The following is a 288,358-nucleotide window of genomic DNA, read 5'->3' as shown; positions in this document are numbered from 1 at the left end:
GGGAAGTCCCTAACTGCTGACGGCGGGTTTTTCCAAGAAATCGTTGTGGATTTTCCCAACTAGTGGAAGTAGCCATGCCGTATTTGGGCTGCATAGGCTAAGTCTAATTATGGTTATGATTTCTATGCCTATATAAGGATAATGTGATTTATACCTATATATGGCCATGAATCGGGAAAATTACACTAGGGTCCTATAAAGCTACATAACAGGAGCAGCAACATGCAGGCAGTGAGGTGGCTCTTTCTTGTTTTCACTTTCACCAGAGTCAAAAACAATGGTCAAGTTCAGAGCTCCATCAACCATTCTTTTGCTCAAGTATCAACTTGGCTGGGATCTACCTGCAACCTAAAACCTAAATTACAAGCTATGTTATGTTAAAATTATTTATACAGCTCTCATTCACCAATCGGTTTCTTGTCGCTTGAGTATAGGAATTGGGTTTTGGCACAAGATGTCAATTGTATGCTTGTGTGAAAATCCAGGTCTTCAGGAGTTGCCTGAAACTAAGGTAATCAACAGTCAATCTGGTGTTGAGTGGAAGGGAGTTCCAGAGCCGAGGGGTCAATACAGAGAATCTGGCACCTCCTAGTCTCTTCTTCTTAGAAGAGGAGATAGCCAGAAGGTTGAGATGAGATGATCTCAAGTAACGGGACGGTGTGTACGTTTGTATTTGGTAAGAAATTAACTCAGGGCTATTGCCATAGAGGGCCTTAAAAATAGAGAGTTTATCATGGACGAGAACTCCAAGACTTTAACTAAGTTGTTTGGTTGAGGCGACACCCATTTCATTCGGCCAGAAATTGGAGTTACAGAAATTTTGGGTGCCTTCAGCCAGGACAATCTCTGTCTTATTGGAGTTTAATTCAGGTTGATTGCTATTCATCCAGTCACGGATAAATAGCAGTGTGTCTTGGAAAAACGATAAAAACATTAAAGAAAACAAAGACAATGAAAGAAACAAAGACACTCAGCCTAACAATGCACAAGTGTTTTGGGTGAAATGGCCATGTGCATGAACTGTAAAAATAAAAGATGTATCAGTAAGTATGATTAATTACACATATAATGGTTTCAATGGCACCTACTAATTAATGTGTTTTATTTATTTATTTTATACCCCTACTCATCCTAGTAAAGGCTGTCAGGGAGCTTTACATGACACACAAAGACACAGTAAATCTTACAAGTTTGTGACTCTGTTTACGGAATATGTTACTTAGGACAATGAGGGTTATACGGTGTAGGAATTACATATTGTCCATACTTGTAGATATTATATGTTAACCCCTTAAGTGCTGCGTCGGTGCGTTGGCCGACGGCAGCACTACCTCCCCAGTGCTGCGCACGACCATTGGACGTCCATTCAGCACTAGTTACAATGGACTGCGCAGCACTGGGGAGGGATGTTTACTAGCATCTATGAGGTTAAGAGTAAATGTTCAGGGGAAACAGAAGGACTGTGTACAAACAAGACTTTAATTCACAAAGAACCCCTTCCTTGCAATCTTAGAATAACAACAGATGGAGAATAAAAGCCAATACGGATCTCAACCCATGATGTAAGGTTTTCAAGTAGCTCCTTTATGCCTATAAATAAATCACTGCGTTATAGAAGGAGTGCAACTTATGAACTAGAGGTTTCAGAGGCAGTACCCCACTTGCCTATCCAACATAAATATGTATCTGCATGTTTCCCAATGTACTTTGCAGCAGGCACGTTAACCTTCTATTCTACATTATGAATCAAAACTGACCGGACAAAACACATCGCTCTCCCAAAACTCCACCAGAGTTACCTTACTGCTATTATAATGTCCTCAAATTTGCTGGGCACTCAAAGATCTATGCAGCAGGTGTTCTATCCCTGTAGGATATTTTACAATGCAGCTTCTTTGTTTCCAATTAAGTATTCTAAAACGGATTTACTGTAACATTTGTCTTTGCTGTCGATTTATTCACAGCAGAATGTTTTTGACTGTGAGACTCTGATGGTCAACCTCCACCCCTCGTGATGCCATTGCTTTTCATCTTGGATGATGGGGACAAATGAATATGCAAAGAGGACTCTGTTATTTGCTATCACTCCTGGTAAAGATGGAAAGGTTCCATCTGTGTGAGTACTCCCATTTGTATTATGATCAGATTAAATATGCTTCCCTTTCTTTGTCTTCTGATCAGCTATCTGATGTTTATAGGTATGTGTTTAAGATTTGAACTTACGTTGTTCTTTTTTATTATTGCAATCATTTTGACTGATTGAACAATGCTCTTTGTTGTTGTTTCTAGAGATTTGTGTCATTGGCGTATTGGAGAATCTTGATACTGTTAGTTGAAAGTCCAGCACCCAGTAATGCACTATTTCATTATGTTTCCTTGAGAACTACATGGGAGCACCTTTGTTTCCTTGTTCTCTCCACCTTTATCTTCGGTATCACATCACTAGTGCGCTCTCTTTTCCTTGCCCCAGCTACCTGAAGCACCACATCCTTTATACCACTCTACTTCCCACTTCACTTTCTACTTTTGTTTTGTTTATTTATGGGGGGCTAGCAGCTAAAGAGTGCTTCTGGGTCACTCATTTCATGTGCACATTTGTAAACATTTCATTTTACTATTCTTATATGGTATTCAGACCTGTTAAAACTGGAAATTTTAAATGGGCTTCTGTCGTACAAGTCTTGATGAGGGTACATGCATTCAGGACCCACAGCCATGCATACATTACATGCTTACATGCACATCTGCAAACATCTTAACATGAGTTTCCTTTCATGGAAAAACCATTCAAAGATTGCTAGCTTTGCATTTAGGGTTCACCTCTCCTTCAGTTCCCCAACTTCCATCAGATGCCTTTGGGTAGTAGGGCCTTCCTTGTGGTGGCTGCCACCTAAGCAAATTCCATTTGGCTTGCGCTATGGCTCGCTTGAAATCTGCTGCAGTTAAGGAAGGCTTTGAAGACTTGGCCATTGGATTTCCGCATGTTAAGCAGTGTTTTTTTCTTTCAGTTGTATTATGTCCCTCAGGTGAAAAGCTGTAGTTCATAAAAGTCTAACCTGGACTCGTAATGATATCAGGTACTGCAGCCTGCCTGGAAAATATTTGTTTCTGACTCCGGGGATCTCTAGTAACAGCCAAAGTTATTCCAGCCTGATTACAGCAAGACCATATGTCTTACTCCAGTAACTTCTCGTGACGAGCTCAGGTACTGCAATCTGCTGGAAAAGATTTATTTTTCATTCCAGGGATGTCAAATATGCACCTAATAGACTTCAGCCTGATATGGAAAAGGATGTATGTCTGACACCAGGCACATTGTTTTGATTGGGTTCCCACTGCTAATGCCACAGAAGGATTTTGTGTTTGATATATTGATTTAAAATGCACTTCAGCAGATGGCAACACTAGTAGCAGTTGTGCTTCACTTCCACACTCCCTATCTTTGCAAGTGCCTGCTATTAGTTAGGAATGTTAGTGTGAGTAGCTGGCTAAGGCACTGTGCCCTACATCAGATATTGATCTGTGTCTGTCCCAAGAGACTTTGCTTCTGACTACAAGGACCTCTAGTAACTATCCACATGACTGAAGCCTGCTTACAGCATGTGTCTGACTCCAGAGACTTCTTTTACCAGCTTAATGTACTACACCTTTCTTCGGAAAACTTGTGTTTCTGTCAGGATGAGAATGTCTGCTGTATGGTGTTGGAAAATTGCTTTTTCTACAGGGTCACTCTGTTTTTTGTGCTGAATCCTTTTTTTGTTGTCTGTGCACTTCAATCCTGCTAGCCAGTTGTAAAGTGCCTTTACTCCCTCTTTCAATATGATGAAATTGGTCAATCGCAGTTCTGAATATGTAATTTATCTTAAAGTACCTAGTATACGGTACTAGTGGCAGAGTAAAGAATGTCCCCTAGCCTACCATTGTAGCCCAGCTATTGCAGTTTTAAGCTTCAATTTTGGACTGTCAAAATAGCCCCTTTTGGCAGGTGAAACCCTTCCTATTAATATTAAAAAAACATCCTCAAAGTAGGACTTATTGCCCATAAGGTGTGGTGCATGGTATTTAAAAGTAGGTCATGTATAAATTACATTTTACATATGCCCATGCAGTGAAAAGCCCCGAAAGCTATTTTCATTGTTGTAAAGCTGACTGTTCTATAGGAAAACATTGGGTTACATTATTACATTTAATAATTATGATTCTGTTTAAGAAACAGCTAGTAATATGATTTAAAGACTTTTTGTAATTGTTATCAAAAATCCAAATAATGGTAAAGTCAAATGTTTGATAACAATTACGGAAAAAGGTACATTTGGAAAGTTACCTTTTCCCCACATAAAGCTTGTAGAAGTTCCATTTGAATGCAATGCATGTGTCACCTTGCACCTGAATAGCCCTCCTTAATGGAATGTAAAAGTTGTTCCAAGAGCTGGAGCAAAGGCCTTGGGTGTGGGGGCGTTTTGCTCTTACCTTGACAGCTGGGCTTGACTAACTTCAGCATGCCTTATTGGACCGGATTTCGTTATCAGTCAAGCGACCCAGAGACACTTATGGAATCCTTCTACCCCTATCCCAACACCACCAGATAGGAATGGACGCCTGCTTGACACTATTGGTAAACGCCTTCCAGCATGGCGGCAGTAGCAGTAAAAGCAGCTAATTCTCTAGCAATTTTAGGTTGATTTGACAGACAAATATGGTCATATATGGCACAATATGTCTATCTACTTCCATAGGATGGTAAATCTGATGCAAAAAAAAATTATTGACAGAGCCGTCAATATCTCTTCAACCGGTTTCGGGCAACTCGCTGGTGAAGCAGTTCTTCATAGACAGGGCTGACGTAAACCAACAACATTCAGGCCAGAAGTCAAGAAAAAAATCTGGGATATGGCCTATGACGGAGAAGCTTTATTTAGGAAAACACATTGATGAAGCTCTCCAAATTATTTAAGCTGATACTGGCACTGCCAAGGCCCTAGTATCATTACAATTCCGCAAACAACCTTTGGGTGGGGCTAGATATAAAAGTAACTACTCTTACAGATGAGGATACCAAGATCATAGACAACAATACCAATCTTATAAAGGTCAATATAAGCCACAATACAGACGTCCACCTGCAGCGGCTTGCAAACAACCAACAATTAGAAAACAGCCTACCACGCCACAGGATTTCACTGGAAAACAATGATCTTTCTCTTGTGCTGGCTGCTTACCAGAATCCCGGGGAGCAACTGGGGGTCATCTTTCTCATTGCATCCACAAATTTTCCATGATAACATCGAACAAGTGGATACTAGAAACATGGCTTGGGGGCTTACCCTTGTATTTATCAACAAGCCACGAATGTCCCATCAAAAAGAAGATACTTTCCCCATCTAAAACAATTGCTGAGGGAGGCTGCTATCATGTTACAAAAAAGTGCGATAGAGAATGTCCCAAAGTCTCAGAGCGGCATTGGGTTGTACTCCTGTTTCTTCCTGGTCAGGAAAAAGAATAGACACTGATGCCCTATCTTGGATCTTCGACAGCTGAACATATACCTGAAAAAACTGTAATTTCAGATGGTCACTCTGCAAGACATTTTACACCTTCTTAACCATGGGGACCACATGACAGCTCTCGACCTTCATGATGCATACTTTTACTTACCAATTCATTACAAACATTGGAAAAACATAAGTTTCCAGGTAGCCGGCACAGAGTATCAGTCCAAACTGCTACCTTTTGGTCTAGGATCAGCCCCACGAAAATTCACCAAGTGTATGTCCCCGGTGACAGTCCATCTAAGGCTAATTGGAGTTCAAGTTTTCCCATATTTAGATGAGGCTAATAAAATACCCAATTGGCTCTCAACCTGAAATCTTTAATGTTTCTAGGAACAGTCTTAGACACCAAGTCAGACAAAATGTTGTCTTCCTAAAAGGGCAACACAATATTCAGCTACTAGCACTAAGACTTTGCAAATGAAAGTCCTTTTCTGTCTGACTGTACACGTCATTTATGGGAATGTGTTCCTCCTACATTCCCCTGATACAAAACTACAGGCTACATATGTGTTCTCCCCAGGAACAGCTCGAAAAGCTGTGGGTGTAAATTCAGGGGTCATTCAAAGATGTTATCCCCATAAACCCAACAATGGTCATGGCTATTGAATGGTAGACAGTGACAAAATCTCACAAGGGATGACTTTTCTCTTGCAGACCACAGATTTCGTTATCAGCACAGATGTGTCCCTGGAAAGATGGGGTGTCCATCTTCAGGATCTCCCAGTCAGTGGCAAATGGACAACCTCCGAAAAAAAGGATGCATATAAATCTACTAGAACTGAAGACATAGCGCTGGCTCTGTTCTCATTCCTCCCCAGAAATTTCTGGCTCATCCGTACTTATCTGTAAGGACAATACCACCAGCATGCATTACCTAAACAAACAAGGAAAGACAAGGCTGGTTTCTCTATCACATAAAGTGCAAGCAATTTGAAATTGGGCCTTGTAGAACAATGTAACACTGAGAGCAGAACATGTACCAGGGGTATCCCACGTGCTGGTGGACACTTTGAGCAGACTGACAACCAGTTGGCATGATTGGTAACTTGATCTCTGAGTTCTGCAAAATATCCTCCTCGCTGGGGCACACCACATATCGATCAATTTGCAACCAAAACAAACAAGAAATTCTGATACTATGCAAGCTGCCATCCCCTGAAAGGATTGTGATGAAATGCCTTTTTGATTGGATGGTGGAAAATATTTGCTAATGTTTTTCCACCAATTGCTTTGATACCAAGAGTATGCAGAAAAATGAAAAGAGAACATTGCAGATTAATTCTCATTGCTCCAAAATGGCCCCAGCATTTCTGGTACACAGAGCTTCTCCTTCTGTGGGAGCAACCTCATATTGCTCTGACAATCCCTCTGATGTCAGTCTCCATGAACACGGGTTAGCTACTTCATTCCAATCAGACCTCTCTTCATTTGTCAGTCAGCCTACTGACTACCATGAGCTTGAAACTTTAGATATCCCCAGAGAATTAGGGAGAAAGCATCAAACAAATCATATCAACTAAAGTGGAAATACTTCTGTGTATGGTGTTAAGGAAAAAATTGCATCTGTTCATCTCAACACCAGTGCAGATCTTACAATATCTTCTTCATCTAGCCAAGTCGGGCCTTGCACATTTATCAATAAAAGCACATTTAGCAGAGATATCTCATTTTAAGAAATCGGGAAACTCTTTTTCTCTCTTGTCTGAAAGAATAATTAAGGAGTTTCTCATGAACATTTTAGAAATTTTCCACCTGAAACCTCCTCCTTCTTGGCATCTCAATGTTAATCATCAGTTAATGAGAGCCCCTATCGAGCCAATCCACAAAGCAGATCTGAGATATCTTTCTTGGAAGAGGGTTATACTATTAGCATTAAAATCAGCTAGAAGAGGTAGTGAATTGCAAGCATTCACTATAAAACAACCATTCATGCAATTAGAAAAAGACAAAGTGATGTTAAGGACTAATACTAAATTCATTGCAAAAATACCTTCGGATTTCAATCTTAACAAACCATTTGTTTTAAAGAAATTTTTTCCAAACCTACAGACTGTGGCTGAAATGTCTCTACACACCTTAGACGTTAAGAGGTGTATTACGTTTTATCTGCAGAGAACAAGGAAGTTCCGTAAATCTGATATGGTATTTATTGCCTATGGCAATTGCATAAAATAACTATCAGTCTCTGAACCTTCCTTTGCAAGATGGATTTGATCAGCCATTCAATTCTGCCGTAACGCAGAAGGACGACCCTTAACTACCTGAGTTAAGGCTCATTCAACAAGAGCTGTTTCTACATCCACAGCTCTATTTGCGGGTGTGCCAATCTAACAAATCTGCAGAGCGTTGACATGATCCTCCAGGCATACCTTTACCCAGCATTATTGTCATGATGCTGCAGATAAAGATGATGGGGCTGTGCAACAAGCTGATTTGGGCCATCTATTTCAGTAAGGTGAGCCTTTTATCAGTTTCTTTTCAAACCATACACTACTATTGTGGTCCTGCCCTCACCAAAGGGCTGATTTACTCCCTAATGATGTCTGGAGCCAGGGGAATGGTTGAAAGGGAGTGTTGTTCACTTCTAAGGTTTCTTTTGAAGTTGCCTCTACATCAAATACATTGGAGTATAACTACAGGGGCTCTGACCCCATCATTTTATACACTGCATGGACTTGTAACCTAATTCTGCTGGCTCTCCGTCCTGCACCACAGGACTGTTGTGCTGCCAGGAGAAACCGACTTTCAGATGAACTGCTTTGCTTCTTTTATACTTCTTTCTGTTTGCTTGGGGGAAGGAGGGACTTTCACTTTGCCACTAAACTTGGATGTGCTGGTCTGTGGCCTGTCACCTTTACTTGTGCCCACTGATAGTGCTCTCCAAGGCGCGGGTTTGTCCCACCCTTCACTTGTCTAGTTTCACTAGAACCTCTCTTTACTCCAAGAGGAGTGCCCAGGGAGCAGGGCATCTGGTTTGGTGAGCCTCAGAGAGCTAAGCTTCTAGCACAAGTACTGCAGGAGGTTCTGTTCGCTGCATCTTGATCAGGCGCTTTACCCAGACATTCAGGATTTCTTTGGGCCTACACCAGAAGGCTGCGTTGTTTAGCCCCACCCCCCAAGATCGCCAGGTTGTTGAACTATGCGGGCCCCGCTCCCAAGGTCTGCCGTTGTGTGTGCAGTCCAACTTGAAGGGATCCAATGACCACCTCCAACTTTCAGATACCAGGGCCTAAAAACTAGATGTGGACTCTGGCAAGCAATGAGGCTTCCCCACTCTCTTTCTTGAAATAACTGAGGAATTTTCACCATCTCAGAAGAGAGCCCAACATCCTGCGTTCCCTCGCAGGCAGACTAGGCTTATCACAAGAGTTCTGCAGTGTGTGTTAAGCAGTTGCTCCACGCACTTAAGGGCAGAAGCACTTGCCTCTCCCCCGCTCACCCACCCCCCACTTCCCCCCCATTGGGCCATACCTTGTGGGGGCACTGAAACCACTGTGGTTCTCTAGGGTGAGTCCTTGACAGATACCCTCGTTTTGTTGAGGTACTTCTGCGAGCTACTTTTATGCCAGCAAATTATTTTTCTCACTTGTGGTCATAAAGATTATCCTAACCCCGCTAATAGAGGCACAGGGTTTCACTTGCCTACATGGGCTTACAATTGCTGATGTGTTTATGTTGAGATTTTATGGTTTCTGTACCATTGGTGATTCTAGAGTTTGCTAATTTTGATCAACCTTCTGCATTCCATTCCCTGGTGAACAATGTATACTGTTTTGATCCTTACACTGTTCAGGATAACGATTATTACTTCAGAATTTCCATAATATACATAGACATTATGAGTTATGTTGTTTCATCTATGATTTATGTATAATATATACTATGTTATTATATATTGCCATGTAGTGTCTCTTTTGTGGTGTGTTAATTGTGTGTCTGTGTGAGTGTGTTGCACAAACGCTTTACACATTGCCTCTGATGATAAGCCTGCCTGCCCTGTGCCAAGCTACCAGAGGGTAAGCACAGGTATCTTTGGTGTGTGACCTGCTTGCCCTGACTAGAGTGTTGGGTTCTGCCTGACTTAGGTGCAAACCCTAGCCAACCAGAAACCCCATTTCTAACACAGAAGTACACATCCATCATGCACAAGTAATATTTCTTTACTAACTCTGAAATCAGCCAATGAATGAAGTGGACTTAGCATAGCCCAATGTGCCTGCTGTGGTCGATAAAAGCAAAATGTGAATGACAGTTGAACAGACCAATTTGTTAACAGTACTGACTGAAAGGTCCTGTATATTTGTGTATATTTATGAACGTTTATTTAAAAAAAAGCAAACGTTTATGGTTAACAACAGATGCTTAAAAAAAGACTTACATTCTAGATTCCTCAATAACTCTAAAGTAGAAATGCTAAGCTGTAAACATTTCTTAAGTATAATATATCCTAAAAAATTGAGACAGTTCAGAACAGGATCTGATAAAGTCAATATGTGTGACCCTTACATAGTGCATTCATACAAACACAGTATCCATGCGCACACGGACACAGAGAACACATACTGGGTAATATGCAGAGGGAAAAATATATCTACAACCACCAAGGCATTTAGAGCAGCCAATAAAAACACACAAAAGTACAGACACTCACAAAGTACAGTTAAGTGTCACACTACCATACATTTAAATACTCTGCTACAAAAACTTCACAGCCAAAATTATGAGAAATGGAATCTCATGAGGGTAAACATGCATAACCTATACATACTCTAGATTCATTTTTTAGAAGTACATACATCTGGAGTTACTATCTACAGAATTTGGTGGTCCCAATATGTAGTTTCAAACTCCAAATCCTTGAATGACCATAAACATAAGGAACGTTTTTCTGTTGCCCATGACTGGAGAGAGACGTCAATGATGCCATTACCTCTGTAGTGCCATTTTTATGCCACTTCATTGATTTTCATCTGCTTCATTCACAGACTTGTGTTCTCTATCTTCATACATCTATTTCAATAAAAACAATGGTTCTCACATTTCTCCATTTGCAGATGGTTGTAAATGATCTTCATATATTTATTTCAATTACCATATAATTATTGTCCCCATCCTCCATGTGCAGGTGGGTGTAGGCTATCTTCATACTTCTAGTTCAATAAACACATCATTGGTTCTCTCATTACTCTATGCGCAAACAGGTGTTGATTATCTTTATAAGTTTAGTTCAATAAAAACATCATTGGTCTCTACTCCCTCGATTTGCAGATGGGTATAGACTATCTTTTTATATCTTGTGCAGTAACAGCATCATTCATCTCTCTGTGCTCGATTTTCATACAGGTGTAGACTATCATCAACCATGGGAGGTAAGAGGTAAACTTGAAGAAATGGGCTTCCTCCTACTGATTAAGTTCTAACAAACAAAGGAAGGCCTGTCATTTGTGTCATAGTGTAACCTTCCACAGGATGATTGGAAAACCCCTTCTACAGAGGAACGGGCCGTGCTGTGACCTACAAAGTACGCAGGAGCACTGAATAGTATAATAAGATGATGAAAGTGAATAGGAGCAGGAGGGGTCTTTTATAGAAGGTTAAAAATGCAATTTGAGCACTACCTTAGGGGTAGAATCATGGAACTAATTTCCTTGGTCCTGATGAAAAGCCTGGTGGATAGGCTTGAAACATCTAGACCCATAGGAAGGCAGGTGCATTATTATCACAGAGCCATCCCACTTTCTCCCGGTTTTGCATCCATACCGCCTAGATGATAGCTTAAAAGATTCACCAACTTATGAGGCAGGTATTTTTAACCTTCTACACAAGACCCCTCCCACTCCCATTCAGGTTCATCATCTTATTACACTATTCAGTGCTCCTGTGTGCTTCGTAGGTCACAGCATGTCCCGTTACGCAGTGGCACGGGATAGAACCCGATGATGAAGCATGCTACCGAGGGCAACCCTGGTGGGTGAGGGTTATCTAAAAAAAAAAAAACCATAGGTTTTTCCCAATCATCCTATGGAGTGTTAATCTACGCCAGAATGCACAGGCCTTCTTCCTTTCATCAGAACTTAATCGTGTAGGCTTTCTTCATAGATCTATTTCAGTATCCACATCATTGGTCTCATCTTCCTCGATGCACAGACATGGAGTTTAATAACTACATCATCAGTCTCATGTTCCTTCATGCGCAGTCAGGTATAGACCAAGTTTAAGAACCATTTAACTGATTCTCAACTTTATCCATTCCCAGGCAGGTGTAGGTTATCTTTCAACCTACCTTGTGTGAGAAAGACTAAGTCTTGGTGAAGGAGGAGTTTTGCCAAACGCTCTGTCCACCTGCCCAATTTTGAGTTGGGGCAGACCACTAGGTTTATTCTAACAGATCAATTTAATATACTCTGATGGCCTGACAGAGTGGGGTACGTCAACAGATATATATGACACCACTTACCCTTTTGAGGGTGAATGGTGTTATGTGTGTTTTTTCTATCCATTGCTGCCTTGTAAAAGTTGGTGGGGAGGGACACGAATACAAAATAATGAACCATAGAAGAAATGTCTCATGGTGTGTGGGCCATTCGGTTTCCCCCCCTCCTCCCCCAAAACAAACACCAGTTTTGGGACTCTATTTTTGAGGAAAAACATTTTTTTAGGTATTTAAAAAGTTTGGCTGCAGTCTGTCATGTTTGACATGGACAGGACAAAATAGGTGGGCGTAAAGGGCTCCTCCGCTATTTGCCTTTACGCTTTCCTTCCAGAAATAAATGTGTCCCTACGCGCTTTAATACTTCGAATCTAATCCTAATCCTTATAGAAAAGACATGACTATAAAGCAGATTCCCATACACATCATCCTGGGTAGAAGACAAACATTGGAATGGAGCGCCGAAACCTCCCCATCAGTTTGTATTATGATAATTGTAGATGTCAGTAGCAGGTCCATTTCCAGCTTTCAGTGAGGTTAGGCCTCCACTCTTCAACCAGAGACTCAGCATCACCAGCAGGAGTCTCCCTACCATAGCCGAAAAGGTGATATCTGGAAGCAAAAAAGATAATGCTTGTGTGATGTTTAGGAACACAAGAAAACATATGTTTGTCAGAACACACCTGCCACATCTCCTTAACCTTCCCTTTGATGTCTATAGCCTCAGCCCTTTTCCTACTTCACCTGAGTAGGGGTTTCCTTTAAAGTTTACAGGGCCCAGCATCCCTTCTAGGGGAGGCTTCAGAATACAGAATGAGCTGAGGAAACCAATGAGCTCAACCCAAGCCTGGCAATGCCCAGCCGTCTATACCAAGCCTTGGTGAAATCAGGCATATATGTGGTGTCCACGTTTGAGTGATGGTGACCAGCGTCTCAGGGCTTAGCAAGAGGAAAGGAGAAAGCCTTCACTCAAAGACCACACACTAAAATATGCTTTTTATATTTATTGTAAAGCACATTCAAAATACATTGTCACTAAGCCTATAATATCAGAATCAAGTGAACGGGCAAAAAGAAGAATCTTCCACGTTTTAGATTTTATACGGATTAACTGTAACCCCAGGAGAATGATAACAGAGAAAGGGAGCAGATCACAATGATTACCTGTGTGTGATCCATTGTTTGTGTCCATGAATACTGAAAAGGAAAAAAAATAAGCAGAACGTTATATTTCCTTTCTTTATCTCTGGACAAAACTGTAAATCCACACTGTACTAGACCTTCCTGTAGTCGTAGTGAACTACCAATATAATCACAATACTGTGGGCCCTGGGCTATAATCATCCTGTACGACTAGCTCCTGGGAGAGATTTTGCCTGTAGTACTACATTGATCCAGCAGTGCTAAAGTTATACTCAAGCAACAATGCAATAGTGAACCTGCACGCACAGTAATGCTGCACCAGAAGTGCTATGGAAAGATTTTCCAGCAGTGCTACAGCGCACCCGCACCATCACAGCGATGGTATCTGGCATGGCTTCCTAGACTCTTCATGATTTCTCATCTACAACCTCTGACAGAAGATTTATGGACTTCATTCTTCAGGAAAGTATATATTTATATAAATATATATTAATGATATATACTTTTGAACAACTATATATTTCCATCCCTTATATATGTTTATTTGCCTCAAAGTTTTACTAAGCTTTGTCAGACAAGGCAAAAAAGGCTCTCTTCAGGGAGTGTGCCACTTGCATGAAGAAGAGGTTAAATATAGAAGACCCTCACACAGAGTGCATTTGCTGCTTGTATTCATCCCACAAGGTGTCAGACTGCAAGATTCTCAGGAACCATGAAAAACGTCTTCTCATTTGGCTCCAAAAAATTAAAACCAGGTCTGATCCCGTGCCAGACTCCGAAAGCGAGAAGTCTACTTCTTCAAAAAATTCTCTCAAAAGGGAGAGGGATCTGTCACATTCATCTATAGAGCCTCATAGTAAATGCAACAAAAAATTATTTTAGGTCTTTCAAAACAGACTGTATCTGAGCCTGAAACACTACTTCCAGAGCTCAAAATGACACTCAAAAACCCTTCTTCAGACAGGTCAATAATGAGCTCTGATGGAGCAGGGGAGTGACAGAAATGTGTATGTACCCCTTGTGAAGTTAACCTCCCATAACCATAACATGTATTAATCGAATGGAGTGTTAAAACTAATCAACAAAAAGAAAAGCACACACAGAAAAAGTACACGTGGGATACTAAATTGCTTAAGTTGCAAATCGTAATATAGTAATCATGTGAAATTGTCATACTAATATAGTGCAGTAATGCTTTTAATTAAGCAGAGCTATACATGTATGCTTATTGTGAGTATTTTCGTTGCAAAATGAACAAGTTTGGTAAGTAAACCAAGCATTTTTGTAGCTTTCTGCTAGGTAACCTCTAACAGTGTAAAACTTAGAATGTTGGGAGGTAAACAGAAGAGATTCACTTCAAAATCTAATGTTTGTTGTGTTTGCTTCTGTATTAGTTCCCATTGAGGCCCGTGCGGCCTAAAATAAAATGGCGGATTTGCGAGACTCCGAAAGAGTATGGCTCTACGCATGCGCGACTGTGCTCGAGAAGTGTATGAATGGCCTGTGCGGGGCTACTGTTGTCAATGCCAGTGTGGCCTAGAAAAGCGGATTGATGCCAAAGAGATGCTCGAATTTGTGAGCCTGGGAAAATTGAGTGAAGTATCAACATAAAGGACAGGATGACGAGTGTCGAAAAATAAACTATTATGACCACATGAGAAACATGGAAGTGACTGTGCAAAATTTGGACAATGGAGAAATTAGGTGATCTTCACCACTCCTCTAATGGACCAATGAGAAATGAGTATGGACCCTAAAGTTTCAAAATTTAGTTAAATAGTTAGTGAAAAAGGGTATAAAAGAGCCAGCATGAAAGAGAGAATAAAGCTCTCCCTGAATGTATTTTTCGCACCACGACATGCTGTCGGGCTGAATGATTTTAGGTGCAAAAGACTTTGACATTTTTCCTGACTTTAACTTTTGATGGGGTATAGAATTGAATGCGGAGTCCTGATGGGAGGTAAACATCGAAGACGATAGAGAGGACGATTTGGGAACCTGTGTCTTTTTATTCCCGTTTTTTTCTTCTTCCAAAGAAGATCGGTAATATGACATTCAAATTTGTATTTCTATATCGTTTACTCAGACTTTCTTGACTATTGTTGACTTCCTCTATTGAGGGCAATGCAACATATGTCCACTCAGGTGATTTATACTTTTGATTTGGTCTTCTTACTCTTTTTGGCCTTTGCAAGGTTTCTTTGTTTTCTCCTAACTACTCCTTTTGACTTGTTATCTCATTTATTTGTTCTTCTTGATTTCTGGTTTTATTAATCAATTTAAACTTTAGTCCATCATTTCCTTTAGGCCACTTGTCTCCTTTACATGGTTTTTTACTTTCAGGCTCTATAGTTCCACGTTCCAATTTCCAAGCTCTTTTCCGTGAACTTCTCCTTAACTTTGTTTCATCATCACTGTCTTCAGACTCAGTTTCAGACTTTTCATCACTTCCTTTTATTTTGAATTTTATGATGTCTGATTCATCCACTGAATCTGTGCTCTCCCTTCTATCAGTTCAGTCACGCTTTTAGGAACTTCTCCATAGCTGGTACTTGGAAGCACATCCTTTTCGTGAGTTCTTTCCTTTTCACCAGTTTCACCAGAAAAGCACACACAGAAAAAGTACACATGAGATACTAAATTGCCTATGTTGCAAATCGTAATATATTAATCATGTGAAATTGCCATACTAATATAGTGCAGTAATGCCTTTAATTAAGCAGAGCTATTCATGTATGCTTATTGTGAGTATTTTCGTTGCAAAATGAACAAATTCGGTAAGTAAACCATGCATTTTTGTAGCTTCCTGCTAGGTAACCTCTAACAGGGTAAAACTTAGAATGGTGGGAGGTAAACAGAAGGGCTTTACTTCAAAATCTAACGTTTGTTGTGTTTGTTTCTGTATTAGTGCCCATTAAGGCCTATGCGGCCTAAAATAAAATGGTGGATTTGCGAGCCTCTGAAAGAGTATGGCTCTACGCATGCGTGACTGTGCCCGAGAAGTGTATCAATAGCCTGTTCCTGTGTTACTGGTGTCAAGGCCAGCGTGGCCTAGAAAAGTGGATTGATACCAAAGAGATGCTCGAGTTTGTGAGCCTGGGAAAATTGAGTGAAGTATCGACATAAAGGACAGGATGATGAGTATCGAAAAATGAACTATTATGACCACATGAGAAATGTGGAAGTGACTGTGCAAAATGTGGACAATGGAGAAATGAGGTGATCTTTACCACCCCTCTAATGGACCATTGAGAAATGAGTATGGACTCTAAAGTTTCAAAATTTTGTTAGATAGTAAGTGAAAAAGGGTATAAAAGAGCCAGCACAAAAGAGAGAAAAAAGCTGTTCCTGAATTTATTTTTCGCACCACGACATGCTGTCGGACTGAATGATTTTGGGTGCAAAAGACTTTGACATTTTTCCTGACTTTAACTTTTGATGGGGTATAGAATTGAATGCGGAGTCTTGATGGGAGGTAGACAACGAGGAAGATAGAGAGGCAGATTTGGGAACCTGTGTAATTTTATTCCTGTTCTTTTCTTCTTCCAAAGAAGATTGGTAATATGACATTCAAATTTGTATTTCTGTATCGTTTACTAATAAATGTCAAATAATTGAAAGCATTCTTTTTTCCTGAATGTATCTTGTAGAAATGTTTTAATGAACCTATGAATGAAAGTTAGAAATTTAAAATTAAAAGTCATGACAAAATAACTGAAATAATAAGAGAAATAAAGATAAATGAGAAATAGTAAATTAAGCTGGTCTTGATTTCCATCAACTAACTTCTACTAGCTGGTCCATCGACCAAAACAGTGGGGTGCCTCTATGTTATTTCTTATGGATTTAAAGACAATGAAGATGTCCATATAATGCATATGTTTATAATGTATAGAAATTTAAATTGTAGGTTTAATAAGGGTACTCCGCTGTCCAGCAGCTCGTCTTCTAGTCTTCACTGATCTTAGGAGCAGTGTGTTTGTGTGAATAAGTGGCTCGCTGTGTTATGGGCCCGACCGACGAGTGAAGTGTGATAGCTCATAGTATTTCCGTGATGGTTCTGGAGGGTTGTTTGAGAACCGTTTGAGCTCCCTGCTGATGAAAAATAGTTTGTCAGCACCGTCGACAACAAAAGGCTGAACTTCTCAGACATTGACATTGACTACATTCTTGACTGCTCCCTTTATCGATGACATCTCTCTCGTCGTCGAGTCAGACCCCGATTTTGTCCACCATTCCATTGTCATCGTCATCAAAACCTGTAGATTCTTCACCGTGGACAAATTACACGTTGTCAGCAAATTCCATGTCATCTACAAAAAAATAGTCAAAGAATTACTGTTGACAGAGGAGCCACGATTGGCAAACACATTATCATCCATGGAGAAGCCATCGTTGATGGTTAAGCCATCGTCGACGAAGACACCGTCGTCAACTAAGACATCGTCTTCAACAAAGACACGTCGTCAATGAAGCTGTCTGTATCACCAGAGGCAATGACATGGTTGTCGAGTCCACCTCTATCTCCAATGACACAACCATGAGCGGAAGCCCATCCGTCGACAAAGGCTCAGTTGCCGCCAAAATCACTGTCAACGGGCAAATCGCTGACAACGAAAACTGATGCACCTGCTGAAAAACAAGACAAGCAATACTAAATTCTTGTAACTGCCCCAGAACATACTTCCCCCAGTAAGATCACACCTCTTCTGCCCATTCATCTCCTAGAAGCAGAAGATTCCAAAAGGAAAGTTCCTTTTGGGGATTCCTATAGTCCGTCTGACTTGCACCTTAAGTGTCAGCTTGATGATGATGATTAAGATGAGCAGGAATAGTATGGCCAGACCTATTATGTCCAGCCTGAGCCATGACATCAGCAATATCAACAAGATATGGTGATGATACCATCAGCCTTACTCTCTGCTCTCCAATTCTTGTTAAAGGATTACTGTCGACTCGAACCACCTTCAGTGAGTGATGCCAAACTTCCATCTCCACCAGTTAGATCTCCAGTACAGACAACTACTCCGGCGATACTTTCATTCCTGAATGCTCCACAGTCAATTCCACTGCGATCTCTTCAGATGAAGAGAGAGAGGAAGGGGAGCGTTGTGACAATTATATGATGTCTCCTCCTGCATCATCAACACTGCCTCAGGTAGATTTCCATCTAAAGGCTATAGGAGGATTCCATAATCTGTTGGAACGTGCAGCAAAGTGATTCCCTTCACCAATGCCTTCTAAAGAGTCTGTAAACCTGTCATTGCCCTACCCATAATAGACTACATCTGGGAAGAAGGCATTAGGTTCATGAAGACCCCGGCTTATATACCAGCAGTACTTCAACGCCTTGACAAGAAATTCAAAACTACAGAAGATGCACCTAATCCCTAAAACAGACTCAGTGGTCATGCAAGCTGCTCAATGCTGCTCAAAAAGTCCTTAGCACCTCTTTCTGCTCCTCCGAAAAAGGATGGCAGGCACCTAGATTCCAGTGGCAAGCTGTTTTGTACCATGTCAGAGCTAACTGTGAGGGTATGACCACCATATATGGTCAGACATTGCCTCTTACATTAACCAGCTTCCTGAGGATGCTAAAGATGAGGTTAAAAAGATTAATTGAAGAAGCATCTAGTAAGATTATAGATTCAGAGATGGATGTTGCCATTACAGGGTTCAGACACTTAACAGGTGCGGCAGTTCGTAGGCGACAAGTGTGCCTCAAAGCAACTCATTCTGCCAGGTAGTTCAAAAACAGATCTTGGACCTACCTTATACAGAGAGGCCCTCTTTGGAACTCATGTCGAGGAGGCCCTCAAAACCATTAAGGCGGACACCATTCCTGCAAGACATTGGGGACATTGCAATTCTGGAAAACTCCTTTTTGCAGATCCAGAGGAAAGGCACAACCTATCAACAGTACTGTTACACTTCCTATGCCTTGAAAACGTATTTTTACCGTCCCCAGTTCCAGAAAAGACAACTGCTTCAATCATCTTTTGTCAGATCAAGCAGAGGAAAAACGCCACATGCTAGCAAGGATACTGTAGGAACGTAGGATCTGCTTGCATGCTTATCCCACTTTTTGCTGGTGTTATACTGCTTTTTGACTAATCTGACTGGGAGCCTCCTAATCATGACCCCAGTCAATGTGCTTTCTCCCTAAATGTGACTATGGTAAGTACTTTGGTACCTTCCTAATTGGCTACTGGTGTACCCTTCTAAGTTCCTAGTATATGGTGCTAAGTTACCTAGGGCATAGGTACACTAGGGGCCCCCCACGGGCTGCAGCATGTATTATGCCACCTAGGAGAGACCACTCAAATTGTGACTATAGTCCTGCCATTGCAGCGTGTATAAGCTGGTGCTAGTACCACTTGCAACAGATATAAGTGTCCTTATATCTGAGGTCACTGCATTTAAATCCTATACATCACTCCTAAGGCAGAACGTTCAATCCTGAAGGCAGGGTGCTTGGTTAGAAGTGTGAGGGTGCCCTGCATGAGAAGGACACCCCCTACATACTATTTGATTTTCCAAGGTTTGTAAATGTGGGCAGCCATTTAATACCTATTGGGCCAGATGTACAAACACATTTTCCCATAGACACAGAATGAGTAAAACTGATTGATACATCTGGCCCATAGTGGGCATCAAGTGAATTACAAAATTATTACCTATATATTGTCTGCACCGCAACCGGTCATGTTTGGTATCAAACATGTTGGAATCCTGCCCCCAACACCAATTTTAGTGTTTGATGCAGGATCCCATGTACAAGGGGCCTCCCATAGTGAGCCCCCTTGCATTCCTGATACCAGCTTTTCAGGGTCTAACACCGAGCTAGAACTGCTACTGATCACAGACGCAATTCTGCCCTCCTGCTGCTAAGCGGAGCTCAAGCAGGGGAAGGTAAAACAATAGGTTTCCTGCCAAAGAGAGGTGTGACCACCTCCCAGACAGGACTTAATGTATTGCGCTGGGGTGGGGTCCCTTGCCAGCGCCACCTGACTGCTTTGAAGAGCAGATTTGGTGCCTTGTTTGCATACTCCAGTTAGAACCTGTTCAGGGAGACGTTGGCTCCGGTTCTGGTGTGAAACTGGACAAAGGGCATCTCTGTCAAGCCCATCCTCTGGGAGGGATCCCTGAATCGTCCCAACTCTTTCCCTTGAGGACTTAAGGGCTTACTTGTGTGTGGCTCTTCAGATTTGTCATTGGACAAGATTCAAACCTGAAACCACTTCTACTTCTACCATCTGGGCTTTTTGGACTTTTTTGGACTTCACCAGGGAACTGAGACTTCATCAATCAATCATTTGTAGAGCTCACTATTCACCACTGAGGGTCTCAAGGTGCTGGGGGGGGGGGCGTGGGCCGAGGTGCTGCTACTGCTCGAACAGCCAGGTCTTGAGGAGTCTCCTGAAGGCCAGCAGGTCCTGAGTCTGTTGTAGGCAGATGGGGAGAGTGTTCCAGGTGTTTGAAGCGAGGTGGAAGAACGATCTGCCACTGGCGGTTGCTCGACGGATGTGGAGAACGGTGGCAAGCGCGAGGTCAGGGGAGCAAAGCTGGAGGGTCGGGGTGTAGAAGGTGAGTCGTTCGTTGAGGTGCGCTGGTCCGGTGTTGTGGAGTGCTTTGTGAGCGTGGGTGAGGAGCTTGTGATGGAGCAAGGATTCGCACGTAAAGCGACTTGCTCTTAATCAAGAACCTCGCCTAACTTGTAACAATATTAATTCAACCTGTCCGTCATTTATTTTGCATTTTCCCCAACACGCGGGTGTCCCCAGGAGGCTTGCCTGTGTGTCTTTTCATCCTAACAATGCTTGCACTACGGAAATGGCTGCTTCGCAGAAATCCAGTCTGCGCATGCGTCGGTCATACCCATGTGATGTGACGCACTCGCATTTTGGAGGGATATTGTTGCACATGCGCATTGTTGCAAACATGGCCGCTTGTCTCTAACCATGCTCTCTGCTTGCCACCGCTGCTTCTGCATATCTGTCTTTTTGCACTAAACCTTAATGCTATAAGATATTATAAAATAAGGGGTGCAGTGAAGCTTTTAACGGTGTACAGTGTAATCATTTTTACGTGTGATTCTAATTTGTTCTCGCTTGCTTTTCATGTACCGCGTATCTATGGGCCTGGGGACGGGGAGCCGCTCCATATTGAAGCTCTTCTAAACCCTGTCACGTGACATGGGAGAAACCCCACTGCGCAGAAGCTGAAACAAGCCAGCTGGCTCCCGAAGCACGATGTGCCTGGGAACCCACCTAGAAGATGCTGCAGTCCACCTTGACTACGCAACAATGTTTCTATATACTGTACACTCTCATTGTTTTCTATATTCCTATGCCTGGGAACGTGAACTCCAAGGGGCGGGTATGAAAAATTACATATTCATGGTGGGAACACTGAATTATAGGTGGTGACAATGACAAAGTCACCTCTCCTGACCAATCATAATTTGGGAATTTGTCACTTGCAACATTTGTGGGTGGTCTAGGGGTCCCAAAACAGTATAACTAGCTTAGTGTAGCTTAGAGAAATTGTCCGACTTGTCCAAGTAGCAGACCTGTCACTGACCCTACGAACTCTATAGGTGATTAATACAGAGCGCTGCGGAGCACTCTGTCCATACTTTCCACAAACTCCAAGGGGTGGAAATAGTCTTAAGTGCTGGCGAAGCACTTTGCTGGGGAAATTCGAAAACCCAATCGGGGTTACTGGCGGATTCTTTGCAGAGAGGGGGTAACGCAGGCGTTGCATCCGAAGCTGCAGGGGTTGGTCGTGCCCTTTGGTGAACCCAGTCCTGACCCAAAATCCTGAGGGATATCCTGTCCTGACTGTCCGTGAGCTGTACCTGCTCACCTTCTGGTTATTCCTGAATCTTTGAGGGTCCTGTCCCTGATCTTGTCCCAACTGACCCGTGGCCAGGGTTGGTCTTCATTCTCATTCTAGGTAAATATCTTCTGTTGGTGTCCGTCTGACTATACTCTTACCTTTCCTTCTCTTAATAAAGCACTCTTGCCTATGATATTGTCATATCACCCTTAATGCGATTTATATGCAAATGTTTATTAGTGATGTTCCACTTCTCTCCCTACCTGTAGGATATTATTAAACTGTCACATTATATTAGTGTGTTCCATTTTTCCCTTCCCTTTAGCATGGTTGCAGTGAACTTAGTGAGAATAGCATAAGAAGCCTAGTTTAAGTGCACATGTTGGGTCCTTCTCACATGCCTTGCCCTAGTTTAAACTTGTTTGAATAGTTTGTTCCTCAATATTCATACCCTGTAGTGTTCCCAATTACTCTAATGGTACTTGCCCTAATCCATAGTTACATGGTGGCATTAAAACTAATAATTGATGTACTGATTTGTATTTGCCTCCTTATCTTGGCATATTCATTCTGAAATTTCTTATATAAAGTTTAAAAAACCCATCAGGTGTCTGTGGTCATTTTACAGTATAAAGTGCGGATAAATGTACTAAGTGTATAAGAGTTCTACTCCTTTTAGGAATCTTGTTGCCTGTCCACTGCTAGCTCCTGAATCCATCAGGAGTAATGTGCCTGTGGTAAGTCAGGTACATGAATAAGTAAGTGGTGTAAGAGTCACCCCCCGAATTACTCATAGTAGCGTGGGAAGGTTTGTCACCAGGTTCATGCAAAACATTGTCATCATATGCACGCCAGGGCCCAGTGTGTGGAAATTTGGTAAACTAAGTGACCCGGGTGACCTGCGCGCTCTATCAGTAATTTTCTGGTAGCAGTAGTATGGTTAGGACTAGTTAAGATAGGTAGACAAGATAGTAATAAACAAACCGTGAAAATAAATGTGCTGCTGCTCTATTGATTGCATTGATTCAAATATTGCGCAAATGTTTTAAAGGATTTTTATGTATATATAAATGATTTTTGCGTTGCTGCTATAAGTATTATATGTGATATTAACAAAATTGTTTGTGAGCGTTCAGTGTAGTCCGAATCCCCGGGGAAGTATATAGCTAACGGTGAGCAGAATCCGGTTAGCTGGTGAGGTCACTGGTCGTGAGTCATTAGTGCAGGGTTAAGATTAACCGGAAGCACTAATTAGGATCCTTTTTGCATCTGGATAAATGATAGCTACGAGTCCTTTTGTATAAAACTTCCATTGTGGTATCACCTAGTAAGGGTCACATGCGGAAGGAGTAATAGGGTCTCCGAGGCTTGATTGATAAGCAAAGGAGTCCGCTGGTGAAAGCCTGACTTAGTATATATCCCAGAAAGAAGTGGATGAGTCAGAGGAGTAGCAGGTTCTATATTGCTCGTGTGGGAGGTTAGGCAGAGAAGTCTATCCGGAGTGAATGAAAAGTAGACAGAAGTGGTTTACTTGTAGTGAGAGAAAATTTTTCTATCTATTTAGAACACTCAGACACAGTGGCGAAGGTTGTGTGTTGTTAACTAAAATTTGCACTCGCACTTTAGGAAAAATTAAAAGTTTCCGTTACCTTGTGAAGGAGGGAGTAGGTCGGAAGACTGCTCTGACGTCACTCTGTGCCGCGCTGGTATTGGTCGAGACAGCGGGTGTGTAGTAAAGCTGAAATTGTAAGGGAGGGGTGAGTGCCGGAGCGTGAGACCTCGTCTCGGGAAAGGCCGCGCACCCATTGGACAAGGATTTTTGTAGTCACGGTGTTGATTGGTTACTGCGAGATAGAAGTCGCGCTAGCATTGGAAGCACAAAGGTAAACAAAATTAATCAAGCCGAGTTAGAAGCTAGTCTGGAAAGGTGTATGTGGTATCCCGAGTTTATACCTAATCCACAGTACCTAGGATTTCATAAGGATCAGATTCTACGAGGTAGACCGCGCATAATGTATGGAGTAAAAAGAAAAATGTAATTTGCCGATAAAATAAAGAACTTTTTTAAAACGGACAAGCCCATTAGAACGAGGGAGGGTGTGATCATCCCCCCACCAAATACTCCTGCCTCCTTCATGATGTTTGAAAAAGGGTATCATACTTGTGTATGGTTAGAGAACTGGGCAAAATATACTGCAGATGACTGAGTCCTAGCATTCCCTATTGATGGTACTTTTAATGGCAGAATCCTGTTTAACTTGAGAACCCGAATGAACGAATTACATCCCAGACCCAGATTAACCCAGTACGAAGCCCTAGAAGAATGGGAGATTGAGGCTCTGGAAAGAGATAGACCCAGGATGGACAAGGGAGTAAGCAGATGGTATCCAAAGGTTCAGAAAGAAACTAAAGAGCAGAAAATGAAACAGTGGAGACAGAATATGATGGTTGAGGGATTGTTTCCAGTTATGGGGGTGCTAGAACAAAGGAAAGGGAAATGTACAGAGAAAACCCATCACTTAATGGCCGTGGGGGATTCTGAAGATGAACACCTAGAGGATTTGTTGATGAAAAACCCCCCTCCCTATGTTGCAGAGTCAGAGCCTTTGAGTTCACTAAACCCGTTCTCTAAATATCCTAGATGTCGGAGGGATAGTGAGACAGATGGAACGGGTACGGATAGTAAAAACAGTGATGGGGATGGGTTTTGCAGACCTAGTTCTACGGTCCCGAATTACCGTCCGTTTGGAGAAGGCCCACCTCGGTTGGTTACTCCGACAGCCCCAAATATTTACCCTCCCTTGGTACCCCAAGTATTGCATGACAATTCCGTAGAAAAGGCTTAGCGTGAGCGAGAGAAGGAAGCTCTAGCTAGACAGCGAGAGGATTTAGTTCGGACCATAGCCCAGATACATCCCCATCCAGATTCACTGACTATCCCAGTAACTATCGGTCCAGCTATTCCTCTTTACGGGGATAGACTGGCTAGTCCACGACCTCCTGTTATAACCCCAAATATGCCAACTCCTAGTGTTCCACTCCCGAGAAAAGAGACGCTCATAGATGATGATCAAGAAAGCGAATGTGAGTCAGTGGTCTTAATGGATCTGCCCATAAGGGAAACTAGAACAAGTGTGCCCAGGGCAGGAAGTCAGAGTAGGGCAAAAGAGGTAATGATTGAAAGCACCTCTGGGGTCAGGAGTGCCACAGTAGTATCTCCAGAAGAATTGGACAGATGGACCAAAGAGTTAGAGAAAGAGACCACACCCCAACCGAAACCCTTAGAAATCTATAAACTAAGGATAGAAATAGAGGAACTAATGGCTGGAAATGTAGGATTAGACCGGTTAAACTCCTTTAACGAAGAAGAGTTACTGTTCATCAGCAAAAACCTTACCCGGAACGCTAGATTGCTCCATGAGAGATTGATGGACACTGCCGCAGACATGGGAATCGATGTCAGTCGTTCCAAAGTCCTTCAGAAACCCTACAGAGCAGATTTTTCCGACAAAGACTTAGAGAGCTTGAATGTAGTAGGAAAACAAATCCAGATAAAAGAATTACTGAAACTCCTACAGAAATGGGGGGATGTAGAAAAATGGAAAACCCGGTGGGCAAAGAAAAAGGAAGACAGTAGGGCTAAGTCCCAAACTTCAGAATGCGTGCTTAAAGAAGTAGGTCCCGCAGAAAAATTGTGTCCCATGAGAGAGGTCCCTGGGGGAAAATATGTCCATGTCCCTTGGTCCCGACAAGATATCGTGTCATTTACTAATGACTTCCCAAAACTACGAGAGAAGCCAGTCGACTGGTACAGGCAGGTCGAACGCTTCATAAAAGTTCAAAAATGTCCTGGATGGGTTTTTCGACATTGTGGTACCTGTAGATTTGTGGACCGAGTGCAAAATCGAAATTGATTGGCCCAATGACGAATATGCGAGAGACCCCAGAACCGGGGCTCCCTCACCCGAGGTAATGAGAAAGTATGATCAAGTCATACAATACCTCAAGAAAAAGGTGCCCGCAAAGGAAACTGATTGGACCCGGATAGATAGAACTACCCAAGAGCGCGATGAAACCGTCCACTCCTTTTATGAAAGGTTGCTGCAAGTATTCAAAACTTACAGTGGAATCGATAATGTGGACATGAAGGACATGACCCATTTTAGTTACCGATTCGTGCTAGGATTAAGGCCCGAAATATCCCAATGGATTCGAGATAATAAAATCAGTTGGCAGGGTAAGCCCATAGATGATGTCCTCAAGTACGCCAAGTACTGCGAGGATGAGATAGAAAACAAGAAGAAAGCCCTCAAGGAGAAGGTTATGTGGGCACAAGTGAAATTGGCTGAACAGCAAGAAAAGCAGTTTAGTAAATTGAATTCTAATAATAATGCCCAGAATCCCAATGCTGGGGGAGGAGGGAAGCCCCGAGTAAAAATGAGTCGGGAGGAGGCTATGAAGAAATTCCCCTGCCACGGGTGCGGTCAGATAGGGCATTGGAGAGACGAGTGTCCTCACCTACAGGCCGGTAATGCCCCTGTAAATGGTTTAAATCCACAGGTGCAGAAAGAGGGGACACGAAAGAACCAGCAACAGGTAAAGCTACCTCCAGTGCCTCGCGCTCCTAGACAGAATTATAAGAATCAGGGTCAGCAGAATGAAAGGGCTGAGGTATGGGAAGGAGAGAATGAGAGAAATGCAGCAATTCCGCAGTACTTGTTGAATGATTCTTTCCTCTGTGATGATCAAGATTGACGGGGCCTGAGGGGGGAGGACAAGGAGTGCGTACTTGGTGCCTCCTTACCGGTAGACCAGACTGGACCATATATTGAAGGAAAGGTTGAGGGAAAAGACGTCACCTTTCTGTTGGACACTGGTGTTACCCGTTCTACTGTGAGAACAGTGGATGTTCCTAACCTACCCCTCTCGGGAGAAGCAATCCAAGTAGTGGGTGTCTCCAATCAGATAATCAGTACTCCAGTAACTGAACCTATGGAAATTTCCATAGGAAATTTCAAAGAAATGCACAGATTTGTGGTTTGTGATTCCAGTCCCGTGAACCTGTTAGGACGTGATTTGTTGTGCAAAATGAACTGTACCATCTTTTGCACACCAAATGGTGTCGAAATTCAGACCCCAGATGAAGATGGCCTGTACAAATTGATGTTAGTAAGACCTGACACCGAAATTAGACCCTTGTCCGTAGAAGACTTACCTGAAGAACTGCAGCTAAGAGTGGTACCCGAAGTATGGGATTTCACGGGAAGAGATGTAGGCTTAATGGCAAATGTGGACCCAGTTAAAATAGCAATAAAAACAAATGCTGTATACCCCAGAACAAGACAGTATAAAATGAGTGCAGAGGTAAAAGCGGGAGTCGCAATTGAGATAAACAGGTTACTTGAAGCAGACATCATACAGGAAGTAATGAGCAGTCCCTGCAATTCACCCATCATTGGGATTAAAAAGCCTAGCGGAAAGTACCGGGTAGTGCAGGACCTGCGCAAGGTAAACCAAATTGTTGTACCTTGCTGTCCCATTGTGCCCAACCCCGCAGTGATACTGTATCAGATTCCTTGGAATGCGGAATGGTTCACTGTCATTGACCTGTGCCATGCATTCTTTTCCACCCCATTGCATCCAGAAAGCAAGTTCCTTTTTAGTTTTGAATTTGACAGCCACGTCTATGTCTGGAATCGTGTCCCCCAAGGGTACACTGAAAGTCCATCGATTTTCAATCAGATCCTAAAGAAATGCCTTGAATCTTTAGTACTGCCAGGAGAGTCCGTTTTGGTACAGTACATAGACGACCTTTTGGTGGCGTCTAAAACTCAAACTGACTGTGTCACGGACACCATTGCCTTGCTGAATCACCTAGGAAAGGGAGGACATAAAGTATCACCAGACAAATTACAGTTATGTAGGAACTCAGTAAAATATCTGGGGCACCAGATAGAAAAAGGGATCCGAAAAGTCACTACAGAGAGGATCAAGATAATTCAAACCATGGACTTACCCCGAACTCAGAAAGAAGTAAGAATGTTCCTAGGAGTTGTGGGGTACTGCAGGCAATGGATTGTAGGATTCGCAGCTCTAGCCAAACCCTTGATAAAAATGACCAAGAAAGGAGTGAAAGACCCAGTCAGTTGGGACAGTGAAAGCATGTCCGCTTGGGTAAAATTGCGAAATTGTCTATGTACAGCTCCTGCATTAGGAATGCCTGATTATTCCAAAAACTTCGAACTGTTCTGTGACACAAGAGAAAATTGTGCACTCTCAGTCCTGACACAGGAGCATGGGCTGGTTAGGCGTCCTGTGGCTTATTTTTCGGCCACATTGGATCCAGTGGCTGCTGGATTACCCGGATGCCTGAAGGCAGTAGCTGCTACTTGCGTCAGTCTAGAACAGAGTGAGAATATTGTCATGGGACATCCTGTCACTGTATATGTTCCACATTCTGTTGTAATCTTACTGACCCGAACCAAGACCCAGTATCTCACACCAAGTCGGCTGACTAAGTATGAGAGAATTTTAATTGGTGCTGAGAATGTAATTATTTCCCAGTGCAATGTCTTAAACCCTGCAACCCTGTTACCTGTTCCTCTGGATGTAGAAGCAGAGGATGAAATGGAGCATAACTGCATCGATTTAACAGAATTCAGCACTAAGCCACGTCCTGATATCAGAGAAATAGCCTTACTTGATGGGGATCTTACAATATTTGTGGATGGCTCATGTTTAAGACATGAGGATGGAGGTCTGAGTGCTGCCTATGCCGTAGTCACATTGACGACAACCCTGGAAGCATCTTATCTATGCGAAGTGAAATCTGCCCAAGTAGCAGAACTAATCGCATTGACAAGAGCTTGTAAGCGGGGTAAAAACAAAAGAGTAACTGTTTATACTGACAGCCAGTATTGTTATGGGGTTGTTCATGACTTCGGCCAACTATGGTTACAAAGAGAATTCATGACTTCCTCAGGTACCCCTATCAGGAATGGAAGGGTGGTACAAAACTTACTGGAAGCTATTCAATTGCCCAAAGAATTGGCGGTGGTCAAGTGTGCGGCTCACAGATCTGGGAATGATGATGTGACAGCCGGAAATCGATACGCTGACCAAATCGCCCAGTTTTGTGCCCGACACAAAATGTCCCTTCAAATTGGATTATGGGGTGGTGGAAACAGCTGCCAACTGATGTTGTTTGAAAGTGTATCCACATGGGAGGAATTGAGAAACTTACAACAGGCAACAGACAGGGAAGAAAAGGGCAGATGGAGGGCGAACGAATGCAGAATAAGGAATGATGGTGTGGTGGTGAACCCAACTGGTGTGCCTGTACTGCCCGACAGCCTGGTAGACCCCATGGTCAGAATGATACATGAACCAACACACATGGGAAGAGATGCAATGTGTTGTGTGTTTGACAAAGTGTTCTATAATTCAGGGTTCAGGAACCAAGCAGAAAAACTTTGCCAGAGGTGCCTAGTGTGCCAACAATTCAACGCAGGAAAGAGGACTGTAGTAGAACAAAGTACCATTGGAAAGGCAGTAGGTCCCTTTGTCAGGATGCAGGCGGATTTTATCCAGTTGCCTATGTGCAAGGGATACAGATACGTCCTGGTAATAGTTTGCCTGTTTTCTAGATGGGTGGAGGCCTACCCCGCAAAGAAAAATGACGCCATAACTGTAGCCAAACTGTTCCTCAGGGAGTTGATACCTAGGTATGGAATTCCTGAGACGATTGAAACAGACCAAGGTGGGCATTTTGCCAACGATGTCTTAAACGAACTCTGTACAGCATTTAAGATGGAGCAAAGGCTGCACTGTGCATACCATCCAGAGGCTTCTGGAATAGTTGAACAGATAAATGGCACAATAAAGTCCAGACTGGCGAAAATGTGTGATTCCACCAAAATGAACTGGATAGAAGCTTTGCCCCTTGTGCTGATGAGTTTGAGAAGTATTCCGAACCGAAAAACAGGCCTGAGCCCCCATGAAGTGCTAATGGGGAGAATGATGCGACAGGCATGGGTACCTGGACACAAACTGCTAAGTATTTCTGATGATTTGGTACTAGAATACTGCAAGCAGCTGGGTGACCAAGTGCGTTCTATCTCTCACCAGATTGGAGAGACAGCTGACGACTGGCCCAAGACTCCAGCACATAAACTGAAACCAGGTGATTGGGTAGTGTTAAAGAAACACACCCGGAAGAGTTGCCTTGGACCAAAGTGGGGAAAGCCAAGACAAGTGATCCTTGTCACCACAACTGCTGTAAAGTGTGCTGGTGTACCGAAGTGGATCCATGCCAGCCACACGAAGCGGGTAACTGGAGAAAACGCGACTGAAGCGGAAGGTAGTCCAGCTGAGGAGACTCCCGAAGAGGGTCCGGATCTCGCTGACATCGAACTACCGAGCACAAGTCAAGACGTTGATTGGTTCCCTGCCGACGACCAGGTTCTTGATCCAATACGAACCAGGAAATATTCCTACCTAAATAGTGAATGGGATAGTGCAGGTGAGACAGAACTAGAGGACGAAGGTCAGGTCATCGAGACTCACATCAAACCTGACCAGGAAATAGGCCAAGTAGGGACAGATCACGTCATCGACACTCCTCCTGAAACTCCAGAAACTGGAAAGGGTCAGATAGTGATTAAAGCTGAAGTTCATGCGGAAGAAAATCAAGGGATCGAAGTGCATGAACAGGAACAGATAGATATAGACGAACGTGTTCAGGAAGCAGAAAACAGATTGCCTGAAAATAAAGAACCAATACAACTCCAACCTGAACAAGGCCAGCTTAGAAACCAGGCAGAAGAAATAGATGAAAGACCTGGAACTAGTCAGACAGGAAGGGAAATAGACTCTGCCAAAACAAAAGTGCCACAACGAAGCGAAATCAAAAGAGTGCACAAGGAAGGCCAAGTTTCCTCGACCACTGGAAGCCACAAAGGCAAGGGTGAACCCCGATACATCAAAAGACTGAGACTCCGAATAAAGACAGTTGAAGAAAAACTAAAAGATCGAAAAAGGGCTGAAAGTGAAAGGAAGGAAGCCCGAGGAAAGTCTCTGAGAAAAAGCGACAGAGTAAAGAAACAGAACAGGTTGTATCAGAGCCCTGAATGGACTTACTTGGTGTTGGAAGAAATTGATGAGCCCAACCACAGTGGCAAAAGTGACGAAGAGTCAATTGCTGATCGGAGTTCTGACGAAGACCCTCCTTGAGACAAACCCGAGTGAGCCTCTGGTGTAAAGAGACAAAGAGGGGTTGCAAAGGCCACCTGTAAGCTAAAAATGTCTGATTCAAGTGTCAATGGAAGATCCAGATTTAGTTGTTGCAAAACCTGCTGTAAAATATGATTATGTAGTGTAGCCATGTTGATAGTGATATGGATAGGACTAACAGTCTTTATACCTTTTATGATAAGTAAAGATCCTAACTTGTCCCCTACTGAACCTGAGACGCTAGACACAGACGTTGTACAGACTGAAGAAACACCACAAAGTTTAGAAAAACGTGACAATACAGTTAGTTTGAGACACACACGACCTAAATTAGAAGCATCAGATGAGGGTGGACTACATTTCCACAAAATGAGAAACAGGACACATTTAAATGTTTTTGCTAACCTTTTAGTGCACTATGTAGAAGCTATGGAAATAGAAGATTGTTATGTCTGCATGAAGCTACCCACTTCTGAAGCTGAAGGCGTGACATATCACCATTTACCCCTAACCTACGGAATTTCTTGTAGTATATTAGCAAGCTTATTCTATAGAAGCACTTTACAGTACTACTACTCAAACACTGACGTAATCTTTTCAGAACTCCCTATTCGAGGAAACCTGAACCTTGTACATATTAGAAGTGAGGCGACCCGCTACATGGGAGAATATTTCCTGACCATAGGTGAAATAGACTTAAATGAAGCAAGACAAGCTAATCTGACCTGTTCCTTGCAAGAGCAGGAAAAGATGTTTATAAAAATGGCAGACAGAAGGAGGGAAAAGTTTCAGAAAAAGGCAAATGACGAAAAGGATAGAGTCCCTAAGTGGGCAGAACATATGGACAACACCTCACAAGGCGAAGCTAATCCTGCTTTGTTGCTGGATTTTGAACGGAAAGGGAAACTTTGTCTCCATAGAGAAAGGACAGAGTATTATAACAATGTATTCATCGGTTCCAGCGAGTGTGAACATAATTACAAGGTAATTGGAGGTTGGGGTTTCAAAAATGGGTCAGAACCTGTGTTTCCCGGAATTTATTATATATGTGGGAACAAGGCTTATTTCAAATTGCCAGATCACTGGTATGGAAGCTGCTACTTTGGCATTGTCTTCCCAAAAATATACCATGTGAATAATGCTGCTGGAAGCAATGAAGAGACTAATGGCTTAGCGCATAGAAAACGTGAAAGTGTAGGAGAAATTATAGGTGATATTTTTAGTGCACTGATACCTGGAATGGGGGTAGTTCTGAATACTCACAGAATCTGCAAATTGTCTACAGTAGTGGATCGGTTATCAACTGACACTGCTGCTGGATTCCTGCTGGTCAATACTGAAATGGTTGCGATCCGATCAATGGTTTTACAGAATCGCCTTGCTCTTGACACCATATTGGCAAAAGAGGGCGGAGTCTGCAGGATGCTGAAGGCGCAACATTGTTGCACCTACATACCTGACAAAAGTATCGAACTTAAGAAATATGTAAGAAACATAACTAATTTGGAAAAAGAACTCAAACCATTAGAGGTTGACAGTGCCTGGACGAGACTGACTGGAGGTCTCTCCTCTATAGGTAGTTGGTTTTCTAACCTAGGTAAAAATCTTCTATGGAAAATACTGATGCCAATAGCTGGAATAGGTGTGGTTGTACTGATCATATTCATCTGCTGTAAATGTCAAAAATGCAAAAAGTACACTGTGAATAAGAGAGGAGTGAAGAGAAATATTGATGAGCTAGAATTAGAAGAATTGAGAAACCATATTTATAAGAAAGCTAAGAATCACCACTCTCATAGGGAAGCCGAAAGAAAACTCAACAAGAAGTCTGTTGAAATTGAGATGGATGATATGGAAGGATGAAGTTGGCATCTGTTTCCTTTATAGTGATGATAGTAAATATCATCAAAGAGGGGATTGATGGAGCAAGGATTCGCACGTAAAGCGACTTGCTCTTAATCAAGAACCTCGCCTAACTTGTAACAATATTAATTCAACCTGTCCGTCATTTATTTTGCATTTTCCCCAACACGCGGGTGTCCCCAGGAAGCTTGCCTGTGTGTCTTTTCAGCCTAACAATGCTTGCACTACGGAAATGGCTGCTTCGCAGAAATCCAGTCTGCGCATGCGTCGGTCATACCCATGTGATGTGACTCACTCGCATTTGGAGGGATATTGTTGCACATGCGCATTGTTGCAAACATGGCCGCTTGTCTCTAACCATGCTCTCTGCTTGCCACCGCTGCTTCTGCATATCTGTCTTTTTGCACTAAACCTTAATGCTATAAGCTATAAAATATTATAAAATAAGGGGTGCAGTGAAGCTTTTAACGGTGTACAGTGTAATCATTTTTACGTGTGATTCTAATTTGTTCTCGCTTGCTTTTCATGTACCGCGTATCTATGGGCCTGGGGACGGGGAGCCGCTCCATATTGAAGCTCTTCTAAACCCTGTCACGTGACATGGGAGAAACCCCACTGCGCAGAAGCTGAAACAAGCCAGCTGGCTCCCGAAGCGCGATGCGCCTGGGAACCCACCTAGAAGATGCTGCAGTCCACCTTGACTACGCAACAATGTTTCTATATACTGTACACTCTCATTGTTTTCTATATTCCTATGCCTGGGAACGTGAACTCCAAGGGGCGGGTATGAAAAATTACATATTCATGGTGGGAACACTGAATTATAGGTGGTGACAATGACAAAGTCACCTCTCCTGACCAATCATAATGTGGGAATTTGTCACTTGCAACATTTGTGGGTGGTCTAGGGGTCCCAAAACAGTATAACTAGCTTAGTGTAGCTTAGAGAAATTGTCCGACTTGTCCGAGTAGCAGACCTGTCACTGACCCTACGAACTCTATAGGTGATTAATACAGAGCGCTGCGGAGCACTCTGTCCATACTTTCCACAAACTCCAAGGGGTGGAAATAGTCTTAAGTGCTGGCGAAGCACTTTGCTGGGGAAATTCGAAAACCCAATCGGGGTTACTGGCGGATTCTTTGCAGAGAGGGGGTAACGCAGGCGTTGCATCCGAAGCTGCAGGGGTTGGTTGTGCCCTTTGGTGAACCCAGTCCTGACCCAAAATCCTGAGGGGTATCCTGTCCTGACTGTCCGTGAGCTGTACCTGCTCACCTTCTGGTTCTTCCTGAATCTTTGAGGGTCCTGTCCCTGATCTTGTCCCAACTGACCCGTGGCCAGGGTTGGTCTTCATTCTCATTCTAGGTAAATATCTTCTGTGGGTGTCCGTCTGACTATACTCTTACCTTTCTTTTCTTAATAAAGCACTCTTGCCTATGATATTGTCATATCACCCTTAATGCGATTTATATGCAAATGTTTATTAGTGATGTTCCACTTCTCTCCCTACCTGTAGGATATTATTAAACTGTCACATTATATTAGTGTGTTCCATTTTTCCCTTCCCTTTAGCATGGTTGCAGTGAACTTAGTGAGAATAGCATAAGAAGCCTAGTTTAAGTGCACATGTTGGGTCCTTCTCACATGCCTTGCACTAGTTTAAACTTGTTTGAATAGTTTGTTCCTCAATATTCATACCCTGTAGTGTTCCCAATTACTCTAATGGTACTTGCCCTAATCCATAGTTACATGGTGGCATTAAAACTAATAATTGATGTACTGATTTGTATTTGCCTCCTTATCTTGGCATAGTCATTCTGAAATTTCTTATATAAAGTTTAAAAAACCTATCAGGTGTCTGTGGTCATTTTACAGTATAAAGTGCGGATAAATGTACTAAGTGTATAAGAGTTCTACTCCTTTTAGGAATCTTGTTGCCTGTCCACTGCTAGCTCCTGAATCCATCAGGAGTAATGTGCCTGTGGTAAGTCAGGTACATGAATAAGTAAGTGGTGTAAGAGTCACCCCCCGAATTACTCATAGTAGCGTTGGAAGGTTTGTCACCCGGTTCATGCAAAACATTGTCATCATATGCACGCCAGGGCCCAGTGCGTGGAAATTTGGTAAACTAAGTGACCCGGGTGACCTGCGCGCTCTATCACTTGAAGGTGATCCTCTTGTTGACGGAGAGCCAGTGCAGGTCTTTCAGCTGGGCTGTGATGTGGCCGTGGTGGGAGATGTCGAGGATGAGGTGTGGAGAGGCGTTCTGTATGCGTTGTAGTCGTTTCTGGAGTTTGGCTGAGGTGCCTGCGTAGAAAGCTTTGCCGTAGTCCAGTCTTCTGCTGACGAGGGCCTGGGAGACCGGGCTCATGGTTCAGATGGAGATCTATCTGTAGATCTTGCAGAGCAAGCGGAGGGTGTTGAAGCAGGAGGAGGAGACGGTGTTTACCTGCTGGGTCATTGAGAATGTGGAGTCCAGGATGACTCCCAGGTTGCGTGCATGTCATCATGCATACCCCTCATCCCATTCTGTCACCTCAAAATGCGACCGGTTCATGGGGGGAAAGCAGTGGATACAGTCCAACGGCTCCTTCAACGACATTATCAAAATTACTCCACAAATGATCAAAGCCTTAGAGTGGTGGACAGACAAGAAGCATCTGTCAATTGGTCAATCCCTACAGCAGATTGCATCCCCTTTAGTGATCACTACAGATGCATCCCTGGAAGGTGTAACCAAACTCAAAGTCAATCTGACATACATTTACTGGAATTGAGGGCACTACATCTGTCCCTGCAGGCTTTTCTGCCAGGAATACATCATTAAACAGTGCTTGTCCATGTGGACAATACAACGATGATGCACTACAACAACAAGCAGGGCAGCACAAGATCTCACCTGCTTTCCAGAGAAGCGCAAAAGATATGGGAATGGGTTGTAGCACACCAGATCTGCCTCCTTGCAGAGCACGTTCCGGGACAAAACACTATGGCAGACACACTCCGCTGGCTAACAATGTCATGCCATGAGTGGGAAATGCACCAGCAGACCTTAGACAAGATATTCTTTCGCTGGGGCAGATCAGACTTGGATCTGTTCCTAAATCTCCAGAACAGCAGATGCCGGTTCTATGTGAGTTGGCATCCCCAACGGGGATCATGGGAAAGTGCCTTTTCAGTTGCATAGTTCAGCATCTTTGCCTCAGCTTTTCCGCCAATTCCTCTCCTTTCAAGAGTCATCAGGAAGATGAAGGCAGAACCCCGCAAACAGATTCTCATTGTTCCAGCCTGGCCACATCAACACTGGTACACAGAATTTCTTCTCCTATCCCCGGATCGACACATCCAACTTACAGTTCTCCTCAAGCATCTGACAATGAACCAATGACAAATTCCACACCCGGATCCGAGGCACCTCCACTTTAAGGCATTGCTTGTGAGTTCCATGAGTTTCGACATTTGAACATACCAAGTGAGTATAGAAAAATCCTAGCCAGGGCCCGGCTGACAGTACAAACACAACACACTGCCTCAAGTGGAATATGTTTTGTCTCTGCTGCCAACAAGCTGTTCTACCATATTTTTTACATTTGGCGCATATTTCCAGGAAAGTTCATTGGCCAGCTATTTCCCATTTTAGTAGATGTCTTTCTTCTCCACAATTATGGTCGTCTAGAATAATCAAATAGTTCCTCAAAGGATTGTTCTGTACGTTTCCTTCAGTAAGGCCTCCACCTCCTTCGTGGCAGTTGAACACTGTTCTCTCACAGTTAATAAAATATCCCTTTGAACCAATACACAAAGTGGACATAAAATTCCTGTCATTTTTTTATACAGGAACCCACAAATCCAAAATTCATACCCAAAGTCCCTTCCTGCTTTCATCTTAATGAGCCTGTAGTACTTAAAACTTTCTTCCCAAATCCTTCGACAACAGCAAAAAAAGGTTTTTCACTCACTGGATTCACTCACTGGATGTGTTTATCTGCAAAAAATGCAAGCTTTTTCCAAGACTTCTCAACTTTTTGTCATAAGATTTCCATTTTTTTCCAGTGCAATAAGCCCATGACAGATAATGGGAGGGTGGTCCAAAAGGAGATAGACTGTGTGAGTGATGCAAGGATGGCCCATATGTTCCCCCTAAGCAGTTGTGATGCAGCTTGATATACTTGCACACCTAGAAATCAAAATGTTTGGGGTTTCCAATGAATCTCACTACACAGCTTACGGGGCCTGTCGTACTGTTGTAAATTAGCAGAAATGGGTTAGCGTTAGCAGAAGCCATCTTGCATTTAGAAGTTATCTTATCTGTTTTTTAGAAGCCATTTTGTGTATCTGGCAGCCATCTTGTCTACCATGTGCTGCCATGTGCTTACTATGTACTTTGTCCTACCTTCCTTTTAGCTGTGCCTGAAGTTTGCCCAGTAACAGGATATTTTTAGCCTCCTCCACTTTAACGCATGCTCAGAAATGCTCGGTAGGTTTTGCAGCTGTTACTGATTAGTTTCACATAGGAATGTGTTCACTACGTTCTGAAAACTGTTAGCTCCTCCCACTTGGTTGAACAAAGAGAACTTGTATGTCCATATTAGGTAATTTTGTGTGCTCACAGGAGCCAGGACTGCCCCTTGCATTTATGCTTACTGTGTAAGTCTGAAATGTATTTAAGGTGTCAGCCTTCTGAATTCCTCAAACTGCCTCCTTCATTTGCCATGGCTTTTGGGCGACGCAGCCTCACCTCATATGAGTGTAATAAAGTATGTTCTTTGATATTCCAGATTTCTGTGCCAATTTCTTGCTGCTTTAAGGACTACGTATCAGTGAGACCCCTGAGAAGCAGGTTTTTGAATACTACAGATGGCGCGCCAACGTGGGCTCATCAGAGAGGTGGCTATCCGAAGGAGTGATCATCTTTTCAGGAGATTGAAAACTACTGAGGAGCATGAGACGGGTTTCTGCAAAGAAGGTATGCTGTGCACGGCGCTTCTGGTGATCCTTTGTGTCTGCAGCCCAGGGTGTTTCTGATTCTTCCTGATTTTGATCCTCCTTGTGATGTCACCCCTGACTGAGAACATTTTTGGCGTGAGTATTAAAATGTAACATGAAAAGATAGACCGTTTGGTCATTTAGAACTTGGCAGTTAGAATTTGGACGCTCTGTGATTGGTAAGAATCGTTGCATGGTACTTGCCCGAGCCTATGATAGTCTTGACTGGCAAGGCAGTTTTAGGATACGCTTGCCCCGACTAATTTGATTGATTGTTTGGTATTGACTAGTCATATGTTTGGTTTGAAGGTGTATATGTGAGTTGCAACTCATGTAGGCAGGCAATCCAGAGACTTTTCTCTACTTTGTTTGAAATTTGAACGGTGCACGTACGAAGAGGTATTTTAAGCACCACTTGGAGTTTAATATTGTATATTCTGCAATATTTTTGGTCATGCCTGCTGTTAAGCTCACATGTTAAAATGTGTTGCTTTTGTGAAAGGTACCATAATATGATGTGAAGTAAATGAGCCGGCTTCCCTTAGAAGGGATACCTAAATAGGTTTAGGTGTAAAACATATTTCTTCCTTGGTGATTTTGTATCCCCAGGGGATTAAAATATGGACATAATACATGTAAGGATCCTTTGTTCTGTGCACTTTTGTGAATGGAGGAATGCAGAGCGATTTTTGGTGCTCTGCCAGTCAAAACTGGTGAATTGCAGTCTTTTGAAACACTATTGCTAAGCGTTTCTTGTAAATATGCCAAACGTTTCTTGTAAATACGACTTACAATTAGCATTTACAATGGTTTGGTTTAAGTTCAGTTTGTGGGTTGTCTTTTGTTTCAGTCCTATGTGTTGATCTGTGGGTTCAATGTGTGTTTAAATGTGGGTTTTTTCCCCGTTAGTGTAACTTCTGTTTGTGAATAGCGTTGGCGCGAATTTATGAAACACATGCCTTAAGCGCTGTATTGTGTAACCTGAATGTTTGAAATCTTTCTGTTTCTGTGTGAAATGAGCTCAATGCGTGATTGTGGATTTCTTTATGTTTTCAGTCTGTTCAGTAAAATGTTGGATTAATTGATATTAGGTGGAAATTAAATGAGAATGCAGTAATTTGCCATGTTACATGCTAAAATCGCTATATGTTGCTTTTTAATTTATAGACTAAGCAAAGGCACACATGTGCAAAATGTTAAATGCTTAAATTAGATAAAGTTAAAATTTACATTCACTAGGAATATGAAAGGCCTCAAAAATAAATTGTGTGTTCTCTAGGAAAACGAATTTGTAGCATTTTTACTTGCATGCATTGTCATACATGTAAAATGCTAACATTTCAGCGAAAGTGAATTTTTGCTATGTTTAAATGCATCTTGTGGCACACGCATTTTTGAAAATGTCTGTTTTCAGTTAGACTGAAAAAGTGCTGGGTTTCAGCTTTGTGCAGACCCTTCCCGCCTTTAGGGCGGCAGATGTTGATTTTTTTTCAAAGGCCATGAACAACATGGGACTGTTTATTCAGCCAGGGCTTAGCCGTTACTTAATTACGGTTTGAATTTTGCATTTCAGGATAGTGTTTTACGTGGTTACAAAAATAAGGTTCATTATTTTGTATCACAGGAAAACATTTTACTTACGGTTTTCCTCTCTTTAATGCTTTTTTTCAAAGTATATTCTTGGGTTTGTTGCTCAATGTCCTTTTTAAATTTTGGCGCGAAAATCTGTCTTGTTTTCAGTTAGGCTTTTGTGCGTAGGCTCATACATGACTGCGTCTAAAATGATAGGCAAAGGATGCAGTTTGGTTTTTATATGTGGATTTATCACTTCAGATTGGGTTTAGAAAAAAAAAAATTATTAATCATGGAAACATTATTTGAAAAAAAAAAATAAGTGCTTTTTAAAATCGTTTTTTGATATTCATAAAGCTTAATACTCATACTATGACCTCCTAAAATTTAAATTTGATTTAAGTAATGTGTGACTGCATAATTAGGACATTTGCATGTTGGGTTTTCACTTGGCGCAGGCGTAAAAGCTCATTTTTCTAAGGCATTACATGCGTTATGCCTCATGTTTGCTCTTTGCAATATGTAAAGCACATTCCGAGGATGATTAATATGTCATGCAATTGTAGGATTTTCATTTTTAAGTGCCCCAAAGTCAAAAGTCGAAATTGAGTTAAATGGACTTTTTAACACAGCATTCTTGTCATTTACCATAGCTTTGCAGTGTTTCTGGGTTTCAGAAAATACATATTTGTGTATATTACAAACTTGTGGGTTATTATTATTCGAGGTTGTTCTTTATAGCTCAGTGAGACACTGTGCCCGGTGCAGAGGTTTATGTTTAATATCAGAGTTTCAGAAGCACTGTTTTTGCCCACTACCTTTGTCTTTGTATTCTATGAGAATGATAATGTATTTTAGATCATGAAAGTCCCATGGCGTATGACCACTCTCTTGAAGATTGCAGGCCAACTGTTTGCAATCCCCTTGTTAAATTTGAATTGTTTTTTGTGCTAAATTGAAGGAAAGTAACAATTGTGTCACATTTCCTACATCACTAGGTTCTGCAGGATCTTCCAGAGTCAAAGGGAGAGTGACACCCTGCAGAACGAATGACCAAGACGAATTTTAACTCCTATCCTTAACAGCCATAGATGAAAGTGGAAGGCATTGGTCTATAGTCCCAGCACCCAGAAAGTAAGGAATACGCACGCCATGGTATTTCAAAGTTCTTTGTTTGCTTCATTGGACAGCGTTCCACGACAGAAGAAAAGGAGTCTCTTTGGTTTTGCAACAGAATTTGAGTTGGAAAAAGGGCAAAAGCTACCTGTTATGTACTGGCAACCTCTGACAGCCCTTTGGCCTGAGTCTTGGCCTTAGCCTTTGCCTGAGTTTGGCCACACTTCCCTTTTCCCCTTTTGCTCCAACGGAAAAGCAGTGCAATGGAGAATTCAAGATTGGCAAGAGGCACTATCTTATGGTGCCCATGGGAGAGCAGCTTGAGCGTCCTCTGACACTGAATAAGGAGTGTTGAAGTCTGAAAGTGCTGCTGATCTTCCTGGGTTGTTTCTCAGTAGTGTTTGGATCTGCACGAGATGCTTTGTGCCCTTGATCAATGAAGAGCACATCATTTGTAGTGTCTGCCGTAGTGTCTGCCGCAGATGAGAGACACTATTGCACTGCCTTGGGACATTGAGACTTTCGACTGAACTATGAGTGTTTGCCAAAAGGGGCACTCCAACGGATGCTGAGACACATCTCCATGGAAGGCCTGAAATGAAGAGGCCCATGCAGCGATAGAAGAGGAGATTCGATGAACAATAAAAGTCTGCCAGAGAGACTTGGATGGACTCTGGGCATAAGTTGTGCTTATACAAGCGATTCCTGAACAATTAGATACTGGGTGTTGTGGAATTAATCTTTATTGTCTTGCTTGCAGTATTTTAGAGTAGTATTCTGTTTAGTAAAGAAAGAATAAAGTTCATTCTCTGTGGAAGAGTATCCCTATCCAACCTGAGAGCATTGAAGGATTGCATTGCCACTGTTTCACCTGAGTATATAGTGTTTTCTGAAAGATTTTAGAATTTGCTATTGCTTAGGGTTGTGAAAATGCTAATTTTCTATGTAATAGTGGTCATCACTTTCTCCTACTGTTTGTATGTATGTTTATGACATAATGTCCTGTTCTTTAGTATTCTTGGTCATACCCTTGATGAAATGTTTAGAATGGAAAATGCTTATCTAGCAATGAATTAGGAAATTGATGAAATTATGTGAAAATTAATGAGCACCTGTTCTCTATGTTCCTACTGGGTCATACGAATGTCTTCAGCTAACGCTAAAACGGGCGACTGTTGTAAATTAGCAGAAATGGGTTAGCGTTAGCAGAAGCCATCTTGCATTTAGAAGTTATATTATCTGTTTTTTAGAAGCCATTTTGTGTATCTGGCAGCCATGTGCTGCCATGTGCTCACTATGTGCTTTGACCTACCTTCCTTTTAGCTGTGCCTGAAGTTTGCCCAGTAACAGGATATTTTTAGCCTCCTCCACTTTAACGCATGCTCAGAAATGCTCGCTAGGGTTTGCAGCTGTTACTGATTAGTTTCACATAGGAATGTGCTCACTACGTTCTGAAAACTGTTAGCTCCTCCCACTTGGTTGAACAAAGAGAACTTGTATGTCCATATTAGGTAATTTTGTGTGCTCACAGGAGCCAGGACTGCCCCTTGCATTTATGCTTACTGTGTAAGTCTGAAATGTATTTAAGGCGCCAGCCTTCTGAATTCCTCAGACTGCCTCCTTCATTTGCCATGGCTTTTGGGCGACGCAGCCTCACCTCATATGAGTGTAATAAAGTAGGTTCTTTGATATTCCAGATTTCTGTGCCAATTTCTTGCTGCTTTAAGGACTACGTATCAGTGAGACCCCTGAGAAGCAGGTTTTTGAATACTACAGTACGTGGTCAGGGTCTTTAGGGGAAATACATTAGATTTGCTCCAGTTCACCCAGAGCCCAGGTACTTGGCCAAAACAAGTCAATGCTGCGCAGGCCCCATCCACCTCACAGTGATCCTCATGCAAGAACAGTGACATGTCGTATTCATACAGTGAGATGTAGAGGATGGATCCCTCAAGTCAAGACCCCACTAACTGTCCCCCTTCCTTACAGTTAGTGGGAGGGACTCAAGCGCAAAAAGCCGCAGAGGCAAAGGGCAATCGTGAAGTGTGTTCCTTTCAATAGTGCAATAGCGTGGGGATTCTGACAACTGTTTGGACCCTTGCGGTTAGGGGGCTTTAAATCAACCAGGTCTAAGTCAGAAAGCCCCACCCCATATTCATACTGGTAATTGTGGTACAACGAAAGTACCAAGCAGAAGGAATAGAAGGCCTTCTCAATATCAATAGTCAGTGCCATAGCCTTGGGGCACTCTTCCTGGGTGGACGCCAGCATGTGCACTAACTAATGTTGTGGACTGTACTACACAATGGTATAAACTCTGATTGATCCGGTTGCATCCACTTAGGAATGTGTGGTAGCAAGCGGTGAGTCAATATTTTAATGAGGCTCTTGTAATCTACATTTAAGATCAACAAGGGTCGGTAGGAAGTTTTCAAGAGCGGGGCAATCAGCGCCTCACCCTTGGTGGAGGCAAAGATCCCTGATCCCTTTAGGTATTGTAGACCTTAGTGATAAGAAGGGCGTGAAGTTCAACAGATGATGGGTTATCATATGGGTTAACCCATCAGACCTGGGTACTTTACCCCTCGCCTGATCCTTATACTTCCTGCACCTGGACAGGGCCACCCACTGTGGCAGCGTTACCCAATTCAAGCGGCACATCATGGCGTCAATCACGCTTGCTATATATTATTTGAGTGCCAGGGCCCTGGGTGCCATTGTGGAGGAAAGCATAATAATCTTTGAATATGGTGTTAGTCTTGGTTTGTGTGTACATGACATAACCTGTAGAGATGAGCAATGGAAGCTGTGACTGGGACCTGATGGGATTCTCTAACTAGGTGTGAAGGTACCCAGCTGTCTTGCTCACTATGAGTCTTAATGAGATATTGTCCATAGTCACACGCTTTATGTTCCTTAATAATCTACATGAGCTTTTCCCTCTCAGTGCAAGCCTGTTGCCGAGCAGCGTTGTGTGGGGACCCACTATATTGAAAGTATCCAACAATTTCTCTTGCTCCACTATCTCACGAAGCAGTTGAGTTTGTACCTCTGCATATGTGGATATACAATGTCCCTCGCGCCACCACCTTGTGTGCTTTCCACTCGGCCAAAACCAGGGATTCAGTATCAGTGTTTTCAGTGATTTAGTTACGAGAACAGGGGACAAAGAATCTCAGAAGACCGGGTTCTCCAAAGGAGCCAGATTCAACTTTCTAAGAGGGCATTGTTGACCTTGGGGAGTCCCAACCAAGAGTAAATATTATTACAGAGTTATGGTCAGAGCGTGTCTTGGCCAAGTCCTATAGATGGAGTTTCCTATCTTGCAAAAATCAGTTACACAGTACTTTATCGAGGCAGATGTATGAGTTACGTATACCAGAGCAGTAGGAGTACTCCATGTGTGTCAGATTATGCTCACACCACACTTCCATCAAAGCCCATCATACATCCTGAGGTCAACTGTAGTCAGAGTCTATAGTCCCTGTGGGCATCAGTTGGTTCCTCCTTCCAGTTGTCTATAGCTGCAGCATCCAGTCCCAGTGTCCAGGTCCAAAAAAAGCACAACAAGAGAGTTCCCCCCTTGTGAACATTTTTAAAGTGTGTCTAGGAGGCTGTCTTAGTATATGGTGCAGACTTATTTAAGTGCCGCACCTTGCACCAATCCAGGCAACCCCTATGGTGATTTTAGTAATCTAAGACAAACATATGTAAATGTAAATGTATTTGAGCTTATATAGCGCACAGCTACCCACAAAGGGTTTCCCGGCGCTTGCTTAGGGAACCCGTCCTGGTATTCCCCTGTGAGATAACCCCGGCAGGGTATCCACAAGGTGAAAGCCAGGCATCCCGCCGCGAGGGGCCGTTGTGGAGATTAAGCAAGCTATTGCCCAGAGTCGCAGAGTGTGAACCCGTGAGTTGAGAAGGCACCGGAGCGAGAATTATCGAGTCCGTGGAATTTTTGAGCCCAAGACCCGCCGAGGCGGGGAATTGAACCCTGGTCCAGGGCCGATCTCAGCTTCCGGGTCTGCCGCCTCTAACCCCTGAGCCACACTTCACATAGAATGTTGTCTAAGTGGTAGCTGTGGAGAGCAGCCTTCAGGCTTAGTCCAGAAGGAGTGTTAAGCAGCTTGTTTTACCAGAACTAATCATATACTGTAGGTTAAATGAAAAAGAACCACACAGCGTACTTATAAAAATAATCATATTCCTTTCTAAACACTCACTAACACATTGGTATATCTCCTACGCGGAGATATAAACACAATACACACAATACTTCAAATGTAAAACATGTAAGTAAGCACAAATACACAGTGGTCTCCAGGGGGAGACAAAATGATGTACTAAAGAAGTGGAATGCGAACTGCGACCGAAGTTGAGACTTGGACCAGGAGACTCAGAATAGCAGGGGACAAAAAGGAACTACCCGATGTAAGTAACCAGGAACCCCACGAAGGCTGTGTGCAGAGTGGAAACACAGTCGCGTACTCAATGCAGGTCGATGGGAAAGTCGTGGTTGCAGTTTTCAAGAAGGACCCTTCCCAGAGGACCTTGAAGAAACAGCATGGAAGAATGACCCACTTGGAAATACCCCATAATCTTGGATACCTACCGCAGGGAAGCCAAGTGCATAGGTGCAAAGTTACTTCAGACACCTCCGTAGACCACAGTGGAGGACTTCAGTGAAGATACCACTGGTGAAGTAGGTGAAAAAGTCTTGTGGAATCAAAGATGGATTTTTGAGGAGGAGTACCTGCAAGCAGAGGGGACAGAGTCTATGCCACTCCGGAGTGTCTAGGAGGCACAGAAGACCAATGACCACCGATAATGGAAGATGCAGAAGAGTTGACAGTGACCTTGTCGCTGCAGCTGTGAGGACCAGATGATGCTGTGGAAGACCAGGAGCCAGTCACGTGCTGTCCCAATTTGGAAGTAGAGAAGCAGGGGGTCGGTGTACCAACATGCCTTGGCAGCAGCAACAGACGGGCAGGCAATAAAGGTGCAACGTTGGTGTTATAAGACCCAATGTACCCCAAAATAGGCCTAGGTAGTTGCACACTCGTTTACCTATATTTGTTCTACCTTGCTCTGCATAACGGCTATGGTGCTGACCTTTTACCTAGTTAGGTGCCAAATAAAAGTTGTATGGTTTTCTTCAAAAACTAGCGTAATTTATTATGCATGAGGATTCTTAGTATCACAGCAGGATTACCATCTGCTGCATAATAACTCTGTACAAAAGACACCACTACCATCATCCTTGGCTGACAAGCCCACAGTACCATGACACATCTAGGTAGAACCCCTGAGGGTACCTTTTGGGTATATAAGTCACACATCTTTGCTTGGCAAACCAGAGAACAATCTTCCATGCTGACGCGAGACGCTGAAGTCCCTGCCCGCAGACACTGTAGCACGCAGTGATCTGACATCTCTTGTAGAGTGTCCATTTTGAGACCAAGACGATGTCCTTCATTCTCTCCCATCAGATAATAGCCTTGGCTCTTTCCTAAGCGGATTCTTGGCTATACACCTTCATACATGCTTTACTTTACTTTACTTCTTGTGTCTTTGATGCCCACAGGCCTGGAGAAGAACCTAGATGAAGCACAGCCACAGACGATGCCCTTAAGCGAGGGTAGGACACTGGCTATAGTGCTCCCCACCTCCCGCTTTCCCAGCCCAGGAAGGTCCTATAATATGCAGATGCACCCAGCCCCTGTCTGGAACGTATGCACTAAGTTTAACTGTCACTGTACCCTAGACGTGAATTGAAGCGAGGCTGCAAAGCACATAGAGTTATTTGCACAGAGAAGTGTTCACTTTCTAAAAGTGGCATTTCTAAAATCCACCTACTCCAATAAGCATGATTTTCCACTACCATTTCAAACATACCACACATGGCATCGCTACTCCCTTCAGATCAGGAATTACCACTTGAACACATGTGAGGGGAATCCCAATATTAGCCAATGGAAGGAGCAGGCCTCACAGTTGTGAAAAACGAAATAGGGTGTTTGTCACTGCTAGGACATGCCACAAAATAAAGACACATATTGTACCTTTTACTTACACAGCATCCTGTCCATAGGGTTACTTAAGGCATAACTTATGGGTGACCTATATGTAGTAAAAGGGGAGTCCAAGGTTTGGCACCTAGTTTTAAATGCCAGGTCACTGCGGCAGTAAACTGTGCACTCAGGCACTGCAGTGGCAGGCCTAAGACGGATTTGAAAGGCTACTTCCGTGGTTGGTGCAATCTGCACTACAGGACCAATTGTAGCATTTCATTAACACGCCTTGTGTATACAGTATACCACTTTACAAGGGAAGAACAAGCAAATGAAATATGCCAAATAGGTGAGGCCCAATCATACCGTGTGTTAGGGGTGAGAGCACATGTACATTAGCAGTTATTAGCAGTGGAAAAGTGCCCAGAGTCTTAAAGCCAACAAAAAGAGGGTCGGAAAAATAGGAGGAGGATGGTAAAAAAGTTTGGGGATAACCCTGTAAAAAGGGCTGAGTCCAACAAAGGTGTTCACACCTCATCGAACAGGGTGGCTAGTGAATTATCATGCCAAGACCAGAGGCTTCAAAGCCTCTGCTGCCTGTGATATGTGACCCTGGCTTCCCACAGTCCTGGGGAAAATCACACCCTGCCCTGAGGCCCATTTGTCACTAAAGCAGGTGGGACAATTAGCTAGTCAGAAGGCAAGTCACACTTAAAGGCTGGGCACACCATCAAGGTGGGCCACCTGAAGTGGACAGTCAAGGAAGGTTTCATCATCTTGTTTTTGGTGAATCTAGGAACTCTGGGTCAGGATTATGGCCTCTCTCCACAGGAAGTGGTCACATAGGGGGTGTAGTCCCCCAGCGGTAAGTAGCCCATTGGCTACTATCCTACACTCCTAAACACCCCTAAATGCAGTATTTGGAGGTCTGCTGATACCAGGAACTTAGATTCATCTACCTGGGAACCAAAGAAGGACAGAAGAGAGTAGGCACCGCAAGAACTGAGGAATTATCCTGAACTTGTCGCCAAATCCTGCCTTTCTGCTGGTACCTCAACCATTGCACCGATCAAGCTCGTCCAAAAACTGTGCATCCTCCTAAGCCTGTGGAAGACTGTCCAGCCCTTCAACAATCAAGTAGCATCACACTTGGGGTGAAGGATCCATCCCCTGAAGATGCAGGCACTATCCACACTTGCCCTGTACATGGACTTACTGGCCATCAGGTCCACTGAGGGAGCATCTCACTAGGAAGAAGTCCTTGCTGCTCCAGGAGGTTAGATCTGTCTACCTGCTTTGTTTGGAGATGCCAGGCCCTCCAGGAGTCGCCCAGCACCACTACCCTGGGTACCCGCGCATTAGCCACAACCAAGGCTTGTTGTGTGTCCAGTCTGGGCACGACTGATGCTAACACCAACCTGCTGATGAGGGACTTCAGGATCGCCAAAGTCAACAGAGAGAGTGTCCCTACTGTGCTGTTTTTTCCCCCTCTCCAGGTCAGCAAAAGCCAAGTTAGAGCCACCTACTACAGCAAATTGCCGGTTAAAACAACTCTGCAACTGAGCCACCCAGCCCAGGTTCGAAGAAACCGACTGCATCCCTTTGCTCCAGAGACCTACAAGAGCCAAACCCCCCTATGGGTTCTGCTGGACTTGTCTCCAAGTTCCCACTTGCAGCCTTTCTTTTGCAGGTACCTTTGCCATTGACTCTACAGCATAGTGCTCAAGGCTACCAACACAACCAGCACTCTGCTCCAGACTCAGCAGGGTGGGTAGACGTGAACTGCTGGTGGTTTCTTAAACCATGGTTCCTAAGCACCTTAAGTCCCTAAAGGTATCCCTCAAAACGTATCATAAGTGTATCTATGCAGAGTATGTTCCTCCCATAACATAACATTACTGTGTTCGAGATTCATACCGCAGAACCATTATTTGAATATTTTTGCCTATTGTAAAAATTCATATCTCTGAAAGTACTTACCTGATATTGATGATCTTGGTGTCTGAATTTATATACAAATCTGTGTAATTTTCTAAATTGGTCTCTAATTTTCTTCTTGGGTATGTTTCTCATTTATTGACTCTATGTGTACAACAAATGCTTAACTCTACCCTCCGATAAGCCTAAGCTGCTCAACCACACTTCCAAAAATAGAGCACTTAGGGTTATTACCTTAGGCCCTGTAAACCAATATGGTGCGACCAGATGGCCCTCCTCCAAGCTGTGTAATCTGAGGACTCCTAGCTTGGCTGTCTGGTCACGCATGCCATAGGAATGGATAGCCGCCCAAATGACCAGGCTGTCTTGAAAGTCCAGATGTGGGCTACTTTGACTCTTTGAGTCCAGCCGGAGCTCAAGGAGGTTGGTTTCGAAGGTCCCTCTCTTGTTACTCGGGATACAAGGATTACAAATTAGGCGGAAACCACCTTATCATCCATTTGTTTGCTCTAGTTTCCACAAGGGCCCAGTACAGCCTGCCCTAGTCCATTTGGGGCCCAGGTCTGCTGCTGCTTTCTAGCCCTATCCACAGGGCCTTTTTCTCAGAGCCTGCGTTCATAGAGAACAGGGTGGAATGTGAAGCTGACATCCACGTAGAGGATGGACTGGTCACAGTTGGTTTAGCAGCACTGTACTCTGATCGAAATGAGCTCACCTGGTGGATTCATGGATGGACTGCTTGCCCAGCCTTGGCTTTTGTTTCAAACACAGAGCTTCCACTCTGCCAGGACTGTTCAACACAAGAGTCTACCTTTCATGGAGCCCACCCAGCAGAGCGAAGGCCAAGCAGCCCTGCAGCTTGCGCCCCTCTCCTCGTAATCTGACCAGAGAGGGTGGGGTTGGGTGTCACTAGTCCCAGATGCCACCTGGCAGTCCAGACCCCACGATCCTCCCTGTTACCCATCTCCATTCAGCACATTTCTACAGCAGTTCAGAACAACAGTTCCATGGGTGTCTATGCCGCCTGGGCCAGCACCTCTGTGTCTTGCTCAGGCTGAGCCTCGGCCTGCGTCCCCTCTCTGTTGTCAAAGAGCAGGCTGGGACCGCCAGTGCCTTGTCTCCACAGACCATGCAGGTAAGCAAAGACTCCAGAAGGGTGTGAAGGTTGGTCTGGGATGGTCACAAGGCTCCTCATCCTATCCAGCAGGTGCCTCTACCTGGTTCTTCCAGCCAGTAGCAAACCACATAATAAATAAATATTAAATTGTATTTTCATGGAGCATGCAGAGGAAGGTTGGGTGCCTATCTTGAGAAGCAGGTATTACTAAAGCGGTGAGTCAATAATTGCAGAACAGGGTATTCTAGGATGGACTTCTTATATAGCTGACACTGATTACCTAAAATAATATTCCACAGCAGTGCAAGTGAGACAATATGTAAAATATACCTGAAATCCGAATCGTAGCCATTTCACGAGTTAAGGGCCCGTACTTGCAGAACCAGATGAAGATGAACACTAAAAGGGAATAAGAAAGGCAGAGGCATTTAAGTTTTTACTTCATATCCAGAGCCTCCATCACATCTGGAATTCTCATTCATCCGGAACACCAAACACCCCACTCACTCCAGGCACCCTTGCTAACTACCATCAGATCACATTATGCACTTCCATCACACCACACACAACTGCCACATTGTGACTCAGCACACTCCTAACATGTGGCATTCCTCTCAACACCAACCTTCACATCTGGAACACAAACTATTCCAATGCTCCTACTGTTCCCAGAAAGAAAAGCACCGTTGGTACCCTTGTATCCAACAGGCTCTCACACTCAGCACCTGCTCACATCCAAGCCCTCTTCACAAAGGGCATAAGATGGTATGCAGACACTACTTCTCACTCAAAAGCTGCTCACCTGTCACACAGACATCCAACACCTTCTCAAGCCACTCCCTACTTTCTATCAGGCAAATCGTCACCGTACAAAATGTCACAATCGCTCATATCCACCACTTGCAAGATCATATAACTGACATCGCCTTATCTTCATGCTGCCTAAAACGCAAGGTTCCCTATGTTACTTTAGTCTCAGTCTGCACAGAACACATGGTTACTTACATTACCTAAACCTCAGGCTTCATAGTCTACAAGAGCATTCACATTGCCGTAACCCCATTCTGTACAGTATATGATTACCTATATTAGCAACAAACCAACCTGCATAGTATATATGGTTACCTACATTACCTTAACCACAGGCTGCCTAATACACAAAGTTACCTATATTACTTAAGCTTGGTATACCCAGCACACAAGGTTACCTATGTTGCTTAACCCTGGTATACCCAGGACACATGGTTACATAGAATGTATTAACCCCTGCCTGTACAGTACTCGATTACCTAAATTACCATAAGACCTGTGTGCACACTATACATAGTTACCCATGTTAGCTTCACCCAGTATGCACATTAGACATGGTTATTTACATTACCTTCACCACAGGCTGCCTAATACACAAGGATAGAAAATGCTACTGTAACCCATTCCACGGAAGGTCGAGACCCACCTAGGGAAACCATTAGACAAGTAATGTATGATTCCAAAGCCAACAACCAACATTCCTCACCATACATTGAAACTTTTACAACCCATAATGTTTTGTATAAAAGAAGAATACCTACAGATTGTAAATTGAAACAGTCCTCCGACCATGTGTCTGTATCTATTCTCCCGGATGTAATATTTAATTAAGCAAACTGTTCCTGTTTTGCCATAACGCCTTTTGTCTTCCGTAATTGAAGGGGTCTCGAACCCCAGCACAAGACTACATATTATTTATCCCAAAAGGGTCCCCAAATTTGCTAGATGTGGTCATGCTGAGGCTAATTTCTTCCATGTAATGTGGCACTGCTCAATTATTACGACTTACTGGGAGGAGATACTGGCCCATATCAAGACTGTATTGAGCGGGGAGGTCCCCTGCGCACTTAAACAATGTCTGCTGGGCCTAATCCCAGAGAGTGCTAAAAAGAAACTCACTAGACGGTTCATGATGTTTCGCCTTACAGTGGCTAAGATGCTTTTTGCAATCAGTTACTTAATGCTAGGGCCCCCCTTGATTCAGGATTGGAGGAAAGACTTGCTGGAGTGGGCAGGGGCAAAGGAGGTGCACATACAAAGAACATGGTGGGATGAGAAAGTGACAAATGACTTGCTTTCCTGTGGAGTTATGGTGCAGGCACTGATGACATTTCTGGAGAACTCTATTCCCAGATAAACAAACAACAATTAACATTATGTGGGTTAGAGCTCTGAATGTGGTGGTGTTGGACGATGGATAGGGCTTGCAGGCATAGATGTGATCATGGACACCCTGATTGTGTTATATTATAGATGTCCTGTAGATGCGCCAGGATGTTCTCCTATGTACATTGGCCAGTTACCATGTGGAAGCTTGGAGGAGGGAGTGGTTGAGGGAATTCAAATACCTGAGTTGCTTTATCGTCTATTATGTTATTAATGTGCACCCTCAGTCCCGGCCTCTGTGTCCCCTTCTCACCAGTCCGGCCACAGCAGCTACAAGCCTTCTCACAACTCTTCTTGATCTTCCTGTAGCTCTGTGTCATCCTCAAGATACTTGGCTGAAGGTTGCCTTCAGCTCTTGGCTTTGCTGCAGATACTGGGTCCCCTTCTACCCTGTATCTCTGCTACCACTCAGGTCTATCCTCAGCTTGGAGATTTCCAGCTCATGGTTTTTATGCAGTTGTTTGTGTCTTTGAAGCTTCTCGCCTCCCTTCATCTCACAGTTACTGTCACTCCAGTATGCCTATGAAGCCATTGAGTCTCAATGTAGCTCATATGTTCCCTGCTTGCCTATCTTACTTATTTCTACTCAGTTTCCTTTAGTGCAACCCAGGCTCAGTTGGTCATGTGAGTGTGCTTCAGAGGTCATCAGGCAAGACATATACAGTACAAAAGAGGGGAATGGCCATATCAGTTGTGCCTTTTATATTGTTCTAATGGGGGAGCACATCTTCATTTAAAAAAAAGCGATATACTTCCACTTGCATGTATGTCCAAACGTTAAAGAGGATAGAGATGAGAAGTCTTTTAGGCCACTTTGAAAGCTATGTGGGCGATAGATACCTAGAGCAATGGTGGATGTTATAAAGGCCTAAAGCGCAGGGAAAAGGAGTTGTACATTTTCGGGCACCACTTTAAGTCTGTTCTGCAAATCTGTTCCCAGAATGCTCCCTGGAAGTTTAGTTTTGGAGCCAGACAGCCGGCAGAGTCTGACTACTGTCTCTGGAAGCACAATTGAAACTGAGATGGCTACCAGCAAAAGATGGCTAATCTTATAGGGATCCAGGAAGCAGAAGCAAACTTGCACAGCCTATCTTTCCAACAACCATGAGTGGTTTCTCAGTGCCAAAGTGCTACATAGCATCTATCAAATAGACTTGTTCAAAGATGCAGGAAACACAAATGCTCAGACTGTGCTTCAGGATACTATCAACTTGGGTTGATTGAGAATGCCCTTTTGATAGACAGGTCAGAGAGAATTTGGTATGTGTTTTCTTCCCATTTGGTGGATCCCGACTGTGCTGCTCAAGTGTACTATTGCAAAGCCAGAATGATTTGACTGCACCCAAGTAGCCACGTCATTGGTGGATCAGGGGCCTTCTTTATCTATTTGAGCGACAACAAAGGAGGTTGCCATGCAGACTGGATCTCCTGCACATGTTTGAGGGAGATCCTTCTATTGTTGAACTGTTTGGCATGATTTCTAAATTCCTAAATTCTAACAGTATGGATATTTGAACCTGCCACAAGACTGCATTGGTGTTTTAAAAGAAGCAACATAAATTTCCAAAAGACATCATAAGCTTTTAAATGGAAGAGGTTCAGCATCTGAAGTATTCAAAACAACTGGGATCTCTCAAGAGTTCAGAAAGAAGTAGAGATTCCTTACCTGCTCCACTTGGCAAGGCCTTGCCTCGATTTTCATCATTTGAGGTAAATTCAGCAGCATCCCTGCCTATAGTAAATCTGAATAAACTTCTTACTTTGGAATTTCTTTTGTGAAAGTTTTCCTAGAAGGAACTAGGAAAGTATTTCCTCCTGCTAGTTCTCTTCATCACTATGTGAGCAAAACATAGTTCATGGTTCCGCCATTTGAGCCTATAACCAAGCCAAAGTTTAGTTGGAAAGCTGTCTCTTTGGAACAATTCACCTCTGCCTACAAAGAAAGCAAACTTTAGGCATTGGGTTCCCGGGAACTTTACACTGTGTCTTTAAGAACAAATAGTGATAAGAGCTCTCCCAGGTTTTCGACCGAAAGTAATTTCAGACTTCTATATCAATTCAGCAGTTGCCTTACCAGCTTCCTTTCCCAACCCTTCAGCACCAGCAGAGGGAGTCCTTCTCATGTGGGGCGCGGAGAGAGAGTTTTAAAATTCTGCTTGGACGGAACAATAGAAATGAGCAGGTGGAGGTGATTGTTTTTTCTATGTTCCCAGTTAACAAACACATTTGTATCTGGTAGACCCAAAGTTCACTTAACCATGGGAAAATAACTATTGTGCCTTCAATAGGAAATTGTAAGGCTGAAACATGGACATGCGCCCATACTTTCATGAGACATTATGGGCCTCATTAAGATGTTGGTCGGAAAGGCTCCAAATGGAATTCTGAATTTTCTAACCCGTGTTTCTGACCAACCATGTTACAATATATGGTAACCTTTCAGTCTTTCCAACACAGTTCCTACTGGCATTCGGAGACTCTGAGTTGATTGGAGCTGGATCGTACAGGTCTATGGACTGCATTTCCGACCGACGTATTGCAATGTCAGATTCTGACAGGTTTTCTGAATCGGTCTGTCTGACACAAAATGGCTGTCGGAAACTCACTTTGGGGGCCCGTAGCAGCCCCACTACACTCAAATGCCTCAGGTTGGGGCCCGTTGGAGTACCCATGGGACTGCTCTGTACAACCATGCACAGTGTGACAGGCACCATTGGGTGCTCGCCACAGGGTGCAAGGTTTTACGGAACCCCCCCCTTTTTTCAAAGTGAGCCTGTGTTGTCGCTCAGAACACAGGCTCCCATGGAACTCCAACCGAACGGTGTTCCAAAAGATCGTAAACGGTCAGTCGGACTCACCGAACCAGAGTTTGGTCAGAAACCATTCCGACAAGAAGTCGGTTGGAATGCTTTTTGACTGACATCGTAATTAGGCCCTATGTCTTCATCTGGACTCCTCAGCTGCTGCCTAGCTAGGACAGGCATCCTTTCTAAATTGATTTGGATGACAGTGGATGCTGTTTTTGCTCTCTAGTCTGTCTTTTTCTAGTGGGATGGACTTGCTGTACTATGCAGTGCTCTGGACTCTTCCACCTAGGATCCTCTTGGTTTTCATAAAAATTAACTGACCTAACTATCACCGTGGGGGATGATGGGACAGAGGTGGAAGGGTGAGGCCCTTCCAGGCATAGCACCAGTTTTACTTCCATTTCTGTGGCAGTCTATCTGCTACCATTGCACTCCATCTCCTTCCTTCTTCCTTTTATAAAAGGTCTGTGACAGATGTTTCTGGTCACAATTTGCTAAGAATAGGGAGTATTTTGTTTTTATTCACTTCCTTTTAAAAGTGAAAAGCATTTTGGCCAATTGTAACCTCCTTATATGCTACGTAGACAGTCTTTCTTCTGTGTAAAGTGCACTTTTCGCAAAAAGAGCTTTGTTCATCTGTATACAGTTATATTTATTCAGGGCTTATGGTTTTTATGATGCCCATGGAGAAGTAGAATTGTAGGTAGGTAACTTTCCTCTCTTTTCGACACTTTATTTAACAAATATTTCTCAATGCCTTACTTCTCCACCGTTCTTCAGAGGAAACTTTTAGGAATTTCTAAAGATCACATAATTAAGTCAGCGTGTAAGTGTGGCACCAATATACGGCTCTCTGGTGTTACTTCCGGAAGGGATGTGAAGGGAGCGCCTTGAGTCTACCTGTTGGTACGCAGGAGCAACTGCTGGAAAACGTTCCTGATCTAGTCTTGGGATATTTGAAAGGTAAGGAATCTGCAGTTACAGACCCTCCCCACCCCGAAAGAGTGCTATCGAGTGTAGGTAACTCCTTCTCACCTACACATCCCTGGGCATTCTTCAAATCACTAACAGTGAACAGGAGTAGGGATCGAGGATGGAAGGATGCAAGAATAAGGCTTGATGAGAGATCTATCATGGCATCAGCAAATAAAGCATCTGGGTGATGAGTAGGAAAGTTAAACTGAAAAAATAAAACGGAACAAGATTTTTGTTAAAGTGTGAACAATTAAAAAGTAATGAAATGTCCCAGCTGGCCATACTGCATGACATCTCAGATCTCCCTGGTGTTTCTGCATATGAACACCGTTGGCTGGCTAAATAGTTAACCATGGGTAAATTTTGAAAGAGAAAATAGCCCTGCAAAAGTCGAAGGATATTTCCCTGTGAGCAACGAAACACGTGTTGGCTTATGAGGCTAAAAGATTTCAGCAACCAAACAAGAGAATTCCAAAATAAAGATCAAATAAAGAAGACAACTGTTACATTTTTTTGTTTTATTAATAATATTGTTTATTAGCGTGTGCTTGAGGGTGTTTAGTTTATTACTATGTTGTCTTTGACTACATTTTAAGGAGTGGGGTGGTTCTCCCTGCCCCATTAGCACTGCATTTCCTCCCTAGTATGAACAAATAAACTTATTGTGTATTTCTCTGAGGCGCCACCTCCATACGACTCACCACCCGACTGCTTGGGATTCCAGTTCATAATAAAACAATAAGAGTAAAACACAAAATAATGCAAGAGTATTGCTGTTACAGGGGCAAAAGAACAACCCATTGCAGTACCCTTAACTTGCAAGAAATCATTGCTGAGCAAGAAAAGGTTTTTTCAAGCAAATCTGGATACAGACAGGACTGAAGTACTGATAACAAGGCTAGGAAAGATGTGCACTCACAAAAGACACACCAGAAATATGCAGATAAACGGGAACATAGAACACGAGGCAGGTAGTCGGCATGTAACAGAGCAAATCAAGAAGAGTGCAGACAGGAGACTATGATCAATGGATAACACAGGAACAAAGATGAAGGAAATCAAGGGACAGAAAACAGATACGAATAGCAAAAAGAAGGAATTGGGTACAGTGAAAAGGAAACTGAATCAAAGAACAAGCCTGTACTAGCAGCAGGAGCACAACAGAACACAAGGACGCGCAGAAATCAATTGCAAGTCACACAAATCTGCATTCACAGGGCTGAAATAGTTAGAGGCTCCAAGGAGGAGCACAGGTGCAGGGAGAAAGCCAGGTGAAAGGACTTAACCAGGTGTAGGGAATCAAGGAGCCACCAATGAAGGGAAGGCATGGGAAACCATGAGACACAAGACAGGGAATAGGAAAACCTCAAACAGAGTATGGATTGGGACAGATATAGAGAATTGTCCATAGTGCAAATAAAAAGGGGTCAGAATAACCATAGGATCCAGGAACCAAACTAGCGAATAGGGAACTGCCACCAGGCCATGATCTATGAAGGGTCTGCAAGAGGGAACCACAGGAACCATAATGCATCAGGGAACTGTGACAAAAACCTGGGCTGGGAGGTGGGGGAAATGAAGCATACTAATTGGAGATGTGAATTCTTTCCTATATTAATGCAAGGCCTGATTCCCAAAGGGCCCTTGTGAGTCAGTCAACCAGTATTTGTATAGCACAGCACTGTCATCCCTAAGGGTATATTAGCACTGAGGGTGCTTGTCTCCGTCGATAGGCCATGTCTTGAGTGACATCTAGTGGCAGGATGGCAGAATCCTGAGGTATATCGTCAGTTGGTAAGATTAAGCAACCTTAAGTCTTTTTTAGTCTGCAGACAGCTCTTGTGTTTACTAAGGTTTTACCTACTTGTGGACAAAGGTTTACGTTTTTCCCTTTCCTTGAATGTACTAATGCTGTTTTCTCTTTTTAGAGTTACCTTCTTTAGGAGACTCATCAAAATTCCTATCTACAATGAGTTTCTTCTTGGTAGCATGCTCAACATCAAGGAGTATGGAGAATGAAACCATCTCTATTTCCCATCTATAGTTAAGATTGTATATGGGCAGATTTGTTTTTGTTTGTGGATTATAAATATGTTGTTGTGTTATTTTAACTGTTACTTGAGACTAAGGAATTCTCATCCCAGTCTGAATGCCAATGTCTCTTCAGAGTGAAGGTCTGAGATTCATACTCTTGAGGTTATATGAATATTTTCTGTTTGGTGCAGCTGGGGATGATTGATGTCAGAGATCAAAATATTATGTTTTGATCAACTAAGAGAGGCTGTATCCTTTTTGTATCTACTTGTAAGTTCTCACTATTTTTGATTGCTTACTATTTGAACAAAGGACCTCTAAGTTCAATATAGATGTGTTCTAGAGGAGATGTATTCTTGCCATGTTTGTAGAAATCTTTAGGCTTCCACTTGGGCTGTTCTCTGATTTCTCACATGAAATTCAGTGAATTCAATTATGTTTTGAAATTATGGTTTCCTTGTAATGCAGGCATTTTTTAAGGTTGATTTTGAACTTATCATAACATGTCTTTGTTTTAATACAGTGTAGTAATGATAGAATAGGTTTTTTTTTCTGCACTCAGTGATGGTTTTGTCTTGGTGGTGTGTCTTGTGGGGTGTTTCTGTCAGACTGAATATGACATACTGCATGGGCATATCCTCAACATGTAAAGAATGGTAAAAGGAAGGAGATATGGAGGTAATATTTAGATTATTTACCTGTAATCTTTCTTCCTCGTCTCAGTAGTCAGGCGCCTACCTGCATCCCTTCCTATCTTCAAATCTCCATCAACAATCTGATAGAGGGCTTTGTGAACCATAATGAGTGGGAGCAAGCAACAGGAATAAGGGTGGGAAGGAAAAGGGGTGGAAGGAAAAAAGGAGGAATCCAATTGAAAAAGACTCTCTAAAAGTGAGCTGTGGAAGGACACAAATAATGCATCGATGCTCAGAGGAAGAGATAAACACATGAAAAGGAATGAAGACTACTGCGAGATACCAATAAAAAGTAAGCAAATGAGAGTGACAATGAAGCCAAGTGGTAAGCCCACTGTTAGAAAGCTAAAGATCTTGAAGAGATCGTGAATGATCTGTCTAGCTGAGACCTAAAATTTACACAAGAAAGAGGTAGTAGGGTTTTATAGGAGGATAGCTGGCGTCATCCATGAAAATGAAAAAGAGCTTGGGAAGTGTTGACCATTGGCGGCTGGAGGATAATTCTTTAGTAAGTACTGGGATGAAGAAGGAGGAATCGTAGTCATGAAGGTTAGTAGTATATAATCTAGATGAGGATTCGATCTGCATGTTCAAGTGTCTCGCTGCACATGTGCCTGCCCTTCATTGTTCATGACAGTAACTCACTGTGACTGTGCTCAAACCTGCTTCTAGCGGGGCTCATACATCTGCATGTTTAAAAAGTTATTTACATTCTTTGTCTGCATCAATCGTCATGACTTACCTGGCAGGTAGTTGATGGATCCTTCGGGCAAAGGGACACATCACACCACATATAGACGTCAGGCTGCCCATTAAAGATGAATGCCTCGATCTCAAACATGACTTGCAGTGACTGGCCATTCTCTACTACCTGTACATTCATGGTTTGTGTCATTGCACAGCTGCAAAGAGAAAAGCATTGTGAAGCTAGATTTCAATATCAGCATATAAAGGCACAGTGCCTCCTAAAGGCAACCGACTTGCAGGGCCTGATTCACAAAAGCAAACTAAAACGTAAGTCTAAGTCTACTACTCTTTGGTATTCATAAAGGAAAGTTACTACTACTAACTTTTCTACTAGTAAACTTACATGAATAGTAGTTCTAAACCTACTAGTAGTAAAGATACTGGTTGTAAATTACCTTTGTGAATACCAAAAAGTAGTAAACTTAGACTTACGTTTACTAGTTTTTAGTATTCACAAAGCTAAGCTACTAATAGTAACTTTATTGCAAGTAAAGTTACTAGTAATAAAGTTGCCAGTAGTAAAGTTACTATTAGTCATTTACATTTGTGGATTCCAAAAAGTAGTAAACTTAAACTTAAATCCAAGTTTTTACCTCTGTGGATTGGGCCCGCAATGTGTCCATCAGTGCCTTACAATGGCGATGGGTAAGATTTCTTTATTTTACAAATGTGTGAATTCAGTACTTGTTATAAAGACAAAGCTGAGGTTTAACAAAGTAATCAGTTCCCGGGATGTGTTTGTTTTTCCATCTTTTTGAAAATACTTGAATATGAGCTTAATTGCTTCGGGATCATTTATAAAACAAAATGAACTTCCGACTTCTCTTGTTCCACTTCAATAGCACACAAGAACCAGAAGCCAACATGTGTTTAGAAACTTGATTTTTTTACTTCTTCAGGGCTTAAAAATAGCATGCATGGTATTGTGTAGTCAGTCATTGATAGAGGTACTGATGTACAGTTTCACCATATACCACACTTTACAGTGAGCATGATAGCTTTATTCTATCAGTTCTGGTTGAGTCCTGCAGTAGTAAAGCATTCAACCTGTTGGAACCAATTGCCTTGAGTTAGCATGCTCACAGCTACATATTCTATATGCACTATCACAATCCATATCATACCACAAATCCCTCATCCATGCATTAAAAACAATAGGAATAGCCAACAAGTTACTTGAAATAAAACTTCATAAATATAATTGCAATTAAAATTGTATTTATATGGCGCTTACTACCACTGATAAGATGTTGACGTGCTTATCAGCAAGCAGCTTGCTACTCTGGAACCCAAAATGGATTGGTGGTGGGTTTGTAAAAGGATTTTTTATTTTTTTATTTTAGCAGTGGACATGTGAGTTTGTTTGTGGGATTGACTAAGATAAAGAAGGGATAGAGGAAGGGAGAGTCTAGAAAGTGCTTTTTGGAAGATCATAGTATAAAAATTAGGTTTGGGATGAGTCAATGGATGGATGGATAAGGGTTGAGTCTACAAAGAGTTAGCTACTAGGGAGATTATAGTAGTACAATGAGGTTTGGGATAAGACAGAGTGGAGCTAGACAATATATTGAAAGAGGTATTGGATGAGACATAGAGTAATGAATTGGAAATAGTTTAAGTTTTTTTTTTCCCTACAATAGGAGTAAAGCAATGAATATATAGATACATAACTATATATAAAGATATACATGAATATGGAAACTAATAAAGAGATATATGATATGAATGGTTGGAAACTCCAACTTTCACATGCTGCTGTGCAGAAAGATAATTTATTTCTGTATCTTTTTAATTTGTTTCATTATTTTGTGGGGAAATGTTTTTTATATAAGTTTGTTTATTTAAAGTGTTCTTTATTTTTGTTTTATATTTTCCCTAATATTTCAAAAGTGAAGCACTTGTGGATACTAATATTATGATCATATTTACACCTTGTGATAGTAGAAAAGAAGAAAACAAGTTAAGCACCATCCCTGATAACCCCATCATGTGCTCCAGTAGACCGATGGAAAGTATCATGTTTGTCTGTTTCAAATGCTGACAAAAGGTCAAGTAGGATCAAAAGGAATGATTTCTTTAGGTACAGCATAAATAGTGCATCATCCACAATATGAATAAGAGCAGATTCCGTGGTATGACCTTGCTTGAAGCCGGATTGGAATTTTTCAAGAAGTTGGAATTGTTCAATATATCTACAAAGTTGGATGTGAACACATTTCTCCAAGAGTTTTGCCAGTGTAGGAATGGTGGAGATTGGATGGAAATTTGTGAAGATTATTCTGATCAGCCCTTTTTTTTGTATGCTGTGACCTGCTGACATAGCATCACCATGACAAATACCATCTCATAAGTATTCCCCTGTACACAGTGAGGAGTCCTACCCCACACCACAATCATCTGCAAGGGGTTTAACTTAACCCGTTTACTGTGGCAGCGATTCCGTCACGGTGCGGGCGTTCGATTGAGAGGGCGGGCCCCGTCGGCCAACGGACGTGCGCAGCACTACCAGTGCTCGCAACGCCCATTGGCCGACGGGCGCATTTAAGGGGTTAAGGAGAGGCCCCATGAGGAAGCCTACACAAGAATGAATGAGAGCTTTTGTCCTTGATATTTCTCTTTTCATCCTCTAGATACAGATACCATGTGTTCTTTATAATGTAAGGATGTATATGGCTGGACCTGGAATTCTCAAGCTGTTTCCCATTATAAAGAGAAGCCCTTTACTATTTGAACTATGTATGAACAGAAATAATTGTAACACCTGTCAATAGTGCAATAGGGTGTAATGACATATACCCTGAGAGGTGTAGGCACAAGGGTTATCTTGATTACTGTGAACTGCGAACTGTATATTTTCTGTATGTCTAAGTTGTTTCGCAGCACTACCAGTATTAGGGTCCCAAGGATTCTGTTTTGTTTTCAGATATATAAATGTATTGTTTGTATGTATATTTTTGTTATGTCTTTGTAAATAAATATGGATTGTACATGTGACGAAAAAACATATAGATATATAAAAAACTGGATGTATAGAGACTTACATTGGAACTACAACCTAGTGTGAGTGTGCTCTTGAAATAAGATAATCGGTTGGTTTGAGAATGACTTCTCATTGATGGACTAACTCAGGTTTACATCATTTATTGAAAAAATTATTGCTGTATCCATTCCGCTGCATTGTTTTTGATTTTGCTTGGTTTCCCATTACTGGGCATTAAAAAAATAGTCAGAGTTTCTGTCAAAATTAAATTAAGTTAATTGAGATTTAAGGCAAAAAAAAGTCACTCCACCTCAAGTAGCTCACAGGCGCATAATAAACTAAAAGTTATAGAACATTACTGAGGGGAGGACAACAGCTTTCTGAATAAGACAATATTCTTTGCAAATTTACTCCAGTACTGCCCATGATCTAATAATAAAACAGGTTTTACACTTTTTTATTCTTTTCGGCGCACTTCTTTAAGATTCTGTACCTTTACTGACATTAAGCTTAGGCCATTGAACTTGAACCACATCCCCTACTCTTCAGTTGTTCATTCTAACACTTTACAGTTTACCATACTTCCTTTTATATTTCTGTTGCCTTTTTTAATTATGTCATCCTTATCTACGTGCACTTACCAATTATTATTAACCCAATGGTGATGCAGTTTAGTACTAGGTTCCCTTCCTCTAAGGCATACAAAAGGGTATATAACAGACACAGGATGGGGGAAGTGTGGAATCCTATACCATATTTAGCAAATCATCCCATTCACTGTAAGCATTGACTCAGACCATCTATAGATACTCTTTAACCCCTTCGATGCTGGTGACGGAACCATTCCGTCATCAGTCACGGTTGGGCTGTGCTGATGACGGAATGGTTCCGTCATGACCACACCCATTATCATTGGGGTCCAGCACAGGAGCAGAATATCGCCTGCAGCGATGAGGTTAACTATACAGTTAACAAGCTTATCAAATTCATTGAACCTAGGACAATATGGTGCTGTTTCATTTTTAATGTCTGTACAATAAATTTCATTTCATCAGATATTGACTGGGGTCCATGGTCCGTATGTCAGGAATCCCTTTTTCATGAAGGTCTCATAAAACGTAATTAGTTCCTTCGTAGAAGAACAGTTCACAGCCTTGTGTACAATCCCCCATCACTAGAATAAATATACAATCCAATCCCTTAGCAGATACTTGACCAGGAGCATAGCTTCAGGTAGGGAGGATGTGTTTGGGGTGATACACCCCTCTAAAACATGTAGTATGTACTAAACAGTTGGGTACAAGTGTTTTCAGTTAGGTATGGTGAAGTGTCTGTCAGATTTTACCATGGACCTCTACGTGCTGACATAGACAGAAGCACTCACATACACACACTCTCTCTCTCTTCTCTGCCTTAAAACTTGGTTAGTTTCAAGTATGCAATCTGCACTCCTCTCTCTTTCCACTGCCTCTTGAGCCTTCCTCATGTCCTGCTTCTCATAATGCATTTTAACTAGATGTGCCAGCGTGATTGTTGAGAAATCATAAGTTTCCACCCCCAATCTTATTGATCCTGTACTGGACTCACAATATCCATGGCCATCTTGGCCTATGGTTTGGCGGGAACCTCATGGAGGAAAGAGGTATTTTATTAATTACTTTTATCTACAGTTACATCAGATGTTATCCCAACCTTACTTTTCAACATACAGCCCTGGCCACCAGTAATGTGACTCGATTCTTGGTGAGACTTCTTATGTTGCCCTCATGAGATACATCTATAATTTTACATCTCAGTGAGAAAAGTAATATCTGTTTTTCACCCCTGCAGAGTTTCCCTTCATAAAGTGAATCCTAAATCTCCAAAAAGGATTTGAGATTGATTTTTAAAACATATTTCTTAGGCCAGCCCTCTATCACATAGCTTTCTACTTTTAATGAAGTTGTTTCTTCACCTAGAAATCTTTCTATCAATACTTTCATTTTATACATATAAATTCATGTCTTCATCCAAGCTACTGTCCTAAGTATCAACATCCTTGAGACGTACACATGGTAAACAGTTGGCAACTGCATTTCTTACACCAGGTTGATACCCCATAACTACATTCAAACTTCTGCATCGAGTAACTAATTGGCTAAACCATTGATGGTGAATGTACGGTACGGATGGTAAACTACATATACAAGTCGGGATTTTCTAAGGCTTTGTGTCAGGTTTGCATTACTTTTTTAACACAGACCCTCTGGCAAACACTTTTGGGAGAATTACATAAAAGGCAAATTGGTATTTGCGTTGGTTTGTAAAAAGAAATAAAAAGGAATGCAAACCACTGCAACCCACTGCTATGAGGTCCTCTGTGTCAAGAAGGGGTCCAATGTGTATTACATGGGAGTTCCGGTGCTACCAACCATAGTTTGTCATGCAAAGTCCTATCTACTAACAATCGTAGGTAGGGTTTTGTGCAAAAATTAATGCCACTTAAAAGCAGGCATTAAAAGGAGAAAATGCTGCACTGTACTGCACACATACAAAATAAGAAAAGTTCTAAAGCGAGTCTAAGCAAAGTATTTTGTACTGGAAAGCTATCCTTCCAGTACAAAGATTATGCTATACTCATGCAGACTCCTTTGTACTATGGTACAAAGGTGCATGTGTGGGGCTCTGCAGCATAATTCTGCACCGGAGCTAGGGAGAGGGGAGGAGAATGCCATATCTAGGTTGATAAAGGTTCACTTCTCTCTCTCATGCAATTCGGCACAGCAACTTTGGGTGCTGCACTACTTTGCATGGAGTTGTGTAAATCTGGGTCATAATTTGTAGCCGTGAGCATGATAACTCAGTGAAATTAGTTCTGGCAGGTTGAATTGTATAGTGCTACAAGACACAACCAGAATTGATTGAATGGAGCTATAATGCTCATGGCTTGGTATGTTGTGAAACTGTATAACAGCACCTTTATCAATAACTGACTTCAGAACGCCATGGATGTTCTTTCTAAGCCCAGAAGAAGCAATCAATGAATGTAAGCGCCTTGAGACTTTTGTGATTTGTGCGCTATACGAGAGACTATGACTATGACTATGACTATGACTAATAAGTGACAAAACATGTTTTGGCTTTTGTTTCCCTTTTGCTAGTATTGATTTATTCACAATCCAGAAGCAAATACACTCATATTCATGGAACCACTGAAATATTCTTAGACCTGCCCTCCTAAAGGTTTTTACTTTTACTAAAGTCTCTCCATCAGCTAGGCATCGTTCCCACTCAGCATTTGGAATCACATCTTCATCCAGGCTACTCTCCTCAGTAGCAAAAACCTAGAGAGGTAAGGATTATTAACAGTGGAACTGCATGTATTACAGCAGATATATATTCTATAACAAAGTAATAAACATCTAACATTTGTCTATTGTAGGGGTGGAACAATCTGACCCTTTAGGGGTAAATGCATGGATAAGGAGTTTGTAATCAGTAGGGATGGCAAACTGCATACCCCCCCAAAAAAACTGGATTGTCTAATAGCCAGGAATAAGCTGGCGCCTCTCGTTCGAATAGGTGTTTCACAATCATTTGACTGCCATTGATGCAGAAGCACCTATACATTCTTTCCTGCCTAGATTCTGTGTTTGTATGGCACCTAGTCCTTTTGAACTAGCATCAGTTGTGAGCATTGTATTTCTATGAATATCAAGCATCCAAAAGTAGGGGCATTCACTCCTCATTCCAATAGAGTTCATTCTCTTCTTTAAAATAACTCTCAGTGGATGAAGAGTATCAGGGATGTTTTTCATTAATTAGCAACAGAACTCAACAAGGCCTAAAAATTTTGTAAGCTGATCTTTATCAGTGGAACTAGGAGCTGCTTTGACTGCCAAGATAAGGTCCTGTTTAGGTGTAATGCCTTCTTAGATAATCATATTTCCTATGTAGTTAACTGATCTCACACTAATTTGACATTTATTTTTAACAATGGAATGGTCTGAGCCTTCAAGTGAATTAGCACCTTTCTCTTTGTTAATGTGTTCAGCAATATCAAGTCTGTAGATCAGAATATCAAATATGTAAGAATGTAATCCTGAAAGAATATAACTTTGAGAAGATCTCCCAATAAGCACTATGTGGTGTATTTTAAGGTGACGGCAACCACAGCCGACCCAAACGGTATTCAGTGAAATCTGTATGCCCCCAGAGGTGTAACAAGTGAAGGCTTAGATGTCTGGGAACTGGGTGGAGCTCAACATGCTGGTATGTACAGACTGAACCATGAATTGAAAAAAAAATAGCCAGCATCACCTATCATCCTAAGAAGGTCATTATGTTTGGGATAGGGTGACAATCCAGCATTTAGGTCATGTAACACTGCATAAATACCATTTACCCTACATTCTGTTTTTTAGCCACTACTACAGATACAGATGCAAGCCATCCAGTGACCACAATGGTTTTTATAACCCCTTATCCTGCTATTCGTTCGAATACTTCTTCTGAATGTTTCCTCATGAGGCTAGGTGCGGGGCAAACTTTGTACACAACAGGTTTTGTTTACATCCCAATAAATGTCACCCTTCTTTGGTGATATAAACCTTCCCTTTTGTAGAATACCTTCTAAAGGGAATTTGCACAATAAACATACTATCCGATAGGATGGGGTCCCTGTTTTACCCTGCAGGGTCAATGAATCAATCAATCAATAAAACTTTGTTCGATCTAGTTAGATGACATAGATCATAACAGTATACAGGTTTCAGAAGAAGCAGTTTAAACATCATTTTATACAATCAATACAAGGTAATAATAATAGGGAGCCTTTGTGACTCTACCAAAATAGACTTCAGGTAACTCTAGACAAATTATTTAATCATACAGTAAATCTTACCCTGGCTTCTTCCATTTAATTAATAAAAACCTAAGACCCTGCAAGGTCAATCTCTAGTAATTCATAATTAGTGATTCTCTCTGTTGGGCAAAACACTCTTGCCAATAATTGTAAATGGGGAAGAAGCATCTCTTCTAAATGCCCACTTTTAAACACATCTAAAACATTTTAAGTTGGCATTGTGACCGTCGGCTTTTGATTTGTTTCCTTTTCACACCTCAAGATGTTGGCTGCTTAGCCTGACCTTTTCTGCCACAAGCAGAATATTCAGTGGGAGGCTGCACCTCCATTACACCCGATGCAGTGTGTGTTATACCTTATAGTATTTCTGTGACATCCCTGAGGTTAGGGTTATCAACTCAAAGGTGCTCCTGAATTCTGGGTTTGTTTGTGCTTCATACTAATCATGCATTAGTGTGTCACATAAATTCACACACTCCCAAGTATTAGATACCCGTCTTAACTCTGCAACATATGTAGTAACCTTTAAATGTTTCTTTTCAAAGTTCAAAGAACATAGGTCTCCCAGGATATACATCTCCAAAATGTTCCTCCAATTTCCCCTATGTGAGTTGAAAACCATCTTTCTGGTTTCACCCCCCACCATTTTCAGTAGGTTTAGGCAGGCTTACATAAACTTTATATCTTTCTATGTCTAAACTGTGAGGTCATGCATGGTGTTTCCTTAAGGAATTGCAATTAAATAAGATTGAAAACCTACTCCATTTTTTCCCATGAAGAATTGATTCACCACTATCATTTAAGAAGAGGGCGCTGTGTCATGTGAGTCGCCATCATGCACATAATACAATATTAACGTACTCGTGTCTATTCCCATTCCAACCAAGAAACGCATTGGTTGTTAATGAATATTTGAATAAATGTATTTACCTTCATTTTACTGTCATTTGAGTTCTACTATTTTTATTCAACATTTCTTTCTCTTTTTTATTTATCAATAACATGTTCTGCTGATACTCAGGGTTGTCGATTATTTGCATTGTGATCATATTGAAGTGCTAACATTCCACTGGGAATAGGGAGCGACTATGTTATTGTAGGAGGAGACAGGTTGATCCGTATTCAGAAATGGCCACTTACCCGCCTGATATTAGTTCAACGCTGGGATCAGCAGGGTTGATGCTGGGGGAAGCCACACACCTCTCTGCCCTTAGAGTAAATGTGTCTCCATCAGGGAATGTAGTTGAAATACCAATGTAGACTGGTGTGCCCACTGTCAGGGTGTCATCTTCTAAGACTGGATCGTTAAAGGAATTAGACTTGAAGGCGGCCATGGTGGCAGTAATTGACCCAGAGCCATCCTCTGATGGTCCAGTAACATTGCTGCATATAAAAAAAAATTAGTTTTAGGGTACATAGAAGAGAGTGGGATCAATTCCATAAAGAAATGTATGATTTATCTATTTGAATTGTTGATTAATAAATCCAGAATGTTATTTTGGTTTAGTGTTCAGGAAAGAGGTTTGAGAACACCTTACGCGACTCCAGATGACGCGCCTGATGCAGAGGGTGATACAGACATTTCTAGGAAGGTTTTGGTGCTGATGTTAACAGAAGGGAATGGAAAGTCATACATCTGAGGAATTAAAGTACTGTGTCATGCCCAATGGCATTTATGAAACATAGGGCCGGATCACAGGACAGTTTTGATTGGCGCTCTTATTTGTCCTTGGTGGTAAGCGATTGCTTGGTACGAACAGCACTTATCACCATATTATAGGAGTAGTTCTTCACCATGAGATGCCTTCTGATATTCAAGAATGTCAAGATCTCTATGAGCATGTGCAAGATCAAGGAAAACACACATATAAAGATAATATTTCATATTTCCAAGCCAATACAGAAAAAGAAACATTATCTAACTGCAAGATTTTCAGATTTTATTTTAAACAAATTATACAAAATACAAAATAGCAGTATATTTGGCTAAGAAAGTCAACTTCAAATAAAAAACATGAAGTGGTGTTGCAGTGCAAATAGTACAACAAGTATACAACACCTCCAAATGTTTAAGACCCCTAAAACCCTGCATTATCCTATCATTAAAATATATTTATTTGAATAAAACATAACCCTAAAAGAAACAAGATAAAAGAAAAGCATAGTACAGCAGCATATTTTTAAGACCCCAGTGAACAAATCTATACTACTATTATAAAGAGAGAACTGTGTCCTTTGAGCCAGGTAAACTCGAAAAGTACACCAGCAATCCAAACACCCAAGACATCTTTGAAAACCTCAGGGCAAGCAGAAGGACAAAGACTATATAAAAATAAAAAATATACGTTCTTTAAAAAATTTAGGAATAAAAAAAAAGTAGTCCCTTGAAAGTAGCGCCGGCCGCGACGTGCGTGATGAAATCGGGAGCGCGGGGAGGAGCGGCGTTCAGGAGCAAGAGGAAGAGCGGCGGACATGAGCGCGGGGAGGAGCTGCGGACAGCCGGGGAGGAGCGGCGAGCGGTGGACAAGCGGTGAGGAGCGGCGAGAAGCAGAGGAGCAGTGGAGCGGTAAACTCAGCAGCGCGGGGAGGAGCGGCGACTGAGGTAAGTGAAGCAGCCGCGGGTGCGCACCGAGGGACGGGCGGGGGCCATGAGTGCTCGCAAGCCTTTTACTCAAAGTCAGGACGTTGGGGAAAACAGCGGACACAAGCGTGGGCAGAAGCGGCCAGGAGCAACAAAACCGGAGCAAGGAAACACTGTAAGTACGCTCTGCTGCTCCCGGCAGCTCTGCTGCGCCTCTCCTGCTGCGATGCTGCCCCCAGCCCCCTTCTGCCCCGGGCAACGCCGGGGCGGGCTGCTAGTACATCATAAAATAGATGTAAATGGTATATATATATATTCATCATGATGAGAACATGCTAAATTATTAAAATTACTCAACACAGTAATCGGTCTCATCATGAAAACATGTCAAAACAATACAAATATAAAATGCAGAAATAAGAGATTGTGCAATGCCAAACACTGTATAGCTGGACCAGACACATTCAATGTTCAACATACCAATAATGTAATGTTTATGATAAAAGACCGTACAAGAACTTGAAATACCCACCATTAGAACAGCTATTAGAACAGCTATCCTCACAACTTAATCGATATTTGAATATATTTGGCTTAGCCAGGTGAGCTAATATAGAGGAAAGAGACTGTAAGAAAATCAACGACGATCTGCACTGTCTAACGCCGGCATACTTCAGAGTAGGGAGCAGCAGCAGCTTTCCTGATGCTGTATAAAATTAGCAAAACAACATAACATTAATTGTACTCTGTGGTGAACAATCACCACCCTGACATAGTGTAAGCTTATCAGAATATTGACCTGGGGTTGGGACGCCTATTAGAACATATATGTCATATAGGCTTGCGACCCAAGTAAGATATGGTGCTATTCCAGATGGAGGTTGAATTAGTAGATAATCCCTGACAGTCAACTTCTAGAATTGCGCGGCTGCCTCTGGCATATTTAAATAAGCCATAAAAGTGAGCTTTGACATGCGTGGCTTGCTAAACAGCTCAGCCATGTCAAAACTGTGGCATGGGTTCTTTATGTTAGACAATCAAGAACTATAAAGGGCTTTGTTGAATGTGAGGCAATGTAACAGGATCATCCTATTGAAACCAGCTTCATGCTTTGTCCATATGGACCCCTAGAGAAGCAATGGTTGCCGGCAAATGCCATTGGTAACACAGCCTAACCCCTATTCAGTGCGGGAAACATAGGTCGAGGTAATTCTAAGCACAGCAAGTAACCACCTCAAAAATATGTTTTCCAATGCCTGCAAATCAGGGTATTCCTGCTCTCCCCAGAGTCTGGCACTGTAAGTTGCAATGGGGGAACTTTTAGCTGTGTGCACTGCCATCAACTCATTCAGCGGTTTGCTCCCCAACTTGGAGGCAAAGCCAACAAGCATTGGCATAGCCAATAGGTCTCGCTTTTGGGACCTTATGAGTATTTAGTTATGCAGCACAATATCCTTAGTGCAACAACATCAACTGTTGCATGGCTAAACCAGTATAAGGACCCAAAGGCGAGACCTATTGTCTATGCCAATGCTTGTTTAAATAAGTTAGCCTGTCTACCTTTGGTCCATTATCAGCATGCCATAATCTTTTGCAGAACTTGTTAAAGTGTCAGTTTTATCTAAATACTGATTAGTTATAACATCAGGTAACACAAGTCTTAAGCAAGCCCCACAATATCTACATCAGAAGGTTTAACAGTAGATATGGAAATTGAAAAAGTAGGGCGAGTTGATGTATTTTCATCCTACTTGTTCAGACCAGATGCATCTTGAATTTTGGAAAATCGCCACTTGATGTTGCAAGGCTTGCTTTACATCCATAAACACAGAGCCATTTTGTATTCCAATCCACCCATGAACCAGTTATTGCAATACATCCAGGAATGGTGCACAACAATTCTGTTGAAAGAAAGAGGAGAAAACAAAAGTAGCGCTTCACTGCTAAGTCTGTAAAGTGAGGCTGATGTGTTTGGATATGAATAAAAACCAATCTGGCCACTTTGCAACCACCACTCTGGCTTGCTTTATTTAGTTATGTGTTTATTTTTCATATTTGAAACCTTTTATTTCTCTCCATCACTAAATGAAAGAAGGAGAGAGAGGTTGTGAACCATTTCTTCAAGTCACGGTTTTCAGTAAGTGAGGAGCAAGACAGAAAGAAAGGGAATAATAGGAAGTGGGGGGCAGCTGCCAGCACAGAAAAGAAGAGGACATTGTCTGTGTCTTCTCTGGGCAACAAGGAAGAGACAGAGTCCCTTTCCTTCACTGCCCGTCCCCGAGCATCCACGTAAGCAAGTTGAGAATTATCTGAATGCCTTTGCTATTTCTGCCGTCCTGGGACACAGTTTTGAAAAGAAAAAGTGGGGGAATGGAATCTTTTCAATAAAAGAAGTAGGGCCGCTTTGACAACTGCTCAAAGCACTAGCTAGAGGCTGACCCTGGATTACTCCTTCTAGGACAGGAGGCGGCTCATGCTTGCATTTCAAGGGCAGGTGTGAGCAGAGGCGATGAGCCAGTCTGACCATTCGTCTTGGTCAGTCTTGAACAGTGGTCAAAGTGGGTGGGATCGGAAGGGCACGGCGTGCCCCTACTTCATTTATTAAAAATATTCCATTCCCCTACTTCTTCTTTTCAAAACTGTGTCCCATGACGGCAGAAATAGCAAAGGCTTTCAGAAAAGGCTCTGCTTGTTTTCGTGGATATTTGGGACGGGCAGAGAAGGAAAAGGACTAGACCTACCCTACTTCAGATAAGAGCTCTTTTTATGATACAATATGAAGTACCTGTGAGGAACAAATGATTAGAAGCACACACAGGGAACGTGCAATTTTATATTTCAAGATATTCTGCCTCATAATTGTGTCTTGTTTTTATTCAGCAGATTTAGAATTTATTAAAGAACTTCTGAGTGCTGGGAAGTTGTTGCAAACTGGTACTGAAGGCATTTTTACTATTGTTTGCCTTGCAATCCCAAGAAATGGCACTTAGAAACCCCCTTGTGAGTGTCCGAAAGTGACGTATTTTTTAAAAGGAAGATCCGTTAACAGAATTAACATTGGATACAAAGGTTCTATAGGGACTTTTGAGAATAGTGAAAGGATGGGGGGGGATCACTTTCACCCTCGTGCACTGGTTGCTGCCTGCTGACCGACAGGGGAGACTTGCAGAAAATCCCTCCCGCTTCTGCATTTCACGTCGCAACTCGCGGAACCCGCTCCGCGGGTCCCGCTTCGTTTTGTGAAGGAGTAATTAATTAAGGGGTGAGCAGAAGAAGTAAAGTATCCTGTGAGGGCTGCGAGCAGGCGGAGGCGGAGGCGCAGGACTACCTGTCCCAGGAGCGCCCGCCTGACCGCCCGCCCACAAGCAACACACCTGGGCGCTCTCCCTGCAGGATACGCCCCCAATTGACTGGAGTAAAAAGGCTGCCGGATTGGAGCTGCAGCGGGATCACTTTCACCCTCGTGCACTGGTTGCTGCCTGCTGACCGACAGGGGAGACTTGCAGAAAATCCCTCCCGCTTCTGCATTTCACGTCGCAACTCGCGGAACCCGCTCCGCGGGTCCCGCTTCGTTTTGTGAAGGAGTAATTAATTAAGGGGTGAGCAGAAGAAGTAAAGTATCCTGTGAGGGCTGCGAGCAGGCGGAGGCGGAGGCGCAGGACTACCTGTCCCAGGAGCGCCCGCCTGACCGCCCGCCCACAAGCAACACACCTGGGCGCTCTCCCTGCAGGATACGCCCCCAATTGACTGGAGTAAAAAGGCTGCCGGATTGGAGCTGCAGCGGGATCACTTTCACCCTCGTGCACTGGTTGCTGCCTGCTGACCGACAGGGGAGACTTGCAGAAAATCCCTCCCGCTTCTGCATTTCACGTCGCAACTCGCGGAACCCGCTCCGCGGGTCCCGCTTCGTTTTGTGAAGGAGTAATTAATTAAGGGGTGAGCAGAAGAAGTAAAGTATCCTGTGAGGGCTGCGAGCAGGCGGAGGCGGAGGCGCAGGACTACCTGTCCCAGGAGCGCCCGCCTGACCGCCCGCCCACAAGCAACACACCTGGGCGCTCTCCCTGCAGGATACGCCCCCAATTGACTGGAGTAAAAAGGCTGCCGGATTGGAGCTGCAGCGGGATCACTTTCACCCTCGTGCACTGGTTGCTGCCTGCTGACCGACAGGGGAGACTTGCAGAAAATCCCTCCCGCTTCTGCATTTCACGTCGCAACTCGCGGAACCCGCTCCGCGGGTCCCGCTTCGTTTTGTGAAGGAGTAATTAATTAAGGGGTGAGCAGAAGAAGTAAAGTATCCTGTGAGGGCTGCGAGCAGGCGGAGGCGGAGGCGCAGGACTACCTGTCCCAGGAGCGCCCGCCTGACCGCCCGCCCACAAGCAACACACCTGGGCGCTCTCCCTGCAGGATACGCCCCCAATTGACTGGAGTAAAAAGGCTGCCGGATTGGAGCTGCAGCGGGATCACTTTCACCCTCGTGCACTGGTTGCTGCCTGCTGACCGACAGGGGAGACTTGCAGAAAATCCCTCCCGCTTCTGCATTTCACGTCGCAACTCGCGGAACCCGCTCCGCGGGTCCCGCTTCGTTTTGTGAAGGAGTAATTAATTAAGGGGTGAGCAGAAGAAGTAAAGTATCCTGTGAGGGCTGCGAGCAGGCGGAGGCGGAGGCGCAGGACTACCTGTCCCAGGAGCGCCCGCCTGACCGCCCGCCCACAAGCAACACACCTGGGCGCTCTCCCTGCAGGATACGCCCCCAATTGACTGGAGTAAAAAGGCTGCCGGATTGGAGCTGCAGCGGGATCACTTTCACCCTCGTGCACTGGTTGCTGCCTGCTGACCGACAGGGGAGACTTGCAGAAAATCCCTCCCGCTTCTGCATTTCACGTCGCAACTCGCGGAACCCGCTCCGCGGGTCCCGCTTCGTTTTGTGAAGGAGTAATTAATTAAGGGGTGAGCAGAAGAAGTAAAGTATCCTGTGAGGGCTGCGAGCAGGCGGAGGCGGAGGCGCAGGACTACCTGTCCCAGGAGCGCCCGCCTGACCGCCCGCCCACAAGCAACACACCTGGGCGCTCTCCCTGCAGGATACGCCCCCCCCATCCTATCCCAGGCACTATAAAGCAGACAGAGCGTTCCCGCGGCGCGGGAGCGCGCGGGAGCGACCGGGAGAAGCCCGGGACAAGGGCGGGACCGTCTGTGGCCGTCCGTGGACGACCGGGGACGGGACGGGCCACCCCCCTTACACTTGGATCCTGTGACTTGTGAGGATAAGTAATAACTTATTATCCATTGTAACATATACTTTTTGCCTTTTGTTTGTGTTTAAACGGTGACTATGTCCACAAGGGGCAGCCGGAGCAAAACTGCAGCTGGAGGAGCAAAGGTGATTGGACCCATTGATAATTTTATTGCGAAAGCAAATGATGCAATAGACCAGGGTATATCTTTATTAAATCGACGCGTTTCTTTAGAGTTGGCAGAAGCAAAAAGGTCATCACTGGGTCTGCTAGCCAATGCGAAAACACCCCATCGAGATCCTGGAATACTTAATCAACCTGCTGCCATAGTGGAGATACACAGCATGCCAAACACTGTTGATTTATCTGCTACTCAGTCATTATCTGAATTACAACTGAGTCTGGAGAAGTCACCAAATTTAGATCTGATAGAGGACTTTAACACACAATTAGATATTGTAACTGAGTCCATTCCATTGGTAAATCTTGCCAATGGTTTAGACCCAGTTATGATAGAGGCATCGCAAGCCATCTTTAATATTGAAAATACCTCTATCGTGAATGATACATTAAACATAAATTTGGACCGTTCTGTTCCTAACCTTACTCCTGACATACCCATAGTTACCAGTAGTAATACTCTGGATGACTCAACTATCACTTCAAGAAATCTGAGAGGTCTGAGGGAGGGGGCTGTACAAAAATTACCGCCACAAAAGTTAGCTACAAATGTACCAAGTTCTAAGGGGAATCCTCAGGTTCAGAAAAAGCAGGGGAAGGATCAAGCAAAGAACAGCCTTAAAAAAGGGAGTAAAAAAGGAACTGCAGATCCTGTATGTGCTGGGGAAACGCCCAGCCTAGCCCTGTTGTGTAAAGATTGTACCTCCAACAGTCAATTAATAATGAAGGTTGGAGAACTTGTCACTGCTCATCTTGCGACCATAGATACACGACTGGGACTAATAGAAAAACAACTGAATGAATTAAGCACCATAATTAAAGGACCCCCAGCTAAACCCCTAAAACCTCCACCCCCTCCTCAGCAAAAAATTCCCCAGCCAACACCAAGAACTAATCCACCCCCTACTACTGCCATAACTAACTCTAAGGCACTCCCGATGGCTAAGAACTTGACAACAAAACCAATGGTGCAAACCCCAACTGCAAAACCCCAAGACAATAACAAAAATATTGCAGGGGATAATTCCACCATTGGTAAAGAAAAAGCCAAAGAGGCAAATAAGGGAAATGAGTGGCACAAAGGGAAGAATAAACGATTTGCAGCCAATCTACCCCCAGGTTCAAGCCCCTATGTTGTAGTGATGACAGGAGTACCTGAGACCCCCGATAATATAGATGAGCCATCTTGGTCGCTACTTAACAAGGTTACACACTGGCTGAATAATAATAGGCCTTTACCATCATACTATGTAAGTAAAATCCTGACAGTACGAAGAGTACCTTGGGTTGGCCACGAGAAAAAGAGAGTTCAAGGTGACTGTGTTATTATTAATTTCAATGACCCTCGCACAGTGGATTATATTTGTTCCTGGGTTAATGAGGGATATACCGAGGGCATTGAGACAAGGCACCTTTCATACTTCTACCCGCCAAGAGGAAATCCCAGACAACAATGCTATGATGATTATGATTGTGGTTTAGACGAAGGGTGGACCCAGGTAGGACAGAGAAACAACTGGGGAGAATGGGGGAGAAATAACCATAGGCAAAATAATAATAACAATCATTGGAATTTTCAAAGACCCCATTTAGCAAGGGATCCAACTTGGGGGTTCTCTACATCCAATAGATTGGATGCCTTCAATACTTTGGATATGGTAGACTGACTCCCATTACCACTCGAATTTCAAAATAACCCATTAGATGCCAGTGTTAGGGACAAAAATATCAACGAAGCTCAGGCAGGAAGCATACAAATAGATGAGATAAATGCCACACCAGTACAAGGATTGGTCAATGCATTGGGTGTGTTGGGGCAATTAGTGCTCTACGGAAAAGAAGAATGTGCCACACCCCATGATTTGGGAATACATGAAGGTAGTGAATACCCAAAGGAGCATAATAAGGAGTTTAAGATCATAAGCTGGAATGTTGCTGGATTACAGCAAAGGGTCTCTGATCCTGAATGGTTAAAGGTTATTTCCGAAAAGGATATAATATTATTCCAGGAAACTTGGGCGACAACAGCGGTGCATATAGAGGGTTTCCACTGCTATTGTATCAATGCCAGAAAGCCTGTCTTTGGCCGCCCAATTGGAGGTCTACTGACAGGGTTTAAGATAAGCATAGGAGGATCTATAAAATTGATTCATTCAAACAATCCAAATATCCAAATAATTGAGTATACTCGAAGGGTACCATACTATCTTATTAACTTTTATAATAACGATTTTAGCTCTACTCCGAATAGGAATTTTATTGAACTTTTCGGAGAACTATCTAAAATAGAGGAAAAGCTCCATTATCAAATAAGCACCAGGACAATATTGGCAGGAGATTTTAATGCCAAGTTTATAACATCAAAAACGAACAATGTACAAATAGATAGGGCATACAAACGGGGCAAAGAACTAGAATGCTTCCTTAATGAACACATCCTAATAGATATAATGGATGTTGACAAAAAGGAGCCACTTATCTATATTCCAACCTTTAGAGGAAGAGATTCTTCTAGTACAGTGGATTATATTTTCATGTCCTCTGACCTAATAGATAGAGTTAATAAGGTTGGCATCCTTGAAACTGCCTTTGGGGACCATAACGCTTTAGAGGTCAACATTGGCTTAGGCCCCACGAATGCCCTTGTTCGATCCCTGGGGGCAAGGGATATTACGGTTTCAACTAACAAATTGAGGTTAAAATGGCGGGGGGTAAATAGTAAACAAGTAACGGACACTATCACAAGCAACCATGGTCCGTTACTTGAATCATGTTCTCTGGATGATGGGAACCATTGCAGAATAGTAAAAGACTTTTCTAAACTCTGCATTACTATTAAATCCCTCTTAAGTGTCCCTATCAAACAAACCGCCCTTGAGCCAAGGTGGTTCGATCGTCACTGCTCGGCAGCAAATAAAGCTCTTCGTAGAGCTTTAAACTGTAAACCGAGAAGTAAAACAGATGTGAGGACCGCTAGAGTAAATTATAAAACAGCTACAAGCTCAAGGAAGGCTGCTCTACTAACTGAGCAATGGGAGGCACTAACAACTGCTGCCACCCTGGGGAGCAGCACTACCTTTTGGCCTGCCGTTAAAAAGATGCGGGATATGGGTAAGCAATTAACCCCGACCAGTTGTACCATAGCAAGCGAGCAATGGGAATTGCATTTTTCTAAAATATATGCCAGCCCTGGCGTGGTTTTAGAGGATTATACCCCAGGAACAGTGGAATCCCTAGAAATCACTGTGGGGAAGTCATCGTGGCCATAAATCAGAGCCTTGGAAACAAGGCACCTGGGCCCGACGGCTTCCCAATAGACATAATTAAGCACAACCCAGAACTCTGGGGAAATATTTTTGTCAACCTTTTTAATAGTCTACCGTTTGCCCCAATACCCGCAACTTGGTCCACGAGCATAATAGTGCCTATTTATAAAAAGGGCGAAAGATCTGAGCCCGCAAATTATAGGCCTATTTCGCTCTTGGACAATACTTTAAAGATCCTGGGTAGGGTACTCTATAATAGAGTTAATGACTGGGCTGAGGAAATGGGGGTACTTGACCGTTGCCAAATGGGTTTTAGACGCAAGGTGGGAACCATCGAACAATGTTTAAATTTAAACCTTTTAATTAGCAAATATAATATTGCTAAGGCGTCTCCCATTTACTTGGCGTTTATGGACTTATCGTCCGCATTTGACCTGGTAAACAGGTCAAAATTGTGGTCGATTCTATTGTCGTATGGCCTGGACCCCCCCCTGGTACACTTCCTTGCCTATTTACACAAAGATACAAAGGCACAAGTACGGATTGACATGGAGGGTACACTCTCTGGTCCAATTAATGTAGAGAGGGGGGTGAGACAGGGGTGCGTTTTAGCACCCCTATTATTTATTATCTACATAAATGGCCTGAGAGACTCCTTAAAAAAGGCTACCCAAGATGTCCCTAAAATTAAAGGTCAGCAACTACCGTGCCTTTTATACGCGGATGACGCTGTGCTTATGGGATTAACACCCAACGCCCTACGGGCACTAGTCAGGGATTTTGCATCATATATGGGGAATTTGGATTTAAAAGTAAATTTTAAAAAATCATTCATCATGTCCTGTGGGCCGGGTGCTAAGCAATTAAATTCTATCACGATAGGAGCTGACAAGCTGCTCCTAACTAAAACATTCCCATACTTAGGTATGGTCTTTGCTGCGAACGGCCTGTGGAGTGGGCATATTGCCCACGCCACAGGCAAGTTCTCAAAGGCCATAAACTCTATTTTATCTCTCCCCAAACCGAGGAAAGTTGGAGCAACTAAAGCAATTTTAAAGATTTATAGGCTCCAATGCATCCCAGTGGCAACTTATGGTGCCGAAATTTGGGGGTCGGTAAAAACCCCCTCAATACAAAGAGAAGAAAATCGGCTCTGTAGGAAGCTACTGGGGGCTCCCATTTCATCGTCAGGGTTTATCTGTCACTCGGAGCTGAATGCACCCTATATTAGTGACTTTATTGCAGCCAGGCCTGCATTATTTTGGCTAGCTATCTGGGTAAACGAATATGCTAGCCTAACACATGACATTTTGAGGGAATGTCTGGCTTGTGATAAATGGAATAAGATCCCATGGTTCCGTGGCATACAAGAGAGTCTGTCTAGTATAGACAGGGGCAACCTCTTTGAAAGCCCATCTTGTATACAGAGGGCAGACAAAAAAGTAGTCCAACTTGAACTGTATGCCAGTTACAGGGAAAAAAAGATTGTCAGAAGAGATAAAGAAACAAACTGTTGTGTCCTATATTAACAATGGTCTATTAACCCAGCAGCTTCCGTTGTATTTGACTCTACCAATGTGCTACTGGGAAAGATCTCTATTGTTCAGACTGAAAGCAGGAACGGTAAAATTTTTACTTTGTTTTCCTCTGGGACACACTGTAGTTGACAAGACTCCGTGCCCCTGTGACGGAACCAGCAAACAAAATGATGTACATTTCTTCTTCATGTGTAAGTTTTATATGAAATACATTAAATGGTTTTTAGCACCATATTTTAAAAAATGTAGACCCATTTCCCTGAACCAGTCTTATTTGATGCTTTTAAGACTGGAGGATGATGAACTCATATTTCGGACAAGCTGTTTTTTAAAGGTTATTCTTAATGTACGTAGAAGTATGGAATACCCATGAATTATTAATGTCTATTGTTTCTTTCTTGCACTTTTGAAATGCGTGACGTAGTAAATGCACTAATAATGTACCTTATAGTGTCTATTGCACCTATTGTAACTGTAATTGTAAATGCCAATTGTTTTAAAGTGTGCTTTTATGGATTTTTGAAATCCGAATAAAGATTTTTGAATTAATTAAAGAATGAGAATAGTGAAAGGATGCAAGTCCGAAACCACGCCCCTTCATAACCCTCATTTTTGGGAAATCCTACAGCAGCTGACACTAAATACACAAACATGGATTGGTGAGAAATCTCGGCACGGAAACACTGGCTTCTACTGTAACCCCCATTCCCTCCTCTAATACCCCTCCATCGCTCCCCAAACCATGTTTCTAGATCTCTCCTTTTGGAAATATTATGATTAGGGCAAGTGCTTCCAGAAGGCAAGGTAGGATGTCATAGACTGATCATTCTTTAAATTAAAAAAAATTTTGTGTAGGAATCGCTGAAGATGGCAACATGCTATTTTGCTAAAAGCACTGAATATCCTTCTGCAATTCCTGCTTGCACACAGCAGTCACCAAACCCAGACACTTATTCTGTACCACCAGGTCAAGAAAAAGAAAAATGCTGTCAATCAATCAATGGCTTCTAAAGCGCGACTAATCATCCCTCCCCCCCAAGTCGCTGGGAGGATGGCATAAGAGAGGCTGCTGGCCCGTCGAAGGCGCTGTGTTATGCAAAAAGCAGAAGGTATAATAGAAGCAAGAGTTTGGACCTGATTGTAGGTTTCATAGGATTTATCTAAATTATCTATTCAGTACTGCACACAATCTAGTATGTGTGGCTGGAAGTATATTATAATAACTGTGCAATGACGTTGTGAGATGCAGGTGGATCTAATGACGTCAGTCCATCATAGATTTTGTCATTGTGCATCTATTTGTGCTATTTGTGCCTCTTTAATATTTTTTTAGACCACATGCAATGTCCAAGTTACAGTTGGATGCTTCAGATGCTTGTCCTGTCCTGACCATTACGTCCAGGTTGTTACCACTGGCAGACCATATGGTTTAGGGCATGCCTTCTCTTCATCGTCATCTAAATTAAACCTGTGCTTTCCTGGGCAATCTGTGTTTTTTTAGAGGTTACTTACTGAAAATTGTGACTTGAAGAAATGGTTAACAACCTCTTTCCTTCTTTCATTCAGTTGCTTCCCTGTGAAATGGATCCAAGAAAGACAAGGGGGGGGGGGCCTCGGACTGGCAGCAGGGGGAGGGGAGAGAGGAGGGGGCCTGCGCCTGTTTCCCTTGCGGGAGCGAGCAGGAACCATATGGTTTCAAGGCTCACTCCCGCAAGGGAATCGACAAACGTGCACGCGTTGCCATTGAAAGCAATCCAACACGTGCACTTTTTTGGGGCCAAAACAGAATCGATCACTAAAGGTCTCCTATGCAGCACTTGCGCACTGCGTAGGCGAGACCTAAAAACGGTCTCAATACTCCTTGCAAACTCAGAGCTCCCAATTTGTCCCTGTGCTTTCGAATTATAAGTATCAGATAAAAACCCCAAATGAAGAAACCTACATACTAATTTCATCTTTGTACTATTCAAGAAAAAGGCCTAATTTCTCGATTTACTAGCACTATAGGTCATAATGAGGGTTTTACTGTGGTTAATTGAAAGATCTAAATCTGACATAAATTTAGTAAAATTATCAAGCAATCTTTGAGGGCCTACTGGAGTTCTGGTAATGAGCAATACAAGAACGTGTTTGCGAGGCGTGGCTAGAGGTTGGTAATAGGGGTGGGCAGTGGTCAATACTCTCACACTTTAAGCAGTTAAGAGAATCTATAGAAGCCACTAACCTGTGAGTAAATAGATTAGAATACTCCAAGTGATTAGAAGAGATTGGAGACACAGATGGTAAGTTACCAGTAAGTAAAAAAACAGCAATGTCCTGAGCCAATACGGTATATCTATCAGTAACCAGGACTGAGCAGATTAGTTGAGAAGACCCCTGACTAGGGAAACTATATCACGCAGTAGAAGAAATAAGGAGGTCAGCTGCAGGCCTATAACAGTAACCCAAAGGTACTGCCTCAAGCCTATTAGGACCTAGTAAAGCTGAAGAGATTTTATTCACAATATGAGATACCACACCAGAATTCCTAATGCTAATGATAGAGCGCTTACAGCAATTGTATGGGTGCATTATACTCTTGGTTCAAACGCACTCACATATATTTTATCGTTTGCAGCGTTTTATTCTTATTAAGATGCATTTATTCACACTATATAAGTATTGAAATGTTGTGTACATATTCGAGCAGGATTTTACATGTATTAGAGACAATTATAATTTCTGTATGCATAATGTGCAGGATGGCATTATATTCATATATTGTAACTGCGTGTCGTTTAAATTGCCTGCATTGTAGACCCAACTGCAGGTTGTTGTTAGTTTCGATTCTCCTTGGTTGCTCAAGAAATAATTAAATGAGTCCGTTTTGTATGCGAAGACAGTATGTTCTCATCCTACTGCAGGTGCAGGAATTCAACCTCGTTATTCTTAGATTTAAGGAGATACCTGGAATGTCTTTGAAGAAAACAAGAAGGCGAAAAGGGAGGATGCCTTTCGTGTCTGGCCGGGCTGGGAATCAAGGCCACTGGAGAAGGAGCTGAACAACACGGCTCCTGTGAAAAAGTACCGAAATGTTGCAATTAAATCGACTAACGGGACACGTATGATGGGCGGAATATTGTCTTTTTTTATGATGCGCAGGGAAAGAGTAGGGGAACTTCTTTCATTTTTGGAAGAGAAGGAGCATCTTAGAGCGAGCTACATAGCCTTAAGCTATCAGACCCATTTGACGTGAGTACTTCTTAGGAAGTCAACACGTGCTGACACCTATGGTGTATGATATAAGGGAAATTGGCAGGACCCTTAGTGAGAGCAGTGTAGGGAAAGCTAACTTGTTTTCCTTCCTCATAAAAAGGACTTTGACTCAGCTTCAATTCTGTGTTGTATTTTAATTTTGAAGTTCATCACATTATGCCTTTTATACAGAACGAATTATCTTTGTAGGCTCTGTATTGATTTTCATGTCTCTATATACTCTACCCTCAACCACTTTCAGCAGACAAATAAAAGTCCATCTGTGCTGAATTTAGTAGGGAAGGCAAGGACTAAATTTAGCTTAATCACTAACTACAACACAAGCATTGCTATCAGACTTCCGACTGTTTACAATCCATGGTTCTCCCTGAACCATACTAATCTGGTTACCAAAACTGATACAACTCTTCAGCCAATGATCTACTTTTTTGGCTAATTGCTCTTAAATCCCTGATTTGTGGGGTCTAAGCAATAGGGCACCTTTAAGAACTACAACATATGGTGTATCTTCCGGTGGTAGATGGAGTGTGAAAGGCTATCCAATGGTTGGTGAGGAATGTTTATTACACAATGAGATACCCAGGGGCCTCGCAGGAATAGCAGTTGGAACAAAACCTGGGTTTGCAGGAGAAAGGTCACTAAGTGTGATTACAGGTCTAATGGACAGAACAGAAGTTAACTGGTCCCTTTTAGAGGCAAGGTGGAGCCTCCTTGTGAGAATGAACACACGCATTAAAGACTGAAATACAATCTTCAATGGCGCCCAGGCGATCAGGTCCATACATTTCAATAATAATCCATCTAAACTATGCAATTTCTCATGATTTGGGGTCTAACCCATATTCTTCACCATTCCCCCACCAAATCGATTTGGCAGGTAATACAGTTGTATTTGTAGTTACTTTCCCCACCACCTGCAGAATGCAAACAGAGTCCTTTTTGTTTTTGCTCGGTGAGGGAGGGGGTAAAAAGGGTGAATCTAAACTCAGGTTTGTACCCTCTGCTCTTTCCATGGAAAGTGGTGCCTTTGGAAAAGATGCAATAGCCCTCCTCCCTCCAATTGAAAGTCAGCTGTGGGAAGCAAGGTGGGACAGCAGGATCAAGATTGGAATTATTCCCAGAGGCTTCAGGTGCTGCTCTTTTGGTAATGTCCAGTTTTCTTCTACAAAATCTCTAAGTTAATAACTCCCATAGCAGTAGTTAGGAAGTTAGTAATTGGGCTGTTTAGAGGCTGCTCCTTACTAGTGATGGTATGGATTTCCCCTTCACCATGGTGCAGGATATTGGCACAGATTTGTGTCATGAGTCCAAGTGCAAAACTAAGAGGGGTGCCCAGGCATCCTTTGGGATCTATCAGGCACTGACAAGACAGCTTGTGGCCAGGGCAGCACACAAATACCTCTCATGTTAAGAGAAAGAGTAGGTGTTTAAGTGCTTCAGCTGCATGGGGGAGGGCCCATCTCCTTCACGCTCTCACACCAATAGAGAGAATACAAGTACCTCTGGGACCTAAGGTCCCAATGTGAATTTACTGGCAGCCACATACTGAAGTGTCCCCTATCATGACCAACCAGTGATAGTTGAGCAGTTCATTTTTTCTGCTCTGTGAGAAAAATCCTGAAAAAAATCCTGCTTTATATTGGGTATTTTTAGCTACTTACACCAAATGACAATATTTATTTTCATTCAATGTATTAGGACGGCCTAATGTTTTTCCCCTGAATTGTCTTTGGGTATTTTCACCTCCCTGTTTTATACCACTACCCAGGAGATAAATACCCAGCCTGTGGGGGCAGATGTTGAAGAATGACGATCACGATTAATGTGTGGTGTGTATTTCTGACTCCTGACTTTCACTCCATCATGGATTGTGGAATTTGAAAATATATGTCCTATGGGAGGCTGAGAGACTGGGAAGGGTTTTGACTCATGGCTAAAAAGGGGAAAATGATCTTAGAGTGCAAGCTCTTTTGTCTACCTCATCTGTAGGGGAAGAGACCACAGTTCAACCCTCTCTTCTCCTCAGGAGACCACTTTTGAAGCAGGGCTCATGGGAGTCACAGTTCCCCTAAGAGAGAAGTAGAGTACAGAGTGGGAGGCTGGAGTCGATCTCAAATTATAGTGTCTGAGGAAAGTGTGTCCTTGAATTGGTGCCCTCACACACCCTGAAGGGTGTCATGTTTCATCACTGGGCAATGCTCCTCGTCGAGCCGGTGCTGCAATGCCCTATGGGTCCCCTGAAGGGACATTTTATCGTAAGGGTGTATGAGGGTCTGAGTGGCAGTGATGTCCTTGTGTGAAGTTAGAAGATGGCTGGAGGGGTGGCTAGTAAATCTAATAAGGAATAGCTCCTCTGTCATCAGTAAAAAACAACTGAGGTTGTGCTGCTTGAGGGTGGCAATGTCCCTCGGTAGCTAGTCAAGTGTCATACCTATAATGGGCATGTTGAAGGTCAACATGTTTCAGGCAGTGAGTGGTCTCAGGAGGAGATCCCTTGGGATTCTCCAGGATCAATGTAAAAGTGCAGTGAGTGCTAGTGTAGTATAGTGGCCTCTCAGTTAGATGAGGTGCCATTAGTTTAAGAAGAATAATGTGGAACTACAAAAGAGACAAAACAAAGAGATAAATATAACAGCATATACAACCATTGGAGCAGGGTTTAGTTAGAAAGAGGAGGACCCCATTGGTCGACCGTGTGCTAGTGGTATTAACCAACTTCTGTGATTTTCCAGCAAGTTATTCAGGTGGTGAGCAATCAATATATAGTGTAATGGTGACGCTCAGGTGGACAAACAAACATATATACATAGAATATTCTCAGTTAAAACCATGACATGATGTCTATATACTGACATAAACAGACATACAAAATGCATCACGTTTATCCAAAGATCAGGGTCAAGGACCAGATGCACTAGTAAATGGGTTGGTATTTTGTAGAGTAACGCTGTGTTGTAAGAGTAAAACAATTCATGGTAAACCATTGATGGCAAGACCTCAGGTCACCGTGCTCAAATGTGGTTGTTGGTGTATGCATACCGAATCAAAGGGAGAATAGTGTCCCATGAGCTGAGGAAATCCTCGACATCTATGCAAGAAGTCATAGTGTTAGGTGCTGCAATGCGTACATAGTAGGGTGCGGCTGTTCGCGAGGGCCATGGAGTGGGGAAAGGTTTATAATTACAGTGATCATAGGGTCTGCAGGTCTGTCAACGTATTGGACCTCTCGCTGCCTCGGTAGGATGTGCATTGCAGCTACCACTGTATTTGTGCTATGTCAAGCAAGTGGTCACGTGGGTGTGTCTGTGTGCGCCCTGGGCATGATGCAGGTGTCACATGTGCGCGTCAAAGGGGTAAAGGGGAAGCGCCACCTTAGACTGGGTTTCACTATGAAAGTCATGTGTGCAATTCAGAAAATTAAGAAATCAGTGCCATTTTTGAGTAGGTTTTAACTAAGTATATGAGAGGGAAGCAGAGTATACTTAGTAGGATTGTTGGTACCCCACAGGGTAGTAGGTGGTATAAGTAAAGTAGCCCTCAGTGGTAGCATCTACAGGGGGCCACATGTGTAAACAGGAAAGTACGGAGGTCATGTGATCTGCAGCCATATAACCGTCCTGTTATTAGATATAGGACCAGACAAAAAGGTAGTGCCATGCTCCGTAGGGGTGGCGCAGGTGATGATATGTAAACAAACTGGATTGGTATTAAGAGGGTGCTTTGTGTCACAAAAAAGGTCCCGGTCTGTGAGGGTGTTAGGAGTTAGGAAGGCATAGTTTCATATGGCGAGTATTTTCCATATTAAAGGACATTGAGTAGCCATTCCATTTTCCATTTACAAGCTTTATTTTGGTCATTATGGACCATAAAAGCAAAGGGTAAACTACATACATCACAGGGAAGTAAAAGCATCAATGAACATTTCCAAATATAGCCAAGTACAAATGAGTTAATCAAATTTCATGGCAGTTGAAAAAAGATATTACAATTTAAGAAGGGTAAAAACAGTGATTTCATAAGCTAACAATGTCAAAACAGTAGGAGATAGAATGGGGACATTTATCAAGTGCGGGGGAAGTTTAAAAACGTGTGGCGTCTGTGCCACATGGAGTTGAGACAACGGGACACAGTAAATACAATCGAAGGATGAGTGTCAGTTCTCAAAACTCTAAAGGCCTCCAGGCACTGCATGTACCCCAAGTTCCTGCATAATGGTAGGAGCCAATACCTCCTGGGTGCACCAAAGCCTGGACAAAAGAAGAAAACATGAATGGCTGACTCTTCTTGACTATTACAAGAAGGACATCTGATAGGAGAAGCTTTTAACCATCTGCGTCAAATAAATACTGATCTTTAAAATTGAGGAAATCAGAGGTTAGACAGCGTAATTGTGTACTCCCTTGGGATTCGGACAATCTGAGCAGTCTATAAGCTGTGACTAGTTCAAACAGCGATAATGTCAGGGACACTTCCTCAGGATGGGTCCATAGGTTTGGCCGACCTAGTCTAAAGCACAGTTCTTTCTTGTTTTCTGATTTAACCAGTCCACCTGCTGGAAGAGGATGTATGACGTACCATCGCGGGCACACAGATCGCGTGCTGTAACATCGCGTTTATGACCTCGCCCCAACCATTACATCGTGAACAAACACATCGCAGCCTTTTGCAACGCGATTGCGTTGCTTCCCATTGGCCCGAACATCACCCCGCAGAACATCACGTCGCAGTGCAAAACAACGCATTTTTTTTGTATTTGCCGCGTGAACCTGCCTCTACCCCTACCTCTACCCAGCCATAAATATTACTAGTCCTGTGCATAATTTGCATTTCACAAGCTTAATTGAACCGTAAATCTCGACTAGTCAGCTACTCCTAACATGCGTGATTTACTGTTTTCCTAACTTGAACATTGCATCTTTCTCTCGCGGTTCAAGCAGATGTGTTTCACGGCCGTGAAACTAGATGCTGACGAAGTGTGATGTGCTAGCAACGTTCAAAATCCGCCATAATGGGAAGTGGGTGGATGTGAGGAATATGCTCCCAAAATCATTTATTCTCATGAACAAATGGCTCTTCCAATGAAAAACATCCCTAAATTTGCCGTTTTCAAAAACATCTGGTCCACAAAACAACTGTAATGATTGCACGTGCTACAAAATAAAAAAAAATAAAAAATGCAGCATTGCTCTTTATTTTATGCAAACAACTCTTTTAAACCATTTCTTTAATCACTTTTCTACACTATCTCTCTACAATATGGATTTTCATAACTATTTCACAATTCTGAATTCCATGAATGACGTAGAGACTGGCCCCTAATCACATCTTGCTTGAAAGACAGTTAAACAGATATTGCTAGAAATTGTTGGTTGACTAATTGTTGATACTTATGATGTCCCAGTCTGCTTTTACAAGGTGAGCAAAGAATGGTTTTCATACTGCAGTAAACAGTTGAAAAAAAACACTGGACTACAGATGCGTTAAGTAGAAACAAGAAATAGATACTGCAGACATCTCATTGGTGGTATAGATTACTGCAACTGCACATTTTTAAAGCGACCCGCCTATTCCCAGATTCCTGGAAAATGTAATCTATCAGTGAAATTGTTGCTTTTATTGGTTGCTATCAGCTGTAATTAATGTGTGTGCGCAGTCCCATCCAACCAACCACCCATCCATCTACCCATCCATCCATCCACCCATCCATCCATCCATCCATCCATCCATCCTTCCATCCATCCACCCACCACCCATCATCCATCCATCCACCCACCTATCCATACATCCACCCATCCATCCATCCACCACCCAGCCCCCCATCCATACATCCACCCAGCCACCCACCCATCCCCCATCCACCCAGCCCCCATCCATACATCCACCCACCCATTATCCATCCACCCACCCATCCTGCATCCATCTATCATTCATGCATCCATCCACCCATCCATCATGCATCCACCCATTATGCATGCATCCACCCATGCATCCACCCAACAATCATTCATCCATCATGCATCCACCCATCATTCATGCATCCATCCACCTAACAATCATTCATCCATTATTCAACATGCATCCAACCATGCATCCACCCACCACCCAGCCACCCGCCCACCCATCATTCATGCATCCATCCACCCATCCATCCATCATGCATCCACCCATCATGCATGCATCCAGGCATCCACCCATCATTCATGCATCCATCCACCCACCCATCATGCATGCATCCATCCATGCATCCATCCACCTACCCACCCACCCATCCATCCAACAATCATTCATGCACCCATCCACCCACCCTGTATCCATCCATCATTCATGTATTTTTCATGCATCCATCAACCACCCAGCCACCCACCCACCCATCATTCATGCACCCCCATCCATCCATCCACCCACCCATCCAATTCATCCTGCATCCATCCATCATTCATGCATCCATCCACCCATCCATCATGCATCCACCATCATGCATGCATCCACACAACAATCATTCATCCATCATGCATCCACACATTTGTGCATCCACCCAACAATCATTCATCCATGCATCCATCCATTATTCAACATGCATCCATCCATGCATCCACACAGCCACCCACCCACCCACCCATCATTCATGCATCCATCCACCCATCCATCATGCATCCACCCATCATGCACGCATCCATGCATCCACCCAACAATCATTCATGCATCCATCCACCCACCCTGCATCCATCCATCATTCATGTATTTGTATGACCATATACCTTGCACAAAGCTTGTCTTTCCCAGCACCTTGTTTCCCAGCAACAAAGATACATGATTCATATTAATTGTTTTTAAAACATCTATTTATTTCACACCAATTTCACACCTTAGTCGGAACATCATTTTTTGGGGGTTTATAAAACATCTATTTATTTCACACCAAAGTCATGTATAAATTCTTATGGCCATAAAACTTTCACACAGCTTGGCAGTGCTCGATAACATGCTCGAACCTTGTTTCCCAGCACCAAAGTTGGCTGCGCTAGCCGTCAGACCACATCCTCTCCCCTTTTGTGTGGCCCTGCAGTTTTCATGATACATATTATTTGGTTTTATTTATTTCCCACCAATTTCACACCAAAGTCGGAACATCTATGTAAGTTACAAATGGGGGTGGGGTCGCACACTACTCACACACCGGCGGTGTCGCCCCTAAGGACTCTGGTCAATGTAGTAAAGTGTTCGTGATGCATCATCTTTCGATCTTCTGCTATCTTCGCTGTCTTCGCCATCCCTGGACACGTGTTTCGGGGTATTACCCCTCATCAGCAGGGATAGGCCGTGTACTGGGGTTGCCGATGGCTGCCAATATCTGCCAGGTATAGTACCACTCAGGCGCGTAGGTGCGGGATCCCAGGCTCGTCAGCCCGCTGCTCAAGGGAGCTTTAAAGTTACAAATGGGGGTGGGGTCGCACACTACTCACACACCGGCGGTGTCGCCCCTAAGGACTCTGGTCAATGTAGTAAAGTGTTCGCGATGCATCATCTTTCGATCTTCTGCTATCTTCGCGGTCTTCGCCATCCCTGGACACGTGTTTCGGGGTGTTACCCCTCATCAGCAGGGATAGGCCGTGTACTGGGGTTGCCGATGGCTGCCAATATCTGCCAGGTATAGTACCACTCAGGCGCGTAGGTGCGGGATCCTAGGCTCGTCAGCCCGCTGCTCAAGGGAGCTTTAAAGTTACAAATGGGGGTGGGGTCGCACACTACTCACACACCGGCGGTGTCGCCCCTAAGGACTCTGGTCAATGTAGTAAAGTGTTCGCGATGCATCATCTTTCGATCTTCTGCTAACTTCGCTGTCTTCGCCATCTCTGGACACGTGTTTCGGGGTATTACCCCTCATCAGCAGGGATAGGCCATGTACTGGGGTTGCCGATGGCTGCCAATATCTGCCAGGTATAGTACCACTCAGGCGCGTAGGTGCGGGATCCCAGACTCGTCAGCCCGCTGCTCAAGGGAGCTTTAAAGTTACAAATGGGGGTGGGGTCGCCCCTAAGGACTCTGGTCAATGTAGTAAAGTGTTCGCGATGCATCATCTTTCGATCTTCTGCTATCTTCGCCATCCCTGGACACGTGTTTCGGGGTATTACCCCTCATCAGCAGGGATAGGCCGTGTACTGGGGTTGCCGATGGCTGCCAATATCTGCCAGGTATAGTACCACTCAGGCGCGTAGGTGCGGGATCCCAGGCTCGTCAGCCCGCTGCTCAAGGGAGCTTTAAAGTTACAAATGGGGGTGGGGTCGCACACTACTCACACACCGGCGGCGTCGCCCCTAAGGACTCTGGTCAATGTAGTAAAGTGTTCGCGATGCATCATCTTTCGATCTTCTGCTATCTTCGCTGTCTTCGCCATCCCTGGACACGTGTTTCGGGGTATTACCCCTCATCAGCAGGGATAGGCCGTGTACTGGGGTTGCCGATGGCTGCCAATATCTGCCAGGTATAGTACCACTCAGGCGCGTAGGTGCGGGATCCCAGGCTCGTCAGCCCGCTGCTCAAGGGAGCTTTAAAGTTACAAATGGGGGTGGGGTCGCACACTACTCACACACCGGCGGTGTCGCCCCTAAGGACTCTGGTCAATGTAGTAAAGTGTTCGCGATGCATCATCTTTCGATCTTCTGCTATCTTCGCTGTCTTCGCCATCCCTGGACACGTGTTTCGGGGTATGACCCCTCATCAGCAGGGATAGGCCGTGTACTGGGGTTGCCGATGGCTGCCAATATCTGCAGGTATAGTACCACTCAGGCGCGTAGGTGCGGGATCCCAGGCTCGTCAGCCCGCTGCTCAAGGGAGCTTTAAAGTTACAAATGGGGGTGGGGTCGCACACTACTCACACACCGGCGGTGTCGCCCCTAAGGACTCTGGTCAATGTAGTAAAGTGTTCGCGATGCATCAACTTTAAAGCTCCCTTGAGCAGCGGGCTGACGAGCCTGGGATCCCGCACCTACGCGCCTGAGTGGTACTATACCTGGCAGATATTGGCAGCCATCGGCAACCCCAGTACACAGCCTATCCCTGCTGATGAGGGGTAATACCCCGAAACACGTGTCCAGGGATGGCGAAGACAGCGAAGATAGCAGAAGATCGAAAGATGATGCATCGCGAACACTTTACTACATTGACCAGAGTCCTTAGGGGCGACACGGCCGGTGTGTGAGTAGTGTGCGACCCCACCCTCATTTATAACTTTAAAGCTCCCTTAAGCAGCGGGCTGACGAGCCTGGGATCCCGCACCTACGCGCCTGAGTGGTACTATACCTGGCAGATATTGGCAGCCATCGGCAACCCCAGTACACGGCCTATCCCTGCTGATGAGGGGTAATACCCCGAAACACGTGTCCAGGGATGGCGAAGACAGCGAAGATAGCAGAAGATCGAAAGATGATGCATCGCGAACACTTTACTACATTGACCAGAGTCCTTAGGGGCGACACGGCCGGTGTGTGAGTAGTGTGCGACCCCACCCCCATTTATAACTTTAAAGTTCCCTTGAGCAGCGGGCTGACGAGCCTGGGATCCCGCACCTACGCGCCTGAGTGGTACTATACCTGGCAGATATTGGCAGCCATCGGCAACCCCAGTACACGGCCTATCCCTGCTGATGAGGGGTAATACCCCGAAACACGTGTCCAGGGATGGCGAAGACAGCGAAGATAGCAGAAGATCGAAAGATGATGCATCGCGAACACTTTACTACATTGACCAGAGTCCTTAGGGGCGACACGGCCGGTGTGTGAGTAGTGTGCGACCCCACCCCCATTTATAACTTTAAAGTTCCCTTGAGCAGTGGGCTGACGAGCCTGGGATCCCGCACCTACGCGCCTGAGTGGTACTATACCTGGCAGATATTGGCAGCCATCGGCAACCCCAGTACACGGCCTATCCCTGCTGATGAGGGGTAATACCCCGAAACACGTGTCCAGGGATGGCGAAGACAGCGAAGATAGCAGAAGATCGAAAGATGATGCATCGCGAACACTTTACTACATTGACCAGAGTCCTTAGGGGCGACACGGCCGGTGTGTGAGTAGTGTGCGACCCCACCCCCATTTATAACTTTAAAGCTCCCTTGAGCAGCGGGCTGACGAGCCTGGGATCCCGCACCTACGCGCCTGAGTGGTACTATACCTGGCAGATATTGGCAGCCATCGGCAACCCCAGTACACGGCCTATCCCTGCTGATGAGGGGTAATACCCCGAAACACGTGTCCAGGGATGGCGAAGACAGCGAAGATAGCAGAAGATCGAAAGATGATGCATCGCGAACACTTTACTACATTGACCAGAGTCCTTAGGGGCGACACGGCCGGTGTGTGAGTAGTGTGCGACCCCACCCCCATTTATAACTTTAAAGCTCCCTTGAGCAGCGGGCTGACGAGCCTGGGATCCCGCACCTACGTGCCTGAGTGGTACTATACCTGGCAGATATTGGCAGCCATCGGCAACCCCAGTACACGGCCTATCCCTGCTGATGAGGGGTAATACCCCGAAACACGTGTCCAGGGATGGCGAAGACAGCGAAGATAGCAGAAGATCGAAAGATGATGCATCGCGAACACTTTACTACATTGACCAGAGTCCTTAGGGGCGACACGGCCGGTGTGTGAGTAGTGTGCGACCCCACCCCCATTTATAACTTTAAAGCTCCCTTGAGCAGCGGGCTGACGAGCCTGGGATCCCGCACCTACGCGCCTGAGTGGTACTATACCTGGCAGATATTGGCAGCCATCGGCAACCCCAGTACACGGCCTATCCCTGCTGATGAGGGGTAATACCCCGAAACACGTGTCCAGGGATGGCGAAGACAGCGAAGATAGCAGAAGATCGAAAGATGATGCATCGCGAACACTTTACTACATTGACCAGAGTCCTTAGGGGCGACACGGCCTGTGTGTGAGTAGTGTGCGACCCCACCCCCATTTATAACTTTAAAGCTCCCTTGAGCAGCGGGCTGACGAGCCTGGGATCCCGCACCTACGCGCCTGAGTGGTACTATACCTGGCAGATATTGGCAGCCATCGGCAACCCCAGTACACGGCCTATCCCTGCTGATGAGGGGTAATACCCCGAAACATGTGTCCAGGGATGGCGAAGACAGCGAAGATAGCAGAAGATCGAAAGATGATGCATCGCGAACACTTTACTACATTGACCAGAGTCCTTAGGGGCGACACTGCCGGTGTGTGAGTAGTGTGCGACCCCACCCCCATTTATAACTTTAAAGCTCCCTTGAGCAGCGGGCTGACGAGCCTGGGATCCCGCACCTACGCGCCTGAGTGGTACTATTCCTGGCAGATATTGGCAGCCATCGGCAACCCCAGTACACGGCCTATCCCTGCTGATGAGGGGTAATACCCCGAAACACGTGTCCAGGGATGGCGAAGACAGCGAAGATAGCGAAGATAGCAGAAGATCGAAAGATGATGCATCGCGAACACTTTACTACATTGACCAGAGTTCTTAGGGGCGACACGGCCGGTGTGTGAGTAGTGTGCGACCCCACCCCCATTTATAATTTTAAAGCTCCCTTGAGCAGCGGGCTGACGAGCCTGGGATCCCGCACCTACGCGCCTGAGTGGTACTATACCTGGCAGATATTGGCAGCCATCGGCAACCCGAGTACACGGCCTATCCCTGCTGATGAGGGGTAATACCCCGAAACACGTGTCCAGGGATGGCGAAGACAGCGAAGATAGCAGAAGATCGAAAGATGATGCATCGCGAACACTTTAATACATTGACCAGAGTCCTTAGGGGCGACACGGCCGGTGTGTGAGTAGTGTGCGACCCCACCCCCATTTATAACTTTAAAGCTCCCTTGAGCAGCGGGCTGACGAGCCTGGGATCCCGCACCTACGCGCCTGAGTGGTACTATACCTGGCAGATATTGGCAGCCATCGGCAACCCCAGTACACGGCCTATCCCTGCTGATGAGGGGTAATACCCCGAAACACGTGTCCAGGGATGGCGAAGACAGCGAAGATAGCAGAAGATCGAAAGATGATGCATCGCGAACACTTTACTACATTGACCAGAGTCCTTAGGGGCGACACGGCCGGTGTGTGAGCAGTGTGCGACCCCACCCCCATTTATAACTTTAAAGCTCCCTTGAGCAGCGGGCTGACGAGCCTGGGATCCCGCACCTACGCGCCTGAGTGGTACTATACCTGGCAGATATTGGCAGCCATCGGCAACCCCAGTACACGGCCTATCCCTGCTGATGAGGGGTAATACCCCGAAACACGTGTCCAGGGATGGCGAAGACAGCGAAGATACCAGAAGATAGAAAGATGATGCATCGCGAACACTTTACTACATTGACCAGAGTCCTTAGGGGCGACACGGCCGGTGTGTGAGTAGTGTGCGACCCCACCCCCATCTATGTAAGTTGCCTGTCATCACACGTCTGTAATGAAAACATCAATTTATTTGCTAAAGTCATAAAACTTTCTCACACCTTGTATTTGCTATAAATTTTTAGGGCCATAAAACTTGCACACAGCTTGTCAGTGCTCGATACCAGTAAAGTCGGGTGTCACCCAAACATATATTCACACATTGGCATTGTCAGTGATGTAATCGCTAGCGATGTATCTGTGAATGCGATGTAGTAGCATGCGTACGGATAGCATGCGTTGTGGAGCCCGGCGCATTGTAACAGTTGCGTTGCGATGGCATCGCGATACGTTCCATTCATTGTAACGGGTGTTTCCCGCTGGCAGATGACCCCAGAGTTCAGCTCCATACATTGTAGCGCTCCTGATTGGAACTTTGTAAATCTCAGTCAGCAGACCTGGTTGTCTAGATGATGAGTTCCAAAACAGTTTTACTATTCCCCTGGCCATCTGTGCTAGCCTTAAACCTCCCTTTTCGTGCTGCAGGCCCCATCCAAAAGTTTCCGTCAGCGTGACACCCAGGTAGTCAAAGACAGCTACCCTCTATAGCTGGATACCATCTAGGGAGGTGTTTGAGCAAGATGTTTTTCTGGGATTAAAAACCATATACTTAGTTTTGTTTTTTTCAAACATATTTTTATTGAAAATTTTGACATAGTATAGCATATGCTATTACCATCAGATTACCCCCACACAGGGGGCGTTGCAAAAATTGGCAGGGTTACACAACACTAAGGGTTGTCCCTGACCCATTCTCATTGTAGTGCATAACTAAAGGGTACAGTTTCTAGCATTACTGGGGCTTAGGGTACATCCCTGTGGTCCGTACAAAAAGGCAAACGAAGTAAGACAATATCCCATCTTTCTTTTGTGATGGCTCGTCCTTAATTCCTTCTAGTCTGAAGGTGGTACAAAGAGAGTACTACGAGTCATACAGGCACAAAACAAAAAGAAACAACCCCCCCCTACCTCCGTCCCCCCTCCCCTACAATGGTGGCGGCACAAAGAAAACAGGTTCTTCAATTTGTGTTGATAGGTGGCAATTCACATCTGGAAGAGATGCAGGGCTCTGACAGAAGAATGGCAGACAGCCGAGGGCAGACCACAGGAGAGAAAGGTGACCAAGGGTCCCTATTTAAATTCAAAGTTCTTGAAATTATCCCTGAAAATGTCTGACATTCGTTCTAAGCTGAGCAGTTTCCATAACCTAGAATGTCAGAGGGAGATTGCCGGAGCTTCCCTCCTGTTCGAGGCGGCCGCCAGTGTAACCTTTGCCGCCCCTATACAGAGCCACATGATGGTCTTACCAGCCTGGTTCTAATGTTCCAAGGAAGGGTCACGGAGTCCCAGAAGAACCCCTGCCATAGTGGTTGGGATGGGGTATCCTAGCATATCCTTAATATGTACGAGTACTTCTTCCCAAAAGGGCTGTATAGTCAGGAAATCCCACCATTTATGTTGAAAGTCCCCCAGGAGCCCGCAACCCCTCCAGCATCTATCGGATGTGTTGGAAAAGATCTGTCTAAGCTTGGAAGGATGGAGGTACCAGTCCATCATGGTCTTAAGGTGGGCATCCCGAAGTTCTATGGTGTGGTTGAACCTTATGATGTCAGACCATAAATGGCCCCATTCGTCTTCCAAGATGCTGCGCTGCAATTTTCCTTCCCACATGGACATATAGCGTGGTCGTGGAGAGAGTGTAGTGGTAAGGAGAAACTTGTATAAAAAGGAGATCGCCCTTTTCATAGAAGTGGCCTTAGTGAGGAAGGATTCAAATTTTGTGAGAGGACGGGTAGCCGCCTCCCACACCTGGGGCATGAGAGCCCAGTGCATCAGCTGGTTGTAGCGGTATCTTTCTGTATTCTCTAGGCCATAGCCCTTTTTGCAGCTGTCAAAGGTGAGGGGATGAAAATTATGAAAAAGATGTGTAAACACCCTCCCTCCCTCCAAGCATCAAAAGGTCTCGTCTGTAAACCTGGTGGGAATGCGGGATTAAAATGGATTGGTATAAATGGAGAGGGGAAAGAGGTCCACCTATCAGCCCCTGCCACTGAGTCCCATGCCTTCAGGGTGGTGCGTGTAGGAGTGCTGATGTAGGTATTCCAAGGTCTGTCCTGTTTGGGGCTCCAGATTAGGTCCCATATAGTCCTTCCTGTCATGCTACGGTCCATATGTAACCAGTGTTTATCCGATTCTCGTTTCGACCACTCAGTCAGGACTCTTAATTGTGCAGCTTTATAATATAGTTGGATATATGGGAGTCCGACCCCACCCTCTGTTCGAGAGCGGCGAAGGAGGGAAAAAGAGAAGCGGGCTCGTCCCCCCTACCAGATGAAGTGCAAGATCATAGCCTTCACGCGCCGAAAAAAGTCTCTCTCCAATTCTATGGGTAAAGCTTGAAATAAGTAAAGGAGCTTAGGGAGAAGTGTCATCTTTACTGCGTGTATTCGACCTAGCCAGGACAAAAAGAGGGGCTACCACCTCTTGAGCTCTGTTTGGATACGGGTAAGAATGGGGGGGGAATTGGCAGCATAGAGTCTGTCTACTCTTGGTGTGAGCTGGACTCCCAAGTATTAAATAGAGGAAGTGGTCCATTGGAGAGGCGTAAGAGACTGGAGCCTATGGAGTTCCACCTGAGGGAGTGTAAGGTTGAAGATGTATGATTTGCCTACATTTATTTTAAAGCCTGCTACTGATTCAAACCGTACAAGTTGCGACTGTAAAGGTGGAAGGGACATGGCTATATCTGAGAGTGACAATAGGACATCATCAGCAAAAAGGAACATTTTGTGCTGTTCCTCCGTGAAAGGTATCCCCTGGATTTGCTATAATTGCAGTCGCTAAGGGCTCAGTACTGAGGGCGAAGAGTAGTGGTGAAAGGGGGCACCCCTGTCTCCCCTTTCTTCTAGGGTTCGAGGAATTCCCCTCGAACCCCCGAAGAAAAAAGAAACTAAACATGAAAAAGAAATACAATACAAGAAACGCTACCAGAACTCTGCAAGGGGCCATGAAGCCCCTCTGGATAAGGGGGGGGACAGCAGGTCCGAGGACCCGTCCGCACCCCTCCCAGAGCAGTGCAAGAAGAAATTAGGGAGAAACATCTTTGTGCAGCTGAGGAATTGCCGATGGGACAGGCCCACACATGATAGGAGTTGAGGCCGTCCTCCGGAACTGGAACTGACAACATAGTGCTTTTCCCTGAGCAAGAAGAAATAAACAACATGCAAGTATGGTGCAGATCTCAAATCAGACCTGGCATCAGCAGAGGAGAAGATCACTGTTCTCAACCATAAGGGCGAAGCAGGGTGCAGAGTAACTAAAACAGTAGGTAATGTCATAAGTCCAGGGAGGGTATGGTGGGCGATAAAAGCGGGTTACTGCCAGCCTCCCCTATTGACCCCCAGAAACGCCCAAATCAGCAACAAGTTATTGTGACATTGCAGGACTCAGTTCGGTTGAAGAGCAGAAACAGAACAGTTTTTAAGGTGCGCCCACCGGGAGCTCATCTGCGGCCGCTGCTCTGGCCCGTAGACCACGCAGACATCGTCGCCGCACCTTTAAGAAGCTCGCTAGCTTTATCTTGCGTGGAGTCATTCTCCTCTGTGGGAAGTCCCAAAAGGGTCATACCTTCCTGTAGGTCGGAGATATGGCGCTGCTTATTGTGGAATTCAAAACTAAGTCCAAACGGATAGGTCCATCGATATCTGAATTTATCATCTCTTAGTTTGGTAGTGATGGGTCTGAACAATTGTCTCCATGCCAGAGTGGCAGGTGCTAGGTCCTGGTAAACTGCACATGTGTGATTTTGGAATAAAATGGACCCCGTGACCGAGCCGCCATGAGAACTGCCTCTTTGACTTTAAAGGAGTGGAATTTTGCTAAGATGTCACGGGGTATTCTTTTCTCACCGGTCTGCAAGCTTCCCACTCGATGGACCCTTTAAAGTTTTATTTTGAGAGATTGGGGACTCAAGCTTTCTGTAAATAGCCGCTCCATGAAGGCTCCCAGGTCAGGCCCCTCCAGGCCTTCCTCCAAGCCTTTAACACGTATGTTCGCTCTTCGGGCCCTATTCTCAAGGTCCTCCGCCTTGAGCTGCGTCTGATGTAGTTGGTCTCGGAGAGTTCGAACATCATCCCGGAGCTCCGTGGCGGGTTTTTCTTGTTCTTGATGATGTGCCTCCAGATCTAACACTCTAGTGCCCACAGAGTCTACGTCTTGTTGGAGGGAAGTCAGCCTTTATGTCAAGTCTGTCCTCAGTTGTTCCTTGGAGGATTTGATGTCCTGGCCAAGGTCTTTGCGCCGCTCCGTCTTAAAGTCTTTGAACGTGGCCAGGAGATCCGCCTTTTTGAGGGCCATGGTGGTTGCTTCGTCGTCTGTACGCAACGCTGGTCGCTTATCTGTTGAGGTGAAGAAGTCTGAGACCTTGGTGGTTCTCCTGCTTGTCCCCTTCTTTGGCGGCATGCGGACTGGTCCTATGGGACCCCTGCTGTAATGGTGAAGGTGGACAAAGATTCTCTGAGCCAACATGCGGGACGGCGAAGGCTGAGGGTGCAAGCCGCTGCAGATCCCGAGATGCGGACATATCCACCGCCGGAACAAGAATCCCAGATTACTGGGCAAGCTGGTGCGTTGCGAGGTTGTTGCTGGTGAGTGGAGGGTAATGTCCACAGAAAAGGTGGAGAGGAGGATTGTGCCAGATGCTGTTTCCCCTGATGTACGTGGCGCAGAGTAGCCTGGGACTAGAAGCCTTGCTCAGGGAGCAACAGCAATCAACCAGGTGGTAGCCGCCACCACCCTCAACCTCTGTGAACCCCAGTGGATGTAAGCAGTATCAGGCAGCGATCATCCAAGAGGAGAGGAAAGGAAATCCAATCAACACAGGGGCCGCACAGCAGACAGCAGGGAGGATCGTGGTGCGCTGGTAAATCTGCCTCAGGGTCGGAGGAGGGCCGCAAGATAATATCCTCTCAGAGCAGCACTTGGAAGGAGGTAGGAATGGGCCATGAATCGGGTTGTGCAGACGGCGGCGCCGATATTACAGAGTAACTGCCATTTTGAAGTCAGGCAGGCGGGTTGCGGTGAAAGCGGCACAGGGTGGGTTCTGGGAGATGTCAACGAGGGTGCTCAGTTAGTCGCGCTGGGTCTGGGCCTTACCTCTGGCGATAGCAGGTAGATTGAAAGCCAGGGCCCCCATACAGCATCTCCCGTGAGCACCAGCAGGGTTTTCCACTCAGGCCCATGCCGGGTCTGCCATTTTGCTGCACGTCTGCTCGATCCCTTCAAGGTTCTGCTATGACTGATCCCGTGGGCTGCAAAGCAGGTAAATTCACTCCACCTGCGCGCTACATATTCCACGCCATATATGAGAGTATCCCAGCCTCCGGAGCCCCAGAAGACCGCTGATAAGTGCTCCGGAACAGCGCATGGACCGGGAGCTGAGACGGGTTAAGTCCGCTAGGCCATCTTGCCCGGCCACAACCCCTATACTTAGTTTTTAATGTGTTGATCCCCAGCCCCCTGTCTTTGCAGAATCGAGAAAAGCTGTCAAGGATCCTTAGAATGCCCATGGATGACTTAGATAGTAGTAAGGTGTCATCCGCAAACATCATTGCTGGCACCTTGTCACAGGCCAGCTTGGGGGCATCACTGTTGGGTACCTCATTTAATCGGTCCACCAAAGCGTTAATAGAAAGACAGAACAGTGTGGGGGCCAAAACAAACCCCTGCCTTACACCTCTATTCACTGGGAAACATGGGGTTAATTCCCCATATTTCAATATCTCACCTCAGCAAAATTTCCGGTATGCAGGCGCTTGATCAAGGGCATCAAATAGGGCAGAATGCCCATTTGCTCTAGACCCCCCAGAGTTTGACACAAGGTACCAAATCGAAGGCTGATTTAGGGTCAACGAAGATCAAATAGAGCCTCCCACCCTCTATTGTCACCATCTTCCAATATAGTAGTTGGATCCTGAAGATTTGGTCGATTGAAGAAATATTTTTACGGAAACCAGCCTGATACGAACTCAGAATCTCATGCTCGTCCACCCAGGACTGAAGGCGCTCCAAAACAATCCTGGCAAACAGCTTCTGGGTTAAGTCAATCAGGCTGATTGGCCTTTAATTAATGCGCAGGAGGGGTGAGCCCTCCTTGTATATAGGAAAAATTCTGCCCCTAGCCAGGTGTCTGGGATTTTCATGCTGCTTAATATGGTATTAAATTTCGTACATAGATAGGGGCCCCAGATGTTGGGTTGTTCCCAAAATACATCCCTCATAATCTTGTCTAGTCCAGGGGCCTTTCCAATGGGGAGCTTCCCAAATGTGCTCAACACCTCGGTCAGGGTGAACCCTGCATCATCTTCAAGGGGATTCCCTGGAACAGTTGGCAGAGATCCCTCGATGAGTTCTATAGTGTACTTTGTGGAATGCAGCGATTGGAAATTAAGTTTCCAAGCGTCTGCAGTGATGTTCGGCTCAATAGGTGAGTTCTCTGGGGAGATAACTGTACAAACCAGGATCCAAAAGACCCTCATATGCCTGTTGGTGAGAGCCTGTTTGATCGCATCCCATCTTTCAAACTCCCAGTTCTTTTTAGCTAGCTTTAAACTATCACTATATAGAGCCCTCCTTGTTTGTATCAAGGGTCTGTCTTTGGATTTTATGGCGTCAATGAGGGCATCCTTTGCCATTCGGCAGGTATTATTAAACTAAGTGGATTTAGGGCTCCTCTTGCCTTTAGAGTGGATCAGGGGATTAAAGTTTTTGGTCAGGCTAATGGTCAAATCAGCATGGATAGCCACAAGTTGAGCGATGGTATCAGGAGAAATAAGGGTCTGGGCAGCCTTCTCTGTTGTCACTAAGGGTGAAATTATTAAGGAATTCAGGGCAGCAGCCTTGTCTGGTGACTGATTCATGGTTTCCCATCTAATTCTCCTCCTATTATCAACTAGTGTTAAGTTAGTACCAAGGAAGGAGCTAGTAATTGGGGGACTATGAAGTTCCTGAAACTTAAGGTCGAGTACCAAAGCATTATGGTCACACGTGTCTTGGCAAGACAGCGAAGTGGACTACCCAGTGCCATATGCTTGCTTCTACTAGAATATAGTCCCATAGGGATGATTGCCCCTGTATATTAAAAGTAGCCTTGCCTGGTTGGTCTGACTTCGTATGCCCTCAGTGCATGAGTTAGTGTTACTGCATTAATCTGGAGTACCAAAGGAGTCCAGGTCTTTACCGGGGGAATTTGCAGTTCAAGGATTAACCAAAGGGAATCCTCGACAGAGAGCAAAGAATCAGTAGGAAGGGCTAGAGGCTCAAATTGACAATAAAAATCTCCTCCTATCACCATCCTAGTATTTGGGGGTTATTAGCTCAATAAATGTGGTAAGCATATCTATGGTCGGGGATTCCTGTGCGCAGGTTTCTCGGCGTAAATAGATGTTTGTTAGACCTGACATCATTGCCGTGAGTCTCCCTTCCATTTTTGACGGATTGCCTCCTCTGTTTTGATATGTTTTTGCTGGTTATATGTTTTGGGCACTGTGCCACTGCTAATCAGTGCCACAGTGCAAGTGCTCCCTATGTTAAATTGATGTACTAAATGGTTATTCCATGATTGGGTTATTTGATTTACTGTCAGCCCCTACTTCAGTGCACCATGTGTGGCCAGGGCTTGTAGGTCAAATGCTGCTGGTGGGTTTGCAGCACTGGTTGTGCCACCCACAGAAGCAGCTTGTAAAGTGTATTTCAGACCTGCCATTGCAGGGCCTGTGTGCAGTCTGTGACTGCCATGTCGACTTGGCCAAGTGCAACAACTTGCCAGTCCCTAAACCTTCCCTTTGCTTCACATTAGACACCCCTATGGTAGGCCCAAGGGCAGGGTGCATTGTAAGTATAAGGTAGGACATGCCCTGATGTGTGATAGTGAATTACAGCCATTTTCATTTTTCACTATTGAAGGCTACCTGTTCTCCATAGGCCAGAATGAGCAGTTAGATTATTACATCCATATAATCCTAACTGGCTCAGTGAACACGGTAGAAATTCAAATTTAATATGCCTGAACTCAGAATAATAAAATACATCTTTTAGTAAAGTTGGTTTTAATATCCTGTGTTTGAAAATACCACTTTTAGAAAGTAGGTATTTTCTTGCCTATTTTCTTGCCTAACTGTCCAGGCCTGCTTCTGCTAGGTTGTGTATTCCTTGTCTGGGTTTGTGAGTGTCAGGGCTGGGGGATTCCAGGAGATAGGCTGGGGCAGCCCGGCGGTGAATAGAGAGATCTGTATCTAGATGGGAGGGAAGACTCCACCTGGGAACTGAATAGGGCTGGGCCTTCCCTCTACAATGCTGGCTCCACCCCCTGTGGCTTGTCTAATGTCTCTGCCCTGCACTGTGAAAGGAGAGAAGGAATCTTGTCAACAAAGTGCTCCAGAGCTGTATCTTCTCTCCCCTGTGCTAGCTCCACCTCCTGTGGGGCGGCTGATGTCCCTGCCCTGCACAGTGAAAGGAAGAAAAGAGTCATGTAAACAAAGTGCTCAGAAACTGGTTTGGACTGGGCAGAGGCCTCTCTGCCTTCAGAGAACAAAGGATTTTGGGGTATAAATAGTGGGATCCTGATCCCAAGAAATTAGATCACTTCTGGAACAAGAAACCTTTCTGCCAAAGAGAAGAACCAAGGAAGCTGCAGGAGTTTGGACTGCCCCTCTGGCAGTGTGCTGTTTGCTTGGTTGGCCTGCAGTGGTTGCTTCATTGCCAAGGGAAAGGAGAAGGAACTTTTTAAGGACTTTCATCATCTAGAGAATATTCTCCAAGGGCTTGAACTGTGCTTGCTTCCTGCTGAAGTCTCAGGGCCAAAAGACTTCACCTCCAGTTCCCCCTGTGAATTTCCTTGCTGGGAATTCTATCTATAGACATTTGCGTGTCGCTGGGAGCTGGAAGCGCGACGCATAGAGAGGAAGCGTTTCACTGCCGCAGCTGAAATCATCGCATCGCCAGGAGAAGCGATCCTTCGCCGCATCTCCCTGGAAGCGTGTGTTCATCGAAGCTGTCTGCTGTCGCAACACCGTAGAAGCGTGACGCCATCGTGAGAGTCGCCATCGCATCACCTGAGAAGCGCGTCGCAGGGCCTGTAGCGGCTCCAAAGTACAGAGTTGTCGCAAGGCTGCCAGGGCGTCATCGAATCGTCATCGCATCACCGCATCAAGGGCGCCATCTTCTCGCATCGCAACCGGATCATCGCATCGCATCAAGGCACCATCTTGCGCACTGCAACAGGCCCGCAGGCCGAGAATCTACGCATCACCTCTGCACCGGTAAGGCTCCAGACGAGTCTCCTACTCTGCGCAAGCATTGAGGCAGGATGCAACCATTCCCCTGGATCACGGAACCAACGCATCTCCCCTTTTGTTTACTTTGCGTTACGCATCCAGGTACTTTTTTGAGAACTTTGTCGCATTTACCAGAAACTTGAACTAAGCAACGTTTATCATCTTTAAGTCAACTTTTAGTATAGTATTGTGGATTTTTGTCATTTGTGGTTTTTGTGTTAAGTCTATGTAAAGAATACTTATTTTATAAAACCTGTGTTGTGTCCATCTGTAGTATTTTCACTGTATCACTGTGTATATTCACAAATGCTTAACACACTGCCTCTGAGATAAGCCTGTCTGTTCATGCCAAGCTACCAAGGGGGTGAGCAGGGGTTAATAAGGAGTGTAATCCCCTTATCCTGACTTAGAAGTAAGGGTCCCTATTTGGACAAAGGTGAATACCATTGCCAACTAGAGACCGCCAGATCTAACAATGTTGATAAAGGCAATTTTAGTCCTAGCAGAAAAAGAAAGGAGGGTACACTGGATATCATCCGTGTTCAACTGTTCAACAGTGCAGTCCAAATGTGTAGCAACCCACGTACCTAGGCCTCCCAATGGTCTGCCTCTACACCCCATAGTTGCTAACACATTAAAAGTTGCAAAGCCCCTCATGACGGTGTCCTCTCTAGCCCAGGTCTCCTGAAACATACAAATGTCATAATCTTGTACAAATTGTGTCCAATCAGAATTTTGAAGTTTGTTTTTAATACCATCAACATTCCACGTCAAGACCCTCAATTTGAGGCCTATGTTCGAGGTGACATTGTATACTTTGGGTCCAGAGGGGTTCGGGGCTTTTGTCTAGTCACTGGCTCTAGTGGTCCTGCTTCCGCTAGAGGTCTATTCCTAGCCCTGCTTGAGGTTATAAATTCAGGGGTAAGAGGGACAATGGGGCATATTACCAACAACTAGCGATAATTTTTGTCTCTAACTTGTTTAGAGACAAAAATTATCGCCGCACATCGGCGATTTTTATCGCAGATAAACCTTGCTATTAACAAGGTTTATCGCAAATGCGATAAAAAACGGCCGAAATGCATGAATATCGCTGAAAAGTCAGCGATATTCATGCATTATCGAGCAAATGCTCTTAGCCATGTTATCCACCTCCCATTGGATAACATGGCTAAGAACTGCTCAGGGCAGGTGTTAGCTTTTGGAGATATTCGCGCTTAGCGCGAATATCTCCAAAAGTTGGTAATAGGAGATAGCGATGTTAGGGACTGTTTCCAGTCGCTAACATCTTGGCACGCCCACTTTGCATGTCATTAGTGATAAATATCACTGACATGCAAAGCAAGGCCCAAGATGGTCGCTATCTCCTATTAGCTGTCACTAACTGGTGTTAGCGACAGCTTGATAATAGGGAGATAATTTTATCTCCGCTTTCTTGGCTTGTAATGCCAAAAAAGCGGAGATAAACCTCCTTGATAATATGCCCCTAGATTTTTCGATACATCAAAAGGTAGCATTACCGTAGCCTTGAGGTCCCTGATGAGATTCAGGAAGGGACTCCCATGGGACATCTACTGTCACACCAGCAATACTTTGGGGCTGTATCCCAATGATTTTCAATTTAGGCTCTCTGTTGCCCCATCCTAACCCCTGGCTAAGTGTGGGATCGGATGTTATTATGAGTCAATCCACCTCTTCAAGGGCCCCAAATCTGTTTGCTACTGCAACATTATACTGTATTCTACAGGTTTGGCCAAGTGTTTGATGTGGTTGAAACCAATGTGTTGGGCTTCTAGTGCAAGGGGTCGAGGATGGTGGATAGTTACAGGAAAGTGCAGGGTGTGTGGTTGGATCACTGTAGGCGATGCATAAGAGCAGGAAAACTGATCAGCCAATATTTGGACTGTCCGGGGGTTGCTAAAGTGAATAATTATACAGTCTCCTTTTATTGATTTGGAATTCTTACCAACCCATGCCACTCGTCGAACTAGTAATATCTCACCTGCCCTGTCATAGGGAAGCAATCCATGCCTGGTGAGCCAAAAAAGACTCTTGTTCCTCAGTTCCCATTGTGTTTCTCTCTGACCTGGTTTAATTTCAGGGACACCAGTTAAGACTATAACATAGGAGATTGAGGCTGGGGGGTAGATCTATTATTGGCATGGCCGATAGGACTGGGCCTGAGTTCTCAGTATCTGTAGGAATAGGAGCTTCCCTGTCTATCATCGGGTCAAAATGGGCAAGTCTGCTTCTACGTAGGTCTATATTGTTAGGAACATGTTGGGAACTCACGTTCTGCAGGATGGGCCTCCTGGGACAAGGAATATCCCTCCGATCTTGGACCTGGTGAATGCCGGGTTCCTCACAAGGAGAGTGAGTGTTTCCCTCTCATGTGGTGCTGCAAGCCTATGTATTGCCAGCACTCATTAGAGCTGGATAAGATGGAGCACTTGAAGGGCCATAACTAACTAGAGGAGGTTGCCCTACTTTATCCATCTGTGTGCTACAGTCTTTCTTCTCCATTGCAGCCGGTAAAATATTAACCAGAAGACTGGCCTGTGCGCTACTGTGCTACATTGAGTAGCACAGGAAGAGAGAGGAGCTTAAAGGGAAAGTTGCCCTTTGGGTAAAGAAGGTTGAAACCGGAACGTTTGTTTAGTGCGCGAGATGCGCTAGGTGGCAGAAACATATTGTCACGAAATTGGCATAGGAGATTTACAAATATATAACTGAAGACCAGTGAGTGTAGCTACAAGGTTGTAGGGCCTAAGTGCTATAGTGTAGTAAGGTAAATGGTAGCCGAATACTGTTGACAAAGAGAGCATTGGTAGAGAGTAATGTGATCCTTGTCAATTTGGGGTATCGGTATCGCTACTGTGGCATGTATTATGACAAGGTGTAAGGTGTGGTCAGGGATACGTCGTTCAAGTCTGTAATTCAATCCAGGGGATCTCATCATTTAGTCCATTTCCATTGAAACATAGTTTGAATACCCACCGTTGTTCTTTACAGATCAGGGTAGAGATGTTCCAAGCTGTATTTGCTTCCAGGAGGGTCCATTGGAGTTGGTCTGTGGTATGCTTGTGTTCTATGACATGGGCGCTTATTTTTGTTGTGCTGCGGCGCAGCGGATATTGCTTTTTTGTTCATTTATTCGAGTTATGACTTGTCTAGTAGTCATGTCAACGTAGAGAAGGCTGTTGGGCATCTGATAGGGTAAACGCAATTTCTTGTGAGACAGTTAGTGTGTTTGCGTTGAGTCCATGTGAGGTCACCCAGTTGGAGGTCCTTAGTGTGGCTGGCGGAGGTACATACATTGCAGTTCCCACATGGGTAATGTCTTTTTACAAATGGGAGGTCCCATAGGGTAGTCTGAGTTGTGTATTGTCTCATTTGAGGTCTGGCATGTACTAGCAAATCTTATAGGTTCTGTGTGCTCTTGAATGCAAACCTAGGGCAGTCCAGTGTAGATCCCCTGTCTATATAATGTGCCAGTGTTTGAGAACAATGTTTTTCACTTTGAGTTGGGGTGAATAAAGTTACACAGGTCATGATGTCATATTGTGTTTTAGTGTTGTTTGCTAACAGAGCATCGGAATGATTATTGTGTGCTTTCTTCCTTGCGTTTCTGATGACTTACCTTGGGTAGTTCTTTTTCTGGAGGTCTTGGCTAAGGGCTTCTGCTTGTATCTCGTAGGTGCAGATGTTTCTGCAGTTCCTTCTCAGTCTTAGGAATTCTCCATAGGGAAGGTTATCCCTGAGTGCTTTGGGATGATGACTATTAAAGGGGAGGAGGCTATTGTAATCAGTTGGTTTCTGCTATGTCTTAGTTATGAGGTTCCTGTTTTCCAGTGTTATGAGTAGATCCCGGAAGGGGAGTGGATGTTGATAGTGTAAACTTGAGGAAGGGATTCTGAATGTTGATCCAGTTATGGAATTCAGTACACCTTTCTTCCATTCCTGCCCATAAGACGAGGATGTCGTCGATATAGCGCTTCCATTGTTTGATCTCATTTAAGTATGGGTTGGCCTCCGTCAGTATATGGGATGATTAAAAATGGGCCATATAAAAACATACTATATGTGTAGATGAACCTGCACACCAAATTAAATTCTTTTTAGAGCAAAAGGAACTATGTTATTCATTTTTAAACTGCTATTACTGCATGCTTTCCGCTACAGGGTTTAGCCCTGAACCCCCTTATTGATAACAAGCGAACTGAAGGTGTGGGAAACCCAAGACCTGCATGAAGCACAGCAAAAGACCCTAAGGTCTCATTTAGAAACCAATCTTACTCAAATGTTGTGAAATTTCTTTAAAACAAACTCAAACACAATTTTAAATCAGAGTTACTTTCAACACTCTTATATTTTCATGATTTTCAAATAACAATATTCATTGCACATTCGCAATTTAAAACATCATTGGTGCATAATACAATGATTAACTCATGTTTCATTTTTGACAAAAACATAAACTGCACATTTGAAATTCAATCCCAATGCATTTCGGATTATGATACACCCTTCATCAGGGGTTATTTGAACATAGTAATGCAGATGATATATGCAGATGAAGTCCTCCGCTCAGAGCTACAACAAAAGTAGAAATATCTCATGAATGTAGATGTCTTTACATTTCAATGTGTCTAAAAAGTAGGATTTGCACACAAAAATAAAGGAAAAGAAAACGAAAAAGACAAAGTAAAAGGTGCTCCCGTATGGCAACATGCACTCTGTGGATGTGTGGATATTGTAACAGACACATGCTTTGTGCAACATGCACCTTGTTAACCTCCGTAATTTTCTAAAACCGGAATCATGTGCCCAGTGATGCGATTAGGTAGAAACTATACGTTCTAACCATAGCTAAAAAATCATAGCAGCCAAAAAAACGCTTACCCGTCTTGAGAGCCTCAGATACTAATCTTACAATAGCTGTGAACAAAGCTACAAGGCGAGAGAGGTACATGTTTTAAACTCTCGAAGTACAAACAAACGAGCAAACGGTAGCTGAAATCGCTACCCACTCTAAACAGAAGCTTACTGATATGTGCTAAAGTTCTGCGTTTGTAAGCTGAAAAGGAAGAGAAAGGAGAAACAATTCTGCCGTCAAACCTCTGTGGTGCTTATTAAATGCTCGAATTACAAGTGAACTAGCGTACGATAGCTACGCTCGTTACCAGTTGCTTGTGAGGCTTACCAGTGTTTGTACAAGTTTTAGGAGTGTAGGCTGAAATGAAAAGAAAGAAATGTGCCGTCTAACTTCCTGTCCGGAAAATGCCACAATAAGGGGCCGATTCCGATCTGGTAAAAAGCGCTCCGAATAGCCGCTCGGAGCGTTTTTCCCATATGAATCGTACCCTGCAACGTCCCCCGTAGGTACAACGAAGTACGATTCGTACCAGGAGCTGGACTCCGTACGAATCGTACAGAGACCGTACGACTCTAATCTCCGTACGAGTCTCACTCGGAACACGCTGTATGCGACATCTGTACGGTTCGTGGCTGGTTTATACGACCCAGCAAGTACGATACGTGTCGGGTACGCACCGTATGGCCCTTTTTCTACGGGAGCTGAAAATAGCCGTAAAAGCAGAGTTTGCGATGAAACAGGTACGGAATGCCCCCCCGGGTATGGCGCGTACCCCCCATGATCGGAGGGGTACGGCGCATACCCATGCGATCATGGGAGGTACGTACCGTACACCCAGCGTACATGGGGTACGCACCGTACCCCATGTATGCTGGGTGTACGGCGCATACCCCATGTTCGCTGGGTGTATGGCGCGAACCCCCATGATCGCAGGGGTACACGCCATACCTCTGAGATCATGGGGGTATGCGCCGTATGGAGTGTATGTGATTGTATGCTTTTCCGTACGAATCGCCCTTACCTGACGTGGACCGTACAACTCGCGTCCTGATACCCCGGTCCGGATCATACTCGTCGGGTCGTACGCCGTGTGTACGAGTCATACGGAGACGGCTCCGGATGCAAATCGTACAGACGGTAATTTTACCGGATCGGAATCGGCCCCTAAGTAATCGGCGTTTAGAAAATAGAGATTTCTAAAAATCTCACCCGATACCGACGCAGTCCACCTTCCTCAATTCCCCGAACTGGATGTCACCTCCGTGCGTGCTGACGTGTGTACGGATGTAACGTTATTTGAAGAAACCGGCATCCTTTTTGTATAGGGAAAAAACAACTTTATTGTCAATTCAACTGATTGACAGTGACAATATGTGAAAGTACTCCATAGCGTCACTCAAGACATGTTGACCCGCTCGTCCACACTAAAACTGACAAAATAAAATTAAGGAAAAGAAAACTTGAGTGAAAAAACTTGCCGAAGTGCAGTAGGCAGAACATAACTGACTCATTGTAACCAAAGCGCTTGAGATGCTATGTCAATTAGTATCTCAGAGGAAACCTATATGGAATCCCACAATTCTAGAATGAAAAAGGGAAAGGTATATTGGGAGTGCAAATCCTGTGCAAGTTGAGATATGACGAACACGTCAAAGTGAAACAGACATATGCATCAAGTGAATAACATCCTCAACAAGAAACACAAAAGTTCGTAACTATCATTGAGCCCCCCGGGGATCACCGTACCTAAGTACTTGTACCCTGGGACTGCCCCAATATAAGGTATTCAGCACATGCCCTCCTTGCTCTACATCCCCAGGACACACATAGATGTACCAACAGACTGTCAGTCTGCCCTGAAGGGCCTTTTTCATGTTTAAAATGTGGCTTTCAAGCTACTCACTGTAATATTATAGTCGGGAGCCCTAACAATGATAAAGTCACTCCAAAAGGCTGGAAAAGCTTTTTACTTAACGTAAGGTCCCTCCCAAAGCATCATATGCAACTTTGGGACTCTATACATAGTATTATGCCTGAGATCTGTTTCATAACCGAAACATGGCTCAAACCCCACACTATTCCAACTATCACCTTGGGAATACCTATGGGGTACACAATTCTCCGCCAAGATCGACTGGAGAAAATAGGAGGCGGGATCGCCATTGTTTATAAAGATAGCCTGAATATTAGGGTTTTAGAACAGGTAATGTTACCCACTATGGAAATAATTATTTTTCATCTAAAAGTTAGCCCTAAGGTACACTGGAAAGGAGCACTAGTGTATCGCCCGCCCGGACCGAATGCTGGGTTTTCCCTAGCCTTGACTGAACTTCTAGCTCCCCACATGAAAACGAATGAAAATTTTATCCTACTTGGAGATTTTAACTTTCATACTGATGTTGCAGACCACCCTGATACTATTGCAATTTTAACAGATCTTGCCCTGCTGGGCCTTCATCTTCGTAATAACGGCCCCACCCATACTGGTGGCCATACTCTGGACTTAATTTTTACCACACTTCCTAATGTTTACTGCCATCCCCCTAAATACATCTACTGGTCAGACCACAAAATGTTAGATTTTTCTTTCCTCCATTTACCCGAATCTACCAATCACTCTATCATGCAAGCCATTAAACGCAGACCATGGCACAAAGTTACTCCTGATAGGTTCACTCAAGTTTGGAAACAGCCAGTCCTTACAAGCTCGGATGACATTGAGAAAGCTCTTTTCAAATTTGACTCCTCACTGATGGAAGCCATTAACACTCTGGCTCCTCAGAAAATAGTCAAGCAACCTACCATAGCTAAAAGGGAAGCATGGTACACTGAGGCCCTTAAAACAGAAAAACAGGGGTGCAGGAAATTGGAGAAACTATGGAGACGGTCACATAAGGAGGAAGACAAAGATCGTTACTTAACAGCTATGACCACCTATTATAAAAATATAAAAAGAGCAAGGAAAGCCAGTCTTTCCTCCCAAATAACAGAGGCAGGTAATTCCACCCGTGAGCTATTTAAAATCATACAGACTTTTACCAACCCTGTAATATGTGAGAGCCCGGATGTTTTTACTCAAGACCTCTGCAATAACATCTCCCAGTTCTTCGAAGAAAAAATTGAGGGGATATATAAGAAAATTACGAAAGTCACGGGTCCTTTAGAGATTATGGCCCCTGAGACACTCCCCACAATGACCCCTGATAAAACGCTCCATGGAATCCCAGAAGTTACCTTAAAAGACCTGACCACCCTTATTGTAATATGAAGACTGGTTCCCCCACTGATCTGATCCCTGCAAAAATGATCTCCCCCTTAGTGGAATCATTAGGCCCCACCATTCAGAAGCTTATAAATCTTTCCTTTGCCGAGGGACAACTTCCACAACCCTGGAAAGAAGCGGTAGTGAACACCATACGGAAAAACACCACCATTCCCTGGTCAGAACTCTCCAACCTCCGCCCTATCTCCCTTCTCCCTTTCATTAGCAAACTGGCTGAGAAACACGTTAATACCATCCTCTCCAAATTTATCGAGGCGACAGGGGGCCTGGACCAATCACAATCTGGGTTCAGGCCCAACCACAGCACTGAATCAGCCCTCCTCTCTGTGACTGATAAGATCAAAATGTCACAGGATAGAGGAGGCTCCATGATATTAGTGTTGTTGGACCTGTCTGCGGCCTTTGATACCGTGTCCCACAACATCCTTCTCAGCCGCTTGCAGGGAGTAGGGATTGGAGGCTCAGCACTATCTTGGCTGGAGAGTTTCCTTTCCCGGGAGATCGCAATCTGTCAGCTTGGGCCCCTATCGTTCCACCTCGAAGGCGCTCACAAAGGGGGTGCCACAAGGCTCATGCCTCAGCCCTACATTGTTCAATGTATATGTGGCCCCCCTTGCTGAGATTGTGCGGAAGTATGGGTTCATACCGTTTCCTACACTGACGACACCCAGCTCCTCTACCCTTTCAGCTCCCTTGGCCCTACAGTCAAGGAAAATTTTGCTGAGGGTATGAGGGCAATGTCACATTGGATGGCCGCAAATTGCCTCCAATGTAACGTTGCAAAAACAGAGGTTATGCTCTTCGGCAAGGCGAGCCTCCTCTGGTCTCCTGAATGGTGGCCACTGGATTTAGGCCCTGTTCCCACATCTAAACCTCATGTTAAAAATCTAGGGGTTAAGATTGACCAAAAATTGACCCTTAAGGAGCATACCAATCACATTGCTGGATTATGCTTCTATACCATTGGCCTCCTAAGACGAGTATTTCCATATCTTCCTGATACTTACAGGAAGACACTCGTGCAGGCCCTGGTCACTAGCCGCCTGGACTACTGCAACGGCCTGCTGACACTAGCAAACGCTGATGCAGTAGGTCGTTTGCAGGTAGTCCAGAATACAGCGGCTAGGTTGGTTATGGGTGCGCCGGCCAGGACTCCCTCTAAGCCTTTGTTGGTAGAGCTACACTGGCTCCCTATACGGCAGCGCATTAGTTTCAAAATATGCTGTACGGTCCACAAATGCTTATATGGGGACAGTCCTAAATACCTCTCTCAATCTCTTGAACTGTACCAACCCAGCCGGTCACTTTGTTCAAGTAATCAAGCACTCTTGAAACCCCCTACAACAAAAAGAGCTAGGCAGGGAGACCGAGCATTTTCATCGGTTGGTCCTGCTCTATGGAACAAACTTCCCATAGAAATGAGGATGAACACCAACCACCTATCCTTTAGAAAGGCCCTAAAAACACTCCTCTTCCAGGAAGCATTTCAGTCCCTTTAATGCACTTTGAAGACTACGATAACTTCTTGGCTGGCAAAGCGCGGAGATACCCTTATGGGATTGATTCCAGCGCGATACAAGAAATTAAAATAAAATAAAATAAAAAATAATAAGTACTTAAACCAGAAGGTCTCTCTACGTTCTAGGGTTGTGTGAAAATCAGTCCCTGCAGTTATCTCAATTTTTTCAAGAATGATGAACCTTAATTGGGGAATGGTGTGTGATGTATTCACCCAATGTGCTGCCAGACAAATAGGAATTTTAATTCCTATTGCGAATCTTACTCTTATGTTCTATGATGCACGTTTTAATTTTTCTTGAAGTTCTGCCTACATAGACAAGCCCACAGGGGCATTGAATTGCATATACTACTCCCTCAGTGTTACAATCTGAAGTGTGTCACAGTACGATCTTGTTTCCAGTATGTGGGTGAGCAAATGTATTTCCAGGAATGATGTTGCCACATTGTCCACAGTTGTAAAACTTCCTCATTCCTTTATAGCACTGTCTGGCCAAAGAGTGTCCTGGTTTCAATAGTTCCCGCAGGTTGTTAGACCTGTTGTGTGCAAATAATGCTGGATCATGAAACAGACCGGCAAAGTCTGCTTCGTGTTCAATTATATCCCAACGAATCCTAACGATAGCTTTGATTTGCCCAGACCGTACCGGGTGTTTTAAAACAAAAACCTCACGTCGGCTTGATGGTTTTTCGGTTTTTGATAATAGATCTTCAAGTTTATTTTGGGCTACCCTCCTTACTGCTTCTGTCAATACATCATCTGGATAACCTCTTTCCTTATATCTGATGAGTTGTTCCTGAATAATTTGCTCACATAATGTGTCATTAGAAGTTATTCTCTTTATTCTGGTCAATTGTGATACTGGAAGATGCCTCTTCAGGGACTGTGGGTGAGCACTGGTGAAGTGTAACGCATTGTTTACATCAGTAGGCTTTCTGTATACTATCGTTTGTGGACCTGTAATGGTCTTTTGAATCTCAAAGTCCAGAAAATGATTTTTTTCTGACTGAATGTCGTGAGTAAACTGTATCCTAGGATTGCATAAGTTCAAGTCATGAATACATTCCTCCAGCAGTGTCTTGGATCCTCTCCAAATCACAAGTATATCGTCAATATACCGTAGAAAGATAACTGCATTTTCACGCCATTTCGGGTTCTGTAAGATAAGTTGGTACTCAAACTGCGCCATAAAGGTGTTGGCGTATGACGGGGCCCCGGGGAAACCCATAGATGTACTCGTCTTCTGTAAATAATACCGGCCCTTCCAAATAGAATAACTATGATACAACGAAAAATGAAGTCGTTCCAATAAAAATATGCCTGTATCATGTGATAATGAGGATTGTAGTAGTCTCCATTCCACTGCATCAAGTCCTTCGTTGTGGGCAATGGACGTATATAAAGTGACCACGCCGATGGTACGGAGTAAAATATCATCATCAAAGTGATGTTGAATGTTTTCGAATTTCAGAAGACAATCCATGGTGTCCTTGATGTATGTTTCCCACGATTGTACCAGTGGTTGTAAATGGTAATCTAGATATTGTCCAATCGGATCATGTATGGATCCGCATCCTACTTCTATCGGTCAAAATGGTGGATTAGTCACATGCTTGTGTATTTTAGGGGCATGTAAATGTGTGGTGTCTTAGATGTCATGATTTGTAGAAACTTTCTGGTGCTCTCAGTAATTAAAACATTATCCACTACTTTTTGTAAGATAGACCCCAGTCGATCCATAAATTCTCTTGTCCACTCCGGATCTCCGACCGACCCCTGCCCTCACCACGTCTTCAACAAGGCCGACGCTGTCATCGCACCCCACCTGCGGGACATCATCAACACCTCCTTCGACACCGCCACCTTCCCCGAGAGCTGGAAGCACGCCGAACTCAGCGCTCTTCTCAAGAAACCTACAGCAGACCCCACCGAACTCAAGAATTACCGCCCAATCTCGCTCCTCCCGTTTCCAGCCAAAGTCATCGAGAAGATCGTCAACAAACAGCTGGCCACCTTCCTCGAGATGAACGGATCCTTCGACCCCTCGCAGTCCGGCTTCCGAGCCAACCACAGCACCGAGACCGCCCTCATCGCCGCCACCGACGACATTCGAGCCCTGATGGACAACGGAGAAACAGCGGCCCTCATCCTCCTAGACCTCTCCGCGGCCTTCGACACTGTCTGCCACCGCACCCTAGTGCAACGTCTCAGCAACGTCGGAATCCAGGAGAAGGCGCTGGAATGGATCGTCTCCTTCCTCGACGGAAGAACACAGAGAGTCCGCCTACCACCGTACAAGTCAGAAGCCACCGAAGTCATCTGCGGCGTCCCTCAAGGATCCTCGCTGAGCCCTACCCTCTTCAACGTCTACATGAGCCCCCTCGCGGCCATCGCACGCCAACACAACCTCAACATAATCTCCTACGCCGATGACACCCAGCTGATCCTCTCCCTGACCAACGACCCCGCCGGCGCAAGAGCCAACCTGCATGAAGGGATGAAGGAGGTAGCCGAGTGGATGACGACCAGCCGCCTGAAACTGAACTCAGACAAGACGGAGGTCCTCATCCTGGGCTCCACGCCCACCGCCTGGGACGACTCCTGGTGGCCCCCCACCCTGGGCACCGCACCCAAACCGACTAACCACGCACGCAACCTGGGCTTCATCCTGGACTCCTCCCTCTCCATGACCAAGCAAGTCAACGCCGTCTCCTCGGCGTGCTTCAACATCCTGCGCATGCTACGGAAGATCTTCTGGTGGATCCCCACGGAGACCAGGAAGACCGTCACCCAGGCACTCGTCACCAGCCGACTGGACTACGGCAACGCCCTCTACGCCGGAACCACCGCCATGCTCCAGAAGAGACTTCAACGGATCCAGAACGCCTCAGCCAGACTCATCCTCGACATCCCACGTAACAGCCACATCTCCGGACACCTGAGAGACCTGCACTGGCTCCCCGTCAACAAAAGAATCACCTTCCGTCTCCTCACCCACGCACACAAAGCCCTTCACGATCAAGGCCCGAGCTACCTCAACAACCGAATCAACTTCTACGCTCCCAAACGCCACCTCCAATCAGCCAGCCACGCCCTCGCCGCCATCCCACGCATCCATAGAGCGACAACAGGAGGAAGGTCCTTCTCCTACCTGGCCGCCAAGACCTGGAACTCCCTCCCGACCGACCTGCGCCTGACCCAAGACCACCTCTCCTTCAGGAAGAAGCTCAAGACCTGGCTGTTCGAGCAGTAACGGCACCCCCCCCCCCTTAGCGCCTTGAGACCCTACGGGTAAGTAGTGCGCTCTATAAATGTCTTTGATTGATTGATTGATTGATTGAATGTCGGATCTGTATCCAACTGAATATAGGAATCCTTGTTGTCAACATGATTATTAACACTGAGTTCATAAAAGTCAGTATCAAGAACGACCAGGGCTCCCCCTTTATCTGCTGGTTGAAATGTTATTTTCCAGTCTTGTTTAAGTGCATTGAGGATCCATAATTCCTTACTAGTTAAGTTGGTGTACCTTGGTTTCGTGTATCAGATTTGTTCAAAATCTTTTTTCACCAGAATCTCAAAGCTGTCGAGTGTCTTATGCGACAGTGGAGGCATGAATTTGCTCTTTAGGCGAAAAGGTTCTGATGGTTTATCCTGCAACTCCCATGTTGTATTCATGAAGAAAAAACATTTCAATCTCAACTTCCTCATAAACCTGAATAAAGCTATTTAAGTCTCCAATGAATTTGACGTGTATGTGGGAACATATGATGTACCTTTGTTCAAAATACTTATTTCCTCTGTGCTCAATGTCCTTTTTGAAATATTCATTACGAGGGAACCCCCTTCTTGGGGTTTCTCTGTGGTCTGCCGGTCTCTGTTGTCTTTTTTGGCTTGTCCCCTGCGGATGCGTTCTCTGGTTATGTGGTGCCTTTGTCACAACCAGACAGACAGAATATAGAATGCCTATTTACAAAATGGCAAGTACTAAAATATCGATTCCAAAATATAGAAAGGTAAAATATAGTTAACAAAAATATCACATTTTTTAAATGTATTACAAATACTATAAAAGTAATTAAATAATAAACACAATTAAATAAAACAGTTAAAATAATGTAAAAAAGCTTAAAATGTAAAAATAATAAATGGAATGTAAAAAATGTTTTAAAATATATATTTACTTAATAATATTATAAAATAATTATTAATCTTAATTATAAAATATTTAGAACATTATTAAAAATATATTCACATATATATATTACCTACTGGCGGTCGCCAGTAGGTATATATAGTTAGGATTTTTTCTCTATGGGATTTTTGGAAATTCTATGTCTAATAACTTTGGCGTTTGTGGACGGAATTGGCTGAAATTTTCAGGAAAATGGAACATTTTGTTTGAGCAGCCCCTGACAATTTGGGGGGGTTTCATCAAGGGGGGAGCCGAGAAAAAAGGGGGGTCCCAAAACGCGTTTTTCCCATGTTAATTTCCATAGGGCGGTTGGCCTCACTTTTAGCTCGAACGGCTGAATGGATTTGCACGAAACTTGGCAAAATTGTAGGGACTGTTAGCCCGATGTGCCTTTGCTAGGTCTCAATATATGTGCTCCAGTGGATTTTGAGTAATTTAGGTTAAAAAAAATATATATATCTGGGCGGAGCCTAACCACACATCTGATCTGATTGGCTGTAAGCACTTCATCCAAGAAGTGTTGGCAGCCATCTTGGGACCAATATACATGATAGCACCTCATTAAAAAGCATTGTAGTTAGAGGGTTTTAGGACTTTAGTTACATTATAAATCATTAGTTGATGGTACCATACTCGTTTTAGGAATTGTGGTGGGTTCTAAGGTGATTTTACCATGTGAAAAAGCCTTCTGCTGTGATATCATGAATATTGTTTGAAAGAAAACTAATATCTCATGATTTTCCCACAGTGGTTTGGAAGGGGATCTATAAGCTAAACTGAAAGCATATTTTCTGTAAATTCACATTATCTTTCTCAGTCATGTGAAAATGAAGTCTGACATTCTCAGTAAAACATGTACATCCAACAAGGACAGAGACTGTCAGTTGATTCCTTTGTGCTCTACTGCAGCCTCCTAAAGTGTTCTAAAGAACAACTAGAGCGCTAACAGTCCTACGTATTACAAAGGTATAGCACACCTGGAGCCATCGTGATGGGAATAAAGTGGTAACTCTTAAAACATTTAATTTAAAAAGGAACAAAATGAGGGGGTATATTATGCAATAGAAGGTATTATTAGTGCTGCAGAAAGAAAAATTAGGGCACATTTTGAGTGACTTTTCAAATCCTCTTCTATTTCATTAAAAAATTCTGACATGCAGTCTCCCAAAATGGCCACCAGAGACAAAAGAGCCCAAATGTAGCCCAAATATCACCCAGATGTAGCCCAAGTATAGCCCAATGACAGAATGTCCCAGAGTGTTCTAAAGAACAACTAGAGCGCTAACAGTCCTACTTATTACAAAGGTATGGCACACCTGAAGCCATCTTGATTGGAATAAAGTGGTAACTCTTAAAACATTTAATTTAAAAAGGAACAAAATGAGGGGGTATATTTTGCCATATGAATTATGATTAGTGCTGCAGAAAGAAAAATTAGGGCACATTTTGAGTGACTTCTCAAACCCTCTTCAATTTCATTAAAAAATTCTGACATACAGTCTCCCAAGATGGCTACCAGAGACAAAAGAGCCTAAATGAAGCCCAAATATCACCCAGATGTACCCCAAGTATAGCCCAATGACAGAATGTCCCAGAGTGTTCTAAAGAACAACTAGAGCGCTAACAGTCTTACTTATGACAAAAGTATGGCACACCAGAAGCCATCTTGATTGGAATGAAGTGGTAAGTCTGAAAACACTCAATTTAAAAAGGAACAACATGAAGGGGTTAATTTTGCCATAAAAAGTATGATTAGTGCTTCAGAAAGAAAAATTAGGGATCATTTTGAGTGACTTCTCAAATCCTCTTCTATTTCATTAAAAAAATTCTGACATGCAGACTGAAACATGCACTTTGAATACCAGCAGCAGACGTCCCTGGTGAGCAGTAGCTTTACTACAGTGATCTAATGTGCAACTAGAGTGCTAACATTCAGAATTTATGGCAAATGTGTGACACATCTGAATGCCTTCTTGATGGAACCAAAGTAAACAAGCATTGAAAATGCAATAGATCTCGCCCTCGTTTAAGTTAAAGCCATTCTGTTTGTAATGAGGTGGCTTTTTAGCTTTGCTTTTATTAGTATTTTTTCAACTTTCATGTAAATAACATGCATCTGTATGCATATAAGTATATGTATGCATGCATTTATGTTTGTATTTATATAGATATACAGATGATATATGTTTATATATGTATGTATATATATATATTCACTGAAAAAACCATAGGTTATAGACCATATATAGTTAGGAATTAGCATTTACAAAACCTTGAAAATTCACTGAAAAAACCATAGGTTATAGGCCATATATAGTTAGGAATTAGCATTTACAAAACCTTGAAAATTCACTGAAAAAACCATAGGTTATAGACCATATATAGTTAGGAATTCGCATTTACAAAACCTTATTTTACTCACACAAAACCATTGAAATTCCATATATAGTTAGTTGCACTAACTATATATCGCGCACCCGCAATCCACTGCTGATGATGTCACATATTACATCATTCATGACATGGTCAGTGACATCACTGATGACATCACTGATGACATCTCAAATGACATCACTGATGACATCACTGATGACAACATCCAGTGACTGTATGTTTCTGTAAAGTTAAAATATGTCTTACATATTGAAGAATGAGTGGATGTATAAGTGTCTGGATGAAGGATTTAGTAGGTGCATGACTGACTGTATGAGTGAGTGATTAAATGTGTCTCACTGAGTGCATGGGTTAGTGACTAAACTGTCTTAATTTGTGCATCATTATGTCTGTTGTTCTGTAAACTGTTGCATGTGTTGATAAGTAGCTATATGAGTAACTATATGGGTTATTGATTGGTTGCCCAAGTATTTGTATGGGAGACTGAGTGTGTGTGTGGGTGGCTGGGAGGTGTATGACTCTGTGCATAGAAGTGTGAGCAGTTGATTCACTAGATGTATGGTTTCAAAAGTGCATGTGGAAACAGCTGTATGGGCGGTTGACTGTGTGCATGAGTGTATTGGTGAGTGAATGGATATCTCAGTGCTACATGTCAAAGTAAGTACATATGTAAAACACAGTACATGTGAGAGTTGACATATATAGATAACTGTGCATAAGAGCCAGTGAATGTGTGAGTGGCTGTATGGATCATTGTGAACTTGTATCAGGGATTGTATAAGAGAGTAAATATGTGTTAGTATATGTTTGAATAAGTAAAGTTTGTATAACTGTATAGTTGAGGAAATGGAGGTGTGATTGATTCTTTGCATGACTGACTAGGTGTGTGAGTAACTCCATGGATGAGTGACAGTCTGTGAGTGTCTGTTTACACTGATTGTATCTAAGGTTATATTAGAGTCTGAAGAGGTTCATCGTATTATCACATGAATGATATCATCAGTGATGTGATCAGTAATGTCAAATGAGATGTCATCAGTGATGTCATTTGAGATGTCATCAGTGATGTCACTTGAGATGTCATCAGTGATGTCATCAGTGATGTCACTGACCATGTCATGAATGATGTAATATGTGACATCATCAGCAGTGGATTGCGGGTGCGCGATATATAGTTAGTGCAACTAACTATATATGGAATGTCAATGGTTTTGTGTGAGTAAAATAACGTTTTGTAAATGCGAATTCCTAACTATATATGGTCTATAACCTATGGTTTTTTCAGTGAATATATATATATATAATTAAACATATTATTTAAATATAAAAACATAATATATAACAAATAAAATAATTAAAGTAATAATTCTTATGTTAATTAATAATGAATGCAACAGTAGTGAAAGCGTTGGATAGCGTCAGGATAAAAATTACTATTTCCACTCCAGTGAGTGCAACAGTAGGGAAAGCGTTGGATAGCGTGGGGGTAAACATTACCATTCCCACTCTAGAGAGTGCAACAGTAGGGAAAGCGTTGGATAGTGTAGGGGTAAAAATTACTATTCCCTCTCCAAACTGTGCAACGGTAGGGAAAGCTTTGGATAGCGTACGGGTAAAAATTACTATTACCACGCCAAAGAGTGCAACATTAGGGAAAGAAATGATTTAATATTAAAATAAGATTAAATTAATTATCAATACCAAAAAAAAAAATTAAAAATAATTACCAATTTTAAAAAAATTATTACCAATTCATAAAAATGAATTACCAATTAATAATTAATTATCAATTAATTATCAATACATATCAATAAAAATAAATATGTACTTTATTACAATTAAACTACTTCCCATCCTATTTCTCTATAAACCAACAACTCGCTCCAAATAATAAATAATACAATTAACATAATTATCAGTTAATCAATGACTACAAATTAATAACCAATTTATAAAAATTAATTACCCATTCATTTAAATTATTTACCAATTAATAATTAATTATCAAATAATTAATTATCAATACATATAAATAAACATTTATATTTAATTTACTATAATTAAATTCATTCCCACCATATTCCCCTATAAACCCACAACCCGCTCCTATTAATTAAAAATACAATTAACATAATTATCAATTAATCAATTAATAAAAATTAATTACCAATTAATAAAATTGTATAATCAATTAATAATTAATTATCAATCAATTAATTATCAATACATATAAATAAACATTAATATTTAATTTACTATAATTAAATTACTTCCCACCCTATTCCCCTATAAACCCACAACCCGCTACAGAATTAAATTACGCTAAAATTAAATTACATACCATTCATTACTTTAAAAAAATAAACATACATTAGAAAAATAAAACATAATTTTAACACATATACTACCATACATTACACTAAATTAAAAAATCGATATTATGTACATCTATATTATAAAATTCGATATTTCCTTCTCCAATTTTGATATTCTGTCCTATCTATATTTTGATGATCAATATTCTGTCCTTTCTATATTTTCGATTCGATATTCTGAGAATTCGATATTTTTGAATTGATATTTAGGGTGTTCATCGAGACAAAGAACTAATAAAGGTTCAGTAGCCAACCTTCAGAATAGTTAGAAATATAATTTCTCAGACAACCAAGATATTCCTTTTTGTTTTTTGAAGGATTTTTTAAGAGGAAGTGTTCTCAGAAATTAATTTGTACAGCTTCACTCGATGTCTTTACATCTCTTCTACTGAGTGAACCTGATTTCTGGCTGTTTTACAGGAATATTCCTCTACAGTTGTCTTCAATTTTTGTGAAGTGCCCTTTAGGTGGCCGAAAGAAAATTGCTACTATGGTGTGATGGGTTTCCCTACTTACTCTGTCAAAGAATATGAATTTGCCAAAAATGTCCTAAAGTACATTAAAAGACCAGAAACGCTTGAGGTTGAGAGGAAAACTGGGGCATTTGAGAGCCAAGAAAAATTTAAGGAAGTAGAAACTGGCAGTCTTTACATATCCAGCCCCTTGTAAACACTGCCCGAGAGCAGAAGTTAATAGATCTCATTAAGCATCAACATTATCATTCCTGTCAATCTTTCCAGTCAATGAGGAAGATCATGAGGGAGGCATCGAAGGCTTTGGTCGTGATGGGCCTCCAGTCAAATGTGAATCAACATCAATGCCACTATGGACACCACCACAGGTTATCAAAATCTTTGACATTGATGCATTGCAAGATTTCTCATTTCCCTCAAGGTTGGGAGATCACAGACAGATGCGACATGTTCAGCAGAAAGGCCAAAAGTTCCAGTGCCAGTGAAAATCTCCTATGTATAAATCAACCCCCACCTTTTATATTTCTACACAGGGAGATGAAGTGATTTGCCCAGAATCACAGGACATTAAGTCAAGGTTGAGATTTGAATTTGGTTCTCCAGTGGTAAATTCAGCAGATCTAACTGCTTGGCCACTTTTAGAACCCCAACATCCTGAATGTACATTGTCCTGAATACAAGGCTTCACATGAGACTCCTGCAGCAGTGCTTACCTAAAAGATCAATGGACACAAAAACAAGGCAAGTGGGAAGTCACACATCGACAGACTCCCAGCTAGGCATTCCCTTTAATGGTGGGCACAAGACCTAATCTGCTCTAAGGCATTCCCTTCCAGAAGAAAACACTGTCACAAACAATTGACCCAAATGCATGTCTCATGGGGTGCACAAGAGATCTGGGACATCTGGCAGTGCAAGACCATTGGGAAGCCAAGGAGAAGTCTTACCACATCAACGATCTAGAGATGAGGACAATCCGTCTGTCTCTCAAAGCCTCCTTCCTGTCTTTGGCGATGAAAACCATAGTAATTCAGATAGACAACACCGGAAGCATGCACTGTCTAAGAAAATTGGGAGGCACTGGGTTGAGTTCATTCTTGCTAAAAGGGCAAAATATTTAGCTGTGGGCTACAGCCAGAGATCTTACAATGATGGTAGTATACATCCCTGACAGTCTATGGCAGATGTCTAGATGTCTAGGCAGACTTCCTCAGCTGCTTCAATGAGGGAAATTCACATTCTGGGTGATGAAGTTGTGCAACGTTTCTTCAAAGTGTGGGGAACTCCAGCTTTAAATCTTTTCACAATGGCTCAAAACACAAAATGCTAAGACTATAAGTCCAGAGATCTACTGCTAGATCAGTGGATAATGCATTTTTGATCAGTTGGTCAAGAATAATACTGTACGTCCTTCCTGCGACTAAGGTATTGAAAAAGCACAAAACTCAGACAAGGTTATTGTAACAGCATCAGAGTGACTAAGCAATTGTGGCACGTACATATATATACATATGCAAAACTCATAATTGCCTAGGTTCAAACAAACAAGCTGACACAAAGGTTGATCAAGCCATTTTAAGTTACCCACATTTCATTTTCAAAAAGACTCAATACCTGAGTACATTTCAACTGTAGGAGCTGTAGTATTTAATGAGCTTTTAGCTTGATGCTCTGTTATGATTTATTACTATAAATGAATATCCTAAAATACAGGAGAAATTATTACTTACTTTTAGTCCTGGTTCTTTGCCATTGGAATCTTCATTTAAGTATTAGCGACCCGCCAACATCCCCAGCTGGGTTATCATGTGCATTTGAAACAGCAACTACTACTTCTTCAGCATCTTCTTTCCCTATACGTACTGCATACATGAACTAACGCTGGAACGTAACTGCCAGTGCAATGCATCATGGGGACTGGATGCTCCTGGAGCTTTAAAGGGGCAGAAGTCTATTTCCATGTCTTCCCAATGTTAACCTATCAGGCTACAGTTCCCTCTCAGTGGGTGCTGCAATGCAGTTTTAAAATAGCCTTTATTGGTCTCCCAACTGTTTATTTTCAAGAAAAATGTGGCCTTAGATAGGCTTCTAAAGGATGCTGGTCATCTTATAGACATATTAATTTAATTTAATTTCAATTTTAATTGCGGGTTTATATAGCGCTAGGAATCGACTCCCGGAGGAGTATCTCCACGCTTCGACCGCTGGGGAACCCGTCCTGGCTCACCCTGAGAGATGGTCCTTGATGGGTATCTCTAAGGTGCGACCAAGCATCCCCGGCGGTCTGGGGGGGCCGTTGTGAAGATGAGGCAAGCTTATGCCCAGAGTTGCCGAGTGTGTTCTCTGACTAGAGTAGGCACCGAGGCGAGAATTATCGAGTCCGCTGACCCTGGTCCACGACCCTGCCGCGTCGGTAATCGAACCCTGGTCCCGGGCCGTCCTCTGCTTACGGGTCTGCCGCCTCTAACCAGTGAGCCACACTTCTCCATATGGATAAAAGAACTCTGGCTGTATAATTCTATAGAAAGATATTTAAAATGAAGGGTTCTGGGATCATGCAAGTAGCAGGGCATTATTCTAATGTTGATAGCTTTCAATGAAGATCTTATGATGCAGAATATATGTTCCGGGATCCCGCAAGTGGGAAGAACTATTCAATACGTACGATTTTTGGCAATTCTTCTAAAGAAATTGTCATGAACTTCACATCTTGAAGAGGCACACGTGGGTAAATCTCCTAAGCCCCAGAGGAATAATATGTAGCATACCCTATTCGGAGACAAGGATGACGAGCAAGTGTTCTTTCACCACCCTCCACAACAATTTAGGTTTATTCAGGTAAAGAATGTTAGGTGCCAGGCAACCCTGACAGAGTAACTCTTATCTACAGGGGGTGTATTGTGTGTAGACACAGAACCCCATCCTTGCCTGTCGAGAGAGAAGACACACAGTTTTAATGCTTTACAGCAGCACCAAAAAGGGGATATGTGCTTTCTTTCCAACAAATCCCTCCAAAGATTTCCTTAACCTAGGTCTTCCATTCAGTGGACAGCACTTGAATTTACCTGCAGGAGTGGCAAGTTCATTATAGAAAGAAGTGATGCAGTAGTGCCCGGAGCAGGAAATTGGGAGTGAGTGCTATTCTCTGTACTTTCTAGTTCCAAATAAGGACATTGGTCTAGGTCTGATCATGGACTTCAGGGTTTTGAAATTTTACCTGTGAAGGAAAATGATGCTATCCCTGTTTCAATTGTTTTTGTTCTGAAAGTGGAAGACTGAATGGTGTCCCTTAACTTTCAGGATGCGTACATCCACCTACAGCTCTGGCAGCTGTACAACAGATACCTGAACCTCATTGAAGGATCCACCCACAATGCTTCTATTTGGACTGATATCGGCCCCAGGGTCTTCACCAAGTAGATGGTGATGGCACATCTGCACTCAGTTTCCAGTAACCTGGGTGATTGGCTGCTCATGGTGGGCATGCTGCAGTTGATGTCAGACCATCTGAAGACTAATGTACCTCTGCTGTTTGACTTGGGCTGTTCCATCAACCTTCCCAAGTTGCACCCACAGTTGTCTCAACACTGCTGTTCATAGGGACAGTAGTCGTCATAATACCTATATTGTATTTTATGTTCCTGTAAGATAAGAGGCATTTTAGATATGATTTCAATGATTTGGAAGGACCTTGTGTTCCATCCCATATTGTTCTTCATCTTCTAGACCTGCTACCTTCCTACTGGTCTCCCAAGCATGCTGGCCCATCAGAGCTTTCCAGTGGTGCTTCTGTCTGCAGTTGTTCCAACATGAGTCCCTCTGACGAACACCAAAATGGTCTCTCCAGATACTGTGTCAGATAATGTCTAGTGTTTGGTGGGGGAGAACCTGCCCACCGCTAGCAGTTGCCACAGTAGTGATGAATGCCTCCATATTAGGGTGGGGTGCGCACCTGGAGATTAAAGGCTGCCCTTCCTTCACATCGCTTGGCTCAGTTCTCTCTAGAGACCATAAAAGTACACATTTTCATTTAAATAAACATGAAAGCGTGGGTTCCTATCTTACCTGTATGGAGGCTTTGCGTCTCTGGGCCTGAGTGAAGGTGGATGCAACTGGCTGCTTGCCAACTATATGGCAGGCTCCCTGAACATAGGAGGTGACAGCCTAAGTCTATGTCATCTTGCCAACCATGAGTGACATATACATCAGGAGGTGGTTCAGGACATCTTATTTCTCCACAGTTCTATGCCCTCTAGTTACCATTGCAGGAAATCTTGAGGAATATGTTACATTTGACGAAGATTTTACCTCTTCATAATGTATTTCTCCTCAAACCATTGAGTCCTTGAATATTGAGGAAGCTGCTGCAGGGCAGGTTTCAAGGTTTTTTTACTTCGGGCTGACAAAAGAGGATGTGGTATGCAGACCTTCTGAAACTCTTCTTGCCAAACTCAACAACATCTCCTATGTGGACGACACCCAATTCATTCTCTTGCTCACTGAAAACCCAGCATCCACCAGAACCAAGTTCAGTAACGCAATGACAAACATCGCAGGCTGGATGAAGGCCAACTGACTAAAGCTGAACTTGGACAAGGCGGAGGTGCGTATCTTCGGGAGGAACACCTCATTGTGAGGTGACACCTGGTGGCCCACCAAACGCGTATCCACACCCACCCGGACCAACCTAGCTAGCAACCTCTGGATCATCCTGAATGGAAAACTCTCAATGCAGCACCAGGTCAACTCAGTATCCTCCTCCTGCTTCCACATCCTTCATAAGATCTTCAGATGGATCCCCATCAACACCAGGAAAACAGTCATGCAAGGCAGCCGACTCAACTACAGAAATATATCAACACTAGACCCTCCACACAGCTCCTCAAATGACTCAAAACCATACCGAACACAGCAGCCAAACTCATCCTCAACCTTACCAAATGGACCAGCATCACGCCCAACTCAGTATCCTCCACTGGCTCCCTGTCCAGAAGAGATGTCTGTTCGAAATGTTATCACCATGCCTTCAAAGCCCTCCCAAACCAAGAACATGCTTTTTTCAACTACATCCTGAGCTTCCGCCAACCCTCCAGACAACTGTCCTCTGCCTCTCCCGCTCTTATCCACATCCCCAGAATCCACAAAAGCCACAGCGGTGGTCATTCCTTCTCCTACTTTGCCACCGAGTACTGGAACGAATTCCCCCTACACCTCCGAACTGCACATTCACTATCGGACTTCAGAAAGGGACTTAAGACCTAGCTCTTCGACATAGGCCCATGACACATCAACACCTGGATACCCCCACACACCGGGTGATTAGCAGCACTTTAAAAATACTGTTTGATTTGATTTGAAGATCAGATCTTTGATGGTTATGTGGGCAAGAAGAGCAAGACTTTCCAGAAGAGGAGTCCATCATGATGGATTGTCCTCTTCATTGCTATAAAAAAGGATCCACCAGAAGGAATTCAGGCTCATTCCAATAGAGTAAAGACTTCTACCCTAGCACTGCCCACATGAGAGCCCATTTCAGATATATGTTGCATGGTGACCAGATCTTCCCTTCACATACACATTTACAAAGCATTACAGCTTGGATCGCACAGTTTGAACAGATTGCCATTTTGATTGTTAAATGAACCAGGATTTCCTTGCCTTACTACTCTTCGAGACCTACCCCTAGGAGAGGGTGCTGCTCAGTATCTATTGAGAATGGGAGCAATCTGTGGTAAAAGTATCCATAATAATAAAAAGTAACTTCCCTACGGTACCAATCTTCCTAGTGTATACTCTGCCTGTAGATTCCTCACCATTGTACCTACCCCCACAACTCAAAGCATTTTCATAGGCATCTGTTGAATAAAAAGGCTGTATTTTCTATTATTCACTTTTGAGTCATGCTGACCATGCATTGTTATTGCCTCTTTTAAGACTGACCAACCACATTAATTTTCCTTTGTATTTTTTTTTTACTATTGAGTAGAAGCAATATCGGCTACCAATCTTGAAAAACTACTGTCCGTAGACTCCTGAGAAGACCCTCTCTTGCCATTCCACATATTGCACAATGCCTGTAGAAAATGCTTCATATAAACATAATGGAACAAAACAAAACAGAACAAAGCAGAAAGAAAAAGTAAGGGCAAAAAAGAAACTCAGAGTAAAAATATTTAACAAAAAGCATGAGATCGACAATATTCATGGATGTATTTGTGGATTGGTGGAAATCATTCCTTTCTGCATTCAGCACTTCCCATGGGTACTTACATAAGAAGAGGATGTAGCGCCGTGAGCAGGCTGGTCTGCATTGTCAAGTTATATGTACATGAGAAGTTGAACCTCAGGCTGCTGCTTATTATAATCCCACTTGCATCATCAGGGGGAATATAGAGGACATTTGAATAAGTCACTGTCTTGTCATATATCTAAAACAGAAATTACAGCAATAGAGACACTAAAAATGACTGTTTCAAGAAATATAAGACAAACTTCTACATATGTTCCTAATTTCTTTTGTTATCACAATAAAAAGTCTATCATTGAGTGAAAATACAATTTTAATTATAAAAAAAGTAATTAACAACTTTTAACCAAAAATAGATGACATTTACAACCATTAAAATTAAACTAACTAATATAATTTACGAAAAGACCAACTTCTGTAATGGCATTTTACCACTACCCCAAGTCTGAAAGGAGGGCAAGACATTAATACATATATATATATATATATATATATATATATATATATATATATATATATATATATATATATATCTCATCAGTGATGTCACTGACTATGTCATGACTGATTTAATATGTGACATCATCAGCAGTGGATTGCGGGCCCGTGAGTTATAGTTAGTAGAACTAACTATAATGTGGGAATTTCAATGGTTTTGTACGAGTGAAATGTCCAACTAACTATAACACCCCTGAAACCTGTGAGTTTTTTCAGTGAATTCCTGAGGTTTTTTAAATGCTAATTCCTAATTATAACAAGTCTGAAACCTATGTTTTTTTCATTGAATTTCAACTGTTTTTTAAATGCTAATTCCAAACTATAACATATCTGAAACCTATGGTTTTTCAGTGAATTTTAAAGGTTTTGTAAATGACAATTTTTAAATATATTTATTCTTATATTTATTTTTTTGATACTGATTTACTATTTTTTTTAAACTCTTTATTTGTAGATATTGTATTTTTTAAATTACATTACATTGATTGGCCCCCCTTCCTTCTACTTTTTTTGGGCCCTAGACCCCATCCCTAGTGCCTGACCCGCAAATCTAAATGTATTCTTTTTTTTTATAGGAAGGGGATTCCTATGGAAGTAAATACAAGTTACTTGTAAGTATGCTAAGAACTACTTTTCAGGGTCAGTGCTGGGCTAAAGGATGCAGCACTGGTTTCTCTCCTGATAACAGGTGAGTAAATTGGAATTCATTGTTTGGATGATTTTAGGTGAATATTTTAAAGTTCCAAAACTCCACACTAAGAAGAATTTTCAAGTGAAAGCAGACAATATTAGCCTATGAAAGGAAATTCACTTAGCAGGTAAATAGTGTTATCGTTACCTTTTCTTACTCAGTGGTGGATCCTGTATCCAGCACTGCTACATCTCCTCTAAACAGTTGAAAGAATGCAAATTACCAAAGACGCGCGGAAGCCCATGTCTCTTTTTTTTTTAATATCACTAGAATGTGCGGATCATAGGCGCACCCCGCGATTTTAGCAAAATAAAAAAAATAGGGGTTCTTGAGGGACCCCCTGAGCACACCGAGAGGATCAGGGAGTGTCTACCCTCTACCTCTTCACGTTTTAAACACACATTTCACACGCTTCTTTAGCCTCCCTTCTACCGATGCATAACATGGCTGCCAACAGTTTCTAGTTTCGAATGTTGACAACCACTTGACAGCCAATTAGCATTCAGCGCGTGATCGGAAGGGTGCGCTTATGGTACGATGACAATAAGCGGAGTATCCGTATTCAATTTTTTTATGAGAAGGAAGCCGTGTAGCCCCCCTCCCGTAGCCAATTCCGGTCACAGAGGTCCCCAGCGCCCGGGGCATGGCAAATTATATATTATTATTTTATGGAGGATGGATGCAGAGCCCCCCTCCTTAAGCCACTTCAAGGCCCCGGCGACCCCATTCCCCGGGGACGGCCTTTTTCTTTTATTTATTTTGCCCATCACTGTTGGGGACCATGGGAGGTTCTCCAATTCCCCCACTGCCCTGCCGACCTCCTGCGAGAGCCGTTGTTCTTTTGACATCTGAACTCCATCTGTGTATGTACCCCCTAGGAGTTCCCTTCACTTTGCGCATGCATGTTTGTGGTAGCACATCCGTGTTAATGTTACACATGCGCACAATACATCCCACCGTCTGGCTATGTACCCCTAACGTACTTCATTTTATTTGTGCATGCTCAATTACCACATGCCCAATCACAGCTCTCATACCCAGTGACATCATGCTCAACCAATCATCGTTCTGCAAAGCATTAATAACCTGCTAACCTTCTCAAACTTTTCCTATTCCGCAGTCACAGCCATTGATAGTGTTCGTATCCACTTCTTCGTAGGTGAGCAATGTTTTTTAAGAGTAAATACATTAATTAATCTGAACGATCTTTAAATACAGTGTAAATGCAAATTTTTGTTCAATTTGGCAATGCTGTTTTTAAGCACGCTTTCCTGCTTTTTTATATCGTTAAAGTTGACTTCGTAACTTTTGTTTATTTGTAAATCACTTAATCCTGCTATGTCTCTTTAATTTGCCAAGCGCCACGTGCCCCTTACCGCAGCAGTGTGCTACGTGGTGTTCAAGTTAATGCGATGTAATTTTTCTCGTGTAAGTAGTGCGTCACGTGCCCCATGCATTGCAAAAGTAATGTTTTTGGCAATAGTGTAGTTTAACACAGTTTCCAGCTCCTCTATGTCGATTAACTTGCCTTGGTAGCCGCTACTTCTGGGCAAATCACTTAATCCTGCCGCCTTTAATGTTTTAAGTAGTGCGCCATGTGCTACTTCCTCCACATGCACTGCACATGTAATCTATTACCAATGTTGTATTTTAGCAAGCACTTTTTTTTAATAACGTTAAACTAGATTTCTTATTGTTTGTGCTGTGCAAATCACTTAATCCTGCAACGTTTCTTTAATTTGCCTAGCGCCACGTGGCCGTTCTCGCAGTAGTGTGCTATGTGCTGTTCAACTTAATGCGATGTAGTTTTTCTCGTGTAAGTAGTGCGTCACGTGCTCCATACATTGCAAAAGTAATGTTTTCGACAATAGTGTATTTTAGTATGGTTTCCAGCTCTTGTATATCCAATACCTTGCCTTGGTAGGCAATCTTATTGGGCAAATCACTTATTCCTTCCGCCTTTAATTTTTTTTAGTTCGCCACGTGCTACTTCCTCCCCATGCACTACACATGTAATCGATTGACCAATGTTGTATTTTAGAACGCTCCATGTTTTTTTAATAATGTTAAACTTGATTTGCAATCCTTTGTTCTATGCAAATCAGTTAATCCTGCCACGTTTCTTTAATTTGCCAAGCGCCACGTGCTGTTCAACTTAATGTGATGTAGTTTTTCTCGTTTAAGTAGTGCGTCACGTGCCCCATGCATTAAAAAAGTAATGTTTTTGGCAATAGTGTATTTTAGCACGGTTTCCGGCTCTTATACCTCCAATATCTTGCCTTGATAGGCGATGTTTCTGGGCAAATCACTTAATCCTGTCGCCTTTAATTTTTTAACTAACGTGCCACGTGCTGCTTCCTACCCATGCAATGCACATGTAATCGATTGGCCAATATTGTATTTACATGTACGTCTAGTACATGGAACCCCCTCTAGGACGTATCGCCTTGTCATACAGAGCCGTTTGCCTGTGTAACTTGAAGGGCTAATTTTAACTCTTTTTGAACACTTTGCCTCTCATTCCGGTAGCGATCGGAACATTGATTGGAATTAATTTCCATTGTGGTATTTTTTAACTAAATCCACATACCTACATTGAGGCATTAACTGGAATAATTGGGCACACCATTGACGGGTCGCCTACATTTACTGCTGGGACGCACCTTTCCCATTTCAACTCTGTTACATCCCCGCCCATCCTGTCCAGTCCTGAAGAAGACCCGTAGCAGAGGTGTCAATCCTCCGTCAACTGCGCCAGGGTCGAAACGTCGACGGTTTTTCTCCCCGTTGTTTGGGGCCTGCACCCTTCTTCTTTTGCCCCCTCCCAGTTCATATTGAATGTCTGCATGAATGCAGTTTTGATTTTTGATATAACGGTATTGTGGGCAGGCTCTTTGTTGTTCCACTAGAATATTCGAATTTTAGTTGAACTCAAATCATGTGAATTCTCCTTTTTGAATCTTGCCTTCTCTTTTTTCTCCACTTGAGCACCTACCTTACACCCTTGCTGCACCTGGCAGTTTCTCTTATTTTTCCCAAATAATTTTTCATGTTTTTTTTTACATGCTGTAAATAAATTGTTCAAATTTGAATCACCTAAAGATTAATTCTTTAAAAATCATGTTGGGTACTAACAAATGGTATATGCATCTGGCTGCTGAGTGTGTTTTTTTATCTCCTTCCTTTTAGGATTTAATTCCACAACGAAAAACAATAATTCATTTATTGATTTGCGATTTAAGTGATGTCTAGGACCACTTTGTTTTCCTTTACCAATATTGTATTTAAGCACGCTCTCCAAGTTTTTTAATAACCTTAAACTTCATGTGTTCCCTGTTCTATCTTATTACACAGATGTCTCAACCATCGGACGAACTCCTCGCCACAAGCTGTTTATTCCTGCCCATGCACTATACCAAATGCTGCTCATCAACTCGACACACAAGATCCACTGACTACTCTCCATATGTTATCAGCCGAAAATTGCAATGGACCTAATGGAGTTATCTGGTTTGACTTCAACATTTCGTGATAGAAAAGCATTCTGAAATAAGCATTTGTGTATTTCATGTGTTTCCAGACAGATAACTGAACTATTGTCATGTTATATTAGAATTAGTGGCCATCCTCATATCGACAAAACGGAAAAAAAGCAAGTCCTCCCAATTTTATTGCTCAAATATGTCATTTGAAATTGAACAATATATGAATTATAATTTTTCTTGCTTCTATAAATATTTTATAAAATATAAATCTAAGTCTTATAGACGTTTGTTTCTGAAACCCATATGTTTCTCATTTAAATATTCGTTATATGTTTTCAGCCTGCACTTCAGATACAATCTGAAAATGTTGTTTTGAAATATTTTATTTGAAGACGTGTCTTTCAATTTTTCTTGATTTTTTTTAATCAATTTCTAGATCATGGAAGTCCAAAAAGGGTTCTATCCGATCAAAGCCAGGAGTTTATGAATGAAGTGAGTGACCAATCTCGGCCTAACATTTGTATAATGCAATGCTATTTCCTATTTTGCATGCCAAATATAACCTCTGATGATTGCTTTTCAAACTCAATCCTATTGAGCACAATTTTTTTTATGTACATTAAATTTAAGCTTGGACATCTCTACAACATATACATTTTTAACTCTTTTTTCGTTTTGCAGAATGTTTCATAAGTCAGCAGCAAATTGCTGAAATTGAAGAAAGTATATCCTCCCGTTCCAGCTCATTTCACCGATGTCTCAAATATGGCATGAACTAGTTGTGTGAATCCAGAGAGATTCACACATTTTTAACTGACAACTTTAAGGTAAATACTCACAATACGACTACTCAACGAAGTTAAAAAGTAACGGATATAAGTACTTGAGGGGTTTTCGGTGGCAGATAATCTCCAATTCACACTTGTATGGATGGGTCTGAGACAGGGTGGATCTCTGTATAACTAATGGATGATTAGGTATTAGGATGGCATACAGAGCTCCCAACCTTCTTACTTTTTCTCTTAAAGGGTTCCAAATTGGGGACGAATATTAGGCTGTGCAATAGAGGTTGACGGTGTTGCTCCACTGATACTTAGGCCTCCTCATGAAGCAGGAGGAGCCTCTCTCAATCTCTTTGACTCTTCCCTTGCAAAGTTGACCGGATCCTTAGTCTGCAAGTGCTTCCACATACTTGCAGTTCCACACCAGTCCTCTTTATTGGGGTCTCCTCTTGAAAGCAGTCTTGCAGATGCGGCAAGTAACTTTTCTTGCATTCACCTTTTTTAAGACTTGTGAAAATGTATTTCAAAACATACAATAAATACAGTGTCACTATGCATTGTGTCAAATGCTTTATTAAAAATATGCAGAAAATGTTCCCTTTAATTGTTGATAAGGTCTTTACAAGAGAATTTGAAAGGAGAAAGTAGGAGATGAATAACAGAGGTAGGAAATTATTTCTCAAAATGCAAAAATCGATAAAAAGGGTGGACCAAAGTCTGCATGTACAATGGCCAGTGGAAACGTTTTGGGAGCGAGTACATCCAAGGTCAAGTAAAGAGATTTGATTGATAAGGCATAGCAAAGGAGATGGCAACAACGGGGAGGAAGGTCCATGGGTGGTGGAGGCTGGGTTTGTAAATCTGCTCCATCTATAACTTTCTATCACAGTTTTAATGTCGTTTTCTCTCTCTTTCTGTCTCTCACATCGTTTCTATTTTCTCTTTTAAAGTTATGAACGCTGTTGTCCACTCTGACGTGTAGAACCAAAGCGGAGTTCAAGTTGTGAACTCTGTTGTTCACAGTAAGCAGAGCGGCCCAGATATACAATGCCTCAGAATAAATTCATTAGAAATAAAAGAGCTTATTTACAAACCCCTTGCGCCACTTTTGCGTCACTTTCAACATCAGGAAATTAACACAAAAGTGGCACAAGAGTTTTGTAAATAACCCCTAAAAAATATTGTCCTGCATATTGATTTGATCTCTCACCTAATTCTGTCTCATCTCTGAATTAAAGACTTGTTCATCTCTTATATAAATATGATGCAGTAGGCATTTCTATACAAACACTGTTTGAATGCAAGCCTATAAGATAAATGAAATCTATCAGTCACACTGCAAACATTAAAAAAACTATAAATATCGTCAAATGTTACTTTAACTTGTAATGTTTGACCTCATTTAGTCACATGGATCTAATTTTAAACACTAATTTTCTTTTTTGTTTTGCAGATTAACTACAGTACTTCTTTTGGAGTCCATATTATGTGTTGTTTATTATATTGTTTTGTTAGTTATGGTTCTAGGTATTTATTGTATTGTTATCTTTAAGTTATAGTTCCAGTTATAGTTTTAATAAAAGTTAATTAAAAAAGTACATACGTCTGTTTTTTTTGTGGGGGTAGCAGTCATCAATAGAAATTATATTTATAATTTAAAGTATAATTCTGAGGCTAACTCATTAGCAACATAGGGTGGTGAACTTCTAACCTCTGTGCTCACGTAAGTGTTCCATGAACTGTTACTATGGTAACAGGCAGAAAGCCGTTTGGGGTAGGGTTAAACGTTACTGGCTGTAAAAAAAACGTTATATTTACCCAGGATCTTCTACATGGCAGAAAGGAAAACCAAGTAAAACAAAACACTGTGTACCAGATTTACAACGCCCTTGCACCACTTTCGCGTCCAACCCCCCCTATAACATGACAACTATGTGGGCCTCATCGACCCCCCTCAAGCCCCGGGAACCACCACCGCCTGAAATTTGTATATTATGAGAGGTAAACTGTGTGGCCTATGTTTATATTTATTCACATGCCACCTTGCGTGATGCACCAGTAGGATGCAGGAGGCCTTCAGCCCCAGGAGCAGCAGCATCAACCTGACCGAAACCCGGGATAAAAGCTGAAAGATCGGAATCGGAGCCTGAATATCCTGAACCCGCTGTTCGGAGGGAAAAACCAGAAACTGCGCCAAGTCCAGAAACCGCTCTGATGAAGAGGAGCTTCTGAGAGGGGCACAGGTGCGACTTTGGCACGTTGATGGACAACCCCAGCAGATGCAGGAGGTCGGCCGTAGGTTAGAGGGGGGAGACGACTGTCTGGGGCGAGCCTGCCTTCAACAACCAGTCGTCGAGATAGGGGAAGACTGGAACCCCTGATGTACGCAGATAAGTGAATAAACATGTGAATAAATCGGTTTCTACTTTTCTACAAGACTATAGAATGGTTTACATAAACCACAACAATCTGCGTTTCAATATGCATGGCATCTATAGAAGAGATAGTGTACATTTTACAGATGAAGGAAACCTAGTCTTCCTCATGATCTTTAGACTATGCATCGGTACTTACTTGTAAGTACTAAAATCACTCAATAAACACAAGGGCTCTATGTAGAGCCACCCAACATCTGTACATATAAGCTTGATGTATATCTAAAAAATACATGCTTCGTTCTTTTTCAGCGACAAAATGAGCGGATCCTATGCGCATCTCATGAGACCCCCTGAACAGGCCTAGGGGGTCAGGGTGTGTCTACCCTGCCCTTATTCACATTTTGCACACATATTTCACTGACTTCCTCAGCCTCGCTTCTACTGAGGCACAAAATGGCTGCCAACAGTTCCTGGTTTGGAATGTTTACAACCGCTTAACAGCCAATTAGAATTGAGCGTGTGATCGGGACGGTCCACTTATGCTACGATGACAATACTCGCACAATCTGCCGATCCACCGCGCCCATAGATATATAAATTACTTTAACTGCAATTTTCTCAAAAACTACTGAACAAATTGGCACCAGATAGACAAAAGGCACAAGTCGGAACTTAGGACTACCTCTCTGCCAAATTTGGTGTAATTCCGTTCAGCTGTTCAGGCTGTAGCCGTGTCTAAAGGTTCTATGGGAAATTGCTTGAGGAAAACACGTTTTTGGACCACCCTTTTTTTCTCAGCCCCCGCTTCACCAATCACCCCCAAACTTTCAGGGAAGGAGCAGAACTGAGCTGGCCAAACGTTTGATAAATTTCAAGAAGATTCATCAATTGACCCCAAAGTTATTGACAATAGAATGTTGCGGTTTTCCTATGTTATAGGTCCTAACTATAACTACCTACTGGCTATATATTACCTACTGGCGGTCGCCAGTAGGTAGTTATAGTTAGGATCTACTTTCCATAGGAAATCTGCAACATTCTATTGGGAATAACTTTGGCGCCGGTGCACGAATCTTCGCGAATTTCTCAAAGAAGATGGCCCGCTCCGCTCCGCTCCTTCCCTGAAATTGTGGGGGGGATTCGTCAAGCGGGGGCCGAGATAAAAGGGGGGTCCCAAAACGTGTTTTCCCCATGTTAATTTCCATGGGGCGGTTGGACTCACTTTTAGCCCGAACGGCTGAATGGATTTCCACCAAACTTGGCAAAATTGTAGGGACTGGTACCCCGATGTGCCTTTGCTATGTCTCAAGATATATGCTCCAGTGGTTTTTACGAAAATTAACTTTGAAAAATATATATTGGGTTACATTGGGCTATATATATGTTAGAGCCCAAATGTAGCCAAATGTAGCCCAATGTAGCCCAAAGATGGCCACCAGAGACAAAAAAAAACAAATGTAGCCCAAATATCAGCCAGATGTAGCCCAACTATAGCCCAATGGCAGAATGTCCCAGAGTGTTCTAAAGAACAACTAGAGCGCTAACAGTCTTACTTATGACAAAAGTATGGCACACCTGAAGTCATCTTGATTGGAATAAAGTGTTAACACTTAAAACATTTAATTTGCAAAGGAACAAAATGAGGGGGTTCATTTTGCCATAGAAGTTATGATTAGTGCTGAAGAAAGAAAAATTAGGGCACATTTTGAGTGACTTCTCAAATCCTCTTATATTTCATTAAAAAAATTCTGATATGCAGTCTTCCAAGATGGCCACCAGAGACAAAAGAGCCCAAATGTAGCCCAAATATCAGCCAGATGTAGCCCAACTATAGCCCAATGACAGAATGTCCCAGAGTGTTCTAAAGAAAAACTAGAACGCTAACAGTCTTACTTATGACAAAAGTATGGCACACCTGAAGTCATCTTGATTGGAATAAAGTGGTAACACTTAATACATTTAATTTGAAAAGGAACAAAATGAGGGGTTTCATTTTGCCATAGAAATTTTATATTATATATATATATATATATATATATATATATATATATATATATATATATATATATATATTCACTGAAAAAACCATAGGTTATAGACCATATATAGTTAGGAATTAGCATTAACAAAACCTTATTTTACTCACACAAAACGATTGAAATTCGCATATATAGTTAGTTGCAGTAACTATATATTGCGCACCCGCAATCCGCTGCTGATGATGTCACATATTACATCATTCATGACATGGTCAGTGACATCATTGATGACATCACTGATGACATCATCCAGTGACTGTATGTTTCTGTCATCAGTGAAGTCACTGACCATGTCATGAATGATGTAATATGTGACATCATCAGCAGTGGATTGCGGGTGCGCGAAATATATAGTTAGTGCAACTAACTATATATGGAATTTCACTGGTTTTATGTCAATAAAATGTCCAGCTAACTATATATGGTCTATAACCTATGGTTTTTTCAGTGAATTTTCAAGGTTTTGTAAATGCAAATTCCTAACTATATATGGTCTATAACCTATGGTTTTTTCAGTGAATATATATATATATATATATTCACTGAAAAAAACATAGGTTTCACACCAGTTCTAGTTAGGAATTAGCATTTAAAAAACCTATTAAATTCACTGAAAAAACCATAGGATTCACACCAGTTATAGTTAGGTGGAAATTTTACTCGCATAAAACCATTGAAATTCCCACGTTATAGTTAGTTGGACTCACTATAACTTGCGCGTGCAATGCACTGCTGATGACGTCACATATTACATCACTCATGACATGGTCAGTGACATCACTCATGACATCACTGATGACATCATCCAGTGAATGTGTATCTTTCTGAAAAATAAATATTTTTTATATATGTATATCTAAAGGTTGATGGAAGAATAAATGGGTAAATAAATGTCTAAATGGATGTTTTTTTGTGTAACATTGATTGGTTAACTGACTTATTAAATGTATCTTAGTGAATACATATATTAGCGAGTAATGTTTAAATATTTAAATATCTGTATCTGTGTCTCACTTTGTGTATAAGTGGCTGCATGGGTTGGTGAGTAGCTACATGACTGTGTTTATGGGTTATTAGTTGTTTTTTGAGTATCAGTATCAGTGTCTGTATGGTTCGGTGGGGGATATTACTTAGAGCACAGATGCATGAATGAGTGACTCACTATTTGAATGTATTTTGAAGACAGCATGTGTGCAAGACTGTATGGGTGGATGATTGTGTGTATGGGTGGGTTAGTGAGTATGTGTTTTTATAATTGATTGTTTAAGAGAGTAAATATGTTTCCGTTTCTGTAGAAGTATGTGTAGTGGTGTGTATATAGCAGTAAAATCAAGTAAATGGTTTTTTGATAGTTTATTTGCATGTGTGAATTTGTGTGTGAGTAACTATGTAGATGAGTATTAGTGTGTAACAGGATGTATAGGTGTATGAGTACATATGATGAGTAAGTACATACATGAGTGACTATATAGAACTGTTGGTGAATGAGTGGATGTGTATGTAGATGTTGGAATTACCTAATAAGTTGTTGTAATTGGTATTGGTTTCTCCTTTTTTAAGAAAATGTTAGTTTCTATTTTTGAATGTGTGTGTCAAAGGTTATTTTATGCTGATAGGGGGTCTGCCAGTTTGTCACAAGGATGTTGTCATCAGTGATGTCATTTGAGATGTCATCAGTGATGTCATGAGTGATGTCACTGTCCATGTCATGAGTGATGTAATATGTGACGTCATCAGCAGTGCATTGCACGCGCAAGTTATAGTGAGTCCAACTAACTATAACGTGGGAATTTCAATGGTTTTATGCGAGTAAAATTTCCACCTAACTATAACTGGTGTGAAACCTATGGTTTTTTCAGTGAATATATATATATAGTGAGGACCTAGTTACCATAGGAAAATTGCAGCATTCGATTCCCAATAACTTTGGCCCTGATTGACGAACCTTTGTGAAATTTTCAAAACATATGGACCGCTTCGGTCTGCTCCTATCTTAAAAGTTTCGGGGTGATTCGGCAAGTGTGGTCCGAGAAAAAAGGGAGGTCCCAAAACGTGTTTTCTCCATCAAATGTCCATAGAAAACTTTAGACACAGCTACAGCCCGAACTGCTGAACGGATTTACAACAAATTTGGCAAAAAGGTTGCCCTTGGTTCAGAAAGAGCCCTTTTTGTTAAATGATGTAAATCTGTTCAGTAGTTTTTTAAATATTAATGGAAACAGAAATATATATATATCTGGGCAGAGCCTAACCACATATCTCATCGTGAGATCTGATTGGCTGTCAGCACTTCATCCAAAAAGTGTTGGCAGCCATCTTTCGACCATATACATGATAGCACCTCATTAAAAAGCTTTGCAGTTAATAAAAGGTTTTAAGACTTTAGTTACATTATAAATCATTTGTTGATGGTACCATACTCATTTTAGGAATTGTGGTGTGTTCGAAGGTGATTTTACCATGTGAAAAAGCCTTGTGCTGGGATATCATGAGTCATGTTTGAGCGAAAACTATTTTCTCATGCTTTTCCCACAGAGGTTTGGAAGGTGATCTATAAGCTAAACTGAGAGCATATTTTCTGTAAATTCACATTATCTTTCGCAGTCATGTGAGAATGAAGTCTGACATTCTCAGTAAACATGTACATCCAACAAGGGCAGAGACTGTCATTTGATTCCTTTGTGTTCTACTGCAGCTTCCCAGAGTGTTCTAAAGAACAACTAGAGCGCTAACAGTCCTACTGATGACAAACGTATTGCACACCTGAAGCCATCTTGATTGGAATAAAGTGGTAACTCTTAAAACATTTAATTTAAAAAGGAACAAAATGAGGTGGTTTCCTTTTGCCATAGAAAGTATGATTAGTGCTGCAGAAAGAAAAATTAGGGCACATTTGACTTCTCAAATCCTCTTCTATTTCATAAAAATATTCTGACATGCAGACTGAAAAGTGCACTTTGAATACCAGCAGCAGACTTCCCTGGTGAGCAGTAGCTTTACTACAGTGATCCACTGAGCAACTAGAATGCTAACATTCAGAATTTATGGCAAATGTGTGACACATCTAAATGCCTTCTTGATGGAACCAAAGTAAAAAACTGAAAGTATTTCCTACTGAGGAGACTGCAGTAAATGAAGAAATTAGGAAATTTCATAACAAATAAGTCTCCCAAGATGGCCACCAGAGACAAAAGAGCCCAAATGTAGCAGAAATATTATCCAGATGTAGCCCACGTATAGCTCAATGACAGAATGTCCCAGAGTGTTCTTAAGAACAACTAGAGCGCTTACTGTCTTATTTATGACAAAAGTATGGCACACCTGAAGCCATCTTGATTGGAATAAACTGGTAACACTTAAGACATTTAATTTCAAATGGAACACATCGAGGGGGTTCATTTTGCCATAGAAATTATGATTAGTGCTGAAGAAAGAAAAATTAGGGCACATTTTGAGTGACTTCTCAAATCCTCTTCTAATTCATTTTAAAAATTCTGACATGCAGACTGAAACATGCCATTTTCAAGTATTGGAGTGCTTTGCATGAGCATTGGTTACATCATACAAGAAAAAATTAATTTTGCTTGTAGATATGGGGAGATTAAGTGATTTGACCAGAATCACAGAATGTCGAGCTGAATCAGAAACTCCAACCTGGTTCCCAGTTGCAAAGTATGCAGCTCTGGAAGTAACACCACATCATCTCCCCTAAGTGCAACATTTAATCAAGTGGTCAACTGGATAAAAAAACATAAAGATAACAAATATTTTAAAAGTGCTTTGTCGCTATTTGAAAACTCAGAAAATATGTCCTTATTTTAGTTTTTTAGAGCACTAACCATGATTTTGATGCAATAAGACCCTCTCATATATGTAATTTCTAAAAGATAACATCAGGTGTTACACACTTTTTTAATAAATATAGAATGTTAGCAATCTAGTTGTTCATTAAGATACTGTTGAGAGGCAGAGGCCAGGGGCATGGACTCTGAAAATTGAAGGCAGGTAGGAGAGTGCAGAGGCAACAATTTGACCACACTGGGCAGGCAAGAAGGGCAGTGACAGCACAACAGACTATGGAGGGCAGTGGAAATAGGGGCAGGGGCAACAAACCAACAATACAGGACTGGCAAGAGAAGCTGCTGCAATATAATAGACCATTTTGGGCAGAAGGAAGAGGCAGTGGTAGTATAACCATACATGCCAACAGACCCAATTCACCCAGGAAACATCCAATGTTTTTAAGCCCAAGGCTTTATTTGATCTGTCTCCTGACTACAATCTCCTCTTTTTCAAGGTAAGTCAAAGGGGAAAATCAATACCCCAGTTTTTCTTTCAAAATCTCCCTCTTATCAAGTTCAAAATGTTAGCAAGTATGGTGCATTGGATCATGAAAGGCAGGAGGAATTTGGGTAGGGACATGGACTCGTATAATAGAGGACAGGAGGAACATGGAGAGGTGCACCAAACTGACCCTACGGGGCAGGCATCAGGGTTTGCAGCAGAACAATACACCACACAGGGCATGCAGGACGGGAGTGCAACACAACAATCCATAGAAAGTAATAGGGAGGGGGCAGGATCATGCACATGGACAACAGAAAACAGAGGGGAAAGAGGCAATGGTAGCTAGCTGACCATAATGGACAGACAGGAGATAAGGTTGCAGCATAACAGACCATAAAGGGCAGGAGGGACGGATCAGGGGCATTACAATGGAACAGACTAGACAGGAGGGAGGGAATAGGGGTCTGCACATGGAAACAGAGGGCTGGGGCAAAGGGGCAGGGCAGGAGCAGCAAGATGACCAATGAGGTCAGGCAGTATGGGCACTAGAAGCAAGACACCATGGGGAGCAACAGTGAGACTATAATGGCATACTCACAGACCATGGAGGGAAGGTGGGAGGGGGTCAGGGGAAGCTAGCTGACCACACAGGGAAGGCGGGAGGGGTCGTGGCAGCACAGAAGACCATGCATGGCAAGCGGGAGGGTTAGTGGCAGCACAATGGCTATGATGGGCAAGTAGGAGGGTGCAGGGGCATGCACAAAGGACCATGGAGGATAGAAGGGAGGGTCAGGACCTCAGCACAGAGAGGAGAGTTCAGGGGAAGGGGCCTCACAACAGACCACACAGGGCAGGCAGGAGGAGCAATTGCAGCGCAACAGATCAGGGAGGGTAGAAGCGTGTGGCAGTAAAATGGACCATGGAGAACAGGAGGAAGGGGATAGGGGCATGGAATGTGGACAGGCAGGGTGGAGGTGGCAGAGACAGGTTACAGTCATCTGAAAATGCTAGGCAGGTGGGAGGGGAGTGGCAGCTCAACAGAACCCTCAGAGTAGATAGGAGTGGCAGGTCCATGGAAAATGGTGGGCAAAAAGGATGGAGCAGGGTCATGCACACAGACATCGGAGGGCAGGGGAAGCAGTATAGGGGCAGTAAGCTAAGTACAGAGGCTAAGCAGGAGGTCAATGATGGGGCACAGAATTGGGCAATGGAGGGTAGGAGGAGTGGACTGGTACATCATGCTAAATGGAGGGCAGTGGCAGCACATCAGACCATGCATGGCAGGAGGGAGGAGGCTAGTCCATAGATTCAGACAACAGAGGATAGGGAGGAGGTGGATGGGGCAGCAAGCTAACTTTTCAGAGAAGGTGGGAAGGCCAGTGGCAGAACAATGGCCACACAGGGCGCATAAGGGAGCAGGGACATGAACTTGGACAATGGATGGCTAGGAGGAGGGAAGGCAGGAGCAGCAAGCGTGGGTGGGGGCAGCAAAATGCCAGGCCCTGCTTCCAACCCCCCACCTTCCATTGTGATATGCATCTTACTTAACGTTTAAAAAAAACTAGAAATTTGCTGAACAAAACAAAGATTACAGGGGCGATATAGTTAGACTCAGATTTCACTCATACACAACCAGTGAAATTCAGCAGTTATAGTTATCTGAGCTAACTATAACTTATACCCCCGCAATGTACTCCTAATGACCTCAGACATTACTTCAGTCATGACATGGTCAGTTACACCACTCATGACATCACTCATGACATCTCAAATGAGCTGTGAATAGAATGGAACTATAATCGCTAGAACTTTATTTAGGGTTAGTGTGTGTATACTAACACCCCTTTTTTCTTTTCTTTCGTGTAGGAACCTTTAGAATACGCAACTTGCCCAGATTAATATGGCCGATAGACTTTCACTTTAAAGTAATGTGTAGTCCATTGTTTATGTTGATGTTTCCAATCCTAAGTATGTTTATTATGAATAAGTCACTTTGACAAACATACAGGTATGGCGGGCACGGGTCAAGATATGCGGATATGACATTGTGAGCATATTAACACTTGTTACTTTTCTTTATTGAATCAATTCCTGGATTTTCACATTGTGACTAGGGCAATATGGCTGCCAGCTTTTTGGATTAATTCATTTTTTTTATTTATTTTTAATATTTGTAAAGTGCTGCATATACCCGTAGGGGTCTTGGCGCTAAAAACCAATATTAACTCAGGAAATGTGAGGGGGTAAGCTAGTTAATTAAACAGATATGAGGGGAGAAAAGAAAAGACTAATGAGAGAACAGCCAAGTTTTCAAGAGTTTGCGGAACTGAAGCAGTGTGACACTTTGTCTGATGTTAAGAGGCAGGGTGTTCCAAAGTTTGGGGGCCGCCACCAGAAAGCGTCGGTCACCCCAGGTAACTGTCTTGGTGCGAGGGACGACCAGTTGGCTAAGAGTGGCTGATCGTAAAGCTCTTGTGGGTTTGTAAGGTTGTAATTGGTCTTTTAGAAAATGTGGTCCTTGATTGTTGATTGTTTTGAATACAATGCAGAGGGATTTGAAATGAATTCTTTTTTGCACAGTAAGCCAGTGAAGATCTTTTATATTTTTGGAGATGGAACTTTGTTTTGCCGGAGAGAAGGCGAGCTGCCGCATTTTGTATTGTTTGGAGTTTTGCAATTACTCTGGTTTGAGCATTGAGGAATAGCCCATTGCAATAGTCCAGGGATGAAAGGACAAGGGCAGAAACCAGTGTCTTGATGGCAGAGTCAGGGAGAAAAGGGCGTATTTTCCGGATCATTTTTAATTTCAGATGTGCTGTTGATACTGTTTTGTTGGCGTGGTTCATGAAATTTAGTCCATCATCAAAGACGACACCAAGGTTCCTAACCTTCGAGGTGGGAGTAGGAGGAGTACCGAAGGTCTCTGGCCACCAACTGGTGGACCAGGCTGGTGAGAGTGGACCAAAAATGAGTACCTCGGTTTTTTCCGAGTTTAGCTTTAGGCAGTTGGTAGCCATCCGGTCTCCTATATCTAGGAGCCCTTTCTTAAATTTTTCAGCTACTTGCTCTCCATCCCCTTTAATCGCCAACACTAGTTGGGTGTCGTCGGCGTAAGAGGTAAGGCTCATCCCGTGTGCTTTGATGGTCTTGGCAAGGTCCGACACATAAATGTTAAAAAGTGTCGGACTCAGGGATGAGCCTTGAGGAACTCCGCAAGGAGCAGAGAGTTGAGCTGATTGAAAGGGTCCCAGAATGACAGCCTGCGTTCTTTTGGCTAGGAAGGACGCAATTAGGTTTTTGGCAGTGTGGCAGATGCCAAATCCCTGGACACGGTCGACCAAGGTGTTGTGGTCGACAGTGTCGAAAGCCGCTGATAAATCTAGCAGAACCAGTATGGCAGTGCCACCCTGGTCCCTGATTACCCTGATATCATCAGCGGCTTTAATCAAGGCTGTCTCTGTCCCGTGATGTTTTCTGAACCCAAACTGCGTGTTGTCGAGGAGCTGATGTTTTTCGATAAACTCGGAAATCTGGGTATTCATGATTTTTTCAATCACCTTCGCAATGAAGGGTAGACTAGCAATTGGGCGATAGTTTTTTAACTCACTTTTGTCCAGTGAGGGTTTTTTTAACAGAGGTTTTAGTAAAGTTTTTTTAAGGGGGTCCGGATAATTGCCTGACAGCAATATTAAATTGCAAACCTGCGTGAGTGCCGGTATGATGGCATCCATTACTGGTCTAAGTACAGATAGAGGGCAAGAGTCCAGGGGTGATCCTGATTTAATAGTAGATAGTGTATTTTTTATTTGGTCCGGGGTGACCGGTTGGAAGCTGGGGAACGTGTTAGCTGGAGAAAAAGTAGTAGATGAGATTGTACCAGGGGGTGATTTGGAAGAGAACGCCTGGTAGATATCATCTACTTTAGTGAAGAAAAAAGAGGCAAGAGAGTCACACAATAGTTGTGACGGGGGGGGGGAGTAAGGTCTGGGGAATTGCCTGATAATACTTTAGTGATTAAGAATAGTTGTTTAATGTGATTAATGTAATATGTAGTCCTTTGTTAATGTTGGCAACTTTAGGTATTTGATAGAAGTAGTGCATACATACATATGAATGCATCCCTGTGTGAGGCACACCACTGGGTTCATCAAAGATTGACTCCCATACAATGTTCATTGGATTTTGCAAAGTTTATGTTTAATTGTTATCTTCTGATATTTTCAACATATCATATGAACGACGTTATCATCTTTGCATCAATATTCATCATATATACATGTTTCCACAACTCCAATGCATTTCGGGCTTGTCAGCCCTTTTTCAAGGAGTTCTAAAAGATGAAGGAGATATAGCAGTCAATAAAGCATACAATTCGCTAACATGTGGAGTGAACAATACGTGTCGTGCAGTGAGGTATCCCAGTTCATGCAGCCGTGTGAGGCCGCCTGTGTTGAGAGTGTTCGGTGAAAAAGGAAAGAGTGCTCGGTGAAAGAAAAACGAGAAAATCTTCGGCGTGCACAAGTTATCGTGTTGGGAAGACGCCAGTACTAGAAGTGCTCGATGCATAACTGGAGGCCAAACAAGGTTCAAAGTGCTCGAAGTGGTTAAAAAAGTTGTGTGCTCAATGGTATCTAAGCTACTTACAGCTGCGGTAGTACGGTGAATAATATCAACGAAGCTGTAAGAATAACGACATCACGTAAGATACTACTTACGATGGGAGACCTGCCCCATCAGACTATAATGCAGTGCTTACTAGGAAGGTGGATCAGCGTTTCATGATGATGCTACGGGTCCGCAAGGTGCTGCACTGAGCGTCCTACGGGATCACAGTGAAGAGCGCGATAACGCGCCCATATTAAACCGAGGTGATTAGTTACACCAGTCACGTGTGGTTAATAGAGATAAACGACGGGCTATCAGGGTGGCCATCTTGAGTGAACTTCGGAAGTGAGAATGTGTATTAGTCATGTGTCCCGATGTGGGTGTATTCTCAATAAAGTTGTGTGAGACAAAAACAATGTGAAGTAACGAAATAATGTAAAGTGATAAGAACTACAAAATAGAAATAGCGAACAGTGTCAATGTGAATAATAAGAATATTATAAAAATATAATAAACAAGCCACAGCAAAGCTACAGTGTCAGAAAGCCACACTTGTGTGGTTGAAGACAGAATTAATGGTTGTAAACAAGAAAAAACATTAGTTATAGGTAACAACTAAATTCAATTCTATCATTGAGCCCAAAGGGCTTCATAGATTGTAAACGGTAGATCCATGACATTTCTCGCTGGAGTAAGAATTTGTGATTGTCTCTACCCTCTGTTTTTCGAATGGTTTCAAGTACCATGAATTTTAATTGCGCAACTGTGTGTTTTTGCTCATTAAAGTGAACGACAACAATAGATTTTTTGTTTCTAGTTCTTATGTTTGATTTGTGTTCGTTTATTCGCACTTTAATTTTCCTCTCAGTCTTCCCCACATAGATTTTTCCACAGGGACACTTCAATGAGTAGATGAGATTGGTGGAATCACACGTGGCATTAACGTTTAACTTGATGTCATTCCCTTTCATAGGGTGGGTGATGGTATTCTCTTTAATGATGTTATTACACTTATTGCAGTTCATACAAGGGCGTGTGCCTTTGTTCTCAGTTGTGGTAAGGGGTTGTTTTGCTAATATTTCCTTGATGTTGTTGCTCCACGTATAGGCGAATATCGGGGGGTCTTTAAACATATCTTTAAAGTCGGGCTCTAATTCCAAGATCGGCCAGTGTTTTAATATGATTTTTTTATATGTAGCACTCATGGTTGAGAATTTGGATACTAGTACCATTCTGGTGTCTTTGGGTTTTGTAGTTTTTGTAAGAGCCTCTTGTCTGCTGATCGCTTGAATGCGTGTCTTAGCATCCTCTAGTATAGTTTTAGGGTACCCTCTTTCTGAGAATCGCGTACTCATTTCATTAATACGTTGTTCAGCCATATGTTCGTCAGATGTGATACATTTAGCTTGCAACATTTGCGAAAATGGAAGATGTCTTTTTAATGATCCCTGGTGGAAGCTGGAGTAGTGAGGTGTGTTATTTTGATCCGTTGGTTTCTGGTATAGGTCAGTTTTTGGAACCATTGGGTGTTCTGGTGATAACTACGTCTAAAAAATTGATTGATTCCTCACTCATTTGCCAAGTGAGCTGAATTCTTTCATCCTTGGTGTTCAGGGTAGTGAGGGCTTGTTGCAAGTTGGCTTTAGTGTCATTCCATATAATAAATAGGTCATTGATGTACCTAATAAATAATTTGGTGTTGCTGTTCCAATTGCCATCTCCATAGATGTGTGTCTCTTCATATTCCTTCATGTATATGTTCGCATACATGGGAGCCGCACAATTCCCCATTGACATTCCGGATAGTTGGAGGTACCAAGTTTTGTCATACTCAAAATAGCTATGGTATAATGTAAAAATCATAAGTTCCATCAGAAACTGTTGCATCAGGGACCAATATTGCTGTTAAGGATGGCCTTCTCAATTGCTTCTATACCTCCACCATGAGGGATGGAGGTATATAGTGCACTCACGTCTGCGGTGCATAGGACAAGATGTTCATCTGCTTGGATTGAAACTTCTGATAACTTTAACAAAAAATCTGTAGTGTCCTTCACATAGCTTCTCATTTTGGTAACTAAAGGCTGAAGGTGCCTATCTAGGAACTTCCCCACGGGTTCGTTTAGAGATCCTTTCGTAGACACTATCGGCCTGAACGGTGGTTCTTCAATATTTTTGTGTATTTTCGGTGTCATGTGTATTGACGGGCTCTTAGGATGTTCTTGAAGCAGAAACTTTTTGGTGCGGTCATCTATAGTCCCTGATTCATGAACCTTGATGACGATAGTTTGAAGCATTTCTTTGAATTGGGTAGTGGGGTTGGCTTCCAGTCTCATGTAAGTGTTTTCATCCATAATATGTTCGGTTATTTTTCTGATGTACATTCCAGTGTTAACAATGACCAGGGCTCCGCCTTTTATCTGCTTTTAAGCATTTTATATCCTTATTGGTAGCAATCTTCTTAAGAGTGTCTTGATCTTTTTGTTGATGTTTTTTATAACTTTCCTTTTATAGTTGATTTTAGTGAGATCGCGTTTTACAAGGTTTTCAAATAAGTCTATACATTTGTGGCTACACGGCGCTTGGTATGTACTGTGTGGGCGTAACCCCATAAGTTGATCCGGTTTTTCCTGTGTTGTGGGTGGTAAGACGTTATCAAAAAAATGACGCAATCTTAATTTTCGTGTAAATTTGAAAGTGCTTACTTCCAGTTCAAGTAAGTTGGTTTGCCTTGTGGGGATGAAGGATGTACCTTTTTCTAACAATTTCATTTCGTATGACGTCAAATTGGTATCCGAGATGTTGATCACTAGGTGTTTTATTTTTGGGTTTGTTGTCCATCTTCTGAATCATGCTTCGTGTGTTCGGAGGCCCTTTTTCTTTCTCCTTGTTTTTTACTCCTCCTGGGTCTTCTCTTTCGTCCTTACTCCAGCGAGAAATGTCATGGATCTACCGTTTACAATCTATGAAGCCCTTTGGGCTCAATGATAGAATTGAATTTAGTTGTTACCTATAACTAATGCTTTTTCTTGTTTACAACCATTAATTCTGTCTTCAACCACACAAGTGTGGCTTTCTGACACTGTAGCTTTGCTGTGGCTTGTTTATTATATTTTTATAATATTCTTATCATTCACATTGATAACTAATGCTTTTTCTTGTTTACAACCATTAATTCTGTCTTCAACCACACAAGTGTGGCTTTCTGACACTGTAGCTTTGCTGTGGCTTGTTTATTATATTTTTATAATATTCTTATCATTCACATTGACACTGTTCGCTATTTCTATTTTGTAGTTCTTATCACTTTACATTATTTCGTTACTTCACATTGTTTTTGTCTCACACAACTTTATTGAGAATACACCCACATCGGGACACATGACTAATACACATTCTCACTTCCGAAGTTCACTCAAGATGGCCACCCTGATAGCTATCGCGCTCTTCACTGTGATCCCGTAGGACGCTCAGTGCAGCACCTTCCGGACCCGTAGCATCATCGTGAAACGCTGATCCACCTTCCTAGTAAGTCGTTAGCACTGCATTATAGTCTGATGGGGCAGGTCTCCCATCGTAAGTAGTATCTTACGTGATGTCGTTATTCTTACAGCTTTGTTGATATTATTCACCGTACTACCGCAGCTGTAAGTAGCTTAGATACCATTGAGTACACAACTTTTTTAACCACTTCGAGCACTTTGAACCTTGTTTGGCCTCCAGTTATGCACCGAGCACTTCTAGTACTGGCGTCTTCCCAACACGGTAACTTGTGCATGCCCAAGATTTTCTCGTTTTTCTTTCACCGAGCACTCTTTCCTTTTTCACCGAACACGCTCAACACAGGCGGCCTAGCGCGGCTGCATGAACTGGGATACCTCACTGCACAACACGTATTGTTCACTCCACATGTTAGCGAATTGTATGCTTTATTGACTGCTATATCTCCTTCATCTTTTAGAACTCCTTGAAAAAGGGCTGACAAGCCCGAAATGCATTGGAGTTGTGGAAACGTGTATATATGATGAATAATGATGCAAAGATGATAACGTCGTTCATATGATATGTTGAAAATATCAGAAGATAACAATTAAACATAAACTTTGCAAAATCCAATGAACATTGTATGGGAGTCAATCTTTGATGAACCCAGTGGTGTGCCTCACACAGGGATGCAGTCATATGTATGTATGCACTACTTCTATCTTATCAGACAGCGTGACAGGACGGACACGCTTCCGGCGAGAGCACCCTATCCTATCAAACTTTTTCTGAACTTCATTCTAGAACTTGTACAAATCAGTAGCTGTGCACCTTCTATATACTGTTTTGAACTTTAGGCATTTGAACATTTAAATAAGGATGCTACAACGACGTCTTGTATCGTTATCAAGGTTCGGATGAGCCAAAACGCGTGGATCACTTCCTTTTTCAGATTAAATACTTCCAAACTACAACCTGAGTGCTGATTCCTTCCTTGTAAGAGTGAGAGGAGATTAAATACATATATATAAAATTCACTGAAAAAAACACACGTTTCAGTGACATTATAGTTAGAAATTAGCATTTAAAAAACCTCAGAAATTCACTGAAAAAACCACAGGTTTCATGGACGTCATAGTTAGTTGGACATTTCACTCGTAAACAACAAGAGAAATTCGTCCGTTATAGTTACTTGTGATAACTATAACTTGCGCCCCTGCAATGCACTGCTGATGACGTCACATATTACATCACTCATGACATGGTCAGTGACATCAATGATGACATCACTGATGACATCATCCACATGATCATCTGATGCACCTCCTACACCCTAAAATACAGACTACCATTCTGGAAACCATAGACACACCAATACTAGTACAGCTACAATATTCTGTACACTATGCATGCAGACCTCTAACCAGCTACATATTATTTTCGGATGTATGACGTTACAACGCATGCTTTTACCACGCATGCTGTTACAACTCAAGTATTACAACGAAAACCTTTACAACGCATTACACTTGGGGGTGCTGGATAGTGAATAGTTTAATTTACTATTCCAACTCCAGTCCCCGTGGACACTAGGGAAGGTGTTGGATAGTAAATTAAAACTATTCCTTATCCTAGAGCGCCCCCAGTGTAATGCGTTGTAATGGTTTTCGTTGTAATACATGCGTTGTAACAGCACTGCGTGGTAAAAGTTGCGTTGTAAAGGTTGCATACCAATATTGTCTTGATACACTCTTCTAAATACCCAGTTACTACCTATGCAGTCTAGGAATTCCTATGTCTGTCCCATGCACTTCTCCATGTGCAGGAAGGTGTCCCTTCCTGCACAAAAAACAATCTCCGCACGACACAGCCGCACAACACAGACATCCTTGCACCATGGTGAAGGGTGCCTGTGTCACCGCATGACTGCAGTGCAGAGGGAAGCACAGAGTTGCAACATATTCATGTACATATGTCACATCCCTGTGCTTCTGAAGTGCCACAGTGCAGTGCAGCAAAAGAACTTGGAGTGTTACGCTGCAATACTTCCTCATAAATCTTCCCCTATAAATTCACCATACACTACTAATGCATTCTTTCAGTAAATCATGCTGTATACATATATTCAACCAAACCTTCACACAATACTTTGCAATAATAGTTCTTTCTTTAACCAGATAAGGTAGTTCTGATAAGAACTTTTTTTCTTTTGTATTAATTTTTTGAACAATTTTTTATTTGATTTTTTTTCGAAAAATGAACAAAAAAAAGAACGAATAAAACAGGAAACTTTTGGAATTACTTATTATTTCAAAGACAACAAAAAAAAAATTAACAATGATGGTTGCGTTGCGCACAACAAACTGCATCCACCGACTGCTCACCGAAGCATATAAGTTTCATACACTTCATGCAGTGTTGCTCGAGAAAGGCGAATTTTGGCCTAATGTCCATTGCAAGTGTTCCTGAGGACACTCCAGATGTATTTGCAACAGCAGGTGAGGGGTTCAAAGCAGCTCGCCTCATTTCTTTCAGAGCAAGATTGGAAGGATGTGTGGTCCAGAGATCCTTGTACTTAGAAGCAGTGCCACAAGAGTATATTATTTCACTGCCTCTTGACAGGTCTCAGTCACAAATTTTGCATGTCACCTTTCACGCATTTACTTTCTTCTCTCCAGGTGGAAAAGTGAAGAATTTCCACACAACAGATTCCGGCCTCTGTGGACAAAAAAACAAGCAAAAAGGGTTCTTGTAGGAAAAGAGATGTCTCTCTAAATATACTCCAACAAGAAAGATTGAAATGGGTGGGGTCCTTCAATAGGTACAGTGGGAAATGTTATGAACCAATGAAATCTTTTTTCTTGAGGTCACATGGGATCCGCGCACTCTGCGCTCACGAAGCATGCACCTTAAGCGACTTCCGAAAAATATATTTAAAAATAATATAAGTTTATTATAAGTACAAATATATGATTGTTATGACTATCTTAGATAATCTGTTGCCCTAATAGGTATACTAAAGACACATACATATCATTTTAGAACATAAAAACATTTTGCGAGAGTCGGGCACCCAGCGCGCCCCAGCACGTATATGACGTCACGCAGGACCTTCCACTGCACAAGCGTACTGTAATGCACATGTGTCGCAAATGCATGGGAGCAGGAGTTGCAGACTGGTCACATTCCAATCCCACACATCACGTAATATTAAATGTATATAATGTAACTGAAAAACACGCAGTCGTCGCACACCGTACGCGGATCCTTCACGACTTTTCTAAAATGGCGGCTGGAATCCGCGCACCCACCATGATTTGTACGCTTTGGGTGCGCAATTCCGAAAAAAAAATGGAAAAATGAAAATAATATAAATATATTAAAACAAAAAAATAAAACAATATTTCAGTTTGAATAAAAAAAAATATTTTTTTGCAATGTTCAGAAAAATATATAATGTTATTTAATGAATAAAATATGTTTAACTAAACAGTTAAAAAATTGTAGAAAACCAGTACAAAACATAGTTACAACTACTATTACACTTAAAAATTAGCATTTAAAAAACCTTTGAAAGTCACTGAAAAAAACCATAGGTTTCAGAGACGTTATAGTTCGAAATTAGCATTCAAAAAAGCTTTGAAATTCACTGAAAAAAACCATAGGTTTCAGAGGCGTTATAGTTAGAAATTAGCGTTTAAAGAACTTTAGAAATTCACAAAAAAAACTATAGGTTTCAAGGGTGTTATAGTTAGCTGGACATTTCACTTGTACAAAACCATATAAATTCCTCTGTTATAGTTAGTTCTGCTAACTATAACTCGTGCACCCACAATGCACTGCTGATGATGTCACTTTTACATCATTCATGACATGGTCAGTGACATCACTGATGATATCACTGATGACATCTCAAATGACATCACTGATGACATCATCAAGAACAGGTCAAATCCAATAAAGCTATTAAAGCAGCAAAGGTTGTACACTTCTCTTCGAGAATCCTTACCTCTTCCAACAAATCAAAAGAGATTTTTTCAATATTGGATGAGCTATCCAACCCGGATAGACTGTCACTTAAACCCACTCCCTCTCCCGAGCTATGTGACAAATTGAACTCCTTCTTTTTGGATAAAATTACAGCCATTAAAGCTAGTATCATATGCCCCCCATCAACTAAGCCACCGAAGGACACTATCATGAACAACTCTATCATGGACATTTTCCCCTCAATTAGTGAGGAAACATTTTTTCTTTTACTGTCCAAAGTAAAATCTGGCTCTCCTCGGGACTGCTGCCCACCATATATATTGAGGGAGGTTTTTTCTTCCTCCCCTCAACCTGCTCTGTCTTTGCTCAATTCATAAATCTCTCAAGGATGTGTCCCCAGATCATTTAAGGACGCGATAGTGGTTCCCTTGCTGAAAAAGATCGGGGCTGACACCTCGGAACCCTCCAACTATCGCCCGATCTCTCAGCTCCCTTACCTAGCCAAGGTATTAGAGGCACATGTGGCAAAGTGTATGTCCGATTTCATAGAGCACACTGGACATCTGGACTCCCATCAGGCCGGTTTTCGACCGGGTCATTCTACAGAGGCAGTCATTCTGGCAGTCCTGGACGAGCTCCGAAGGAAGGTTGATGCAAGCATCCCCCAAGCACTGGTCCTTTTAGATCTGTCTGCCGCGTTTGACACGGTGGACCATACCATCTTGGTGGACGTGTCGGACGGGCAGGCTTTCAGGGCACTGCCCTGAAATGGATCACCTCCTTTTTGGAGGATCGTACGCAGGCAGTTCGTTTATCCACCTTCACTGCCCCCAGGCTGAATACCACCTGCGGAGTCGCAAGGGGATCCTCCCTGTCCCCACACCTATTCAACCTGTACCTCCTCCCCTTAATCAAAGCTCTAAAACAGAGGCAAGTATCCACATTTAACTATGCGGATGATCTGCAGCTGTCTTTTACTATTGATAACTCCACTAAGTCCATCACCGATTTCCAGGAAACTATGGTATTCATCCGTCACTGGATGGACCATAACCAGTTGAAACTAAACGCCGGGAAAACTGAGGTGTAATTGGTAGGAGATAGCTGCATTCTCTGGGGCCCCCACTATTGGCCCACAGAACTTGGTCCTCTGCCCAAACCGGCCTCTGCTGCAAAAAGTTTAGGGGTTAACATCGATCGCGATCTTTCGCTAAACACCCAAGTGGGTTCAGTGGTATCGAAGTGTTTCTTCCAGTTACGTAAGATTCAGAAGATCCACCATCTGCTTACCCAGGCAGCACTGATCCAGGTTGTGATAGGACTTGTCCTGTCTCACCTGGACTATGCTAATTCCATCTACCTGGGTCTTCCCCTGTATCAGATAAAGAGGCTCTAGCTGGTACAAAACCAGGCCGTGAGATTGATCTACCAACTACCCAAATGGCAATCGGCCAAACCCCTACTAAAACAACTACATTGGCTCCCATTGCTTCAACGGTCAACCTTCAAAACTGCCTGCTTAACATTTAAGTCCCTGAACTGCTACAGTCCCATTTTCATCAACGATCTGATAATTAGGCACATCCCCATTCGTGATCTCCGTTCCAAACATCAAAACCTGCTAGTGAGCGCCAGGTTTAAGAAAAAGCAATATGGTGGCCGTCACTTTGGATTCCTGGCGCCACAACTTTGGAACACGTTGCCATTTGAGATCCGTTCCTGCTCTGAGCTACTTCAGTTCAGAAGACAACTTAAGACCTGGCTGTTTACACAGGCACATGAATGAACTAAAGTGAATTAGTCTCCGTCCACACCCTACTCTGATCAGCGCCATGAAACCTTGGTCTACGTGCGCTTTATAAATGGGTTAAATAGAAATAGAATAGAAATCATCCATGTGACAATCTGATACACCTCATCATACACTAGTATAACCTTTTATCACTCACTTTAAAATACAGAGTACCATATTTGAAACCATTGACACACCAATACCAGTTACTACATACCCACTCACTGATTCCTAAGTCTACACACACAACTAGCCATTCAACAACAGACTCACTTATACATGCAGTCACTAATTAATAGAACACTATCAAATGCACTTACACACATATATAGACATTGACACATCAGCAGTCATCTTAGTCGGTTATGCAGTCATCCTACTCCCTCATGAAAAAAAGTTATCACTTACATTTACTCACTTACACAATTATACACACAAGACCTCATTTATTCAAACACATAGCAACTCATAGTTAATAAGGTAAAAAATCACCATTACAATTATATACTCATTCATATAGTTCCTCTCACAATCATTGACTCTTACATATACTTATTTATATACACCAACTCTCACATACAATGCCTTTTATTTTTTTACTTTGTTGAAGATGTACATCTAAAACATATATTCACTCTGCAACACACAAATAAATACACTCAGTCACCCAAACAACTGTTTCCACATCCACTCTTAAACCTATACACCTAGTCAATCAACCATTCACACATCTATTCATAGATTTAACAAACTCCATCCAACCACACACAAACTCAGTGTCCCATTCAAATACTCACCCAACTAATCAATAACTAATATACACACTCTTCTAGTTAGTGACCAACTGATGCAGCATGTTATACAACAACAGAGACAGTGATGCACACATTCACATAGTTTACGTACTAATCCATGTATTAAGTGAGACACTTTTAATTACTCACTTAAACAGACAGTCAGACTGCTACTAAATCCTCCATCCAGACAGTTTTATATCCACTCAATCTTCAATACAGATTGATATTACCTACTGGCGGTCGCCAGTAGGTAGTTAAAGTTAGGACCTAGTTTCCATAGGAAATCCTCAACATTCTATTTGGATTAACTTTGGCCCCGGTGGACGAATCTTTGCGAAGTTCTCAAAGAAGATGGCTCGGTCCGCTGCGCTCCTTCCCTGAAAGTTTCGAGGGGATTCGTCAAGTGTGGGCTGAGATACAAGGGGGGTCCCAAAACGTGTTTTCTCCATGTTATTTTCCATAGGACGTTTAGACACGGCTACAGCTCGAACGGCTGAATGGATTTATAAGAAATTTGGCAAAAAGGTAGAGTCCGGATCGCAGATTACGCTTTTGTTTGAATGGTGTAAATCCGTTCAGTTGTTGCTGAGAAAATTAAAGTTGAAGTCAATTATATATCTATAAGCGCGCACGGATGCGCGCACTACTGCGGCTGTGCGCGAGCGGGATTTTTTTGGTGTGTGTGACGTCGGTGAACGTTTGATTCGAAGGAAATCAGGAAGTGTTGACCGCCATTTTGTTAGTGCGAGTGAATATATTGTACATTTCAAAGCGTTGGAATATGGAAAGGGGACAAGGTAGAGATTGTCTGGCCGCGTAGGTTTTCGTAGGGGGTGCAGTAAGGCCCTTGAACGCGAAAAGATTTTTTTTTTTTTTTTTAAAGTTGCGGGGTGCGCGCACCCGGTCGCGCACACCTATTTACAAGAGTGTGAAAGTGGAGATAAATCAGAAGTTTGAGTGTTTAGATATAAGTTGGCTCTGAAAAGAGCCCTTGTGTTAATTGAGTTTTTTCTGCATTTATAAGTAAGTACCGATGCAGAGTCTCATGTTACAGAGGAAGATTCTGTTTCCCTCATCCGTGAAATGAACACCATCTCTCCTATAGATGCCTTGCATGTTGTAACGCAAGTTGTTGTGGTAAATAGAACCCATGCTATAATCTCTGAGGAAAGCAGAAACAGATTTATTCACATGTTTCCTTGCTTTCTCAATGTGTGGACAATGTTGATTGGACCAATTCCATTTCTGTCTTTGGCATATATTGGAATATACCAAGGCAGTTCGAGGAAAAAGTGTCATCAATTGCCGAAAGGTGTCCTTTAGAAGCATTTCCAGACCTACCCCAGTCAATGTGCCTAGATCGTTCCCACCACAGTGCACAATTATAAGGTCTGGTTCTGGGAGATGCATAAAAGTTTTCACCAATGGTATCAATTGGTGACATTTCAATCCTCTCTGGCCAATCCACGTTATCTGCACATTTGGTAAATCAAGGTTGGAAATTCGTCTGTTTGCTGCATATTTTCCACTCCAGTGAATATAGCTGTGTCCTAAAAGCCAAACTTTCATTTTCAAGGCAGATGCACTAGTACTCCGATGGGTTCTGGAAGTGGAATGGCAGTTAGAAGCTGAAAGTCAGGATAAAAAAAAGGATGAGGCTTGGTGTGGTTGAAAAACTAAAAATGATTGGTTGATTCTAATACCTCAAGATTGAAGACTACGTTGCATGTTAATGTTTATGTAAAACGAAAAGTACTATTGGGTGTCAAAAGAATGACATGTAACATAGGAGTGGATAGGCAGGTGTTTTCGGAGGGAAAACAGCATTGTTGTTTTGATGTAGAACGTTGAGATATGAACTTTTGACCTGTGCCTTCAGCCAGGTGCAGAATGAGGTGTTACCATGGAAACAGCCAGAGAAGGCAGTGGGTGATGGGTGACCATTATGTGACTTTGAAAATATTGTAAGGGACAACCAACTGAAATGTTAATTTGATTTTAAAATTGTGCGGGAACAAATATGATTAGTTGAAGAGACATATATGAGTCTGTATTGACAGGATATCTGTGCCATTGAATTTTGGTTGCAGTGATAGAAGCATTATTGAGAGTTCCGTCAAAACAATATCTGTTTTGTGACTGCCACTGTTCTACATCTTTCAAAGCATTGGTATAGGTAAGTCTGTAACTGTTTCTTTTGTCATGTACCGTAAAATGTGGTTTAGTCACTATAATTGTTTCATTTCCCTCACAGTGTTTGAGTAATCTCATGTTTGACTGTGACAATGTGTTGTATTTTTAAAACTATTTTACCATTTCGTTTCCTCAATCTTTAACGACATTATTTGTTTGCAATTATTAGTTTAAAAAATTGAATAATAAATTTCAATAAGCTGAATGGTCTTCAGTCCTGTTTTTATGTAATTTTTTACTGTTAGTTTTTTTAATTCACTGTCAGTCAGACGAAACTGGAACGAAATTTTGGGGGGGAAATTAAGAAAATGTTCATAGACGAAAATGAATGTTTAATTAGTAGGAAGAGTAAAGCTGCAGGGGCTTTTAGAAGGGGTAAAACAATGGTAAGGCCTAATTAACATTCAAATGGATGTTTATAGAGATGTGAAACGTTCAGGTGCGGCTCTGTGTGTATCTGGAATATATATGTTACCTTGGACTGCGACACCAGACGGGAGGGGGGTGGGGGCCTGAAGTCTTGTGAATTTAATGGGGGTTGCGAGCCTTTTCTTCATATTCCTTCAAGTGTAAATTACAGTTTTGCATATAATTTTGGTGTACAGCAAAAAATGGAATATAAAATATGTTTAAAATAGATAGTAATTATTTGTGTGATTTTGAAGGGTTTCCATATAATCAGAGAAGTTGGTTTTGAGATGAAAAAATGGTATTAGCAGAGACACAGATAATGTAGAGAGAGAGAGAAATGGTACATTACATGTGATACCGTCGTCAAAAAGTGCTAATGCTTAAGGTATTGATAAAGTTTCTGTCAGACGACAAAATTACAGTGTGGTATGTGGCTGGGGGCTGCACTGGTGGGGGTAGGGTGAGAGGGGGAGGTGGCTGAGTAAAATAAAATGAAAACTTGTGATCATGAGGTTGTATACAGGTTTGTGCAGTACACATGTGAAACCGTCTTCAAAAAGTGCTAATGCTTAAGTATTCATAAAGTTTCTGTCAGACGACAAAATTACAGTGTGGTTTGTGGTCGCGCGCTGCACTGGTGGGGGTGGGGTGAGAGGGGGAGGTGGCCGAGTAAAATAAAATAAAAACTTGTAATTATGAGGTTGTATACAGGTTTGTGCAGGGAATGGCTTCATAGATTGAGGTAGCAGACGGCGTATATAAATATCTCTCTCCCTCCTGCCGTTTGACTCCATCTTTATCTCCCTCCTGTTTTCTGTCTCCGTTGCCCTGTGTTATCTTAGTGTGTGTGTGTCTGTCTGTGTCTGCCTTCAGTTCGGGCTGAGGAAGTTTGCTCTGCAGGCACACACAGATAGTCGCATCAAAGTACTTGGTTGTTTTTCTAAAAACTATATAAATAACTGAGATGCTTTTTTGAAGCGCTACTGAATGTCTACTTTCACAATTACCGCTCGGTTGGCTCAACAGAGCAGAGGGTATGTCGTATTTGACTTCTTTGTGCCTGTGCATCTGCACTGTGTTCTCTGGTGGCTGGCGGAGAAATGTTTGTTATTGTGGAGATGAAAGCGTGATAAGTAGTGAAATACGACATAGCGTCTGGTCTGTAGAAGCGGGGACGCAGTGATTAACACTGTGAGTGAAGCGGAACTGTGGCGGTGCTTGGTAACAGTAATAAATTATTTTCTTGCAAGAGGTACGACTGTTTGCATGGTCCGTGACCCGCTAAGAAAGGTTTGACGGGCCTTCATAGGCCTGCGGGTTGTAGTATGAGTAACTCAGGTCGACAAAAGAAAACATGAACTTAGTACAGCTGAGGTTACGTGGAACACATGAATACTCTTTCAGTATACAATCATTTCAGTTCAGAATATGGATTAAAAGAGAGAACGTGTATATTTGAAAGGTTTATTCAGTAATGCAATGATTTCAAGGCAAGTTTCTTATCTAATACGAGTACAGATATTGTAAGAAATAAAGTAATCGGCAGAGTCACTAGGCCATAGAATACAAACGGTATAGTTGATGTAAAATGAATACGGTTTAGTAAAATTTATTCTACACCGTTCTGAGGAAGTACATTACATTTTATTAAATCTAAGAAGGTGTCTTGCGTTTAAGTTTAGCAACGATAAATGAAAATGGTAGTGGTTAGACATCAGCTCATTAACAATCAGCTTTCTGTATACGAAGCACTATCAACTTTGTGTTATGCTATTGTGTAAGGGAAAAAAAACGCGCCAAAAGGGACAAGTTGGCTGGAGGTGCATGTATGTAATCTGTTGGAACGTTCAAAAATAAGTGTTGAGAAAAACTACTGTATTGACATATCTTTAGAACGTTTCAGTACTCCATCTGAAATACAGCTCGAAAAGTAATGCAAATATTAGTGTAAGAACATATTTTTCTCGTATGAATCGAAAATATTTCAGTACATGGAAAACTAAAGCAGCAGAGGTGTGTGAGGCGCAAATAAGCAGCTGAAAAGGGAAATGCCGTTTAAACTTATAAAAAGCTCATGCTAAGTTTACACATTAATCAGGGTACATGTAGCATATATTACTCTGCTTTGCTCCGAGTACGTTTGAAAAAACATAAGATAGGATATGCAACTGAAGTGTTGAAATTAGAGTTCAATAAAAAGTAAAGTTTGAAATCGAGTAGGTGAGGAAAAAATATTTTTTGTCCACATAAAACACACGAATATGTGACCAGCAGGAAATTGTAATGTGCACTGTTAGTAAAGCCAATAGGTCTGTTCATCTAAAAAAAAGTCCAGGAAAATATGAAAAAGATAGGGAGGGAAAACAAAATGTAGACGTCAATGGCTTGCATAAGAGTCATCCAACAACTGAGTAGGCGAAATAAGCAGCTACCGCTTCTAAAAGGAAGTCAGTGTTATCATCCGAAAACATGTCAGCCATCCAATTGAAAAGAGGAAAAGAACACACATGGTCTTGAATTACCGGAGCCTCTAGTACCATCAGAGGGCAACTCAGTGTCTTTTCTATGTAGCTGTGTGCCAAGAAATCTTGCGCCGCTGTGAATATATTCCAATGACCCAGAACTCCATGTATCGCTGCAAAGGCCATAATCCCTCCGTCGGAACAAAGCTGTTCATGATCAATTAACGGATTCATGAGATGATTGTAATTCACTTCAGGAGATACCAAGTTGCAGAGACATAAGTCCAGGGCCCACATGAAATCACAGTTCAGGCAATGAAATACAGGTTGCACACAGGTGAAATAGGAAAATCGAAATGATAATCGATATGACGCACTCAAAGTCGTGAGTGGCAGGATGCCATAGTAGTCAAGCATCCTGTGGCGAAATAGTTCTAAGTGCTTCGGCTCGTTTGCGAAGACAGGAGGGACATTCATTTTGTAATAAACAAAATAATAACAGAAAAGCAGCTGGTAGTGGTAGAAGAACAGGAAGTCCAGAAAAATAGGTCGCCGACTATGGAGTGAAGAGTAGCAGAATGACTTCAAGTAATTTCTGGCAAAGAAGTCACTAAAACATTGCTTAGTAGTTATTAAAAAAAAAAAGGCCTGCCTTGAAGTGGAGGATGCGTTAAAGAATAAGGGAGTCACCTCAGCAAATTGTACAGGAAGGTCACTATTTTATAAGGAATGCACTTCTCTGTGAATATTAGCTAACTGAAAGAGATATGTTTGTGAACAGATGGTAGGGTAACTTATTTTTGTGACAATAAGGCTCTTGTTCATGTCTTGAGATTCAAGATTCAATTCAAGGCCGGAATTCGCGGCCAGATGGAAACATCAAGGTTCCCATGCGGGGGTGGATAAACTACATTCTAACAGGGAAGCATATGCAGAGTGACTATTACCGCGTAAGCCTTGCCGTTTAAAAACTCATAACAATTCTCATTACATGAAAAAAAAAAATAACCACTGTTGAAGAATAAGGAAAAAGTCGGCATTATAGCAGGCACTGGTGTATCTTTGAAAAGATATGCAACATTACAGCGTTTCTAGTTAAATAAGTCATGTAATTGAAAGTGCGTGAATGTGAACGACTACTTATATGTTTCAGTACAGTCATCTGTATACAGATATAGGGGCAGATTAACATGCTCCGTGCGGCACTTTTGCTTCATTTCTCCCATGTTAAAAGTGACGCTAAAGTGGCGTAAGGGGCTTGTAAATCTGCCCGGCATTTTTTTGCCGTTTCCAAGGCATTTGTAAGTGAAAGGGAGCGACTTTGTTTTATGACTGTAGGAGGTACTGAGCCGCTGGTATCCATTTATAAGAAGAAATGTATAGAATTTGAACACTGAAAAAACATGAAAGGTAGACTAATTAATTTGTGCATTAGCCATGTTGCAGTTGCGGCTTTGGATACTAAAAAGGGAAAAGTGTCTAGGCGTTGAATGTGAAACATTGAAAAAAACGTGTGTCATGGAAAGCAAACGTGCTTTGAAAATGAAATATAAAGGTTTAAAGAGAGAGGAGAAAATTAAGATAGTTTCAGGGCTTTAAGTTGGCCGGGTCTGTTCGGGTTTCAGCATATGCAGTTTCTTAAAGGTAGGTTTGCTGTCTATCGGGCTGCACTTTTAAGCCTTGTCGTAGGCAGACTTTTTAGTTAACTTGTGCAGCTATGAATCTGTGTCAAAGGCATTAGTACTTAGTTGCTGTAGGTATGATGTTATGTGTTGTACCATACCTACATGTAAAAATATGGAGGGCAAAATTTACAGTGTGGTTTGTGACCGAGAGCTGCACTGGTGGGTGAGAGTTCAGAGGGGAAAGGGTTGGGGCTAAAGGGAAACAAAGAGCTGTGACTTAAGATTATGCAGAAGTTCCTGTAACAGATACGTTCTTGCACTAAGTTAGTGGAGTCAGTATATATATATCTGTGTTGCTGTTTTCATTTTCTGAACATACTGTTTTTGTGCTGCTTACTTCATATATTTTAGTGTGTCTGGCTCGCCCTCTGTATCTCTGTCTACTGTGCAGTTTTTCTCCATGTTGCCTATCCTCTGAGTTTTACCGTTCCTGTCTCTCATACATTTTCTCAATGTGCAGTTGTTGTTCTTCCTCAGATGGGGTTTTATTTATGAAGGCCTTGCGCTGGCGGTGCGTCACTTTTAACATGGGAAAAAGTGACGCATCTGTGGCGCAAGGCTTTCATAAATGAGGCCCGTTGTGTGCAATTCTTTTTGTTTCTCTTGCTCTTTCTGTCTTTGTTGTGCTTTTCACTATATTTATTCATTTATTTTATTCTTTTCTTTTCTGGCCTTAAAGCACTCTTACCTTCATTGTCCCTTGTGATATCTATCTCTTTCTCGTGCTCGTTTTGTATCTTTCTCTGTGTCCTGTTCTCAGTCTTCCTCCTACATTGTCTGTATGGTGGTGTATATCTCTTTTCCTCTTCTTCACTCTTCTTCTTTCCATCTTTCTCTCTCTTCTGCTTTGTTTGTCTATCTATGTGTTCTTTCTGCTCTCTCTCACCCTATTGTAGTGTTTGCCTGCTGTCCTCTTTGTTCCTGTGCTTCCTCTCTTTTGTCTTCTTTGTGCTCTGTCTGTTATTTGTACTCTGTGACTGCGCCTGCATGGTCATCTTTTTCTTTATTGTACCTTCCCTTTCTTTCTTGACTTTTCAGTGCTGCTGTTATTTTTCTGTCTCTCCATTTGTGCTTTGAATGCTGGTCTGTCTTTGTATGTTCCTCTCCCTGCTACTGTTTGTCTGTCTCATGTAGTCTGTATCTCTCCTGTCCTGTGTGTCTTTTCTACTCTACATTTAATATTTAATTTAATATTTAGTTATTTGATGTATTCAAAAAACAATTATTGAAGTTAGTTAGGCATTAAGATATCTAATGGTAGAGAATCTTAGGTAATTTATGTGTCAGGCTTGTTGTTTGCTACAATGGTAATAAATATGTCTGTAATATGTTACTTAAATTTCATTATTTCTCTTTTTTATAGTGTTTGGTGCTCAACAGCAACAACCTGCCCTGTACGTTAGAGTTTTCAGGAATCATATTCTTTTTTTCAGGTGAGTTGGTATTTTTGAAAGGCAATTTTTTTGGGTCCACATTAAAATAATAACCAAGATTTTTTTAAATATTTGCAAAGTTTCGGTTTGGAGCATGATTTTATCTTCTATTTTTGCCATGTGTGTATCTGCTTGTAGTAGATATGTATTTTGAGATATTTCTCCACTGCCAGTTGATATTATCTTTTGATGGGCCTGGTATATGTGTTCTTTTTGATGCAGTTCTTGTTCATCTATCATTTGATTGTAATTCTTTGCAGTTTCCATGGAATAATTCTTGCTAAGTGTTCATTATTTCTCTAACTCATGCTGTATTATCTTTGCCAGTCTTTTTTCTTCATTTACAGAGGTATACTATGATATGGCTCTTGGTGTGATGGGCATCTTTTCTGCATATCTGTGACTGTACTATCCGTGTGCACTGTTTTACATACATTTGCAGAGCTTTATTATGACGTGGTTCCTCATTGTTAGCATGAAATTTTGTACATGCTATGAAATTCACATGCTGAGTATGCTGTTGAAACATAAAAGCAACTGTCTCTGTGGGAAATAGTAATCTGTTAAGTGAATGTTATGGTTTGTACAATGTCAGCCTCCCCTTCAGACTGTATGTAGTTTGAATAGCAGTTTGTAGTGGTGAACTCAGAAAATGGGTCCCTAAAAATCAATTATAAAGTTTATCAATAGTTGTAAAATCCAGAAAATCTAAAAACAAATTTTACAGTAAGATGTATTTTTACAGCACTAATTATTTAATGAAAAAAAAGGAACAGTGTTAATGTCTAGGCTCATAGTGTCAATTTATTTTCAAAACAAGAGGAAGCTGCTATCTTAATATATGTAGTTGATGAGTTAGAAAATATAAAAATGTATGGAGTTTAAAAATTAGTAAAGGTACTTTTACGTTATCTACTTATGAAAAAGATATAATTTAGTCTTTATATTTTTTTTAGGATACAGAAGAAACAAAAAGATTCCTAAAATGGAAAATTATTCCAACAACATTTATTTACATTTTGAAATTGCTAATGAATTGATAGAGCAATTACTAGATGGAGTATTTCAAGAGGAAATTGAGTCAGAAAATGAGGACTTTATGGGCAATACTTTCGACAGTGCGTACTTAGAAATGGTGGAAGGGGAAGAACTAAATTTGGATGATGATAATTTTGATTATGAAGAAGTACCTGATGAAATTATGCTACAAGTCATTTTAGAATATGAATTATTAAATGAATAAAATTATTTTTGACAGAAAAATATTCTTGAAGGCAGTTTTTTTGTACTATTCGTCGTTGATCTACTTGCTGAGAATGAGAATAAATGTTTTCATGAAGTGTATAAGAGATTATAGTCAAAAAAATTAAAAGCACTAGGATCACCTACAGTGCTTGAAAATTAGTGTAGTGATCGTACGCCTGAAAAATTAGAATCAGAAAATACGTCTATAATGCTGACTCAGCTATGGACTATCATAAATTTAGAAGCAACATTCACTACAGGATTTCCTACTCTGTTCAGAGACTGTTTCTTTGTCTTGATTCTACTTAGAAAATGAATCTGTGGTCTTAATTTGTATGTTATATGCTAGTAGGCAACTATAATATTTGTTATGTTTGTTCTTCACAGATTGTCATTTTCATCAGAAATATAAATTAGTATGCCGACCAGAAATGAAAAAAGAAAGCTGTATAAACGGACATACCATTTGAAGAGGAAAGAATTAGAACAATTATCAAAACAACAAAGGACGGATAAAAAGAAGAGTGCTCCTGGTAAGAAAAGCAAAGATTGTTTAAGAAGATTATGTCAAAGGACAAATATAAAGGATAATCTGCAAAAGGAAAAACAGTTATCAGTATCTAGAAGGACAAATGCTACAGAAAATCAAAATGTTTTTCGCATCAGCAGAGAGGAAAATATATATAGTAAAACGCGCATGAATCAGTTTACGGAAATCAGGAAGCGTATGTTTTATAACAGAGTAGTTTCAAATTTATTAAAAAAGGAGAAAGTTGGTAAAAGAAGATCTGCTTTTTATAAGAAGAAACAACATATAGAGGATGTTGTTGAGCACGCGTTTGAGACAAAAAGAAAATTATTTATTTTAGTAATTAATAGAATAAATACACTAAATAAGGCAATCAGAGTTTTAAAAGGTAAGAGTAAATGGAAGAGACACATAAATAGAAGTAATTTTTGTAAAGTGTTTTCTGGGAAGTGGATGCATACTTCAAATTCTGAGCCATTTTTTAATGAAGAGAGTTACTTTCAAAGTAACGATTTGTTGCATGCAGTTGACACCAGTGGTCGAGCATATGAGGTGAAGGATGGTTGTGCAATTGAGAAAGAGAAAATTGTGGTTAGAAATGCAGAAGAAGTGATAGCTGGAGAAGTTTTAGAGGGAAGTTCTAATGTTCCTGTTTACAGTTGGAATTGTAGTAGCATTTGCAGTGTACGACAGGATTCAATTGATTTCTTTCGCAATTTCTTACGTAAGTATACTAAGGAAAGTCTTAAAAAAAAATTGTAATGTTGCAAGAATTAGACCTTTGTAGAGTGCGAGAAAAAATAGGTCTGCAAGGCCATTCTCTGGCTTGTCTTTCTAAAAAAATATGCCAGAGTGTGTTTCATCACTTCAGGATGTTAGCAGTCCATCATACGAAAATGAGAAAATTAGTGAGAAAGTTGTATTATGCAAAAAGTCCAGCACTTAAACTTAAACAGTTTCAAATTTCAAATGCTTTATTCGGTGTATAAAATATAACCATATAGCATACATAAAACATCATCAGAAAAAAAATGCGTTATCATAATGGTATTTCACCCAAGAATACATGCGTTACAAACAAATACATTGTTAAATAATTTCAGTTGTAAAGTGACGCAGTGCATAATACCAATACTTATCAGATAGAGGTGAAATAGTACATATAGCTTAATTACTAAGTTAAAAAACATGTTAAAATTCATAATCTATAGTGATTTCATCCAATAAATATAGTCAGTTCGTTAGTTTAGAAGGATTGCACCAATACATCAATGGTAAACAGAAATTACTAAACTCATGATATCATGACGATATGCATCATAAAATAATGGATTTCCTGTGGGAAACACATTTTAAAATGTAGGAAGCTACACGGAAGCAAACCTCTGCGCTACTCAAGTCAAACATTAATTGCAAAGCATATTTGGTTTTTCTTGTATTAAATTTTAAGAATAAAGGCTTAAGGTACAATTTCCTATAAGGAATATAAAATTTACAAAAAAGCATAAAGTGACAACAACTCTGTTTGGATGTCCCATCACATGGGCAGGGCAAAGTGCTACTCCTTCTAATTTGAGGAAAAGACACTAGATGATGAGCAGTGCCCAGTCTCAACCGAGTCAAAACAAAACGGTGAGAACTTCTGGTGACAGTTGACAAATATTGTTGAAAACCTTGTACGGTGTTCGCCCGGCGTCCCGCGGAGCTGGAATTGCGCTGTATTAATAGCGCCGCGGGTGCCTTGTGATGAGGTTTGGCGGCTCCTGCCGCTCGGCCCCCTGGATAATGCAGTCCTCCACTCGGCGGCCGCTGTTGTAAATAGCGGCGGCGGGAGGACTGCAACGATGGTTGAATGGGGTCAAGGGCGGTGGCGAAGGATTTTGCAGGCACTGCTCCGCTCAGGAAACGAGGAACAGCACAGATAGATTAACGGACCACAGGGAACAAAAGCGTGACACCCGCTCCGCCAAAATTGCGCTGTATTAATAGCGCCGCGGGTGCCTTGTGATGAGGTTTGGCGGCTCCTGCCGCTCGGCCCCCTGGATAATGCAGTCCTCCACTCGGCGGCCGCTGTTGTAAATAGCGGCGGCGGGAGGACTGCAACGATGGTTGAATGGGGTCAAGGGCGGTGGCAAAGGATTTTGCAGGCACTGCTCCGCTCAGGAAACGAGGAACAGCACAGATAGATTAACGGACCACAGGGAACAAAAGCGTGACTTAAACAGTTAAATAGTGCTCTTTTGCATGGATGTGAATTAGATGTTAAGAAGATTTGTGCGGAAATTGAGGTAAGTTACTTTGGTCCAGATGAAGACAATGCAGAAAGTGATATAGTTATAGAAGGAAATGTGTTAGAAAATGGTGGAAATTTTAATACTGAAAATTTTGAACAGGAAATAACAAAGTTTAAGGTCATTGCAGGTGAGAAACCAAATTTTCCTTGTGTGTGTTGTCGACGCATTCATTACAAAAGTCAAACTAGGCTAGTTGATTTATATTTAAAAAGTGAAGATGAAAGTAATAGTCAATGGAAAGATTTTGCAACTTATTTGTTGGTAGAAAACTATTTTGATTTGGGTTTTGAGCAACGTATATGTAAGTATTGTTATAATAAATTAAATGAAAATAGAATGCCTGCTAGAGCTGTACATAATAATCTTGAGTTGATAAATATACCGTAAAACATGGAAACAATTGGTGTTGAAAATGTAGAAGAGGAACCTCTAGTTATTCTAGTTAATGGTGTACCTACAAAGAGTAAGAAAATCTGGCAAGATTTAGTGGATGTTAGAAAAGTCAAAAAGGCAACGTTGTATTTAGTCAAAAACAATAAATACTATAAAAATGTATACATAGAAGAAGAAGAAGTAAGTGAAGAAGAGGACAATGATTTGTCTATTGGACAAATTGAAAAAGTTGACTTATCCAGAAGTGAAGAAATGTATGAGCATTACAGTGTTCATCCACTGCATTCCAAAGAAGCAATAGGGAATGCTATTGAATTATTTCAGATGAAAAAAGCAAAAGGAAGTCCTATTAGTGAATGGGAAGAAAGTTTGGAAGGTCGTTGTTTCCCACAGTTATTCCCTACAGGTGAAGGTACACGATACGATGATCGACCTATAAAGATTCCTGCATCTGAGTACCCGACAACAAGATTATATGCAGAAGATCCGAGGTTTCGGCAATGCATTCCATATTTGTTTCATCTTCTGCTTGAGAGTGACTTATCTGGTCTTTCTTATGCAGTAAACCATATCTTAAAAAGTGGAGTGCATTTGCAAAATGTTTCAGCAAAGGAATTTATGGATAAAGTGCAACAGAAAGATAGTGTTTTGGATTCACACCTAATTAATTTAATGGCTTGTCAGCGTGGTACTAATGAGTATTGGTACCGTCGTCACGGAGATTTGAAATGCATGCTTAGAAACTTAGGAGCACCTACTTGGTTTTTAACTCTGAGCTGTGCAGAGTATGCTTGGGAAGATTTACTTGAATTTCTTCGGGAGGCGAATGCAACCATGGAAAATATAAACTACAAGACACCTGGAGAACTGTGTTCGTTGGATCCGGTTAATGTTTGCAGATATTTTAATCATAGATTTGAAGCTATGATGTCTTTTATTACAAACAAGAAAAATCCACCTCTTGGTGAAGTACTGGATTTCTTTTGGAGAAAAGAATATCAAGCAAGAGGTGCTCCTCATATTCATATGCTATTATGGATCAAGGATGCTCCTAAATTTGGAACAGACTCGGATGAGTCTGTACTGTCTTTTATTGAACAATATGCCACTTGTGACATACCTAATAGTACAACTGATAAGGACTTAAGAGGAAAAGTGTTACGCTTTCAAAGTCATCGTTGTGGAAAATATTGTCGGCGAAAATTCAAATCAAAGAGTAAATTCTACACCAAATGTCGTTTTGGATTTGCACGACCGGTACTTTCAAAAGGAAGAGTCAACAATTTAATGTCATCTTTGCGACATAATATCAGAAGAAGGTCACCTAAAAATACGTACAATTTAAGAAGAGGTGAAGAGTCCAAATATATAAATGACTATAACCCAGTCATTTTGTCCATGTGGAATGCTAACATGGACATACAATATGTTGCAGACAACTCTATTGCCATGGCTCGATATGTAATGTCGTACATCACGAAATCTGAAAAGACGGAACTGAAGGAGATGTGGGAAGACATTTCTCATGAAAAGAGCCTAAGCAAAAAATTGTATACGTACAGTTTGAAGATGTTGTCTCATCGAGAAATTGGAGCATATGAATGTTCTGATCGCTTATCATCAGCAAGTCTTTATGCAAAATCAAGAACTATCCTGTGGGTGAGTTTGGGTCTTGCAGAAACACGAAACCGTGTGCTGAAACCTGTGCAAGAAATTGAATATTTAGCACAGAAAGAACCAAACAGTACAGGCATTCTGAAAACAAATATGTTGGATACATACTATCCAAATAGAAGTACTCTGCTTGAAAACATTTGTCTGTATGAAATAATTCAAAACTTCAGTTTTAAAAGGAATATTACAGAGAATATTGATAAAGGTGTATATGCTGTAATTGGACATGAAGGATGTCTGGTGAAACAAAGAAAAGGACACTTGATTAATCACCGAAAACTGAGTTGCGAAACAGCTGACAAAAGAGAATTTTACTATTTAGCTCTTTTGCAACTCTTTAAACCATGGCGTACAGAAGAGGAACTACTTGGTGACTTTGATAGTTATGAAGATTCATTTAACGCATCTAAAAGTAGTATCGAATGTCCTGTTTTCAGTAATTATCTCAAAATGTGGAATGACGAAATAGAGCAAGAAGCAACAATTGCAGCGGAGATTGCTAGAGACAGTTCACAAGGTAGTCAAAGTTCGGCTTCGTTAAGTCAAGATCCACTGGGACAACCAATTATCCAAAATGAAGCAGCCAGTGCCATGGATGAGGTGGAAAGAGCAATGCAGCAAGGTCAAGAGGAAGTAATAAACTTAGAAGAATTGAAGAAGCAACTTAATCTTGAGCAAAGACAGATATATGATGAAGTGACAGAGCACATTGAGCATGGCTTTCGTCATGAGAAAAAAGAATGCTCAAGTATGTCATTTGAACCTATTCGGCTATATGTAAGTGGAGAAGCTGGAACTGGTAAAAGTTTCCTAATTAAAGGAATTACTACATATCTACAGCAAAGAACTCAGTCAACACTGTCTTGTGTTGTTACTGCTCCAACTGGATTGGCAGCACAGAATATTAAAGGTATTACTTTACATCGTTTACTGATGCTGCCAGTTGAACATGAAAATAAATTACAATAGCACAAGCTATCTGGAGAAGCTTGTTTTGAAGTTTCTAGGGTCCTTAAAAAAATGAAACTTCTCATTATTGATGAGGTAAGCATGGTATCCAATTTAATGCTTGCTTTTGTGCATTTAAGAATGAAACAGATACTTAAGACAGACTATGATGTGTTATTTGGAGGTAAACATGTCATAGTTTTTGGAGACCTACTGCAGCTGACTCCTGTGAAAGGACAACCTGTATTTGAAACTGTTACGCATGAAGAGACCAGAAAGTGCCTGGGCAGTATTGGAAATGTGAATATATGGTCACATTTCAAATATACTGAACTGATTCAAAATATGCGACAGGCAAAGGATACTAAATATGGAAATATTCTTCAAGATATAAGGATTGGAAAACTAACTGAACATGCGAAAGACACTCTACGAACACAATTACTTTCCAAGCGGTTTCCTAATGAAGATAATGTACCTGAGAAAATATATAGTAAAGAGGTAGCAGATAAGTCAGTCATTTGCTTGATGCCAACTCTCAAAGAATGTTCGGTTTTCAATGAAACAATTTTGAAGTTAGAAAATCAAGAAATTAAGAAACTGGAATCTAAAGATAGAATAGAGTATGAAGGTAGTACTATTGTTTTGTCTGAAAAGTTGAAGTTAAAATTGGATTCTCTTCAGAAATCTATATCTAAAACTGCTGGTGTAGAAAAAAATCTGTATGTATGTTTAAATTGTCGGATTATTTTACGGAGAAATTTACATGTAGAAAGAGGTTTGGTAAATGGAGCAATGGGTAATGTTGTTGGTTTTGTCAATTACTCAAATAGAGATGAGATTGAATTTTTAAGAATCAAATTTGATGGAATTGAGGAAGTTGAACAAATCAGTCGCTGTTCAACTCATTTTTTGCTTGTGAAAGACTTATATGTCCGTCGGAAGCAATTTCCAATTTGTTTGGCATATGCAGTGACTATTCACAAATCTCAAGGTTTAAGTGTAGATTGTGCTTTGGTAAATATGGGAAGCACTGTATTCAAAGAGGGTATGGCGTATGTTGCTTTATCTCGAGTTAGAACTTTATGTGGTCTTTATCTAATTGATTTTGATGAGATAAAGATTAGTGCAGATTTAAATTGTGTGAAGGAGTATAATAGGTTAAGAAGAGAATATGCTCCAAGTTTACCTCAATATCCTTTAATTGAAAAGTGTATGGTTGGTCAGAAAAGGAGAAATGAGGAAAAATGTACCAAAGTAGTCGAGAAACGAAGAAAAAAAGATGTAGCTGTCATTGGTAGGAGTAACGAAAAGGTTATTATTGAAGAGATTGTTGGATTTAAGTTTGAAAACAGGTCTGGTGTCAACTGTTATTCAAATGTAGTAGTTAATGTTGTTTTTTTTCTAAAAAAAATTCAGCAACAGATTGTACAAAATCGGGAGCAAACATTTTGTTGTTCGTTAAATTCTGTATTTGAAAAATGTAGCAGTGGTAATAGTGAAGTAGCAAGTGTTTCAGAACTAAGGAATGTTTTAGACATATGTGCAGGACTAAATCAATTTTCTCAGAATATTCAGCAAGATTGTCAGGAATTTATTATGTATATGTTTACAGTTTTGGAAGATGAAGGTGTAGATATTGATAGTCTTTTTGGCCTTTCTTATAAATGGCAACAAAATGGTGATAATTGTTCATTTTCAAGTACTACTGATATACACAGTGAAAGATTTATATATTTAACATTACCAGACTGTAAAGAAGTGTCTTTTAATAAACTAGTTAAAGATGCGCATCAGAACATGGTCTGCTCTCAATGTAAGTCTGAAATGTTATCAACATTATTTATCCACAGAAAGGGACAATATGTAATTTTAATGTTTCAACGATGCAGAGCTGATGGGAGTAAATTGTCAACTTTAAATAAAAATGTTGTGGCTTCTCAAGTATCTATTTCTAGAAGAACATTTCTAACTGTAGCCATTATTTTTCATGAAGGGCCTTCAACATCATCAGGACATTACACAGCTTATTTGAAGTGTCCAAGAGGCTGGACGCTTTGCAATGATAGTCAATTGACTTTTAAGAAACGTTTGCCTTTTGACTTAACTAACTCTTATCTGCTATTTTTGCAACCCAAATTTCAGTAAAATGACTTGGTGTAGGAAGATTAATACTGTAAAGATATGAAACTCTGTTGTTTAGAAATATCATGTGACTGAGGGTGTGCAAATCTAGAAATGAAATTTGTACTTGGCATAGTGATAGCATCAGGTACAAGTTTACTTAATGTTTGATGATACAGAACACGTTACAATTTTTACTCGAAAGGTTCAGAAAAGAATGGATAAGACTACGATTAAGAAATTTGAGAAAATAACTACTTAACTCATACTATTTGGCCACGCAGAAAAATATGAGACAAGAAAATATGTACTTCAGATAAATGTTTTTAGAACAGATTTGGACGGAAGTTTGTTGAGAGGTATTTAAAAAATAACGAGTTAACTTATACTATTTGGCCACGCGGAAAGGTATGAGAGAAGAAAATGTGTACTTAAGATAAATTTTTAAAGAACATACTTGCACGGAGCTTTGTTGAGACGTATTTAAAAATAAGTGGTATAGTTTAATTAGTTTGTAACTGTGGAAGATGTACTGTGCTTACTCAAGAAATTGCGAATTAGAGAAAAACATTTAAGACATGTTTTTTTCAGGTATTTATATTATGTATAGAGATCTTGTATGGGTTTTTTAAACACAATCATTTAGATTGTGTTTTTTTTTCCCCGCTGTTACATGATGGTTACTATTGAAATCACTGTTTATAGTGAAAATCAATATATTCTGAGGACAGCAAAAATAAACCATGTAATATGTTGTTTAAGTTATTTTGTTACATTGGATTTAGAAATATGTATTATAACAGATTTTTTTATTGTCTTCCACAGATATTACATTTATAAGGTAAGTACAACTAATTACATCCGAGAGTTTCCTCTGCCTCTCTTTTATCCTTATTCTTTTCATCCCCTTCGTTTGTCAGTACTGTTCAGTCACGGTTATTCCGTTTAACATTTTGCGTTGTTTAATTTTTTCTGTTGTTTCTCTAACATCTTTTCTGTCACTATTTTATTCAGTCTATCTATCTCTTCAGTTTGTTTATACCGTTGTCTCATGGTGACTTACCTTTATTGACCTTGCATCACATTTGTTTCTAGAATCTTAATTCGTTTGTCTTACCGTACCTTAATATTTGCTCCCTTACTCTGCTTTCATTAATTATGCTCAATTCTTAAAGTTAAATGTAAAGGGCCTCATTTATGAAAGCCTTGCGCCACCGATGCGCCAATTTTTCCCATGTTAGAAGTGACGCATGGGCGGCGCAAGGCCTTCATAAATAAGGCCCATACTTTACTTCTCTTACCCTACTTCATTTCTATTTATCTGTGTCTTGTAGTGCTTGTCTATTTCTACTCCGTTCACCTTCTGTTACTCACCCTTTTTCACTCTGTTTGTTTTACTGTTTTTCCTTTATTTTATTTATCTCCTTAAGATATTCCTGTACTCTTACTGTGTTTCTTTAAGAGACTGTTTATTTCGTGTACTATCACTGATCATACTCTTATTTTCTCTCTCACTTTACTTTCGTTTAGACACTCATTCCTTCAGTGCTATTATCTCTTTCAATTAATTATCTTACTCAATGATTTATATACTAGACATTCTGTCTCTGTCTCTTACTCTCCATCAGTCTTGTTTTCTTTCACTTTCTGTTTCATTCACTCCTACTTTTTTTTGTTTTATGAAATGTACATTATAATCTTATTTTTACTTTTCTTCCACAGATACTATGTTTTTTAAAGAAATGTACTTTTACTTTGTTACTATTTCTTAGGTAAGTATACAAAATAAAGAAACTTTTCCATCACTGTGTTATTTCTTTGTCTATCCTGGTTATACCAGTGTCATGTTGTATGTAAGCACTTGCACACAGGATTGGGTGCACTGTCATAAGGAGCGCCTTAAAAGTGATTTAATGAAATCAGCGACATTTCACTCAGTGAGTTCAACAACGCTGATATATGAAAACATTGGAGGTAAATCATAGTAAATGTTAAATGGTGTTGTTTCCAGGGCTTTAACTCCTTTGCTGCGGTGGCAATTCCGCCACAGCGCTAGGGGGGCGGGGGGGTTGAGCGGCGCTCGCATGCTCATGATGGAGCCGCTCCTTCACGAGCCGCGGTTGAGCTGTGCTCATGACGGAGCGGTTCCGTCATGGCCCCGCTCGCTCAATAGAACGTGCCGTGCAGGCGCGAAATCAGCGCTGCGCAAGCGCGGCGGCAGGGCCATGATGAAACCGCTCCGTCATGAGGACAGCTCAGCTGATGCTCATGATGGAGCGGCTCCGTCATGAGCATGGGAGGGGTTAAGAGGTGTTAAAAAAACTGGGGGGTCTCTTCAAAGAGAGTGTTGGTTGTAATTTAGAGGGCAGTTTAAAACACATAGGGGCAGATTTATGATGCCCTTGCGTCTCTTTGCGCCACAATTGCGTCACTTTATTTGACGCAATGGCGGTGCAAACAATGCGCCCTATTTACAACGTGACGCATCTAGGAGATGCGTCCCGTTGTAAAGCCCTGCGCCATAAGGAGGCGTTCGTGTGGAGGGGGGGGCGTTCCTGCGCAGGAATGCGTCCTGAAAGTGGCTGAGTGAAATCTATGAGATTTCACTCAGTCACTTTCAGGCCAATGCTGCCTCAAAACCCTGCGCCTGCTTCAAGCAGGCGTAGGAGTTGACGCAGCATTGTGAAGATGTGGCACCCCCGAGCCTTGCTGGAGTTGCGTCACACTTGCGACACAACTCCAGCAATGCACCACCTTTCCGGCACACATGCGTCATGCATCTGTGCTGTTTTTGCACCATGGTGCGCCGCATTATAAATGCGGTGCACCATGGGTGGCGGAGCTGTGACGCACTGTGGCGCACATTAACTGGTGCATCCCTGGGGATGCGGCAGTTAACATAAATCTGCCCCATAACCTAAAAATCTGCGCTTAGCAGAGTGTTGCGCCCGTCTGGTGTTATGTTGTTTCTGTCATTCTATGTAGATATCTAATATAGCAAGTTTTTTGTCACGAAAAAGAAGCCATGACTATTGGCTTTGTGAATGATTGCTAGATTCTTAAAATAAAAAAGCAGCAACCATGGCATTGTTGAATATAGTATTGTAAATACTTATGTTAAAGAATCATGAGAGAGTAAAAGAAGGTTAACCTGATCTTTTAAACTTATTCACAGGCTTCTTTAAAGGAAGTTTTCTATATCATTGTAGCGTGGGCGTTTCACTTTTTTATACGTAACACATTCCCTTCTGTATGCTGTAGCAGGAGGAGCGCTACATACTTGAATATCCTTCAGTGCTCATTTTCATTCAGTAAGTGGCAATGAGACCGATACAGAACTTCAATAGGCGGGAGGGGCTGCTCCTGTGCTCCTGGAGGAGTGCGAGGCCGCTGCAGCAGTGGGAGTGAGGCCTCTCAGAGGGGAGTAGCGCAGCTCCTTTTGATGGCCACAATTGCAGATAACAGGGTATGGCTGTCCATGGAATTTATGGACGGTTAGTAAGTCTACAGTGTGTACCTTATTGCGGCGCACAGGGGAGCCGCGGTGCATAGTTTGAGAATCAGAGACTAGGAGATAAACCTTCATAATAGCAAGGCTCGTAAGTGATCAAAATCGCCGCTGCTCGGCGTTCTAAATATCGATGCTATGGGCGGAATTTTCCGCGATGTTAGTGCTTTAATATCAATGGGAACACTCTCGCCCTTTCCTGCCCTCTCTGAGCCCCCAAATAGGGTAGTATTCTCTAACAAAATAAAGAGCACTAACCTAGGGAGTGCACAAATTTCCATCCAAGACTTAGATGAAACCTGTATAGTAGAACAGTCAGTAAACTATCCTGAGAGCACGCTGTTACAAAATGGGTTTACCTCACTATATTCTACCATTCAAGTTTATAGCTCTGCCCTTAGCGACGTAAATCCCCTGCTTTCTACCAGCGAAGTGCAAGCAGACATAGCGATAGACCGAGGTAATCAAGTTCCATCCTCATCCACAAATATGGCACAGGTAGCAGGACCAGGCTACGCACCACCTAGTACTATAAAACTTTTATCCTGGAATATAGCTGGGTTGGTTGCTAAGGTAAAGGATCCAACATGGGTGGCATACATAAAGAAATACACTGTTCTGTGTTTCCAAGAAACATGGCTGGAAGACGAAAATGTATACATTGAGGGCTTTCAGAGTTTCTTTTCACCGGCAGCCCCGTCAAACAGTGGAAGATCAAAGGGAGGTTTGGTAACCTATATTAGTCTCGCACTTATCTGCCAGGTCACCAACAGACAATCTGTTAATAGACATATCCAAGCTTTGGTGCTTAGGAGAGGTAAAAGGGCACTCACCCTGATCAACTTTTACAACGCCGTACTTTCAAACAGGGAGTGTAATATTCTCCATTTACACAACTCCTTAAAAGACAAAGCGGCAAGTTTGCCTCGAAACATACTAATTGCTGGTGACTTTAACTACGCATCCATGTGGCAACCCTGTAACGACACCTATTGGTCTCCTAGGTTGTAATAACAGGTTTGGTTTCCACTTTGACCACTCGATGCGTGGCACTCATGTTAATAACCTAATTGACGACAGGAATTTAACTGTTGCAAGGTCCATGACGGAGGACTCTCACATTTTTGACGTTCCTACTTATAAAGGCTCTGGTCACGGATCCTATATAGACCATATTTTACTTTCCAGAGATCTTGTTGATTTAGCCTCTGACTTTCAAATTCATACAAGCATTCATAGCGACCACAACCCTATCTCTATTGTAGTAGGAGGAGGTATATTTGAACAACGGAAGACGCATAAAGACTGTGGGTCCCTAAAATCAACAAATGGAAATCGACGACTGAAATGGTCAAAAGTTAATAGTGACATTTTGTACAGTTCAATTAATACCAGTTGTGGCGAAGAACTTGGTCTTTGTGTCTCTCCAACTACATTGCCTGAAATGACTCTAAATGCCTTTTCTGTTGTGGTTCATAGAGTTGGTCAAATGTTAACTATACCAGTGAAGGGTCAGTCTGAACATCAGCCAAGATGGTTTGATCAAGCATGTTCTAAGGCTGGGCGAAATCTTAAAAAGGCATTAAAGGCTACTCCAAGAGACTCTGTCCTTATAAAGACTCTGAGAATTAAATATAAGGCAACCCTGGCAGCTCGGAAAAGAGTCTCTGCTTGATCCTGCAATCCTGGGTAATCGCTCTAAGTTTTGGAACATTATTAATAAGCCATTGTTTGATGATCCTAGTAACTCTATGCTTGGATCTAACATACCCGAGGAAGAGTGGATATCCCATTTTAGTACAATTTTTAAAAGCAATGAGCCACAAGCGGAATTTGATATTAAAACTTCTGAGGAAGACTTATTGTGCTTTACAGCGGGGGAGGTAGAGAAGGGGATTCGGGGTCTAACCTGCAATAAGGCTCCTGGCCCTGATGGCCTCCCTCCTGATTTATTCAAATCAAACATCCATTTATGGGCTCCAGTCCTTACTGCAGTAATAAATGCTGGCGCAACAATTGGTTGCCCTAAGTCTTGGGGGTCTTCAACCATAGTGCCTGTATTTAAGAAGGGCAATCGAAGCAGCGCAGCATGCTATAGACCTATTTCGTTGATTAACTCAGTAGCAAAGGTGGTGGGGGGTATAATTTTAAATAGGCTGGTAGCATGGGCAAATGAAAACAACATAATGTCGCCAACACAATACGGGTTCAGACCAGGCCCCTCAACAGTAACCCAATGTCTGAATCTGTATCTAATAAATGGCAAATATACTATGGCTAGAAAAGGGTCCATTCATATGGCCTTTATGGACTTATCGTCCGCCTTTGATTGCGTTGACAGAGGTAAGCTTTGGGAGGTCCTGCAAAAAATGGGAGTGGAGCAAAACCTGATTAATTTTTTGGCTGACCTTCACTCGGACACAAGTGCAAATGTCCGTTATACCCAAGACATGAAAGTAACTAGGGATTTTAAGATAAACCGGGGGGGTCAGACAGGGGTGCATTTTAGCCCCGTTTCTTTTTAACCTTTATATTAATGAACTGGAAGAGCATCTATTAAAAACAGGTACAGACTACCCATACATAGGAAGGAAGGGCGTGCCCGTCCTGCTATATGCGGACGACGCCGTCCTAATTTCTAGAACCGCGATTGGGCTTCAAACCTTGCTAGATACATTCTTTGAATTCATGAACTCCCGAGGCCTGAACATCAACAACTCGAAATCCTTTGTTATGATGACAGGATCTGGTCCCAGGAAAACATACCCCCATTTAGTAAACGGCGGAAAAATACTGATAACTAAGACTTTTTCATACCTTGGTGTTCTTTTTGATCACAAACTAACGTGGGCACCAGCGATACGAAAGAAAAAGGGTGAGGTAGTGCGTGCAAACGCAGCAATAATAGACTTCGCAAGGAAAATGGGAAACAGCCCAGTGGCTGCCGTGTTAAAGCTATACCAAGCCAAAAGCACTGCAGTCGCATGCTATGGGAGCAAAATATGGGGCTTTGTTCCTTTAGATGACCCTGAGGTTACTGAAAATAACTTTTCAAAGCAAGTGTTAAGGGTCCCCAGGGGAACAGCAAACTTTTCTGTCCATGAAGAACTTGGCATGTCCTATCTAAGTGACAGGATAGCTGTTAATCCCTTGCTGTGCTGGTTAAATAGCTGGATGAATATAGACATACCCCTCACCAGAGACATTTTAAAAGAAGCACTAGCGTGGGAAGGGAGGTACAAGATCCCGTGGATAAAATATATCAGAAGATGTCTTCTTGAAATAGGTCGGCTGGACCTCTTCCTAGCCCATGAGACAATAACTAAACCAGATGTAACTTATGTGAAGAACACCTTTATGTCATCTCGGTACCTAGCTAGGGAGGAGAGAGAGTTTAAGAAAAATAGTGTGAGATTGCACGTTCTTACAAAAACCTGTCTACAAATGGAACCCTATCTATCTTGGCCCATGTCGGGCTATGAACGCTTTTTGTTGACAAGGTTTCGTTTTGATCTGTTTCACTTATTGTTAGCTGTACCAAGTGGGGCCCATAGAGGTCAAGTGTTGCCAGCTTGCGGCTGCGACAATAAGTCTCCGCAAGATCTGGCACACTTTTTATTCATCTGCTCGTATTATACAGTTCCTCGCAATTTGTTTTTAAAACCTTTACTTAAATAGCTGTATTTTGCACAAATCAGACCAGCACTTTATTACCTTAAAATGCTAAACAGTGACTGCACTATGTTTGTATGTAGTTTTTTAAAATTAGCACTCAAGTTTAGAAAAAGTATGGAAGGTTAATTAATTTTGCTACTGACAGGTATATCTTTTTAACTTGAATTGTATATTTATATTTTTTTAAACCTGTTATTCCGCATGTGTCCGTGGCCTTTTTGGAAATACTCTTTTTTTATAATCATATTTTCTGTCAAATGTTTTTGTTATGAAATGTACTTTTATGATTGTTAAATGCAAACAATCGAATAAAGATACTTTGACTTGACTTGACTTGATAGTAAATGCTGTAACAGCCGCGGTACTTAACATTATCGCGTGAAAACAAATGTTGTTTTCACACAGTAATGTGTGCTTTGTAATTAGGGGACGGGGTGGATTTAGTTTTATTTTCCACACTGTTATGTTAACGCTGCCGAATGTTTGATTAGAGCAGGTTTTAACAGTCCTGCGATAAACAAGTTTATTCCACCTCTTTTTCTCGCAACGCCTCTTTTCGTGATAGGGTGTTTTCCCGTCCAACCACATTTTGCATGTGCTTTGACCTACGTCCACTTTGCATGTCAATAACTTACTGTGCGCAACATATGCAAAGTGGTCTTACGGCAGGCGATGTAATGCCGTTTTCAAGAAGGTGCAGCAGAATATTTTTAAGGATAGGTAAAACATTAACGCCGCTTTTATCAGCAGAAAAGTGCAGATATAGCAGCGATAACGGCCTTGATAATATGCTCTATGAATAGCAATCGAATCTAATGTTAGATGTAAAGACAACTAACGTAGGTTTCGGTTGTAATTCATAGATCATACTATGAAGGCTATTATCATCGTTTTATCGGCAGTGTGCTGTCGATGAAACCGCCGATAATGTATTACGCCTCCTTCATAATATGCCCCAAGTATCGTCGTTTTTTTGCATAATTGTCCCAAAAAAAAGCGTCGATATTTCAGCTTGTGAATAGAGCTCTTTTTGGTACAATGAGTTAGTTCTGAAAATAACTATTTTTTTTTTTTTTTAACAAGTGTTATATTGTTTTTGATTTTTAAAACTTGCACCGAAATTTTTAACTGTAAAACTGTGACACAGGATCAAAATTAAATGAAAAAAAATATCTTTTGTCGAAGCATTGATGAGTGTTAATTGCTTTTTCAATAAGAATCAGGCTCTGTTCTCCGTACACAATAAGGTCTCCACACTTGTTGCATTTCATATGCACCTTTGACAAATATGGTCTCAAGTCCATCACTGCACTGAATGGAGATGGAGGTCGTCCACCAGAAGATGTGCTGGCCACAGCTGATGGTAGTTGTGTTGCCAGAGCTCTTGTCGATGCCTGTGCAAATTTTTCAGGATGCACTTGCCTCAAATGCCTCATCATGGTATGTATGGAAAAAGAATACTTTTTCGACGGATTTCCTCTTGAAAGAACTGCGTCACATATTGTGCAAGTAACTTTGGGCGCATTCACTTTTTTTTGATCATTAGGATAAGTGAAAAATTGCCAGATGAAAGATTCCTTCCTTCTTGTTAAAGGTAGTCGATAATTTTCTTCAGATTCTGAAGATGAATTCTGTGCGGCAGCCATTTCACCAAAGTCTTCGGAAAGATGTAAAACGTTGTTCTCCCTTGAGAGTACAAAAGATAGTGAGGGAACTGGTTGGAGCGGTCCGTGAAAATTCCAGAATAGAAACTACTAAGAACCAATTGGAAGTGTTGTTTTCGAGTCACATGACTTCACATACGCGCATTAGGACGTGTACGTGCTGAGGGAGGGAAGTGGGTGGGATGTGTGAAAATTCGAGAACAGAAACTACTAAGAAGCAATTGGAAATGTTGTTTTGAAGTCACATGACTTCACATGAGCGCATCAGGACATGTACGCGGTGACAGTATCTGGTCACGTACGTCATTTGGAAGTAGCGGTCTAATTTACTGAAGTTTCAAAACGTGAAAAGGAGTAAACCTAAACACATCCTGATTTTGTACATCTTCTGAGGAGGATCCAAGCACAAAATTGTTAAAGTATAAAACCTTTTATGTTTTTGAAAAAATACCGGGGGGTGTGCATCCGGTCACGCACGAAAGTTTAAAAAGGCGTTCGGCTCCTTTTACTGAAAAGTTTCAAAACAATAAAAAAGAAGGCTAGGTACAGTTTCTTTGACCTACTATAACTTCTTTGAGGGGTCTATGAAGAAACTCGATGGGTTGGAATTGCAATCTTTTCTCGAAATATATAGCGGGGTGCGCGCACCCGGTCGCACACAAAAGTTTACAAAGGCGATCTCCATTTACTGACAAATTTCAATACGTTCAAAATAAGGCAAGGTAGAGACTTTCTAATCCACTAGCGCTTTACAAGGAGTCCCTATACAAGTCTGACAGTCAAGAAAACTGTTTCTTTCCGAAAAAAATATTTGGTGAAATTCATTGACAAAACTATAGGTTGTATTCACCATATAGTTCAAAATTAGCATTTAAAAAACCTATGAAATTCACTGAAAAAACCATAGGTTTTAAACCTGTTATAGTTAGGAAGTAGCACTCAAAAAACCTATGAAATTCACTGAAAAAACCAAAGGTTTTACACACGTTATAGTTAGGAAGTAGCATTTACAAAACCTATGAAATTCACTGAAAAAACCATAGGTTTGACACATGTTATAGTTAACTGGACATTTTAGTCATATAAAACCAATGAAATTCCCCCATTATAGTTACTTCAGCTAACTATAACTCGCGCGCCTGCAATGCACTGCTGATGACGTCACATATTACATATTAAAAAAAATAATGAAGGAGTGAGCATGAGGTAAGGGGACAGAGAGAGTAGTGTAAAGAGAAAGAGAGCTAGAGGGAGGAACACAGAGGGACTGTGTAATAGATAGTAAAACAGAGAAAAGGTGAAAGAGGAAGTAACTGAGAAAAGGGAAATGAATAAGGGAGCAAAAGAACAGAAGAAAGAGGAAGAAGACTAAAGCAGAGGTTCTGAGAGAATGTGAATGGGTGATAAAAATAAAAGGAAGGAGAGTAAAGGATGAGGAATGACGGGTAGTGACGGAACCAGAGAAAAGGAACAGCGGTGACGGAGGGAAAGAAAAGAGCAGTGAGTGTAAGTAAAGAGGGGTGAAAGAGTTGGATAAAAGTGAACAAGGGTAAGACATGGGGAGTGACAGAGAGAAAAAACAGAGAGAGTAAAGGAAGGAGTGTCAGAAAGGGACTAAGTGAACCTGAAAAAAAAGGTAAGTGAGGGAGTGTGGATGAGCAGGGGCACTGAAAGAAGTTGAATGTGGTAGGAAAGTAAGAAAAGAGAAGTAAACATGGAGGATAAGAATAAGTGAGGGAAGCACAGTAAGGAAACAGGGGTGAGGTAGGGTGAGAGAAAATTAGTGAGGTTAAAGCAAAGGGTGATGACAAACTACTTTTTTAATCACACTTACAATATAATTATTGAAATCTTCAGTGCATGTTAAAACTACACTTTCTATCTGTGAAAGACAAAAGAAGAAAAGAAGTTATAATTAGTAAAAAATATATTTTAAAATAGAAGAAACAGTTCAAGAGGAGAAAAATCAAGAAAGTGTACTAAGAAATAAAGCAAGAGTGAAGGATACAGAAACAGAAAAAAAGTAATGTAGAAAGACAAAAAAGAAGAAAAAAGAAATAGAAGGAGAACAAATTAGTGAAGATAAGTAAGATACTAAAAGAATGTGAGATACCAAAATGAAATCAGGAAAGATAAGTAAGTAAAAGGAGAATGAGGGAAAGAGAAAGGAGTCTAAATGATGATCCATTAATAAGAAACAGGAATGGAAGATGACTGAGAGAGAGTGAAGGGGAGTCACAGAGTGAAGGGATGAAAGGAATGAGGTTAATATAGAACGATAGAGGAAAAAGGAGTGAGGAAGTAAGTACACAGAAAGACAAAGGGAAAGACTAAGTGAACTGCAGTACAATGAGTGAAGATTGGAAAAAGAGTAAAAGAGCAAAAGAAGGAAATAGAGGGGAAGAGAACTAAAGCAGTGGTACTGAGAGAATGTGAGAAACCTGAAAAGTGGTGCAAGGGAGAGAGGAAATGCAGACAGTTGAAATTGGATTACGGAGTTGTGAAAGAAGTGGAGTAAAGGAACAGCGATCAAACAAAGTGAAAGAAAGGCAGTGTAAGTGAGTAAAGAGAGCTGAATAAGGGTACAAAAAGGAAAATGAGTGTGAGACAATGGGAATACAATATAAATTACACAATGCAAACTATAGAATGACTTATTTAATATGTTACATTGTTTATTTTTGCTGTTCTCAGAATATATTGAATTTCACTTAAAACAGTGAGTTCAAACTCTTCATCATATAACAGCAGGAAAAAAAACACAATCTAAAAGAATGTGTTTAAAAAAAACATCTAAATTTACAAATCATATATGTACACTAATCTTTGATTCACTTACTTTTCCTTGAGGCCAAATAGTTGATAGTGAAGGTCCTTTTGGTAGAAAAAAAGTCTGCTGTTCTCTAAAACTTCCATTTCATCGACTTCCTATGAAAAAAGATCTAAGAACCTCTGAAATAATTCTCAATGTTTTTATTTTCCTCCTTGTGTTATGTTATGATTTATTACTCATACCTTGACCTTTCCTTACGGCCAAATAGTGTCAGATATATGAGTATATTTTGAATTTTCTCCAATTAAACTCTGAAATTACCGCTTACCCGAAGTTTTCAAAGAAAAGCTCATATGACATTTTCCCAAAGTTTAAAAATTCATATTCTCTTTTTTGATCACTCATGTTCATTATTTCCTATAAAACTGATATCACTTACTAAGAGATCTGCTTACAGTACCTGTATGAAATTAATAATTTTAAACATTAGACTAACTAACTAACTAACTTTTATTAACTACTCCCGTCTTCAAAGGCCAATTATCTTTACTAAAACTTTGGTTTTAAAAACACTAGGTAAGAATTTTTAGAGTCATAAAGCAAACGTTGTTTATAAGTCAAATGAGTATCATTGCAGTAACTCTAACCTTTTTCACATTTTAAGTAGCATGTATAATGTCCTGATGTTGTCGAAGGACCATCATGATAAATAATAGCTACAGTTGTAAAGGTTCTTCCTGAAATTGATAACTGAGAAGCCACAACATTTTTGATACAAGTTGACAATTTAGTTCCATCAGGTCTACATCGTTGGAAAACGAAAATGATATACTGACAATAACTTTGTATAAATAATGTGGACAGCATTGGACACTTACATTGGGTACACACCATATTATGATCTGCTGCTTTAACTAGATTATTAAATGACACTGATTTACTGTCTGGTAAAGTCAAATATATAAATCTTTCAGTGTCTATTCTAGTAGTACTTGATGAACTACAGTTATGGCAGTCATGCTGCCATTGATAAGAAAGGCTAAAAATATTTTCTACATCTACACCTTCATCTTCCAAAACACCAAACATATAAATTAAAAATTCCTGACAATCCTGCTGAATATTCTGTGATAATTTATCTTGACCAGAACACATGTCTAAAATATTTCGAATTTCTGTTACACTTTCTATTTTTGCTCTATCACTGCTACATTTCTCAAACACAGAATTCAATAAACCACACAATCTTTGATCCAGATTTTCAACAATCTGTTCTTGTAGAGTTTGAAGAAAAAAAAACAACATTAACCACTACATTAGCATAGCAGTTGACACCAGAACTGTTTTCAAACTGAAATCCAACAACATCTTCAACAGAATCCTTTTTCTTTTTGCTTACAATTACAGTTTCATCTACTTTTTGTCTTTTTGCTACTACCTCACTGCAATTATTCTCATTTCTTCTTTTTCGGCCAACCACACGTTTTTCAAACAGAGGATATTGAGGCAAATGTGGAGCATACTCTCTTCTTAACCTATTGTATTCTTTTACACAATCTAGATCTGCACAAATCTTTGTCTCATCATACTCAATCAAGTACAATCCTGATAAAGGTCTCACTCGTGATAATGCCACATATGGCATACCCTCTTTAAACACAGATCTTCCAATGTTCACCAAAGCACAATCTACACTTAAACCTTGAGATTTATGAATTGTCACCGCATATGCCAAACAAACAGGAAACTGTTTTCGGCGAACATATAAGTCTTTTACAAGCAAAAATCTAGCAGAACAACGACTGATTTGTTGTACTTGCTCAATGCCATCAAATTTTATTTTTAAAAATTCAATTCCATCTCTATTTCTATAATTCACAAAATCAACAACATAACCCATTGCTCCATTTACCAGACCTCTTTCAACATTTAAATTCCTTCTCAAAATGATACGACAATTTAAACACACATTCAGAGTCTTTTCAAAACCAGCTGTTTTAGAAATACTTTTCTCTAATGAATCCAATTTTGTTTTCAAATTTTCTGACAAAACAATTGTTGCACCCGTATGCTCTATTTTATCTATTGCTTCCAGTTTCACAATTTCTTCATTTTCTAAGTTTAACATTTTGTTGTTGAAGATAGAACATTCTTGCAGAGTTGGCATCAAACATATCCCAGATTTCTTCTCAGTCATTTTTTTTTAAATATTCTCTGGAGGAATGTTTTCATTTGGATACAAATTTGAAATTAATCGACCATGTAAAACTTCTTTCCCAAGCTCACTTACTTTTCCGATTCTTATATCTTGTAGAATATTTTTATAATCTTCATCCTTTGCCTGTCGCATATTTTGAAGCAGTTCAGCATATTTAAAATTTAACCATATATTAACGTTTCCAATGCTTCCAAGGGATTTCCTGGTATCTTCATGCGTAAGCATTTTAAACACTGGTTGTCCTTTTACTGAAGTCAACTGCAGTAGATCTCCAAAAACAATAATGTGTTTTCCTCCAAATAACACATCATACTCTGTTCTAAGAATTTCTTGCATTCTCAAATACACAAAAGCAAGCATTAGATTTGAGACCATGCTTACTTCATCAATGATAAGAAGTTTCATTTTCTTCAAGGCTCTGGAAACTTCAGAACACGCATCTCCAGATAGCTTGTTGTAATGCAATTTATTATCATGCTCCACTGGCAGCATCAGTAAACGATGTAGAGTAATCCCTTTAATGTTATGTGCTGCCAGTCCAGTTGGAGCGGTTACAACACAAGACAGCGGTGATTCAGTCCTTTTCTGCAAATAAGTAGCAATGGCTTTAATCAGAAAACTTTTTCCTGTTCCCGCTTCTCCACTTACATACAGTCGAACAGGCTTAAATGATGTACATGAGCGCTGTTTTTTCTCATGTCTGAATCCATGTTCAATCTGATCTGTGACTTTGTCATATATCTTTTTCTGCTCAATGTTTAGTTGCTCCACCAAATCTTCTAAGTTAACTACATCCTCTTGAGCTTGTTCCATAGCTCTTTCCACCTCATCCATGGCAGTTGCAGCTTCATTTTGGATAATTGGTCCTCCTAGTGGATCCTGACTCAATGAAGTAGAACTCTGACTGTCTTGAGAACTGTCTCTAGCAATCTCTGCAGCAATTGTGGTTTCTTGCTCTATTTCTTCGTTCAACATTTGCAGATAATTTTGAAAAACAGGACATTCTATGGTATCCTTGGTTGCATTAAAAGAGTCTTCATAACAGAGAAAATCTCCAAGTAGTTCCTCTTCTGTACGCCATGGCTTAAACAGTTGCAAAAGAGCTAAATAGTAAAATTCTCTTTTGTCTGGAGCTTCGCAACTCAATTTTCGATGATTAATCAAATTGCCTTTTCTCTGCTTCACTAGACATCCTTCATTCCCAATGACAGCATATTTTCCATTATTGATATCTTCTGTAATGTTCCTCTTATAACTGTAGTTTTGCAGAACTTCATACAAACAAGTGTTCTCAAGGTGAGAACTTCTATTTGGATAGTATGTATCCAACATGTTTGTCTTCAAAATATCTGTACTATTTGGTTCTTTCTCCGCCAAATATTCAATTTCTTGTACAGATTTCAAAACTCGGTTTCGTGTTGCAGCAAGACCTATACTCACCCAAATGATTGTTCTTGATTTGGCATAGAGACTTGCTGATGATAACCGATCAGAACATTCATATGCTCCAATTTCTCGATGCGACAACATCTTCAGACTGAAACTGTATAATTTCTTGCTTAGACTCTTTTCATGTGAAATGTCCTCCCACATTTCCTTTAGTTCTGTCTTTTCTTTTTTGTGATGTAAGATGTTACATATCAAGCCACAGCAATAGAGTTGTCAGCAACAAACTGAATATCCATGTTAGCATTCCACATGGACAAAATCACTGGGTTGTAGTCGTTGATGTACTTGGACTCTTCGTTTCTTTTTAAATTGTATGTATTTTTTGGTGATTTCCTCGTCCCAGTATGTCGTAAAGATGACATCAAATTATTTACTCTTCCCTTAGAAATCACTGGTCGTGGAAATGCAAAACGACATTTCGTGTAGAATTTCTCCTTGTTTTAAAATTTTTGATGACAGTACTTTCCACAACGATGAGATTGAAAACGTAAAACTTGTTGCCTTAAACTGTTTTCTTCAGTAGTTTTCGGAACAGCACATGTTGAATATTCTTCAATGAAACTCATCACTGTGTCATCCGAATCAGTTCCAAATTTGGGTGCATCTTTAATCCATAACAACTTATGTATATGAGGAGCACCTCTCGCTTGATATTCCTTCCTCCAAAAGGGGAGGATTTTTTTTGTTGGTAATAAAAGACATCATAGCTTCAAATCTATGATTACAATATCTGCAAACATTCACTGGATCCAAAGAACACAGTTCTCCAGGTGTTTTCAATTCTATATTTTGTATGTTTTCATTTGCCTCTCGTAGAAATTGAAGTAAGTCGTCCCATGCATACTCAGCACAGCTAAGAGTGAGGAACTATGTAGGAGTTCCTAAGTTTCTTAGCATACATTTCAATTCCCCATGACGACGGAACCAATACTCGTTTGTTCCACGCTGACATGCCATGAGATTGATTAGCTGAGATTCCAAAATGCTGTCTTGCAGATTGACTTTCTCCATAAAGTCCCTCGCCGAAACATTTTGCAGATGAGCTCCACTTTTCAGTATATGATTAACTGCATAAGAAAGCCCAGACAAATCACTTTCAAACAGTAGATGAAACAAATACGGAATGCATTGACGAAACCTTGGATCTTCAGCATATAATCTTAAAGTCCGGTATTCTGCTGCAGGAATTTGAACTGGTCGATCGTCATATCGTCCACCTCGACCTGTTGGAAATAACTGTGGAAAACAACGAGCTTCCAAACTTTCTTCCCATACACTAATAGGACTTCCTTTTGCTGCTTTCATTTGAAACAAGTCAATTGCATTCCCCATTACTTCTTTGGAATGCAAAGGATGAACAGTATAATGTTTATATATTTCTTCACCTCTAGACACATCAACTTTTTCAATTTGGCCAACTGAAGAATCACTATCTTCTTCTGTAGCTGTTTCCTCTGCTCCAACACTTATATCTTTATAGTACTCATTGTTTTTGACCAAATACAACGTTGCCTTTTTGACTTTCCTAACATCCACTACATCTTGCCAGATTTTCTTACTCTTTGTTGGAACCCCATTAATTAGAATAACCAGAGGATCCTCTTCTACTCTTTCTACACCAATTGTATCAATATTTTTCTTGACATCTAGAGGCAAATAAACAACTCTTCCCTTTAATCCTCTTTGCAAATCTGTAGGAGGTAATTTCCCTATCTTAGGCTCAATGCGAACAATAGCTTGAAAAGGATGGACACATTGAATCAAAATTGATTCATAAGTATTTAAATCCATCAATTAAGAAGGAATATCTATCAACTGAAGATTATTATGAACAGCTCTAGCAGGCATTTTATTTTCATTTAATTTTTTCAAACAATAATTACAAATACACTGATCAAAACTCAAATCAAAAAAATTCTCCAACAACAAATAACTTACAAAATCCTTCCATTCACTATTATTTTCCAATTCACATTTTGCATATAAATCAACTAACCTAGTCTGAATCTTATAATGAGTCCGTCGACAACACACACAAGTTAAATTTGGCCTTTCACTTGATTTCACCTTAAACATGGTAATTTCCTCGTCAAATCTTTCTGTACTTGAAATCTGTACATTGTCTTCCACATTACCATCCATTACTATATCCATTTCTACACTGTCCTCTTTATTTCCAAAATAACAAAACTCAATTTCTTCACAAATAGTGTTCACATCTACTTCAGATCCATGCAAAAGAGCACTGTTTAACTGTTTAAGCTTAAGTGCTGGACTTTTTGCATAATACAACCTAATTTCCTCACCTTATTATGATGCACTGCTAACATCCTAAAATGATGAAAAACACTCTGACATACTTTTTCTAGAAAGACAAGCCACTGAATGCCCATGCAAACCTGTGTTTTCTCTCACTCTGCAAGGATCTAACTCTTGCAAGATCTTCACTTTGTTTTACACTTTTCTTACTAAATGTACGTAAGAAATTTCGAAGCAAATCGATTGAATCCTGTCGCACACTACAAATACTACTGCACTTCCATGTGTACACTGGACCCTTAGTACGTCTCCCTAAAACTTCATCAGCTAACACCTCTTCTGCATCTCTAGACACAAGTTTCTCTTTTTCCATCAAACAACCATTTTTCACCTCATATGCTCGTCCACTGGTGTCAACTGCATGCACCAAATCATTTTCCTGAAAGTAACTCTCCTCATTAAAAAATGGCTCAGAACTTGAACTATGCATCCATTCTCCAGAAAATACTTCACAAAAGTTAGTCTGATTAATAATTCTTTTCCATCTACTGTTCGATTTGAAAACATCAATTGCCTTATTAAGTATCCTAATTCTATTGATTACTAAAATAAATCTTAACTTCAAAAGCCTGATCAACAATCTTCTCTACACTTTTCTTTTTCTTGTAAAAAGCAGTTCTCTGTTTACCTTTTTTTTCATTTTTTAGCAAATTTAAAACTACCCTATTGCGAAACATTCGTCTACGAATGTCCCTAAATTGATTTAACCTTCTATTGCTATCCATACTCTTCTCTCCTGCTCCAATAGAGACATTTTTTGAGGGCCTCTCCTTCCTTTTTAGATTTGCTCTCTCCTTCTGGATCTTTACATTACCATTAACATTTCTTTTTGTTCTACATATATTGCGAAGAAAAGACTTAATTGTCTTACCAGGAGCTTTCTGGTGTTTTTTGAAGTACTTGTTGTAGAGGATTCCTTTAATTCCGTTTCTGATTTTGAGCTTTTACGTATGGTATTTTTTCTACTCCTTTGCCTTGACGGCATTTTTGCTTGCTTTTAAAATGTTGATTTTAATCTGTTGTTCTGAAAAAAATAACACATTAAAGACCACTATTAGCAAACAACAAAGTAATGACAAAAAGCTAACGATATAAACACTAATTTGCAACATATTATAGTTTAGACCACAGCAACTCAGGGCCTTATTTATGAAGGCCTTGCGCCACCAGTGTGTCCCATGTTAAAAGAGATGCACCGGTGCCACAAGGCAATCATAAATGAAGCCCAAATGTAAATACCATTGATTTGCCCCCAAAATCGTTTTTTGAATAACATTTAAAAAACACTGCGCAGAACCTATGTACAACCACTCAATATCACTTTTGAAACCTCACTGTTTCCCAAAATACAAATCCTCTATCTTGCAAATGTTCATAGCAAGCATTATCAAAAAGCAAAAAACAAACCAACAGCAAACAAACTCAGAGCCTTATTTATGAAGGCCTTGCGCCACCAGAGCGTCACTTTTTTCCCATGTTTAAAGTGATGCACCGGCAGCACAAGGCAATCATAAATGAAGCCCAAATGTAAATACCATTAATTTGCCCGCAAAATCGTTTTTTGAATAACATTTAAAAAACACTACGCAGAACCTATGTACAACCACTCAATATCACTTTTGAAACCTCACTGTTTCACAAAATACAAATCCTCTATCTTGCAAATGTTCATAGCAAGCATTATCAAAAAGCAAAAAACAAACCAATAGCAAACAAACTCAGGACCTTATTTATGAAGGCCTTGCGCCACCAGAGCATCACTTTTTTCCCATGTTTAAAGTGATGCACCGGCAGCACAAGGCAATCATAAATGAAGCCCAAATGTAAATACCATTAATTTGCCCCCAAAATCGTTTTTTGAAAAACATTTAAAAAACACTGCGCAGAACCTATGTACAACCACTCAATATCACTTTTGAAACCTCACTGTTTCCCAAAATACAAATCCACTATCTTGCAAATGTTCATAGCAAGCATTATCAAAAAGCAAAAAACAAACCAACAGCAAACAAACTCAGGGCCTTATTTATGAAGGCCTTGCGCCACCAGAGCGTCACTTTTTTCCCATGTTTAAAGTGATGCACCGGCAGCACAAGGCAATCATAAATGAAGCCCAAATGTAAATACCATTAATTTGCCCGCAAAATCGTTTTTTGAATAACATTTAAAAAACACTACACAGAACCTATGTACAACCACTCAATATCACTTTTGAAACCTCACTGTTTTCCAAAATACAAATCCTCTATCTTGCAAATGTTCATAGCAAGCATTATCAAAAAGCAAAAAACAAACCAATAGCAAACAAACTCAGGACCTTATTTATGAAGGTCTTGCGCCACCAGAGCATCACTTTTTTCCCATGTTTAAAAAGATGCACCGGCAGCACAAGGCAATCATAAATGAAGCCCAAATGTAAATACCATTAATTTGCCCCCAAAATCGTTTTTTGAAAAACATTTAAAAAACACTGCGCAGAACCTATGTACAACCACTCAATATCACTTTTGAAACCTCACTGTTTCCCAAAATACAAATCCTCTATCTTGCAAATGTTCATAGCAAGCATTATCAAAAAGCAAAAAACAAACCAACAGCAAACAAACTCAGGGCCTTATTTATGAAGGCCATGCGCCACCAGAGCGTCACTTTTTTCCCATGTTTAAAGTGATGCACCGGCAGCACAAGGCAATCATAAATGATGCCCAAATGTAAATACCATTAATTTGCCCCCAATATCGTTTTTTGAATAACATTTAAAAAACACTGCGCAGAACCTATGTACAACCACTCAATATCACTTTTGAAACCTCACTGTTTCCCAAAATACAAATCCTCTATCTTGCAAATGTTCATAGCAAGCATTATCAAAAAGCAAAAAACAAACCAACAGCAAACAAACTCAGGGCCTTATTTATGAAGGCCTTGCGCCACCAGAGCGTCACTTTTTCCCCATGTTTTAAGTGATGCACCAGCAGCACAAGGCAATCATAAATAAGGGCCAAATGTAAATACCATTGATTTGCACCCAAAATCGTTTTTTGAATAACATTTAAAAAACACTGCGCAGAACCTATGTACAACCAGTTAATATCACTTTCGAAACCTCACTGTTTCCCAAAATAAAAATCCTCTATCTTGCAAATGTTCATAGCAAGCATTATCAAAAAGCAAAAAACAAACCAACAGCAAACAAACTCAGGGCCTTATTTATGAAGGCCTTGCGCCACCAGAGCGTCACTTTTTTCCCATGTTTTAAGTGATGCACCGGCAGCACAAGGCAATCATAAATAAGGGCCAAATGTAAATACCATTGATTTGCCCCCAAAATCGTTTTTTGAATAACATTTAAAAAACACTGCGCAAAACCTATGTACAACCACTCAATATCACTTTTGAAACCTCACTTTTTCCCAAAATACAAATCCTCTATCTTGCAAATGTTCATAACAAGCATTATCAAAAAGCAAAAAACAAACCAACAGCAAACAAACTCAAACCAGCAGAACAAGGCAATCATAAATAAGGACCAAATAAAAATACCATTGATTTGCCCCCAAAATCGTTTTTTGAAAACCATTTTAGAAACACAGCAAAGATCCTATGTTCAAGTATTCAATGCAATGTGCTTCTTAATCTGAACTCTCTATCTATATCAAATGAATCACAACTCACCTTTACAAATGCTTTGGGAGATAGAGAACAGTGTCAGATACACACACCAATATTTCTTTAACAGAGCAAAAGGTATGTTCTCCAGGCACTGCAACCATTAATGGCACTGAAAACCTCTAATTCTACACACATATTGCTCATGGTAACCAATCAAAACTCTTCCCTCTGTATTTTCAAACCAACACCCTTCCCCCCCTCAGCCCTTTCTACCTGTTTCCATAGCAACTCCCTCCTCACTGAGCTCTCAGGTTCAAAAGTTTATTCTACAATGTTGCAAATTAAGTCAGCAAGGATGTTTGACCTCTCAATACACCAGCTTATCCGCTGCAATCTTTCTTTAAATAACTTTTTCTTCACCATTCAAATTACCTCTTTCACAGAACAGAACCATGCACCCTAACTTCCAGTTTTCAACTATCTGAATCCACCAATCATTGCTTGTGATTCAAGAGCACTGAAAATCCACAATTTGTTTTTTACAAACTCCTACTGTTCCAACTGCCATTTCATTCCCACACTTCATCTGACTGCATCAGAACCTCCTCCCACCATGTATTCTGTCTGGATTATTGGACATAGCTACATCCACTGGGCTCAAAGGTATGCAGCTATCAGAAATTTTCACAACCTTGATTTATCAAATGTGGAAATCAAGTGGATTGGCCAGAGAGGTTTGAGATATCACCAGTTGATACCATTGGTGAAAACCTTTTTGCCTCTGCCAAACCCTGACCTCTTAATAGTGCACTGTGGTGGAAATGACTTGGGCACTATGACTGGGGTTGGTCTGGAAATGCTTTTAAAGGACACCTTTCATCAATTGATGACACTTTTTCCACAAACTGCCTTGGTATATTCCAATATATGCCAAAGACAGAAATGGAACTGGTCCAACCAATTTTGTCCACAATTTGAGAAAGCACGGAAACATGTGAATAAATCTGTTTCTGCTTACATGAGAGACTATGGAATGGGTTAAATATACAACAACAACTTGCGTTACAACATGCAAGACATCTACAGAGGAGATGGTGTGCACTTCTCAGATGAGGGGAATAGAATATTCCTCCTGAATTTAAGACTGCATTGGAACCTACTTGTAGGTACTTAAATCAGCCACAGAACCCAAAAGCTCTTTTCAGAGCTACCCTACCTCTGATCACTCATAATGATTTTCTTTTTCTAACTTTTTTCACTATTTTTCACCAAAGTACGCTCCCCGGTACGCTCCCGGGTGCGCGTACCGGGCGCTCCCCCGCGAAATTATTTTTTTATTTTTATTTTGACCTATATAGGCCTCCTAAAACCCCCTCAGGAAACCTAGGGGGTCAGGGAGTGTCTACCATGCCCCCTTATACCCATTCCCAACGTTGTTTGTCCTCCATTTTCTGTCTCAAATCTCCCGAAACACAAAATGGAGGACTTCCGTAGCGCTGCCGGTGCGCGTACCGGGGCGCGCACCGGGAAGCGTTCCCAAAAAATGTGGGTAGTTAATTTACATAAAAACCACTGGAGACAATTTCACCAAATATAGAATAGCTCATACTACATACCAATCCCTACCATTTTCCCAAATTTGGTGAAAATTCCATTGAGCCATTGAGCCTGTAGACCTCTCTAAATATCCTGAGGTAAATTACTTCACAAAAACACATCTGAAGTGTTAGAATTCACAACCAATTAAAATGTTACTTTCATTTTCTAATATTATCTAATGACATTTGATTGGTTATGTACCTGAATATATATAAAGAAAGAGAGAGAAACACAACCATTTTGACTACTACTTCCTGAAGTACATTTCAAGAGCATTTTCACTGACAACTTAAACTTCTTTTTGAAAAGTAAGATGTTATTTTGAAAACTGAAATATGTTGTGCACTTTAAATTAATTTGGAAAACATTTTCTGATAGTTATATACTATCCCTCTGTAATAGTTATAGATTGAGATAGACTTCTCTGTTACAGTTATGGATGCAATTAGGCTTGTCTTGTATAATTATAAATTTACTTAGGCTTTATCACATACACTTTTTTATATTTCTACTTCCAGTCTGATACCATACACTGCCCAAGGATAAAATCACTGTTAAAAAATCCAAACTACCTGTCTAAACTTAAACCCAACAGTGCCCTATCTCTACTGATATATTTTTTAATGCAAATTACAGCACGAAAATGGAAGGAGAGCAAAACATTTCCTTCGAAATTGTTCTGGAGAGCAACAATGAAAAAGGTATTGAACCCAATGATAACTTAGAATTCATGGATGAATCACGGGACTATGAACTACTTCAATGTGTACAATCTGTAGATTTCCTGATTCAAAATGAGGACATTTCCGACAATCAAATATTAGAAGTTCTGTTAAATTTGGAAAAAGAATCAGAAAAATAAATGTATATTTAATAGTTCTAAAATTGTTTGAGACATTATTAATTTTTATATGTAATTCTTAAACTACTACCAAATTGATTATAATGTAAAGTCAGACTTATAGTATACTGTGCAACTTGTTACATAGTAAATTTGCTCATAGTTACTTCCTTTCTCCCACTATATTATCTCCAATGTGTATTTAACATCTCTTTTTCATCTCCTGCCTCCATGTTGTTTCTGCTTTCCTGACAGACTATGGTATGAATTCCATATACCACAATAACTTCTGTAACAACATGCAAGATATCTACAAAGGAGACGGTGTATATTAAATTTTAGACTCTGCATTGGTACCTACATGTTGGTACTTCATAAAAAAAATAAAAAAAAAAAAGAACAATTAATAAACATACAATTTTAGAAAAGTCTGTCATTCTTTTTTTCCCATGGTCCGCTCCCCGGTCCGCTCCCCGGTGCGCGTACCGGGCGCTCCCCCCGCAAAAAACGAGAAAAAAAAATTTATATTTTTTTTGCCCCGCGGGGCCCTTTTATAGCCCCCACATCAAACCTAGGGGGTCGGGGGGGGTCTACTCTGCCCCCTTATGGTCAATTCCCCCTTTGTTTTTGCCACCTCTTGTGTCTCGATCCTACCGAGACACAAGATGGCGGCGACTAAAGACTGTTTAGAATGTTTACAGACACCCGAGAGCCAATCAGCTTTCAGCGCGCAAGTCGCGTGGCGCGCCCGGTGCGCTCCCCGGTGCGCGTACCGGGGCGCTGCCATAGATATATATATTTTTTTAACCTAAATTACTCAAAATCCACTGGAGCACATATCTTGAGACATAGCAAAGGCACATCGGGCTACCAGTCCCTACAATTTTGCCAAGTTTGGTGGAAATCCATTTAGCCGTTCGGGCTAAAAGTGAGGTCGACCGCGCTATGGAAATTAACATTGGGAAAACATGTTTTGGGACCGCCCTTTTATCTCGGCCCCCGCTTGACAAATCCCCCCCAAACTTTCAGGGAAGGACCGGGGCGCCGCGAGACCATTTTGAGGAGATTTTCAGGCAGATTCGTCAACCGGCGCCAAAGTTATTCCAAATAGAATTTTCAGATTTAACAGTGAAAAAAATCCTAACTATAACTACCTACTGGCGACCGCTAGTAGATTATTTTTATATATATATATATATATATATATATATATATATATATATATATATATATATATATATATTACCTACTGGCGGTCGCCAGTAGGTATATATAGTTAGGATTTTTTCCCTATGGGATTTCTGAAAATTCTATGCCTAATAACTTTTGCGTTTGTGGACGGAATTGGCTGAAATTTTCAGGAAAATGGCACATTTTGTTTCTGAGCAGCCCCTGGAAATTTGGTGGGGTTTCGTCAAGGGGGGGCTGAGAAAAAAGGGGGGTCCCAAAACGCGTTTTTTGCATTGAGTTTTCCATAGGGCGGTTGGACTCACTTTTAGCCCGAACGGCTGAATGGATTTTCACGAAACTTGGCAAAATTGTAGGGACTGTTAGCCCGATGTGCCTTTGCTAGGTCTCAATATATGTGCTCCAGTGGATTTTGAGAAATTAACGTTTAAATCAAGATATATATCTGTAACAGCGCTCCGGGCAGCGATCCGGTTAGCGAACCTTTCGCGTATCGGAACTTTGCGATGCGAAGCTGATTGGCCCTCCGGTGTCTGTCAACATTCTAAACAGTCCGGAGCGGCCGCCATCTTGTCTCTCGGTAGGATCGAGAGACAAGAGGAGGCCAAAACAAAGGGGGAAATTACCATAAGGGGGCATAGTAGATCCTCGTTGACCCCCTAGGTTTTATGTGGAGGTTTTAAAAGGGCCTAGGAGGGTCCAAAAAAAAAATATACAAATTTTTTTTTTTGCGTGGTAAGCCCCAAGTTCGCGAACCGGAAAGCGTTCTGGGCAGCGAACTTTATGGATAAAAGAATGAAAGACTTTTCTAATACTGTATGTTAATTATTTGTTGGTTTTGTTGATTATTTTTTAATTTTTTTATTTTTTAAGCAATTTTTTATTGTTGTGATTGTGTTTCAAAATTTAATAACATTTCTAACATTTAACTAGTTTATGAATTACATATAAAAATGATTAAAGACTCAAACAATTTTTTAATATTACATACAATTTTTTTTTTCGGATTGTTTTTCGAAATTTAATACAACGTCTAGCATTTCACTGTCTGATATGTGTTCTTGTTCAGTGAACATAAGTTCAAACATTTGACCGTCATCATAATGAAGTAAATGATCCACTGATTCTACACATTGAACTAATTCATGGTCCCGTGATTCATCCATGAAATCTGAGTCATCATTGTCCGCAATAACTTTTTCTGTGTTGGTCTCCAGAACAATTTCGAAGGAAACATTCTGCTCACCTTCCATTTTATTGCTGTAATTTGCATAAAAAATAAATATATCAGTAGAGATAGGGCACTGTTGGGTTTAAGTTCAGACAGGCACTTGTGAGTTTATAACAGAGAAGTAATCTATGGGCACTGTATGGTTTCAGGCGTGAAGTAGTACTATTAAAAAGTGCCTGTGAAGAAGCCTAAGTAAATTTATAATTATACCACAGAAACCTAAATCAGTCCATAATTATAATAAAGAAGCCTTTCTCAATGTCTAACTCTTACAGAGGGATAGTATATAACTATCTGAAAAAGTTTACCATATTTACTTATAGTGCACAATATACTTCAGTTTTAAAAATAACAACTTACCTTTAGAAACAAGTTGATGTTATTAGTGATATTCTAAATGATATATACAACAACAAGTAGTAGTCAAAATGGCTGTGTTTCCTTCTCTCCCTTTATATATATACAGGTATATAACCAATCAAATGTCAGGTAATAAAAGTAGAAAAGGAAAGTAACATTTTCATTGGTTGTCAATTCCAACAATTCAGATGTGTTTTGTGAAGTAATTTACCTCACGGTATTTGGAGAGGTCTACAGGCTAAATGGCTAAATGGAATTTAAATGAAATTTGTGAGAATGGAAGGGATTGTTATGTAGTATGAGCTAATCTATATTTGGTGAGAGTGTCTCTAGTCGTTTTTCTGTAAATTACTTTCCCGCCTTTTTTTAGGACCGCTTTCCGGGAAGCGGCCCGGTTAGCGAACCTTAAGCGTCACGGGAGTCCACCATTTTGTGTTTCGGTCGCATTAAGATACAAGATGGAGGGCAAATAATGTTTACAATGGGTAGAAGGGGTCATGGTAGACTTATCTTGACCCCCTAGGTTTTCTGAGCGTGGCTGAGGAGGCTTATATGTGCGGAAAAAAAAACTTTTTTTAAAAAAATTCCGCGAGGTTAGCTTTCGGTTAGCGAACCGGGTAGCGCTCCGGGGAGCGAATTTTGTGGAAAATTAGTGAAAAAAGTTAGAGAAAAATAATAATTGTGAGTGATCAGATGTAGGGTAGCTCTGAGAAGAGCTTTTGGGTTTATGGTACATTTAGGTACTTATAAGTAGGTACCAATGCACAGTCTTAAATTCAGAATGAAAATTCTGTTGCCCTCATCTGAGAAGTGAACTCCATCTCCTCTGTAGATATCTTGCATGTAGTAACGCAAGTTATTGTTGTACAGAGAGCCCATTCCATGGTCTCTCATGTAAGCTGAAACAGATTTGTTTACATGCTTCCTCGCTTTCTCAATTTGTGGACAAAATTGGTTGGACCACCTCCATTTCTGTCTTTGGCATATATTGGAATATACCAAGGCAGTTTGAGGAAAAAGTGCCATTAATTGCTCAAAGGTGTCCTTTAAAAGCATTTCCAGACCTACCCCTGTCAAAGTGCCCAAATCATTACCTCCACAGTGCACTATTAACAGGTCAGGTTTTGGCAAATGCATAAAGGTTTTCACCAATGGTATCAATTGGTGACATTTTAATCCTCTTTGGCCCAACCACTTAATTTCCACATCTTGTAAATTGAGGTTAGGTAAATTTCTGTTCTCAGCATACCTTTGAGCCCAGTGGATGTAACGGTGTCCAACAATCCAGACGTTAAACATGGTGGGTGAAGGTTGTGCTGCAGTCAGATGAAGTGTGGTAATGAAAGGGCAGTTGAAACAGTAGGAGTTTGTAAAGAAAAAAAACTGTGGATTTCCAATGCTAATGAATCATTAGCAGTGATTGGTGCATTTCCATTTCTGAAAACAGAAAGTTAGGGTGCATGGATGTGTTCTTTCAAACATGTAATTTGAATGGTCAAGGAAGAAACATTTAATGAAAGATTGCACTGGATACGCAGGTGCACTGAGAGTTCAGAGTTCAATTGAAACATTGTTGTGTGAATTTGCAAACATGAGAGGTCTTCCAGGAGGTGGTTGCTATGGAAACAAGGCAGACAGGGCAGAGGGGGGAAGGGTTTTGATTTGAAAAAAGTGAGGGAAGAGGTATGATTGGCTAATATGAGAGATATGTGAAAAGAATATCTGTATTTCTGTGCTTTCAATAGCTGCAGCCTTTGGAGTGCATCCTTTTTCTTCTGCTGAAGACAATTTGGTGTATTTCTCAGACTGTTTTCAAAACTCAAAAAATATTTGCTAAGGTGAGAAAAGATTTATTTAATTTAGATAGAGAATAGTATGATTTAAGGAGAAAATGATGAAGAAAGCTGTGTTTTTAAAATGTGGTTTTGTCTCTAGTGATATACTAATAGAATTAGTTTCATAGAGAAATTGTAATTGCATATTTGGTGTAACATTCTGGCATGCAGTATAGTTATTTTTCCCTTTTTAAATGGAAAGCGTTCCTCATGGGGCCCTGAGCAGTTCTTAGCCATGTTATTTAATAGGAAGTGGATAACATGGCTAAGAGCATTTGCTGGAAAGTGCATGAATATTGCTGACTTTTCTGCGATGTTATTTTTCCCTTTTTAAATGGAAAGTGTTCCTCTTGGGGCAAGTGTCTTGTAAATACGCTCCCACTTGCGCTTGGCAAATTTAGATTTTGATTATGGGAGTTACGTAGCCATGTTAATAGTGTCCCAAAAATGGTGCTAGGGCATTCCAGAAAACACTTTCATGTGTCTCAAGGACATTTTTAGTCATTTCGCCATGAATGCAGGTATACAATTGATTTATATGCTGTGTTTAAAAACGAATTTTGAAATCAATTACATTTCAGGATATGTACTGTTAGAGCTTCTTAGGTTGTTTGGGGTCATATTTAGAAGGCATTTTAGTGTCTTTGATGTTATTTTTCCCTTTTTAAATGGAAAGCGTTCCTCATGGGGCCCTGAGCAGTTCTTAGCCATGTTATTTAATAGGAAGTGGATAACAAGAGCATGTGCTGGAAAATGCATGAATATCGCTGACTTTTCTGCGATATTCATGCATTGCGGCCGTTTTTTTCACATTTGCAAGCACTTCTTAGCCATGTTATCCAATGGGAGGTGGATAACATGGCTAAGAGCATTTGCTTCAAAGGTTGTTTGGGGTTATACACCTTTTTTTGGGAAATTAGTAACATGCCTATCTAACTCCCATAATCAAAATCTAAATTTGCCAACCGCAGGTGGGAGCATATTTACAATAAATTTGCACCAGGAAGAACGTAAAATAGCATACTAGATACTCAAATGCCTTATAAATATGACCCAAAACATCTTATGAAGCACTAGTAGTGCATATTTCCAGAAATGTATTGGTTTTCATTTAATGATTTACTTCATTGGTAGGCCTTCACATGTTTTTTTATTTTGATATTTTTCAGTGAAAATCTTATCTGCAACCATGTGTTGGCCTCACCTCAAATAAACAAAACAGGTGATGGACTGAATGTGGATCAATGACACACATTTACCCCAGTCTAAAGATCAGGGCCTAAACAAATCTTTAGATAGGCTACATCTTATCGTCATTCTGAATTAATGATTTAAAATATTAGGGAGTGATTTATGAGTGTTGTATGCCTTTTTTGTACCATTGAGTGTCATTTTTGTGATGCAGTGCTGGTGGAAAACATTTGCTATGTTAAATTATTAGTACGGCATTAAGTTTTAGATGACTGTTATTTATTTACTGTTTGGTAATAGTGGTTAATAACATTTTATATTATATTTTTCCACAGATTCAACTGCAGATTCTTTCATAGTTTGGAAAATGCCTTCCAAAAGTCGAATACGAAAGGCTAGAAAACGTCAAAGACAGCAGGATGATGTTTTATTGCAGCAGTCCTCTTCCCCAAATACTTGTCAAAACACCAAGAAAGGTCCGGGTAAGAGCACGAAATCATTCTTAAGAAATATTTGTAGTAAAAAAAGTTTTGCTCAAAAAAATGTTTCAGTTCACAAAAAGAAAAGTAATTTAAATGGAAAGGAGAGACCCATCACAAATGTTACTGGTAGAGGAAGAGATAACTCTGTGCATGATAGTAGAAGGAAACAACAGTTTAGGGACATTCGAAATCGAATGTTCCGTAATAGGATATTAGTTAATTTATTGAAAAGTATTAAAAAGAAAGGCCAACAGAAAGCGGCATTTTATAAGAAGAAGAAAAATGTAGAGAAAATTATTGATCATGCTTTTGAAATTAAGCGAAAGTTGTTTATTTTGGTAATCAATAGAATTAGGAAACTAAGCAAGGTAATTTCTGATTTCAAAACAAAAAGTAGATGGAAGAGAGTAGTAAATCGTACTAACTTTTGTGAAGTTTTTTCCGGAGAATGGATGCATAGTTCAAGTTCTGAGGCATTTTTTAATGAGGAGACTTATTTTCAGGATAATGATTTGGTGCATGCAGTTGACATCAGTGGTCGAGCTTATGAAGTGAAGGATGGTTGTCCAGTTGAAAAAGAACAACTTGTGACAACAGAGACAGAAGAGGCGCTAAGTGATGAGGTTTTAGGAAGACGTCCTAAGGGTCCTGTGTACATTTGGAAGTGTAGTTCTATTTGCAGTGTGCGACAGGTTTCCATCAATTTGCTTTGTGATTTTATACGGACATTTAATAAGAAAAGTTTGAAGCAGAAAATGAAGTTGTTGCAAGATTTAGATCCTTGCAGAGTGAGACAAATGACAGGTTTGCGTGGTCATTCACTGGCTTGTCTTTCCAGGAGAGTATGCCAGAGTGTTTTTCATCATTTCAGGATGCTAGCAGTGCATCATAATAAAGTGAGAAAATTAGTGAGAATGTTGTATTATGCTAAGAGTCCAGCAATTATGCTTAAACAATTATGTGCTGCTCTTTTGCATGGTTCTGAAATAGATGTGAAGAATATTTGTGAAGAAATTGAGTTTTGTTACTTTGGTAGTAAAGATGAGAATGTTCAAAATGACCCTGAAGTAGAGGGTAATGTGGAAGATAATGTACAGGTTTCCAGTACAGATAATTTTCAGAAGGAAATTGCCACGTTTCAGATGAAATCAAGTGAGAGGCCTAATTTCACTTGTGTATGTTGTCGACGCACTTATTATAAGAATCAGACTAAGGTAGTGGATTTATATGCAAAAAGTGAAAGGGAAAATAACAGTGAATGGAAGGATTTTGCCACATACTTGATGGTAGAAAATTATTTTGATTTGGGATCGGATCAACGTGTGTGTACTTATTGTTGTAATAAATTAAACCAAAACCAGATGCCTGCTAGGGCAGTTCATAATAATCTGGAATTGGTTGAGATTCCTTCTGAATTGAAGGATTTAAATACTTATGAATCTATTTTGATTCAAAGTATCCATCCCTTTCAGGCTATTGTAAGAATGGAGCCAAAGACAGGGAAGTTGCCTCCAGCAGATTTACAGAGAGGATTAAAGGGAAGAGTTGTTTATTTGCCTCTAGATTTGAAGAAAAACATTAACACAATTGGAATAGAAAAAGTGGAAGAGGAACCTCTGGTTATCTTGGTTAATGGGGTTCCGACAAAGAATAAGAAAATATGGCAAGATTTAGTGGATGTTAGGAAAGTCAAAAAGGCAACAGTGTATTTGAAGAAAAATAATAAGTACTATAAGAATGTATATGTTGCAGAAGAGGAAGTAAGTGATGAAGAGGATAGCGATTTGTGTGCTGGCCAAATTGAGAAAGTAGAGGCCTCTAAAAGTGAAGAAATATATGAACATTATAGTGTTCATCCTTTGCATTCCAAGGAAGTCATGGGGAATGCTATTGAGTTGTTTCAAATGAAACAAGCCAAAGGGAGTCCCATTAGTGTTTGGGAGGAAAGTTTGGAAGCTCGGTGTTTCCCACAGCTATTTCCCACAGGTCAAGGAGGAAGATATGATGAGCGACCTCATCAAATTCCTGCGTCTGAATACCGGACTTTACGATTGTATGCAGCAGATCCTAGGTTTCGGCAATGCATTCCCTATTTGTTTCATCTCCTGTTTGAAAGCGATCTGTCTGGACTGTCATATGCAGTGAACCACATCTTAAAAAGTGGTATACAGATGCGAAACATCTCGGCAAGTGACTTTATGCATAAAGTCAATGTCCAAGACAGTATTTTGGATTCTCACTTAATTAATCTCATGGCGTGTCAGCGTGGTACTAATGAGTACTGGTACCGTCGTCATGGTGATTTAAAATGTATGCTGAGGAACTTAGGAACTCCAACATGGTTCCTCACTCTGAGCTGTGCCGAGTATGGCTGGGAAGATTTACTTGAATTTCTACGAGAGGCAAATGGAAATATTGAAAACATTGAATTCAAGACACCTGGAGAACTGTGTTCTTTGGATCCAGTGAATGTATGCAGGTACTTCAATCATAGATTTGAAGCTATGATGTCTTTCATCACAAATAAAAAGAATCCACCTCTTGGAGAGGTGTTGGATTTCTTCTGGAGAAAGGAGTACCAAGCAAGAGGTGCCCCTCATATACATATGTTGTTGTGGATCAAGGATGCACCTAAATTTGGAACAGATCCGGATGACTTAGTGATGAATTTCATCGAACAGTATTCTACGTGTGCTGTTCCAAACGCAACGGAGAAGAAAAGTCTAAGAGAACAAGTTCTACGTTTCCAAAGCCATCGTTGTGGAAAGTACTGTCGTCGTAAATTCAGAAACAAGGACAAGTTCTACACCAAATGTCGTTTCAACTTTCCACGACCGGTGATTTCTAAAGGAAGAGTGAACAGTTTGATGTCTTCGCTGCGACATAATGTGACGAGGAAATCACCCAAGAATACATACAATTTGAAAAGGAACGAAGAGTCCAAGTACATCAATGACTACAACCCAGTGATTTTGTCCATGTGGAATGCTAACATGGATATACAGTTTGTGGCTGACAACTGTATGGCTGTGGCTCGATATGTGACATCTTACATCACCAAAAAAGAAAAGACCGAACTGAAGGATATGTGGGAGGACATTTCTCATGAAAAGAGCCTCAGCAAGAGGTTGTACAGTTTCAGTCTGAAGATGTTGTCGCATCGAGAAATCGGAGCTTACGAATGTTCTGACCGGTTGTCTTCAGCAAGTCTCTATGCCAAATCCAGGAGTCTCGTTTGGGCGAGTCTTGGTCTTGCTGCAACGCGAAATCGAGTTCTAAAACCTGTCCGGGAAATTGAGTATTTGGCAGAAAAGGAACCAAACAGTACCGACATTTTGAAGACCAACATGTTGGATACATATTATCCAAATCGAAGCAGTCACCTTGAGAATGTTTGTCTATATGAGGTTCTCCAAAATTATATATTCAAGAGGAACATCAAAGAAGATATTGAGAAAGGAGTGTATGCTGTAATTGGAAGTGAGGGATGCCTGGTCAAGCAAAGAAAATGCCAATTAGTAAACCATCGAAAATTGAGTGGTGAATCTCCAGAAAAAAAGGAGTTTTTTTATTTAGCACTTTTGCAACTTTTCAAGCCTTGGCGTGCAGAAGAGGAACTGCTTGGAGATTTCCTCTGTTACGAAGACTCTTTCAATGCAGCCAAGGAGTCCATAGAATGTCCTGCTTTTTCTAAATATCAAGAAATGCTAACTTTGGAAATTGAGCAGGAAGCAACGATTGCAGCCGAGATTGCCAGAGACAGTTCTCAGGACAGTCAGAGTTCTGTTTCATTGAGTCAAGATCCACTTGGAGGACCTATTATCGAAAATGAAGCTGCCACTGCTATGAATGAAGTGGTAAGAGCCATGGCACATGCTCAGGAGGATTCAGTTAACTTAGAAGACTTGGAAAAACAACTCAACGTTGAGCAGAGGAAAATATATGATGAAGTTACCACGGAAATTGAGCACGGATTAAGTCATGAGAAGAACAAGTGCTCATGTACATCGTTGAAGCCTGTCCGACTGTACGTGAGTGGAGAAGCGGGAACTGGAAAAAGTTTCCTCATTAAAGCAATCTCTTGTTATTTGCAGGAAAGGACTGAGTCATCGCTGTCTTGTGTTGTCACCGCTCCTACTGGACTGGCAGCACATAACATTAAAGGTATTACTTTGCATCGTCTACTGATGCTGCCGGTGGAGCATGACAACAAATTACAATACAACAAGTTATCTGGAGATGCTTGCTGTGAAGTTTCAAGAGTCTTGAGGAAAATGAAACTACTTATCATTGACGAAGTAAGCATGGTTTCCAATGTCATGCTTGCCTTTGTGCATTTGAGAATGCAAGAAGTACTTAAAACTGAATATGATGTGTTATTTGGTGGGAAACACATCATTGTTTTCGGAGATCTTCTGCAGCTGACACCAGTAAAAGGTCAACCTGTGTTCAAAATACTCACGCATGAAGATACCAGGAAGTGCCTAGGGAGCATTGGCAACGTCAATATATGGTTAAACTTCAATTATGCAGAACTGCATCAAAATATGCGTCAGGCAAAGGATGAAGATTACAAGAATATTCTACAAGATATTAGAATTGGAAAAGTGACCGAGCATGGGAAAGAAGCTTTAAATGCACGATTACTGTCAAATTTATATCCCAAACAAGAGATTGTGCCTGAGAATATTTTTCAGAAAATTACTGAGAAGAAATCCGGGATATGTCTCATGCCAACTCTTGCAGAATGTGCCATCTTCAACAACAAAATGTTGAATTTAGAAAAGCAAGAGATTGTGAAACTTGAAGCTATCGACAAATTAGAGCATATGGGATCAACAATTATTTTGTCAGACAATTTGAAATCAAAATTGGATTCATTAGAGAAGACTATATCTAAAACAGCGGGTTTTGAAAAGACTTTGAATGTGTGTTTAAATTGCCGAATTATTTTGAGAAGGAATTTACATGTAGAAAGAGGTCTGGTAAATGGATCAATGGGTAATGTTGTTGATTTTGAGAAATACAGAAATAGAGATGGAATAGAATTTTTAAGAATTAAATTTGATGGCATTGAGGAAGTACAGCAAATTGGTCGTTGTTCTGCTAGGTTTTTGCTTGTTAAAGATTTATATGTTCGCCGTAAACAGTTTCCTGTTTGCTTGGCATATGCGGTGACAATCCATAAATCGCAAGGTTTAAGTGTAGACTGTGCATTGGTGAATATTGGCAGTTCTGTGTTCAAGGAGGGTATGGCATATGTGGCATTGTCACGAGTTAGAACTTTATCGGGATTGTACTTGATTGACTGTGATGTCACAAACATTTGTGCGGATCTAGATTGTGTTAAGGAATACAATAGGTTAAGAAGAGAGTATGCGCCACATTTGCCTCAATATCCTTTGTTTGAGAAACGTGTGGTAGGCCGCAAACGTAGAAATAGCAGTAATAGTAGGGAGGTTGTTGCAAAAAGACTAAAAGTCAATGAACCGAAAATTGTTAGCAGAAAGAAAGTGGATTCTGTTGAAGATGTTGTCGGTTTTCAATTTGAAAACAGTTCTGGTGTCAACTGCTATGCAAATGTAGTGGTTAATGTTCTCTTTTCACTAGAGAGTTTAAAAGAACAGATTCTGTTGAATTCTGAACAAATTTTATGCTGTTTGTTGAATTCTGTTTTCGAGAAATGTAGCACTGATCGAACAAAAGTAGAAAGTGTGTCTGAAGTTCGTTATCTGTTAGATGAATGTTCAGGTCAAACAGACTTCTCTGAAAATAATCAGCAAGATTGTCAGGAGTTTTTAATGTATATGCTTGATATATTGCAAGTTGAGGGTGTAGATGTAGATCACCTGTTTGGGCTTTCTTATCAATGGCAGCATGACTGCGAGAACTGTATGGTATCAAGTACTACTAGTGTAGACTCAGAAAGATTTATATATTTAACTTTGCCAGACAGTAAATCAGTCTCCTTTAATAAGCTAGTAAATGCAGCGGATCACAACATGGAGTGTAGCCAATGTAAATGTGATATGATGTCAACATTATTTATACGTAGATATGGCCAGTATGTCATTTTAATGATCCAACGTTGTAGGCCTGATGGATCAAAATTGTCAACTTTAATAAAAAATTGTGTGGCTTCTCAGCTGTCAATATCAGGGAGGACTTTTGTAACTGTAGCAATTATCTATCACGATGGTCCATCAACAACATCAGGACATTATACAGCTTACTTAAAGTCTGGAAACGGCTGGTCATTCTGTAATGATTCCGTTGTAACGTTCAAAAAAAAATTGCCGTTTGACCTTAAAAATTCTTACCTGGTGTTTTTAAAACCAAAATTTTAAGTAGAGGGAATGTAAGTCTGCAATGCTGTCTAGATTAAAAATCCAACTATATAAACCTAATGCAAGTAAGTCTGCTTCATAGTAAGCAGTATCAGTGTCATAGGAAAAGGAGAACATGAGTGACAAAGAAGAGTAAGTTATTAGTAGTCCAGGATTGTGAAAATAATCTCAAATATTTTATTTTTGAAAGTTGCGAAAATAGAAAATGTCGGGATTTGATTGGAAGAATAACAAGACTTGCGAATCGCGGCAACATGATTTGGCCTAGTGGAAACATGTGATATAATGAGAGAAGTCTTTTTTTCTATGTAACATATTTTACGTATCGATGGAGGTTTTCTTTCAGAAAGTGGCGGGCTGAAAATATTTGTAGCACAACAGAGTGGATGCTGTTCATAGGAGATCGTTCGACGTCATTGAAAGTAAGTTAATTTTAAGGAGTTTTGAAATCAGATTTCGAAGGTTGTATGGGTTTTTTAAACACAGTCATTTTGATTGTGTTTTTTTTCCCCGCTGTTACATGATGAATACCTTCAAGTCACTGATTTAAGTGAAATTTGATACATTCTGAGAACAGCAAAAAGAAACCATTTAACATGTATAATTAATGTTATGCTTTTTGTCCTTATGATATACATTTAGAAATGTGAGGTACATATGGGTAAGCTGAGTTCTGTAAATATCAATTTTAATGCTTTCAGTGCTGTACTTCTGGGTAGTGTTTTTTTAAAAAAAAGAAAAGAGGCCTCACCTCAAAGAAAGCTCTTGAAAGCACACATCTTATTTGCATCCTAAATCAAGCATTTACAATGTTAGACACAATTTTATGATGGCTTTACATCTTTTTTGCCCTGCTATTGCATCACTATTGTGAGACATTAGCAGTGCAAGAAAAACATCATGTTCCAAAATAGGCCTCAGTTCATCAACATCAAGATACAGTTTCTTTAGAATATATATCTTTAGGATTGTGTAGGGGACGTAGAGAAGCAGAGACTTCTGTAAATGTCAAAGTTGTTGAAAAACTGTTTGTTTTTGAACCTTTTCCCTTGTCTTTTCTAATTTTTAAATACATGTTTTAATATTTTTGGAAATGTTTGTTCTTTTTTTAACAGATTGAAAGTATGAAAAAATATTTAAAAAAAGGTAACAAGAATTATAAGGTAAATGTTTTCTACTCTTTTTACCCGCAATGCACTGCTGATGATGTCATTGACAGTATCTCTCATTTACTCTCTATAGCTGTCTTTCTTTTTACATTATTCTCTGTTTACTTCCCTTATACTAACTCTTCTTTTTTTTTAAAAAATATTTTTTTAGTTCGCTTAAAGTTCGCGAACCGGTCAGCGAACTTGAAGCGAACCAAAAGAAATAGAGCTTGCCAGAGTGATAAACATTCTAGCAATTTTGATTGAAAGGGGAGGTAGTTCTGAAAAGAACTGGTTTTTTTTGTTTTTGTTGTTTTATTTTATTTTTTTTTTTTTTGAACATTTTTTGATTTTTTTGTATTTTTAGAACTGTTTTATGTTTTTTTTGTGTTTTTTATGGCGGGGAGACAACAAAAAACAGGCAAACGGCTGAAAACGGCTCAACTGGAGCAAAAAAAAAAATTACTTCTTGGGTGCATTAGGGCATTTATGATTTTCGAACGCCATGTTCATCAGGTTGACGCTCATGTTGCCATATGACAGCATAGCACCACAGTATATACAACTTAACTTCATATGCTGGAAGTTGGGTTGAATGTTTGGCACAGTTTCTTGTGCCTCTCTTCCCGTCAAAGAGATTGTGGAGGTCGATCTGGCCACAGGAGTTGTCGTGGGATTGTCTTGAAGATCCCTTAACTCAGCCCGGCTGTAGTTTAAGGGATGCCACCTGCTCATGTGTCGATGCATCGTATAGTTGCCCATACTGTATTTCTTATCTGTGCCTCTCGACAATCTGTAATCACAGATGAGGCAGGTGGCATATTTAGCATTCACCTTCTTTGATCCACGAGGGATGGAGAAAAACTGCCAGATGAAACTTGTTTTTCGGTTTGAAACCCGGGGCAACTCTTCGACAAATTGTTGTTCCTCTCTGTCCTCTTCTTCTTCTTCCTCCTCTTCCTCCTCTCTGTTAGAGATAAATTGACTAGGTGGTCCTCTCTTCTTATGAGGAGGTGGAGGTGGTGGTGGGGTTCCACCAGCTGCAGCAAGTACAGAAGCCATTGTTCAATTCTTGCTAAATGGTCTTTCTCTCACCAAGATGAAAGTCAGAGTGAGGAAATAAGGAGGGGTTTACATGATTTGGGGAAAGCAAAAGTTCTGAACCAATGAAAAGTGTTATTTTTAGGTCACATGACCTAGTCATACATCATTTGGAAACCAAAAGTGAAATGAACCAATGAAAAGTTTGATAAACAAGTCACATGACCTGTTCCGCTTACGTTACGCGGCGCGCGCCGCGTCCCAGATCGCTTCCGGTTCGCGGTCCGGAGCACTTCCGGGAGCGCTAACGCGGCGCGTCATTAGACGCATTACGCGATAACGTGATACGTCGCGCTTCCGCGACGCGTCACAGTTCCGCTAACGTAACGTTGACCGGTTCGCGGACTAGATCGCGGCATCGAGATGAGCTAACGGAAAGCTTCCCGGTTCGCGAACTAGAAGCGAAGAAAAAAAAAATTAAAAAAAAAATTATCAACAAACATCTAAATATATTTTGGGATTTAAAGAAGAATACATTTTATAGCTACAGATGTTAGCTTTTAAAAAACCAATGAAATTCACAGAAAAAACCATAGGTTATAGACCATATATAGTTAGAAATTTGCATTTAAAAAACCATTGAAATTCAGTGAAAAAACCATAGGTTATAGACCATATATAGTTAGGGATTTGCATTTACAAAACCTTATTTTATTCGCATAAAACCATTGAAATTCCATATATAGTTAGTTGCGCTAACTATATATCGCGCACCCGCAATCCACTGCTGATGATGTCACATATTACATCATTCATGACATGGTCAGTGACATCACTGATGACATCACTGATGACATCATCCAGTGTTTGTATGTTTCTGTAAAGTTAAAATATGTCTTACATATTGAAGAATGAGTGGATGTATAAGTGTCTGGATGAAGGATTTAGTAGGTGCATGACTGACTGTATGAGTGAGTGATTAAATGTGTCTCACTGAGTGCATGGGTTAGTGACTAAACTGTCTTAATTTGTGCATCATTATGTCTGTTGTTCTGTAAACTGTTGCATGTGTTGATAAGTAGCTATATGAGTAACTATATGGGTTATTGATTGGTTGCCCAAGTATTTGTATGGGAGACTGAGTGTGTGTGTGGGTGGCTGGGAGGTGTATGACTCTGTGCATAGATGTGTGAGCAGTTGATTCACTAGATGTATGGTTTCAAAAGTGCATGTGGAAACAGCTGTATGGGTGGTTGACTGTGTGCATGAGTGTATTGGTGAGTGAATGGATATCTCAGTGCTACATGTCAAAGTAAGTACATATGTAAAACACAGTACATGTGAGAGTTGACATATATAAATAACTGTGCATAAGAGCCAGTGAATGTGTGAGTGGCTGTATGGATCATTGTGAACTTGTATCAGGGATTGTATAAGAGAGTAAATATGTGTTAGTATATGTTTGAATAAGTAAAGTTTGTATAACTGTATAGTTGAGGAAATGGAGGTGTGATTGATTCTTTGCATGACTGACTAGGTGTGTGAGTAACTCCATGGATGAGTGACAGTCTGTGAGTGTCTGTTTACACTGATTGTATCTAAGGTTATATTAGAGTCTGAAGAGGTTCATCGTATTATCACATGAATGATATCATCAGTGATGTGATCAGTAATGTCAAATGAGATGTCATCAGTGATGTCATCAGTGATGTCATTTGAGATGTCATCAGTGATGTCATTTGAGATGTCATCAGTGATGTCATCAGTGATGTCACTGACCATGTCATGAATGATGTAATATGTGACATCATCAGCAGTGGATTGCGGGTGCGCGATATATAGTTAGCGCAACTAACTATATATGGAATTTCAATGGTTTTATGCGAATAAAATAAGGTTTTGTAAATGCAAATCCCTAACTATATATGGTCTATAACCTATGGTTTTTTCATTGAATATATATATATATATATATGTATATATATAATATATATTTTAATTTCAAACTAACCAACATTCACTGGATTATGTCATCAGTGATGTCATCAGTGATGTCACTGGCCATGTCATGAATGATTTAATATGTGACATCATCAGCAGTGCATTGCGGGTACGCGAGTTGTAGTTAGCAGAACTAACTTTAACGGAGGAAGTTCTATGGTTTTGTACGAGTGAAATGTCCAGCTAACAATAACATCCCTGAAACCTATGTTTTTTTCTCTGAATATATATATATATTCACAAAAAAAACATAGGTTTCACACCAGTTATAGTTAGGAATTAGCATAAAAAAACCTATGAAATTCACTGAAAAAACCATAGGTTTCACACCAGTTATAGTAAGGAATTAGCATTTAAAAAACCCACTAAATTCCCTGAAAAAAACATAGGTTTCACACGAGTTATAGTTAGCTGGAAATTTTACTCACATAAAACCATTGAAATTCCACGTTATAGTTAGTTGGACTCACTAAAACTTGCGCGCCTGCAATGCACTGCTGATGACGTCACATATTACATCACTCATGACATGGTCAGTGACATCACTCATGACATCACTGATGACACCATCCAGTGAATGTGTGTCTTTCTGAAAAATAAATATGTTTTATTTATGTATATGTAAAGGTTGATGGAAGAATAAATGTTTAAATAAGTGTCTAAATGGATGTTTGTTTGTTTTTTTAAATTGATTGGTTAACTGGCTTATTAAGTGTATTAGCGAGTAATTTTTAAATATTTAAATATATGTATCAGTGTTTCTCTTTGTGTATAAGTGGCTGCATGGGTTGGTGACTGACTCACTGTTTGTATGTGTTTTGAAGACAGAATATGTGCAGGACTGTATGGGTGGATGAGTGTGTATATGTGTGTGTTAGTGAGTGAATGACTGTCTCACTAGTGTCTTTATCAGTAACTACATATGTTTTAGTCTAGTATATGTGAGTATTGATGTATATAAGTGAGTATATGTGAGAGTGAGAGATTGAAAGAGTTCTTGTTTAAATAAGTATGTGTTTCTATAAGTGATTGTTCAAGAGAGTAAGTATGTGTACGTTTCCTTAGAAGTAAGGTGGTAGTGTGTGTATAGCTGTATATGCAAATAAATGGATGCTCAATAGTTTATTTGCATGTGTGATTATGTGTGTGAGTAACTTTTGGATGACTGTCGGTGTGTAACAGGATGTATAGGTGTTTCACACAATATGATGAGTGAATATATATATGAGTGACTATATAGAACTGTTGTTGAATGAGTGGATGTGTATATAGATGGTGGTATTACTGAATTGGTTGTTGTAACTGGTATGGGTATCTCTATTTTTTTAAAATGTTTGTTTCTATTTTTGAATATGTGTTTCAAGGGTTACATTACACTGAAAGGAGGTCTGTCAGTCTGTCACAAGGATGGTGTCATTAGTGATTTCATGAGTGATGTCACTGACCATGTCATGAGTGATGTAATATGTGACGTCATCAGCAGTGCATTGCAGGCGCGCAAGTTATAGTGAGTCCAACTAACTATAACGTGGAGTTCAATGGTTTTATGTCAGTAAAATTTCCAGCTAACTATAACTGGTGTGAAACCTATGGTTTTTTCAGTGAATTTAGTAGGTTTTTTAAATGCTAATTCCTTACTATAACTGGTGTGAAACCTATGGTTTTTTCAGTGAATTTCATAGGTTTTTTTAATGCTAATTCCTAACTATAACTGGTGTGAAACCTATGTTTTTTTCTGTGAATTTCATAGGTTTTTTAAATGCTAATTCCTAACTATATATAGGGCCTCAAACCTATGAAATGTAATATTTTTTATAATGAATCCTATATTGTATATTTATATAATACTATTTTATTTATGTTTTTTTTTTTGCCCTGGAGCGCTCCCGGTGCGCGTCCCGGTGAGCGCACCGGAAAGCGCAGTTTTCCGGCGTGCCCCGGGCCGCGTACCGGGGAGCGTCCCGTTAGCGCTATTGCCGCGATCGAAAACATCATCGCTACGTATCGCGTAGCCGCGTCCGCGTGATACGCACGGCGTAAGCGCACCCGGAAGCACTCGAGCGCATACGATCGCGCAACGTAAGCATCCGACGCGCTTACGCGCCCGTGGGCACGTAGCGTAAGCGCGTCGGGTCTTGTGACCTGAAAATAACACTTTTCATTGGTGCAGAACAGTTTTGGATTCCAAATGATGAAGGCCCGAGTCATGTGACCTGAAAATAACACTTTTCATTGGTCCAGGACAGTTTTTTTTCCAAATGATGAAAGTCCCCACCTTTTTTCCTTATTCTGACTTTGTCCTTTGACTGAGGAAGACCTGTTTGGAGATCTGTGATTAATATTTTGTACTTTAAAATGGCTTTAGTAGCAGCAGCAGCTGGAGCATCTGCACCACCACCACCACCACCACCAAGAGGACCACCACAACATCACATTGGTGGTCAAGAAGAAGAGGAGGAAGAGGAGGAGGAGGAGGGGAGTAGGACATTCCTGTCAGAAGACAATACCCCATATAGGCCAAAGCAGCACATTGTATGGAAGTTTTTTTCCATCCCAGAGGGCAAGAAGAAAGTGAATGCGCCAAAGGTGACTTGCAAAATCTGTGGCATTGAACTTTCAAGGGGGAACCCAAATAAGAAATATTCATTTGGCAATAACACCATGATTCGGCATATGCAGCACAAGCATCCCATCAACTATTCTGCCACAGAGGTGAGAGAACTGGCCAGTAACCCTCCCCAATCTTCACCCAGCACCTCCAAAAGAAAGAACCCCACTCCATCGGGACCAGAGACAAGGGAGATGGTCCCAAGCATACAACCACAGTTTAGTGAATTCAGGATCACTTGTATTTTTTGTGGTAAGACCATCACCTATGGTGAGCAGAGCATAAAGCTCATCAACCTTGCTGGTGACAACCACAAGTGCCCAAAAAAAACTTAATTTTTTCCTGATTTTTTTTTGCTCCAGTTGAGCCGTTTACAATTCCCTGTTTTTTGTTTCTCCCCATAAAACTATCAAAAAATATATAAAATAGTTCATAAAAGCCAAAAAAAGTACAAAATGTTCAAAAAACATAAAAAAAAATATAAAACAACAAAAAGAAGAAAAAAAACAGTTCTTTTTAGAACTACCTCCAATTTATAAAAAAAGGCTTCATTTTTAAAAAACTCTGTCATTCTTTTTTCCTCATGGTACGCTCCCCGGTACGCTCCCCGGTGCGCGTACTGGGCGCTCCCCTCGCGCAAATCGAATTTTTTTTTTTTTATAGCCCCCACATCAAACCTAGGGGGTCAGGGGGGGTCTACTCTGCCCCCTATGGTCATTTCCCCCTTTGTTTTTGCCACCTCTTGTGTCTCGATCCTACCGAGACACAAGATGGCGGCCACTACGGACTGTCTGGAAAGTTGAAAGACACCCGAGAGCCAATCAGCTTTCCGCGCGCGAACTCGCATAGCGCGCTGGTTCGCGCCCCGGTGCGCGTACCGGAGCGCGCTCATAGATATATATTTTTTTTTTAACCTAAATTACTCAAAATCCACTGGAGCACATATCTTGAGACATAGCAAAGGCACATCGGGCTACCAGTCCCTACAATTTTGTCAAGTTTGATGGAAATCCATTCAGCCGTTCAGGCTAAAAGTGAGGTTGACCGCCCCATGGAAATTAACATGGGGAAAACACGTTTTGGAACCCCTTTTATCTCGGCCCCCGCTTGACGAATCCCCCCCAACCTTTCAGGGAAGGACCGGAGCGCCGCGAGGCAAATTTGAGGAAAAATTCAGGCAGATTCCTCAACCGGCGCCAAAGTTATTCCCAATAGAATGTTGCGGATTCCCTATGGAAAACAATCCTAACCATAACTACCTACTGGCGACCGCCAGTAGGTAATATAAGTATACATATAAATACATTCACTAAAAGAACAAAGGTTAAAGTTATGTAATATTTTGGTGCAGTGGTTCATTTTTCAAAAACAATAGGAGCTAAGGCTCTCTCATCAGGAGGCCACTGCACCTTGCACCACACACTCTCTTTGCCATGCTGCCAATGATAGTAACAACATAATACTAACCATCACACTCAATGGCTTGGACAGCAGGTAATAATTATTTGTAATTTACATTGAATTAATAATTAACTGTTGTTGTCATCATCTCTAAATTAGCCAGACAGCACCACCTTGAGGTAGACTGTCACAAGCGCAGGTGATCAAAGTAAACACAAGGAGATGATGAACGAAGCGCTGAAACATTTCAGACCCTCACCCCCACTCACAGATCTGGGTTGAATCCATCATCGTTCTTAGCTCAGTTCGCCACCTCAGATCCGACCCAGCTATGTACAAATCAGTCTTGACCCTGTGCCTCATGGGAACAGTCCAGCCCGAACTGCCAAATCAGGGCTTCCCTGAACCGGAAACAAGCATCCTGGGACCGGTTTCTGGGTAACACCCTTCATCAGCCAGGCTAGCTTAAATCCAGTGGCAAAGTGAGCAAGTGACCCACGTCTCGGCATACCCTGCCAACATAGGGCGAACAAAGCAAACATAAGGAGATGATGGACAGAGCACTGAAACTTTTCAGACACTCACCCCCAGAGACAGTTCTGGGTTGAATCCATCATCCTTCTTTAGCTCACTTTGCCACCTCAGATCAGACCCAGCTATATACAAATCAGTCTTGACCCTGTGCCTCATGGGAACAGTCTAGCCAGGTCTTCCCTGAACCGGAAACAAACATCCTGGGACCGGTTTCTGGGTAACACTCTCCATCAGCCAGGCTAGCTTGAATCCAGTGGCAAAGTGGGCTAGGGACCCACGTCTGGGCATACCCTGCCAACTTAGGGTGAACAAAGCAAACACAAGGAGATGATGGACAGAGCACTGAAACTTTTCAGACACCACCCCCGTGACAGATCTGGGTTGAATCCATCATCATTCTTTAACTCACAGTCTAGCCCGAACTGCCAATCCAGGTCTTCCCTGAACCGGAAACAAGCATCCTGGGACCGGTTTCTGGGTAATACCCTTCATCAGCCAGGCTAGCTTGAATCCAGTGGCAAAGTGTGCAAGGTACCCACATCTGGACATACACTGCCAACTTAGGGCGAACAAAGCAAACACAAGGAGATGATGGACGGAGCGCTGAAACTTTTCAGACACTCACCCCCAGTCACAGATTTGGGTGAAATCCATCATCATTCTTTAGCGCACTTCACCACCTCACTTCAGACCTAGCTATAAGCAATCAGTCTTGACCCTGTGCCTCATGGGAACAGTCCAGCCCTAACTGCCAAGCCAGGTCTTCCCTGAGCCAGAAACAGCATCCTGGGACCGGCTTCTGGGTAACACCCGTAATCAGCCAGGCTAGCTTGAATCCCGTGGCAAAGAGAGCAAGCAACCCCGTCTGTGCATACCCTGCCAACTTAGGGCGAACAAAGCAAACACAAGGGTGGTGACAATTAAGTGCCGGTGTCAAGCATAGGAAACCACTGGCTCAAATTAAACACTAGTTAGATGAAAATTTCAGTGACAATGTAATGTTTAAACTTTACCAGTTATAGTTACCTCCTAAATAACTCGCACCCTCGTCATGCAGAGTTAATTACCCCACATATTACATCAGTCATGATGTACTATACCAACACTGATAACATGACTGCAACATCCGGAAATGCATTTTTTATGACAAGACTGTGCATGGTGGGGCCGAAGTTATAGTTACCTTAGGATGCAAGGTATAGTTCCTTGAGATAACTATAATTTGTAAATGTCAGTGTTTTTTTAGTTTAAAAGGCTATGTTGTCACTGAAATTGTCACCTAACTATAATGTTACTTCAAGCTTTGTTTTTTCAGCAGATATCAAAGGTTTTTCATTTTTTAAATGTAAAAATGTAAAGTTAGATATAACCACAATTCATAACTATAACGTCACTTTGACCTTTAGTTTTTTCAGGGATTTTCCATGTTTTTTTTCAACGTCAAGTCAAAAATAAAGCCGAGCTCATGCCTTTGGCTCTGCATGGCGTGGGATCAGTCAAAGGGCCAGGCCCTGCGCCCCAACAGACAGCCAATGCCATACAACACGCACACTTTGGCCACTCACTCCCCGCCCCCTTATTTGAAAAATCAGCCATGAGGGATGGGGTTCCAGCACCTTATGAGGCTCAAGGAGCTGGAATACACCCCCCCCCAAATAATTTTGCATATTGAGCCTGGGGGAGCCTGGGGGATCATATTTTGTTTAAAAAACTTGGGGCCACCATGACATATTTTTTTTACATTTTCTGGACAGGGTTTTAAGTCACTGAGACTTGTAAGGGCCACCACAAAATGTTGTTCATGTTGTGGACAGCTATTTAGAGTGCTCGCTCCCGTGGCGTCCTTACTCCTGGAGATAGAAGGCCAAAGGAAGAAAAACCCACTTATAGCACGCTTTTCAGACCAATATCTAGCTCCCTCCCAAACTTGGTGTAATTTCATTCGCACTTTTTGTGGTATTGCACTACAAAATCCTCTATTGAGAATGCATGGAAATTTTGAGTTTTGGAACCCTTCCTTTTCCGGGGCCCCTGCTTGACAGATCACCCTGAAATTACAAAGAGCATGCTTTCTGAACCAACATCTACCTTTCTGCCAAAGTTGGAGTAATTCTGTTGAGCAGTTCATGTTTAAAAATTGAAAAATCCCCATAGACACACCATGGCAAAAACCTGTTTTGCAACCCCCTTTTCTCTCGGCCCCCGCTTGACGGATCCCCGCAAAACTTTCAACACAGCAGCTGCACTCAAACTTGTGAAATGTTCGTGGAGATTTGTCAAGCGGCACCAAAGTTATTGGCAAAACAAAAACAATTTACCTATGGATGGATATATATGTGTGTATATCTATATATACATTTTACCTAGATGTTTAGATAGATAGCTGGATAGATAGATAGTCAGACAGACAGATACAGACAGACAGATACAGACAGACAGGCATTACATAGTGGAGTTTGCCACTCTGTTATTGTAGTTATGTCAGAGCATTTTTTTTCTGAATAACTTTGACGCCTTTTGATTAATCTGCTCAAAACATTCAACTAAAAAAATGTATCCACACATTTTTCAGCAGATCCATAAAGCATGGATCAAGAAAAAAGAAAGGGTGTTGTCCCAAAATGTTGATTTCCCACGTTAATTACCATAGGAGAATTTGCTCTCTTAATAAATGGCAGAACCAAATTTGAAATAAATTAGACATCTACTGAGTAATTGTGGGGGGTTTTCACAAGTTTTGTGTACATTTGTTCAGCCTTTTCAAGAAATGTGTGTTTGTAAAGTCCTAGGGGTGGGCTTGAAGGGTTTAAAAAGGACAGTTAGTCCTGTGGAAATACCACTGCCAAGATGAGCCAAACGCAAGCCTGTCGGCATCCGAATGCGGCCGGACAGCAAAAGCGCCACTAGGACCCCTGATCGTTTTAATAACCAAGTTTACACAAGACAGCAACTGATGGACATCAGTAATGGAGGTAAGTGAATTAAATGTGAATTTTGTAATTGTCAGGATATTCTCAACAGCTACTGATGCGAACAATGCCATTTTGTATTTAACTTACAGCCTAAGGATGACCACAGTAAAGTAGAGAATACAACTTCTCTAGGCAATGATATGATTTCAGGGTGTTCAGCTGAGTCGCTCAGCTGCACTACTTAACATTAGATTGCTGGTTAAACATAGATATGAATTCCCAGATTTTATTGAGCTATATGGCTCTGACCTAATGTTCCTAACGGAAACTTGGACAGATCTTACATCGGAAACAGATTTGAGCATTGCTATACCAGAAGGATACAATATATTCAGAGTTGACAGACAAGGAAAACGGGGGGGGGGGGGGGGGAGCGGTAGCCGTAGTATATCGTAACCACTTTAAAGCTATGTTTAATCAAGCCCCACAATTAATGGTATAAGCTCTAATTTTCACCTTTAAGATCAACAATATTATTCATTTTAATGGTGTATTGGTATATCCCCTACCTAGCTCCAAAGACATCTTCTAGAATTCATTCAGTTATTTGTTGTGTTTTGCATGGAGTTTCCAAATTTTACTTTGCTAGGAAATTTCAATTTTCATTTAGAAAGTAGAGATAATAGTGACACTGAGGTTTGATCTTAATCAGATTGTCACTCAACCGACCCATAATACCAATTGTGCACTGGGTGTAATTTTTACTAATAATCCTGCAATCATTTTTGATAAAGTCTTACCACTAATGTAGACAGATCACAGAGCAGTTTTTAAAGTGCCGCCCATGGCAGAAAATAGACTGAGGTGAGCTTGAGGTTCTGCTGAAGAGCACACACCTGATTTAAATAATGAGGTAGGTATGGTGGTGACCAATTTTTACAGATTGGATAAAAAAAGCAGCTATAAAATTAGCCCCTGAAAAAATCTAAAAAGGGACAGGAAAAAACCTTCTGCCATGTATTTCTCCAAAGAACTAAAAAACATAAACAAAACTGCAGGGCTCAAGAGCGTAGGTGGAAGAAGGAATACAATGATGACGAAAAAGAAATTGATCAAGACAGAAAAAACAAAATATTATACAGAAAAAAAGTACAGCTAAAGACTCTTCAAGTGACATTTTTGAAACAGTGAAGCCCCTATTTAAATTCAATAACTCCTAGATTTTTACAACCTCGCAATTTTGTACAGAACTGGCCGAGTTCTTTCAGGCTACAGTTCATGATATTTATAAAGAATTCTCTGGCACCCAAAAGATTGACCATTTTGTGACACCACTATGCTCCTGTTGGATATCCCAGGAGAACCCAACAAGGGAGAAAGTGACACGTATATCTTTGATAATTTCTCCATCTTAACTGAAATTAGGGTCAGAAGTTTATTAGGAGCTACCAATTCGGGTTCTCCTATGGACCTTGTCCTCCATATGTATTACATGTGGTCTCAAATCTCCATGCATTTGACTCCCCTTCTTAACAAGGTGCTAGTTTTAACAGATCACTGACAGAATAGCGACAGTCAGAATATTGAGGTACAAAAATATCGATGTCCAGAATATCGAAGTCATATCTACAGAATAGTAAGTACAAAAATATATAGAAAAAAAAACATTGTTGTTAAAAATATCTTTGTTAAAAATATTGTTTTTATGTTTAAAAAATAATGTAAAATAAAGTAAATAATAGATATATAATTTTAAAAACATAGTTAAAGTGATTAGAAAATGCTTAAAATTATAAGTAATACATATAATGTAAAAATAAATTTAAACATATATATATCCTAAAAATATATATATACTTAATAATATTTATAAATAATTATTTTAATAACATAAATTGTTAAAAATTAAAAATATATACATACATATATTTACACATACATAAATAATAAACAAAAAACATATATAACAAATTAAAATAATAATTTTGTTCATCTTTTTAAAATACTTTTGACACATCAATTAAAACAGTAGAGAAAATATTGGATAGCGGAGAGGATAAAACTATTATTCCTACTCCAGAGAGTGCAACAGAAGGGCAAGTGTTGGATATCGTGGATGTAAAAATTACTATTCCCACTCCAGTGAGTGCAACAGTAGAGAAAGTTGAGTAGAGCGGAGGGGTCAAAATTACTTATCCTACTACAGTGAGTGCAACAGTAGGGAAAGTATTGGATAGCGAAGATGTACAAATTACTATTCCCACTCCAGAGAGTGCAATAGTAGGGAAAGTGTTGGATAGCGTAGGTGTAACAATAACTAATCCCACTCCAGAGAGTGCTACAGTAAGTAAAGTGTTGGCTAGCGTAGGAATAAAAATAAGTATTCCCACTCCAGTGATTGCAACAGTAGGGAAAGTGCTGTATACCAAAGGGTTCAAATTACTTATCAATTAAATAATTATTAAAATTAAATAACCAATTAATAATTAATTAATAATACATTAATTATAAGTACTAATAAATACATGGAGTGGTGTGGCTCACTGGTTAGAGGCGGCAGACCCGTAAGCGGAGAACGGCCCGGGACCAGGGTTCAATTCCCGACGTGGCAGGGTTGTGGACCAGGGTCAAACGGACTCGATAATTCTCGCCTCGGTGCCTACTCTAACCAGGGAACACACTCGGCAACTCTGGGCAAAAAGCTTGCCTCATCTCTACAACGGCCCCCACAGACGCCGGGGATGCCTGGTTTCACCTTGGAGATACCCAGAAAGGGACCATCTCACAGGGAAAACCAGGACGGGTTCCCCAGCTGTCTTCAGCGCCAGGATACTCCTTGGAGTCACAGTGCGCTTTACAAGTACACCCACATTTACATTTTATATTTACATTTACATTTACATATTAATAATCACTTTATCATAATTAAATTACTTCCTACCCTATTCTCCTATAAACCCACAACCCGCTCCTAAAGAAATAACACCATTAATGTAATTAGCAATTAATTATTTAATAGTAATTAATAACTAATTAAGAATGAATTAATATTAAATTGCTTATAAATAATGATAAATAAAATTAATAGTATTGTTTTAGAAAGTAATAATAATTCAATTACTTCCCACCCTATTCCCCTATAAACCCACAACCCACTCTTAAGAAAGTAACACAACTAATATAATTATCAATTAATTAATTACTAATAATTAATAACAAATTAATAAATAATTAATAATAAATTATTTATAAATAATAATGAATACAAATTTATAAAAAACAAATTATAATTAAATTACTTCCCACACTATTCCCCTATAAACCCACAACCCGCTACAGAACTAAAACAAGCAAAAATGTATTTTAAAAAAAGTAATTATTACTAAACATTTAACACATATATTAAAAAAAATCTACACTTATACCAAAAAATTACGTCACATACTTTTAACACATATACTAAAATACAGAACACTAATATAAATATTGATAATATTAACAACAATAGTTTTACAAATGATATTACTGACTTCGATATTAAAAAAACAATATTTCTTACCTTGCTGTCGATATTCTTGTACCACGATATTTCAAACTCAAAATTGTTGGAGTTCGAAATAAGCAACTCGATATTCTGTCTGTTCACAGTTTCAGGCTGCTATCCTTTTAAAGTAAGCCTCCTTGGATCGGAGAAATACTAAAAACTACCGACCCATATCCAGGCTTCCTCTACCCCTAGTTACTTTCTAGATGCCCACAATGTTTTGGATCCCTTTCAACACAATTGCATTGTTCAATGGAGTCAGCTCAAGTGATTGCCATAGTAGAGATGCGTAAATTGGTGGATCACAGAGGGAGGGTGTACTAATACTTCTCAATCTCTCAGCTGCATTTGATACGGTGAACCATTCAATGCTCGTCAGCCGTTTAGAGAGTGTCTGAATTAGAGTGCAGCCCTTATTATCCTACAATTATCCCTATCCAACATAGAGCAAAGGGTGTCCTTTGGAGATATCATTCTGCATTCTGTCCATCAACTGTTATTTTTACATTTGTCACCCCGAGTGGGATGGGTATGCTCAGACGTGAGTCCCATGCTCTCCACACCACTGGAGTCAAGCTATCCTGGCTGAAGACGGCTGATAGCCAGAAACCGGTCCTAGGATGCTTGATTCCGGTCCAGAAAAGACATGGCTTGGCAGTTCGGGCTGGACTGTTCCCATGAGGCACAGGGTCAAGGCTGATTTGCATATGGCCATGTCTGAACTGGGGTGGTGTGGAGGGCAAAAAAAACATGGATTTAGGCCCAGATCTCTGTACTGGGGTGAGTGTATGACATTGTTCTGCATTCTGTCCATCAACTGTTATTTTTGCATTTGTCACCCTGAGTTGGATGGGTATGCTCAGACGTGAGTCCCATGCTCTCCACACCACTGGAGTCAAGCTATCCTGGCTGAAGACGGCTGATAGCCAGAAACCGGTCCTAGGATGCTTGATTCCGGTCCAGGAAATACATGGCTTGGCAGCTCGGGCTGAACTGTTCCCATGAGGCACAGGGTCAAGGCTGATTTGCATATGGCCATGTCTGAACTGGGGTGGGGTGGATTTAGGCCCAGATATCTGTACTGGGGTGAGTGTATGACATTGTTCTGCATTCTGTCCATCAACTGTTATATTTGCTTTGGAGATATCACATCAGACCCTTTCTCCTTACCCAGCGAAATCCCACAAAGATCGTCTTTATCACCTACACTTGTCAACTTCTATGTCACCCCTCTGACGAAACTCATTCGGTCATGTCGGTTTGTTGCAGTATCCTGCAGATAACACACAATTATTTGTAACAATATCATCTGATGTTGATGAGGCAGCCAGAAACTTTCAAAACTGATTGGCCAATAGAGTCATCTGGTTGCAGGAAAGCTGCCTAAAGTTGAATTCAGAAAAGACTGAAGTAATTCATTTTGAGCCAATCAGATCTTTTTAGAATAAATTGAGGTGGGTGACAAATCTTGGTCACCGTACCCGCCCTGTTAAGAAAGAAAAAACCTGGCAGTGCTATTTGACGATCAGTTGTGTTTATCAGCTTAAATTAAACAGTTCACCTCTGCATGTGCCCATCTACTTAGAGTTGTGAGGGCAATACTTCCATTCATTTCAGAAGAAATGCAGAAAACGGTAGTGGTGGCCCTGGTATTATCTATGTTAGATGATTGTAACACATTGTATATGAGTACCGAGAACAGCTTGCTATTGACGCTCCAATCCCGCCAAAATGCTATTGCCTGTATGCTTTTGGGAATACCCAAATGTGCTTCTGTCTACAAAACCATTAGGAATCTTCACTGGCTACCTGTCAGTGAAAGAATCAAATTCAAGGCTGTGTGTATAGTCCACAAAGCTGTGCACAGAACTGGTCCAGCATAATTTCAAGATATCTTTGCTTGCCATGTATCATGATCATGGCAAGGCTTGTCTCACTTCAGAAAATAAATAAGGCACGACGAAGAGAGTGAAGTTTCTCCTTCTTAGCTTGAAACTCTGGAACTCTATGCCGATGCAATTGAGATTTGAATCAAAGTACTCCTCTTTCAGAAAGTCTCTAAAGACATGGCTTTTTACTAACAGCATAACCAGTTATTAATCGTTAAATGGGTATTTTGTCTTGTTCTTAGTAACTGTTAGCACCAGGACGCCATAACAATTGCACGCTCTACAAAACCTTTACTTACTTACTGAAAAAAACATAGAGCCCTGTGATTTGACACCGGCACTTTTTCTCCCATCTGTCCTTTCAGTACCAGGTACCGAATGATCTGATTGGCTAGCTGCAAACCAGAGGAAAATATTGTGGCTGCCACTACTTTACTTAGGGTCTAAATACCGGTGTCCTTAACTTCTATTGAAACAATATATAAATAGGCAGGTTAAAGACACCCAGATCCTATTGCACTTATGAGCAGGACCTAGTAATAGTTGTCTTGGGGTGAACATTGAAAAAAGAAAATTCTTGCTGTGAATTCTGCAGAACTGCCAAGGACCTAGTCGGCCTTCCTGCCCTTGCACGGCTCCGCAATACCATATGGGTGAATCTTGCACGCCTATCCTGTGGGAGTTCTGGGGTACCTGGAAAGAATATACAAACTATATGAAAAAAATACAATGTAGGTTGGTGTCCATAGGCAACTCGTGTTAGATTGAGCACAGTACCTGGCTGAGTGCAAGACCCTGCAGCCAATCATAATGTGCATGACTGAAGGTCATGCACAGTGGGAATTTGGAGTATTGGTGAATTGGGTGCAGGGCCTGGCCGAAGGCTTTTTAATTTTTATTGTTTTTATAAAACTAACTCCCAAAGGAGGAGTTTCTGATTAAGACGCAAAAACAATTATGGGTGTTTCCCAGGGTGTGAGGGGTCATTGCTGTTTTTTTACCTTTTGATCAGTTGAGGAAGTATGCTGTTGACTTAGCCAGCAGGGTCTCTGTCAACGTAATTTCTGCCCAACAATTTGGCAGACAGTGTTCTCCATCACATTACCCTGTCAGTCAAACTTTAAATCAGGCCCAAAGAAATAAAGTCATCGGGTGGGTGCTCATACCCCGCTCTTCAGGGTAATATGAAGTCAAGGAGGAGCCATATGGCACCATCTAGTGGCTCACTGGTGTATTTCTGCAAAAAAAATCTCTCCCTTGGAGATATTTTAAAGGTGAGGAAACTGCAGTTAGAAATAGTATCCACCATAAAGAGTGTTACCGAAAGTAAGTGACTTGCTCTTCTAAATTAAGACCCAGAGGATGAGGAATAGCCATGTGCTCTGGCCTTTAATGTTGGAACAGGCCTTTAATGACTGGTATTGTCTTCTACAGTGGGCTCTAAGGCTATAGTAGTGAACATTTAGCAGCTGTTAGACTCCACATTCAGCAACCATGCATCTGCTGAGTGTCTAGCAGCTATTTGATCCCACACGAAGTAGCTGTGAGTCTGTTGTGTATTTAACAGCTGCTAGATCTCCCATTTAGCAGCCGCGCATCTGCTGAGTGTCTAGTAGCACTTTCATTGCACATGAAGTAGATCTGACTCTAATGAATATCTAACAACTGTTAGATCTCACCTGCACGAGCCTTGAATCTGCTGAGTCTCTACCAGCTGTTAGATCCCACATGGAGCTTGGTGGTGGTCTAGAAACCATTAACATGTACCATTATGCTGGTGATACACAACTTTATTTGAAAATATCCTTGTATTGAGACAGCCAAAGCCTCAAACATTGCCCGCACATCATCTAGACATGGATGTTCAGCACCAACCTGAAGTGCTACCCAACCATGACAGAATTCTTGTTATTTGTCAAAAACCTGGTATGACATGACATGATAATAACATGAACCTTGATGATTTTAAACCTGAACTTAACCGAATGCCAAGTCACTTGAATTCACCCTGGACATCAATGTCACCCTCTAGGAGCACACTGTCAAAAAACAAGGATGGACTGGAACCAACTCTCTCCGAAAGTGACATCAGAATTGTTATTTGAATCGTAGAGCTCTTGCATCTGGATAGTGTTTACTCCCTGCTCCATTGCTTATCAGAATCTGCACTGGCACCGCTTAAAGGCATTCTACGCACCGCAGCATGACTCATCCAGGGCCTGAAAAAATATGATCACACCACCCCCATCCTAATGGAACACCATTGAGTCTCGTTGCCAACCACACTATCTTCTAAACCAGCTGTATCATTCACAAAGCCATCATGACCATCACTCCCACTTATCTTGCAGACAAGCTCACAATCTCTTGCTATTTGAGGTATACTTGCAGCCAGGAAACCATCAGACTGCAGACTTAGAAGTGTAAAAAAGGCAAAACAAGACAGCTGGCCTTTTATGTCATGCACCAAGGATCTAGAACAGCAACCCGGTCTCCTTCAGGACCACCCCAATGCTGCTCCAATTTAGGAAAGAGTTGAAGAACACTACAAAAAAATGCATTACTTATTATTTATTTTCTGCACTGAAGAAAAAATGTTATATCAGTAGGCTGTCCGTTTTAGGTTTAAACCTATTATAACTGATAAAACACCACTGAAAGAGAAATAGCCCTCAACAGTGAAAACATATAAACACTAAAGAAACACCTGCACAACCACAAACTAAATGCGATTCAAAGAAAGGTAAAAGAGTGTGAAAGTAATTTTTTTCTTCCTGAAGGGGCCAATATAATATAACTTTGTTATACAAGCTAGCAGTAAGAAAGTCTGGGCTAACATTATTCTGCTCAGTTTGGTTGTTTAGCGAGGCCACTAAAATATTGTTTTTTCTTCCTATTGTTTTTTTTCAGATTGTTGGTCTTTGGTCTAAATATGCAGGCTTTAGAAGCAAGTTTTAGGTTGTGTTTAATTATTTTAGCTGTAGAGAATCAGGAAATATCAAAATCATATTTGATATTTTGGCTATGTTTGATTCTTTCACCGATAGGTAAAATGGCTGGTTTCATAAGAATATTTCCTAATACGTGTTATGACATTTACCCACATAGAATGGGTAAAAACCCTTAATAAATCAGCCCCCAGTTTCTAGTGAGTCAGTATTAGTAGTAGGTGAATTGCCAACACCTCAGGCTTTAAACATTCAATGCAAGGTATAGTGACAAGTATGTGTGGAAAGAGCGCTATCACAAGCATCTGGGATAGTGGTGAAAAGATGACACCAGACTTTTGGAAAATATGGAACGCAGTGTCACTTGGAATGCTCTGCAAATGCTATACGCGAAATTGAACTACTCTCTCTGCAATACGGTAAATATTCGGGTTATTCTTTGAATAGGGGAAAGACCATTGTGCTGTGCACAGACAACACTATTTGTTTAGATGCGAGAAGAGCAAACAATGCGACATATCTGGGTGTGATATTATCCGCCGACATAAAGAAATTAGTTAAAAATAATTTTGAACCACTAATAGATGAAATCAAGATCGACTTGGATAGGGTAAATGGTTTGCATCTTTCCATTATAGGTAGAGTGAACTATTTAAAGATGAATATACTACCGAAATGTTTGTATCTCTTTCGTTCCATTCCTCTACTTATAGATTCTAACATAATTAATTTAATTAATAAACTTACTTCCAAATTTGTCTGGCAAAATGGGAAGATCAGACGATCTCTACTCTATCTATCCACTCCGCTTAATAGAGGTGGGCTTACTGCTCCGAATTTAACTCTATACTACTGGGCAGCTTTTTTAAAACACCTAAAACCTATGATTTTAGAAACACCCTTAACCTCGGATACTTCTAACATTACTATACCCACAATTTATGAATTAATGTTAGGGCATGAAGCGAAAGGTTTGTTACTAAGAAAAACTGAAAAAACCTATTATAATCAAACTAAGGGTGAAATCATTAAAAGTGCCTGGCTGATTTGGAATAGGATACTTAAACACACACAGATCGGCAAAATCAACCGATATACGCCCATTTTCCATTCTACCATCACTTCTGATCTTGATTTTGAACATACAGCTAAGAAGTGGTATAGTCTAGGCATAAAAACAATTAACGAAGTGTGGATAAATGGGCCACAAACTACATTTCAAGATGTTAAAATAAGATTTGATCTCCCAGAAGGTGAATTTCTTAAATTTGCACAATTACAGGCAAAATTAAAAGCAAAAAAATATGTTATTAATCTTCAGAAGAACGATTTAATAGAAGCATGCTATCTTGCAAAAACTAGGATTGGAACATTATACAATATCTTGTTAACTAATATTAACGATGATCTTGAGAAAACAGAAACTAAATGGATGGTAAAATTAAATAATCCTGATATTGATATAGATAAAACACTTGAAATGAGCAATAAATTATTTATGGCTAGTAATTTAAAGGCACAACTATACAAAACTATTTATGATTTATATTTTACCCCTGCCAAACTTTTTGCATGGGGGAAAGGGGAAAATGATCATTGCCCACGTTGTTCACAAGGTCCAGCGACTTTAATTCACCTCTTTAGCAGCTGCCCCGAGCTACGTATATTAAAAAATATGATTGCCACATTTTGGGAGAAAGTCTTCCATCACAAACTCCCAGAGTCTAATACCGTGTTTGTGTTGGGGTATGATAGCTCGCTAAAACTAAGTAAATCTGAACAAAAACTTTTATTTATAGGTGCAGCTGTATTGAGATTAATCTTGTCCGCGCGCTGGAAGGATACTCTTCCCCCTACCTTTCAAATGTGGCTAGCTCGATTTCTTGCAGTTTACTCTTTTGAATCTGCAATATATGCAACTAGAGGAATCAAAACAAAATTACGTGGTAAAGAATTGTGGCACCCTATATCATTATGGAAAGAAGAGCTCTGTCCCAGTGGAATTGGTTAATGGAAACGTGAAGATTCATATGTACTTTCTGTTATTTGTTCTTTTCCTCTGAATTGAAATGTAAACAATCGATGTTTTATATTAAGTTTGTATTTTGTATTACCCTCTGCTAAATACTGGTTCCAATAAAAAATTTATAAAAAAAAAAAAAAAAAGGAATGCTCTGCAAAAAAGATTCTTTCTAAGTTCAACAAAGGTTGGAGTGATATTTTTTGTATTTGCAGTGATTCAGCTACGTATATGAAAAAGTTGTGTGATGACCTGTACAAATTGATACCTGAGCTGAAGTGCTTCTGTGTAAGAGATCCTTGCCCTTTCTGAGATGGTATGCTGAAAGCATCTTTACAATCTTCAGAGTTAAGGAGAAATGCTATTGACTTTTTAGCCCATTCTGGTGCACTGCTTCCTATGGCCAGGAACTAAAATGCAAATATTTATAATTTTTAGCTTTTTGTGTCATCAAAGAAAGAGTCATCACAACTGTGTCCGTTAGCTAATGGTTCTCAGTCCAAGGGGCTATGAATGCTATATTATCCACGTGGCAACCGTTTACAGAATTAATTCTTTGCTGAGTGGTGATGCCAATGGCAAGAAATGTGAGGATCTTTGGTCACAAATTGATAGTGATGTGAAAAAAAGAACACTCTACTGCATTCTTAAATTTTCACAGGAAAACATAACTTCTGTAGTGGACATAATAAAAAAACTCCCTTGTCTGCCAAGTGTTCAGCATAATTGGTGTAGATGTGAAACATCGTCTTGAGAGTAGGCTGGGCGACACCTTTAGTGACTTTGGCACTGCAACAGGTTCCATGTTAGAGTGCTTGCCACTTGGTAACCAAAGCAATGGTGAAGAGCAATTCACGAACTTTTATTTTACAATGTATGAGAAATGACTTGCAATGATGCATAGAAACGTACCTTCCCCACCAATGGCATTTGAAGTCAATGAAACCTCACTGTGGTACTTTGTTCATATCCCTTGTGTAAAGGAGAGTTTCCTTGATAGTTTTAAAAGTGCTGCTTCATTTTTGACCACTTCAATAACTCTGAGGGCATAAGCGCCCAGCTCAGCGCAAATGTTGCAGAACCTTCCATGAGAATCACAATCTTCAAGTGAACCAGTATTGGCACGGAAAGCTATGTCAGATGCAAGTGTTAACAAATTGTTTACTGGTTGTGTTGGTGTTGCCCATCTCAAGTGGCAATGTTGAGAGGGCCCTTTCACAGAAGTTTACACAGGAAGGAAAGAGCGAGCACACGTGACCAAAGACTCACTGAGGAAGTATTGTATGGTGTACTACAATAAGTTTAATTTGCAAAAATCTATTTGGACCTCATATACACTATACTTACACTGTCTATATACCATGCGCTATCAGTGCAGAAAGCAAGCAATAATAAAAGCGAAACGTTCCATAAACACCGGAAAAACACTTTCTGTTGTTTTTAATGGCGCAAAAATGTGAAACCACTGATAACCACTGTTTTTTTAAGGTATTGAAATCCCTTGAAAACACTAAAAAAAAAACAGAATTTACCAAAAATAGAAACTGAAAACAGGACAACAGCCACCTTTACTAACTGAAAGGCCTGAAATGTACACAGTGTATCCTTTCTTACCAGCATCTCATTTCCACACCATGTTGCCTGTGGATTGGCTGTAATTTGGACCACCCGTTCATTTCCTTCCAGCTGCAGAGAAGGTGAGGCTATACAGTTCGTATCCTCAAAATGCATCTGTGTGAAGCTGTAATTGAACCTCTCAAGGAGGCACTTGTTGAGAGACAATGTCATTGCTGAACCTTCACACTGCACAGTGGGAACGATGTCACTGCGACCTGCAACAAAACACGACTGGTTGAGAAATAATCACATGCATGGACGGCTTATTAAGCATTCCTCTAGTTTACAATTCTGCAAGACAGGCCCTTTCTAATTGGTATGCTCACATCAAACACAATAACCACAAAATGCACACTGAGTTTTTCTTGCTTCATGCTTCAGCATATTTACACTGAGCAAAGTCTTTCTCTTAAAGTATGGTGCTTATGTTGTAAGTGCATCACAGACACCACCCCTAAGTACAAGACACAGAGGTCAGTGGTCAAAGCAAACGGAGTTGGACTACTTGTATTTTTGTAACTGTTTCACTGCCTCTCTTTAGGTCTCGCTATAGTCAGTATAAGCTATGTGTACCTTATACTGACACTCAAACTCCACACAATATACAACACACAACATAGGTATTCACATGCATATATATAGGCAGCCATTCAACTGACGTGAGAAGTGCATTTTAGGAATTAATTCCATGTGCAAGCCTTCACAATTTAGGTCAGTGCATGGGATTTAGAAGATCAATATATGAGGTAAGAAGTATCTCCCTTCCACAACTCCTTTACAAAAGCTGAACGAGATGATAGTCATGACAGTAAAACTTATAAAGTGTCCTCTCCATTCCTCTGAACTGCCACATTCCAGTTATTCATCATCCTTCAACCAATCTCCCACCAGCTAATCGATTCCTGCCACAGGATTTGGAAACTGTTGCGATGAAGTCTGGAAATCAATCTCAACACTCTGGATGAAGTTGAAAGATTATTTATTCAAGGAGGAAACCTGGAATCCGACAGCCTTGACGATCCAGCAGCAACTACCAAAGATCGAGCGTCGTAAGCCTTGAATTCTACAGAACACCAAAGATCCACAATTCCATCATGAGGTCATGTAAGATTGGAAGAACAAGAATCAAAGGAAATAAGGTAAGATACACTTTACGTATATACATTCAACATCACAAAACATCCTCCTTCTTAACAATTATTCTAAGGAAAAAAAACAAAAGAAAGAAAGAAACAGAAACGAGAAGAGATAAATAAGAAGGAGATGTGCAAACCCTAACAAACCTTTACACCAGAACATCCCCTAATCACACAGTGACATAGTCTTGTAAATATGAAGGTGGTTTGCGGATTCTAGCACCGGAACTACTCAAAATATACTAATTAACATCAACATTTCCAGAATTTCCATGAACTGTGTTCTCTGTTTCCGCATTGAAATGCTTGTCAGGAATGCACATTGTACCAGAACACCCATCATTGTCACTAGACTGCTTGATGACAGACCCTCTCCTTTGATAGAGAACAACTGTGTGCAAATTCCATTTCTGACCACCTTCCACGACAGAAAAATGCTTAGCAACACTAATCACCCAACAAGGACCAGAATATTTGCTCAAACCAGCGTTAACTCTTCCACATTTCAACTTGACCCAATTGCCAATCCTGTACTTGGAATCAAAAAAATCTTTAGGACGATCACCATCAGATAACACCCAATCCTTTAACCATGCTGAAACTAACCTAGAACCAGGCATAAGTCCTCTCATGCTTTGAAAAAGTGACAAATGGGTAACGCTGTGCTCAATGGAACGATAAGCCCAAAGCATTTCTTCAATGAAACGTCTAGAAGAATTTTCTAATACTTCAATAGTAGATTGTGAGGTAATGTCTCTCACAAACTTGACTACAAGCCATCTTGAATGAACATCAATGACCACATCAAAACGCATATCAATTGCAAGTTCAGAAATAGGACCAATACGATCTAAACAAATAGTGTGCCAAGCCTTCTCAGGATCATTAATATGTTCCATGCTCTTTTGATTCCCCACTTTGAGTCTTTTTTTCACTTTCCTTACTCAGAATACAATTTTCAACCCACCTGCAAATCGGATCATCCATTCCTGGCTACCAGAATTCTTGTTTGATCCTTGTAATAGAGATTCTTAGCCCAGATGACCTTCGTGAGCAAGTTAAAAAATATGCAAGCGAAGACCACTCGGAGGTAACAACCTGTCACCTCTCATAACTACATAAGGACCACACACAGACAATTCATATAGGAGTTTCCAGAATGGTCTGATAGAAATAGGTACCATGTTTTCACGAGGTGTACCATTCTTGATTAAAGACATAACCTCTTTCAATGTTGCTGCACAACTCAGCAAGACGTACACCACCCAGACCCGTATCATATCTCCTATACCCACACTTCGTACTTACATGCACCTCTCCTCAGTTTACGCCCCAGTTCCAAGTACTACCGTTGCATAAAACCTACAGATCCGTTTCACACATCAATGATGACATAATGGACTAATACAAATGCAGTATTTTTCATTGCTTGTATGTCTTGTTACATGACTTGTTATGCTCAAATTATGAAATGCCAATAAAAACAAGTTTCAAAAAAAGACATAACCTCTTTCAAAATGGCATCAGATTGCACCTCTTGTACCCATTGTGCTTTAAAAAACGCACCCAAACTGCAATCCCATACCTCACTTACCAAAGCCACCACTTCTTCAGATTCTAATTTCTTAACAATATCTCTGTCAACAGCTTCCCAATCCAAGGACATACGAGATAAACAATCAGCTTGTGAGTTCCTCCATCCCTGAATGAACTCAACATCATACGAGTATTCTTGCAATCTGGCAGCAAATCTAGCCAAACGTGCAGATCCTTAACCAGCACCTCCAGCTGACAAAATTTTTATAAGAGGTTTTTCAAAATAAACCTAGTACCCCAGAGATATACTCTGAAATGTTCAACACCCCATGCTGCAGCGAGTGCCTCTTTCTCAATTACTGAATAGTTTCTTTCTGCTAGAGTTAAGGTTCTAGAAGCAAAATCAATTGTTCTTTCAACACTTTTCGAGAAAGTACAACACCAATGCCATTAAGACTAGCATCCACCGTGAGAAGAGATTTGCACTCAGGGGTGAAAGGGGCTAAAATACCAGCATCACAAATTTTATCTTTGATTTCTGAAAAAGCTTCTTGCTGTTCTTTACTCCACAAAAACTTGGTCCCTTTTTGCAAAAGACATCTCAAAGGATCTGAAATGTCAGCAAAAGCTCTGACAAACTTGGAATAATATTCCATAAGGCCTAAGAAAGACCTAAGCTGATCTTTATCTTTAGGGTGAGGTGCATCTTTTATAGCCTCCAACACGTTACGTTTTGGAGCTAAGCGCCCGCTAGATATGTTATACACCAAGTACTCAACCTGTTCAGTTAAAAATTTGCCTATCCTTATTGACTGTTAAACCCATATTTTCAAGTTTCCAAAGGACCTGTCTAAGAGTGGCATTGTGCTCTTCAACAATTTTCCCAGAGATAAGAATGTCATCTTGGAAATAAACAACTCCCATTAAACCTTTGAACAAGTTTGCCATCATTCTTTGGAAGACACCTGCACCCGACGCCAAACAGAATGGCATACGAATGAACTGAAAAGTGCCCTCAGTGGTAATGAAGTCTGTGAGTGATTTGGAATCAGGGTGAACTTTTATTTGGTGATAAGCACTTCTCAAATCAATTTTTGAGAAATACTTACCACCACCAACAGATTGCAACAACTCGATGTTGGGCAACGGGAAAGTATCCATAACAATGTCACGGTTGAGAGATCTTAAATTGATGCAAAACCTCAAACGGCCATCAGATTTAAGGGTCAAAACTACTGGTGAAATCAATGGTGATGCTTCCACGGGTTCTATGACCTCTGAATTCAACAACTCTTGAGGAGGGTTATTAAGTCCTTTTCTCACAGAGAGTGGTACTTTTCTTAACTTATGCTAAACCGGACAAGCATTGGGTTTAAGGATTATTTTATGTAAATAACCTTTAACACATCCCAATTTGTCCTCAAATACTCTGTGTGCATCTTGTAAAATGTGATCAATCTGTATATCATTTTCAACAACCATAATCTGATTGGGAGACCTTGGATTTATAATATTATGTAAGTCATACTGATGCATCCAACCAATGATTGGTGGACCATCTTTCGCAATGTACACTTTTCCCTCAGTACATCTTGAACCAAATTTAATTGAACCATATAGCCTAAGATATCAATTGGTGCACCTTGGTAACTAACAGGATTTATATCTTTATTCAACAGAGGGGCACCCTCCCAAAGTGTGTTAAAAAGTGACTCAGGTATGATAGTGAACATTGACCCCGAATCAACCATGAGAGTAACATTCTTACCACACACATTAAATTCAGCAGTAAGTCTAGTTATTTTTCGTAAGTCTTGATTAACTTCCCCAACCATGCAGGAATCAGAACTTTCTCCCAAAACGAACGGCCGACTTAGTGTTAGTTTGGAGTCAAGACCTGGTTGGACTACATTAACTTTAGATTTAAACTTATCCATACTGTGAGAGTAAGGGGTACGATACCCCAAAAATACTACATGCTCCAGAATTCCCCGGGACTCTGCATACATGGGGAAGTATCCGATCACTCGGGAGCCAGGAAGAAAGACCATCCACCTTTCGTCTTTCTCTGCAGAGCCGTGAGGAAGCCAGGGAGGGCGGAGCTAACCCCGGAACCGATAATGCTTCTTCCTTGAAAAACAGGAGTCGGAAAGAGGAATGCGCATTATCCTGCAGAAGCGGAACCCGAGAGGACTAGCCGAACGCGGAATTGCCTGGCGAGTCAGAGGAACGGGAACACGAGGAGGACGCCGCCGGTGAAGACGGAGAAAATGACCACTGGACTGGAGATTCGTGGCGTCCACCGGAGGAAGCTGAGGAGCGGCCGTAACTCCGGAGAGTTATGGCAGGGTCGGTGAGTCACACCTCTTCACGGGCAGTCGGGGAGGGCGAAATCAAGGGTGGAGATAGGGAGGGGTTGTAGAAACAAAGGCAGGGTGTTATTTTTGCCGCTTGACGCTTGTGGTATCTGGGTCCTTATGCACTTAACCTCCCCCAACCTGCATCACCCTTAAGTCCTTGAGAAACGTGAACCCTTTTGCACTAAAACAGGAAAAACCCCGCACTACCTTTTAGGAAAAGACAAACTCCTATTCCTAAACACCACTGTTTTCCCTACTTCATTTTGAAATAGTACTTTCAAACCACCGGGTGTTGGTGACGGTAGCCTAACCTCATACTGCAATACCACTGACGGCCCTCATTCTTTTTCTCCTTAAACAACCTCCGGACTCGCCCACCATCATGGAGAGGGAGGAGTCTCAAGCCATGGCCACAGGCTCCACACTGGAAGATATCAAGACCCCTGTGACAAGACCTGAGGAGTCAGAAGAAGAAGACACTTGTTTTCCCACATCACCATGCCCCATTGTACTTCCTGCTAATAAATCAGCCACTGTTAGACAATATATCCAGCCTCCGCGTTTATATATCCGACCTGCCCTCCCACACATACTCTCAGACAACATACACATGCGTGCATAATGTCCTATGCGACCCCACTTCCTGCAGATTTGTTCTAAAGCAAAACAATTTTTATAATCAGCCAAATGATATTGGCTACCACACCTCAAACATTCTCTATTCTTTTTTTTGGAAACATTACCAAAAGTATTCACATTTTTTACACTTTTCTTAGACACAGCATTAACATCTACTTCATCATCCTTACTAGTTTTGATATTCGCTATGTCATTGGAAAGTTTATCTCTCTTGCTTAGTTCCTTTATACATTTCTGTGACTCCTCAATTACCTTAGCTAAGTCAATAGCTTCCTTGAGTGATGGGTTTTTAGCAGCCCAAAGTCTCTCTTGTATCTTCCTGTCTCGACATTGTACTATGAGTTGATCATGAATCAATTCAACACACATTGTCCCAAAGCGGCACTTCAATGACAATTCACGTAGCCTGGCTACAAAATTGTCAATACTCTCACCCTCAGACTGAGGTTGAGTGTAGAATTTTTACCTAGCCATGACTGAATTCACTTCTTTTGCTAACCTTGTTTCCAACCTCTTGATAGTCTCTTTGTATTCATTATCCATAGGCTGACCATTAGGGTCCCTGGCTAAAGGAAGATACTTAAAAAAATGCTGACCCTCACTCCCCAAAGCACTCAGTAGTAAAGCCTTCTTCCTTGCGGATGAAAAATTAGCTCCATCAAGAGCTATAATATAATTTTCTAGCATTTCTAACCAATCTTCCCACATGATAGTAGGAATACCAGGTGAAGGCTAAAACAGAGGTGGCATAATAACAATCAAATGAGGATCACACATGACTAAAGATGTCCAATAAAGTGCGATATATATAGAAAAAAATGTACACGACATTTTCATTCACAGTTTCGTAGAAATGATTCACAATACATAATCAAAATTACAATGGTCGGGAGGAGGAGCTACGCGGGCATCCAAGATGGTCGCGTGAGCAGAGAGCTCCCGAGACCCGCGCCGCCCTCATCGATCTATCCTGCTGACATCCTGGTTACTTTGATGGGATTTTGAAGTATTACTCGTGCTGATGCTGCCGCACTTTTCAGGGCCGAGATCGGACTTCGGGAACCATTTCTACGTCGTCCTAAGTTTTCTGGCCTAGCCCCGGACGGGACCGGGGTCTCTGCTGCTCTGGATGGCCGAGCAGTAATTCAACAACAACGGTCGCCTGGCATCTGCTCAACCGGTGGTGTTGTCACTTTCACTTTCGGTTTCCATTCCACCTCCGGGCTGACTACCTAGGGTGCAATCTACATTCCTGGCTCCGGTAGTCTAACCAGTTTTGCGTTCTGACCACAGCCCTGGGCCGGCAGTCTGCGATTTTTTGCCTAAGTGCTGCTTTGGAGACCAGCAGGTCACTGCCATTTCACCGGGACCGGGAAGACCCATTGGGGTGCTGATTCCAATATGGCGACGAAACCCGAGCTGGAGAAGCGCAGGACAAAAGTCACTAATCGTGGGGGATCAGTCCAGTCTAACGTAATAGATCGTTATACTCAACCAAGAGGCTCCCCCAGCTCTGCTAGCCGCAGTATTGAGGACCCGAGGACGGACCTGGTGGCTACATCGGAGGTGTCCCTTCAAGACTTCATGGCCGCCATTGCTGGACTCAAGACTGATATGGGTCAACAGTATGAGGCCATCGTGTCCAAGATAGACACGGTGGCGGTTGATGTTACCCTTATTAGAGCTGACTTGGCTAAGACCAATGAGATGGTCAAAGCATTGGACCTTAAAGCTACCAGTCTGGTTAACGACATGGCGGACGCACAATCGGAGATCGGAAATCTGCGGTCATCGCATGATCTGCTGGCCGGAGGTATGGAGGAGTATGATAACAGGGCCCGACGGAACAACATCCGCCTGGTCGGGGTACCGGAGGACAGTGGCGCTGTTTCTATCGATCTATTGGTCGAGGACTTAATTGTGACCAAACTTGCTCCGCAGGCCTCAGCAAGTTCTTTGCGGTTGAGCGTGCGTACCGCTTCCCGGGTGGACAGATCAAGCCGGGGGCTCCCCCGAGGCCTATTATTGCTAGGCTATTCCACTTTCGGGACAGGGACGCCATCCTTCAGGCCTCTCGCAGGCATGGCCCACTGAAATTTGAGAACAGCTCCATTTCTATATACCCTGATTTCACTCCTCAAGTGCAGCGGCAACGATCGGGATTCCTGGGAGTGAAACGTTGACTGAGGGACTTGGGACTTAAATATGTGATGCTGTTCCCAGCTCGCCTTCGCATCGAGTATAGAGAACGTACTTTCTTTTTTGATCAACCGGACAGTGTTAGCGACTGGCTGGATTCATTGCCAAAGGAGGACACCGAGAGCGGGGGCCCCGGCGGCGCAGATGGAGGTGCATCGGCACAGGAATGACATTTGGGTCCTGAGGTCCGATTCTGGGTCGTAACTATTTGCAGAGTATTTTCTATAAGCTTTCACTGTTAGGCCCAGGGGTGGGGCGGGATGGGGTTGTCTCTCCCTTCCTCCTCAGGGGTTCTTTGTGTAGATTTTCGGAAGGGGCGACAGGCCCACTGCAGTTTGGGGTGGCTTATGAGTCAGCAGGGGTGCAGGGTGGGGGGTGTTGTAACGGGTTCTTGGTTGGGGGGTGGGGGGGGTGGTTTGGTCGATTTTTGTGTTCTATGTTTTGTTTCTCACATGGTACTTTTTCTTCTGCTTGTATCCTTGCTCTGAGGTTCTGGGAGGGGATGGTTTGGGGGTCTTACAGGGATGGGGAGGGGTGACGTGAAAGTGCTGTCTTGGAACGTTAATGGTCTGGGAGACAGGATTAAGCGTGGTATTGTGCTTCAATTTATTATACGCCATTCCCCTGATGTAGTTTTACTCCAAGAGACCCACTTGATAGGGAATGCTTGTAAAGCCCTAGATCGCCGAGGATACCGACTGGTGGCGCACGCTGGTTTTACATCCGGTTCCCGGGGGGTTGGTATAATGGTGAAATCCTCCTTGCCCCTTGAGATAGATGAAGTCGCTCTCGACGATCGGGGTCGATATGCTGATGCTACGGGGAGATGGGAGGGGAGGCTGATTGTAATTGTTGCTGTTTATGTTCCTCCGGGACTCCAGGCTACCACTTATGCTGACCTTGGCAAAACTCTTCTAGGGCTTCCGGATGGTGTCCTTATAATGGGTGGGGACTTTAATTTGGTGGTTTCGGGCGAGTGTGACCGGCTACCCACTAGGGTTCTGCCGTTGTCCCAGATGTGGCTGACTGCGCTGATTGAGACTTTTGGGTTAGTGGATGTCTGGCGGATGTTGCACCCCACACAAACTCAGCACACTTTTCATTCTGGTGCCCACGGCAGTCTCTCGAGGATAGACTATTTTCTGATGCTAACTGCTAACACCTCCTTGGTGCGTGGGGTCTGGCAACTCCCTAGGGGTATCGCTGACCATTCCCCGTACTACTTGAGGTTTCGGTGGGAGGCTCTTCTGTAGGTAGGGTCCCTCCTATTCATCCCTGGCACTTTAGGAATCCTCAGCTTCGCTCGGACCTGGTTAAGGCAATTGATTGTTATTTTGATGAGAATGAGGGATCAGTCGCTTCCCCTACGACTTTGTGGGAGGCTTTCAAAACCGTTATACGGGGTTCCGGATTGTCCCTTATTGCGGCTGATAGGAAGGCCAGGAGAGAAACTGTGACAGCTCTTGAGGCGGAAATTACTACGCTTGAAAGAGAGTTGGGTGGTGATGCTACACCTGCAATTTTGCACTCCTTAGCGCTGAAACAGGCAGACTATAGAGCCTTGGTAACTGACGCTGCTAAAGTGATGCGTATGAATCAGCTGGGCCGGCTTTATAATGTGGGTGATAAGGCTAGTAAGCTCTTGGCGTGGTTAGACAAATCTGAGAGACTGAATTGTGTGGTACCCGTAATAACCCGTGAGACTGGTGTGTGTGTGACTGATCCGGGGGAGATTGTTGAATGTTTTGTGGACCATTTTCAAACAGTATACCGATCTGTGAGTGACCGAGATGAGGCTGACTCCCGCTAGCTTTTGCGCGATATCGCGCTGCCCTGTGTGTCGGAGGAGGATAGATCAGCTCTAGACGCACCTATCATGGTGGATGAGATCGCTATTGCCATTAGGTCCTTGCGATCAGGCAAAGCAATGGGGCCCAACGGTTTACCTATCGAGCTATACAAGCTGCGACCGGACAAAATGGCGGCCCATCTGCGCACTATGTTTGTCGACGCATTTGAGGCGGGCCTCCTCCCTTCCGACCAGCGTCTTGCTACCATAGTAGTCATCTACAAGGATGGCAAGCCTCGTGATCGATGCACCTCTTATCGCCCCATCTCGTTGCTCAACGCCGAGCCTAAGATTCTGGCCAAGGTTTTTGCTAATCGTTTACTGACAGTAATCTGCGACTTGATCCATCCGGATCAGTCCGGTTTTATTCCTCATCGGAATACCGCGCTCAATCTTCGTAGACTCCACAGCGTTCTCGCGAGAGCTGAGACCCTTACTGAACCTGCTGTCGTGGCCTCCCTGGATGCCACGATGGCCTTCGACACCATTGAGTGACCATATTTGTGGGCGGCCCTTTCCAAGTTTGGTTTTGGCCCTAGCTTTATTGCGTGGGTGCGGCTCCTATATGAACAACCATTGGCCCAAGTTGTAGTTAACGGCAGGGTTTCTGAATCATTTACATTAGGGCGTTGCACCCGTCAGGGGTGCCCGCTCTCTCCACTTCTCTTCGCATTGGCATTGGAACCACTCGCGGCGTGGCTTCGATGGGAGCCCTCGATTAAGGGGATCCAGTGGACACCGGACCTGGAGGATCGCGTCTCGCTATACGCTGACGATATTCTTCTTTATTTCACCTCACCTCAGAAGTCCCTCAACGTGCTCTTCGATGTTCTCACCTCTTTTGGGAAGAACTCCGGGCTCGTTATTAATTGGACCAAATCATGTGTCTATGTTATAGCGGGGGTGCTGCCTCCACTACCTCGTAGATTCCCGATCCAAGTGGCAGATATTGGCTTCAAATATTTGGGAATTTTCATTTCTATGGACTCCTCAGTGCGTTATGACCGTAATCTCTATGCTCCTCTTCGTCGCCTTAAGCAAGATGTACGGAGGTGGCGTGGCTTGCCTCTATCTCCACTGGGACGGGCGGCACTTTTTAAAATGATGTCCCTCCCTAGGTTTTTGTATGCCTTGCAGAATTTTTTTGACCCTGTTCCCTCCCGTTACTTCCGTGAGGTTGAGGGCCTTCAGAGGCAGTTAATTTGGGACGGACGAGCTCGTATATCCCTATCTTAACTCACCCTCTCATGGTACGATGGTGGCATTGCCCTGCCGGACATTAGGCGTTATTACTGGGCCTCACAATTGAGTGCAATTAACCACGTGACGTATTCCCTAGGGCCCACTCCCGCTTTCGCTATGGATAAACTTCTGTTGCCGGGCGGCAACTTCAATAGGGCCTTATACTCGAAGGCACCGCTCCGACTCCTGACTGGACCTGCGAAATGCGCCGTGCGTGCATGGAAGGATGCGACTGTGGCCACAGGTTGGAGTGATAGATTGACGCGCATGACTCTGTTGTATGACTCTGAGCGGCTGGGTAGCTTGTGGTGGACGAAAGGGTTTGACAGATGGGACATGATTGGTATTAGCAAGGTGGAGGATCTTTGGGCCAGAGGCACAGTAAAGTCCTTTGAGGCCCTGAAGGTAGAATATCAACTGGACGATAAGGAGTATTTTTGTTATCTTCAGGTGCTTCACGCCCTGCTCTCTGCCTTTCCCCCTGGGATGGAAGTCCCCCAGGCGTCCCCGCTGGAGGATCGTATTCTGGACGGCCATGTGCCGGACAGTACGATTTCTCTAATTTATAAAAAGCTCATTAACACCAGGGCTGATCTTCTGGTGAAACTCAGGGCCTCTTGGACAGCAGATGGCCTCGAATTGGATGACGAGGACTGGCAAATGGCGATTTCCTCCCCCAGGGAGGTGGCTATTCCGGCTCAACTTCGTTTTGTGCAATTGAAGATCCTCCACCGAGTCTATATGACTGGTATGCGTCTGGTTCGGATAGGGTTCTTAACTGATGGGTTGTGCAGGCGTGGCTGTGGGATGGATGGCACCTTTCTTCACATTCTATGGGAATGTCCGGTTATTTCCGCTTTCTGGTCTAGAGTGCATGATGTTATGGGACGAGTCACTGGGGTCTCCCTCCTTCCTGAGGCGAGGCGCTGCCTGCTTAATGTGTGGGAACGTACGGATTGTACCGCAACTCAGACCTTTTGGATCACCCTGGGCAACATGGTTGCCAAGAGGGATATAGCGCAACTCTGGGGCTCCCACAGACCACCTGGAATGCGTGCCTGGAAAGATAACATGGATTGGTGCATGTTTCGGGAAAACACAGTATATGAGGCTCGGGGCCGTCCCAAGAAATGGGGTAGGATCTGGTCACAATGGAACGAATACCGTGGAGACATCTGTACCCCACCACTTGATTACACCGCTAACATTCCCTCGTCCCCGTAATTGACGTTCCCTTAGACTGGCTACCATTCCTTTCTAATGCTCCTTTTCGCCATCTCCCTGTCCCTTGGAGAACTGTTTTTATTCTTAGAGATTGGTTTCCCCTTTTCCCCCCTCCCATGCTCTAGACATTGTTTTCACCATGTGAGTGTTTCTGTTGTTTGTTTGAACTTCATCAAAATTATAAAATGAAACCTCCGTGATCCTTTTTATGATGTTTTATGCCACTACACTGTAATGAAGCGATGTATGGCTTTGTCCGCAACGTAATGTGGTTGATTGCTCTGTCGATTGTCATAGCGGCCGGCCCGATTGGGTTGTAGGCAGACGCTGTGTACTGTGCATTTGATAATAAAGGTTTTCAAAAAAAAAAAATTACAATGGTCAACATTTAACAGTCTGTTTTTGTCGTTATAAGAAAACAACTTCTATGGTGTTGCAGGATCTTCTAAAGAGAGAACAGGGGGTGCACATATATTCCCATGGTAGTTTTTCCATTTACTCCATATGTCAATCCATTATTGGCGGCAACCTCTTGAGACATAAACAAACTTCTCACGCAACATACACCAGTCCAAATCTGCTTTCCAGCCTTCGGCCGTGGGCCCAGCCAGGTTCCTTTTTGCGACCATTAGCCCCAACGTCACCCAAGGCTGGTATTTTCTACCTAAATATTTGGATGGAGATCAAGAGACACCTCTTGATCTCCATCCCAAACACAAGCCCGAGGACCTCCCCGAGACAGGCGTGCAGCGCCCTCAAGTACCGGTGTATATGCTCACACTCCGACAGAATATGGATAAATGTGCCCTCTTGTCCACACTGTCTCCTGCATATGCCCTCATCCGCTCTACCCATACAGACAAGCTGAATCCCCGTAACGTAAAATCTATGTAGGATCTTCAGTTGGGCCAGACATAACCTAGATGATATAGCCACTTCCCTTGGAGAGGCCACTTCCTATCATCAAGTTCCAAGCCATCATTTCCCAAGCGGTTACGAAGCACCTGGAGGGGGTCTAGTGTGTTTACCAATTTCTTGTACGTCAGGGATACCACCTTAGTTGGGAAGGACCCGTCTAGCAATCTGTCCTCTAACGGTGAAGCATCCGGAGGGGATGTTCCCCATGTCAGATTAGTTGTCAATGCATGCCGAAAGTATTCTGAATAAGCTAGGTCGTATTCTTGTTGCAAAGTGGCAAAGGAGATCACGTCTCCTTTTTTCCATAGGTCTCCTAGTTTAGTATTCCCGATTAGGTCACATTTATCGAATCCCTTCGAACGTCTCAGGGTCCCAGTTCTTCTGAGTCCCACAAATAGGTCACCATCGTAAGCATATGGTTCCACCCTAGAGGCCCATTTACCACATGCCACACCTGCACTGAATGCCTGGTTGGCCCCGTGAGGGCAACGCTCCTGGGCTTGGAGTAAAGGGCAACGTTATAATAGTCATCTGTGTTTCTTGTTTTGTTTCTCCATCTGCCCTCTGTCCATCTCTGGCACAGCTATATCTACTTAGAAAATTGCTGCTTTCTGTTCGGGTTATGGAAATGCATGTGTGGATTGTATTTTAGGTCTGGACAGAGTGAAACGGTTGGGTTGCCTTACTCAATTGTGGTTACGTAGTTTCATGTGACTGCGGAGAGTGATAATATAATGCTGTACTAACTATAGGAATGCACCCACTCTGAGTCTGTGTTTGCTTCAATACATAAGCACCTTGCATACTTACTTGCATTTAGGTATTTGCTTCTTTGACACTTGCACTCAGTGTACCCTGCACTGTTAGTGCACAGCTCGTTATCAGCACACGCAGGGTTACACTGCGGCACATCTGGAATAATACAAAACAATAGATCAGAAACTTTGAAGAGAGTCTATGAACATTATGGCACCTTAATGACAATGCTGGCAAACACACCAAGACTGTGCCTAGGTTCTCTGTTAATACTTTATTGTTTGATTACTTAAAACCATTACAATGTAAACACGTTCAGTTCACTCGCGAAAAAGACAAGTCAATAAAAATTACAAAAGTGTGTTATTAATTCGTTAAAACAATATAAGCCGTTAACATTCAGCTAAAGGTCAGATTAAGATCGGTAATGGTTAACAGTCAAAGGTTCTGTTGTGGGACCTGTAGATAAAATACCGCTCTGCTGAAGTAAGAGAGAATCAGCAGCTCTAGTATCTTGCAACAGTTTTGATGCTTTACTGACTAATTCTGTGAACCCAATGTTCAGCTTCATGCTGTCCGGGTTTAAGGCAGCTATTAGGCATGATCGAACTTCTAACCTAATCCATTCTTCTCGCAATAGAGATCGTCTGTCTGTAAGTATTGTGAGACAAACACAGACTATGTGATCAATGTATTCAGAGTAGTACCTGCACATCCTGCATTTAATACTATTGTCGGAAGTACGCGATTCGGGAAGGTTCTTCAAAAAAGACAATTCTCCCATCCTCCGTGCTAAAAACGTTTGCTTCCAGTTAAGTGCAAATGTGCTTGCTAAGTAGGGAGACTCAGCACCTGGTTTAAATGTGGAAATCACTGCCCATGCATGCTTCCTCTTTGACAATATTGCCCTATCAGAAGGTAAGGACCAGTCCCGGACGCTCTTCTTTATGAGAGCCTTTAGCGCCGGCTGTGAGGGATTTGTTCCCCAGAATTCCTTAACTCCAAGTAATTGTAGGCTGTGATCCTAATGATGTCCCTATTTCTGGCTAGTAGGGCTTTTCGATATTTCCTTCCAAAGTCTAGCCTCCAAGGAGCCTTCGCGGGCGTGACGCAATCTGTTACCAACCTTTATAAACGTGCCAGCCTCTACGCCATGGTGGTCTACTAGGCCTAGTTTGAGACGGACTTGGGCTGGTGAAGCTGATTTTGACAGTCGGAATGCACGTTTATGAATTTTGATTGTTAGATTGTTCAATAAAGTGCTTGTTGAGTCCCTCATGATCTCGTGCCCATATGACAGATAATGAGTTATCTTTGCCTTCATCACTTTCAGCATAGGGGTGAGTCTTGGGCCAAGTAGCTGTTTTGACAGTTTCGCAGCGGTGGCCTCTAGTGACAACTCTTTGGCCTTTAATGCTTCTTTCTGCTTGACGAATGAGCATCTAGTATCAAGAAAGATTCCCAAGTATTTGTAGTGGGGTGTTGATTCAAGCTTAGCATTGTTAAAATACCACCTTCCGGGTGACCTCTTATGATTCACAAAGGAAATTGTATTTGTTTTCAGCAATTTCAACTCGAGGGAGTTTCTTGTTGTGTAGGGAAACAGTTACACGAGTAACCTCGACCTAGGCCTGCTTTTATTTGGCTTAGCAACACCAAATCATCAGCATACAGCAGTTGCTGATGTGGGTTCTGTCTAGTTGAGGGGGGTGACAGTTAAGGCAATCAAGTATTGAGGGTAAATCCGATATGAACAAGTTAAAAAGGAGTGGGTCCAACACACAGCCTTGTTTGACACCACTATTGATTCCGATCTTCCTAGGGACGTGGGAGCCTTCACCCAGCTTAATTCTAATCCATGTTTTCGAGTGCAGTTGGACTATAGCATGTAGAAGGGCTGGTGGTATGCCCCAGGACTCTAGTTTTTGCCACAGCAGGGTCCAAGGCACTCGGTCGAAGGCTGCCTTAAAATCAACAAAGCAGCAATGTAGTTGGGTTTGTTGGACTGCTGCTTTCTCTATCAAGACGGGGTCAAGTAGACTGACCATAGCTCAACTTCTGATTTAAACAAGGCCTGGGGAAGACTATTTGGCCCTGGGGCTCCTTCGGCCCTGCTTTCACTATTGAGCGTGAGATCTTGTTTTTTAGATCATCTGGTGTCGATATGGTCTCTGTCAGTGATTCGTTGTTTTCCACATAGCCCTCGTTTGTTGGTTCGTCTATTGCGTTAATAGCTGAGGGACTGAGGCCAGGTCGGCTTGAACTCTTAACTTCCGGAGATGGTATCACGACATTGGGTAATCCGAGGGGATTAAGGTGGTCGTTCTTTTTAGAATGATCTCTGAAATGAGATGATAAAAACTGGATCCATTCGTCTGCCCTGATTTTTGCGCTGCTGTGGTCGAGGTTGCCTTGTAAGCCCCTATTTATGAGTGACCAGAATTGTTTTGCATTGGGGTTCTTGCTTTCGTAGATAAATTTAATCAAGAAATGATCCGAGGTGACTTGTTTTTCCCTGTGTATCGTGGACTTGAAAGCTGCTTGGGCTTGCTTGTAATTGTTGAATTTGGTTTTGTTACCTGGGCTCTTCCTTGACAAGCGAAGGGCTGGGTTTCTGTGCTCCTTTAATTTTTTTGCAGCTGGGGAGATGCAAAATTGAAATACTTGTGGTTGTGTACACCTCTTGGTTGAAATTTCATCAAATAATTGTTTTATGAAGTTAGCCCAACTACTGATAGCAGAGGAATCTGTGTCTGGTGGTAAGAGTAATAAAGCTCAGGACTTTTCAATCCAGTGGAGGGCCGAGCCCACTGACCATTTCAGTCGCTTTAGGTTCTCAGTATGACAGCCTGAATGGGTATGGGCAAGTTCCTGATGTCGTGGGATGTTAGCAGATAATGTTATAATTTGTGGCCGATGGTCGCTCTCACCTTGAGGTGCGATGTGATAACTCTCAATTAGAGGAAGTGCTTCCCTAAACCCTAGGGAAAAAGCCAAAAAGCAGTGGGTTCGGTCATCTGATCTTTTCCAGGGAGGAGGGACATCCGTGGAAAAGCGTCCATTCAGTACAGTGAATCCTACACTGCTAGGCTCGATGACAGAATACTCCCCCAATTTCAATGGACTATTTCCTAAGGTGATGATGATGATGATGATGATAAGAGCCTTATATAGCGCAACTTAGCCCGTGGGCGTCAAGGCGCTGAGGATGGAAAAAATCTGTGTGGGGGGGGGAGGCGTGCCGACTAGAGATAGAATTCACTGAAGAGCCAAGACTTTAGGGCTTTCCGGAAAAGGAGATAGGATGATTGGGCCTTAAGCTCCACTGGAAGGGAGTTCCAAATCCTTGGAACGAGGGAGGAAAAGGCCCTCCCGCCCCACCTTGCTTTAGTACTTCTGGGAACGGCAAGGATAGGTTTAGTCGCAGAGCTAAGGGCCCTGCCGGGGGTATGACGAGACACAAGAGAACTAATGTCTTCTGCCCCAAGTCCATGCAGGGCACGGTGAGTAAAGCACAAGGCCTTAAATTCAATCCTTGCTTGCATGGGGAGCCAGTGCAAATTTTTTCTGATGGAAGAGCCTGATGACCACCTAGGAGCATCAACAACGAATCTAGCGGCCGCGTTTTATATAATCTGGAGACACCGGACTAGTTGCTTGTTAATTCCTAGATAGAGTAGATTACAGTAATCTAATCTTGAGGTTATGAGGGCCACGGTGACCTGTTTACGGGCTTCGATCAACAGATAGTGAGCGATTTTCTTTAGGATTCGCAGAACCCCACAGCAGCTTGAGGCAGTCCTGCTAACCTGTTTACCAAAGAAAAGTGAAGAGTCAAAGATTACACCCAGATTCCGTGCAGACTGAGAGGGCGCGGGGCAGGCACCTAGCCTAAGCACCTAAGGGGGCAGATTGTGAAGCAAGGTATGGGGGAACCATTGGACAAACAATCCCTATGTCCTCAGGAGGATTACAGTAAAGTTTGGTGTTGAAATCTCCTGAGATTATACTAGGTATGCTGCCATGTTTACTTAGAAAATTGCAAACAATATTCTTCAAATTATCCCATTTGAATTTTTTCTCGGTGGTTCATGGAGAGATATAGACATTGAGAAGCATCTGGCTGTTGGTGGTTGAGCTTCCCAACAATATTTCAGAGAGCCAGCCTTCTGCAAATGTTATCTGTTTGATGCGTTGAGATAATTTGGTCGATACGTAGATCGTGAGCCCGCCGCTCAGCCAGCTGAAATTAGACTGTCTTGAGGCTAGGGTGGGGAATTCCAAGCAGCCTTCGATGGAGGTTTCCTGTGAGAGAATGATGTCATGTTCCTTTAAGAAGTCAAGGGTGGAAGCCGATTGATGTTTCTGCCCGAATCCGTTGATGTTCCAGGAACATACTGCTAGGCCATGGTTAAGAGTATTTCAATCATTCCGGGTTCTGGATAAAGCTCCTGGTAGCCACAATCTATACTTTCAGGATTTCGATTATGGATTTTAGGCGCAAGAGTTGCTGCTGGTGAGTAGCTTCTTGCTCAACTTAATACCAAAAAAGGAGCCAATGTTGCTCTAGGTGCATGAGCCTGATTATTTTCTAGAATCAATGGGTAGCGGGGGGGCAGGGCATTGTTATTATTATGCCCCAGTTTGTAAATTGATCAGTGTTAGACTGAACCAGTTCTCGAATAGCTGGGGAAGCTAGTGTTATTTGGGTTGCTTGGGATCCTGAGATTAGAATAAATTCAATGGCAATTATATCTTTCGATTGCAAGGTGCTTAAGTCCGGAGATGATTTCAAGAGCCTTAGAATGTTCCCTCGATTGAGGATATCATGAGGGCCTCGGGAAACGTATTCTGGGGTTTGCAGCAGTTTGGTGCCTGGGATGTTAAGTGCTTGAATAGGTACCTCCTCAGTGCTTAACAGCTTTATTTGCTTTAGACTTTCTTCAGATACCAGCTTTGTTGTGCCTGCTACGGGCGATGGAAGAGACAGTTCTCAGTGGTGGGTGGTTAAAGGAAGAACTGAAGTACTTTTACTCATGACTGTCAGTTATTGATGGCTTGATGACTGAGAAGTTCAGGGGGAAGAGCTCATTGGCTGTGCACCTCGGGGCTAGGGTATTGGCTTCCTCTGTGGTTGGGCAGACGGTACTTGAGTCTAAAAGTGGTATCTGAGAATTTACAGTTAGTGGTCGTCCTTTGTCGGGTACTAACGCTTCTATTGGAGTTTGATTAAATCCAGATGTTACTTGAGTAGGTGGCTGCAAGAAGAGCCATGAATTTGAGCTGACCCTGCTTTTTGACTGTTTAATTATGAGAGTTCTGTCTGAGGAACCAATTGGACCGTTTTTAATTGTGAACTGGGGTTTGCTTCTGCCATGATTGGCTGTTCCTGAGGTGACTCTTTATTAATCTTTAGGGGATGGCTAACACTTGTAATTTTGGCTCCCATCATATGTTTGTTCCAGCTCTTCTGCAGTCTTTTTTTTCTCGTTTCGACAGCCAATGCGAATTGTGATGATGTGATGTATTGGTTGGAGTTTCTTTGCATTCCGCTGGCTCTGTAAGGTACAGAGAAAGAGGTTGGGGTTGTTCTTCTGCGGAGGTAGATCCCTGAGCTGGGCTTAGAGCCTGGGGTGGATAATCAAGTGGCCCCGATACTGGTAGTTTCTTAATTTCGGTTAGGACTGAGGAAAGAAATTAGGGTAAGGATAATAAAGAGTCGAATATGGGAGAACAGCAGCATACTGATTGGACCAATTGAACTTGAGATTGAGCTTTTATAATGAGTAAGTTAAGGGCCTCCAGTTTTTGATCAATCCCAGCAGTGTATACCGCAAGTGTGTTTAAAAGGTCCACCTGCATGTCCATTTTGTCTGAGTGACAGGTTAGTGCTGAAGCCATGGTTTGAAGGGTTTGTAGTAGTTGTGACCAATGATCATTAAGGTCAGTTGGTGGAGCATTTTCCTGAACAGTAGACTTCAGTCTCGTTGATAAAGAACGATAAGTCTAAAGGAGTGTAAATGATGTTCTCATGAGATCCTTCTTGTTTGAACGCTTGATCACCGGTGTCGGCAGTATCTGGAGGACTTTTTAAATGCAACCGGCTGACTTTGCTGCGGTGGACACTTGGCTGGGTCATACCTTGTGGTAACAGAACTTTTGTGGTCGGATAGGGTTGAGTTTGGGGATATAAGTGCTATTGGAGAAAACTGGCTTGGATTCGAAACAGCCTGGAGAGGTGGTAGGGGGGCGTCTTTGAGGATGGTAACTTGAGAGGGTGCCTGTTCAGTTTGGGATGGCTGTTGATCGGGGGTGACAGACATAAAGCCTGGTGTAATCGGCTATTGTCTAGATATGCTGGGGCATCAATGGGGAGGAATTCTGTTGTTGCTAAGGGGCTTAATGGCAACACACTGTCAAATCCACTGGCTGCTGCGTGGACCATGGTTTGAGCCAGGATTTGCTGCGGCCCTACTGCTGTGACCATAGAAGATGGGTCCTGAAACTTTTCTGAGAGACTAGGTTTATTCTTCACGGTTGTCGCTGGTGCTGAATTCCTGAAATAGTCCCTTGATTAAATCTTTTTTTTCATGGATTTTGGTGACTCTATAAGGGCTGGCTTCAATGCTTTGTCGATTTGGTGTTCCTGGGCCATAGCTGCCCTTACAACGGGCTCGTGCGGCAGGGGCTGTTGTCGGGTTGGGCTTGCAACAGGGGTGCCAAAGATGAGATTCTTGCCCTGGGTCAAAGCCTGGGTTTGAATTTGCAGGTAGTTGAGGCTGCTTGAGGGCCACTGAGGATACTGCCAGGCCTTTGGGGAAGGCCTTCTTTTCGCCCCTTTTGGTGGACCATGCTGGCGCTTTTCATTCTCGCCCGATCTCATACTTGAGGGGTATTTGCAGATGCAAAGGGCTGCCCGTCTTCCTGGCGAGTCTGATAATAATGGGTGGATCTGTGGCTGGTCAGAGTAATGTCTGGCTCAGCTCTGTGGCTGTGCGGCCTGGAGCGGGGAGACGGAATGGCGGGAGCTGTGGTAAATTTGAGATGGATATGCCACTGTGGTGAAAAGTAGGTTCAGGGATAAGGCAAGCAGGGCTCTCGAGGCTAGAGTGCAGGCTGCACCTGGTCTGGTCAGGCCGCCTCTGCTGATTGCCAGGGGCTCACGCTTGCTGCAGCCGCGCTTGCATCCGACGGGGGCTTTTGCCCTGCTGTTCTAAACAGGCTTTGGTGGATTGGAGGGTTGTGCTTAGCGGCGCAGAGACGTGCTGCCGGGGGAGGGCCAGGGGAAATCAAGGACCTCACGCACCACGCACCCGCAGCTTCTCACCGTTTGCTCCCGCTGCTATACTACTGTTCAGCCTCCTCTGCTGCTCACTGTCAGCGCGCCTCCACTCAGTTGCAGTCTCTTTGCTGGCTTCACCACAGGGCTGCAGTCCACTCTCCACTCTCCCAGGACCCGCCGAGTCCATGGTGCCACGGGAGCCACCCTGAGCCGCGGATCAGCGCGGCACAGCGCAGCGTTTTTTTCATGGGTGTGGAGAGGGAAATGAGCTGGCGGGCAAGCGAGCAAAGCAGCAGCGTCTGCAATGCCTTGTCCTGCTCAAGCTCCGTACTTTGAGCTTCACGGGCTTCGTGTGCAAACTCCTCCTCTGTGCCTCGGTGCAGCTGATTACTATGGCACCTTTAACATTGATGCTAAACACACCAACCCTGTGCTTCGGTGCAGCCTGATTACTATGGCACCTTTACCACTGCTGCTAAACACACCAACACTGTGCCTCGGTGCAGCCTGATTACTATGGCACCTTTACCACTGCTGCTAAAATCACCAACACTATACCTCGATGCACCCTGATTGCGATGGCAACTTTACCACTGCTGCTAAGCACACCAACATTGTGTCTTGGTGCAGCCTGATTACCTTGGAGTAGAATTTTCAAAATTTAAATCATTGCAGAAATCATATAGAGTGGATTTTGCAGAAAAAGACATTGAAAACATGAATACTGCTGGGAGAATAGCACAGATAAAAGAATTGATTGTGCTACTGCGAAAAAGGGGAGATGTGAGCAAGTGGAGACTTAAATGGGCAAAGAAGAGGGAAGAAAATAGTGATAAATCTACCTTAGCTTTTCCAATAAGGGAAAAAGAGGCAGTGGTAACTGAGTTCCCCATGAGAGAGATACCTGGAGGAGGATATGTACATGTTCCTTGGAGCAGACAGGACATATTGTTGTTTACTAATGATTTCCAGAGATTGAGAGAGAAACCAGTAGAATGGTATCGACAGGTAGACAGCAAGCATGGGCGAATTTTGCAAATTCGCGATCTGCAAATTTGCAGATTTGCGAATTCGCAATCCGCAAAATTTGCAAATTCGTGCGGTGCTTTGCGTGTTCGCGGGTGTTCGCGGGGCGCAGGTTTTTTTTTTGCCTGGTTAATCACTGCCACCCTCTCGTTTTTTATGCCCTTCTGCCCTCTGTACCACTTGTTTCTGTGCCCTTCTGCCCTCTGCCCAACTCATTTTTTGTCCCCTTCTGCCCTCTGTCCCACTTTTGTGCCCTTCTGCCCTCAGCCCCACTTAGAATGGCGCCGGCAAGCTGCCAGCGCCATTCTAAAATAGCTACAAAGAGCTTCAACAGGAAGCACTAATAGATAAAGTAAAGCAGGTGCTCGAGTTGAAGGTCAAATTAAGTTACACAATCATTAATCACCCCAAGTTTGGGGTGATTAATGATTGTGTAACTGAATTTGAGCTCGAGCACCTGCTTTACTTTACCTATCTATTAGAGCTTCCTGTTGAAGCTGACTTTTGTAACTATTTTGAATGGGTCTGGCAGCTTGCCGGCGCCATTCTAAAAGAGTTACAAAAGTCAGCTTGAACTTTTGACCCAATCCGTTCCGCTCATGGATTTTGCGGGAAATTCGCAAATCTCGCAGATTGTGAATTTACCGAAAATCCGTCAGCGGAACGGATTTTCCGCCCATGCTTAGTAGACAGATTTGTAAAAGTGTCAAAAGTTTTATGGATTGACCTGGATGGATTGTTTGACATAGTAGTGCCAGCAGATTTATGGACAGAATGTAAAATAGCCATAGATTGGCCAAGAGAAGAATTTGCTAGAGACAAAGTCACAGGAGCTCCATCACCAGATGTAATGCGGAAATATGAACAAGTAATAGTACGGTTGAAAAATACGATACCTCCAAAAGAAACTGATTGGACCACACAAGAGCCAAAAGAATCTGTACATTCATTTTATGAAAGATTGCTGTTAGTCTTTAAACAGTATAGTGGATATGAGGAACTAAATGAGAAGGATATGAGCCACTTCATATACAGATTTGTGTATGGGTTGAGACCAGAGATTGGAGACATGATACGATACAACATGATAGGTTGGCAGTCAGGTACAGTGGATGATGTTTTAAGAAAAGCAAAATATTGCAGTGAAGAAATTGATGCAAAGCATAAAAGCTAAAAGAGAAAGCCATGTGGGCACAAGTAAAAGTAAGAATGCGAGGAATCAAGGACATTTTTAGGGTAAACCTAGGTTAGTAGGAAATATAGATGAACTAAAGAAGAAACTCCCTTGTTTTAATTGCGGCAAGTTAGGGCAGTGGAAGAAAGAGTGTAAATGTTCGACAAGAGTTAACATGGAAAATAATTAATTAAATTTGCAGGCGCAGTTTGAGGTAAATAAACAACAGCAACAACAGCAGATAGCAAATCAGCAAAGTCAGGTGCCACAACCGCCACTGCCAAACAGTGTAAACCAGCAGAGATACAGTGCAGAGACAGGATTCAGGAGAGGTGAACAGGTAAAAAGACTGCAAAGAGTGAATGCGTGTCCTCAGTATTGGTTACAAGAAGAAGGTGGCAGTGAGTCGGATGAAAGTTTATGATGGTGCCAGAGAGATGGAGAAGAGTGTGTGCTTTGAGCCACTCTTGAGGTAGATCAGTCTGGTCCATTTGTGAATGGAAATAACTTTCCTAGTGGACACTAGTGCTACCCGTTCTACTGTTAGATCAGTGGAAATTTAAAATCTTCCTCTCTTGGGAGAGAGCATCCAAGTTGTAGGTGTAGCTAACAGACAGATACAAACTCCTTTGACAGAACCAGTTGAAATAGAAATTGGAAATTACAAAGATATGCATCGATTTGTGGTGTGTGATAGTAATCCTGTTAATTTGTTAGGACGGGATATTTTGTGCAAAATGAACTGTGCCATATATTGTTCACCGGATGGCATAGAATTGCAAACCCCAGAGGAAGATAGTTTGTATAAAATGACAATGCTCATGATTGAGGCAGAGCAGAGCAAGTTATTTCCTGATTATGATCGAGAAAAGATTCCTGCTGAATTGAAAGAAGTAGTGAAAGAGGAAGTATGGGATTTCACTGGAAAGGATATAGGATTGATGAAAGGTGTTGATCTTGTAGGAGTCACAGTAAAGGAAAGTGCAAGCTACCCAAATATTCCTTAGTATAAGATGACTGCAGAAGTAATTGAAGGAATTACTCCAGTGATTGACAAAATGATTGAGCAGGGAATTCTGAGAGAAATAGAAAGCAGCCCAGTACACCAATAATGGGATTGAAAAAGCCTAACGGAACATTTAGAATTGTACAGGATCTTAGAAAGGTTAATAAAAGTCTTGTCCCATGTTGCCCGATTGTTCCGAATCCAGCAGTGATTTTGTACCAACTTCCCCATGATGCAGAGTGGTACACAGTGATTGACCTGTGCAATGCGTTCTTTACTGTTCCATTGCATTCAGAAAGCCAGCCAATTTTTGCGTTCCACTTCCAGAATCGTATTCTAGCATGGTGTAGAATTCCACAAGGGTACTTTGAGAGCCCATCAATTTTTAATCAGTTGCTAAAGAAATCATTAGAAAGCTTGAGCATGCCTGGAGAGTCTGTATTAGTACAATACATAGATGATCTTTTGATTGCATCAAAAACAAAAGATGCATGTGTAACTGACATAGTAGCATTGTTGAATCACTTAGCAGAGGAGGGACATAAAGTGTCTCCATCTAAATTACAGTTTTGTCAGAAAGAAGTACAATATTTAGGTCACAAGATTGCAAAAGTAATCAGACAAGTCACAATAGAAAGAATCAGGATGATACAAGGAATGCAGCCACCAAAACTCAAAGACAAGTGAGAATGTTTCTGGGAATGGTAGGTTATTGTAGACAGTGGATTAGTGGATTTTCATTGATTGTAAAACCATTGCAGAGATTGACAAAAGCAGATATCAGAGATTCAATAGTTTTGACCAAAACTGAAATGGAAGCATTTGAACAGCTAAAAACAAAACTGTGTGAAGCACCAGCATTGGGAATGCCCTATTATGAAAAAGAGTTTGAATTGTACTGCAGTGAGCGGGAAGGATGTGCATTGTCAGTGTTAATTCAGAGACATGGAAAAATGAGAAAACCAATTGCGTATTTCTCAGCTGTTTTGGACCCTGTTGCAAAGGCTTTGCCAGGATGTCTGAAAGCAGTAGCGACTACCAGTGTAAGTTTGGAGCAAAGTGAGGGAATAGTGATGGGATTTCCTGTGAGGGTGTATGTACCTCATTCTGTGGAGATTCTTCTCACTAGAGCCAAGACACAGTACATGACCAACAGCAGAATGACTCGATATGAAAAAGTAATTTTGAGAGCTGAAAATGTGACACTTGCCAGATGTGTGAATGTTAATCCTTCTACATTACTACCTGACACTATTGAAGCAGAAGTGAAAGGTGAGCTTGATCACAAATGTCTGGATGTTCTTGAGTATTGCACCAAACCCAGACCAGACATTAGGGACGAACCGTTACCTGAATCAGATTTTGTGATGTTTGTGGATGGATCATGTCTGAGAACAGAGAGTGGCATTTTGAGCGCTGCTTATGCCATTTGTACGGTAGCAGAAGTATTGGAAGCATCTTGTTTGAAAGGAATTAATTCTGCTCAAGTAGCGGAGTTGATTGCTTCGATACGAGCATGTGAACTAGGAAAAGAGGTGAAGGTAACCATAGTGACTGACAGTCAATATGGCTACGGAGTTGTTCATGGTTATGGACAACTCTGGTCTCAAAGAGGTTATTTGACTTCTGCGGGAACACCTATTCGAAATGCTGAATTTGTAAAAACACTGATTGATGTAATTCAGCTTCCTGAAAGAATAGCTGTAGCACACAAAAAGAATGAGGATTACATTTCTAGAGAAAATAATTATGCGGATGCCATTGCAAAGCATTGTGCGAAAAATTAAATTTCAATCAATACAGATAGGCTAAAAGAACATGTTCTGAGTCCTTTAATGCTAACTACTGTAGTTGAGACATGGCAGGAAGTGAAACAGATACAGGAAAAGGCAGAAGCAAAAGAAAAAGATATTTGGTTAAAAGCAGGATGCAGACAGAGAGAAGAAGATGAAATTTGGATTTACAAAGATGAAAGACCAGTAATGCCCGATAGCATGATAGCATGATCTCAGACATGGCTCGAATGTACCATGGTCAAGCCCATATTGGAAGAGATGCCATGATACGTCTTTTTAGACAAACTTGGTATAACCCCAAATTCAGAATGATTGCTGAAAGTTTGTGCCAAAGGTGTTTAATTTGTCAGCAATTTAATCCAACCAGAAGAACCGTTTAAGTTTAGGAACCATGTAGACAACTGCATGACTGCAACCTGTAAGGGTCTGCTGTTGACGTGGGATGGAAAAGCCACATATGTAACCTATACCACTGAATGCATTGCTGTCAGGCTCTAGGATTCTGCTTAGACTGCTACTGATAATGATATGCTATTACCATGATTATGTGCTCATATCTCTGCTCATATGATGAGAATTTACTAGATATTGTAATGAGATGTCTACATGCGAATTGAGCTATCTTTTTGTTATGTTATTGTGCAAAAACTGAAAAATAAAGTTTAAAAAAAAAAAGTTTGGGAACCATAGGACGGGAGGGTGGTCCATTTACAAGGGTTCAAATGGATTTTGTGGAGTTAACCCCATGCAACAGGCTTAGGTATATTCTTGTGATAATCTGTTTGTTCTCCCGATGGGTGGAAGCATTCCCCACAAGGAGGAATGGTGGGATAACTGTTGCCAAATTGCTTTTACGAGAGATAATCCCGCGTTTTGGATTCCCAGTATCGATTGAATCAGACCTCGGACCACATTTTCAAAATGAGTTGATGCAGATGATCTGTGAAGCTCTGGACATTCGCCAGAAGCTGCATTGTGCTTACAGACCTGAGGCTTCAGGGGTGGTAGAGCAGGTAAATGGAACCATTAAGAACAGAATTTCAAAAATGTGTTTGGCAACAGGACTTAAGTGGCCAGACACTTTGCCGCTTGTCATGATGACACTGAGAAGCATTCCTGACAAGAAAACTGGACTAAGTCCACATGAGATTTTGATGGGCAGAGCTGACTGATTTCCCTGGGGCCAGTCAAACAGAAATTCTGTCCCTGATAAGTAACATCAAAACTGGCTCTCCGCTAGATCTCATTCCAGCAAAACAATGGCATTAATAAGCAATCTTCTGTGCCCTATGATTCAAACAATCACCAATCTCACCCTTAAAGAGGGACAAATTCCTCAAGACTGGAAAAATGCGGTAGTAAATCCTATCCGTGAAAACACGGCCCTGCCATGGACAGAATTGTCCAACCTACGCCCCATCTCCCTATTACCATTCCTAAGCAAACTGGCTAAGAAGCATGTGAACACTCATGTGTCAAAATTCATCGAGGCTACAGGGGGTCTGGACCATTCTCAATCTGGGTTCAGACCCAACTACAGCACCGAATCTGCGCTCCTCTCCGTGGGAGATAACATCAAGATGACACAGGATAGAGGAGGCTCCATGATTGTGGTGCTGTTAGACCTGTCTGCAGCCTTCGACACTGTGTCACATGAGATTCTTCTCGGCCGTTTGCAGAGAGTGGGGTTTGGAGGTGTAGCTCTGTCCTAGCTTCCTCACTGGCCGCTCTCAAAGTGTGAGCTTGGGCTCCTATCGTTCCATCTCTAGGAAGCTTACCAAGGGGGTTCCACAGGGCTCCTGCCTAAGCCCCACATTATGTAATGTGTATGTGGCCCCCCTTGCTCACATTGTGAGCGCATATGGGTTTACCCCAGTGTTGTATGCCAACGACACCCAGCTCTTGTTCCCCTTCCAGACCCTTACCCCAGAAATCAAGAACTCCTTTGCGGAGGGCATGAGAGCGGTATCCAACTGGATGGCTTCCAACTGCCTCCAGTGCAATGTGGGCAAGACAGAAGTCATGCTCTTTGGGAAAGCCAATCTCCTTTGGTCACCAGACTGGTGGCCTTTGGAGTTAGGACCCATCCCTTGCCCAAAGCAATCAGCCAAGAATCTGGGAGTGCGATTGGATCAGAACCTGGTTTTAAAAGAACACGTGAACCTGGTGACTGGATCCTGCTTCCGGACAATTGGTCTCCTTAGAAGGGTTTTTCCCTTCTTTTCAGATGTCTATAGAAAGACCTTAGTCCAGGCCCTTGTAATAAGTCGGTTAGATTACTGTAATGGCCTCCTCATTTCTGCGAACGAACATGTACTCAACCGACTCCAAGTGGCCCAAAACACCGCGGCCAGACTGGTCCTCAATGTCCCTTCAAGAACACCATCTAGGCCCCTCTTGGAAGAGCTTCACTGGTTGCCTGTACGCCAGCGAATCAAGTTCAGGATTTGCTGCATTATACATAAGAGCCTCTTTGGATCAGGTCCTCATTACCTGGCCCAGAAATTTCAAATTTACACACCGGAACGCCTTTTACACTCCAGCCATCAACTTCTATTAAAAGTTTCCCTCATAAAGAAGGCCAAGCAGGGTGGCCGAGCACTCTCTTATGTAGGGCCATCCCTTTGAAACAAGCTTCCCATTAACATGCGACAAAACACCAATCTTCTCTCCTTTAGGAAAGCATTAAAAACACATCTTTTCCGGGAGGTATAGCCTCCCGTTTCGCATATCTCAAAGGCATAGTTCCCGACACCTACAGTGAGCCAAGCGCGGAGATACCCCTTTGGGGGTCGAGTCCAGCGCTATAGAAGCAAATAAATAAATAAATAAATAAGAGTGATGAGGCAGGCCTATGTACCTGTTGATAAGTTATTGACAATAAATGATGACATCATATTGGACTACTGCAAAAACCTGTCTGATGTGGTAACTTCTGTGCTCCACCAGGTGGGGACTGAGTCAAATCCCAAAGAGAAAAATCTGGCTCTTGATCTAGTCCCTGGAGACTCGGTATGAGTGAAAGTACATCGCAGCAGAAATTGCTTGGTACCTCGGTGGCAGAAGCCACGCCAGGTTATTCTAGTGAGTACTACTGCTGTCAAGTGTGCTGGTTTGAAGAGGTGGGTGCATGCCAGCCACACCATCCGTGTGCCTGCACCTGAATACCCATATGACGGTGAAAGTACAACTGACTCTGATTCTGAAGCTGAACCAGAAAAGACTCCAGATACTGAAGATCGACAGGAATGTCGACTTCTGGAAGTATCAGAAGCCAGTTCTGCGTCTGAAGGTGAAGTTGAAAGGGAGATTGTGGAGATACCAGATTTTGAAGATCAATCTGAAGGTCGAGAATCGGTAAAGACAGACACTAGTAAAAACGCAAAAGTAAGTAAAGATAAGGACATTGAAGAGGAGAAAGCTGAAGAGAAATCTGGAAACTCTGAAGGCAGGAATGGAAATCCTGAAACTGGGGAAGAGGAAGTGACTTACGATAAGGATGAGATTCCAAGTGCCAGTTATGAAGGTGTTCCTAACAGAGTAACAGAAAAGAAAGCTGAATCTGATGAAGACAAAGACATTGTAAAGATCATAATCAATGACACAGTTGAAGATACTGAAAGCAAAACTGATGACAGTTCAGATGAAATTGCAGTAAGAAAAAGCCCAAGGAAAAGAGCTTGGAGAGTGGAGCATAACACAATAGAGCCAAAGACTAAGAAAATTTGTAAAGGAGATAATTGGCCTAAAGAAACTGGTGGACTAGGATTCAAACTAGTGAACAAAGCAAAAGAGCCAGACGAGCAAGTGAATAAGATCACTAGCCAGAGATAAATACTGGGAAAGAAAATAGAAATTGTCCAAAGGCCAAAAAGAGTAAGACGACCAAATCAGAAAATAAAATCACCTGAGTGGACTTATATAGTCCTACCACCTATTGCTGAAGTTAATAGTAGTCAAGAAAACTTGTACTGCCCAAAAGCAATTGGGAAAAGTGAGTAAAGAAGTCAACCTAAGAGAAAAGTGAGTGTTACTCGAAGTATATGATATTAAATAAAAGTCTGAAGTCCTGTGAGACGGATATTGTAAATATAGAAGAGGTCGGAGTTGACATAAGGTTGAAGAAAACCTGTTAGAGAAATAAATTATAATATAGTTTAGAATAGAATTGACACAAGGTTGAAGAAATCTTGTTAGTGATCTGTGTATCAAGTAATCTATAGGCGACACAAGGTCGAAGAAATTGTGTTAGAGAAAAAAAAATGGCTGTCAGCAACCATAAAACAAAGTGTTCTATTTTTTGAAAATGGTGCAGATGCTGTTCGTTATGTTTGGGATTATTGATAATATTGTGGGTGATTTTAGCAATTGTAATTCCTTTCCAAGACAGTTTAACAAAACTGAAGTCAAATGTAAGTTCAAATAAGCCAAGTGGGAAAGTAGAAATTCATGAGACGCATGTGTATAAACCAGAGGTGCATCAGGATAGGTCTATAAGTGATTATACGAAGAATACATTTTCAAAATTATTGCTTGAGTATATTAAAACCATGAATGTTGATGATTGCTATGTTTGTGTAAAATTACCAGCGTTAGTGTCAGAAGGGGTGACCTATCACCACCTTCCTCTTACATATGGTGTGACCTGTAGTGTAAGAGCAAGTTTGTTCTATCAGACTGGGAAATTGGAATATCATTATTCCAATGTAGATGAAATTTTTGCGAAACTGAAAATTGCTAGTGCATTGAACAAAAAGAAGCCTGCTAAAGAGATGGAAGAGTATTTCTTAGAAATAGATGAGTTGACACATGAATATGCTTTTAATAATAATTTGACGTGTAAATTGAGAATTGAAAAGAAAACGTTTTTAAATATGGTTGAGGAAAGAAGGATTGCTTATAAACGAAGTGAGAAAATAAAACATTCGAAATCTAAATATTAGACATTTAATGATGAAAATTTTGATGATAAGAATGTGAATGTAGCTATAAACATAGATACTCCAATATTAGGGAAATGTTGTATTAGAAGACATAACACCATGTATGACAATTATTTTGTGGGTGCAGGTCAATGTAAAGACACCTATAGAATTTTAGGGGGTGGGGGATTTAAAGGAGGAAATGATCCTGTTTTTCCGGGTGTTAATTTTATCTGTGGGAATAATGCTTAATATAGGTTACCCGACCATTGGTATGGGACCTGTTATGTGGGTTCGGTCTTTCCTAAACTTTTCCATGTAGATAGAGGTACTAATGGAAAGCATGAGATAGGTAAAGTTTTAAGTCGTAAAAGAAGAGAGAGTGTGTTAGAAATAATAGGTGATGTTTTTGGAGCACTGATACCAGCAGTGGGAATTTCATTTAATGCAAACAGAATCCGAAAATTGTCCACAATAGTTGATCGATTGTCAACAGACACAGCAGGAGGTTTCCTGATGGTTGATACTGAAATGATTGCAATGAGAGCTATGGTAATGCAAAATCGACTTGCCCTTGATATAATTTTAGCAAAAGAGGTAGGAGTCTGTGGAATATTGAAAGTTCAACATTGTTGTACTTATATTCCAGATAAAAGTCAGAATATTGAAAAGTATATTACAAACATTACAGATTTACATAAAGAGATTGAACCACTGGAGGTTGAAGGTGTTCTTGAAAAATTAGGTAGAAGTTTTACAGCAGTTAAGCATTGGTTCCAAGAAATAGGTAGTTTAATTATAGGTAAAATATTTATTCCAATAACAATTTTAGTGGTAGTGATTTTTCTGATAAGATTATGCTGTATATGCAAAGGTAGGAGAGATTTCAGAAAGGCAATAAAGAAGACAATTCAAGAACGAAAAGCAACGGAAAGAGAAAAGAATGAAACAGAAATGGGAGAAATTAGAGAAAAGATTTTTAAAGAATCGAAGGAGAAAGTTACAAGAGTATAGATTATACTAATATGAAGAATTCGAAACATGTTCTACTAAATTTTTACAAAATTTTGAGAGATGTTTGGTGATAGGATCACCAGATGAGGGAATTGATGGAGCGAGGTGGTAAAACTAAATTTTGTGCACCTCTCTCGAAATCAATGTTTTATAACGTTAATATTTATTGATGGCATGGTATTGTGAATTAATCAACCATAGTATAAGTTGCATACACTTTTCACACACAGGAATACTAATCTTGCTTGCATGATGCAATAAAATTAAATAATATGTGTTATTACTGTAATGTGAATTAATGCACAGCTTAAATATAAACATATGCACCCTAAATGTGCTCATTGTACGTGCTTTTGTGTCATAAAATCGTCGGAAATGTATGTATAAAACGCATTTATGTGGCTTATTTGCTAGGTAACAACTAATGGGGAAACATTAGTATGGTGGGAAGTAAACAGAAGGGCTTTAGCTCCATATTTAACATGAATTTGTGTTTGTTCCTACGATAGTTCCAAAAGTAGCCTCTGAGGCCTACTAAGATAATGGCCGTTCTGATGAACTGCGAGCGAATATTAGACTGCGCATGTGTATCCAAAGCCTGCAAGCGCGAGTGATGGACGTTGTAATGTCCTGATCCTGGGAAAAATTCCTGAAGTTGCGAATGAAGGAAGTGCCTAGGCCGCGGACTGTCCTAAAGAAAGCCCCTTTATTTTTCTGCTGATTCATTGTGAAAAGGATGCTGTAATGATAAGGAGACGCTCATCTACCCCAGATTTGTCCAATCAGAACCCGAAGGTGATGTTAGATACTTTTTAGATAGATTAAGTTAGGAAATTAGTGTATAAAACCCCCTGATTTTCCTTAGAGGCTTCGCTTCTTTCGATTTCCTCTGGAGATGCTGCCGGACTGAAGATCGATTCTTAGATGTAAGATCTCCTTAATGCTGGTTTGTTTTTCTTTGCAGGACTGTTAGGATAAGATGAGGGTGTTAGTTAGGGATGTTAGGAGAGAGTGAATTTGGAACTATTTGTTCTTTGTTAAACTTTCCAACTGAACTTTTAAATAAATGTCTATTTCTGAGCTCTTGAATAAATGATCGTTTTAAAATAAAGTTAAAGATTTTACTGAATAAAGAATTAATAAATGCCTAAATGTCAGTCATACTAAAAGTTTTGCTTTGAATAAAAATTAGATAAATGGAGAAATAAAAGCTGGTCTTGTATTTTCCTACGCTTGATTTTCGTTCTAGCAGATCCATTGCCACAATGGTGGTGTGTCTGATTAAAAGGGTGTTTAATGAAACCATGGTAAATCGTTTTAAACTATAGATGTAAATCATAAATAGTTAATTAAATCTAGACACCCCGTCAATGTTATGGTAGGACTCCTGGTTCTTTTGCCAAATCTCTGAAGTCGAGTTAAATGAACGGAGAAAATGTGAAGTGTAATGGGCCCCACTGTTGAATGAATGTGTGTTCTGAGGATTCAGGGAAATGGCAATGTCGATTTAGAATTCATTTTTGGAGTCCCTCTGTAGCACCACCATGATCTTCCACCCCTAGATATTTGGGGGAAGTCTATAGGCTTTCTTTACCCTGTATACTGCCCTTCACCATCAGTCTGTGTGCCCATCAGGTCACAAAACACACAAGTCTGCTTTCTGCTGTTCAAGTTCTTCAATGTTTCCTACAACATGAATACCCTGCGGGCAGCATGTTGTGGACAGCCCAGTTCCACATGCTCCTGGCGGGCTTTCAGTATCCGGAGTGGAGAGATGGGCAGGCAGCTAGAACCGTGCGCAGAAGCTCCAAGACCAAGAAGCCATCTTGAATACCCCAAGCAGCCATCTTGAGCAGCCCGAGCAGACATATTGATAACTTCATGCAGCCATCTTGAGCAGTCCAAGGAGCCATCTTGAACACTTAATGCAGCCATCTTGAACAGCCCAAGCAGCCATCTTGAACACTTCATTCAGACATCTTGAGCAGCCCAATCAGCCATCTTGAATCCCACCTGCTGTCTGTGATACTTTTAGCCACTCCTGTAAGCTGACAGCACTGTGCATGCTAATGGTTGTAGATGTAACATTGAATGCTAAATCTGAAACTACAAATCCCAGAATGCAATGTGTGCTTGCTGTGAAAATTAAGGCTGTCTCACACATAACATGTGTTATGTTTACCATTAGTCTCCTAGATTTTTAGATACAAGCCTACTGACAAGAAACTACCAGGAAACAGACAGGCAGCTCATTCATCCAAGGATTGTTTAGGAGGAACTTGACAACACAATGTATGCTCTCTCCTGACTCAGAGAGACACATAACAAAAAAATTAACCAGTATTCCTTAAAGTCCTAAAACTGTTTCTTCAGAAGAAGTTTTGTTTTCAAACATTAAGCCCTCAATGATAGTACCAGGGCAGACATTGAGTTACTTTGTTACCAAGAAACTATTCAGCAGAAATCAAGACTCAAAGTGTACCTGTTGTTAAGGCTGGGCTGCCTAGGGTGGTCACAGCTGTTGTGGCCTCAGTGCTTTCGGAGGGCGGTCCTGTAGAGCTGATTTCTGATGAAATCAGAAACATAAAATGTCAGTGAGGAGAGGTCAGACAGGCTTCAACACTACCTCTACTTCTAACATCAGAATTGCTGCTATAAATAGTAACCCTCCATAAGGTACACAAATGCATAACCTCCTCATACCAGCTACGAAAAATATGGCCTAACACGTGTGACAGGCGCCTCTACAGTAAAATGTCAATAAAGTTTTACAGCTTCAACTTCCTAACAGTCCTTAGACATTTAACTCTATTCATGACTCGCGGCTCTGGTCATATTCCTCCCTCCTACATAATAATAATAATAATAATAATACGGAATTTTATAAAGCGCGACAGCTACCTCGCGAGGAGGTGTCCCGGCGCTACAAGAACAAGATATTATTTGACCAGGAGGGCTAGGGGTGTTGGCGTCCAGCGCGATTGAGCGAAAAGCCAGGTTTTCAGCATACGCTTGAAGCATACCTCAGAGGGGGCCTGTTGAAGAGCAGGGGGCAGGGTGTTCCAAAGTGTCGCCACATTGGCCGAAAAAGTCCGTCCTCCCAGCCGAGCTCTTTTTGCTCTAGGAACTGCAATCTGAACACTGTTGTTGGATCGGAGGGACCGAGCTTGGGTGTATCTTGGCAGTCGGGCTTTCAGATAGTTTGGGCAGGTGCCATACAGAAATCTGAAGGCCAGTGTAAGTGCTTTAAATTTTATTCTGCTTGCTACTGGTAACCAATGAAGTGAGAGAAGATGCGGAGAGACCGAGTGCTTGAAAGGGATCCGCATTAATAGTCTCGCAGCCGCGTTTTGGATCAGTTGCAGTCGCTGTATAAGGTACTTTGGTAAGCCCAAATACAGGCCGTTAGCTGAATCCAGCCTAGATGTCACTGTGGCATGGATTACTGTTTTTCGGCAGCTTGCTGGTAAGAGTCGCAGAATCTTACGGAGATTCCTCAGCTTACTCAAACAGCAGCCAACTATTTGCGTGATGTGCGATGCAAAGGGTTGACTGTCATCCCGCCGCACCCCTAGATTTTTTGCCGAATGGCTAGGCGAGGGGGCTTGTCCCATCTCTGCCGGCCACCAGAGATCAGATGGAGGAGGGGGGCCTTTGCCGAAAAAGATCACTTCCGTCTTGTTAGCGTTAAGTTTTATTTGTGTTCATCCAGCAAGCCACATCTTGGAGACAGCCCTTGAAGCTCAAAAAGGACGTCTCCGACACTTCTGAATACGGAAACACCAGTTGGGTGTCGTCGGCATATGAAATTGCCTTGACCCCCCAGTTGGCAATCAGCGTGAAGAGTGGAGCCAGGTGAATGTTGAATAAAAGTGGGCTAAGAGCCGATCCCTGAGGGACGCCGCAGCTGAGGTCCTTAGGTTTTGAAGAAACAGACCCTAGCTCCACCTTCTGTGTTCTCTGGGTCAGATACGACTGTATCCACCCCAGTGCATGGTCCTGGATGCCTATCTCCACCAGTCCTGACAGCAGTTTAGCGTGGTCGACCGTATCAAAAGCGGCCGACAGATCCAGGAGCACCAGCATCGCTGAGTCTCCTGAATCCATCGACCACCTCACTGACTCTGCCACCTCAATTAGTGCTGTCTCAGTGCTGAAGCCGGGTCTAAAGCCTGATTGTGTCTCGTGTAATATTTCATTATCTTCAATGAATTTATTCAATTGGCGCTGGATTACTTTCTCAAGCATTTAGCCTGGTGCTGCCAGCAAAGAAATCGGACGAAGATTGCTAAGGGCCTTGGGGTCCCCATTTGGTTTTTTCTTTACCGTCCCTCTTTATAGGGTTTCGCCTGCACAGCACTTGCACTGTGCTTGTGAAATCACTTGCATTTCATATATCTTAAAAGGGGGCTCTCATCAGTTCCCAAAGCCGTATAACTGCGTTCTTTCTTTTTTGTGTTGAACTTTTTTTGTTCTCGTCCCATCCCTGCACGAATTTACGATACTTCTACTAAACTCGTTCACACTGTTTAAGACGCATTCACTGTCAAGATAAGATCTCTTCCATCTGTTCACACTGTTTAAGGCCCATTCATTATAAAGATAAGATCTCTCCCCAAGGACAAGTTAGACAGCTTTTAACAGTATGATTGTTTTTTTTTTACTTAGTTGTGTAAAGCAGATGTTTTTGCCTTACAACGTTTGTGGCATTTCCTATTCACGCCTCATACCTTTCTTTGCACTTTGTATTATCGGATTGATTTTTTCAACTTAATCTATCTGGTCATTATAACCACATTCTAAATGTTGTAATAAACATTGCACTTTAAAAATAAAGTTAATATTCAAGAGTTATTCTATATTTTACTGCTAAACTGGCAGCCACAAGTGCAGTTACCTTGCAGACAACAGGGTCATGATTTGAATGGTTCTGCAGGTGCAGTGGCACCTGGCCCAAAAGTTGTCAAAACTTTTTTTAACACCTTATGTTGCTAGATTTTACAACTAAACAGGCAGACACAAGTGCAGTTATCTAGCAAGCACTAGGGTTGTGATTTCAATAGTGCAGCAGGTGCAGTGGCACCAGGACAAAAAGCTCCAGGCACCCCGTTAAACACCGATAATTGCTATATGTTGTATCCTGGCTTTTGTGTATTCTTGCAATCTCTTGCTCTGCCAGTGGAATGTTCATTTATGATGTGTTACACTATGTTGGGAGCCAGAGATGTCAGTTGAGAAGGGCTGAGCAGCATGCTGGCTGCTCCTGCTGGGGTCTTGTATTGGATTTAACTGGATTACTTGTAACTAACTACAAATAAACATCTAAAGATCCTCTACATGTCTGGACTCAATTACTACGATTTGTTTTATAACTAAACAGGCAGGCATAAGTGCAGTTCTCTAGCAAGTACTAGGTTCATGATTTTAACAGTGCAGCAGGTGCAGTGGCACCAAAACTTCAGGCATCCCACTAAACGCCTAATATTACTATATTGTATTCCTAAACAGGCTGTCACAATTGCATTTACCTTGCAGTTAAAAGGGACCTGATTTGAATGGTGCCGCAGGTGCAGTGGCACTGGGGCCAAAAGCTCAAGGTATCCCCAATGAACCCAGATTATTGTTAAATTGACTACTAAGCAAGACAGTCACAAGTTCATTTATCTAGCAGGCAATAGGGACATGGTTTAAATTGTGCAGCAGGTGCAGTGGCATCGGGCCCAAAAGTTGACAGAACTCCTCCAAACACATATTGCTATTACATCAATTAATTCTGCTACTTCCCTCTTTCATTTCATTTTTCAAAATGTTGCTATTAAATAACCACAATATATAGTAGAAACAGCACAAACAAGTCATAACACATTGACAGATTTTCTGTAACTTATATTGTACAATTACTCCACAATCTACAACTTACAACAAAGCAGCTTATTATTAATCACATAAGTTATGTTATGTTATATTCATTTTTTTAAGGCGCACAGCTACCCTAAAAGGGTCTCCCAGCACCAGCCTGAAGGAACAGAGGAATACAAATTACTGATTGAATAACCACGTCTTTAGGCATTTATTGAAGTTCACATATATTGTGAAACAAGACATTTACAAATGCTTGTATTTTTATGTCTCCACGTGAAGACGGGCACAGATCTGTGGGCCTGCTGAGGACAGGCAGCATGAGGCCCTCTCTTGTGCTCTGGCAGCCTTGCCTTACCCATTAGCAGGGACACAGGAATTATGTGATTTTGCAGCCACTACATTTTCTACATAAATGCGGATTTGCCACATACAATCATCTGCTTCAAAATCTGCAGAGTTCAAGTAAAAGAAAATTCTAGCTTAAACTGACCAAAAGTTCCTAAAAGCGCAGAAAAATGTAAAGGTTGACTGGTGTTTATTGCTGTATCTGGATATTTAAAAGGTACTAATGAGGTGAAACCTTTGCTCAGAGTTTCTTAACATGTAAAAATGAAAAAATAATGATCTAGTATAATTTGCCTTTTCTTGCCGCATAATTTAGTCAACCGACTCTGGCACATAATTTGATCCTCCAATGCTGCATAATTCCAATGGCCCTTTAGCATTGGCAGGGCTTTTTCATATGAAGACAGACTGTAAAGGAACCTATGCTTAACCAGAATTCCTCTACTTCCATTGACAGGTCACAGCAAGTGCTTTCAATTTAGGAGGACTTTGCCTGTGGGCCACCAAAGAACGACCCTACTTTCTCAAGGCAAGGTGTTTATTTTATGTTTTATAGTGCAAAGTTGGCCAAAGGGCATTAGATTGCTTTACACAATGAAACCCAAACATTATAAATGTTTTAATTCAATCAAAAGGGTGTTAAATTATATTTTTACTAATGAGCATGTATACAGACACCACCCAGCTGTACATGAAAATCTCCTCGCCTGATGACATCAAGTCACTCAACGGAACCTTACACAAAACCCTCAACTCGCTTACCTTCAGCCATCTCAAACTAAATGCCCAAAACAGAATTTCTCCTTATTTGCCTGCCCAAGCAAGCACCCATCATTGAGGAATACATGAAAAATCTGTCAGCTCTCAACTGCACACCACATATACACTCTACGAAATCCTTGGGTATAATGCTGGATAGGAACTTGAGCATGCAGGACCACATTAATGCTTCTACCAAAGGAGCGTACTTCAAACAGAGCATCCTAAGGAAAACTTTCCTTCCCCCTGATGACCTCAAGTCTGCAGTACAAGCATTAGTCCTCTCACGATTGGAATATGGCAGTGCAACACTCTGCGGTCTGTCTAAATACAGACTGCCCCCCTCAGAGCCTCATTGAATGCGGCCGCCAGGCTTGTCACAGGCTCCAAGAAGTACAATCACATCTCCCTGGACCTGAAAACCCTCAACTGGCTACCTTTCGAAGCAAGGATACACTTTAAACTTGCCTGCATGACCCACAAAGCCCTTCACTTCAACACACCTCTCTGCCTCACAAAACAACTTCAGCTGTGGCGTGGTGCCCGTACCCCTAGGAGCTCTAGCACCCTCGAACTTAAACCAAAGAAATTCAAAAAAACGAAAACCTATAACCATTCCTTCTCAGGAATCGCCCCAAGAATCTGGAACGCCCTTCCAACAGAAATGAGATTGATTCCCTCAACAGTGTCCTTCAAAAAGGAAATGAAAGCGCTATTGATGAATACCTACCTACGCAAAAGCGCAGTAGAGGTACTGAGTCACCTCATATACTATCACGCGGATTAATTTCTCGCCTTATCCTACTGACTAATTCTTTTGCCCACTATTACTATTACGTCATTATGTAAATATTGCTATTTTTGCCTATCCTGTTGTCACATAACTATTGATATTTTTGACTATTGCTATGATTCTGCCATGATTGCCCCTTCCCATAAGTGTTTCATCCCTCTGTAAAGCGCTCTGATACCCTCTAGGGTCATGTTCGCGCTATACAAAACTTTCTAAATAAATAAATGTGTCTACTAAAAGGCCTGTTCCATCACAAAGAATTTCAACATTTCCCTACATATAAAACCGCTGATATTTAAACTGTACATAATTATGTGAATATAGGAAACCTTGTTCCGGTGCCTTTGTTGTAGGCATTTCAATCAATCAGTCAATGAGTCGCTGGCTCTGAGGCTGAATCTATCTCTAAGCATTCCAACCTATCAATGTTCACCCACCGTGCCAATCTAAACAGACACCTTCCGTATGCAAATCATTACTGACCCTGCTCCTCATGGGAAGAGTGAAACTGCCAAGGAAGGTCTCCTCCAGAAGAGAGCATGGCAACAGAAAGATTATGGACTTTTATGTCTGTAACGCCCTGAACGTCTCAGGATCGTTTAACAGACACGATAATGAGGACGCAACCACTTGTGAAGGGTTAGTTATTTTAATGAAGGCAAAAATAATACAAAGAGTAAACAAAAGTTGTAGTCACTGGAATCCTCCAGGCTAAGTATGTTACCAGCCCACAGCACGGATGGTCCTAACCGTCCTCTGCATATACGCCGATCCCGGCGTATGCCAACAGAGGGCAGAAATGAAATGGCCGACAATGCCAATCGGTAGGCTGTGAGGGGCACGAAGAGTGTTGGGGAGAATCGAGGAGTCAGGGAAACACCCAGCCGGGGTCTCTACCTGAAGGGAGCAGCCGCTCAACCTCTTCGTCAGACTGCACCGGGACGCGGAGTCACCTCCTGGTGATGCGTCACCGATACCCCAATCAAAAGCAAGAAGACTGAACCGAGAGCAGCCGCTCGATCGATCCTGTGGACTTCCGAGTCTGTAACGCGGCAAACACCTCCTGGTGTGCTTTACAGCTGGCAGTCCCTGTATCACTGGTCGGGCTGGGAGTTACGACTCCAACCAGAAAAAGCGCCACTGCGCTTTGACTCAGCCGAGTCAAAAAGCGAAGCTCAATGGTTGACCGGTAGAGCTTCCGGGTCCTTCACAGGTGACGATGGGGCAAGACACGGCCCAGGGAGTAACGACTCGACCTACCTCCGTTCTTGCCTTACTGGAGCACCACTCCGGAACACTGCTCTTCACGAAGCAGGTACGTCGGTGTAAACACAATATCCGACAGCATTGTACCTCCCGGTTCCTCCCTTTATAGGGCGTGTTTTCCTTGAGTCATGTAACAGCTCTCCTGTTTACATAAGGGCGTGTTTTCCTTGAGTTATGTAACAGCTCTCCTGTTTACATAAGGGCGTGTTTTCCTTGAGTTATGTAACAGCTCTCCTGTTTACATAAGGGCGTGTTTTCCTTGAGTTATGTAACAGCTCTCCTGTTTACATAACCTCTCAACCGCTAAGCATCCTGGGAGATGTAGTCCGTTTTCGCTGGTTACCGTTTTCCTCCCCTCGCATGACAGGAATACTTGACAGTACATCCTCCCTCTCAGCGGCTCCCCACGGGGCCAGCGCTGGCAGGAAAACGCCGATGGAACAAGGAGACCAAGCGCGGAGCATGAACCCCTTCAGCCGGTTCCCATGATTGCTCCTCCGGGCCATAGCCTTTCCACGCAACCAGGTACCACAGCTTCCCCCTGCGCCATTTGGACGCCCGTATGCCCGACACTTCATACTCCACCTCCGACTCCACGCATACCGGCCTAGGTATGCGTGGTATGCCATGAAAAATCATCTTCAACCCCTCTCCAGTGTGGTGTGCCACAGGGCTCCTCATTGAGCCCTACCTTATTCAACGTTTATATGGCCCCCCTGGAGAGTGTGGTACTGCCGCTGGGTATTAAAATAATCAGTTACGCTGATGATACTCAGCTGGTGGTAGGCCTTTCCCAGTCGGCGCACCATCCCGACAGGCTGCACACGTGTCTTGAGAAGATCCACACGTGGATGTGCAGCTCAGCCCTAAAGTTAAATGGCTCCAAGACGGAGTTGATGCTGCTGGGGAACTCTTCTCCATCTATGTCCCCAGCAGCTGGCCAGACTGTCTGGGACCGGTACCCCCCCCCAAGCAGGAGATCAAGAGCCTGGGGGTGTGGCTGGAGCAGGACCTATCCTTTAAAACTCATGCCAAAAAGACCGCTGGCGTGTGCTTCGGCCTGCTCCGATCAGCCCAGAAGATTCTGCCTCTGCTCCCAGTGGCTACTCGAAGGCTTCTCATCCAGGGACTTATCATCTCGCGGCTGGATTTCAGCAATGCGCTATTCCTGGGCGCACCCGAATCCACCCTGAATAAACTGCAGCAAGTGCAGAACGCGGCTGCCAGGCTTTTGACGGGTCTCCCCAGGCGTCAATCTGCCCGCCCGGCGTTGAGGGCATTGCACTGGCTCCCCGTAAGGGACAGGGTGAAATTCAAGTCCCTTTGTATTGCCCACAAGGTTCTGCACGGGGTAGGCCCTCCCATTCTTGAAGAGATGGTCCAGCCTTATAAGGCCTCTCGTTCCCTCCGCTCTGACCATCAACATCTCCTCCAGGTTGGCAGGGTGAAAAAGGCCAGAACGGGTGGCAGAAGGTTCTCAATAAATGTGGCCTCCCTGTGGAACTCATTGCCCCTACAACTTCGATCGGAAGCTAGTCTGCTTCGCTTCCGTAAACTTTTAAAAACTTTCTTGTTTTCCGTTTAATCTCTTCATTTTTCAGCAGTGTTATGTTCTGGAAGCGCTGAGATGCCTATTGGTAACCAGGCGCTATACAAAACTCAGAATAATAATAATAATAGGTGTCCCAGACGGCTTGGAGGGTGCTGGTTTGAGCAATGATACATGAAAGACAGGGTGTATCCGCAATGACTGGGGCAAGCACACCTTCACGTTCACGGGACCCATGCACTTGGTAATTCGATAGGGGCCCATGTATTTGGGATGGAACACACTGTTCTTTCGAAACCTCATGTTTCTTGTGGATATCCAGACGTAGTCTCCAGTGCGGTACAGTGGCCCGGGCCTTCTCTTCCTGTCTGCCGCAGCCTTGTATCTTCTCTTGGCCTCTATTAGGACAGCCCTTGAGCGCATCAACGTGTCTTTTATGTGTGCCACCCTGTCCGCTGTGGCGGGAATCCTGTCCTCTCTGAACGGATGTAGAAATGGCAAGAACCTGGGATGTTGGCCATAGTTGCTATAGAACGGAGATGACTGTGTGGAGCTGTGAGTGGCGTTGTTGTAGGCTATCTCTGCAACCCATAGCAAGTCGACCCATTCTTCCCTGCCCTGGTCCACAAAACATCGCAGATACTGTTTGAGCGTTGGGTTCAGGCGCTCGGTTTGGCCGTCCGTTTGAGGGTGGTAGCTGGTGGACAGGGCGGTCTTAACATGCAGCGCAGTGCACCAAGTCTTCCAGAATTGCGCAGTAAACTGCGACCCCCAGTCCGACACGATCACCCCAGGTAATCCATGCAGTCGTACCACATTCTTTAGGAGTAGTGACGCCAATTCCCCGGCCGTAGGGACTCTCTTGCAGGGGATGAAGTGCCCCATTTTCGTCAAGTAATCCACCACCACCAGTATTGCCGTCATCCCCTGGTCTACCGGTAGGCCCACCACGAAGTCCAGTGATATGCTATCCCATGGTCTATCCGGGGTTGGAAGTGGATGTAAGAGCCCTTGGGTTCGGCCATGGTCGGCCTTCATGGTAGCACACGTAGGACACTCCTGTCCCCACCTCCTGACATCCACTCTCATGGTTGGCCACCAGAAATGCCGTCCCATGCTAGCCACCGTTTTTTCAAAGCCCAAATGACCTGCGCATGGAGAGTCATGGCACCAGATGAATGCTTGTTTCCTTAGCCTAGGCGTGGGTATCAATAGGCACCTGCCCTTCAGGGGTATCCCGTCCTTCAGCTGCCATTCTCTGTGACTGAGGAGCCACCTCCGCAATGCGAATGACCTGATCCCTCTCTTTATTCCCCTCAGGAAAGTATCCGGTTGGATAACCCCCAATACCATCCTCGGGGAAATGATGGAATGCTCGGTCGCAGGCAATGGTTCCTTAACTGCAGATTGACGGGACAGGGCGTCCGCCTTCCGGTTTTCCGTCCCCGGCCGATATGTGATACGGAAGTTGAACCCCGCAAAGAAGATCATCCACCGCAGCTGCCTGGGAGAAAGGTGTCTTGTGGCCGTCATGAACTGTAGGTTCCGATGGTCCGTGTACACCGATACCACATGTCTTGCCCCCATCAACCAATGCCTCCATTCGGTGAAGGCGTCCTTGATTGCGAGAAGCTCCTTCTCCGCAATATGGTAGTTGCGTTCGGCATCGTTGAGTTTGCGGGACATGTATGCAACGGGATGAAGCACCCCTGTGTCGTGGTTGCGTTGGGACAAGATAGCCCCCAGCGCCACATCCGATGCGTCCGCTTCCACCACGTAGGGGAGATCCGGATCGGGGTGAGCCAACACCGGCGCCTTACCAAAGGCGCTTTTCAGGGCCTCAAAGGCTGTGTTCGCTTCAGGGGACCAGACAAACTCATTGGACTTCCTCAGTAGCTGTGTGATTGGGGCCACCAATCCTGAAAATCCATCTATAAACCGCCTGTAAAAGTTGGCGAAGCCAATGAAACTTTGGACGTCCTTCACGCTTTGGGGCACCGGCCATTCTTTCACCGCCTTGATCTTTCGTTCTGCCATCTCCTGTCCCTCTGGACTCAGCATCACTCTGAGGAATTCCACGGATGTGACGTGGAAGTCACACTTGCTGAGTTTACAAAACAGCATGTTTTCCCTCAGCTTTTGGAGCACAGCTTTGACATGGTGTACGTGCTCCTCCACACTGGACGAATAGATGAGGATGTCGTCGATATATACGACCATGTAGATATCCAACTCCTCTCTGAATACCTCAATCAGAAAGTACTGAAAGGCTGCCGGGGTGTTGCACAGACCGAACGGCATGACGAGGTACTCAAAAAGGCCGAACCTGGTCTTAAAGGCGGTCTTCCACTCGTCTCTGTCCCTCATGCGTACCAGATGGTATGCCCCTTTCAAATCCAACTTGGTGTAGATACGAGCTTTCTTGACCTGTTCCAGAAGTACACTGATGAGAGGCAAGGGGTACCGATTTTTTATGGTTATCGCATTCAATGCCCTAAAGTCCACACAGGCTCTCAGCTCCCCATTAGCCTTCGGGATGAAGAAGAGTGGCGAGGCGGCCGGAGACTTGGACGGGCAGATGAATCCTAGCTTGAGGAGTTTATCCAGGTACCCCCGGAGATGCACGTTTTCAGGCTCCGTCAGGGCATACAGCCTGCCGCTGGGAACGCTGGCCCCTGGCACCAGGTCGATCTGGCAGTCAAACTGTCTATGTGGTGGTAGCACTTCCGCCTTCACCTCATCAAATACATCCTCAAAACTGTGATAAGCCTGGGGGAGAGCCACATCTTTTTCTGCCGCTGTAGCCACCGTCTGACTCCCGCTCTCATCTGCGTCAAGGGATTCCGTTTGTATTCCACAATGCAGGGTGCAATACTGTGACGTCATTTCGATGCGATGTGTTGGCCAATCCACAGAGGGGTTGTGTTTCTGTAGCCACGGCAATCCCAATATGACGCCATATTGGGGCGCTCGGATGATGTTAAAATCGATTTGTTCCAAATGGTTCCTCCCATATCTCATCGGAAGGACCCCCGTGTGCTGCCCGATGGGCCCCGTCACCAATCGCCTTCCGTCTACAGCATAGACGTCTTCGGGTACAGCTTTGGGAAGAAGCACTAGCCCTAGCCTGCATGCCTCGTTGTGGTCCATAAACATGCCAGTGGCCCCTGAATCCACCATGGCCACAACGGGTATCCACTGGTCATGCACTCCCACGTGCACCGTGAGAAACAGGTGTCGTTGTCCCTTAGTGACCGAGTTGTAAAGTGAAGGGATGGATGAGTGACTCCGAGATGCCCCTTCTTTGGTCTGGGAGTCCTCTAGTTTTCCGCCGGTATGTCCACCACGGCTGTTACCGACCGGTTGGCCCGATAACGTGACGTCTTCGGTTTGGCAGGGCATTCACGTACGTAGTGGCCCTTTTTGCCACAATATAGGCACAATCCTTGTTGACGGCGTGACTCTTTCTCCGTGGCTGTGAGGCTCGCTCGTATTGCGCCGATGTCCATGGGTTCTCCCTTGGATGCAGTGGAAGTTTCAGGACTTCCCACCGTCACATAGGATGGAAGGGATTTTCCTTTTCTCCCATGATCCCCCTTTCTTTCACTTAGCCTATGTTCCAGCCGTAATACCAGGTTGATAAGGCCCTCACATGTCTTGGGTTGAGGGTCAATATGAGCCACGGCGTCCTTGAGCTCATCGCACAGCCCTTGATGGAAGAGCGCCGTCTGTTTAGCAACAGGCCACTTGGTTTCCGCAACCAGCCTTCGGAACGCGTTGAGATACTGCACCAGGTCATTGGATCCCTGTCTCAACTCAAGCATTTCTCGGTCCGCCGTGTACGAGTCAGCCCTTCTGTCGAATACCTTCAGGAATTCCTCGCGAAAAGCACCCCAATCACATAAGATGGGGTCGTCCCTGCTCACCAGAGGTACGGCCCATTGTGCTGCGTTTCCAGCCAAATAGGAAATAAGGAAAGCCACACGAGCCTGACTCGTGGGGAACGCCTTTGGTTTGCACGATAAATGTAGCGCCACTTGTGTGAGGAATACCTGCACTGTGTTAGGATCCCCACTGTACCTCTCTGGTGTTGCCAAGGGGATGGCTACCGGCATTTCCACTACTACCGCAGGGGTCTGGTTCGTGAGGGAGGTGCTGGGCGTGAGCGGGTCCAATTGGATAGCATCCAGTCTGGCTTTTACATCGGCTGTTTCTTGCCTAGAGGCAGCCAATTCAACTTGCACGGTCGCTAAAGCAGCCAGCACATCATCAAGTGTTGCCATGTCTGTTATCGACCGGGAGACAGTTAGTGTTATTAAGGTCGGATATTTTGTAACGCCCTGAACGTTTCAGGATCGTTTAACAGACACGATAATGAGGACGCAACCACTTGTGAAGGGTTAGTTATTTTAATGAAGGCAAAAATAATACAAAGAGTAAACAAAAGTTGTAGTCACTGGAATCCTCCAGGCTAAGTACGTTACCAGCCCACAGCACGGATGGTCCTAACCGTCCTCTGCATATACGCCGATCCCGGCGTATGCCAACAGAGGGCAGAAATGAAATGGCCGACAATGCCAATCGGTAGGCTGTGAGGGGCACGAAGAGTGTTGGGGAGAATCGAGGAGTCAGGGAAACACCCAGCCGGGGTCTCTACCTGAAGGGAGCAGCCGCTCAACCTCTTCCTCAGACTGCACCGGGACGCGGAGTCACCTCCTGGTGATGTGTCACCGATACCCCAATCAAAAGCAAGAAGACTGAACCGAGAGCAGCCGCTCGATCGATCGATCCTGTGGACTTCCGAGTCTGTAACGCGGCAAACACCTCCTGGTGTGCGTTACAGCTGGCAGTCCCTGTATCTCTTGTCGGGCTGGGAGTTACGACTCCAACCAGAAAAAGCGCCACTGCGCTTTGACTCAGCCGAGTCAAAAAGCGAAGCTCAATGGTTGACCGGTAGAGCTTCCGGGTCCTTCACAGGTGACGATGGGGCAAGACACGGCCCAGGGAGTAACGACTCGACCTACCTCCGTTCTTGCCTTACTGGAGCACCACTCCGGAACACTGCTCTTCACGAAGCAGGTACGTCGGTGTAAACACAATATCCGACAGCATTGTACCTCCCGGTTCCTCCCTTTATAGGGCGTGTTTTCCTTGAGTTATGTAACAGCTCTCCTGTTTACATAAGGGCGTGTTTTCCTTGAGTTATGTAACAGCTCTCCTGTTTACATAAGGGCGTGTTTTCCTTGAGTTATGTAACAGCTCTCCTGTTTACATAACCTCTCAACCGCTAAGCATCCTGGGAGATGTAGTCCGTTTTCGCTGGTTACCGTTTTCCTCCCCTCGCATGACAGGAATTCTTGACAATGTCTCATCAGAGAGATGAAGCAAGGATGATGTGGCACAGCAAGAAAGGGACCCCTGTCTGGGCATACACTTTGCCACTTACTGCATTATATCACTGCACTAAAGGTGATCGGGGGAATGATAAAAGCACTAGCAATCACACTGGTGAAGATTCCAACCTATTATTTTCCCCCACTGTGTCACTCTAGACAGTTGCCCAACTTATGCAGAACAGTACTAACCCTGATCCTCCTGGGGATAGGTCATCCCACAATGCTATCTTATGCCCCTCCTAAAGAACGCACAAGCAACAACAGATCAGTTTTGGCCTTGCCAGGCTTCATCAGTGAGGTATAGCTTGGATTCGGTGGCAAAGTGAGCAAGAGACTAACGTCTGGGTATGCCCATAGCCTCTCAGTGTGCTGCATCAAAAACACCAAAGGTAATGGAAGGAATGCATGCAAATAGTCTAACCCACTGGCATTCTCTCTGGATAGTATTCCAATTCATCATTTTCTACTCACTCTGCCACTCTGGAGAGAAGCTCACCTTTTGCAAATCATTACTGACAGTGCTCCTCATGGAAACAGCCCATCCCGAACTGCCAGAGGAGGTCCATCCAGAGGGAAACACAATCAATCCCAGACTCAAGCTGTACTTCACTAAGGAGATCTAAATAGGTTGAAACCAGACTGTGGATTGCTTGTGGTCCTATCTGGAGGGGATCTTTGTGGACATATTGTCTGTGGATGCAGGTTGAATTCTGGGCCCGCCTAAATTTTGGATGTGGTGGACATGTTGGACATTCTGCATTTCAATTCAGATACCTATTAGACTCTTTTAATTGTTTTTTTTTTTTTTTAGAAAATTATTTTCTTAATATTTTAATAGTTTCTCTGGTTTTAATTTGCCATTATGTATGGAATTTATCATCTGCTTCCACTAGTTTAATTGCTTGTGTGAAAAACAGGGAAATGTACATGCATATCACAAGGCATTATACATGTATTCACTTACTTTTATTTTGAGTCGTCTCCTTTCAGACCAAGGGGAGGGTGTTATGTAGCCAACATTTAGTCTTGATTTTAGCTTTTCATTTTTAACTGAGCATAACCTTTTAGTGGTGGTTTGCACATGTTTTCACAATTGCGAGAATGTGTCCTGTACTGAATTTATTCTTGATTAAATGTGTTGCCTTGTAGTCTGTACATTTAGTTCCAGGGTCAAACAACCCAGATCACGCTGTCTTGTTTTATTTTTTTCTGCTCGTAGGAGACGACTTAGCTGCTTCACTCTAATTAAAACATTGATTCGCACCTCTGGCCCAGTGTGATATAAGTGTGACATTTTTCCATAAAAATAGAATCCATGCTGAAGTTGGTGAGTGCTGCACTTCCTGCCCGAATCATCACAGAATGCTGATGGTGCGCTGTGACTGAGATGCAGTTTAGCTGTCCCCAACCTTCATCCTGAGAAGGAAGATAGCTCTGCGAGAAGAAGTGGGCAGGCTAGGACATTCAAGATAGAGTGCATCATATGCACTAACTCCGGCTTCATGACGTACAATACCAAAATATGGGGTAAGGCCATTCCAATAAGCTTGGCAGATGGGGACTCTCCAGAAGTTCTCTTTAGCATAGAGATATTAGTAATGGATAGGATTAATGTTCGTAACATCACAAACAATTAACATGGTTGAATTGTTTGTCTTTTTCACCATTCCAATAATGCTTGTTACAATTATGTGTCTCTTCTTTTTGTTAATTGCAGTTCATGTTTTATTTACAAAGATTAGAGTTTTTCAATAAACGTTTGAAAATGCAATACCGAATCTTTTCTTTGTGACACTTTGGGCATGCAAAAGCCATAAAAGAAAGGGTTAGGTCTGTTTCCAGGATTTCCTTTGAAATCTGAAAGTCATGTTCTAGGTTTCTGACAACATCTATGACTCTGTGAGTTTAGGGATTTAGATACAGTACTGTGAGTTAGCCAAACAGACCAACATTTGCTGATTATATGAAAAGACTAAAGGCCTGATTTAGATCTCGGTGGACAAGTTACTCTGTCACAACGTTGACGGATATCCCGTCCACCGAAATATAAATCCCATTATATCCATTGTGACGGAGTAACCCATCCACCAAGATCTAAATCAGTCTCTGTTGCTCCAAATACACAGTTTTACTAGATTTGAAAAAACCATATAACACTTCCATGTGGTTGATTATGCATCGAATGAGTTTTGTGCCAGGTCCCCTATTTTTACACTTTGCCGAAAACACACAAAAATGTACTACCACCTCCAGGTCGCCCTATCGTGTCTGGTATCGGTTCAGTGTTGGAACCTCTATCTACTTTCTGCGATCACTATCTGAAACCAATAGTGCAAAACTCCAGCACTTACTTGAAGGGCACAAAAAGTCTACTCAGATTACTGAACGATATCTCCTTTGCACAAGACTCTGTTATACTGGTCACCATGGACATAGAGAGTCTTTATACCAGTATCCCCCAGGAAGAAACACTACGGGTACTGGCCAAAGCACTAGACACAGTCAACTGGGAGTACACCACCCCAAAGGAATTCATTTTACAGTGTGCAAGGATGGCACTCAGAGAAAATTATTTTGAATATAAAGGACAACTGTACCTCCAATGCACAGGGACCTCAATGGGGAGTACCTTTGCTCCTAGCATAGCGGGGTTGTACGTGTATGATTTTGAAACCAAACACATCTTACCTGCAACTAACCCCTTTGCCTCCTCCATAGGATTATGGAGGAGGTACATTGATGACATTCTCCTCCTGTGGACAGGGAATGAAGACAGTCTTGCTCAGTTCCTGAGCTGGGTCAATACCCTTGACCCTTATTTGAGATTTACTCACAATCACAGTAAAGAATCAATTGTCTTCCTTGACGTAGTAATAAGGATAGAGGGAACATCTCTCACTACTGTGACCCATCATAAACCTACGGCAAAAAACAATCTTTTGGAGTTCAGCAGTTTTCACCCCAGACCCTTGCGAGAAAACTTGCCCTATGGACAATTCCTCCGCTTAAGAAGGAATTGTAGCAATACTACTGACTATAAAGCCCAGGCCAAAGAACTGACCGAAAAATTGAAACAAAGGTGTTATCCGCAAGGAATCCTCAACAAAGGCCAGACCCGGGCTCGAAATCAACCCCGCGATGCCCTCCTTGAAGAGAACGTGAAAACAAACACTGATGTGCCACTCACATGTGTGACCACCTACAGCACACTCTCAGATAACGTCAAAAAATCTATCAATAAAAACTGGAGAATTATCACAAGCAACATGAGTGATTGGGAGAAACCCCTTTTTTCCTTTAAAAAGGGCAGGAGCCTCAAAGATGCCTTGGTGCATACAAGACCTCTACCATGCTCAACACCATCCACACTCACTAGGTCTGTCACAGAACCCTGGCACCTGCCTCCCATTACAGGCCATTTTCCCTGTACTGACTGTAGTGTTTGTCATCTTACCACCCACACCAAACAACTCAATTTGGAACCCGGCAAAGTATGGATTCAAAAATCTCATACCAACTGTAACTCTGCCAATGTTATATATCTGATTACTTGCCCATGTGCCAAACGCTATGTGGGTATGACAACACGTAAAGTCAAGACACGCATTGGTGAACACCGCAGCAATATTCGTTGTAAAAAAGTGACTACTAAACTCAGCGAACATTTTCTGCAGGCACAGCACACCCCTAACGATATGACCTGGACAGTCATCGAACAGGTCAGCAACCCCAGGAACAGAGACAGTATCCTATTTGAGAAAGAACAGCGCTGGGTATACAGACTCAGCACTCACATTCATGGGTTGAATGACCAAATACCTTGGGCCAGTGTTCTAAAACATTAGATTTATCACGTATCAATTGTTGTGACTTTTC

At 42.0% G+C, this 288,358-nt stretch overlaps 1 pseudogene across 1 annotated transcript; it reads right to left on the bottom strand.

The window, feature by feature from the left end:
• Positions 1-49,225: 49,225 nt before the first annotated feature.
• Positions 49,226-271,078, bottom strand: LOC147725076 (uromodulin-like; annotated as a pseudogene). Its single transcript, XR_015295281.1, has 8 exons — positions 270,995-271,078; positions 250,347-250,448; positions 236,431-236,648; positions 130,284-130,441; positions 68,219-68,461; positions 59,251-59,410; positions 50,132-50,200; positions 49,226-49,293 (listed from the first exon to the last, which is right to left on the bottom strand). The product of XR_015295281.1 is annotated as a uromodulin-like (transcript).
• Between the last annotated feature and the right edge of the window lie 17,280 nt (positions 271,079-288,358).

The sequence above is a fragment of the Lissotriton vulgaris genome, chromosome 4_1 (genome assembly GCF_964263255.1).
Source record: "Lissotriton vulgaris chromosome 4_1, aLisVul1.2, whole genome shotgun sequence".
NCBI lineage: Eukaryota > Metazoa > Chordata > Amphibia > Caudata > Salamandridae > Lissotriton > Lissotriton vulgaris.
This window is presented reverse-complemented; position numbering and strand designations above follow the sequence as displayed.